The sequence below is a fragment of the Lissotriton helveticus genome, chromosome 9, assembly GCF_964261635.1.
Source record: "Lissotriton helveticus chromosome 9, aLisHel1.1, whole genome shotgun sequence".
Taxonomy (NCBI): domain Eukaryota; kingdom Metazoa; phylum Chordata; class Amphibia; order Caudata; family Salamandridae; genus Lissotriton; species Lissotriton helveticus.
The window spans coordinates 943,477,411-943,765,768 of record NC_136070.1 but is presented as its reverse complement, the minus strand read 5'-3'; the positions used below and the strand labels follow the sequence as shown (position 1 = coordinate 943,765,768).

At 46.0% G+C, this 288,358-nt stretch overlaps 1 protein-coding gene across 3 annotated transcripts; it reads right to left on the bottom strand.

The window, feature by feature from the left end:
• Positions 1-53,803: 53,803 nt before the first annotated feature.
• Positions 53,804-275,527, bottom strand: LOC144782052 (delta(3,5)-Delta(2,4)-dienoyl-CoA isomerase, mitochondrial-like). 3 transcript variants are annotated; one of them, XM_078661188.1, is made up of 10 exons: positions 275,510-275,527; positions 224,472-224,649; positions 194,869-194,957; positions 167,305-167,429; positions 166,508-166,556; positions 147,061-147,125; positions 131,917-131,987; positions 106,581-106,652; positions 97,639-97,789; positions 53,804-54,178 (listed from the first exon to the last, which is right to left on the bottom strand). In XM_078661188.1, exons 2-10 carry the CDS (start codon positions 224,609-224,611, stop codon positions 54,074-54,076), a joined length of 867 nt encoding a protein of 288 aa, XP_078517314.1. In that variant the 5' UTR covers positions 224,612-224,649; positions 275,510-275,527; the 3' UTR covers positions 53,804-54,073. The 3 variants fall into 3 exon arrangements, with proteins under 3 accessions (XP_078517314.1, XP_078517313.1, XP_078517315.1); XM_078661187.1 differs by lacking the exon at positions 275,510-275,527 and adding an exon at positions 271,282-271,435; XM_078661189.1 differs by lacking the exons at positions 166,508-166,556; positions 167,305-167,429; positions 275,510-275,527 and adding an exon at positions 271,282-271,435.
• Between the last annotated feature and the right edge of the window lie 12,831 nt (positions 275,528-288,358).

Below are 288,358 nucleotides of genomic sequence, written 5' to 3'. Positions count from 1 at the left end.
ACTGACTGTACTTTGGTTTTTCCCCTGTCCTTTCTGCCTGCCATTCGTTTCAGGGGCCCCCTTCAGTGTGAGTGGTCAGTCCTACGCACACAGCCCTGAGCGGGCCAGTATCCATGCAAAGAATAGCATCATCTGCTTCTACAACAAAGAAACAAACGGAAAGTCCACTTTCAAAAGCACCTCTTACGGAAACAGGATAATCGCTTCTGCAGACAGAAACATTTAACCGTCTCCTACTTGTTGTCCCTAGGAGAGGAGACAGGAGCAGCTCTTAATTGTTACCTTGTCTTCTCGGGGTGGTCGTCCTGGACCCCTGAGCGTGCCCACACTGCAGAGCCAAATAATAAAGAGCGAGGAAGCGAGACGTCCAGGGCGGTCCTATCTGTCCTGGGATGAAGACAAACTCCTACAGGTAGTGCCACGTTCAAGGGCAGCCTTCAGCCGAGGTCCGCGCATGGGACAGAGCGCGAGCGCAGAACCCTGGAGGGGAGGTGCAGGGAAGGCAGCAGGTCAAAAGCTGCGACAGACTGGAAGGCTCTGTGACAGGAGTAGGAGGGGGCAGAGAACACACAACGGCAGGGAGCGGGAGGCCGCCCCAACACCGACCCTTCATGGCAGCAGGCGGAGAGTCCATCTAATTAAAGCAGGCAGGCACGGCTGTTTACAAGTCATTAACCCACACATGAGGACACACCTCCTCCTTCAAAAAGCATCCACATTCCCAACAGAACCCCCACCCAGAACAGCCATAGGTAGCTGCTAATTGTTTAGGTAGTTGTAAGTCCTGGGGGGCGCCCCACACAGCACTTGCAGGGTTGGCCGGCAGCTATTGTTAAAGTGAAAGCGCGATGCCAAAAAAATAAAGGCGCGGGTGTCATTGCCAAAACCAAAAGAAAAACAAAAGAGTGCTTACGGACTAATAAAGGAGACAGTGTAACACCGCAAGTAAAAGATCCTGTCCTGATGGGCTGTCACAAAAGGAGACAGGGTGGTAACAAGGAGGGACTAAGAAGCCTCACACTGAATCAGAAACCAGCGTTTACCAAAGAAAATGCCACCAGCCAATGAAAAATATGGGCGGGGCTTCCACTCCACTTCTAAAACATACCCCACTACAGCATGCCTCGCAGTACGAGCAGCGCATTCCCTGCAACGATAGGGTCGACCTAAAAAGCGGTTTAGATGAAAAGTAAACAACATGACGGAACAAACAAAATAAAAGGCTTCAGCAACAACCCAGAGCCAAATTTCATCAGGTAGCACATTTAATACAATTATACAAAGGGATTGCAAAATTTAAGGAATACAACAAAGCTTGCTGTTAGCTACGCTAATTTAGGAAAAAAGCTCCCTTCGGCGAAATGTGTTTTGGATGAACGCATTTTGTTCAGAAAGTGCATTCAAAGCAATTTTATGAAGCTTTTAAAATGTAATTTTATTAGTACAATGGCAATCCTTGCTGTTGCGTCAAATCCAATCGGTGAACGCGTTTGGATCCAGAAGCAAACAACAAGACCACACAGAAAAGAAAGCAGACATTCCGAAAACAGGGGCAGAAACAAACGAAAAAATGAGTGCGCTTAAACAAACCTACATGGACAAAAGGGCAAGGCCGTGCTCCATGGGAGAGGTTGACACATAAAAAGGAGGGACAAATATAACAGATTACCCACATAGAAACGAGCCTTTTTGAAGGGCACGCAAAGTAACTAATGAAAAGAGATGGGCAGGCTGTAAGCCCACAGAGTAGATACCACGTCTCAAAGAGACAGCACATGCGCTGTCTAGGTGAAACCTAAAAAAATACATACACATAAGATGACGAAGATAATTACCTAAAACTAGTGCTCTGGAGTAGAATGGTTGCCGTAATGGATCAGACTCAAACGTGTATAGTGTCCGGACGATATGCTCTTTGAAATAGCATTGAAACAGACTTGAAACCATCGCATAGTAGATAGGTATACTATATGATTTCAGAGAGTTTGAAGTGAAAATCAAAAAACTTTGAAAACGTAATATAAATATTTCAACATTTCCTAGCTTTTTCCATCTGAAATGTTAGTTGTATTAAGGATCCGGTCATGATGGTTAGGTTATGTCCCAATGACATGTCGCAATCTAGGCCCACTAGCTTCATAGTAAAGTGAAGTAAAACTATACAAGCATTTGCAATGCAATAGGTCTCGCATTAGGAAATTTTGTGCTATTGGTATTGTAAATGACACATTTTTTATTTATGTGTTGGTTTTGAAAATAGCGAAATTATTAGCTTTGTCATTTACAATGCCAATAGTGATAACTTTCGCAAATGTGACACCTATAGCATTTGTAATGCAATATGTGTTGTATTTATGTGACTTAGATGTATTGATATTACAAATAACAATGGCTTTTAATTTTTTTAAATAATTAATACATAAATAAAAGTTATTGTAATTTATAATGGCAATAGCTTAAACTTTTGTAAATAATTTTGTGAAGATTATGTTCAGTGTATTTTATTGTGACCAAAATCCAGGTACAGAAGCGAAATATTAACATCTTTATGCGACATTTGTAATAAAGCTTGAAACATAGAGAGAACATATTTGAACCAGTTGTTGTTGAATGGTTGCACAGATTGATGCTGTAGTGGCGCTGAGTGATGCTGTGGTGGCGCTGAGTGATGTTGTGGTGGCGACGAGTGATGCTGTGGCGTTCAGTGATGCTGTGGTAGCGCATAGTGATGGTGTGATGCCCCTGAGTGATGCTGTGGTGGTGCTGAGTGATGCTGTGGTGATGCGATAGATAGATAGAGTGAGGGCGATAGATAGGTAGAGTGAGGGCGATAGATAGATAGATAGATAGATAGATAGATAGATAGATAGATAGATAGATAGATAGATAGTGACGGCGATAGATAGATAGAGAGATAGAGTGAGGGCGATAGATAGATAGAGTGAGGGAGATAGAGTGAGGGCGATAGATAGATAGAGTGAGGGCGAATGATGGAGTAAGGGCGATAGATAGATAGAGTGAGGGAAATAGATAGATAGATAGATAGAGTGAGGGCAATAGATGGATAGAGTGAGGGCGATAGATAGATAGATAGATAGATAGATAGATAGATAGATAGATAGATAGAGTGAGGGTGATAGATCGAGTGAGGGCGATCGATAGATAGAGTGAGGGCGATAAAGTGAGGGCAATAGATAGATAGATAGATAGATGGTTGTGTGTGGTTGTGGTTGTGTGTGGTTATATGTGTGTGGTTGTGTGTGTGGTTGTGTGTGTGTGGTTGTGTGTGTGTGTGGTTGTGTGTGTTATGCTTTGTTTTGCTATGCTATGTTTTGTTATGCTATGCTACGTTTTATTGTGTTTGGTATGCTAGGCTATGTTTTGCTATGGTATGATATGTTTTGTTTTGTTTTGCTATGCTATGATATGTTTTGTTTTGCTATGCTATGTTTTGTTGTGTTTTGTTAAGCTATGCTATGTTTTGTTGTGTTTTGCTATGTTTTGTTATGCTATGTGTTGTTGTGTTTTGTTATGCTATTTTTTTTATTTTATATATTTATTGAATTTTATATCAGCATACAGATAAGACACAATCTTACATAATAAGAAAACAACATATAACAGCAGCAGATATTAAAAAGCCATCTAAATGTAGTTTGGGTATTATGGTATTGTACATTCAAATCTTAAGTTCGTAGCCAATTAATAATTGGAGACCATAATTTTAACCCCTGAGTCTTCCTCCTCATACCCTTAGTTTTATAGGCCGCCATCTCCAGATGATATATAGACAATAATTTAGATTGTCAACTGATGAAGGTAGGTGGCTCAGGGTCAAGCCATTGGGATGTTATACACCAACGAAAAATAGACATGCATATAAATATAAATCCTTCCTCCCTTGCTGATCGGAGGTTGGCCACCCCTTCTAGCCGGCCCAGTATAACCAACTCCGCGGATAACGATTGCGGGATGCCTAGAACCTGGAGAAACAGCTCCACACCTTCAACAAACTGAGTCAAATTAGGACAATAAAAAAACATATGGAGTGCGTCTGCAGCGTGCAGTCCGCATCGGCTGCAGCTGTCCCCCCCGACTAGATTTCCAAGTCGCTATTTTCTTTGGTGTATAGTATAAATCATAAATTGACATATAGTGTTGGCTTTTCAGGGGACCATTAAATAGGACGTTCGTAGCTACATCAATTACCTTTTTGAGATTAATTCGATCCACCCCGAATCTATTTTGCCATTTTGTCTCCAAACCACAAAGTCATCCTCCGCCTTATCCATAAATATCTGATATAGAGGTCCCATTCTTGCTCATAATCTAATGGCTTCTACAATCTCTATCTTATTTAAAAGAATTTGTTTTTGTATTATTTTCTGATCAAAAAAGCTGCGCAATTGAAGATATTTGAAAAAATCGTTTCGACCCAAATTATATTTCCTCTGTAGTAACTCAAAAGAGACAAACTGATTCCCCTGAAAGAGATCGCCAAGCATACAGATCCCGGCGTTCCGCCATCTATTCATTACCTGGTCTCTAAATATTTCTGGAAGAATCAAACAATTATGTAATGGGGTTTCTAAGTTCAAGTTAGTCCTAATACCCAGCTTCTTCTTTACCTTCCTCCATATTTCAAAAGCAGAGATCACTGCCTTAAATTTAGTTTTTTTGTAATAGCTAGGTTCTATTACTCGATTAAAACATTGCCTTGCTTCAACCCCTAACAACATCTCATAAATAGAGGGAGCAGCAAAGTCTTCCGCTAGATCTTCCTGGGAGATTAAAAGCCCCATGTGTTGCAAAATAGCAACCCAATGGTAGATTCGGAAATTGGGCACTCCCCAGCCACCTTTAACCCTAGGCAGCATACACCACTTCAACGCTCTCCTGGAGCGATGATATGTCCATAGAAACCGCGCACACATTCTTTCAATACGGGCAAAAAATGTAGAAGAGATAAGTAAAGGAATAGTCCAGAATATATACAAACATTTTGGGAAGATTAGCATTTTCAGCACATTACTACGTCCGTAAAGAGATAAATGTAAATTATTGATTCGCTCCAGCATCCTATTGGAGGAGATGATAATTGGATCCAAATTCAGGGGGATAATATCCTCCACTATTGGAGATATCTTTATCCCTAAATATGTTACTACAGGTTCAAACTTTATGTCCACTGGGCGGCCGGCCGCAGAGTAAATCAACTGAGTTTTAGCAACGTTTAGTTTGTAGCCGGAAACCAGCCCAAAAGCCTCGGCTGCTTTGATTACCTCTGGAACAGCTTTACTAATGTCCGCAGTGACGACAACGATGTCATCTGCGTAAGCAAATATTTTATATGCCACGTCGTTTATCACAACCGGCTTTATCGCTTCTTTATTCTCCATAGCAGATATAAAAGGGTCAATATATAAGGCGAATAGGAGGAGGGAGCAAGGGCAACCTTGCCTTGTCCCCCTCCCTAGCGCTATCTCCCCAGACAGAGTACCAGAAATACTGATAGCCGCTGATGGATTAAGATATAACGTCTGTATAGCGACAATAATGCTGGCCGGGAACCCCTTCCATGCTAGGACTGACCACAAGAACCTCCACGAGACCCTTTTCGGCGTCCAGCTAGGTATGCTAGGCTATGTTTTGCTATGCTATGATATGATATGTTTTGTTTTGTTTTGCTATGCTATGATAAGTTGTGTTGTGTTTTGCTATGCTATGTTTTGTTGTGTTTTGTTAAGCTATGCTATGTTTTGTTATGTTTTGCTATGTTTTGTTATGCTATGTGTTGTTGTGTTTTGTTATGCTATGCTACGTTTTGTTATGCTATGTTTTGTTTTGCTATCCTATGCTTTGTTTTGTTATGCTATGTTTTGTTTTTCTATCCTATGCTTTGTTTTGTTATGCTATGCTATGTTTTGTTGCATTTTGTTATGCTATGCTATGCTTTGTTATGTATTGCTATGTTTTGTTGTATTTTGCTATGCCATGCTTTGTTATGCTATCCTTTGTTATGCTATGCTATGTTTTGTTGTGTTTTATTGTGCTATGCCTTGTTGTACTATGCTATGTTTTGTTATGCTATGTTTTGTTATGCTATGCCTTGTTATGCTATGTTTTGTTATGCTATACTATGCTTTGTTTTGTTATGCTATGTTTTGTTATGCTATGCTTTGTTTTGTTATGCTATGTTTTGTTATGTTATGCTGTTTTGTTCTACTATGTTTTGTTGTGTTTTGTTATGCTATGCTATGCTTTATTGTGTTTTGCTATGCTACGTTTTGTTTTGTTATGCTATGCTATGTTTTGTTTTGCTATCCTATTCTTTGTTTTGTTATGCTATGCTATGTTTTGCTATCCTATGCTTTGTTTTGTTATGCTATGCTATGTTGTGTTTTGTTATGCTATGCTATGTTTTGCTGTGTTTTGCTATGCTATGCTTTGTTATGCTATGTTTTGTTATGCTATGCTATGATTTGTTGTGTTTCAATATGCTATGCTTTGTTTTGCTATGCTATGTTTTGGTATGCTATGGTATGCTTTCTTATGCTATGTTTTGTTATGCTATGTTTTATTGTGGTTGGGATGCTATGTTTTGCTATGCTATATGTTTTGTTTTGTTGTGCTATGCTTTGCTATGCTTTGTTTTGTTATGCTGTGTTTTGTTGTGTTTTGTTATGCTACGTTTTGTTGTATTTGGTATGCTAGGCTATGTTTTGCTATGCTATGACATGTTGTTTTGTTATGCTATGCTTTGCTATGTTATGTTTTGTTATGCTATGTTTTGTTTTTTGTTATGCTATGCTATGTTTTGTTATACTTTGTGTTCTGGTTTGTTATGCTATGCTTTATTTTGCTATGCTATGTTTTGTTTTGCTATGCTATGCTTTGTTTTGGTATGCTATGCTATGTTTTGTTTTGCTATCCTTTGTTTTGTTATGCTATGCTATGTTTTGTTGTGTTTTGCTGTGCTATGTTTTGTTATGCAGTACTTCAAAGAACGAGGACATAAGATGGCGTTTTTAGAGTTATATAGGGCAATGTTCTATATGATTGGTACATGTGATTGTGAGTATTCATGGGAAATGTAGTGTTTCCAATTTTCAATGTTGATTGGCTGCTGAAAAAATAAAGAAAAAGAAGCCTAATCTTCACCTATGTACTTAATAGAGTTGAAAATTCTTATTGCGAATGCTAGAATTATTTTTATCCCCCATCCAAACATCAATCCCAGGAGGTTGTGGCTGTGGTGAGTGGAACTCAGAAGAAATGGACATTTTGAATAATCACAACTGATTCTCCATCTCCTTCTTCAACGGATGATGCGAGGCGCTTTTAAAATGGCGACTGCACACAGCAGTGCCCAAAATGACTCCATGGAGTAAATGAGTTGACCCACTTGCAAGCATAGGAGTGGCAGGCTTGTAGTCTCCCAAAGAGGATACAATGGGCGTCTTGACCCCCTTTCAAAGTGAGGGGTTGTCTGTATACATTTTCCTTTTCGATATATGGTCACAACTACAAAAAAGGCTTTTTTCCACACACACATCTTCCCTACAGGAGGAGGATTTGGGAGTAATGAAATTATAACTGGGCCGGGGTGGGTTCTCAAAGTAGCTCTTGATCTGTCTATAAACAGGTCATCTTCCTCATTGAAGAAAACAGCAGTCCCACCTTCTTCCTTAGATAGTTTGAATATCATAAACATTTAGCCTACAACCATTCCAGACAAACGGGACTTCATGTTTTACATATATTCCAACTCTCCCGATTCAGGTGGGAGACTGCCGATTTCAGGGCTAGTCTCCCGCCTCGAGATTCCTGCCGGCAGAAACCAGATTAGAAGTTTTGTAAAACTGCCAAAAATAAAATGTTGATGCCTGTCATGCACGCGCCAGTCTCCACCTTAAAAAATTACCTCTGACATTGAAGGATACATTCTTGGAGGGGGACATTAGGGCATGTGACAGGCCTCGAAATAAAATGTTAGTAGTTTTACATAGCACAAACAAAAACAGAGTTTAGAACTCTGTTTTTGGTTGTGCTATGTTATTAAACTGCCAAAAATGAAATGATGATTGTCTTTCTCCGTAAATACAAATAGACCCAATTCAGGAAGATAAATCAGTGGGGAAAATACATTCTGCCGACAATTTTTGGGATGCATGCCATTTATTCAAATGTCCACGGATCTCATGCTCATATTGACTATTCTGTAGTATCAAGAATTTAGCATTAATCCATCTTCAGTGTAGACATTGGAGTTCAAGTCTTCTCCAATCACGCCCCAGTCGTGGACTACAAACCTAGAGAGACTGGCCCCACAACCCCATGAAGCTAGAAACTGAAAGAAATTGCCATCCGCGATCCTTTTCTGAGAAGTAGGATATGTGATGCCCTCCAAATCTAAATGTTCAAAAGTATTTCAGAGGAAATCTCCTCGGTCACAGTATGGGATACAGCTAACGCAGTTCAGAGGGGTAGCGTATAGAACACATAACCACATTCATAAGGATATGAAGAATAAGATGGACTGAGCAAGATACACTAGATTAGAAAACTAGCAACTTGATCCCAGAAGATGTATTTTGAATTTAGAAGGCCCAGGAAAGAATTGGAAGCCCTTTTTGCAGAAGAAGAAGCACACACTACTAGACACTCCACATAAATACTGTGAAAGAGGGCATACATCAGTTAGACTGCTAGCATATAATATTACATTGGTCACAAGATGAAATTGTTTACAAATCAGTTCAAAATGCAGCAGGATGAATCCAAACTTCAGATAGAGTGCCATTGATACTTTTTTTTAACAATATATATATTTTAAAAAACATTATTTTTCGCTTTTTCAATTTCACAATGTTACACATGAATCAAACAGTGCAAGTTATCCTCTACATGTGCCCCACAGTGAATTTACATTTCCAGCTGCACTACGACAGCCAAGATAAGGGGATACATTTTAGACCAAGTCAACTAACCACCCTGGAGTGTACACACCATAACAACTCCACAGTGCTATACACAGCAGTGCACCCAGGGCGTCTACGTTACTCCTTCATCCAGCTCTGAGTCAGCATCATATCCTTAATGATTGTTAACCCTGTCTAGCAGTGATCCCCATGCTTCCATATCCTCTAACGCTTTCTCATCCAATCAGGACAGGCGTGTGTGAGGCTGCTTTGCACTACACCTCGAGCCTTCACAACAGGTTGTTGTTTACTTGCAACATATGATGATGATGCTAAGAAAAGAAGATTATATGACATCATTAGATCTATTAGATGCATACTTCCATATTCCAATACACGTACATCACGGGCGGTATCTCAGATTCGCGGTGGTGGGGCGCCCACCCCCCAACTCAAACATATCCTTAACCCAATGTGTTATTTGTGGTCTTGGGCGCCCAGCCAGCCAATAGCAACTTGTCTTTTGGCCAGTAGGAGTGGAAGTTGCAAAAAAGGACTAGGGTTTCATCCTCCCTTTTGGCCTCTTCACTAGCCCCAGTAAATATGCCACAGGAGTGAATGGGACCGTAACTCCTGTAGCCGTCTTTACCCTAGGCACTACTTCCCTCCAGTATCTATGAACCTTGTAACAGAGCCAAGGAAGATGCAGAAAAGAGGCACCCTCTCACCACAGCAGGCACACTTTGCCCCCCCCCCTAGTGCAGTCATTCGTGTTCAATACGTGGGGTGTCACAAAAGGCAGATGGAGGTAATTGAAGAGTAAAAGTTTGAATCTATTATTTTCAGGAGATTGTGTAGATCAACCTACATGCTTGATTCCAGCCTACATTGGTGAGGGACTCTCCTAACTCTGCCTTCCATACCCGTTGGCCTCGGAATAGGGAGATTTGTCATGTCTCCCTTTAGTGCCTTACAGAAGAGGGTGATCAGGTGCCTACCTTCCCCCCATCTAAGTAAGCTGTTCAAACACCCGAGATGGTGGTGGCACTGCCCGGAACTCACACCAAACCTCCCTGGCTACTTTTTCCAGTTTGGCACAATGCCAGTGCCCCCTCCCCCACCTGGAAGGCCTCTCATACGTTCCAAACGGTGATAAAGGCCTCCCCTGGGTAGAGGCAGTCTCAAACTCTCCAATGATTCATGGACCTATCAGAGTCTATGAGCTATAGCGGTGCAAGGTCCCGCAGACCCAACTCTGTCGAAAGGGGTCCTGCAGAGTATTTTCTTTACCACCATCTCCCATATTGAGCGGAGTGGAGTTTTTTCCCTCGCTCGCACTCGTCAACATCAAGTTGCCGAGCGCGAGCGAGGAAAATCCACCTCCTGGCAAGATTTTTCCTCATTCGCGCTCGTCAACGTCAAGTTGGCGAGCACGAGCAAGGAAAATCAACCTCCCGGCGGGATTTCTCAATGCGGGCAGTCGTGTTTCTCAATGCATTCAGAAACCGTCGGCTCGCTTTGAGAAAGCTGCCGCTAGAGTAGAAAATCTACTTGAGCAGTAAAAAGGAAGCAGCGCCTACTTGCACCCACTTGGACTGTGCATGGTGCAGTTCGCGATAATTTCACTGTGCAACAAACACCCGGCACTTAGAAAAATGCTGTTTGCAGTCATTTTAACACACTCCGCCACTTGCGGGTCTCTGCGTAGCGCGGCGGAGATTTTTTTGCACTTCGTGGAATTCCGCTAACTCCGCCCAGGCTTAAACAGTATGTCTCACCATCTATGGGACTGTGACCTCAGAGCGTTCCCCCCTCATCAACAAGCATGCCAGCGAGTCACCTCCCAATATTCCCTGCAGGAGTCTTTCCTCCCAATCATCAGATTCGGCCATCTACCGGGCCACAGTTTGTAGATGTACTGCATATCTGGGAGAGCTATGACTCCCTCTTCCATATCTCGTTTTAGTACTGGTAGGGAGACCCAGCTCCACTTTCCTGCCCATACCAGAGATGCCAACAAGCTATTCAATTTCTGAAATACTTCAGGACCCAGCAGGTATAACAAGTTTTGTACGGCACACAGCCTCTCTGGGGAATGGACATAAATCAACGCATCATCCGCGTACAAGCAGATTATGTGATTCGATACCCCCACCTGTATGCCCCACGGCTCTAATTCCAGATGAAGAAGGATCACCAAAGGTTCAAGGGTCAGGGCATACAAAAGCAGCGAAAAGGGACATCCCTGCCAGGTGCCTCTTACGACCGCCCAACTTCCATAACCTGGTTGTCTATAATTTACAAAGTATCTTGACATCAGAATTTATCATGGTAAGGGGTCTATAAAAGGGTGGATCCTCTGCAATCCTACCCAGTTTCAAATTAAGACAGATAATGCCCTCGTGCATAGTGAGTGGGATGACCCCTGAATCCAGAGCCTCCCAAAAGACGTTCAAGAACTCTACAGGGAACCCCCCCCCCCCGGCCCTCATTTCATTAAGAGCCTTAAGAGCCAATCTCAGGATCTCCAAATCATACCAGTGTGTCACCCATCTCTATACCCAATATTGGGGTGGGAGGCCCCACTGCTTCTCCCAGTCCGGAGCCCGTGGTGTCCAGCGCCATAGTGCCATCCTCCTTATTCACCACACTCGGGGTTCGAGAGTCTCCATCTCCACTGCCATCCCTGCGTCTCCTCTGACCCTCAAATCACGACTGTGTGATCCCCAACCATTGCAGGGGCCCTTCCTCCAGAACCCCATCTTTTCCCTAGGGCACTTTATCCCACATTCTTAACCATCTTCAAGTGAATCGACAAAATGGTATCTGGGTTGTGTTGTGTTCCATTGTGTTCCCTTTTATGGGAGCCAGCGGCTTCCCTTTTCCCATGATGAATGCAGTGCAAGGAGCATTCCATTCTCATGTGAAAGCACCCAAGGGGGCTGGGAGGAGCCCATATCTTTGAGCACAGCTGCTGTTGCGACCCCCTGTGCTACTCCAGTGTCACAGTAGGTCACTAATCAGGGCCCACTGCCACAGGAGTGATAGCCAGCAAAGCGCGGCTCTCCGAGCCCTCAGGCATCCATCCCGTTGCAAAGGGACCGCTTCACTTCCAGCCAGCTCTCTGAAAGAGGGGGTCCACACTGTGCCCCCAGCATGGGCTCCTTTTTAATGGCTAGTGTAAGAAATGGGAGTCTCTAGTTGGCAGAGGTAGGTACGTTTGTCCAAATAGGGGCCCTTCATTCTAGTCAGGGTAAGGGGGATAAAAACTTTGGATAACCCTTGCTCACCCCCTGGGTATCTTGGCACGAGCAGACAGACTTATCCCAAAGGCAAAGTGTAAAATATTTGTACTCAAAACACACAGTAATACAGTGATAACACCACAAATGGACCCCACACCAGTTTAGGAAAATAAAGTATCTTTATCTAAACCCCAGAAGACCAAACGACAAAAATCCAAAATACATGTAATAAGAATATGACTTTTCAAAGTTCTCAAGTAACTGGGTCCATAGAAAACTATGGGTGCGTGATTCTACACTAAGTACCTGTAGATGCGTCAAAATTCACAAGGCTAAACAGCCGCAGAGATGGGAAGCATTGAGAAACAAAGAGATGCGTCAGTTGTCCTTGGGGAGTCCTTGGGGAGGCAATGCGACAGTTCTGCTGCACGCAGGAGAAGTGATGCGTTGAATCCGGACTGTAGGGGGAAGTGATGCGTCGACTCCAAGACAGTTCTGCGGGTGATGCGTTGGGAAAACTTGTCACACAGGTGCAATGCGTGGAAATCCGGCATGCGTCAGCGATCAATACGGTAGCCACAAGCGGTGCTGCGTCAATTTCTTCAGCTGCGACCCCATGATGCGTCGGTTCTTGCAACCGCAACAGGTGTTACATCGGTTCGGCAGCGGTGCAGCGATATTCTACTCGCAGGGTGGTGCTGCGGCTAGAAAAATCGCAAGAAAAGCTCTTCTCCTTGGCAAAAGTTCTTCTTGAGCCCAGAGGTGATCAAAAATTCTGGGGTTTAAGGTCTTCTACTTATACCCCATTTTGTCTTTGTTCTCTTTGTGCAAGGGTCTTTGAGCCCAGTTCAAACCAGTTCTGTTCTCATTGGTGCAGTATGACCACGGGACGTGAAGATCGCATTGTGCAAGGGAGACAGGCCCTATTCAGGTGCAAGGAAATCTCCTCCCACTCCTCTAAATAAAGCTAAGTGCTATCAGCTCAGCTCTGAGTCATTCAGGAAGGTCCATGCACACCTCAATCTCCCCAGTGGCTGTCTACAGTGAATGCACATCCTCAGCCCCTGTCACCCCAAAACCAGTCAGTCAATCCACATACAGGCAGAGACACACAGAATGGTTAAACTAGAAAATGCCTACTTTCTAAAAGATGTGTTATTAAATTCTGAGTTCAGAGAGCCTAAACTTAATTTCTCTATCTTGTCCCAATGGGAAGTTATACCTGTAAAATGTTACAAAGTACCTCCCATTCTATTCTATGGGACAGATAGCCTTTCAATAGTGAAAAACGAAATTGGCAGTATTTTACTATGAGGACATGCCTCACACACACCAGTACATTTCCTACCTTTCACACATACTGCACCCTGCCCTGGGGGTACCTTGGGCTACCATTGAGGTGCCTTACATGTAAGAAAAGTGAAGGTCAGGGCCTGGCAAGTGGGTGCACTTGCCAGGTCGACATGGCAGTTTAAAACTGCGTGCAGACACTGCAGTGGCAGGGCTAGGGCTACTCATGTGGGAGGCACAATCAGTGCTGCAGGCCTAGTAGCAGCATATGATTCACATACCCTGGCACACTCAGTGCACTTTACTAGGGACTTACCAGTAAATCAAATATCACAATCATGGAAACACCAATCCATAAACCCAATTTATACAGACAGCATATGCACCTTTGCACTGATCAGCAGTGTTTAGTGCCCAGAGTCCTATAGCCACAACAACAGGTCAGGAAAAAATAGGAGGAAGAAGCAAAAAGTTTCAGGACAACCCTGCAAAAAGGGCCGAGTCCAACAGGTTGTTGCGCCCAAAAGCCCATGCTACCAGTCTCCATGTCCACCTTGAGGCCCCCCGATCACTAATTCTTCTCCCGGGGGGCAGAAAAGCCTCACCCACCTCCATACGCTGACTCCAGGAGGCACACAATTACTCAGCGCCTCCAAGGCTGTTCTGCACTTTGTGGTCAGCTCCAGAGGATCTCTGCATTCTCCTCCTGGTGAATGGGCAGGCCAGCAAAGCCCAGCCATTCGGCGAACTAGTTGGGCAGCTTCTTCTGGGCTAATGCACGCGTTGGCGATATTCTGCTCCATCAATTCAACTGCAGCATTGGGCTGCCCGCACCCTAGGCACCCAGGGAAGAAAGGGGGGGGAGGCAAGGCCCAGCTGCACTGTGGAACTGCGGCCACTGTTGCTCTAAGGCCGTGTGGTCATGGGCCTCCCCGTGGATGATATGCGGCCTCCTGACACATTAGCTGCCCCTCACAATAGACGAGTGGGGAGGCAGCATCAGAGAACCACGGCCTGGTTGCAAACTCATGGTTGCACACTCAGCCTGCAGGCCCGCCCCAAGCCAGGCAGGGGCCCTGCCGTGCGGGAACTCAGGAATCCCGGAAAATAGGTCTGGGAGGCAGCTAATAACCCCCGACTCTGGAGGCAGACATGCCCCAGTCGACATGCTGCATGCAGCAGTATTACTCAAGATATCTCAGGGGCAAGCAAGGAGACATTCATGGACGCGTCCTGTAGGCCATCTTGTGTGGCCATGCTCCTCCCCCTTTTTGCAATATTATGCACACTGCTATGAGCTAAAGCCTTAGATTATGATGTACAAGCTCCATCTCTAGCTGATTTTGAATTTCCTACTATCTCAGCTGAAATTTTGGAGGGCCTGGATGATCCCATTTCTGAAAAGAATGTCATTAAATCTCTTCTGAGCAAACAGAAGGAGATGATGGACAGAGTACTGAAACGTTTCAGACACTCACCCCTAGACACAGATCTGGGTTGAATCCATCATCGTTCTTTAGCTCACTTCGCCACCCCAGTTCAGACCCAGCCATATGCAAATCAGTCTTGACCATGTGCCTCATTGGAACAGCCCAGCCTGAACTGCCAAGCCAGGTCTTCACTGTACCGGAAACAAGCATCCTGGGACCGGTTTCAGGGTAACACCCCTTATCAGCCAGGCTTGCTTGAATCCAGTTGGCAAAGTGAGCAAGGGACCCACGTCTGGGCATACCCTGCCAACTTAGGGCAAACAAAGCGAACACAAGATGATGGACGGAGCACTGAAACTTATCAGACACTCACCCCCAGTCACAGATCTGGGTTGAATCTATCATCGTCCTTTAGCTCACTTCGCCACCCCAGTTCAGACCCAGCCATTAAATCTCTTCTGAACGATAAAGTCCCATGTCCTTATGGATAACCACCCTCGTTCTATAAAAACCTTTACCGATATTTTACCACCTTGCTTGGCAAAAGTATTTAACATATTCTATGAAGAATATTACCTTATTAACAAAACCTGTAGACCAATCACATTACTAAACTGTAGCGTGGGGATTTACACAAAACCCTCAGTATCAGGTTCTAAGATATTTTACTGATCTTTGTCTCCCACTACCAGACAGGCTTCATAAAAGGTCACCAAAGGGAGATAATAAAAAGGTGTCCCTCAAATGCGATTGATAGGGCTCCTCAGATAAAATTCAATGCTCCTTTTCTTGCTTGACCCTAGACAGCATTTGACAAGGCAGTTTGCTGCTTCTTATAGAAAATCCTAAATAAATTAAGCGTGGGTCCTGCTCACACACAAAGCTAATTTCAAGTGCTATTCCACACAACTTAAAATCCGATCATAGTTATCCAAGCAGATCATCTTGTCTAGGGGCACAAGATAGGGTAATCCCTTGTCCCAATTGGTGCCCTTCCTATAGAGCCATTAGTCCATACAGTTATGAACAATCACAATATCAGAGGCTTACCTACTGATACAGGCCAGATTAAACTAGCTCTATTTCCAGATAAACTATACTTGTTGTTTGACCCAGCTGGGTTGAGCACAGCATTGATTTTGAAATTGCAGTGATTTGCCATGTAGTCAGGTTTCATAATAAACCACAAGAAGTCTAAAGAATGGGGGTAGTAACACACCAAGATAATAGTATAAATGTACTGAAAAACCACGGCTTCATGTAGCCCAAACAGGTATCAAATACTTGGAAGTGATCCTCCCACAACACCCTCATCAGTTTACGATAGCTATTTGGCATCCAGTTTCAAGATCTATACAAAAATGGGACATACCATGGATAGGCAGGATCAATTTCATTAAAAAAAAATCTTCCCATTTGCTATACGCAGCCAGAACCTTCCGCTTTTGTTCCTGGCATCAGTACTAAAAACAATCCAGAAGAAACTTTGCATGTGTATTTGGAACAATAAAAAATCAAACTGCTCAAAGCAATACTCTACAAAGTACCTTATGAACGTGGCCTTGGGATCCCAAATATAGGCAGATATATTCAAGTGGCTCAATTGGCTCCTGAAGTACATGGGTCCATTTCAAATATGAAATAGAAGCATGTAGTATTTCCTTGTAAACATGATGTGCCATATTACTCTGTAATGTATTATCTACTAGGCACTGTTGGAACAGGTGTGCACAAATATTAAATAACATATTAAATTTTACTTTGCATCATACTTAACTTTCAATTCCACATAGTTCTTTTTCCTCAAAACATGTTAGCTCTTTTGCCTCTATTCTCTGCGGTAAAAAGTTCAAAGTCTCAATGTCATTCAATGTTCCTACTTTGAAGTAAAAGGTATTTGTGTGAAATGAGCATTACAGTACCATTCAGAACTGTTGGTACCCATAGCAATTTCTTATTGGGCCTTGTAGAAGTGTTGGCCGTTACTCTATTAGCAGGGTTTAGGTGGGATGTCAGATAGAAAGGGTATCCAAACACTGTTTAGTTTGTATAATAATTGTATTGAAAAACACAAAAATGTGTGAAACAATTTTACAACAAGTATTTACAATTGTGGATTGTGCCCCAAGTGAAACTATGAACCGAGGTATGTGAATAACATTTGTGAAACAATATGTGCAGGTGTCAAATAAAGTTTGTTGTCTACAAAAGCGACCTGTTTCTTTTTTTTGGAATACATAACATCTATATGATGATAGAATGTCAGTTAATATAGGTTCGCTTTTTCGCAATTGTCGACGGCGTTTCGACCCGAACATGGATATAGGGTCTCTTCATGACAGTGGTGGAGCACCTTCTTGGTGGGAAGGCTGTGCTTCCAGAAGATCAGCCCCTCACACTTTGCAGCTGTAGCAGTTATAGAGGGGACCTGTCAGAAAGGGAGTGACAACTGATGTGGGCACTGGCAGTCCCAGTCTCCTGGGTGTAGTTCATATCCAGCTGGTGTTCAGTCAGGAAGGGCCTGCAGCGCCTGATCATGAACTATCATATATTTACAGTGGAACAATGGACATGTGGCCTGAGATGTGCATAGGCTGGCCAAGCAGTATTTTATGTGGGCTGTTCGGTCACTCCTTCACTCTTCCAAACAAATGATAGTGCCTCATGCCAGGACAGCTCAGTGGATGCACAAATCTTTCTTTTTCCACACCATTCAGTTCTACTGTGCCCACTGTTGGAGGATGGTAGGAACAGTGCAGGTTTGCATGACCCCAAACCCTTCCCAAAGATCTTTGATCACTTGGGCAAAATGAACACCGGTCCATTGGCAGAATTCAAGAACCCAAATTATGGCCACATTCCTAGTTCACTATTCTTTTGCCTATTAAGTCTCTAGTTCATTGCAATTGTTGCAGAAAGTTGAAAACAAATACTTATAAAATGGAAATCCTAATCCAATGGTGTCATTAAGTTTCTTAGCTCGTGAGGATGTGCAAAAAAAGTCATACTTTGATGGAAACATCTCATTGTTGTATGAGTTAAACCCTCGGACAAGAGGAGGTTAGGGTGATTTACATGTTTTTATTAGTCGGCGATTATGTCTTCGCCACACTTTAGATATCACAAACATCTTAGCATTTTTGGTAATACACATAGTACATAGTGCTTATTTATTTTCCTGTGTTTGTATATTTTTCTGTGAGAATGCAGTGAATGGGTTAGTTTTTGATATTTTTGGTATTATTGTTATTTCCTCTTCCCCTCCCAGTTTGATAAAATTACTAGAGCTCTAGAGTTTAAAGTAGTGCCACAAGCTGTAGGAAAAGAAACAGGCGTGTAACTCGAGGACGCAGGACACTGTCTATGTTGAAGAAGTTTTGCAATTTAGCTCAGTTGGCATGTGGTGCCATAAGTGTGGCAGGGTATGCTCAGACGTGAGTCCCTTGCTCACTTTGCCACTGGATTCAAGCAAGCCGGGCTGAAGACGGCTGGAATGCCAGAAACCGGTCCTCGGAAGCTTGTTTCCGGTCCAGGGAAGGCATGGCTTGGCAGTTCGGGCTGGACTGTTCCCATGAGGCACAGGGTCAGACTGATTTGCATATAGCCATGTCTGAACTGGGGTGGCAGAGTGGGCTAAAGATCGGTGATGGATCAAACCCAGATCTTTTGACTGGGTGTGAGTGTTTGATTGGTTCAGATGCTCCGTCCATCCCCACCCCCTTTTGTACCGCTTTTGGCCGCCATAAGTGTGGCAGGGTATGCTCAGACGTGAGTCCCTTGCTCACTTTGCCACTGGATTCAAGCAAGCCGGGCTGAAGACGGCTGGAATGCCAGAAACCGGTCCTCGGAAGCTTGTTTCCGGTCCAGGGAAGGCATGGCTTGGCAGCTCGGGCTGGACTGTTCCCATGAGGCACAGGGTCAGACTGATTTGCATATAGCCATGTCTGAACTGGGGTGGCAGAGTGGGCTAAAGAACGGTGATGGATCAAACCCAGATCTTTTGACTGGGTGTGAGTGTTTGATTGGTTCAGATGCTCCGTCCATCACCACCCCCTTTTGTACCGCTTTTGGCCGCCATAAGTGTGGCAGGGTATGCTCAGACGTGAGTCCCTTGCTCTCTTTGCCACTGGATTCAAGCAAGCCGGGCTGAAGACGGCTGGAATGCCAGAAACCGGTCCTCGGAAGCTTGTTTCCGGTCCAGGGAAGGCATGGCTTGGCAGTTCGGGCTGGACTGTTCCCATGAGGCACAGGGTCAGACTGATTTGCATATAGCCATGTCTGAACTGGGGAGGCAGAGTGGGCTAAAGAACGGTGATGGATCAAACCCAGATCTTTTGACTGGGTGTGAGTGTTTGATTGGTTCAGATGCTCCGTCCATCACCACCCCCTTTTGTACGGCATGTGGTTTACTGACAGAGGGTCAGCCGGTACCAAAATGCATTCCGAACCCATGACTGTGCATTAACTATGGGAACATATCAATCTCAGGTTTCTACTGCTTTTCCACATGATGATAGTTTGCTCGAAAGACCAACCACTTCGTCACAACTGCAATTTTATCTTTAGTATTACCTGAACAACACAGCACAACATTTCACCATTTATTTGCAAAATGAGATAGTGACAATTCATACCATCTAAAATAAATTGTGATATTAATAAAAATTAAAAGATGCTAATGCTTCATTTAAGATTAAAGGAGATGCACCGGGGGGCGTGGCCAAGATGGCGGCGGAGTAGGACGTGCTTTCCTGTCCCTCCGGCGCCGCCTGAACAAAGCTTTGATTATCACCCCTACTGATGTCCATCTGAGCTAGCCACAGGGGTCTGCTGTCCCTGCTGACACTCGGACTCCGGCGGTGTCCCTATTTCTGCGCTGCTATGCGGCTATCCGCCCTCTCTGGACGGACCGGCCTTGAGCTGACTGCGGCCCGGCGGGCCTGACTGAGCGGGGTTGCGGAGGCTGTCTACTGCCCTGAGGTGCCCCGGCTGCCCGGCGCCAACGCGAACGGGGCTACGGAGTGGCGGACTGAGTGGGGGGCACAGGGACAAAGCAGCGGACCGGTGTGAGCGGTGTCGAGCCCCAGGGAGTGGCCGCCATTTTGCCATCCTGGGGGCCGGGCCTACGCGGGAGTGTGGCACCCAGGAAGAAGTGCGACCCGGTGCAGTGTGGTCCGGCGGTCCTGGATAGGAGGTGGCGGTGGTCGAGCTCCCAGTGACCGGGTCAGTGCTTCTGGAACGCTGCAGCAGGGGCCGAGGTACGAGGGCCCGTGAGCCACGAGGGGCGGAGAGAAGGGACGGCGTACTCGGTCCGCGGCTTGGCGGACGGTGGGAGGCCCTGTGAACTAAGGGAGCGAGGGGCCTCGCTCCCTGCTCTCACGCTCTGCAGCTGTGGAGGTGCCTGGGGCGATCTGTGCCCCCCCCTCGCCTGATTGAGAGATGTTGCATATGTCTGGGTGCGGCAGGATGCACCTGCTCTGAGAGCGTGTCCAGCAGCGGTGAGGTTTATAGATCTGTGGGGGGGCGGGTGCCCCCCTCCTGGTGTGTACTACGAGTGGGCCTTGCTGCGTCGCTGGGGCCTGAGGGTCCCGTGTGGAGTGGGAGGCCTACCTTCGGCCCGTGGGTCGGCCGGCGGTGCCTCTTCCTCAGGATTTGTGCCTTGCTCTTGCTCTAGCTGAGTGCTGCGGGAGAAGTGCGGAGGTGGCCCGCTGCCCCAAGAGGAGTTTGAGGGCCTGCTTCTGCTCGAGCGTGGTGGGGAGCAGCGTGTGGAGAGTCTTAGCCGCCTTCTCGGTCCGTGTTTCGGCGGAAGGCGGTGCAGTGCGGCCCAGCGGTGGGAAACGTCGCGGTCGAGTGAGGCCCCGCTGTATGTAGTGACGCCCCCCCACCCCTCGCATAAATCTGTTGCGGCCAGTGCCCGGGCCCCCACCTGAGTCCCCTTCTGCTGGCTGAGACAAAACCTCTGTCCCGGGGATCTGTGGTGCTTTCAAGGACTGGGTGGGGGCCCGACCAAGCTTTGGCCCTCCTTCTTCTGGACAGCCACGAGGGTCGCGTAGTGCGGCGGTGTGAGGAGCTGCTGTCTGGGCTTCTGTTCATGCCCCAACGTGAGTGGGCCACGGTTGCGTCCCCGGGGAGCTGATTATACCTTTGCCCCGTCCACGTGCTGCTGCGCGCGGGCCCTTGCCTGCAGCAAGATGTTGTCCTCCAGGAATAGGAGGGACAAACCCCTGAAGGACCTGTGACAGAAGGCGAAAGGGCAAGCTACCTCTCAGTCGGATGTCAAATCCTTGCAACCAGAGGACAATGATCTACCGGCAACCACAGCATTTCATGATAGAACTCTTCTCAGCCATAAAGGAGGACATTTTGGAACTCCGCTCTCTGCTCTCCTCGGACATGTGCGAAATGCGGCGAGATGTAGATGCCATTGGGGAGCGGGTGGCGACCTTGGAGGAACATGACTTGGGCAATGCAGATGAAATCGACCAACTCCAGCAGGATGTCATTCGCCTAACGGAACAAAACCTAGATCTCCAGGACCACGCCGAGGATTTGGGAAACCGGTCCCGGCAGAACAAGATTAGAATCCGGGCGGTCCCTTGGAAGGGGGAGGGAGATAACCTCCGTGAGTATGTTGGTGAGCTGTTCCGACAGATACTTGGCGAAGGGGAAGAACAAATAGTCCACCGTGTTGGCTTGTCGCGTGGTGACAGGGTTCGGCCACCGGACATACTGGTGTGTGTCCACAACTTCCAGATTAAGGAGAGGATCCTTCTGAAGGCCTGTGACCTGAACCCCGTGCAATTTCTGGGCCCTCAACCAGCGCTTTTCCAGGACTTGGCGGCCTTCGTCCTCGTCAAGCATAGAGACTTTAAGCCCATCACTAATCACCTATGTGAGCAGGGCATCCCCTATTCGTGGGGCCCCCCATTTCGGCTGATTTTCAAGCACAATGGCAAGCTCCTGCAAGTTCGTTCACTGGACGCTGCCATCGAGATCTTGGGACTGGAGCGGCCTGCTCCTCTGCCTGGGAACATCAGATCACCTGCTACACGGCGTAGACGCTCGACCGAATGGCAGCGCGTTGGGAAGTCCCCCCCGCCGGTGAAACCAGATGGGTCCGCGAGTCTACTGGAGAGGGAAGCTGCTGTTACCTCTGTGGTGTTGGTGACTGACAACTCTGGGGTCCCTTGAGATCCACATGATTGGCATTAGTTGCGTTCTTAGTCGGTGCCGGAGGCGGGAAGTTCTTGGATGAGGACTTGTTTCTTATCTCAGTCCTTGTAAATTTTTATTTTTATTTATTTATTTATTTAATGTATTTATAGAGCGCAGAACCTGTCACCCAAAGGGCATCCTGGCGCTTTGATCAAGGAGCCGTACACTTTAACCGCTCAAACCGTTTTTGGAAATAGGTGAGTTTTTAACGCTTTCCTAAACGGAAGATAGTCCTTGTGACTCCTCAAAGAGAGTGGCAGGGAGTTCCAAAATTTGGCCGCTGCCACGCTAAAAGAGCGGCCACCCATCCTCACTCTATGAAACCTCGGAACCACAAGAAGATGAGCCGATGAAGAGCGGAGGGGCCGTGGAGCAGAGTACCACATAAACATGTTTTGCAGAGGAATGGGGCCCTGACGGTGTACAGCTTTAAACACCAAACATGCAGCTTTGAACTGTATCCGCAAGCCTACCGGGAGCCAGTGTAGGTCTCGTAGAGCAAGAGTGGAAGAGCTGGACCTAGGGCGGTAGAGAGCCAGCTTGGCGGCCATGTTCTGCACCCGCTGTAGCTTCCCCGTCAGGTTTTTTGGAGCCTCCAGAAGAAGCCCGTTGCAATAGTCAAGACGACTTAGTATGGTCCCACGGACTACTTCCGGCCTGGCTTGAGCGGGGAGAAGGGGCAGAACTTTGCGTAGCATGAGTAGCAGCATCATACACGTAGCAGTGGTTTTGTTGACGTGTATGTCAAGTTGTAGGTTAGGGCCAAAAATCACCCCCAGGTTGCGGGCTGATTCCGCTGCCAACACTGGCTCAAGGAAGGTACTGGGCCAAAAGTTCTCTGGGAGTGCCCGCGGAATCCGGTCAATGGAACAATGGAGCACCTCCATCTTAGAGCTATTAAATTGAAGGGAGTTAGCTCATAACCAGTCCGCTGTAGCTGCCATGCAGCGATGGAAAGTATCCAGCGATACCGCATTGCTCCCTTCCAGAGAAAAGACCAGCTGGGTGTCGTCGGCATAATTAAATGCCGAGACACCGAAAGATTTTATTAGCTGGACTAAAGGGCGAAGGTACAAGTTGAACAATATAGGGCTGATGGCCGAGCCCTGTGGAACCCCCGGTCCTACCCTCCTTGGCTCAGAGCTAAATGGCGGAAGTGAGACCAACTGTTGCCTGCCACCAAGATAGGATATCAGCCAGTCTCTAGCCCCCTCAGTGACCCCACACTCCTCCAGTCTCCTGACCAGGGTCCGATGGCGGACCGTGTCGAACGCGGCCGACATGTCGAGCAGCACTAAAAAGGCTGCCCGACCACTGTCGACACGCGAGCGGAGATTGTCCAACATGGTCACCAGTGCGGACTCCGTCCCGTGTCCGGGGCGGAAGCCAAACTGGGCCTCATCGAACCACCCGATGTTCTCCAGGAAGCCTGAGAGTGAGCGGGTCACCCATTTTTCCAGGATCTTAATCGGGAAAGGGAGCAAGGAGATCGGCCTATAATTGGAGAGACAGGCCGGGTCCAAAGTTGGCTTTTTTCGCAGAGGTGACACTACTGCTAACTTCCAGCACTCTGGCACCGATTCCGACTCCAAGGATTGGAGACAGATCGAGAACAAAGGCAAGAAGAGTTCTGCATGGAAAGCCTTCCAGAATTTGGGGGGCAGCGGATCAAGCGACACAAATTTTACCTGAGCGGGGACAAGGGGGGGAGGATGCTGGCGCATAGGTTGACGGCCATACAATCCATTAGAGACCCTCAGAAATTGAGCATACCACTGACGCCCTTATTGTGGAATCCTTTCGGCAGTTCTACCAGGGCCTGTACAGGGGGGAGGCAGCGGACTCTAGAGGAATGGCGGACAACTTGGGGTCCTACAACATTACACCTCACTTCAGGATGTCGGCGGATGCTTTAGATACCGCGATTCGCATAAAGAGGTCATATCTGCGATTGCTCGCTTGAAGGTAGCCAAATCCCCGGGGCCAGATGGCTTCTCTGCCATATTTTATAAAACCTACTGTGTGGAGCTGGCTCCTCTTTTAACATGTCTTTTCAACTCCTTTCTCGATATGGGGGAGGTGACTCCCTCCATGTCAGAGGCAGCGATTACAGTCATTCTTAAACCTGGGAAGGACCCTAGAGACTGCGGCTCGTACAGGCCGATCTCTCTTCTCAACATCGATGCAAAACTCTTTGCGAGTATCTTGGCAGCGAGACTAAGCCCACTGATGGACGGAATCATAGATCCGGACCAGGCAGGCTTTATCCCAATGCGACGGGGGGGGGGGGGGGGCTAATACCAAACGGCTTCTTCACCTCATAGACCTGGTCCACCGATCTCGGACTAAGGCCTTTTTCCTTTCCATCGATGCAGAGAAAGCCTTCGATCGGGTGGGCTGGGAATACCTGTTTGCAGTTTTGAGGCCCTTCGGGATGGGTGACAACTTTGTGCGTTGGGTTCGGTCCCTTTATGCAGCCCCTAAGGCAGTGGTGCGAGTGAATGGGTGCAAATCAGCCCTTTTCCCCATCACTAGAGGGACACGACAGGGGTGTCCCTTCTCCCCGTTGCTTTTTGCGCTCTACATGGAGCTTTTTGCCCAACGCATACGGTTAAATATGGGTATTGCGGGAATTAAGTTTGGTGCTGATACACACAAAATCAGTTTGTATGCCGATGATGTTATTCTGTCGCTTACCCAGCCTCACTCCTCCCTGCGGTACCTATCGGCGGAGCTCCTCGAATTCAGGAAGGTTGCAGGATTTAAAGTAAATTTCTCAAAATTGCTAATTCTTAACATTTCTATTCCCAATGCAGAGGTGCAAGATTTACAGCAGGACTTTGTCTTTCAGTGGGTGCACTCTGATATTACATATCTGGGTATCCGACTGACCTCTTCTATCGCTAAAATGGTCTCCCTTAACTATAAGCTATTGGTGGATCAAACTACCAAAGCACTTTCGTACTGGTCCCACCTCAACTTGGCTTGGTACGGGAGGCTGGCGGCTGTGAAAAAGATGGTGCTTCCGCGTGTCCTCTACCTTTTCCAGATGCTACCTGTGAGTCCTCCGCCGGGCACTCTTCAGAAACTACAGGGGCTCCTTAATAAATTCTTGTGGAGCAAAAAATGGCCAAGGCTTGCATTATTCATCGTCACCATGCCAAATGCTGCAGGTGGGCTGGGCTTTCCCTTGCTGACGGCTTACTATCAAGTGTCTCCGATACGTCAAGGAGTGGAATAGGCCCTTGTCCAGCAAACACTGGAACTTGATGGGCCAGACGGTAGCGGGCTGTAACATCTGGCGTGAGCTATGGCTGCCGCTCAAACACAGAGTGTGGGGTCTTTATTCTTCCCCGGTGACTTCACCGACTTTGAAAGCTTGGGATCAATTAGTGCAGCATAGGGGTTGGACTACATTTCCCTCCACTATGACTCCCATTGTTGATAACCCCGATTTTCCGTTGGGGTGTGCGAAACCCAGTCTTCCACCGCTGGCATACGGCACGTTTTCAGGATTTGAGCTGGACGAGATTTAGTGAGACTTAAGTTATCAAGCTTTTGTGAACCACGCTGCACTATACTTGCCACAAATTAAATACATCGCTTTTTCTTTGATGACCACATTACTTTGCAAAAGATTTCACCCACTAATTGTGCTGTTCTCCATTTCTGCTTTACTGAACTGAATTGCCATTTCTTCCGCCCGCGAAGTGGCTCGGTCTGCATTACAGATATTTGTCGAATTGGAGCTGTACTACCTTGTTGCCATTCCTTTTGAAACACGTTCTATCATATTACCTTCACCATCCTGTGAGTGGCTGGGGTATGATCACAAATTTTTGTTGATTCCAATATTTTGGGTTCCAACGCCACTTGACTTTTCGGAAGCATCTCCCTACCTTGGAGAAGCCGGAGTGAAGATTAAAGCCACCTCTGGATCACCAAATAGGCCTTACAAATGCAACATATGTTAGTTGGATTCCTTTCTATCTCATTGCGTCAATGGCCAGATTTGGGATTCCTTTCTATCTGAAAAAGCCCTGATGAAGTTCCCTACAAGGGAATGAATATGAATATTTTCTAATAAAGAAGTGACTTTTCTACTTACTTTGGCCTACTGGACTCTTTAAGCTGCCACCCCTTCTTATTATAATTGTCATTTGATCTGGAGCACAGAAGCGCCATCCAACAGCTGGCGTAGGGGTCGATTGCACAGCACCTTCACACATTGGAACTGTCACGAGGTGCAGCATTGGTGGTCCGCTGTTGCTGTTGTTCTGGTTTTTGCTAAAGGCTTGGGGTTTATAATCATCGAAAAAAACGATTTCTTCAGACTCAAAAGTGAGCTCTACAAGTTCTTCAGAACTATGAGATTGAAACATTTTTTCAAGGACAAACCACAACTTCCCCTTACTGATGAGACAGGCTCACACTTACCATTGCAATTTGCCCCTCCTAGCCATCCCATGAGCCCTGAAATCCTGGCTTTTAAAAATACGGTTCTAAAACAGGTCAATGCTCTTGAGACACAGAGAAGGTTTATCACTAACAAAATCCCCATCAGTGAGAAACAAGCTCTTAATTCACTGACGAATAATAGAGCCTAACTATCAAACCTGCAGACAAAAGCGGCGCTATCGTCATTCAGAATACGAAGAAATCCAGAGAAAACTCATAAACTTGAGACACTAGAGACGATCACTACAGATGTCCTAAAAACTAATCAGGATGAGATACATCACATTACACAAAATGCACTTGATGAGGGGGTGATAAATGAGAAGGAACATGCGTACTCAAACAAGGGACATCATCGTACCCCGGTAATTTATACCTTACCCAAGATTCATAAGCACTTAAAAAAAACACCTGGATTCCCTACAGTCAGGGCTACTGAAATTATGCGGCAGGAGAGGGCCAAATTATGCTGCAGGTTTGAGTAAATTATGCTGCAAGAAAGGATTATGTTACTTGTAAGCATCTGATTTTGGCATGTAGAGCTGTAGATTCATATGCTTTGCATACTCCTGCCATCTAGTGTTGGGTCCAGATGTTTGCAAGTTGTTTTTCATTGAAGAAGTCTTTCCTAGTCACAAGGTAAGATGACTCCTCCTTTCGGTGATAATGCGCATGGGCATCGACTCCATGGTTAAATTGTTTTCCCGCAAGAGCGTGAGAATGGAGTAAATTAGTGTAAAGAAAGATGTCCATGCAGAAGAAATATGAATAATTGTATTACTAACTGCAACAACCATAGGTGTCCGGGGAGAAGGGAGGACGCATGTGAATCTACAGCTCTACATGCCAAGAACAGATACTTACAGGGTAAGTAACATAATCCGTTCAAGGCATGTATGCTGTAGCTATACATGCTTTGCATAGACTAAATAGCAATACTCCCCATATCGGTGGCTAACCTGTGAATGTTGCAGTTGCCTGAAAGTGTGTTTAGCACTGCTTGTTGATGTGTTAAGACATCCACACAATGTTTAGTAAATGTGTGTAGTGTGGAACCATGTAGCTGCTTTACATATGTCAGCTATGGGAATATTACCGAAAAATGCCACAGATGCTCCTATTTTGCAAGTAGAGTGTGCTCTAGGAGGAATAGTTAAAGTTCTTTTAGCTTTAACATAACACGTTTGAATACATTTGACTATCCACCTAGAAATGCCAGATTTCGAAATATGATTTCCTTTACAAGGTGGAGCAAACGCAACAAAAAGTTGTTTTGTTTTACGAAAACTTTGTCATGTCAATATAGTATAGTAGTGCTCTTCTAACATCAAGCGTGTGTAGAGCACTTTCTGCTACTGAATCAGGCTGAGGAAAGAACACAGGTAACAACTGACTGATTAATATGAAAAGCAGAAACTACTTTTGGGAGGAATTCAGGATTTGTACGAAGTACCACTCTACTATCTTTGTGTAGTTGAAAGAAGGGTTCTTCCAAGGTTAACGCCTGTAACTCACCAACGTGCCTGAATGAAGTGATGGCGATTAGGAAGGCAACTTTCCATGAAAGAAATTGTAACTGACAAATATGTAAAGGTTCAAAGGGTGGACCCAATAGCCTTGTAAGAACAATGTTAAGGTTCCAGGTAGGTACATGCGGCACTCTTGGTGGTATTACTCTCTGAAGTCCTTGCATAAAGGCTTTAATTACCGAGACCTTGAATAGAGACAAATGTTGTCTGTTTTTTAGATATACTGCTGCAAGATGTAACCTTATAGATGTGTAGGCTAATCCTACTTGTTGTAGATGCAATAGGTAACACATTATATTTTGTATGGATGCATCAAGCGGATCAATTTTGTTACTTTGACAGTATATGACAAACTGTTTGCACTTTGCTGCATAGTATGGTCTAGTGGTAGGTTTCCTTGCTTCTTTCAGTAATGTCATGCAATCCGGTGGTAAATTTAAATATCCAAACTCTATGACTTCAGGAGGCAGATCGCTAAGTTGAGCTCCTTGGGGTTTGGATGCCTAATTGCTCCATGGTTCTGTGTGAGAAGGTTTTAAGTGAGATGCAATTTCTGATGTGGTACCTGATTTTGGCATGTAGAGCTGTAGATTCATATGCTTTGCATACTCCTGCCATCTAGTGTTGGGTCCGGATGTTTGGAAGTTGTTTTTCATTGAAGAAATCTTTCCTAGTCACAAGGTAAGATGACTCCTCCTTTCGGTGATAATGCGCATGGGCATCGACTCCATGGTTAAATTGTTTTACCGCAAGAGCCTGAGAATGGAGTAAATTAGTGTAAAGAAAGATGTCCATGCAGAAGAAATATGAATAATTGTATTACTAACTGCAACAACGATAGGTGTCCGGGGAGGAGGCAGGACGCATGTGAATCTACAGCTCTACATGCCAAGAACAGATATTTACAGGGTAAGTAACATAATCCGTTCAAGGCATGTATGCTGCAGCTATACATGCTTTGCATAGACTAAATAGCAATACTCCCCAAATCGGTAGCTAACCTGTGAATGTTGCAGTTGCCTGAAAGTGTGTTTAGCACTGCTTGTTGATGTGTTAAGACATCCACACAATGTTTAGTAAATGTGTGTAGTGTGGAACCATGTAGCTGCTTTACATATGTCAGCTATGGGAATATTACCTAAAAATGCCACTGATGCTCCTATTTTGCAAGTAGAGTGTGCTCTAGGAGGAATAGTTAAAGTTCTTTTAGCTTTAACATAACAAGTTTGAATACATTTGGCTATCCACCTAGAAATGCCAGATTTCGAAATATGATTTCCTTTACAAGCAACAAAAAGTTGTTTTGTTTTACGAAAACTTTGTCATGTCAATATAGTATAGTAGTGCTCTTCTAACATCAAGCGTGTGTAGAGTACTTTCCGCTACTGAATCAGGCTGAGGAAAGAATACAGGTAACAACTGACTGATTAATATGAAAAGCAGAAACTACTTTTGGGAGGAATTCAGGATTTGTACGAAGAACCACTCTACTATCTTTGTGTAGTTGAAAGAAGGGTTCTTCCAAGGTTAATACCTGCAACTCACCAACGCGCCTGAATGAAGTGATGGCGATTAGGAAGGCAACTTTCCTTTTTTTTTTTTTATAATAATTTTTTATTTGACAAGCAAGTCAAGGAGATTAACATATCCAAATACAAAATCAAAAAGATAAAATAAATAGAGTTCCATTTGGTGCAAGTTCATATTATAACAAACAAAAAAAGGAAAACACAGACGAAAGTAAAAGAAATAATTCCTTTTCAGGACAAATCACTAATAATTAATAACATTGTAAACAGAAAAAATACATGATTCGAATCATTACTGGCATTACAAAAAATTACCCCATATTTTGGTAAACTTTGTTTTAGCTTTGATTCCTCTATTCCTGGCAATGGCATCTTCCATAGTGTACATTTCGTAAACCAATGTCCACCATTCGGTTGAATGAGGAGCGTTCTGAGCAATCCAGGCCCTAGCTACCACCAGTCTAGCACAAGCCAATGTAATATTTAGCAGATCTTTATAAATAGAACTAACCGGGTATATGGACAATAGTACCGCAGCGGCATTTAATGAAAAATTAATCAGTTGATTTTAGGGTAAAATATTTTCTATGTCCTACCAAAATTTCGCTAATGATGGGCACGAGTAAATCATATGTATAAGGTCTGCTGCCACCAGACCACATTTAGGACATTTAGTACGATCATTATTAAAATTATTTTATGCCCATTATGACATTTTTAATGGAGTATAGTACAGTTGACTGATCGTCCTGTAAGATTGGAGTTTCAAACTGGAGGACTGGATGGCTTTACTGATATTGACTAAGGCAGCGGAGATGTTCTGGGTTGTCACGTTAGATGCTACGCTAACAGTCCATTTTAGTGCCAATCTAGGGGCTTCGTCAAAGCTATTTTGACAGAGACACTTGTATCCCAAACTAATTAATGATTTTCTATGCACAGAATAAAAACAATTCCATATATCTGAGATGGTAATTTCTACCAGATTAATTTTACGTATTAAGTAATCCTTAACTTGAATGTATTTATATCTCATTTTTTCGGGCAATTTATACAAAAGTTGCAATGTTGGAAATTGTAGAAAACCGTCTCTACCGTAGAGATCCCCTAGTGTCTCAATACCATAGTTAGCCCATTCTCGGCCAGTTTTATCTCTAAAAATATCTGGAAGCCCGGGATTGTCCCATATTGGCAGCTCTTTGTGGAAAAACGAAGTATTGCACTTAGTCAGCATCTGTTTCCATATAAATACAGCATCTCTCGCGGTCTTAAATTTTACAAGTTTGAAGTAATTTGGGTCTTGTACATTTGCCAGGAATTGTTTAGAGTGACCACCGAGCATGAATTGGTGGAAAAAATATTGATTATTAGCGACGAATAGGCTACGAAGCCGACCTAAGAAAGAGGCAAAAAAAATAGGCTTTGAAATCAGGGAAGTTTAAACCTCCCTTTTCAAGTGGGAGTTCTAAGATAGTCATAGACCTACGAGCCTTCTTATAGCCCCAAATGAAACTGCTTAGACTGCCGTCCAATTTTTTAAAGAATAAGTTATTAACGCGGCAAGGTATAGAACGGAACAGATATAAAAACTTGGGCAGTATGTTCATCTTGATCAAATTCATACGACCTATGAGGTTTAAAGGGATCTTGTGCCATTTTTTCAGAAGATTGGACACTTCTCTTAATAATGGATCATAATTTAAAGAATTTCTATCAGCAATATTTGATGATATCTTTACCCCTAGATATACTGCAGATTGACAGAGTCCTTGCACTGGTAGGTTGGCCTGATAATTCATAATGACTTGTGTTTTGTTTATATTTAATTTATAACCGGAAATAGTCCCAAAATATTTAGCTTCTGCCGTTATCCCTATTAATGCATCCACAACATTGGTGGTATAGATAGCTAAATCATCTGCATATGCGGTGATTTTTAGAGTTTTACCTTCATGCCGGATAGGGGCAATCTTAGTTTGAGCTTCCAAGGCATTAATAAATGGCTCCATGGAGAGAGCGAAAAACAGGGGTGATAACGGGCATCCCTGCCGCGTCCCCCGCAGAATTGAGAAATTTGATGAGCGTGCCCCAGCATAGCTAATTTTAGCATTAGGGTCCTTATATAATGCCTGTATGCTTCTCAAAAAACGCCCTCTGAGCCCGAATTGTCTTAGGACTCCCCACAGATAGTCCCACCCCACTCGGTCAAACGCCTTCTCCGCGTCTAAAAGTATCATACCGAATGGGGTGAGATTAGTTGTAGCGACATCGAAAGCAGTAATAGCCATGTTGACATGTGTGGTGGTATCCCTCCCAACAACAAAACCGTGTTGTTGATCGTTTACTAACCGGGGCATAAGAGGAGCTAATCGTGTTGCTAAAAGTTTAGAATAAACTTTAGCATCAGTATTTATCAGAGAGATAGGTCTGTAAGACCCACACTCCACAGAAGATTTGTTTTTTTTTAAAAAGAACATAATTTTGGCTGTCTTCCATGAATCCGGGGCCTTCCCAGTAGCAGCAATTGAATTAATGACCAAGCAACCCAGTGGTAGAATTTCATCTGCACAAGTTTTGTATAGCTCTATGGGAAGTGTATCCTCGCCAGCCGCTTTATTAGATGGAAGAGAGGTAACAGCGAGACGAAGCTCTGTTAATGTAACCTCTTCCTATTGGTCAATTGATGTTTGCTCCAAGTATGTTCCTACAGGCAAGTTCTGATTAATATAGGATTGTATCTGGACTTCAGTGCATCTACTCTCGGGGGTATATACATTTTCATAATAAGAGACAAACTGTCCCAAAATTTGTGCTGGTTGAGTGTATAGAATGTTATGTGGACCCTTAATAGCTTTAACTAGGGTTGTTGCACGATCATCTGCAACTTTATATGCCAAAAGCTTCCCAACTCTATCCCCACATTCATATTGAGATAATTTATATTTGATAATTTTCTGAGAGTTTTTCTCCCTAAGAGAGCTTTTAAGAGTTAAGCGCTGACTTACGAGTTTAGTTTCTAATTGAGCTATGCTTTGCGCGTTCATCTCATCATCTCAATAGCTCTAAGTCTATCAACTAGTTGATTCTCAAGTAATAAAATATTAGCTAAGATAGCCTTAGTCTCTTTCTTACGGATAAAATACGTATTGCTGCGCAACTCCCCTGATAGAAGCTTTACAAGCGTCCCAGACTGATAGGAGGTTAGCAGTATTGATATTAATTTCGATAAATTCTTTAATATGTTCCTTAAGCTTAGCTACAAATACTGAGTCTGTTAACAAATATCTAGGGAACGTGAAGGGTCTAAGTTCAGGTACCCTTTGGACAATATTAAATATGAAAAGTATAGGGCTATGATCGGATGAGATCATTGGAAAGATCTCTATATGTCCTGTATTAATAATTTCGTCCGAAGCCCAAGCCAAATCTATTCGTGAGCACCGTTTATGAGGTGGGGAGTAATAAGTATATCGTGGTATATCTGGAAACAGATTTCTCCATACGTCTTTAACATTATGTATCCTTGCCAATTCTAAGATTGCCGCCCTAGTTTTACGCATGCGTCGAGATATACATCTCTTTGTAACATCCTGATTATAGTCTAACACACAATTAAAATCTCCCATCAGAATAAGTTCCCCCTCCCATGCAAGTAGTTCCATATTTAACCAGTCAAAAATATGTGGGTCATCAGTATTGGGTCCACAAATAGCACAAAAAACAAATTTGCGATTTTCCAGCTGCAATTGGGTAATTGCCCAGCGACCCCCATTGTCCGCCGCAGAATTTATCACTTCTACACTTAATTGTCGCTTTTTCAAGATGGACACACCTCGAATAGGAGCATTTAAAGTAGTGCATATCACCAGCTCAAATCCCAATTGACCCAATAGCTTCTTATCCTTAAAACAAATATGCGTTTCGGTTAACAAAACCATATGTGGATCATATATTTTCAATTCTTCATATAATAAATTTCTTTTATTTTTATTATTCAGGCCTGACCCGTTCCAGGCTAAACATCTAAAACGCAACATACTGGCTAATTACAAAGTCAAAATAAATTGCACCTTTCCTTAAATTCAAACTCATTCTTAGTCTATAAGGTACTAAGTCAATCACCCTTAAACTTGTCTTGTCCTTTTCCGTTTTTACCCCCCACCCTTTCCCCCATTGTCTTTTCCTTACCCCACTATCGCCCCCTAACCCTGACCCCCAACCCTTGAAGCACCCCTTCCCCGTATCTCCCTGGAAGCTTACCCCTATCTTCTGCTGCCGCTCAAAGGGCAGCCAGTCAGAGAGGTCTCCCCGAGAACCGCATTCTCCGTATTACCTCATACAAAAAGAAAATCAAAAATCACAAGCAAAAAGAAAATGCCCCAGTGAATTTCCAGTGAGCTGTACAATCTTAAATTGCTTTCCCTTCCATTTTTTTTTAGCTATTTCTCCTCTTTACCCCTCTTTCTAAATCCTTCTTTTCCTTCAACGATCTGATATTAAGCATTTGAATTCATTTTTGCAAGTAGTTGCTCAGCCTCCTTTACATCATTAAAAAAATAAGTATGACCAGATTTCGTGACTTTGAGACGAGCAGGTTCTTGAAGGAAAACGGTGGCACCCTTAGATTTAAAAGGATCGATCAGTTTACGCAGCCCCCACCTTTTATCCATAGTTATCTTACTAAGATCAGATTTAACAAAAAAAGTTATATTGTCCAATGTCACAGGAGTATTAGGTCTGGCTTTAATTGAGACTGCTTGTCTTAGCAGATAATTGCCAAAGTAAATCATAATTGGACGTGGATATTTGCTTTCCTTGTTTCTTAAAGTTATAGGTAATCTGTGCACCCATTGTAGTTGGAAGTCCCAATCCCAATCGGACAGGTCAGGAAATGCCCGTTCGAATAATTTGACAAAATAGGCCCTGGCATCTGAGCCCTCCGATCCCTCGGGTATTCCAAAAAGTCTCAAATTCTGTCGCCTCTGCCTGTTTTCTAATTCTTCCACTTTATTCAATAGGGACCCGATTACTTCATTATGTTGATCTGTTTGGGCCGTAGTAGTAGCTAAGGTTTCCTCCACTTCGACAACCCGTTGTTGTAATCCATCGATCTCTTTGGTTACCCCGTTCAGTTTATTAGTAACTTCCTGTAAGCAAAGTTGCATCTTGCTATTGTCTTCCCTTAATTGGAGAAAGTGTTGTTGAGACTCTTGACGATGTATCAATAAAGTTTTTTAAATTAGGTCCAAGGAAGAAGTATCAGAAGATGCATTGGAAGAGTAAGAGGATGTTACAAATTGCAAAGGAAGGGCCTTACCGCCTAAAGCAGTGCTAACCGGTGATTTGTCCTTAGAATTAGATTGAGTATGACCAGGAGATGGCATAATGTTATCAGAGGTTGCCTTTGAAATTAACTCCAATGATTCTAGGTTTAAATCTTGATCCTGATCTTGGTCTTGACCTATCAAAGCCCCATTTTTTGCGGGAGAATTTTGCAGATTTTTTAAGGTGCCCCCTTCTGTTAGAATAGTGGGAGTAGTTCCTGGAGAACACAAAACAGTATTCTTAATGGCCCCTTGAGGTTGCATCCACTTGAGCAAAGGTGTTAGGTCTCTAATGGATTTCCCTGCTGTGTTTATTGGTACTAATGTAGAAGCTACCATTATAGGTTTCAGTTTTCTCCCCCCTTTCTTTGCTTTGTTTTTTTTCCTCCCCCATTTCCTAAAGCCCGAGAGGTTATTGTCTTTAGCTTCAAGTATAGCATGTTCTTGCTTTTCGAACTCTCCTTCTTCCTCGGGAAGCTCCTCATACTCATCGTTAGAGTCATTATCCATCATCTCTTCTGACGCCATAGCACACTCTCCATCTACTCTCTGCCCGCCTAGGCTCTGATCTAATGGCGGGGGATGTACTATTGAAGATACTAGTGCTGGCAAGGAGATGCTGATATTTTCAGTTGTTATTTCCGTTGGAGCAACTGCCACTACCGCTGCCCCCATCCCTACCCTCACCAGAGTAAGTTCCTTAATTGACCCTGCGTTATTGTCTTTATCAGATTCAATAGAGTAGATGGGTGCATAAGGTTGTGGAGATAGAGATGGAGATGGAGATGGGGATAGAAGGGCAGGATTTACAAGGGATATTTCAGGCTTTTCATCTGGCTTTTCTTCCTGTATCACCAATATTCCGTTTGCGCCCCCTAGCTCCACTATTCCCTCCGCTGTTCCCATATGCTCCGAGACCACCTCGGCACCAGTCCCCATAAGCTTACCAGATTCTGTCTCTGCAGCGGAGGCAGGACAACCCTTGACTTCTAAGCCCATAGCTTTCTTTGTAGCTATCCCGGCTGCTAAGTTTTTATTTTTGTCCTTGTCTTTTAGAGCTGGTGAGGGAATACTATCCTTGGAGGGCGTAGAAAGAGAAAGAGGGTGCGGGAGCGTAGGTAGCGGCTTACCAACTTTAGTCTCTATACTGCCGGGAATTTCGGAAGCATTGACAACGCGCCGCGGCGTCCTCACGACTACTGCAGGTGAAATTGGCTTAATCATTTTAAACGCCAAAGCGGATCCTTCTTCTACACTTTCTCCCGAAGGAGCACCTTTCCCAGCTCGGTTCTGTCGCACTGGGTTTTTCCACATCATCGGCGCTGCTCTTTTCGTTTTTCTGTGAGCAAGTGAACACATCTTTAAGTCTTTAAGCCTTTCTTTAAACCTCTCTCCCCTCTTTCCCCTCTCCTCTCCTCTCCCCTGTAGCAAGTCCTTAATTAGTAAAGCACACAAACTCACCGCAGCTTCTCAGTTGCGTACGCTCGTTTTTTTCACTCCACAGCAACTCGGAAACTTCTCTCCCAAAAAAAAAGGCCCTCGGCAAACAGGAGGTATAAACGAGGTATACAAAAGAAATGGGCGAGCAGCTTCACCAGAACTGTGACCGTAGCCGTGGCCGTGGACGAGCCCTCCCACAGCTCCTCGGCTCCTCGCCTAAATCCTCTGCTGAGCCCACACACTTCAGCCGCTTCCGTGCCTGCGTGCCGAAAGGGATGTCGAAAGGGCGCAGGAAAGAGATGCAGAACACCTGTGCAGCCTCTGCCTGAAACAATGGAGCAATGGAGCAGCGGAGCGGAGCACGAAGCACGGAGCACCCGGTCGGCAACAGCTGCAGCAGCTCAGCTCAGCCCGGCCTCCCTCCACGGCTCCGGGGGTTGCAGCGAGCAAAACCGTTAATCCTGTGATCCCGGTAAGCTTAATGTGTCAAGCACCTTCTCTATGCTTGCTTGCGTAGTGCTTAACTCATATTTGACATCGGCGAAAAGACGCCAGTTTCTCTCGGAGTATCGGGGCTCGATCGGGAGCGACCTCTCAGTGGCGTCTACGATCCGCCATCTTAGGAAGGCAACTTTCCATGAAAAGAATTGTAACTGACAAATATGTAAAGGTTCAAAGGGTGGACCATAAGCCTTGTAAGAACAATGTTAAGGTTCCAGGTAGGTACAGGCGGCACTCTTGGTGGTATTACTCTCTGAAGTCCTTGCATAAAGGCTTTAATTACTGAGATCTTGAATAGAGACAAATGTTGTCTGTTGTCTAGATATACTGCTGCAAGATGTAACCTTATAGATGTGTAGGCTAATCCTACTTGTTGTAGATGCAATAGGTAACAAATTATATTTTGTATGGATGCATCAAGCGGATCAATTTTGTTACTTTGACAGTATATGACAAACTGTTTGCACTTTGCTGCATAGTATGGTCTAGTGGTAGGTTTCCTTGCTTCTTTCAGTAATGTCATGCAATCCGGTGGTAAATTTAAATTTCCAAACTCTATGACTTCAGGAGGCAGATCGCTAAGTTGAGCTCCTTGGGGTTTGGATGTCTAATTGCTCCATGGTTCTGTGTGAAAAGGTTTTAAGTGAGATGCAATTTCTGATGTGGTACCACTGACAGTTCCAGTAATGTGGTGAACCATGGTTGACAAGCCCATGTGGGAGCTACTAGAATCTGTCTGAGCGACTTCTGCGTGAGTTTCCGAACCAGCAGTGGAAGTAGAGGGAGAGTTGGAAAAGCATAAGCAAATATCCCTGACCAGATCATTCATAGGGCATTGTTTTTGGATAGATGGCGTGGGAATCTGGAGGCGACCTATGGGAATTTTGAGTTCTTTGCTCTGGCAAAGAGATATATGTCTGGAAATCCCCATTTCTGGAAATAGGGAAGGAGAACTTGGGGATGTAGTTCCCATTCGTGCACTTGTTGCTGCATCCTGAGTAGATAGGCAAACTGGTTGTGTATTCCTGGAAGGTGTTCTGCTAGGAGATTAATTCTCTGATGTATTGCCGAACGCCAAATAGTCTGAGAGTTGTGACAACTGTAAAGAGTGTGTACCCCCCTTGCTTTTGTACATGGTGCATCACTGTGATACTGTTTGTTCGAACTAAGACAACTTACCCTACTAGATGAGGTTGAAATGTTTTTAATACTAGTTGAACTGCTAGTAGCTCTAAGTAATTTATGTGGAGACTTTTTTGTTTGGTGTCCCATAAACCCTGAATTGTCAGGTGTTGGAGATGCGCACCCCAACCTGTTAAAGATGCATTTGCTGTTAGCACGACTTGTGGAATAAGATCGATAAAAGGCCGCCGTTTTTATAAATGTTTTGTGTTCCACCACTGCAGAGAGCGATGAGTGCAGCTGTCTACCAACACTAGATCTATTAATTAACCCTGTGCCTGATACCACTGTTGTGCTAGGCATTCCTGAAGGGGCGCATTTGTAACCTCACATGAGGCACTATGTGAATGCATGATGCCATCATTCCTAACAAATGTATGAAAGTTTTTACTGACGGGTGCTGTTTTAACTGAAACTGCAGTAAGATCCTCTGGAAATTTTGAATTCTGGCTACGAGAGATTTATGACTGTTGAGTGTTGCTCCTAAATATTTTTGCAGTTTTGAGGGTTGACAATGGGATTTTTGCGCATTTACTAACAATCCCAATTGATGAAAAAGGCTTATTGTAGACTGAGTGTGTTGCATATACTTTTCCTGTGTTTTGGCTTTGATGAGCCAATCGTCTAGGTATGGGAAGACATGGATTTGCTGTCTTCGCAGATGACCTTCTACTACTGCCAGATATTTTGTGAATACTCTGGGTGCAGTAGTCACTCTGAATGGAAGTACCTTGAATTGGTAGTGCTTTCCTGCTATCACAAATCTGAGGTATTTGCGATGCGCTGGATGGACTGGGATATGAAAGTATGCGTTTTTTACGTCTAGTGTAGACAAAGTCTCCTCACTGTGTTAGTGAGAGCACTTGTTGGAGAGTGACCATGTGAAAGTGCTCTGATAGTATGTACAGATTTAGGGGTGTTAGACCTAATAATGGTCATAGAGACCTGTCCTTTTTGGTAATTACGAAATACATTGAATATATTCTCTTAAACCTTGATATTGTATTGGAACCAGTTCTATAGCTCCTTTTGTTAATAGAGCTTGTACCTCCTGTTTGAGTAGCCGTAAGTGTTGTAATGACAGCTGATTGCGAGGTGGAATATTGGGAGGATCGCTGGTGAGTTCCAGGCAATAACCATGTTGGATAATTTGTCCATGGTTATTGATTGCCAAATTGGAAAAAAGTACTGTAGTCTTCCCCCAACAGGTGTATGATGATCGGGGGGAATGGTAGGCAAGGCACTGCTTATTGGGAGATGGAGTGGTACGTGATGGTGTACCTCTTCCTCTGAAGTTGTTCCCTCTGTACCAAACATATAGAAACCCGTGGGTGAAGTGGGTTGCGTGTTTGTGTTATAAGGGGGTATTATTGGGATCTGAATTATTACTTTTGGATCCTCCTCTATAAAATGACAGACAAAAGGAACCTCTGCTGGATGGGGACTGGAAGGCTCTCAGATTTTACCATTTCTGTGTCTTTTTTCATTTTCTCAAGTGATAAATCTACTTGAGGTCCAAAAAGGCGTTCCTTATCAATAGGATTAGTAAGTGCCATATTTCAATGAGTGGAGTACTTGAACACATTGTAGAGATATGGGCAGTGTCCTTGATTAAGTCAAACAATCTTATGCAGCAGAATGGGCTCTTGCACAAGCTCGGCCTTATACCGGAATTATGTTGGCTGAGATAAGGACTCTCCTTATCATGTTATACCCATATGCTCCAGCTCACAAGTGCATCCACAATACTCTATTGAACGATAGGCTAAATCACATGTTAGAGAAATACTCTCCCAATTGGATTACCTGGGAATATTTGAACCCTGTGTCTCTCAGCTGAATAATCCTCATTTTCCTGTTTTGAAACCGGATCATTCTTATTGCATAGTCTTAGACTGCAGACAGATAATAGTCATACACAATCGTTTGCTATACAAAATACACAGAGTACGGCACTGATTAATAATCTAGTCCATAAAAATACAAAACAACCTTGGATATTTTGAGCATTTCTTTCAGCCAAAATCTAGCTCCTGAAAGCAGAGATTGGACAGCCTTCTCGAACCTTGGCTTTCAGCACCGCTTTACCAGTCTACCAGTGGGATATAGGAACAGTCCAAGACTGTTTGCTGCCCGCATTTTGTCAATTCTACATGATATTGACCCAGACTCATTAGCCTTTGTAGATATCTACCTCACAGACAATGAGTTAAATACACACTTGGCCAGAGTGGATCCCATTATTTTAGGATTCACTGCATGTGGCAATATGTTCAACTTCAAGAAATTTCATATCACATTTCTAAGTGTCCTTTTCTTAGGATACGGACTTACACATGAGAGTAAGAGTCTTGCCCATCACTTTGTTGAGAAGTGTGCACAACTGCAATCTCCAAACACTTTAAAGAAACTACAATCCTCATTAGGATTTCTTCATTTTGGCAGAACATACATTCCTGATTATGCACAAACCATTAAACCACTTTATGAATTTATTCACCCTGAATTACCCGGGTTCTTATTGGACATCAGAACACACAGATACACTCAGATCTTTACAATCTGACTTACTTGCAGCACATCACTTACATAGACGTGTAAATACTACAAACCTAGACATCTGTGTCTTACCAGGTGCAATTGGATTTACCTATTCCTCAGAGATATGCAATCGCAAGGTGTGCTCGTGGAGAAAAGAGAGGCGGGGGAAGTCATAATAATATTTAAAGATGAGTTGAAAGGAAAATTCGTACCCATTTGTACTCCAGGGAGAAAAAACTTGCTTTTCTCCATGGAGCTTTCGGCTACCTTCATCGTCTCAAGCATATTGATCGATCGTCCTCCTGGCCCAGTAACTCAATTAATTTGAGTGCTAACTGATCTAGCAGCAGAACTTAGCTTTTTAGAAGGCGAACTTCATGTTATTGCGGGATTTAAATCTACATTTTGATAATGATAGTTGTGAAAGCACTGAAAATGTACTAACCGATCGGCACGCTATCCAAATGACTCAACTTGTCATAGACTAAGCCATTTATTGGCGCCTATCTTTACAAATATTATTAATATGATCACAGAAGGCCCGTTCCAAGATACTAGTTAGATTATCGCATAGTACTGGGAACAAAGTCAATCAACCTCATCCAGCTAGATAAAGTCGCTGTTGGTCAAAGCTTCATGCAGGGATATGGGAAAGCTCCCTAGCAAATTCTATCCCCATAATGGAATGGTACATTGCAGAAAGGTATAAAAACATTGAGGTTTGGCTAGACAACTCCTTGGACATCCTTGTCCATTTGAGGCTTCAAAGCGCAGGTCGCCCTGGTGGACAAACCCCGATGACCTCATCTGAGCTTGTTGAACTAAAAAAGAAAGCAAAAAAGTTGGAAAGGGATTAGAGAAAAACTTATGATGAGACCAGTAAGGTAATCTACAAGAAAGGCATGATAAAATATCAGTATGCAATAAGAGAAGATACCCCCAGATGCATCAACAAACCAATTTGCGATTCCTTAATAACGAAAAATACTGATTCGCTATTAAGGAATTGCAAAATGGAATGCATCAAGAAATCACATAAATAATTGCGATTTCTTAGAATTCCTTAATTGCGACTCGCAAATTGCGAGTCGCAATTAAGGAATACCTCCCCATTCATTCCTATGGGCCTAGAGGCCCATAGGATTGAATGGGAAGACAATCTCAATTTGCGAAACGCAATTAGCGATTCGCAAATTGAGATTGCGATTTCAAGGGTGCAGGGTGTCCAAAGGACACCCTGTTGCACCCCTAAAATTGATATCTGCACATATGTTGCGCACACACATGCCCTTGGGATGATGCATCCCAAATGCAAAATTACCGCTCGCAAAGGGCCAGATTCTCAGAATCTGGCCCTTTGCGAGCGGATTTTGGTTTGATGAATCTGGCCCATAGTCTTTTATTTTAGCAGAAAAATTGAAAATGTGCCTAACTCGTCTAAAAAATCATTTAAGCTGGTGAAAAGCCTCATGCAGCCGGCTAGGAGTCAACTCGACCCCCTACCTTCAGAGGTACATTGTAATATGTTTGCCAACTTTTTCTTGGAAAAGTAATTAATATCCTTCTTTTCCTGCAAAAGGACTCTGGGCCAGATGTATCAAGCTTTTTTCGCAGAATCGGGCCGTTTACGAACGGGAAAAAGCCTTTTCGGATGTATCATCCCTAAAGGCATTAGCAAAATAGGGACTCGCAAAAATTGCGATTCCCAATTTAGCGAATGCATTTAAGGAAACGCAATTTGCGATTCCTTAAATGAAATGCAGGAAGCCAAAAAAATGTGCGACCTGCCTTTAAGGAATCGCGAATTATAATATGCGAATTCCATGATAAATGCACTTTTTTGCATTTTTCAAGGTGCCATGTGGCGTACATACATGCCCTTGGGGCATATATGTGTGCCACATGTGGGGCATATATGTGCGCCACATGTGCACACATGCATATTTCAGTGGTGCAACAGGGCGTGCATTTGGCACTCTTGCACCCTTGAAATTGCATGCGCAATTTGCGAGTACCTATTGGGTACTCGCAAATTGCGCATGCAATTCCTATTCATTCCTATGGGCAATTTGCGATTCGCAAATAAGGAATGGGTAGGAATCACAATTTATTTTGCAAAACCTACATACATTGCATTTTGCGAGTCCATAATAGGAAATCGGTTAAATTCGCTATTATGGACTCGCAAAATGCAATGTTGATACATCTGGCCCTCTGTTCCTAGTAAGACACCTTGTGTGGGAAGTTCGGGTAAGGGTAAATTGGTGGCATTTCATGCAATCAGAAAGAGTCACTGAAGAGATTTTAAAGTCAATTAAATCAGGGTCACCATTGGACCCAGCCCCCCAGACATACTTGGGAAAGGGGAACATTTAATTTTGTCCAGGAGCATCCCTTCTGCATGGGAACATGCAGTTCTGAGACCCTTGCTGAAAAAATCCTCTGCTAATCCTTTACATGTTAAAAATTTAGACCAATTTCCCTCCTTCCAATGGTTACCAAAGTCAAGGAGAAGTATGTGAACAAGCACTTGTGCTCATTTCTAGAGACGCATGCTATTCTACATCCACCTCAAACAGATTTTAGACCTGGAAGCAGTACTGAAACTGCCCAACACGCAACCACAGAAGAATTGAGAGCAATTTTGCATCAAGGCTGCTCAGTGACTATGATTTTGCTGGATCTGAGCGCAGCATTCACCACCGTATCCCATTCCTTCTAATACAAAGGATGGAGAAGGCAGGAATCTCTGGAGCCACACTAAAATGGCTCACTCCCTTTCATGAAACCAGGAGTCTACAGGTATGTGAAGAGTCCCTGTTTTCTGTAACTCATCCCTTAAAATTTGGGGTTCCACATGGCTCTTCCCTAAGCCCCACGCTATTTAATCTGTATGTGCTCCAGACTTGCGGAGATAGTGCAGGCTGATGGACTAGCGCTTGTCTCCTATGAAGACGATACACAAATTATCTCTCTCACCTTGGATACAGATATAGTCTTTAACCAACTAAATGACTATTTGAAACAGTAGCAGACTCGAGGTCTGCCAGCAGCCAAAAACCTAACAGTGAAAAAAAGAGGTGTTGGTTGTCGGAAAGAACTCTTCCTGTACATCCTCGCGCTACTCAAGGAGTCAAAAGCCTCAGGTTCTGGATTGACAACTCTCCATGAGGTACAAGCCAGGAAACTGGCATCAAGCTGCTTTGGACTTCTAAGGACTCTCAGAAAACTGCTAAGTTGGGTTCCATTCCCTACGCGGAGATTGGTTGGGCAGGGGCTGATGAATTTACGTTTGGACTATGGAAAATCTCTTTACCTCCGAAATCCTCCATTCGTGATAGAGATTTCCAAGTGATTCAAAACACCTCTGCCAGGATCGTCTTCAAAATTCCAAAGTACTAGTCAGTGACACCAGCCCTAGCAGCTCTTCACTAGCTAGCTGTGTATAAGAGAATCCAATTCAAGACATTTAGTCAAATAGATACTCCAACAAGGTGCCAAACACAAGAGACCACATTAGCAGAAAAACAAGAGACCAAGCACATGGACAAATACCTTGCTACAGTACAAAGGCACATAGATGTAAATCGATCTTCTTTGAGGGGCGCTATCAACTCAAGATGACAACTCAGACACAAGACAACAATCTGAGATGCAATAATACTGCCACATAATGAAAGAGAAACACCGCCAAAACAAAAATATGAATGCAAGATACTGACAAAGAAGCAATCAATGAATCCTGGAAAAGCCCTCAGCATCACTAAAACTAGAAGCTTGTGCTTTACTGATCTGACATAACATAAGACAGAGGAGAATTCTTCCACGATTGTATAAACATCTTCTTATATTTGTTCTAAAGACTAAGCCAACAAATTGTTAGTAGACAAAGTACACTGAGAAACCTTGAGTGGACTGTCAGGTGGCTCAGACTAGATGTCTTTCAAGCAACTTTGCACACCCTGAGCATGCAGGGATTGCCAGAGAATAAACAACTGTTAAAGCGTAACTGGAATGGATTGGATGCTACACAGTTTTAGGTTCACCTTCAGTAAAGCTTAAAATAGAAAGTCAGCAAAATGGGGAAAGGCAGGCCGTTTGTAGATTTCAGTTTGAATGGGACTAAGAAAAGCTCAAGAGTTTATCAATCGATGAATAAAGAGCATGACTAGCAGATCATTTGATGTCCATAAGCTCGAGCTAAGAGGGTAGGCCCAGCCTCCTTTGGGCTCCGACGGATGTGGACGGTCAGGCTGGGCTGATCAGGAGCCGTGGCCAGAAGGAGTGTGGGATTTGCAATCCCCAGTGGCACGTGAGCCCACAGCTTCCCAAAGGCGTGAAGTCTGGCAAGTGGCTTGGGTGTTCAAACGTAACAGCCAATGAAGGCACAGGAGCATAGCTACAAACACACCTTAGAAACAGAGGCTGCACCCAGTGAGTTGTGTAAGGCCATCCACATTCACTTAGTTCCACTTCATTTTTTATTCTAGAAGCTCTTGATTTTTGATTGATCTGGTATTGTTGGGAACAGGGGTGTTTAAATACCCAACCAATCATGTCTGCATAAGATAGGTGTTTGGAGTTTTTTGCCCCCAAAAGAGAGAGATGGTGTAACTGTGTAAGACTTGCAGAAGTGAGGTGAAGTGAGACTTGGTATAGCAATTAAGCCCCTTAACCCTGGTGCAAGGGGCGTTGCCTGGAGCTTTGTTACATGAACTACACAGCACTCAAGAATGAATCAACAGATGTAATGATGATTAATATTTAATAATGAGTTTTGACAATACATTCATGTCAGAAGATAATGTAAAATTCACATGTATCAAATTCCTAAACTATTCTACTAACTGTGCCCAATAAAAGTTGAGAAGCCTCAAAGAGAGAAAAGGCTTTCTTCACAATTGAAATGAAATGAAAATTATATTTATATAGCGCATAGTCTACCCTGAGGCCTCGCAGCGCTTTAGCTGGAATCAGAAAGGCGGCAGGGTAGGGTGCTAACAGGCTCTTCCGAACAAATAAGTTTTAAAAAACTTTCTAAAAACCAGCAGATTGTTTGTTTTTTTTGAAACTTTTTATTAATTTTATAACATAAACACAAACAACTTGCAAGGAACAAAGAAAAAGAGAGACAGCAATATAAACAACGTTGCAGTACATGGTGTGTGAGCGGGAAGGTCAACCAATGAGCGTTTGTTCCATCGAAAAAGAGTCTCGCGGGGGGGGGGGGGCAGAAGGAACAAAATGTAATCAATACACAGTGGTAAGTGGAGGAACCCTGGGGTTACGGGGACGGAGGTGCAACATCTGGGTCAGGGAGAGGGGGGGTACATATATCGCCACGGTAAGTGTTCCACTGAGTCCATATCTTCCCCCATTTGCGGGGGGTACCCCGAGAAATATATACAGTCTTTTCCCTGAACATGCACCAGTCCATGTTTTGTTTCCATTTCCGAAGCCCGGGTGGTCCCTGAGCGCCCCACAGTTGCGCAATGTCTCTTTTGGCGATCATATTGCCCAAGGTCACCCATCGAAGCTGCGGTACGGAGTAATCGTTCGGTTCCCATACATTCAGCAAGCATCTCCTAGCCTCCGGCATCGATCGCACCCCCGTAACCTCACTCATCACCTCGTGCACACGGGTCCAGAATCGCACTATCTCGGGGCACTCCCAGATGATATGTAAAAAGGTGCCCAGGAGACCGCATCCACGCCGACACAAACCATCCACAGAGAAACCCATGTGTACCAAACGGGGACCAGTCACATACACTCTATGCAGGATTTTGAGTTGCACAAATCTAAGACGCGCCTGGATGGCCACCTCTTTAGGGGAGGAGATCGCCGCCTGCCAGTCCTCATCGTCCAGCTCCAGCCCATCACCAATCCAGATCTCTCTAAGACGAAACAGGAGATCAGACCTGGAGTTGATCAATTTTTTATAAATAAGCGAAATCGTGCTATCAGGAACATGACCGTCCAGTACCCTGTCCTCAAGCGGGGACGACTCCGGAATCTCCACACCCGAAGGGAAAACCGAGAGCACCGCGTGGCAGACCCGCGCATAGCGAAAAAATTCGCAATTGCTCAGAGCATACTCGGTTTTCAATTCCTCAAACGTCTTCATTCTCCCTTTAGTCCAAACATCATCAATCCTGCTAATACCGATCAAGTCCCACCTATCAAACCCCTTCAACTGCCAGAGTGAGCCAAGTCTATCAGACGCGTACAGTGGGGTGGCACGAGTCAATTTATCAGACCACCCAAGCGCCATGGAGGCATGTCTCCATACCTGGATAGCCGTCCTAGTGGGGCCCGTCACGTTTCGAGGGGTAAGTTTCGAGTAGAGGGCTCTATTATAGTCACCCCCCGATAACAACCATTTGTCCATCGCGAAGGCCGGATTCGGCAAAGGGCCATACATGCAATGATTTATTGCCCCCAATTGAGACGCCCAATAGTAGCGACGGATATCAGGCAAAGCAATTCCACCGTCGTACCACGGGAGCGACAGTTTAGCGATGGCGATCCGGGGCCTACCCCCCCACACCAGTTGTCTCTGTAAACTCTCAACCTCACGAAATATCTAGCCGGGACAACGTCAAGTGTGTTTTGCAATGCGTAGAGGAAGCGGGGCAGTGACATCATCTTAAACAATGCCGCTCTACCTAGGGGAGAGAGAGGAAGTTTCCCCCAAGCGACAACATCTGCCCGAAGGCGCTGAAGAGGGGGCAACAAGTTACGATCAAACCGCAGTTCAGGTTTCAGAGTGATAAAAAATGCCTAGGTATTTAAATCCATCTCTCACAATCGCGAAAAGACAACCACTTGGCAGAGGGGGGGCGTCTCCCGACAGGACATATACACAGGACTTCGACCAATTGATGACAAAACCCGAGTTTTTGCGAAAGGACGTTAAAACATCGAACAATACAATGAGGGATTTACGGGGAGATGTAAGATACAGCAGAATATCATCAGCGTAGAGAGATACACGGTCCTCAAACTCCGAATTCCATCTAATGCCCTTCAGGGACGGCTCCCACCTCAACCAGGCCACCAGCAGTTCCAAGGCGAGAGCAAACAACAAGGGGGACAGGGGACAGCCCTGTCTCGTCCCCCTGCCCAGTGCAAAGGGTGCAGAGACCCGACCATTGACCACCACCTGAGCCATGGGACCGGTGTAAAGCAATTTGACCCACCGAACGAACTCCGGACCGAAGCCAAACTTGGCAAGAACCGCCCACAAATACGGCCATTCTATTGTATCAAACGCCATCGTCGCGTCCACTGACGCCAAGATGGCGGGCTCACGTAACGTCTCGGCCCGTGCCAAGACGCCATGCAGCCTTCGGAGGTTAAGCGCCGTGTTGCGATGTGGTATAAAGCCGGATTGATCAGGGTGAACCAGGTCTCCAATGACAGTCGCCAAACGTGTCGCCAGCAGCCTGGCCAAGATTTTAGGCTCCGCATTAATCAACGAAATGGGTCTAAAAGAGGCACAGTGATCCCGAGGTTTACCATCTTTATGGATGACGACAATAGTGGCCAGTCTCTGGTCTGGTGGGAGAATACCCACCTCCAAAGACTCAAGAAACATAGAGCGCAGATGTGGAGCCAGCGAGTCCGGGCGTAGTTTATATAGCTCAATGGGGAGTCCATTAGGGCCCGAAGCCTTGCCGGATCGGACCGAACGGACAGCAGCGGCAATCTCGTCCACAGTAGGCGGCGCATCCAGAGCATCTCTATCAATGTCAGGCAATCGGGGAAGTGCAATATCACGCAATAGCAGGTGGGAGTCTTGCTCAGATCTATCAGACACCTGGGAATACACCTCGCGGAAATAATCGGCAAAACATGTAACAATATCAGCAGGGTCTGTACAACACTCTCCATTCTCCGCAACAATCACAGGGACGACACGACTTGCATTCTCCCTCTTATCCAGCCAAGCAAGCAATTTACCAGCCTTATCGCCCACATCATACAGGCGGCCCTGCTGTTCCCTTCCCATTTCCTTAGCAGCTTCAGTGACCAGAGCCCTGTATTCATGTTGTTTCAACTCCAGTAGATGTAGCCCCTCAGCGGTGACCCCAGATTCCAAGCACCCCTCCAGGGCCGTGACCTCCCCCTCAAGGCGAACCATCTCAGCACGGTTGGCCAACTTCACGCTACCAATCAACGAGAGGGCCTGGCCACGAATGACAGTCTTGTAAGCCTCCCAAAGTACACTAGGGGAGGAGACAGAGCCCACATTTTCCGCAAAATAACAATCGTGTGCTTTAACCAGCTCAGCCCTGACCTTGGGGTCCTTCAAATACCAGGGGTTAATCGGAGCCACTCGGCCCGCTGAGCCCTGCCGTGCATCAACCACCAGCCAAAGCGGAGAGTGGTCCGAGATACCACTTGCCAGATGTTTAACTTCCCGTATGAGGGATGCATGGGCCGAGGGCAGTAATATATGATCTAACCTTGAGAGACTACCATGAGCACCAGAATGATAGGTATATTGCAACTGCCCCGGGTGAAGCAATCGCCAGCAATCGGTGAGCCCCAGCGTCTCCAGGAAGTCACTCAACCAAGTCTGGGCCTTCGGCAGTTCCCTGGGAGGGTAACGGTCACACATCCCCGAGATCACCGCATTAAAATCACCCCCAACCAAAAGCAGACCCTCAGGGAGACCCAGGATAAGCCCACTCAGATCAGCGAACGTGGTGGCTTGGAGGCCCGGGGGCACGTACACGGAAATCAGGATAAGAACCTTCCCCTCCCAGCGCCCCACAATGGCAGCGTATCTTCCCTTATCATCCAGTATGACATCATCAATAGCCAAGGGGAGGGAGGTCCGAACCAGAATGCCCGCCCCCCCTAGAGCCCGAAGTGAAACCCGAGTGCGCCACAAGGCGATAACCACGCCTATTCAGAGCGTAGAACTTGTTGCCGAGCAAATGAGTCTCCTGCAGTAAGACAACATCTGGAGTCAAACGTTTCAGCAATTGCAGTACCAACCTCCTCTTGATCCCATCCCCCAACCCGTTCACGTTCCAACACAATATCCGAAGTCCCCTACCCCCCATCCCCAAATTCAGCCCCTCCCCCGCCCCACACCCGAAGCAACTGCAAAAAACAGGAGTGTGCCTTTCCTTCGCCTTGCAAGTAACAATAAAATTCAAACCAACAACCCAGTCCCAACCAGCAGATTGTTATTCTCTCTAAGAGCAAGAGGCAGGGAATTCCATATTCTCGCAGCATTGTGTGAGAATGAGCGGCCACCCCAGCTAGCTTTGTTTATCTTAGTGGTGGTGGCCAGATGTAACGAGCTGGAGCGGAGAGCTCTGAGGGGAAGGTAGGGAGTGGCTAGAGGGTACATTATGGCTGGGCCTGTTCTGCGTATAGCTTTCTGGACCAGACACATGGCTTTAAATTGTACCCTGGCAGCCACAGGGAGCCAATGTAGCTTCCTCAGGGCAGGTTTGGCCGACTGCCAGCGTGGAATTTGAAAAAGCAGTCGGGCCGCACAGTTTTGGGTGACCTGAAGTTTGTTGATCGCGGCCACCGGAGCTCCCAGGTAAAGAGCATTACCGTAATCCAGGCGAGAGAGTATCAGGGCCTGAACCATGATTCTCCTCGCCTGGAACGGAAGCAGAGGGAGAACTTTCCGGAGCATTCTCATCAGCCCAAAACAGATAGATGAGGTTTTAGTGGCCTGGAAAGTAAAGTCAAGTGATTTATCTAACCAAACTCCCAGGCTTTTTATCTGTGGTTTGGGAGGAGGGGGGGGGGGGGAGGGGCTAGACACGTAGGCCAGATGGAGGCCAGGATAGTAGGTGAGGGGTTGCCCAGTAGCATGATTTCCGTCTTTTCCCCATTTAATCTGAGGCAGGAGACTTCCATCCATCTGGCCAAAGCCTCTAAACAAGGGCTCAGAGTGCTAGACGACCCCTCAGCGTGGTTCAATGAGACCACAAGCTGAGTGTCCTCTGCATAGGTGACAATTCGGATGCCAAATGGATGGACTATCTCCGCTAAGGGCCTCATGTAAACATTAAAAAGTGTGGGGCTCAGGGCAGAGCCCTGGGGAATCCCACAACTGAGTGGCTGCTTGGTGGATACAGTCTCTCCTTCGAAGACCTGGAAGAAGCGCTCGTCCAGGAAGGATGTGAGCCATGTCAGGGCCGCGCCCGACACTCCCATGCCACTAAGTCGATGTAATAAAGTGGCATGGTTAACCGTGTCGAACGTGGCGCTGAGATCTAATAGTATGATGGCTGCTTTTCCTCCCTGGTCCAGCACAGTTCTTGTCTCTTCGGTCACTGCCAGCAAAGCTGTCTCAGTCCCGTGTTGGGGACGAAATCCCGTCTGGGAAGCACATAGCAGATCGTTGGATTCTAAGTAATCCACTAAAATGTTGTTAATGTGCTTCTCGAGCAGTTTGCTCATCCAGGGTAACAGGGAAATAGGGCGAAAATTTGCTAAGTTGCTTTGGTCCAGATTGGGCTTTTTTAAGAGGGCCCTGACCATTGCACATTTCCAAGATGTCGGAACTGTGCTCGAGATGATTGAGGTGTTAAGAACATCAAGAATGACTGGACGGATTGACTCGATGACCGAAGTGAGGAACTGTGGCGGTGCTGGGTCTCTAGGGGATCCTGAGGTAACCTTAGGAATTATTTTATCTAAAGAGACAGAGTCTAGGAGGGTACATTTTTCCAGCGTCCAGGGGACCGGTATGCTGGGGTTCACTATTATAGCAGCATCAGGTTCAATTCTGTCGGAGGCAAAAGATGAATAGATGGTCTGAATCTTCTGATAGAAAAAAGTTGCTAGATTATTGCAACGGGCAAGTGCCCCATCTAATGGTGCTCACTCTGGGGGGGGAAATCAATGATTTGGCTATCAAAAAAATTTCCTTAGGAGCATTTGCAGCTGAACTAATTTTTGTTTCGTAGAACTGGGCTTGAGCCGCCTTAATTTCGGTTTTATAAAGCCTAATTGCGGCCCTATAGTCTGCCTTCTTGTGCTGTGCGCGGTCTTGTCTCCAGGTCCTTTCTAATTTACGGCATGATTGTTTCATGTCCCTTAATCTAGGAGTATACCAGGGGGCTACTTTTTGCCTTTTTATACAGTGCAGGGGTTCCTTCGGGAGAACTGAGTCAAGGGAATTATGGATCCAGTTGTCAAAATTAGTACTGGCTGTGTCAGGATTAGAGACCTTCAGAGGTTTAAGTTCAACAAGAGCAGATTCCTACTTGGTGGAGGAAAGTTTAGACCATTTTCTTCCCCAATGTTTTTTAGGTTCTTGGACGGGAAGGGAATTTCCCGTTACCCAAGTAAGGGGTATTAAATAGTGATCGGTCCAGGGCAATGGCAGAGGCGATTCGGTGTTTAGATTATCAAGATTGCTATACACATGATCTAAAAGTGTCCTTTATTATGTGTCGGAAGGAATCCCTTTTGAGCCAGATCCATCGCTTGAAAGCTCAGCCGAAGACTGTTGGCTGCGGAATCAAGTGGATCATCTAAATGCAAATTTAGATCGCCCAGCACTGTGAAATTCGCCGAGGTAAGCACTAGGTTAGCGACTAGGTCAGCCGTGTTCGAAATAAACTGACCTAGTGTTCCGGGTGGTCGGTAGACCAGAAGGCCTGTAAAGGTGTTAGTAGAGGATAATTCTAACGAAAACAACAAGCTTTCACAGAGTGATGTTGTGGTAGGGGTAATACGACATTTGTACCGCTCTCTATAGATGATGGCTAAACCACCTCCACTGCCCATGTTTCGGTCAGATCTCTTTATAGTATAGCCTTGTGGGGTTGCCCATACTGTGGTTGGGTCGGCTTCCAATTGGAGCCAAGTCTCCGTTAGGAAGAGTACATCGGGCTTGTGTTCTTCTATTAAGAGGGCCAACTCTGTATGGTGTTTGGGCAATGATCTACAGTTGAGGAGGAACATCCTCCACGTCCTATAGGTGGAATGTTTCCCTATGATGTTAGATGGTAGTTCCCAGTTGCAGTAAGCACAGTTGGTCATAGTGCCCGAAAGGCGCATGGAGTGCAGACATTTAGAGTTAACGACTGTTCTTAACTCGTGCAAGGATGGGGAATCATAGGTGATTACGTTACCAGCCATATTGCCAGGGAACCTGGGATCTGGACACAGCTAGGTGCGGACTGGCTTCTTAGGCGCCTCTTCGGCGCTTCTAAGGCGCTCCCGCTGCGCGGTGATGACATGAGGTCTAAATAGATTGGGCTCATAAAAAGACTGGAGAGTCACCCTGCAAATATGGCCGCCCGCTAATGGCACCACCAGGAAGTGCGAAGCGCTCTATTCTCCCTCCACAACAATCAGCATAAATCGCTGCGGTGGAGTCAGCGCACAATTTATCAAGTGTCAAATAACAATTTTAAAAAGGTACGCGGCTTAAAAACAATTGCAGCAGTAAGCACGATGTTTGCACCCAAGCGCTAGCGCAGCAATGATCAAAGTTCCAATTCTAGATCCTGCGCTATGAGTCTTTAAGTAGTCAGGGCTCGTGGAAAGACTGGAGCGTCACCCTGCCAATATGGCCGCCCGCTAATGGCACCACCAGGAAGTGCGAAGCGCTCTATTCTCCCTCCACAACAATCAGCATAAATCGCTGCGGTGGAACAGGGAGTCAGCGCACAATTTATCGAGTGTCAAATAACAATTTTAAAAAGGTACGTGGCTTAAAAACAATTGCAGCAGTAAGCACGATGTTTGCACCCAAGCGCTAGCGCAGCAATGATCAAAGTTCCAATTGTAGATCCTGCGCGTCGGCGCTATGAGTCTTTCAGTAGTCAGGGCTCGTGGAAAGGCTGGAGCGTCACCCTGCCAATATGGCCGCCCGCTAATGGCACCACCAGGAAGTGCGAAGCGCTCTATTCTCCCTCCACAACAATCAGCATAAATTGCTGCGGTGGAACGGGGAGTCAGCGCACAATTTATCGAGTGTCAAATAACAATTTAAAAAAGGTACGTGGCTTAAAAACAATTGCAGCAGTAAGCACGATGTTTGCACCCAAGTGCTAGCGCAGCAATGATCAAAGTTCAGTCACTTTGCATGCTGTCCCACCACCTTGGGTCCATCAGATAGCAATGTTCGGTCTCAAGTGCAGTGCCTTTAATTTGGAACTCTCCCCTTAGAATGTCAGGAACATATTCATCATCAAAAGTTCGAGATGTTTAGAATACTCCCTTTATTCTTATATCATATGCTAAACCGTGTTTCTGATTCTACAAAGTTGTAAATTATTAATTGCATTTATTTTAGCAAGCTGCCATAAGGGGCGGGGCAGTATTTTACTTGTGATTCACTTTACCAGATCTGCCCATGGCAATCAAAGCACAAGCTTTAGAATCAATATTACAGTTCGGTTGAGTCCAACACCTGCCCGGTGTCCCAAAGATAGCTCTTTTAGTGCACAATGTTCCTTTTGTAGGGGCGAGCTCAGAGTTTGGAGTATACAACATCCCGAGGGGTCTTCTTCTCCATTGCAGCCATGGCAGATTTCATGAGATCTTCTGTCTGCAGCATACTCATGTTCCAAGTAGCCTAAGGAGAACAAAGATAAGATGTCATGGGGATGCACTGAAAAGATCATTCTAAAGACTTTCGGCAGCATTAACACACCAAACTATCCATACACGATGAGACGTGCACTACTTGTTCTTCTCTTATGACTACAGAACGATAAGGAGACAAGGCCACCTCATTAAAATCATAAGACTCAGAGCATCCCATCCTCCAAACTCTAAAGAAGGCCCTGTCAAAAAGTGCCGGATATCCCATCTGCCATGACGTTTCAGTTATCCCATCTGCCGTATGTGCCATAGGCTCTAATGCACTAATACTAAAAAGTGGACTTCCGCCACGTTTGCGATGAAGTATCTTGTCCGCCAAACTCTAAATAGGTCCCTTGTGATTTACAAAAACTATTTGCGATCAAGACCTTAATATACATTCTGGTGGGTCTAGGAGTCATTTTCCAATATTCCCACAGTTGGAGAGGGGAATTAAGATGCCTTTCTAACAAATGGGTTAACTATGTATCCCACTGAAACTTGAAAAAGGATGGAAATGAAGGCCATACCTCCATTTAGGTTCTATCTGTCTTATCCCTCTGAGTGAGCTTCACTGTGGCTCTAATCTCCTACTGTCTTTACCAAATTAAACAGCCACCTGCAACTCTTATTTCATTGTTACTGATGATTGAGAACATCACCTTATCCTGTCTCCTAAGATGGGAGTTCGCCAATTCTCTCAATCCCCAAATAAAGAACACTCACTGTGTGCCTTTCTCATTGGTGTTGCAATTCGTTCTCTGCACTCCCCAAGCTAAATGCACCTCTGTACTGCCTCCACTGTCACGGATCCCTCTGCTCGCCTCCCGCTTGTTTCACCATTTGTAGATTCTCTTTGATGCTGCACTTCATCCCACCATTGTTCTCAACTGACAGCTGCCAATCTTGTCTCCACTACCTGTGCTTGTTACACTTTACTGTCTATGACCCTGCTGTGGTGGCATGTCACACTGCTGCAGCTCCCGACATTCAGGAACCTATATAGTTTCTACAGCTTCTCCCCTCCCCTCCTTATGGCATCCTGCCTGCTCATAGATACAGCGGATCTGGCGCACAACACCCATTAGGCTAAAGGACTAGTTACTTACCTTCGGTAACGTGTTATCTGGTAGAAACTTAGGGGCCGAATATGATGGTGGACGGACCTGAGTCTGTCCGCCACCATAGAGTAGGAGGGAACCTCCGCATTGCCTGCGGAGTTCCCTCCTGTGCAATTAGGATGTGACCGCCACCCTGGCGGTCACATCCTCAATCTTTAACATTGCGGCGGGTGCAGCTTCAAGCTGCACCCGCCGCAATGTTAAAAATGCATGCACGGCAATTGCGTGCACAAAGCAGCAGGCACCGCGCGGTGCCTGCCGCTTTGTCCACGCAAATGCAGGGGGGTACCATAGGCACCCCCCATGTGCACCCCCCACCCCCTCTTCACCCAGGGGGCCCGCAACGGGCCCCCGAAGTGAAGCTCCGTATGCTTTTCCACGGCGGAAAAGCTGCCGTGGGAAAGCATACTTTGTACTCCATCCTAATATGGATGGCGGTGTCTGATAGACACCGCCAGCCATGTTAATGCTTTTCCGCTGCGGTCGGAAGGAGACTGCGGCGGAAAAGCGGAGGACAGATTGTAAGACCTACCAGCCATCCTAATTTGGCGGTGGGTCTTTCAAGCCTCCGCGGCGGATTTCCCGCATCCTCCGGGCCGGCGGTGGCTTCCGCCGGCCCGGTGGATGCGGGAAATCCGCCATCGTTATAGGCCCCATAGTCTCCTCTAGCTGCAGATTCCTTACCTCTGAACTTCCAGTCATCAGGCTGGATCCAGAAGATTTTTGATAGAAGCACCCCTGCGCACCGGTAGATTGCGTCGGTCGACTCCACATGACGTTGTCGGCATCGTGTTATTCGTGGTTATGACGTCCGCTTCGTCAATATAACCGCCACTCCGGCGTGCTAACATCAGTACTTTTTACGTCTTTCCACGTAAGTGGTGCGGAGCCATAAAGTGACTGACCATGGTGTGTTAAAGACAACTAGGGCCCTGAAGGGGAACAGCCTTGACACTAAAAACAATTCCGCAGTGTGGGGAGGATGGGTGCGTCCGTAAGGAATCTGCGGCTAGAGTATGTCAATACCAGATAAGGCGTTACCGAAGGTAAGTAACTTGTCCATCTGATAGAGACATCTAGCCTCAGATTCCTTAACTTTGAACAGATACCCAAGCAATACTTCCCCCGGAGGTGGGACTGCAGAAAAGGTTTAGATCAGAAAATCCTGCAAAACAGAGCGGCGACACAGGCCCTCCCTGTGAACCTGAGAATCCAGGCAACAATGTCTGGCGGATGTGTGCAGAGACGCCCATGTGGCCGCTTGGCAGATATCAGTAATTGGAATACCATTCTGGAGGGCTGTGGTGGCGGCCTTCACCCTGGTGAAATGGGCCCTAAGGCCTTCAGGAGGCTGTTTCTTTGCTAAGAAGTAACATATTCTAATAAAGAGGATAACCCAGCCTGATATGGTCGTTTCTGAACAGCACGCCCCTTCTTTGCTCCCACATACCCTATAAAGAGTTTATCATCCATCCTGAACTCTTTGGTGCGATCAAGATAGAATCATAACGCTCTCTTTGGGTCCAAACGGTGGAGACGCTCCTCTTCCTTAGAAGGATGTGGAGGTGCATAAAAAGTAGGCAAAGTACCATACTGTCCCAGATAGAAGGGTGTTACCACTGTAGGCAGAAAAGATGCCCTAGCCCAGAGTACTACTTTGTCTGGAAAGACTGCTAGGTACGGGGAGGCTGTGATGACCGTGCCTGCAGTTCGCTCACCCTCCTGGCAGAGGTAACTACCACCAAAAAGGTTGTTTTAATAGTGAGCAGCCATAGAGGACATTTGTGCAACGGCTCAAACAGTGCGCACATTAAAAAAGTAAGGACCAAATTAAGGTCCCACTGTGGCATAATAAAAAGGGAAGGGAGAAACAAGTGGGTGAACCCCTTCAAAAACCTTTGCACAAGAGGGGTTTTGAAAAGCGAAGGCTGATCTGGCAGCTGCAAAAAGCAGTTAGGGCCAAAAGGTAGCTCTTTAAAGTGCCCATAGCAGAGCTCTGCTGGGCCAAGGAAGAGTATAAACAGGTGAACATCTGGCAAGGAGGTAGATGGGGGTCAATAGACCTGTCTGTACAATACTTACAAAAGTTTTTCCATCAGCAGGCGTCTTTGTGGAGGGACGCCTGGCTGCCAGGATAACTTGGCAGACTTCGGCAGGAAGGTCAAAAGCTGTGAACTCTCGCCACTCAATCTCAACGCAAGGAGGAAGAAATTGGAAAGGTTCGGGTGGAGCACCTTCCCCTCCTGCTGTGACAGAGGATCCTCCCGAAGCGGCAGCCTGATCGTAGGAACGATACGCATTACCAGAATCGAAGGACACCCGACTTTCCGTGCCTCGTCCAGAGCCACAAGAACGACTTGTGCCCGGTGGCTGCTGATCTTCTTGAGCACTATGGGCAGGAGTGGTGTGGGTGGAAAGGCGTACAGGAGGCCTGAGCTCCAAGCTCCACTTGAGTCCCAGGGAGATAGCTGCCTGGGAAACTCCAACGCGCAAACCAGCTGAAATTGTGAGTGCTCTTCGGAGCTGCACTATCTAACCTAGGCTTTCCACCCCACTGAAAGAGTCATTGCGGCACCTCCGGATGAAGACGCCACTCGTGATCCGCAAGGCACCGTCAGTTGAGTTTGTCTGCTCTGGCATTCAGAGAACCGGCCAGATGTTCAACCACCAGGGAAATGCCCTGTTTTTCCAGCCAAGTCCAGAGACGCAGGGCCTCTTCACAGAGGGTCCCGGACCCCACACCGCCCTGTTTGTTGCAGTACCACATGGCAGGAGTGTTGTCCGTGAACTCCTGAACTAGCCTTCCCTTGATGGACGGGAAAATGGCTTTCAGTGCCAATTCGATTTCCTGAAGCTCCAACAGGTTGATATGGAGCCTGGCTTCGCCAGAGACCTCTGATCTCCACCTCTCCCAGATGGCCGCCCTATCCCACAAGAGATGCATCCATCACTATTGTGAGATCTGGAAGGGAGAGGGGCCTGCTTCTGTACCAATCGCAGTTTGTTAGCCACCACTGCAGGTCTTTCACAGTGCCCTCCGATATCTGAAACAGGTCGGTGAGATTTTTCCGAGGCTGTGCCCATTGGAATATTAGGTCCCACTGCAGAGCCCGCATGTGCCACCTGGCAGGGTACATAAGCGGGATGCCAGGAGGCCCAACAGCCTCAGTCATTCTCACCGAAATCCAGGCTAGAGGCTGAAACATCTGTATCATACCCTGAATATCCTGGACTCGCTGCTCGGGAGGATAAGCCTGAAACTGCACCATGTCCAGAATTGCTCCGTTGGTAAAAAGCATATGAGAGGGAGTCAGGTGTGACTTTGCCGCCATGTTGATAGTGAACCCAAGCGAGTGCAGTAGGTTCGCCGTAGTCTGGAGGTGGGAGATGACTGCCTGGGACGAGCCTGCCTTCAGCAACCAGTCGTCAAGATAATGGAAGACTGAAACCCCTGATCTTCGCAGATGGGCTGCGACCACTGCCATCACCTTTGTGAACACCTGGAGTGCACTGGCGAGGCCAAAGGGGAACACAGCAAACTGAATGTGCTCGTGGCCCACCGTAAACCGCAGGTAGTGACGATGGGCAGGCAGAACGGGATTATGGAAATAGGCGTCCTGCAAGTTCAAGGCTACCATCCAATCTCCCGGGTCCAAGGAAGACAGGACCTGAACAAGGGTGAGCATCGTTTTTTTCCCCAGAGTTTTACATAGTGCATCGGGTATCAGAGGGCTGTACATAGCAGCAGTTACGTTACATTTACGTTACATGAGGACACACATCCATTTTTGTTAGTGTTAGGCACAGGGAGATTAAGTGATTTGCCCAGAATCACAGGATATTTTTCTACTCTTCCGCCAGTCTATCATAGCCCTCACCTACTTCTTGAGGAAGTAGGCGAGGGCTCTGAAGTTGAGGATAGGACAAAGGCCTTCATCCTTCTTAGGAACCAGAAAATAGCGGGAATAACGTTTAAAGCCTAATTCTTGCCCAGGAACCCTCTCTATAGCTTCCTTGGCAAAGAGAGTCTTGACTTTCTCATGGAATAGGATAAGATGATCCTTCGTCAGCTGATTTTACTCTGGAGGCATAGATGGAGGGATAGTCTCGAAGAGGAGGGAGTAACCTAGTCGGACTATTTGCAACACCCACCTGATGAAGTGACATCCCACCAGTGATGGAGGTGATGGCGTATCGTACCACCAACTGGACTTTTATGATCCAGGGGGAATCGGACTAGGAAGATCGTGCGGTGGAGATGGGGAGTTTGGCTTGGCTCCACTTCAGACTGCCCGAACCTAGAGGTTGTGGTGAAACGCGTCCACAGCCCCACAGAGGTTGCTGAACTTGTGGGGCTCTCTGGCTGGAGTAAGGCTGGCACAGTTAGATGCCCTTCCCGTAGCCACAAAAGGAGTGAAAAGCAGACAAGGGCCGGTATGTTGTGGTGAGGCCTAAGAACTTCGCTGTAGCCCGCGGGTCCTTAAAACTCTTAAGCACTGCATGTGCATTGTCTTCGAAGAGACGGGAGTCATCAAACGGCATGTCCATAAGATTAGCCTGGACATTCCTGAGAATCCAGACGTTCTCAGCCAGGTATGGCGTCGTATTGCCATTGTCGAGGAAATTCCTCTCCCTAGCGAGTCTTTCATGTCCAAGCCACAGCGGATGGCGAACTTTGCTGCATCTCGCCCATCTGAAATTGCTTGGGAGAGAGAACCGGGTCCTCCTCCGAGACTCTGGGCAGCACCTGCGCAACCGTATCCCATGTCCAATGGGAATAACGGCCTAAAACAAATGCAGTGTTTACCGACCACAATGATAGACTGGCGGAAGAGAACATTTTCCTCCAAAAGCTTTTCAGTCTTTGGATTCCCTGTTCGTATGTGTAGAAGGGAATGCGCCACGGGAAGTGGAAGCTTGGACCACCAAGCTTTGTAGGCTGGGGTGGGCGATGAGGAAAGCGGAGTCACCCGGTGCAGGGCGATGGCAGCCGTCAATCGTTCTGTTCACAGGAGCCCGTGCTGAGCTTAAACCAGGTGCCCAGAAGAACGTCCATTAAGGCCTCATTGAAAGTCAGCAAGGGTTCTGAGGTGGAGTGACCAGGCTGCAGGACCTCTGTCAAGACATTAGTCTTGACTGCTACCGTAGGAAGCTGATGGTTCAAGACCTCCGCACTTCGCAACCCTATGCCCCCTCCTCCATAGCCAATTTAGGGGGAGACAGCATGGCAGAATCTGGGGAGGTGTTCAGGCCACTGGCATCACCCAGTTACTCATATCAGTCCATATCCTCAGGTTGTGGGATTTCTGAGGGATCCTGCTCCCCCTCCCAATCCTCCGCATCCATTCCTGATCCTTCAGAATAGGGAAGGCTGCACGGCATGGAGACGTATAGCTTCTTCAGTGCCGGTCTCTCTGACAGTGGATGTCCGACCAGCTCCGTATCGTCCGGAATGACGATTGCAGAGGTGCTGCCAGTGGTAACAGCAATGCCGAGAACCTTGGCGCCAGACGCGGGCCGGGGAAGGTTGCTAAGGGATGACGGGTGCTGGTCCAGACCCGGGAACGGGTCCAGTAGGAGGCTGTGGCGCTGGAGCCGAAGACACGGACCCCACGGGGACTCCTTTATGTGAGCCTCCGGGGCCAGAGGGCGCACCGGAAGGGTCAGGCCGCTAAAATATGGTGCACATGGCATCATAAAATTCCTTGAGTTGGGCAGGGGATGTTCCCGGCTCCTGAAAGGAAGGGAAATGCGGAGCCGACCCAGAAACACACACTCAGCCAAGTAGGGCCTTGAACGCACAGGTTCCTCAGTCTCTTAACAGACAGCGCTTTGACTTCTTGTGCTTTTTGTGGTGCCTCTTACCAGACCACGACAAGTCCACCTTTAGGGATCGCTACCTCAAACCCTTCGGCGCCATGGCCCGGCAACTGGAGCACGACGTTGTGTCGTGATCGCGCTCCAGGCACCAGAGACACACTAAGTGGGGGTCCATGACCGACATGGCGCGGTGACAGGCGCCGCATGGCTTGAACCCTGAGGTCTTCTTGCTAGACATCCCTAGAACACCAAAAGGAGTCGACAAAAAGTTGAAAAAAATCTGTCAAAAAATGACAGGAGGTAAGCTATCTTCGACGGATTTGTGCTGGCTGGCGTGGAAAGAAGAGGCGGTTAGATTGACGACGCAGACGTCACGACAAACACAATGCCGGCGATGTCACTCAGAGTGAAGCAGACGCCATGCAGTTACACTGAAGGACAAAATATACACCAAATTTTCACATCTGATAAACAACTACTTCCATTTATACTTTTAGAATTCGCTGGATTCAGATGGACAAATTATGCTAATGTATGAACTGAGCCATGAAGAAGTCCCTGGTGGAGGAAACCCGTTGCCTACTGTTCGTTGATGTGATGTTAAAGAAAAAAAGACAAAGATTAACTCAAAGAAGAAACTATCTTCATATGCGTTTGTTGTGACTTTACGATAATAGTTATATTGTTTGAAATTGAAAATTATGCACAATAGACTGTGTCTTAATACGCTTCATTATCAATCTTTGAAATTGGGTGCTGAACCACTATCATGTCAAAGTCGAAAAAAGTCTGTAAAAAATGGCAGGAGGTAAGCTCTTTTCAACGGATTTGTGCTTGCTGCCACGGAAAGAAAGAACCAGCGCACTGGAGTGGCGGTTATATTGACGATGCAGATGTCACGACAAACACAACGCCAGCGATGTCACTCGGCGTCGCCCAACGCCAAGTACCAGCACGTGCAGGGGTACTGCTATCAAAAATCTTTCGGATCCAGCCGACTCCTGGAAGTTCAGAGGTAAGGAATCAGTGGCTAGATGTCTCTATCAGATAGGGCTTTACCCCCCAAACCTCATTTTGTATGCCTTAGCATGGGCTGAATCTTCGTGAATGCCTGTAACTGGAAAAGCCTGGGCAGGGTAGTGTTCAGACAGCAAATGTCAAAATAAACCTTTTCTTCAGCAGGAGGTAAGGGTCCCTGGTGAATCACAATATCCTAATCAAAAGACCCCATGGTGGGGGCTCTCCTTGTGCAGGGCAGTGTGTTTTATCTTTCCCTGCTGTTTTAAAGGAGAAACAACGTTGGCCCATTAGCAGTGACATGAGAGAGAATTTGCACTTGAAAGGAGAGGTCTGCCTTGTTGCAGACTTGGCTGATGCCCTGAGCACGTCCAAGCGAAGAATTAAAAAAAAGTGTTTTAAATTATAATTGCATTCATATAGTGCTTACTGGCGAGGGGTAGTATGCGCTATTTAAATGAAAAAGGGAAGAATGTTTTTTTCAGTTTTAAAAAAAAGTATATTTTTGCACCTATTCATTGATCATTTGTCAGTTTGGACATTTCTATCAACAGCATCCTGAAATTAGAGAGGTTGTGATTTTGCTTCTAAAAATTCAAAGCATTACCTAAAAAATACGAAACACAAAGTGATGCTGGCAGAATAGGAGTAGAGCAGTACCTAATTTGTTTTGGTGGTTGCTGGTGAATGGCACCATCACTTACAAGTGGGGACAACAACTCTTAAAATATAGTCTGAAGGGCGGTAGACTGAGTCCTCAGTGTAAAATGTTCCTGGCTGCTTGCCCTATCCCCCCAGGAAAGCCAGCTAAGGACCCCAGCATTGATGTTGCCTGTGAGTCTGTCAGGAGGTGCTGGCGCCAGGGTAGTGGCTTGACTATGACATCATGTAACACAGTTATTTTAACAGTCCATGCAATCACAGTGCCACAGCAAACATTCCACAAACACAGAATAAGGGCTACAGTTTTGAGTCAACAGAGGGACGTAGAATGAATTAACTGACAGGGCTCACCAAGACAATGTTGAACTAAGGGGAATTAAATGCAACTTTAAAAATAATCATCTGTGTTAACCAAATTGCTTTCTGCTGCCGGCTGCTGACTAGGCCTGAACTGCTACACATACAAGCCTGCCTCCTATGTTCGGTCGACAATCTCTGAAAACCAAGAAATATGCTATGTTTAATTCAATTTGTTGGGGCAAGTGGTGAAAAACCTGGATGTTGTGTCACCCTCGTAGAATGGAATGTGCACCAGCTGGTGCAATTTTCCCCTGTGCTTTGCTAAAGGCTGCTGGGTGTTCACTTCCTCCGACAGTCCACCTTAAAGAATGTCTATGTGTGCCTCCTGCCCTGCAAGGTTGGTGGCCAAACATGTGATAGTTTGAAGAGGCAGATCAACATGGCGCTGTGATAGACATTTCCTAGAACTGCACTTCCTTTTCTACCAGGTCCATTCTTTCCTTTCCATGTGCTACTGTGTATTTTAACTTATACTGCATTGACCATAGTCCATCACTTTGGCCTCAGCACTGTTCGTTCTTCCTGCCCTCTGCCCATGTAGTCCCTCTCTCCACATGCCTCTGCATCAAACTCTACTGCCTCCCGTTATCCTCTCTTTACATTTCTCTGCACCTGATTAACGCCCCTTATATTTCACCTGTCTCTTTTTTTCATCATTAGTCTCCTTGCCTCTACCTATTTTTCTCTGATCTTTCTAAATTTCCATGCTACAAATGAAGACCAAATGGAAGCAATGACTGACAATAATTTGTTCACAGCAAATTGGAATCGTGGGTCATAAGAGTTGCAAAGCAATACAAGTCACCAAACTATTGCACTGCTAAGCATCTATTGAAGGGTCAGGACTGCTCAGGATCGAGAAGCTCATTTTAGTGCTTGTTTTCTTAAGGGGAGGAAACCGAAACTGAAATAGGTTGCTCCTCTGGAGATAGGGTTTAACACCAAGAAGACATAACTGAGATCCTCCACAGACAGAAATGATTTCCCACACACAGAGTAAGACTGCCACAGACCCCATCATATTGTAGAGATAGGCTATTTCACAAATACAGCAAAGTCCCTGCATACATAGTGCTGCACCTCTGCGCAGATAGGACAGAGTCCACGTGCCAACAGAGTTGAATTCCTTCATAGACAGATTGAGGGGATACAGTCCACAAGCCAAGATGAGCATTACTACAATTTAGAAGCTGAGCTTCTTGGGCGCTAAGATATAGGGCACCAGCTCACATTCTGTGAATGTACAACAGGCCTCTCACCCAAGTCAGTCTCAGACATGGCCTGTCTCTGATAGGGAGTGAGGAGAAGTTAAGGGGGAGGGGGATAAAGTGAGAGAAGGGATTGAGAAAACAATTCAAGAGAGAGACCGAGTAGAGTAGTGATGGAGAAGAGAGAAGGAGTAGTTTCTGTCCTGTAACTCCAGTTCTGTAGTAGGGGTATCTCTGTTATAGTCATAATCTAGTGAATAGTCCCGCCCATGTGCGTGGACCCCGGAGCAATCAAAAATAATCTCTTACAGTGTCAAAAAATGCAGAAATGCATAGACACTTAAGAGAGAATTTAAAGACAGATAATGCAGCCTAAAAAGGCTACACTGGCCAGTACTTCAACTAGAAATTCCACCATAAAAACCACAAAACAGCACAGCCTGTACAGATTTCCCTTGCTTTAACAGCAAAATCCCTCAGGAATGATAGAGAGAAGAACCTGGACAGACAAGCCCCATAGGCTGCCATTATGTGGCTTAAATAGGATACTGTGCCTTTAAGGAACCTTCCAGAACCTTCTCCCAGTATCCCAGAATGCATAGCAGGTCCAACTTAGTTTCAGTTCTTTTTTCCGGCTCCTGCAAGCAGGACCCTGGAGCATTGAGCTCTCCCTTTTCAAGGGTTTTGTTGGTGTTTTTCACTAAATTCGATTTTTTGTACTTTTAAAGTACTTTGGTGACTTTCTTCTTGGTTTTCTGCACTCTTTTGTTGTCCATAATGCCAGCATTATTTGACAAGTGCCCGGAGTGCTCCAGGAAGAAGGCCAAGTCAGACCCCCATGAGGTCTGTATCCTCTGCCTTTCCTCTTCCCACATCATTGAGGATTGTGTGATATGTAGAGGCTTCTCTGGCAGGACCCTGAAGGACAGGAGGAAGATCAGACTTCAGGGACTTGAAGAAAGAAGATTGAAGTCTCAAGGTGGGTCTGGAGGGGCTTCTGCTGCCCATGCTGAGGCCTCTGGGGGGCTCCCCAGGGGCAGGAAGTCCAGCTCACGTCCGAGATCTCCGTCTGGGTCAATTGCTATGACCACGACGTCGAGAGGAAGGTCCACGGCCAGTTCCCGGTCTCCCCAGGGCTCTGGGTTGAGAAAACGTCGCCCGTCGGCGTCGAGGGACGTTTTGAGGCCGCCGTCGAAGCCGGTGTCGGATTCCTCGTCGTCGGCGTCGAGTGGACGACATCGGAGGTCCCGGCGTCGGCGCTCGCCGTCGAGGCGACACCGCCGTTCGCCTTCGAAGACATCGTCGTCGAGGGGATCCTCGGCGTCACGGTCGCCGTCGAGACGGGAGAGGTCTCCGGCGCCGAAGAAGTCGACGTCGAGGCGATCAAAGAGATCGACGTCGAGACGATCTAAGAGGTCGGCGTCGAGACGATCTAAGAGGTCGGCGTCGAGACGATCTAAGCGGTCGACGTCGAGATGAACGAAGAGGTCGAGGTCGCCGTCGAGGCGCCATCGCCCGTCGTCGAGATTTCGAGGTTCATCCATCTGGTCGGGGTCGACGTCGAGGCATAGACACCGATCGACGTCGAGGAGTGTGAAACGGTCGACGCCACAGGGCCGATCGACGTCGAAGGACCCACGGTCGACGTCTGGACACCGTTCTTCGGCGTCAGGAGGTCGTAGGGACAGGCCCAGGACTGTGGGGGGCTCCCCACAGTCAGGACGGGATGATGGCTCGCCGGGAACGGCGTATTCCGAGGTGTATACCCCGAAGAAGCCTACTGTTCCTCCTCCTCTGCCTCCTTTACCTAGGGGTCCACCTCCGAGGGCTCCGACCCCTCCTCCATTGCCGGCTCCGCAGGCCCCGGTTCCGGTTACTCCTCCTCCCCCGGTTCCACCGAGGTCGGTGTCGATGCCCAAGTACCCGACGCCTCCGAAGAAGACTCCTAAGTCGAAGGTTCTTCCGAAGCCTAGGGCGTCCGAACCACGGAGGCCGACGGAGCGTCCCAGACCCAAGAGATCGAGGTCTCGCTCGGGGAGAAGAGACAGATCTAGGAGCGGACGCGGATCTTCCTCGAGATCCAGGCATCGCCATAGGAGACATAGGTCCAGGTCCGGTTCTGCCTACGGGACCCGTTCCTACTCACCTACGTTGTCAGATTCACCGGAGACTAGGGTGTCCCCGATAGATGACATTGGCACGTTCCAGGAGGTTCTCCTGCGTGGGGCGGCGAAGTTGGGGATCAAGGTTACAGCTCCTACGCCTTCGACTTCTGTGATCTTTGAGACATTGCATAAGAAACACCTGCCTCGCCCCCTACTGCCTTTGGTGCCAGGACTCCTTGAGCCGGCTGAACAGCTCTTCCTTACGCCGGCGGTGGTGAAGTCTGCACCTTCCAGGCTCGTCAAGAAATACAGAGCTCCTGAGTCGGACCCGGCTTTCTTGAGAAAGGACCCGGCACCGGATTCGGTGATTGTGACGGCGGCTCGGAAGCTCCATGCCACCTCCCCTGCATCCACCGTGCCCCCGGATAAGGAGAGCCGCTGGATTGACTCTTCTGGGCGGAAGGCGTGTGGGACGTCCTCCACAACGATGAATGCCTCCAGTGACTCGGCTTTGTTGGGTCGATACGACCGGGCACTGTGGGACTCCATGGAACAGTTTGCGGACCTCGTTCCGCGCGACCGCAGAGAGGACTTCATGGAGATCGTCCAGGAAGGGATGCTGGTCTCTAACCAGGCCATCAGCGCCGCGGCAGATATCTCCCTGCTGGCCGCGCATGGATACTGCCACGGTATTAACCAGAGACGCCATGCTTGGCTACGGTTGACGTCGCTTAAGCCTGAAGCGCAACAACGTGTGGCGAATCTGCCATTTTCCGGAGACACTCTCTTCGGGAAACACGCGGATGATGAAATGGCCAGGATGAAGGCCGAGGCTGAGACCCTGACGGCGGTGGGCTTGGAGAAGCCCAAGGAGAAGAAACCCTACCGCCAGTTCCAACGGCGGTTCGGGTCGCAGGGTCGAGGAAGGGGACAGTCTTCTGGGCAACATCAGCAGCAGCCACAACAGCAGCAATACAGAAGACCCTTCCAGAAACGCCAGGGGGGTAGAGGTAGACAGCAGTCCTCTACCGCGACCAAGGGCCCGGCCGGGTCTCGACCCTGAGCGGTTACTTCCCCTTCGTCCGTTACCCGCTCCGGTGGGGGGAAGCGTTCAATTTTTTCTGGCAGAGTGGAGAAAAATTACTCAGGACAAGTGGGTGCTGAATATTGTTTGCAATGGATACAGTCTTCGGTTCATCAGCCCGCCTCCATCGATCCCTCCGGTCAGCTCGCGGTACCAACTGCGCGAGCTCCAGGCGGAGGCAGACATCCTGCTAAGGAAAAGGGCGATAGAAGACGTACCTCTGTCTCAAAGAGGAAGAGGTCTTTACTCTCGGTTCTTTCTGGTCCGCAAGAAGGACAAGAACGAGTTCAGGCCCATTCTGGACTTGCGACAGGCAAACAAGTGGATTCGCAGAGAAAAGTTTTGCATGCTGTCGTTGCATCCGATCTATCCTCAGCTGCAACGAGGAGATTGGATGTGTGCCATAGATCTACAGGACGCATACTTCCATGTGCCAATTGCATGCAAACACAGGAAGTTTCTGCGCTTTCAAGTCGGCACCAATCACTATCAGTACACGGTGCTTCCCTTCGGGCTGAAGTCTGCTCCCAGGACATTCTCGAAATGCATGGCAGTGGTAGCGGCATACCTGAGGAAGAACAAGGTGTTTGTCTATCCGTACCTGGACGATTGGTTGATCAAGGCCTCCTCCTTCTCGGAAGCTCAAGCACACTTCCAGAAGACGTGCGTTCTCTTGAACAAGCTGGGGTTGCACATCAACATGTCCAAGTCTGTCCCGACTCCGGTCCAGTGCATCCAGTACTTGGGAGCCTCCATCGATACGCTGTCAGCAAGCGTGTCTCCTTCGGAAGAGCGACGTTTATCACTCCTTCGGAAGGCTCAGGCTCTCATGTCCACTCCATCCACGACAGTGAGGACGGTGTCTTCTCTGCTGGGATCGATGGCCTCTTGTATCTTCCTGACGCCACATGCGCGGCTGCACATGAGACAGCTGCAGGAGTGCTTGGAGGATCAGTGGGACCAGAGGAGAGGATCTTGGGACGACAAGATACGGCTGTCTCTACATGCTCTTCAGTCTCTGAAGTGGTGGTGCTCGAAGGAGAATCTCCTCAGAGGGGTTCCCTTCCACAAGGACATTCCCACACAGACTATCGGGACGGATGCGTCTCTCCAAGGCTGGGGAGCGCACTCCGGAGACCTGCAGATTCAAGGGACGTGGTCCCCGACGGAGTCCACGTACCACATCAATTTCCTGGAACTCAGAGCTGTCCACTTGGCGCTGAAGGCTTTTCACCCATCCTTTCAGACCAACTCCCTGCTTGTTCAGACGGACAACACGACGACGATGTATTACCTCAACAAGCAAGGGGGCTCGAGGTCGCGCACTCTGTCGCAGGAGGCGCAGGCGATCTGGCACTGGCTTCTGGCTCGAGGACTGTCGATAACAGCCACCCATCTGCCAGGTGTGCAGAATGTTCAGGCAGACGAACTGAGCAGACTGATTCAGGAAAACCACGAATGGGTCATAAACGACGAAGTACTAGGAGAAGTCTTCGCAAGGTGGGGAACTCCAGACGTAGATCTGTTCGCCACCGCCGAAAACAGCAAATGCCGATACTTCGCCTCCAGGTACTACCAACCAGGGACGCTGGGGAACGCGTTATGGATCAACTGGTCGAACAGCTTTCTGTACGCTTTTCCACCCATTCCCCTGATTCCGACGGTTCTCATCAAGCTGTCCCAGTCCAGGGCGCGGATGATACTGATTGCCCCGGAATGGCCCAGACAGTGGTGGTTCACGGACCTGCTTCACCGGTCTCTCCTTCCTCACATGAAGCTGCCGTGCAGGCCGGACCTTCTCACGAAGTTCGGGGGGCGGATGGTGCACCCCAACCTCTCGTCTTTCAGTTTGGCGGCATGGCTCCTGAAATAGTGCAATATGGCCATCTGAATCTCCCTGAGGATTGTATGGACATACTGAAGGAGGCTAAGCGACCTTCCACTAGGACTTCTTATGCTTACAAGTGGAAGAGGTTTTGCATCTGGTGCAAGTCTAAGAACTATGACCCTACTACATGCAAGGAGGATGTCATCCTTCCATATCTGCTGTATCTGGCGCAGTCGGGCCTTAATGTCCATTCCATTAAGGTTCATCTGGCTGCTTTGACTGCCTACAAGAAATGCCCTTCACAGACTTCCTTCTTCCAGATCCCTGTGATCAAAGATTTTCTGGAAGGCTTGAAGAAAGTATTCCCTCCTGTCAGGCTTCCTTCGCCTTCGTGGGACTTGAATGTGGTGCTGTCCAGATTGATGAAGGAGCCTTTTGAACCCATTCATAAGGCTTCGTTGCAGCACCTGTCCTGGAAGGCGGCGTTCCTCGTGGCCATTACGTCGGCCCGCAGGGTGAGTGAAATTCAGGCGTTGTGTTGCCAAGAACCTTATACTGTATTTCATGCTGCTAAGGTTGTTATGCGTACTCACCCTAAGTTTCTTCCCAAGGTTGTTTCTGATTTTCATATCAATCAGACTATCACTTTACCTACGTTCTTTCAGAACCCTTCATCTCCAGCGGAAAGATCTTTGCATTCCCTGGATGTTAGGAGGGTGCTGAAATTTTATCTGGATAAAACCAAAGATATTCGTAGGTCAGACCAATTGTTTATCAACTATGGATCGGTCAGGACAGGTCTTGCTACCTCTAAACAGTCCATCTCTAGGTGGATTGTGTCCTGCATACAATTGTGTTACTGGAAAGCTAATAAGACCTTAGGGGGCAAACCTAAGGCTCATTCCACCAGGGGCAAGGCTGCCACGACAGCGTTGCTCCGTAATGTTCCCATTGCAGAAATCTGCAAGGCGGCCACTTGGAAGTCGGTCCATACCTTTGCTAAGCATTACTGCCTGGACACTGATGCCAGGGCAGACGCTCAGGTTGGGCAGGCTTCGCTGCGGAATCTGTTCGCACAATAGTGGCGTAATTTTGTATTCTCCACCGCCGCTTGGTGTGGGGATGGGCTTGCCATTCTATTCACTAGATTATGACTATACACAGAGATCCCCTACTACAGAAGGAGTAGTTTCTGTCCTGTAACTCCAGTTCTGTAGTAGGGGTATCTCTGTTATAGTCATAAGCGCCCTCCCGCCTCCCCGGTGGAGACTCATTTATGTACGTAATGCTACAGGTCTGGCGTTAACTGGACTATAACAGAGATACCCCTACTACAGAACTGGAGTTACAGGACAGAAACTACTCCTTCTCTCTTCTCCATCACTACTCTACTCGGTCTCTCTCTTGAATTGTTTTCTCAATCCCTTCTCTCACTTTATCCCGGGACTATTCACTAGATTATGACTATACACAGAGATCCCCTACTACAGAACGTGTATGTGAGAATATGGGGATTAAAAGGGAAAGAGAATGAGAGGAGAGTGTGACTGAGATGGGAAGAACGGGGAATGAGAGTGAAATGGGAGAGACGTTTGAACAAGCGGCTCAACAATTATGCTAAGGCAAACTTTATAGCACATTTCACCCATTCCTTGTGCTCCCTTCATCACCAGAAGTTTGGCTTCCACCGTAACAGTGGGTGATGTCGGTGCTAGCAGTGGATGGTGCATGAACCAATCTCCAAAGAAACATTTTGGTCACCAGGACTAGTTAAAATGTGCACAGTCAGCAGCATTTCTAAATTGTTTTGTTACTTAAAAAAGTGTAAAAGTCATGGTTTTTAACAACAGCGTGCAGTAAAGACAATACCAACATGGTGGTCCAGGAAAGTTGTGTAGTGCATCGTGATTAGTATTTGCAATCTGTACAATGTAAAACAACGATTACATTTTCTTTTTTCGTGTGACGATTCTAATGATTATTCTGGTCTCTACCCCCACAGAGTCAGTTGAGTATGACTAACATATGTTCACTATGCATGCACACCAGGCCAGAATCTCGGTTCCCCTCGGTGCATCCCTACTTGTTGTCATTTAGATCATAGGTGGGGTAGATGTACTTTATTAGCAATGCTTACGTGTGTTTGGAACTTTGTGCTTTGCATGTAGTCTCATACGAATTGGGCAATAAGGGCCTGCCAGTTAGTATTCCACAGATTTACGGCATCATTTCCTTTCCAACATGGTGCCTTTGGTGTGCCTTTTTCCTGCACGCTTCTAGCATTCTAACAATATGGCAGTCGCTGGTCTCTTTAAACAAGCACTGTCTTGGATTCGGGCATGTGACAGTAGTGTTGGTGCTGAGGAAGCTTCCCCTCATCTCTCCAAGGTGAGATTTGGATCCCGTGTAATATTTTCAGACAATATTTTCAGTAAGTATCTGGAAACAATAGCGTTTAGAATACCTGTTGTCTAACACAAGATGATAGTATGCTAATGAGGTTTCGTGTTAATTGTCCACAGTTTTCATAAACGTACTTTTCCACCAGACGGATAAGATATATTCAATATTGGCAGCAGGACCTTAGACACGAGTTCTGTTAATCTGAGCAATTTTCATGAAACCTCTTGCTTTATTTTAGAACATGATATCACAGGATAACGTGAATTACCCTCGCTCCTCCTATTTGTCCTGGATACCACTAACGGGTCGCCCACAATGAAACTTGGAACACTTGGCCTTCGCACCCTGAGGCTTACCTGCATCCAGCCTAGTCGTCGCTGCCCATCACAGGGGGACTGTTTGATCGAGTGAGGGGGTGCCTGCCTGCTAGTCGCGCTCTGCTAGATCCGCGGACCGCGCACTGCCCTGCCTACAACATCCAGGGGGCAGCGCGGTCTCGGAGAGGCGCATAGCAGTTGCCCCGCCCCTTCAAATACCAACCGGGGCTCCCGCATCGCGGGACGCGCGCAGGCTCGCCCGGGCCAAGGGCGTGCCCGTCCATGGCAGTCATCTGCCAGAGGAGGCTGGGCTGGGCCCAGTCCATTGGTTTACATTCTTGGCTCACACTGTGTCTTTTCCATTTCCTTTTTTTGTTTCTCTTTGTCCGATTCATCCCTTAAAAACTGTCATTGTGGGTAATTTACATTGAACAATGGGTAAAAGGAAACTACTGAGCCCCAGGGGAATTAGGCCTAAAATCGACACACAGCAGACTCTACTGAGTTATTTAACTGGAGCGGTTGATGTGTTGGACAAACAGATTCTCTCAGTAGAAGAGTCTATTGTGGGGTCATCTTTCGGGCTAAGTCAGGAGCCACCCCCTAGTGAAGAATCAACCCACTTACATTTAGGGAGGAAAGTATCCAGCGCAGAAAACGGCTGTATCCAACCATCTACTGATGATATTCAGTCTATTGGTAGTGAGTCCCCCACCCAACCCCCCCAAAAAAAGCCCAAACAAAAATCAAGACAAGTAGCTACCCGCAGCAACAACATCCATAAAGAAGTGGACCCAGTTGTTGTCCACCCTCCCCCCAGTACGCCCAAACAACAAAAAACTGTTCCATCTAAAAGGAGACAAGTAGGTCAGCCTAAAATGCAATCACAACAAAGAGCCAACCGCCCTGGTACTGCCACTACCCAGTCTCATTCTGAGATACAGAAATTAACAGCTCTAGTGGAAAGACTGGATTCATACATAAGAGTCAGGTTAGACCAGATATCCACTAGAATGACCAATGTGGAAAATATCTTACTGATTAAATCTAGCTCAGTGAACCAACCTTTAAGCACTGATTCAGGTCCAAACACGACTTTAAACATTCAGGCAGGGAATCAAAATACTCGGGAAAATGAGGGGTTATTAACAAAGAGGGCAGCTCCTCTGGTCACTTCTCTGACAAAGAAGATGCACATTACCCAAGTTGGAAGAGGGGCTTTGCATACGCCACCAAGGCACATTAATACACTCACTAATCCGGCTCCACAGGCAATAACATATTGTGCACAAATCCCTCTTTCCCCTCAGTACCCAAGCCAAAATTACCCTACTACTTCCTTCCCGGCTGAACATAGGGCCGTAGACCCCCATTTGGATCTTCCACCAGATGTTATTATCTTAGGTAATGTACCCCCTAACCAATCCTCTAGTGAGGAAACATGGACAGCTCTTAAGAACAAGTCGCTTCACTGGCTGAGAAACAGGGTTGGGTTGCACAGCCACCTCTTTCAAGATTTCAAGATGGTTAGATGAGTCCAATGGGTGGGGGCAAGGGAAGAGGTTCTGACGGGGGATTGCATAGTTATGACATTGGCTCCTCCCGGCTGGTAAAGGAAGTCCTAAATATAGGGCGGAATCATATTGCTAACACCTCAGGGATCAATATTCTGCCACTGGGTTTTTTCTACCCTCCAAAAAACATACATTTTACCCCCTTACATATGCAAAATTCCTACAAAGCTCAGTGGTCCCCACAGCCGATTTCAACCTACAATAGATTCAGTGCCCTATCAGGTCTGGATGACAATGAGTGACTGGACTTGGCGGTGGTAGGGACATCACCAGTGAGTGTTATGGAGGTATCAACTAAAAGGGATTTAACAATTCCCGGGGTCACACAAGCTGGCTTACCACCAGATACTACCTGCATTCAATGCATAAATGGCGGGGTTTTGAAAACGGCATTTCATGATTCAGGTGATCTGACTTGTAAAGGTAATGCAGACATGCCAATTCCAGCTTTAATCCCACACAGAGAACCCTCCATGCAGAAAAGGAGCTTACTCCTTAAGACAAAGGGCTTAAAATTGGATATTGTTTTTAGGAACGTAGCTGGTCTGCTCCCTAAAATCACAAATGAAAATTGGTTGTCATTAGCGATGAAATATAATATTATAGGATTGCAGGAAACATGGCTTCGTACCCCCGTCTATCTGGCGGGATATAAAACTTACTTTTCAGCGGCCATTCAATCTACTGCTGGAAGGCCAAAAGGGGGTCTAATAATGTACACAGCAAATGTTTGTCTGTCGATAAAATTGAAGTTGTGATGTTAGAAAGTAATTACCAGGTACTTCTGATGTTTGTCAAAAAGACGTCCATTTACTTCATAGTACATTTTTATAATAATGTAAATTTAATTGATTTAATTGACATCTTAAATAAGGTTTCCTTTTTAATACAAGGGTTAAGTTCGAAGCACAGTGATAAATCGCTAGCGTTGATTTGGGGTGGTGATTTTAATTTGTCATTATGCAAAAGAAGCAATACTAATATCTGTGGAATTCAGGACGAGGGTGGAACAACCCAACGCACTTTGTACATATGAGTGTAGGAGACCACATGAATGAAATAATGGTTTCCTTGACTTAGGGTTCGCAAACGAATTAGTCAACCCCCCTGTTCCCTTCTCCCCTACTTTTAGTGGGAGAGGACTTACAAGCACAATTGATTTTATATTCGTCTTCCATTGTATTTCACCAATATTGTCTCATTTCGAGACAATTATTAGCGCCGTAAGTGACCACTTTCCTAATAGCGTGACTATAAGCAGTCCCTCTTCTTTGGTCGATACTGATTACTGGAGTCTTTTGGATCAACAATCCTTGAACATGGATAGACTTTATGGCTTTTCCCTAAAATGGGGTAAAGTAGACCGAGAGTCAGTTACGGCTAACGTAGTAAAGAGAAGCCTGTCTTCTTTTGATGTCTGTCTAGATCCTAATTCCACTCCTGAACAAACACTCCTTAGTTATACGAGCATCACTAAAATCATTAAAGAAGAACTAACTTACAAAAGGAAATTAAAAGGGACTGCTAGGAAAGGATGGTTCAATTCCGAGTGCACAAAATCCTACACGGAATTAAAACTCTGTAAGGAAACAAGGGACAGGAACGAAATTGTCACACTGAGGAAAGCCTATAATGCTGCACTAAAAAATCGAAAATCTCAGATTAAAAATAGTTTATGGAACCAACTGCATGAAAGCTGCCATATGAAGGATATGACCACTTTTTGGAGAATAGTTAAATCTCCGTTTCTACTTGAGGTAAACGATTCTCCAAAATTGGATGTAGCAGTAGATGCCTACACTTGGGTACATCATTTTACAGAAATGAAATTTTTAGACAAGTAGAGGACGCCATTCAGGGCCTAGCGGAGGCTGTAACTCAAATAAGCTACCCCATACAGCTAACCTTTGACCACAAGGAGGTAATAAATGCCCTAAAAACATCAAAATCAGGAAAAGCCTAAGGCCCCGATGGGGTTCCCGTGGACCTCTTTAAATATAAACCAGATCTATGGTCCCCAATTTTACTTAGAGTTTTGGAAGCAGCTAGTAAGGTTGGTCTGGTCGACTCCTGGTCCACATCAATCTTGCCGATTTTAAAAAAAGGCGATCGCCATAGTCCCACCTGCTATCGACCCATATCGTTACTAGATTCTCTCTGTAAAATCGCCGGACGAATTCTTTTAGACCGTCTCCCGGATTGGGCAAGCGATAATAGTATAATATCTGACCTCCAATATGGGTTCCGAGAGGGTCTGGGTACAGTGGACCAGGCTCTAAACCTCTCACTTCTTATGGGGAAGTATGTTCTAGCAAAAAGAGGGTTCCTGTATATGGTTTATGTCGACCTGACAGCAGCCTTCGACTGAGTCAGTCATTCCAAATTGTGGGCAATTATACTGGCTATGGTAGTGGATCCTCCGTTGGTGAACTTCTTGAGGGAGCTCTACTCGGAGGCAACTGCAAGAGTGAGGCATGGGGCAGGGGGGAACTCACTGAGCCCTTCAGGATAGAGAGGGGGGTCAGACAAGGTTGTGTTCTGGCCCCCTTCCTATTCACATTATACACTAATGGGCTGGAATTAGAGATGGTGAAGGGAAGTCAGGACCCGCCAACAATACGTCGTCGGCCAATTCCGGCGTTACTGTACGCAGACGACACAGTAATTTTGGCAAGAACCCCTGTCCAGCTCCAGCGGTCATTAAATACATATTGCAATTTTATTAATTCATTGAATCTTAAAGTAAACATAAAAAAGACCTATGCCATGCACGCTGGCCCTAGACCGAAAAAAACTAGAGATATTTTTGTTAATAACAGCAGTCTAGAGTGCACGACATCTTACCCCTACTTAGGGGTTTTAATAGATTATAAGCTTAAATGGACAGCGGCCGTACAGGCTGGGAAATTACTGTTCCTGAGGGCCACGTCTGCGTTGGCGGCATTTGCGCAGAAGCTAGGAAAGAGATCACTACAGGAAATGTTACAAATCTACCAGGCAAAGTGTACTAGTGTTGCTAGTTATGGTTCAGGGTTATGGGGGCACATAAACATGGACGACATACAGAGAGTAGAAAACTCTTTTCTGCGTTATCTACTCGCAGTCCCCCAAAGTACCACGACATATGGTTGCCACCTACAATTAGGGTTGGACTACATCTCAGATATTTTAAAGATTCAACCGATCATGCTATGGAGGCGCATCTGGACCACACAGCAGTGCGAATTAACACGTAGTCTCGTTCAGGAATGCGTGGTACTTGATAATATGGATAAGATAAGATGGCTAGCATATGTAAAGTCCTTTTTTGAGGACTTCGGTCTCCAGAGATATTTTACCAATCCATCTACTATCTCTGAAATGCCAAGGAAGAAGTTGAAAAAACTGTGTCTCTCCCATCTAGGTGAGCTACGACTTACTCAAGAAATAGGGAAGCCCTCAGTCCAGCACTTGCTAGCGGTACAAACTACCTTTTCTATGCAGCCTTATCTAATGTTTAACCTGAACCAGTATGAAAAGTTTCTATTAACAAGATTTAGATTAGATAGCTTCCATCGCTTGATTTCTTTTCCCCAACAAAATGACTGGTCCAGGAACTTAGCACTTTGCCCGTGTGATTCTACCTCCCTACAATCCTCAATTCATACATTGCTGTTTCGTAGATTCTATGAAACCCCACGTAGACGTTGGATTGTTCCAATACTAAGAACTATGAGATTTCGAGCTTGCCGTCCCGCTTTCCTAGCACTTCAATTTTTGGATAGTGAATTACATGCTAAATTTGTAGCCCGATTTTTTAAATTTTGTTTTAACCACAGTCTCAACCTTAATCTTAATTAACTGCTAGCGCTATGTATGCATTGAAATATGAAATTTTAACAATTGTTCCTTTGTAAATATGTTTTTACCTGTGCTTTTATGATTTTCTACGAATTATGGAAGCTGAATAAAGATGATTTTGATTTCATTGACTAACGGGTTGGGCGGGACTAATAGCCCGGTTCAATCTTGATTCAAGAACGTCGAGGTACGCTCACAAGTGTCTCTCATTCATGTTCGGAGTTTGGTTACGGCATTGGCCTCATGCATGCGCACACAACACAGAATGAGTCTCTATTCGCTGATAGTTGCAAAGAGATCGAACGAGACACAGCAGGCACACTGGATGCTTAGTATGGGCATCTGCATGGCTGAGAATGTCTTATTGGCAAACATTCATGGGGTTTATGGGTTTGGTTTATTTATTTATAAAGTTTTATATAGCGCAAACTTGATCCGGAAGGATATCAGTGTGCTTTACAATTTGAGGCAAAGGTAACAAATCAGAACATTAGTCTAACACGGGGGGGATCTAATGGGCATTGAATCAACTAGTACAAACTTAACAGCTCAATATAACCTGAGTGCACGAGTAGGAATGGGCTATAACGTTAATAATTATAAGCATTGGAATCATAACAGTGATCATTTTTATGCAAATTTCGGTTTTAAGGTCATTCTTCAACACAATTTCTCTGCATTTCATGGCTGACATTCGTCCATGTCTTCAGCACAGTTTTCCCCCTGGGCACAATGGACTGTGGATTCACAAGTTCCTGCATTTATTAGATATCATTTGTGATAGATATTCATTTATGTGTCTTGTCTATAGAATTTATTTGTCATCTCTTTATCTTTGGTCCTGGTGAGTCCTGAACTATACCGAAGGCTGACATGAGTCAACCATTTCCCTTCTTGGAGAAGCAAATACATAGATGGAAATTAAGAATTAACCATTCTTTGAGAGGGAATTGCATTAGACGATATAAAGAAAATATTGTGTATCCACAGTTATTATTGTTTGGTTGGTTCTCAGACCTTTATAAAGGACACATAGCACCACCCATTCCTGTGCCCCCTTCATCACCAGAAGTACGGCTTTCACCGTGGCAGTGGGTGGTGCTGGCAGCGGATGGTGATGGCACCAATCTCCAAAGAAACATTTTGGTCATCAGGACGTTTTTATGAATTGAGCACTGGGTGGGAGTGGAGGTGCTGCACACATTGCCATACAGTCACTTGGAATCTGTTTTAGAATTGCACAAAGTGGTCTAGTTACTTTTGAAATGGAATTTCGTATGGCACATCAAACTTATACACTTCACATAATTTGGGTAGTATGCTCTTTGACTAGAATCATATACAAAACAAGTATAGACAATTCATTTGTTTTGACTTTGTAACATAACATTGGCAGCTGCCCCAGTACGGGAAACAGCCTTTACAATGAGTCTCTTACCTTGTTGTCCCTGTATCACACATTTTTTAGCACGCATATTTTTACCTTGAATATGCATTTACAATGCATGCCAATACCATGCATTTATGATAAGTTGCGGGGGGCTCCCACCACAAATACATTGGTTTTAAATCTAAACACAATGCGTGCTTTTGGCATGCGTTGTAAATGCATATTTGCGGTAAAAACATGCGTGCTAAAAAATGCATAGCAAAGGCATGCAATGTATTTACCTGCGTTGTACGGTCGTACAACCCCCCCAGTACATATAATAGGTTCTAGGCATGAACGTATGCAGTATTGAAGACTGCATTAAACTTTAAAAATACGTGGCACATTCTCTTGAAGTACTATTTCCATCCATTTTAGGTAGAAACAATATTTTTAGGGAAATATGCAAAGCATGTGGTGAATTCAGAATTATGTGGTTAACTCGGCAGTCACAGAATTACATACATTTGCCGACCTCACCATTTCCCATTGTTTTATTTAGAATTTATTTGTGACATGTGAACAAAAGTATCTCCCATTATTTTATTAAGAATGTATTTGTGCCAGGAGAACAAACATTTGCATTCTGTTCATTGCCCATTGTTAGCTGCACTTTAACGAGAACAGTTTTTTCAAACTAACTTACTGAAAGAAACGGGATATAAATAAATGCATAATGTGTAAAACGGTCATATATTGCCGTCGTGAGGCTCTGGTTACATTTACAAACCATTTGGCTTCGTGGTCTATGATGTCCTCAGACATCCCTCGTTGGTAAAATTAGACATTATTACAGAGTTACCTGTATTGTATCCCCCCCTGCTCTCTAAATGTAAAAATACCTTTAACCCATTGTGAGGCAAAAAAACGAAAACCTAAAACTTAAGCAAGAGACAGCGTAATCATTGTGCTGTCAATGTGTAATACCTACATACCAAAACAGTCTGCATTCAATCTTCAGACTAGCTAGGTATGAGGAACACAGCCTAAGGCCTATGGTAAAATATTAGTAGAGTATTAATGTTGACAAAGATTGATGAAGGCTAAGATAACATTTTAAACCACATTCTGAACTCAAACTTAAAAAATATATATTTTATTACATCAACTAAGGAAGGAGCAAGCGGTCTAGTGATTAAATTGTTAATCTGGGGAAATTGGTTTGAATCCGCATGGCAGTTAACTAAAAATGTCGTTATGCGCAAATCTCTTAATTTCACTGTGTCTAAAATGTAAATGTGTAAACTACTAGTCTGAAAAACAGATTTAAACCTTCACTTGATGCACACAATCGTCCACTGTCTTACACTGCCTCCTATAATGTGCAACGCTCTGCTGCTCCCCAGATAGGTCTGTGCTATACAAGTACCAATACATGCATGTTTTTACACTATGACCTTCTATCGTACTTATTATGCTCTGTGGATAGCCCTACCTTTTGAGCCCCTGGTGATCCCCCCCTCATTTTGTGATTGCCAGGTAGAACGCTCTCACGATTTTCTTAATCACAGTACATGTGCCACACTGTTAATGGGTTTCATACAAGTCTACTCCTCAACATCTGTGGCAGCACTTTCTTGTGCTATTTGAGAGACCCCAACACCCATCTTCTTGAACCTGCAAGCATTTGTTTATTTTGCACCTTGTGTCGCTTTTAGTGAGAAGACACCTTCCCAGAAAGCCTTCAGTGCTTTCTATTCTGTGCGTCAGACATGCACATCAGACACAGGACCTGCTTGGTACCAACAACCTTGCAGACAACTGATGCTAGCAAGTCTGATGTATGCTGTGAAAAAAAATTCACTGTGAATTTTTTTTTTATTGTTTCAGTTAATTAAAACCACAACAATACAGTTAAAAGAATCAACTAATGTGTTTAAAGTTTCTTAATATATACGTGCAATCTCTGATAATAATTTCTAAAACATTCCCAGTCTAATACAGTGTTTGTTATTTAAAATTGAATGGAGTGAAATTAAAATACAGTCTGTCTAACTTAGTTCAAGAGTTCTTGGTTTTTTCCTCTGTTAGGTTCCGGAGAGCCCTCTCCCCGAGCTACCACTGTTGTGTTATCCTTTTGCGGACAAGGTGGCAAGTTGTGTTTTAGCGCTTGGGAGTGGGCTGCAAGGCACTTTAGTAGTAGACAGTTCAATCGCGTGTCTATTGGGTTCAAGGTTGCCATGATTGCAGATCTGCACGTTCTTATGCTCCGCTCGTTCATTGACTTTTTTAAAAGAGAGATTCGAGCTTGAGCTAGGTTCGGGCAGATACAGACAAGATGAATAAAGTCCTCATTGGGGGGGCGTGGCCGACTGCCGAACATGGTGGCAGCTTGAAGCGGGAGCTCCTCCAGGCAAACCGGCCCGCATTTAATATCCGTTATTGATCCGTTTTTTCAACCCGCTCGAAGGAGCGACATCGGCTCAGGGACCCGAGCGACACGCACTGCTCCGACCCCGGTGGTGACTGAACACCGGGATCGGCTACAGTTGGAGGCGACGGACTGGGGCCTGTGCCAGCCTTGCAACACCGACCCACAGTGCCTGGCGGACCCGACCGGAAATACATCCTCATCGGCTGGGCGCGGTGGCATAGACCGGCCGCCACTACTTGCTGTCCTGTGAAGTGGGCGGCCGCACCGCTTGAAGTGAGTGTGCCCCCGGTGTGGCTGCGTAGAGTGTCTGGCCTGGGGCGCCGTTTGTAGACGCGGAGGCTGCCGGCGGGAGTGAAAATCCACCGGGATCCCGGACAACGGAGGGTGAGACTGACCGGGAGGCCAGAAGCGCTAGTGCTGAGACGTGGTGAGGCGGACTGCTCTGGGGGCGCTGTCATCCTCTTGCGCAACCATTCCCAGACTCTCAACCCGCTTTGGAGGGGGGGCGCATCTGAGCCCCGTTCACTGGCGAAGAGGGGTCATTGTGCGGTGCCCTGTGCGGGCGAGAGGTCCCGCATTGGCACAGAAGTAGTGGGAAACGAAAGGAGTCAGGCGCACTCTGTTGGAGGCCCCCCTGCGAGAAACCTTTGGAGGCGCAATTATTTACACTACAGTGCATGTGAAGTGCAGAATCGGTCACGCGGAAGGCCGCACCGCAGCTCCGCGAAGCCCGGGGGGCTGCTCTCTACGCCACGTCTGGGCCCTGTGGAGGGTGCGCGGCGCCATCTTGGACCCGACGGTACCCGCAATTGCTTGCCTGACGCCCGAGGAGGGTGACCGACGCGTGGGCCACAAACCACCCTACCGACCCTCTACGACTGCCTACATCCTTGCCAAATCAGCATGGCCGGTAAGGGCACAAGAAGTACGTCGACGCAGGCTAAGCTCGACAAATTTGCTTACGGACAACATGGGCAAGCACAGAATGGCGGCCGCCACTCGACTGGACCGTCCCCGGACGCGGGGGCCCCTCCCAAGGTGACATTGGACGACGTTATGAAGACCCTCACAGAGGTCAAGACGACAGTGGGTTCCATTTCTTCGGAGGTCACTCTGCTCCGAGCGGACTTTAAAAAAATGGCAGAGAGAGTGTCGCAAGTGGAGGTGGTTACAAAATCGCTCATCGAGGACACCTCGGACCTGCAGGTTGCCATGGAGCGCATGGAGAAAGTCACTAAACAGTTGCAGGAGAAACTCGATGATCAGGAAGGGCGCTCCCGGAGGAACAACGTCCGCATCCTGGGCCTGCCGGAGTCCGAGGGCAAAGCTGCTATGGACCTTTACGTTGAGGACCTGATCAAATCCCAGCTGAAACCTAAAGGTCTGTCCCACTTCTTTTCTGTTGAAAGGGCGCACCGAGTTCCCGGCGGAACACCGAAACAGGGGGCCACTCCGAGACCTGTGCTGGCCAGATTATTCAATTTTAGGGACAGGGACGCCATCCTTCAGGCGGCGAGGGTCTCCCCGCCCATAAAAATTCAGAACTCCACTTTGGCCTTTTTTCCGGACTACACGGCGGAGGTAGCTAGACGCCGGAAGTCATTCACGGAGGTGAAGAAAGCGCTACGCGACAAAGGCCTGCAGTATTCAATGCTTTTCCCTGCCAAGCTGCGGATTGTGGCCGAAGGAAAAACGTGGTTTTTTGACACGCCGGAGGTGGCTAGAGATTGGCTTGATGGATGGAGGCAGGTGGGCCGGCCTCGCCGCCCGCACAGGGACCAAAGTCGTCAGCACAGCGAAGACCCAGCGGATCGACCGTCGAGGAGCCCCGCGGACGCGGAGGGCGCAACAGCACTGGATTCGGATCTTGAAAGGGACCCCTTTGACTCTGGACAACCTGTACAGGGCTAAATTGACTGGGCTGCCGGAGGGACATTATGTTATGGCCTTGGGAACTTGATGCTGATGGAGCTGAGTAGGGCGGGCATCGGCCGGTGCCTGTAGGGGTCTCACCAACCCCACGAGCAAGTAAGGTGTACGGGGATGGGATTATGCACTCTGCCAAGTTGGGGATGCGGGCGGGTTCGAGTCCGTGGTGCAGGGAAGCAGGGAGGGGGTGGGGGGGGTTGGTTGTATTGTTATGGTTACTGTTCTTAGTCATCGTCTTTTCATTATGGCACAAGGTCCGACTGCGGGCTATGCACTCGTGGTATCCTAGCACACGTCATTGTATATGTGTTCCACTCCGACTCCACATGTCAATCGCACTGATCATACTCCCATATGGCCCAGCAGGCTAGTGACACACCCGCGGACGGTGGCCCGCCGATGACAATGGTGTCTCCCTTAAAACTACTCACATGGAATGTTAGGGGTCTGGGGGACAAGATTAAGCGAGGATTGGTTCTCCAAACCATCAAACGCCACGGCCCTGACTTGGTGATGCTGCAGGAGACGCACCTTGCTGGGTCTACATGCAAAGCACTCAACAGACGGGGCTATGCCATGGAGGTACATGCTGAGTTCACCACGGGATCCAGGGGCACCGGGATACTCCTTAGGAAGAACTCCTCCTTTATGGTGGAAAGCCGCAAAAGGGACGATCAGGGTAGATTTGCGGCGCTCTATGGCCAGTGGGAAGGGAGGCCCCTCAACATAGTGTCAGTGTACATCCCACCGGCGCTTCACTCTGCGGCCTTGCCGGCGCTGGGTCAATTTCTACTTGACCTCCCAGAGGGTGACATGATTATTGGGGGGGACTTCAATGCCATATCCGACCCGAGGTTGGACACCTTTCCCGTGCGAGAACGCCTGAGAGGGACGGCCACGCTTCCTGGTTTTCTGACGGCGCTGGGCCTCACTGATGCCTGGCGTCAATTGAACCCCACAGCAACTCAGTACACGCACTACTCGGCTACACACAACAGCCTCTCACGCATTGATTACCTTTTCTTCTTGGGGTTGGGTCTGGGCTCGGTGGACAAATTGGAGATCCTGCCTAGAGGTGTATCTGATCACTCCCCAATGTCCCTCCACATTACAACTAAAGAAAAGAGACGCGCGAGGATCTATCCAATCTACCCCAATTACTTACAAATCCCTGGTGTTAGGAAAAAGCTTAAATTGGCCACATCACACTATTTTACGGAAAATGTAGGCACAGTTTCCTCGCCCTCGGTGCTTTGGGAGGCGTACAAGACAGTCTTGCGCGGCGCAGCAATAGCAGCCATTACGGGGCATAGGCGAGACTCTAGACGTGACCTCGCGCAGTTAGAATTGGCATTGCATGCCGCGAACGCAGCGCACATGGCCGATCCTACCCCTGTCACTGCTCATGCGCTACACCTCAGTCAACAACAACATTTGTCGCATCTAACAACGGTTACCAAGGGGCACTTGGCGAACACAGCACACAGGATTTATGACCTGGGCGATAAAGCCGGGAAGATGCTGGCGTGGTTAGATAAAAAGAGTGGATGTAACAAAGGTATTCAGAGGCTTTACACACAGGACGGCCAGCTACAGACACACCCTGAGCAGATAGTTCACACCCTGGCACGTCACTTTCAAGACATATACACACCGGTTCGTGGGGTCACAGAGCGGGAGGCGTTAGCGTCACTGAATAACATAGCGGTCCCCGAGCTCTCACAGGACGCACAACGGGAACTGGAAACTGACTTAAATGAAGAGGAAATCCAATTGGCTATACAGTCGTTGCGATCCGGAAAGGCGCTGGGTCCCAACGGGATACCCGTGGAATGGTATAAAGCGTCGGCTCCCCTGTTGAGCAAGCCCCTGCTGGATATGTATGTGGAGAGTTTCGATAGGGCTGAACTCCCTCTAGACCAACGCATAGCCACGATAGTGGCCATTCCTAAGCCTGACAAACCGCAGACGGCGTGCTCGTCATACCGACCTATCTCCCTGCTAAACGTGGAAGCGAAGATCCTGGCGAAACTCCTGGCTAGTCGCCTGATTACGCATCTACAGACCCTGATACACCCCGATCAATCAGGTTTCATGCCACACAGAAGTACGGCACTGAATTTGCGGAGAGTCCATGGAGTCCTGGCGCGAGCACATCTCATCCCGGGCCAGGCAGTCATATTGTCTCTGGACGCCAAAATGGCCTTTGACCTGGTGGAATGGGAGTATCTCTTTGCGGTCCTTGCTCGTATGGGCTTCGGCCCAAAATTTATAGCATGGATACGGCTACTATATAGGTCATCAACAAAAAGAAATACAGAGTTCCCCGGTTGCAGTCAGCTAAAGGACTGTCATTGGTCTCTCTCTTGTCGGGTCAAACAGTAAAAAGGTGAGTGTAGTGAACCCTCTCTTGGAATTTTTGGGGTACCTCACACAAGTCGCCGGTTGGACTACACTTGTAATCCCACCCGGTGATCGTTCAGCGTCATCATCGGTACCCTGCCCCTGCGCCAGGCTGGCAGTGCAATGCCTGTCGGGCAACAATACTTGTTGCTCTTTGGCGGGGATCTTCTATTCCTTCGCCAAAGGGTGTGTGGATGTAAGGGGACCATGCAAGGAGGTAATATGTGAGTGTGCAAAAGTGAGCGTGGGTGAAATAAAAGGAGTCAGTGGAGTCCAAAAATTGGGATTTTAATGATATGGCTCACTGCTCTATTAAAAATACAAGGGGTATAGAGGCAGAACTATCAAGGTAGTAAGCCTCATTCAACCCTTGGTGAGTGGATGGTCAACATGTTTCTTGCTTATAGAGCAATTCGTCAGGACCAAGGGGTGCTCATATGATTTGCAAGGGCTCCCCCGTGATCAGGGGGCCCAGTATACGACCTGGTAGGTGTCGTATGGCAGTCCTTTCCTCAGGACCCTTCCCAGGACTAAATGGGAGAGAGAAGAGAGAAGTGTACTGTTAAGGAGAGACCAGAGAGACATCATGGACAAACGTGGAAACATTCGCGTTTTGTGACTGTCATAATATACAGTGGGTGAGCATGCCTTTGGTTTGCTCAAGGAAGATCGCATGCTTAGTGGTATCCAACAAAGTTGGTTGGAAGTTTGTCATGCAGTAAAAAACCTGTGAAAATCAAGGGCTATTACTGTGCTATCAGCATGCGCGATAGCTAGTGGAAATTGAGACAACATTTGTGGGGAGAAAAACAGACTTCAAACATGTCTTTGTGAAGTTTCAGAAAAGAACACTAGATGGAGTCAGTGTATGGGTAACTAACCCTTGGATTAAACCGTAACACCAGCCGCATTAATACAGTGATGGTAAAATGTAGAACAACCTTACCCGTTTGTTACACTACGGAGGCTTCCTCGAGCTGACCGGGTGGGGCCAGGACTTGGTGGAGACCACCTGTTAGGAGGAAGTATCCCCGCCATGTTATCGATTGGCGGTCAATGCGTCTCCCCATTCAACTGCTTAAAGCTTGGTCCCGCCGTGGCGCTCAGAAAGAGGCGCACGCGGGGGCGCAGAATGGAGCATATGTGCCTTACCTCGGAGTTCCTGGCGTAGGGCGTCTAGTCACCTACCCTTCCCACTGCGGACGGTGCCGCAGATCAGCCGGTAAAGTTTGGCGTCCCGGGCGCACTACTTATGACCCGTGTGTGTGGCCAGTTTAGTGGGCGTGGCCCCGGCGTGTTACCAGGCAACGAGTGGTAAATAATGGACACAGAAGATTCACTCGCTCCGTGTGTTGCCGGTGGTTAACAACGAAGACGGCTTCGCGTGCTAACGAGGAGGGAGGGAAACGTGAGTGCCATCTTGAGAGGGAGGTGGAAATAGGCAGCTTCATGGTTATGGGCTGGGTTCGGCATAGTAAGGACAAAACAGTCCATTGGTCAGCTATCTAGTGAGCATTGTCCAGGGCACCGCATCGTTGAGCCCGTTTTCATCTGTGTGTAGACGGTGTACCCATCTCTGCTCCAGTCTGAAGAGGGATTGCTGATTCATACCAGGTTGGCATTCTAGAACTGTCCACTTTATGTCCTCAGTGGTATGTTTGTGTTCCTTGCAATGTTCATACAGCCCGGTGTGTGTTTTGGAGCATCGAATATTACTGTTGTGCTCCATTATCCGTTGTTTCACCGGGCGCATTGTCATCCCGATATAGAGCAATCTGCAGGGGCACACCAAGATGTATATACATCTCGAGCTGTTACAATTGGTGTGTTTGTGAAAGGTCCAGGTGAAATCTCCTGGGAGTTCGATTGTTCTGCCTTGGATGGTTTGGGGGCATACCACACAGGAACCACATTTGTAGTGTCCAGTGACAGGGGGAAGATCCCAAAGGGTCCTGACTGGTCGAGTTTGTAATTTCTTAGGGCGAGTGTGGATCAATGTGTCCTTGAGGTTGGCAGTCCTTTTGAAAGCGAACCGTGGTCGTGCCAATTCCATCCCAGTGGAGTTCAAGATACCCCAATGTGTCATCACGGCTTTCTTGATAAATGATGAATGCCTGGTGTAGGAGGTGACACAGGTGATGATGTCATCTGGTTCTTTAGGGTGGACCTCTAGAAGGGCATCTCTATTGTTGTTCAATGCTCGTTTGTACGAATTCTTTAACAACCGGGTGGGATACCCTCTGTCCTGGAGTTTATGCTGTAGGGTCCGGGCCTCTTGTCTGAAGTCTTGGACAGAGCTACAATTCCTCCGAATTCTAAGGAATTGCCCAAAGGGTAAATTATCTCGCAGGGCTTTAGTATGGTGGCTTTGGTAGAGAAGCAAGCTATTTCTGTCAGTATCTTTCTTGTATAGCGTGGTGGTTATTGCTTCGGGTCCCAGATTGATGGTAAGATCGAGGAATGGTATGGACGTCTCCGAGATGGTTCCAGTAAATTTAAGGAAGGGGTCTTGTAAGTTAATCCAGTCACAAAAGGCTTCACAGCTGGGACGGTCCCCTTTCCAAAGAATCAAGATGTCGTCGATAAAGCGACGCCAGAGAGTTAAGTTCTCTCGGTAGGGGTTTTGCTCCGGAGGGTAGATGTACCTCTTCTCGAACGAAGCCATATAAATGCAGGCCAAGCTCGGCGCGAAGGTAGAACCCATCGAAGTCCCCCGCACTTGATGGTATAACTGGGATTCATACCTGAAGAAGTTCTCGGTCAGGGCGATGTGGGCCAGTTCCATAATGAATGTTATTGGTGTTGGGGATAACCATTCCTCTTCTCGCATCAGCGAATCCACTGCTTCCAGGGTTGCTTGTTGCGGGATATTAGTATAAAGTGCCTCCACATCGAGGGTAAGAAGCAAGTCAGTGTCCTCTCTGCCATCTATGTCTGCAATTAGACGGAGTACATCCCTGGTGTCTTGCAGGTAGGATGGTATCTGTTTGACGTAAGGTTGGAAGAACGCATCACAAAATTGTGACAGTGGTTCTAGTAGAGATCCAATTCCAGAGACAATGGGTCTCCCAGGGACAGGAGACGTGCCCTTGTGTATTTTCGGGAGAGTATAAAAGTAGGGGATAACAGGATCCGGAGTGATCAAGAAATCTGCTTCCTTCCTACTAATCCACTCGTTAGTCTCCCCCTCAATCACAAGGCCCATGATGGTAGTTGTCAATCTTTTAGTTGGGTCCTCAAGGAGAGGTCTGTAATGGTTGGTATTTGTCAATTGTCTTCTGCACTCACGATCATAGTCTTCGTAGTTCTGAATGACCGTGGCGCCCCCCTTGTCTGCTTGTTTAATGACGATCGACTCGTCTTGGCCTAGTGTTTTGACTGCTAGTCGTTCTATATTGGACAGATTGTGGAAGGTTTTCTTCGAAGGTATCTCACGCATGCTCCTCAGGACCGCCCGCTCAAAAGTCAGGACTTCGGGTGGTACCATCCCGTCAGTGGGAGTAAAGGTGGAGGGTTTTCTTAGACCTGTATCAAGATCCGGGAGCTCAGGTTGGTTTTCAAAGAATGCCCGAAGACGGATTTTCCTAAAAAATTGTTTCAGTTCGATCATCTCTTGGAATGGGTCTGGGGTCGGTGTGGGAACAAAGCCAAGACCTTTCTCTAGTACTCGTGTTTCGGTTGGTGTCAGGGTTCTCTTTGATAGATTGACAACTAAGCTCGTCTCCCCCTGGCTTTACACACAGGACGGCCAGCTACAGACACACCCTGAGCAGATAGTTCACACCCTGGCACGTCACTTTCAAGACATATACACACCGGTTCGTGGGGTCACAGAGCGGGAGGCGTTAGCGTCACTGAATAACATAGCGGTCCCCGAGCTCTCACAGGACGCACAACGGGAACTGGAAACTGACTTAAATGAAGAGGAAATCCAATTGGCTATACAGTCGTTGCGATCCGGAAAGGCGCTGGGTCCCAACGGGATACCCGTGGAATGGTATAAAGCGTCGGCTCCCCTGTTGAGCAAGCCCCTGCTGGATATGTATGTGGAGAGTTTCGATAGGGCTGAACTCCCTCTAGACCAACGCATAGCCACGATAGTGGCCATTCCTAAGCCTGACAAACCGCAGACGGCGTGCTCGTCATACCGACCTATCTCCCTGCTAAACGTGGAAGCGAAGATCCTGGCGAAACTCCTGGCTAGTCGCCTGATTACGCATCTACAGACCCTGATACACCCCGATCAATCAGGTTTCATGCCACACAGAAGTACGGCACTGAATTTGCGGAGAGTCCATGGAGTCCTGGCGCGAGCACATCTCATCCCGGGCCAGGCAGTCATATTGTCTCTGGACGCCAAAATGGCCTTTGACCTGGTGGAATGGGAGTATCTCTTTGCGGTCCTTGCTCGTATGGGCTTCGGCCCAAAATTTATAGCATGGATACGGCTACTATATAGGTCACCCATGGCGCAGGTGGTGGCGAACGGCCACATTTCGCGGACCTTCCCCTTGGGGCGAGGAACCCGGCAGGGATGCCCACTGTCCCCCTTGCTCTTTGCACTGGTGCTAGAACCGCTAGCTATCCTGCTCAGAGCAACGCCATTATTTCGGGGCATCACCTGGGAGGACGGGTGGGAGGATAAGGTATCCTTATATGCTGATGACATGCTGATCTACATGACCGATCCCAATGAGGGTATTCCTGCCCTGTTGGCTCTGTGCGATGAACACGGGAAGGCGTCCGGGTACACCCTAAACTGGTCTAAATCCATAATATTCGTCCTTCATGGCCGGGAGCCCGTATTACGGACTGACTGCCCCCTACAATTAGCGACCGGCTCCTTTAAATACCTAGGTATTTTCATCACTGCTACAGCAGCGGACTTCTACACTGCGAACCTGGTGCCGCCACTGACACGTTTACGTGCGGACGTTAAATATTGGGCGACCCTTCCGCTGACCCTCCTTGGGCGGGCAGCGTTATTTAAAATGATGGCTCTCCCTAGGTTTCTCTACGTGCTGGAGAACGCCCCATTATTAGTGGCTCCACGTTACTTCCAACAGGTGGCTGCACAGGTGTCTGCCCTGTTGTGGGGCAGCGGCCCCGCCCGTATAGCACACGCCAAACTAGTTCAGAGCTGGTACGACGGAGGGATTGCACTTCCCAACCTTCAACTGTATTATTGGGCATCCCAACTTAAGGTGATTAATTGTTGGATCCATGTCCCGCGGGATGACCCCGCTTATAAGGCGGACTGGTCGCAGTTGGGGACGGACGGCATGCTATCGGTGCTGTACAACCACTCACAAGTCCGCACGTTGCTTGGCCCAACGCAGCATACGGCTGCCCTATGGCACACAGCGCAATCTCGAATGGGATGGAAGGGGAAGATCACTAGAATGACGCCGTTGTGGGACGCAAAATCATTGGGGAACTTGAGGTCCAGTAAGGGCTTCACACGCTGGGATCAAATTGGGATTTCGGTGGTGGGTGACCTCTGGGATCAGGGCACAGTCATTACATTCTCACAGCTACAACAGCGGTATGCTATGGGCCCCACTGAAACATTTAGGTATGTGCAAATTCGTCACGCCCTCCTACAAGCCATTCCACCTGACACCACACTCCCGGAATCGTCGCCACTAGAAGACAGGTTGTTGACTGAGTTTATGGAACAAAAAGCGACCTCTCTTACATACAAGAAATTGGTTAACAACCTGACAATCCCCACGCAGAAACTTAGAGAGAGGTGGGAGGGGGATGTAGGAGACATGGATGACACTGAGTGGAATGAGGCGCTGGCGTCCCCGAGGGAGGTGGGCATATCGGCCAGGTTCAGGTTAGTACAACTCAAGATCCTACACCGCACCTATTACACCAGGACGCTTCTACACAGGATAAAGAGAGCACCACACCCCTTCTGTCTGAGAGGCTGTGGGGAGGAGGGTACATTGCTACACACACTCTGGGACTGCCCATTGATCCAGGAAGTCTGGAGACAAATTATGCGCACAATATCCCAAGTCCTTGGGGTGTCACTTCTCCCTGAACCCCGTAAATGCCTATTGAACATTTGGGACCCTACTGACCTGAACAGGTATGGACAGTTGTGGGTCACATTGGCTGTGACAGTGGCCAAAAGAGACATTGCTCAGAAATGGGGTGCCCCGGAAGTTCCTACGGTGCACGGCTGGATTAAAAATATGGACATTCTATTGGTGAAAGAGAGGGCGGTGTATGTGCTGCGGGCATGTCCCCGTAAATGGAATAAAGTATGGCTGCCTTGGAACAAATACAGGGGGGAACCGTGTGCACCCTTACCGGAGGACGATGATGTGGAGTCGGAAGAAGAAGAAGATTAGGAAAAGGGGCATGGTGAGTGGTAGTCTGAGTTGTGGTGGGATGGAGCGGGACCACGAGAAAGCTTTGTACGGATTTACGGAATATGTGCAGTCGATGAGGACTTGTCTATGTAAGACTACAATGTACTATTGTGATGATGACACCCGTTAGGTTTTAATGGTTATGATTTTAGTTTTATTGATTGAACCTGCTAGGAATTACTTGTTCTGTTCTAAGGGGGCACTTTGCGAATTGCAACAGGGAGTGAAGTATTATCGAATAAGACTGTATGCAGCTCGATAGCATGTATTTCCTTCTCATCCGTACTAATATAATTGCCGCAGGCACTGCCTCATGCTGAGACTTATCCCGATTTTGGAATACACTAAGTACTGTTATGAAAATACAATAAGTGATGTTACTGTGAATGCCTTATATGCCTTCTTGACAATAAAGTTTTATAAAAAAAAAAAAAAAAGTCCTCATTGCTCCTCCCACATAGTCTACATAATTTGGGTCCATCGTGCACCCAGATTGGTTGGTCCATAATCGATGGAAGTTTCCCCAAACGGAGTCCCATTAATTTTTGTTTTCTATGAGCTGGGAATGTGATTGTTAGATATGGGGCTGCCACGAGTGTTTTGTAATTTGATATGACCATCCATGCGTGTTTTCTGGTGCTAAACGTAGCTTTATCAAGTAAGAGGGAGTGGAATTTTGCCGACTTGTTTATAGCATGTTTGAACGCCGGGTAAGGCAGGTTGAGTTCCCAAAGTTTTCTTGTTCCAGTCTCAGTTATGGCCTTTTCAAGATACTGATTATATGGGGAGTTAACATCAGATCTTATTTCTTCCCATAGTGCTTGGTGCAGTTCCGAGGCTGACGTATTCTGTTTCAGTGTATACCAGTACTTGATATTTGCATATTTTCTTCCCAGTGTTTCATTTATTATTCCAAATTCTAACCTCGTCTGAGCTGGTGAGGCTCCCTGTTGTATTTGGAAGGTGGAGTTGAAGATGGCTGTCTGCATTTTGTTAAGCAGGTCCGCATCCTTCCCATGCAATCCTACACTGCCATATGACAGGGTTGGAAGAACTTTTGCTTTTATTGTTGCCAGTAGAGGTTTATATGATGGCCCCGTAAGCTTTTTGGCCAAAGATCTAAAAGCGAATGAGAGGGAGTTTGATCTCTGAGCGATGTACGACATTTGCTGCTGATGGCTTTGTCGATTATCAAAGTAGAAGCCCAAGTACTTGAAGTTTGACACGGCCTCTAGCTTTGTTCCCTCCAGGTAGATGTGTGGGCTGGCTGTCCGCCGCCTGGTGATAAGCATTGTTTTTGTTTTTGTTGTGTTTATCTCCAGGTTGTTGTTTGTTATGAATTCTGCCAGCCCTACTAATAACCTTTGGATGCCAATCTTCGTTAGGTTCAACAGTACCACGTCATCCGCATAGGATAGATGGGTTAGCGGAAAGGAGCCAAGTTTAGGTGGATGGGATGGAATCTTATCTAGACTTGATGTTAGGTCTGCCATAAAAAGGTTAAAAAGATGGGGGGCTAGGACACAGCCCTGCTTGAGACCTTTGCTGGTATTGATTTTTCTTGAGAGCCGTGTTCCGTTCCCCAATTTAACTTCCATCCAAGTCTTGGAATAAAGGAGTAAGATCCCTCTCAGGATTTTGTCCGGGATGTTCCAACTGCGCAATTTCCTCCATAAGATGTTACGATCTACACTATCGAATGCTGCCTTTAAATCAATGAAACATAGGTGAAGGGGCTGTTTTCTTCGGAGATATTTATCGTCTAGCACTGAGAGAGACATAATATTTGTCAGTGTCCCAGTCCCTTTCCTGAAGCCTGTTTGGTTCAATGGTATTCTCTTTGTGTCGTCGGACCAGTTTATTAGATCTTCCAGGACAAGGGATGCAAAGTACTTCGCCTCCACATCTAGGAGGGCGATCAGTCTGTAGTTAGCTGGGGATGTTCTATCTCCTCCTTTGAAGATGGGTGAGATTATGGAGCCCTGCCAACTTGATGGTATTTGATTTTCGCTTGTTACCTCTTCAAATAATTTTTTTAATTTTCTGCACCAGAAGTCCGGATCAATTTTGTAGACTATTGGAGGGATCTCATTCGGCCCTGGAGCTCCGTTGCCACGTGACTTCCTTATGATTCTTCTTATGTCCTCTTCGCTATACCGTGTTTGTTCTACCTTGTTTGTTGGGTCCTTCTTCTCCCGTGGGCTAACCACGTCACGGTGAAGCCTGGTTACCAAAAGATCCCCGTCTGGAGATGGATTAGCTCTGCGATCATCCTTTGGGTTTGGTGTTTGCATGCAAGAGGTTCTCATTCCACCGCTGGGAGTAATGCTCCCTTTTCTTTTTTTGGCCACTTCGTTGGTAATTTGTTGGGTTGCTCCTGGGTTGGGCTGGTCTAATGTTACCTCCGCGAACCTCTCTGTTAATAAAGCGACCCAGTCCGCTTCTTGGACATTGGATGATGTTGGGTTTGAAGGGTGATTTAAGCTGTTAATGATCCTCCAAAATGTGCTTGAGTTGGTGTTCTTGGCGGTGCAGAGTAGTTTTACCCAGAAGTCATCCTTCAAAGATCTTTTGTATTCCCACATTTTCTTTTTATATTCTTTTTTGAGGGTTTGTCTTTGGACCCAGTCTTTGGATGACGTAGTTGTCTTTTTTAATGCTCTGGCGTTTCTCCTTATCTCTATTTTGAGTTTTGCCAAGTTCTTTGGCAGAGAAATTTTGGTAGTTGGAGGCTGTGATTTATTTGGAACGGACATACTTTCTGTTAATTTTCCCGTAAAGTTCTCCCATTTTTGTATTTGGGTAGCTGTTGTTACCTCACTCTCTATTTTTAGTCTCTGCACGTTTGCCTGCAACTCATCGATGTTGTCCAGTTAAGTCATTTCAGGTTAGTGGTGCCGAGGTTATCTCCCACTGTATTGCAGCTATGGTATTTGGTCAGTTTTAAATTGAAATAAATATGCTGATATGAATGATCACTTTTTGAGGTATGTTCTATTGAAAATTGCTGGACGAATGGAAATAGTGGAAGAGAGACTGCTGTATAATCGAGCCTTGAGGCCGTCAAGGTTCCTAGATGAGTGTATTGCGGCGGGTTGTCTCCTTTGGTTCTTCCGTTAAGGAACCGCAGCCCAAGGAATTCCAGGCTTGTTACCAGTTTTCGACCAATTGGATTGAAGCGCTCTGTTTGCAGTTGAGTTTGAGGTTTGACATTCCAAAATTCATTGTCAGCTGCTATAATCTCATCATCCTCAGGTGTGTAGATTAGGTTTGAATTAAAATCACCTGTTACGATGATTTCCCAGGGTGGATTATTGTTTCGAATATCCCTGATTGTGGATACTAGCTGATCCAATGCGACTTGTTTCTCTTTCACCTTTGTAGGTGCGTAAAAGTTAACCAGTAGTGTCGGAGTTGGTCTGCCCGGCATTGATAGTTTTGTTAATTGCATGTTTGGCCCATATGGGGCTATTTGTTCTGAGTTAATCTTGATGTCCGACGCGATATAAACTGATAAACCCCCTTTTGGTCGACCATAGTGGAAGTTTTTCCTTGCTGGTATATTGAAGTGAGTGTACCCAACAAGAGGTAGCTCCTCCAATGCCCATGTTTCTTGGAGGGCATTGATGTCGCATGCTGTCCAGTTATGGGGTGGCGAACCTTCTTCCATCCATTTCCTGGATCCGGCTATGTTCCAGGACAATAGGTGGAGGATTTCCTGGGTAATATCCTTTTGGGGCTTTTGGCGAGGTCAATTATTTTTCTGTCTGTTTAATGTGTCGGTTAGCCAGCGCCAGTAGGCGGCGTCTTCCTTGGAGTTTATTTGGTTACCTGTTGTGGTTGGGGGATGAATTGTCGATAAAGGGCTGTTCCCTCTAGCGTTCCGTAATACTGAAATTACCTGATCCTTTTTTTCTGTCAGATATTCTTTTTTTCCCTTTGTCGCCGGACGATCTTCAAGAGGACCTGGGTAGCATGGTTTTACCGGCCTGGAAAGTCTTATGCCCCATGAATCGAACCTCTCTCTAAAGGATAGTATTAACTGGGCGATTTCTGCTGTTCGCCATGTTGTTAATGTTTGTTCCAATGAACTAGTTGTGTCTGCTTGCAAAATTTGACTGAAAGTAGGTCAATGTTAGTTAGGTGTTAAAGCCCTTCAATGTTGGCGTAAAGTTTAAACAAATTTCCCCTATTGAGGAGGTCATGCCGCCCCTGAGTTTCGTATTCTGGGGTAAAAAAGAGTTGTTTGAGGTGTAAGTTGTCATTGCTAGACCGGTTCTCAGGGCCTTTCCCTAGTTCTGGTATGTTATCTGGGCTGATTTTGCAGTGGGGCCCGGTCCCAGCGGATGTTTGTGTTCCGTGCATATTGATTGCCTGTGCGCGCTGGGGTATCGTGGTTATTGTGGTCTGGTTACTCTCTTTCGTTAAGCCTCCGGTCGTGGCTGTGCTAGTCTGGGGGGCTCTGATGTACTCAGACTCTGTACCCCTCTCTGGGGTGGCGTCATCGTTACAGTTCAAGTTTATGTGACGGACTCCGTGCCTTAGTAGTATTTTTATGCCCATAGTGGGGGTAGACTTTTTCCACCCCAGACCCGGCTTTTCCAGTCTACGGTCCTTTCAGTTGTTTTTGATGGTACCTCCTGGTTGTTATTTGCGTTAGTAGGTATGCCCTCTGTTGTGGAGTCTTGTAACGTACCTTGAGACCTGCTTTGTCTTGGGAGTGTTTCTTCTATGCCTTGTGGGCAGTGTTTGGTTCCTTCGTATCGTTTTTCTTGGGTGACGTCACATCTTTGTCTGGCTGGTGTTAGTTTTTTATTCTCGGCCGCCTCTTGGTATTTTCCGTGGATCTCCGAGGTTGTAGGTAAGCCTGGAGGGCCGGTTGGTTGTGATATACTGCCGGTTTCTGTGCGGCTTCCTTTTTTCACTGCATCAATTATCTGTGTTTTGTTGCCCAAGACCAACATCCGGTGTGTGTCTCTGTTGTTTGTTTCGCCTATGGCCATTAATTCTGTGCATGATGTATGCTGTCTGAGGTCGTGCACTGGCAAATATAACAGATCTGGCTTTAAAGTGCTAAAGTATGAAAATGCAGGAATGTACAAAGGCTGTTTGCGTGTGTTAGAACATTAAAGTAAGACTTATTGGCTTTGCCAATGTGTGGTTTAATACTGCTTTACTCACGTCTCGACTCCGCCAGCTTTAAGTACTAGCCGCAGTGCTTTAAATGGGCCGGTACTGTCCGGTACTGAGTACCGGCACTTTATAAGTTTGAGAGGGGGAGTACCGGCACCTCTCAAGAGAAATGCTATACTTTTATTTGGAGAAGAAACAAGGAGGTTCTCTGGTACAGAGTACCTGCACTTCGATGTTTCAATTTAAAGCACTGACTAGCCGCCACTGAAGTTTTGGGTCTATTTGCTCCCCTGCAGCAACGCTGTTTTAGAGCCGGTAACTACTTTTGGTTACATGTCAGGAGAGGACAGAAAGTAAGGACAAAGTACAGTAACCAGTGTCTGAATATCATACCTAGAAGAAAACATCGCATAAATGCATAAAACATGAACCACTGGGATACATTGATATTTCCTCACCATGTAGTTCAAGCCCTCTGGCACAGAGTGATTCCGGGAGTACACCAAGTTCACTTTTGACCCTTGAACAGCTAGCGGGCTTTTGCTGGCGATCTCGGAAGCCACCTCGAAAGCGCCTTTCAGCATTGCTTCTTTATCCTCAAACACACGGCTGCAAAGGAGGGATAAAGGAGAGAAGGGTGAGGATGAGAGAAGGGTGAGGATGAGAGAAGGGTGAGGATGAGAGAAGGGTGAGGATGAAACACGTGGAGACGACGGAGGGGAAAGCACGGGGTGCAAGAAAGGTGAGGACTGGAGATGTAAGTGGAAAGGGGAGCGTGGGAAGGACTGGCATGGAGGGAAGAAGTACAGCAGGAAGGCGGGGTGTGTGAGTGATATAAAGCATTGGGAACAAAATAACAGATGAGGTACCAGTTGAAACCTAGAAATTCAGAGTTGGAGAACTGAGTTAAGAAGGCAGGAAAAAGAGCTAAGCGGAGAGTGCTCAAGGGAATTAGAGAACAAGAATGAGAGAGATTGAAACAGGATTTGGTGACCAGTAGCACAACAGCGGTAGGAGGGATTGAAGGCGTAAAGCCACAAAGGGAAGCGTGCAGGAAACGAGAGACATTGAGTTATGATGGAAAAAGCAGGGGAATGGAGAGTGACAAAGAAATCAGCGAGTTTCTGTAAGGGAGTCAAAGAGGGAAACAGCAGGAAGTGAATGATAAAGAACGAGGCAGAGAAAACGAAGAACATTAGGATTAGGAGTGTAAACAAAGTAAAACTACCAAATGGTCTAATCATACTTTCAGCTTGAGCACCATGGACAGAGAGAGAACGAACCTCATGGAACAAACAAGGGGAGGCAGGAAAGGAGGGTTTGCTGTGCTTTACAAATCTGGATGAGGAAAGTTCAGAAACTGAAATCTTGCTGGGACTCCAACAGTGCCTGACTCACTTCACTTGGCAGAGAGGCTGGACATTCTTGTGATTATCTTTCTTTTTTTATTAACCACGCAAAGGCAATGAGCATAACATTAAATGTAATTTTATAAAAATAGCAGGCAGAAGGGTAGGGCACAAGACCAGAATCCCTATAACCAGTATGGAGTCCATAAAAGAGGATTTGGAGAGACCGTTGGCTGGAAAAGAGAGAATATTCCATGGAAGTACGTCCTCCGTTTGGAGATTTAACCAAAACGCCCTGGTTTGAATGGTGGCATAGGACACTCCTGGTTTCATTTTAGACGTGTCTGTCAACAATCACAGCTTTAATCGAGGGTGAACACAAAACACCCTGGTGGTTCTTACCCTCAAAATCTTATGGTGCTTCGAAAAAATAAGAGCTTAAAAATAGAATCCGTTTTTAACAACAGATTCTAATAATCACTATACACAAAGTACAAACAAGTATTGGCAAAACCAACAGGTGTAACCTTATTAACCTATAGGTGTTCCCAGTGTTTTTTTTGCCGGTGCGCCAGGAAAAAAAAGTGACATAACTGCATCATTCACTAGGTGCGAGCATGAGTGATGATATATGCGCACACACGTGTGAGGACGTGTATTTTTACAGTAGGACCCATGCACAATAGAAGGCAAGATGACATCTGAGTGAGACAACGGCTCTACCCTCCCGCCGTCGGACCACCAGTCAGTCAGCCTGCCGCCCAATGGCGAGAGAAGTATGTGGGGCAGATTCAGCACTGGAGCTAGAACCTTGGAGGCAGAGCCCCGCAATCGGATCCAAAATTGGAAGACCGGAGCTGGCTGTGCTCAGTGTAGTGTTTTGGGCCGCCTGTTGCTTTCAGCGGCGTCTGTTGATTTCTGACAGTTGCTGGTTTAGCCGAGCTCGATTTTGGTTTCATCTACACCCCTGAGATTTAAAGGAAGCCCAGCAGGAGAAATGACCGTGTGAGGCGGCAAAAGCAAACAACGGGCTGTGCCCCCGACTGCCTCTGCTTCGGCATGGACGGCCATCCAGCCCCTCCCTCGGCGCGAGACTATTGTGGAAAGCAAAGCTGGAGAGAGGAAAGGTGACTACCGACCCAGTAAGGATAAAACAGTGAAACTCCTGGGATGCAGGGGGATCTCAGCCCCACATTGTTAACTTATTTTCATCTTCTGGGGCCGGTGGCATGAGTGCTGCTGGTCATAAGGTGGAAACCGAAAAGCAGCTGTACTGAATATTGGCTGTGCTGTTGAGTGGCAAAATATCTTGTGCCCAGAAGGGAATAGAGTAACAGGGAATGTACAAGAAGGCAACTCCGGATCTTGGTCACATCAAAATGAAGTGTTCTAGAGGTGCCATCAAAAGGAGACGGGACGGGTCCTATGCCAGTACGCATATTTGCTGATAAGGCAGCTAGAACAGGCCGAAAGGCAACACTCAAGGACGTCAATTCTCAGGTATATAAAGCCTCCAAGGATAAAATAGGAAATGGTCCTAAAGAGCCGGCTATGTCCCCTGATGCTCAGGAGAAGTTATTTTCCCTTACAGATGAATCTGACATCTCGGATGCTAGCATCTCTGTCAAGTGGAGAAGGGGCTACAAAGTGGAGCAGTAGGACTGGGCAACAAGATTCGACTTATCCATCTCAGCAAAGCAAATCACTTTCCAAAAGGGGAAGAAGAAAAAGAAGGAAAATACCCCACAGGAAGCGTATGACAGAGGCAGTACGGGTACTTTTTTGCCACACAGTTAATGTTTCCCATTGAGGAAAAAAGTGAGAAAGAGTTGGCTGAGCCGGGTTCAATGGCTAGCCAGGGCACACCAGACACAGCTAGAGTTGGGAATCCTTCACTTGTAACGATCTTTCAATCTATAAAACACTTCCAGGAGAAAGTCAAGAGCGATAATCAACAAGCCCGTCTTGCTGCCCAAAAGCTGCAGGGTGAAGTTAGAAAAATTAGTAAAACGTGCACAGATATTGTTGAGAGAATAGTCATGGTAGAAAAGTGAACAGCAATCCTAGAAACAGAAGTGGTGGCCCTTAAGTCTCAGGGTGCAACACAGGAGGGGTTGCTGAATGACGTGATGTGAAAGCTGGAAGACCAAGAAAATCGGCAACACCGTAATAACTTACAATTTTTGGGGGTACCTGAAGGGGTAGAGGGAAACGATGTTAGAAAATATATGGTATCTTTCTTGAACAGTGCATTTCCTGGGATGTCCTCATGGGATTGGGACAAGGAAATCCAGCGGGCCCACCGACTTCCAATGATGGTATCAAAGATTGCTTCTAAAGAACCGGAACAACAGGGGCCGTGGTGGCGTACTTCAGCAATTTTTTATTACAGCAAACTGTCTACGATCTGGCTCGCCCTAATGCAAAAAGAGAATATGATGCAATAACTTTTTTTGCCAGACCTGACTTTGCTCATGCCACAGTCGAACGAAGATGGCGATTAAGGCACCTTTTCGCAGAACTTCAAAAACTGGGAGCCGAGGTCTACCTACAGAATCCAGCCCGGTTAAAGATTGTTTTTAGGGGGAAATCCGTTCCTTCACCCCAGAAGTCCAAGTTCAGGCATACGTAAAAGATATTTTGGCTGGGTCAGGGAGTGGTGCTTAGTGAAGGGGCTTACTATCTAGGGCTAAGGGTGTAGTCCACGGGGAAAGAGAAAGGATAGGCTGTTACTAACTTTGTCAGAACAGTCAGACCCTCAGATAGATTATGTCAGATGGCAAAGTAGTTGCATGATTGTTCTTTTGGCTGCACAACTGGTGGGATGTGGGGAACAGTAGGGGTGGGATTGTGTCAGATATCACCATACTGGTTCAGGCTGGGACCTGGTTGCTCCTTTTTTGGTGGTGGCAGGGGAAGGTCGGGGGAGTGTGTGTAGGGCCTAGAAGGGTGGGGGGAACTCACATGCTGGTGGGAAGGCTGCATGCTTTAGGGGGATTATCTCGAAGCGAATATGGTCTCAAAGATGAAGAGGTCAAGCATCTGGATTCTCTTGCAGGTTAGGAATGGGTAAATTGCAAATAGCTACCATTAATGTTTGTGGGCTTAACGATTATAAGAAGTGACAAAATGTAGCTGTGGGGGTTACAGCTGTTAGCAGCAGACAATATTTGTATGCAAGAGACCCATATTGAAGGAGCACAACTTAATTGGCTAAATTCTCTAGGATATAAATTGGTTGGAGGGACAACTTAGAATGCTCAGAAGTGTGGTGTGGCTATCCTGGTGTGTAGTAGTAGCCTGCAATTCACCCGGACGCGGGCTGATAAATGTGGCCGATGGGTTATATCTGAATGTCAGATATACTCTGGGGAAAAATGTTCTATATGCTCAATTTATGGAAGCAATGTGGATGGCCTGGAGTATTTGAATGGGTGACCAGGGAATTAGCACGGTGGCCCCTTCCTGTAGCTCTCTGCGGGGATTTTAACTTTAATATTCTGGCCGGCTGGTCCCCGAATGCAGATGCGGATTGGGTTTATACAGGGAGGAAACCCAAGGTATTTTATGCCCTGAGGGGCCTGTGTAGGGATCATGATCTGGTCAATTTATGGAATTGGCAAAAGCCTTTAGATCCAGGGTATACCTTTTTTTCTATACTACATCTTGCTCACTCGACTGGATTATGTGTTTCTCATTCTTTAATCCATGACTGTGCCATAGAAAAAGCCTCTTGTATATCTTCAGATCATAACCCATTAGTTGTAGAAATCAAGGGGGAAGGTTTTAAGCCTAAGGTGATGCCATTAAGCTTGGAATGGGCTATTCTGGTCAATGAAGACTACCGTAATCATATGATAAATTGGATTTCTATCTCCTGCAGGATAATTTGGGAAATGCATCATCAATAGATATAGTGTGGGACACCTTGAAGGCAGGTATCCTTGGGGAAACTTTAAGGTTGTCTTTGAATCTTAATTGGCAAGGGCGGCAGTTATTACAGGATCTTCAAGTTGCTTTGGCTCAGGCGGAAGAGGAGTTGGTCACAGCCTCACAACAAGGAGGTGATTTGGGGGAAGTACAAGCAACAGTGGTGGTGCCCAAATCTTCTATTTTGGAAATCTTGGCTAAGAAATTCACTGATAAGCTTAAGGTCTGGAAAGAAAAATCTTATGAATGCAGTGAACAGATTAGGCATTACTTGGCAATTCAAACTAGACAACGGAGTATGCAACATTTACCAAGTGAAATTCAGGATCTTGCCATGGGATTGATAACTGACCCGGTTAAAATGAGGGCGTCATTCCAATAATACTATCAATTCTCTTTACCTGTATAGTACCGAGGGGGGTCCTGGTGCATTTAATGAATATTTAGATGCAATTCCTTGTGACAACTTTTAAGTTGAAGAGCAGGAACAGCTATAGGGTTCCTCACAGTGGGTAGAGATTCTTCTGGGGACGAACAGCCTTCCAAGTAGTAAATCTACTGGTATGGACGGTATCCCCATGGAGTTTTATAGGACATTTGCTCAACAACTTAAGGATTGTATGACCAGGTTGTTTGATCATATCTTTATGGGAGGCAGACCTCCAAGCTCCTGGTCCTCTGCCAAAATTGTGGTATTTCCCCTAAAAAAATAAGCCGACAGTGGAACTGGGGTCTTATTGCCCGATCACTCTGATCAATGGTGACTCCAAAATATATGCTAAGATCTTGGCCTCTCGTTTAGCGCTAATACTACACAAGATAATATCAGTCCGACAACATGGGTTTATCCCAGGAAGAGGAACAACTGACCATGTACGGAAAGTTATCTCACGTTTTGATGCTATTTACTTGACAGAGTCTCATGGCAATTACTGTGGGTGACCCTGTTAAGGGTGGGTGTCAGTAAGGTATTTATTCAAGCAATCAAAATGCTATATTGCCATCCGGTGGCCAGGGTATCTGTGAATGGGGTACTGGTAAATCCATTCTCAATCTCATGGGAGACACATCCAGGCTGTCCGTGTTCAAAGCTCCTAATTGCAATTTACATTGACCACTTTGTACGTAGGCCTGAAAATAATGTTGCAATATTACTGATTCAAATACAAGGGTGGGAAACAAAGGTGTTGGCATATGCTGAAGATATTGCCCTGGTGACTGCTGATCCCTTAAATGCACTCAAGGAAGTGGAAGACGAGGCAATACAATTTGGGAGGCTCTTTGGCTACCTCGGTCTTATTTTTGTTAATCAGTGAGAAAATAAAACTATATGACGAGGGGGTCATGGATAAGGCAGTATATCTGGGAGTTAGCATTTCAGCAGAAGTAGATAAAATAGTTAAAGACAATTCAGAACACTTCTTAAATAAATTCAAACAAGATCTATGTAGATCAAACACCCTTTATCTATCTATAGTGGGTAGAGGTAATGTTGTAAAGATGCTTTTCTTCCCCAAGATTCTCTATTTTTTTCAGCCCATTCCGCTGGAATTTTCTGCCCAGTGGCTTAAGAAAATGAAAGACCTTTTCTCACGGTTTATATGGGCCTAACACTAGACCTAGAAGGGCAAGTAAATTCCTTATGTTAGCAAAAGAGAGAGTAGGCTGGGCTTTGTCCAATGTGAAACTATACTGCTGGGCTATCTCTCTGCTATACAGTGTAGTCTTGTTAAAAAAAATACCCTAAGGAAGGGACAGTAGACCATGTACCCTCGCCGTGTGAATTAGTAATGGGGAAAGATGCATGGGATTGCTTATGGCGACAGCTAAATGACAGCTATTGCATAAAAGTAAGTTTTAAGACCCTTTATGAGGCTTTTAATGTCTGGAGTGCTGCTTGGCACACCGTTGGCAAGTAAATCAAATCTACCAGGGATTGAAAGGGATCAACTTATAAGTAGTTAGGTCAATATAGGGATGTGTAGGGTGGGATTTCTTCTCTCCCCCATGAGTACAACATCATTTGACAACCTTAAAAATAAATTTTGTATTGGCTGGAGGTTTTTTTTTTTAAATACCTCCAAGTGAGAGACTTTTTATTAAGAAAAACAGGCGGTCCAACTGGGTTTTCTAAATGTACGGTAGTCGATAAGATTATTGATTATTGGTGAATGTCCGATTAGTGTAATCTATAATCTTCTCACCTCCGCAATGAAAGATTATCTGGATAAATATTCCCAGAAGTTGCAAGAGAAAGTTGGGATAACGGATACAATGTTCTTTCAATCTTTTGACTCCACTCAAGCCATTTTTAAACCTGCACAGTTGCAAGCGCAGTACTAGAAGATGTGTTTTTTACTATACTCCATATAGGATCGCTAAGTGGGGGGAGGGGAAAGGAACATGTTGGCCCGATGCGCATTATATAGAGCAGGCATTGTCCATATCTTTGCATCGTGTAGTGAGCTTGCAAATCTGAAACACAAAATGTCTACATTTTTTTGTGAGGAGTTGAACGTGGAAATGTCTGTCTCCTGCCTTGATTTTATTAGGAGTATTAAGGGAAGATGCAGGTGAAGAAGGGCAAGATCTGATTTACATAGCTATGGCTGTCCTGAGGTTGTGTATCGCTTCAGCATTGTTAGACCCTAACGCTCTGGGGTTTCAGCAATGGTCGGCCTGGTTTCTGGCGGTTTACAATCTGGAGAAAGCGGAGTACGCAAGAAAGGGTGACCATACATGGCAGAAAGGCCTGAGAATGTAAGCTCCCTTGACGGAGTGGGTCGAACACTGGCAGAATGAGGGGGAGGTTAGGCCTGACCACTAGAAGATTGCTAAAATGGCATGGGACACTTTAGGGTAGGGGGGTAGCTAGGCGTGCTTCGATATTTGCTGCATTTTCTAGTACTGTATTTGAGAAGGTTTTATGAACTGTAAGCAATGTAATGTGTTTACAGAGGATGCTTCTTAAGAATGAATTATATACATTTATTTATGACATGCCACCAGCTATCGTGGGGCGGGGGATCGAATTGTGGTTTAGGCTTTGGTTAAAACTGAATTTTTTTTAATAAAAAGTATCGAAATAAATTTTTTTTTAAAAAGAAGACATGCACAATACCAAATCATATGGGATATAGACTTTGCAAATATCTATATCTATATATATACGTATCCATAAGTTAGCTTTATAGTAGATGTCAAACAGACTATGTTCATTGTGAACATGTCTGATCCACACCTACTTAAATATCTAACCACAATTTACTGACATCAGTGGATGGTACCCACTTCTCACTATAAGAGATTTTTTTTAAAACACATTTTATTGTTATTTCGTTGTCAGGAATTCACATACATCAATAAACATCAATCGTCTCCATTTGTAATTAATCAGTACATTACACGTTTCACTGCGTACATGACCAGTTACCTTAGTATATTTCAAGTTGCCTAGTAGATGACATCAATCACACCGCTCCTCCCCTCACCAGCACAGTAGAGTTTTGTTATAAACTAATCTTGAGACCCCCTCTATACTCATGGGCTGTCTTCAGCGGTTGATGACGCTCGCGGAGGTTCACAAACATTGCCCCGGGATTCATTCCATTTCCCCCATATTCTGGACCATTTTTTGGGACATCCCCTGTGTGTATAAACCGCTCTTTCGGCCACCATAGCGGTATCCATGTCATTTTCCCATTGCAGCCGTGTGGGCACCACCCCGGATCCCCAGTTCCTGGCTATATTCTGCTTAGCCGTCGCCATCCCAAGCGTTGCCCAAGTCTGTAGTCCCAGGCTAAGGTCCGTAGGCCTCCAGATATTTAGCAGGCAACACCCAGGGTATCGCTGGACCTCTACCTCACCCACCTCCGAGATCTCATTTAACACTTGTTCCCAGTAGGCTTTATAAGAGATTTTTAAAACATAGCAGGGAATAATTCATCCATCATGCACATTAATCAATCCCTGATCTGCATATTACTGTAGCAGGTAGGAACAGAAACACAATGTAATGAAATAATACCTGAACCACAATTTAAGATTACTAGTACAGCTTGGGAAGTAACAGAATTATTTAGCTACGGAGAATATGTCAAAATATAAACAGTTTTACATACCTCACTAGGCCACTGCTTTGAGCCTCCTCTGACATCATCTTTCTGGCAGTGAAAGTCAGCTCGTTCACCAAACTGCAAGAAGTGGTGGAAAAACAACACTTCAGGCATAAGTGTCCGAAACAGTGCAGGGGCGAAACAAATTCCTTTCAAAATTATATTCAGTTAACTTAAATCAACCAGTTCCCACTACTTAGTGGCCGATTCCGATGTCGGACAGACTTTGGTCTGTCCGACATCGGTCAGGAGCCGTAACCGGCTGACCTGCTGTCGTCAGTTACGGCCCTGCAAGTACGATGTGACAGAACCCTGTTCGGTCGCACCCGTATACTTCACAATGGGGGCATGCATTCTGAGCGGAATGCATGCCTGCATTGTGAAAAGCAGGAGTGCAGTTCATCCCTGCACCCGGCACCCCAAGGTGCCTGCCACCGGGTGCAGGGATCAACAGAGGGGCCCCATTCGGCAGCCTCACACCCATGGGGGCCTACTGGCGGCCCCCAAAGACAGTTCTGACTGCCTTTTCGTGCCGGAAACACCGGCACGAAAAAGGCAGGGAAAAAGTGCCATCGTACTCCCTCCGTTGTGTAGAGGCGGCCTGGGAAGTACTGAAGGATTTCCGGACAGCAGACGGGCTCTCCGAGCCCGTCGGACACCATCCGGAAATCCGAGACGGATTCCTTTCTGACAGAGCCCATCCGAATGGACCGGTCGGAAAGGAATCTGGCCGGCACATTTTGATGCGGGCGGAAGGGCTCCGACCGTCGTTCAGAGCCCTTCCGGCCAAAATCGAAATCGGCCCCTTAGTTGGTGTCACAGATACAGAGTAAAACAGCATTCTCAGGTACTTTAAATACATTTATTCCACAAAACATCACCTCATCATGCTTCAATGAGGCTAGAATTTCACCAGGCTGCAATGAGAAAGGTATACTCATCCTTTCAGAATTTTACTTTTGGCTTTCCCTCCATCACAACTTCCTGGGAATCCATGTACAGCAGGAAGGTCAGGAAAATACTTATAAAAAGGCTTCCAAACAAGTGTGTTAAAATGCATACTTACTGCCTCATTTTGTAATTGCAATTATATAGTGCTTACTGCCCCCGAGGCATTGAAGCGCTTTTCGGCGAGAAGCACGCTCCAAAAAGGATTGGTTGTGAGCTAGTATAGGGAAATATGTGTTAATTTGAGCATCTGTTGGTTTGATTTAATAGGATAATGGAGGGATAGAAGAGGGAAGAGTCTAGAAGGTGTTATTTGGGAGATCATAGTAGTAAGACCACTGACGAGGCGTCAAAGCACTTTTTGGCGAGTGACACGCTACTTCGGAACTCAAAGAGGATTAGTGGTGGGTTGGTGTAGGGAAATATGTATTCATTTTAGCGGTGGACCTGAGTCTGTTAGTTGGATTGAATAGGATAATGGATGGATGGATGGATGGAATAGGGAAGAATCTAGAAAGCGTTATTTAGGAGATCATAGTAGTAAGATGAGGCTTAAGATTAGTAAAAGCAGAGATGGAGGAGGAAAGAGTCTCTAGAAGGAGATTAAGGAAATCTTAGTAGTAAAATGAAGTTTAGGTTACATGAGGGAAGGATTTAGAAAGAGTTGCTTAGGAGATCATAGTAGTAAAATGAGGTTTCGGGTCAGCCAAAGAGGATAGAGAGGGGAAAAGTGAGGTTTGGAAATCACAGTAGAAGAATGAGGTTTGGGATGAGTCAGAGAGAGGAGGATGAGGATATATTGAGAGAGGTATACGATGCTACAGAGTAGCATATTGAAGAGAGCCCAAGGGTATATATTTGTTTTTTTTTATTCTTCTACATTAGGAGAAAGAAACAAGTTACTTATTTGTTCACTGTGGTTCTCCAGTACGGATATCTTTTATAGATTCACATGCTTGAATCGTCTGTCGCTATGATGGGCGTCCCACGGTAACAGTAATAAAAGCAGTGCTAAAGCATTAAACTCCATTGAAAAAAAGATAGCAGTTAGTAGCCAATTCACATTGATTTAATACACCCAAACTTCAGCAAATTAGAGCAAAGACACTAAATCAGTCATCCCCTACATAACCACCATACCTCAGATTTCGAGTACGAGTGTAAATAAAGTAACTGAGGTATACAATTGGTGAGCCTTAACGGGGAGGAGGGAGGGTCGCATGTGAATCCATAAAATATATCAATACAGGGGAACCACATTGTACTGGTAAGTAGCTTTTATAGATTCAAATGCTTAAATCAGACTAGTTGGAAGTACCCAATGAATAATGGCGGTGGGCAAGGCGAACCAGCCCACCATGAAACAACAACTTGAGTGAGCCTTCACCTTTGCAGCCAGCGGACGCCCAGCTTCTCATGACAGTAGAGTATAGTTGAGGGGACCCAGCAACCAATACTAGCCTGTGATGAGGTTTGACCCTTTCTTGGAGCAGAGAAAGAATAAGCAATTGATTTGATTTTCAGAAAGTTTTTGTTCTTTGCAAGTAGAACTTTAAACAACGCTTAATGTCCAGCAAATGAAAGCTTTCTCTGCAAGTAAAGATGGACTGGAGAAAAAATAAGGCAGAATGACTGGTCGTTGAAGTGAAATGTTGAAGGTACCTTAGGGGTGAATGAAGTATTAGTGTGTAAAAGTACTCTGTCATCCAAAAACTGTATGTGAAGTTGTTTTATCGTGAAAGCTTGAATCTCACTAATACACCTAGCAGATGTAATGGCCAACAGAAATGCCATCTTCCATGAAAGAAATGTTAAGTCTCACTTATGAATAGGCTCATGAGTTGCGACAAGACAGGGTTCAGCTGCCAGAGAACTGGAGGAGGCTTGATAGGAGGGTAAGCTCTGAATAGACCTTTCATAAACTCTTTCACGAGCCTGTTGGACCGCAATGACCATTGCCCCCAATGTAGTCTTTATCTAGAAATTGACCCTAGGTGTACCATGATGGATGCATGCTAAAGGCCTGTTTTTTGGCCGGATGTAAAGGCAGAATCTGTTTTGGTGTCGACGAGAAAGGATAGCAAGCCTGAGAAGCGCACCATGAGCAGAATCTTTTCCAGTTTTCTGAATAGCATTTGAGCGTCGAAGAAGCTCGGGCTTTTTGAAGGATAGATGTGCATTCATCAGAAATTGTTCTCACTCCAAACTCAGCATGGTGAGGAGACAGGTCGACAAGTTGAGAGCGCAAATTTGTGGGTGAACTACTTGGCCCTTGTTCATTGGGATGAGATCCTCTGTCAGCTGGAACTGAATGGGTGAGTACACTGATAGGCGATGAAGCTCGGTGTACATGTATTGCCTTGCCCATGACGGGGCAATTAGAATAGGTCTGCAGGGCTCTCTTTTTATTTTCTGTAGGATCTTTGGAATGAGCAGAAATGGGGGGCTGGCTCTGGGGAGTGCAAGCAAACATTCTGGCCCAAGAAAAGTGGAAGGTGTTTCCCCAAGACCCTGGTTGGTGAAACCTTCTGGCGAAATACTTGCATTTGTTTGTTAGGGTATGTAGCAAAGAGATCTAGGGTAGGATGCCCCCTCGACTGAAAACCCTTCTTTAGTTGCCTTTGATTGAGTTCCCCCCACTCATGACATTGCTTGTTTTCTCTGCTGAAGGAATCGTCCCATTCTTTTTGCACACCTGGGACGTGCTCCATCTTCAATAAGATTTTGTTGGCTATCAGCCACTCCCATATTTGTTGAGCTTGGGCTGAGAGAATCTGAGTTCTAGTCGTTCCAGAACTTAGTGGTGGTTTTGTCTGTCCTGATTAGAATCGACAATCCTAGCAACCTTGGAAGGAAGGCTTGAAGGCAAAGAAAAACAGTCTTCAATTCTAGGGGATTTATGTGACATAATGCTTATTGACTGGACCGCTTCCCGTGGACCTTTAGCTCCTGGAGATGTGTTTCCCATCATTCCATGAAGGCATCCATTGCAATCACAACCTGGGGCACAGCAGGCAGGAAGAATAGGCTCTGAGAGATATTTTCTTTGACCATCCACCAGGACATTGCCATCTTCATCTTTGAGGTTATAGAAATGATGTTCACGAATTGCAATTGGGAATTAACGGGATGCAGGATTACATCATTCCTAGCATGGATTTGTATATCCTTACAGAAACGCACCTTTTTGCGAAGAGTGATAGCGTGATTGCCTGCAAGTGGGAAACCCTTTCTTCTGTGGGAAAGGCCTTTGAGATCTCCGTATCCAGGATTGCTCCTAGGAACACCAGTGATCTAGAAGGGACGGGAGATGATTTTTCCCTGTTGACTTTGAGGCCTAGAGATTGGAACAGTTGTAGACAGGCCTCTGTGGACTTCTTTGCCTACTGGAAGGAGGGACCTTTGATTAAACAATCGCCCAGGTAGGGTAATACCTGGTGACTGGACCGTCGGAGAAAAGCTGCCACTGGCACCATGCACTTGGTAAATACTCTGGGGGCTGACTTTAGCCCGAAGGGTAGCACCGTGAACTGATAATGGCAAGCACACAAGGAGGGGTGGAGAGAACGAAAAACACATATAACAAAAACAGCGGTGTTCCAGAAGCAGGCATTGAAGAGAGGCCGGTCCTACGGAACAGTTCCAGGGAGGCTTTCCTGCCGGACATCATTTCGAGTTTGTATACTATATAAACTTGTTTATGTTTCCTATTGCATTGGGAACATTCTCCACATGTGACGAAGGAGCCAGGATCTATTAAGACCGGCCTTATCGTGGGATTTTGACCGAAGTATGGTTGAGCCCTAAGTGCTACTGGGAACGACATTCGTCCTGAAGAAGACCGGGGTGACCTCTCGAGGCACAGTAAGTCGGTCGAAACATGTTGGCACAAGCAGTACCAGGAGGGGTGTTTTGAGAATCCTAAATTTCTTTTCAAAAACACGACCCATCCTACTTTCTCTTAATCCTAGTTGTGGAACCTAGTATTAAAGGTTTGTTTGGTATCCTCAAACCAGTTTTAAATCACTTTTTCCTTAACTGCACTTTTGTCGTTTAACCAGTTTAAATCACAGGGTGATATGCACCGATATATCACTTTACATGTTACGTGTGTTTTGTGTTGTGTCCTGTGGCCTTTTTATTTATTATTTTTAACCACTCCCCTATGCTCCGCCCTGTGTGTGGCTACACCAGGGCGTTTTGTAAGCAGACCCGATGATGAAGCATGTCACACACTTCGGTGTGTGAGTGATGGCAGTTTTCAAAAACAGATGAGTTTCTCCATCTGTTTTTGTTATATGTGTTTTTCGTTCTCTCCACCCCTCCTTGTGTGCTTACGTATCTTCTTTGGGGGTTCGGGGTGGTTGAGTTGTATATAGTAGACCCTCGCCCCTTTTTGTGGAAAGTGAACTGATAATGGCACCCTGCCACCTCAAAAACTGAGAAACCTTTGGTGCTTCGGATGTACTGGAACATGAAAATGTGTGCCCAGTAGATCCAGGGAAGAGAGATTGTCCCCGTGTCCATTAGTTGCAGAGTAACATCCTGAAAGGGTGTTTTTTGATTAATTAACTTGTTCATTAATTTTAGATCAATCACTTGCTTCCACTTTCCTTACTTCTTTTTGATCAAAAGAAGTGGGAATAGAAACCTCGGCTGTGTTGAGAGTGCGGCACCACCTCTATTGCTTTTAGGAGAGAAGCAATCGGATTTCCTTTTTGAGAATTTGAAGAGGACGATGGGAAGTCTTCCATCGCAGAATTTTTTTTAGGTTTTAGGTTTTCGAACAAATTCCAGGGTGTGAGATTGCTGGAATACATCTAACATCCATTTGTCAGAAGATATGAGCTTCCATTGATTGAAGAATTTGGACAACTTGTGGCCTAATTGAAGTAGGACTGCGGTGAAGGAGCCTGTGTTGCATCATTGTCTCCTGTTGGTATCCTGAGACCTTCCTCCTGCTGAAGAGAGTTATCAGACCACATCTGCCAGTCATTTCTTCCCAGAATATCCAAGGCATTGGAGGCTCTGATTGAAGTAGCAAGCCTTGCGAAGAACCTTTTGTTGATATTATCAAGCCGGCGGCCTTCCGCATCGAGAGGGGCTGTGCATGGCGTAGAAGGATTATTTGCTTTTCTCTGAGCAGCTTTCATGATGACCAAATCTGGCCAAGGATGGCCAAAGAGACATGTAGGGGAACCCTCTGGAGCCTTGTACTTTTTATCTAGTTTCGGACGCTACAGGCGCTGGAGTCTTCATTAATTTTAGTCCTTTTTGCCATATAAAATCCATGATCAGGATAGCATGAGTGGTGCATGGTGTTCCGGCTTAAAATCGTAGAGGAAACACTTTGCTTAGCTGGCATAGGAAGGTCGAATCGCTTAGACACTCTGTCCAACAGGTAATGGAAACTGCTGATATCCACAGGCAGCGAATTTGCCAGTGGTGGGGTAGAAGATGCTGGCATCGGTGAAACATAATCATCCCAGTCATCATGGGCATTAGGCTGTCTGAAGCTCCTATCCTGAAAAGTATCTGGAATTACTAAAGCTGGTAGTATAGGCCTGTCTTCCTGAGGTCAAGGCGTGGCCTGCGGAGGTACTTCCTACCTTGGCGGAGGCTGCTGGGCAGAGTTGTCCTCAGGGAACAGTTTGTAATAGTCATTGAGCATCATGTGCAAGTCTGACTAGTGAAATTGGAACAAGGATGAAAGGTTCCTGAACATGCTGTTGCTCATCCTCTTGCTCCTCATAAGGATAAAGCTCTTGAAATGTATCAAATTGTTGAACAGAGGTATGCTCCCTATCGGAGAAAGAATAATCGCCTTCAAGGTAGACGGACTGATCAGCTTCTGGTTCCTCGTCGTCAAACTCCTAACATTTCACCCTTAATTGTGAAGGGCTGTTTGCACGGCCAAAAATACCTTCATCCTCAGATTCCTGGAAACCTAGGAGGTGAGCTGGGGGCAGTGGAGACACTTTTGAAAAGTCCTGAGTCAGGGGCATAGTTTTTCCCTTACTGGGAACATGCAGGATGTCCTCAGACCTTTGATAAGAGGAAGAAGGACCAGCTGGCTCCTTTCTTGATCTTTTCTCCTCACTAGTCTCTATGCTGTGAGACCTTGATTTTTCAGAGTCTCTGAGATGACGACTTTCCCTCTTTCTAGAGGAGGTATGAGACTTCTCCTCACACTCTGAATCAGAGTCAGAGATGGCCTACTTCTGTAGCCACAGAAGTAATGTACCCTATCGATCGTGGAGTTTTTGGCAGAAAAAGTATGGCAGTACATGTATTCTTTGGGCTTATTATCAGGATAAAGACATTACAGGCATTCTTAATGTGGGTCCTCAGAATATAGCCTGGATTTTCTTAAGTCTTGCAAGGCATAAAAGCCCTTTTTTAGACTCTGGTATGATAGAAAGTGGAGAGATGAACTTGAAACTGCAGGTCAAAGGGTTAACAGAGATACACTGTGACTGAACAGAGCTCAGGGAGACTCCCTAACACGACGTGCTGTAAGAAATCTGAGGTATGGTAGTTCTGCAGGATCGAGTGCTTCAGGGTCTCTGATCTGATTGGCTGAAGTTTGGGTTTATTAAATCAAAGTAAATTGACAACTAACTGCTACTGTTTTTCAATGGAGCTTAATGCAAATAATTTAGCACTGCTTTTATTACTGCTACCGTGGGACTCCAACCATGATAGGGAAGATTCAAGCATGTGAATCTACAAAAAATACAATATTGGAGAAAGTAATTATATCCATAACCATTATATGGTTGCTTTCCCTAACTCTGGCTCTTAGTTTGAATCTCTTCCGGGCTGCCCATGCACACACTTCTTACCACAAACGACAGAGCATTTTCTACTTTTTTTGCACCTTATATAGAAGTTTGACAAGACTCTTATGACCACTTTTAAAGCACACACACTTTTCATCGCACCAGGAGGGAATGATCTTTTTAAAATGTTTAAATACTCCTACAATTTGTTTTTCTGTCCTCAACTATATTTTGTCTGCAATAAACTGAGGAGCTGGTATCCTTCATAAGGATACTTATTTTAGCCCTGATGAGATTGCCAGTAGTTGTAAATGAGTCCTAGTCACCAGGGGTGCTAACATACTAATTTTCCACAATTGGCTAAATGTATACATACATTATATTTAATGATGTTTTAAATCTATTTAATTTGATGTGTGAAGCCTTTTTAATAACCTCTGAATTTATAAAATTATATGATGTACAAAATATTTCTAATTCTGTGCTTTTATGGTCACTGTTATGACCGAATAAAGACTATTGAACAAACTCCTTAAACTGGAAAGCCCCAAAGACTTTGATAACTCACAAATCTTCTGTTGCCTCAGAGCCGTTGATCAGTGGATGACATGAAGCCATCTCAAATCAAATGCTTCCAAAAACGGAAATACTCACCTGTGTCGATTGGACAAATTATGACCCACTCTGAGCCTGGTCTGACTATTTGGAACCACCTCCTAAATAATCTAAGGAAGTAAGAAACCTTGAAATTACCATGGACTCCAAGTTATCAATGAGTGCCCTAGTGGACAAATTAGCAAACTTCATCACCATGAAAACTCTGGGACAAATCTTCCCCCACCTGGGATTTCCACACAAAGGTGAAGGATACTGTTTCTCTTGTACTGTCTAAACTTGACTACACCAATGACCTCTACCACGTTTCATCTTTATCAACTATGAAAAGACTACAACACATTCAGAACTCTGCTGCCAGACTACTCCTGCATGTAAAGCCACAAGCCCACATCGCCCCTGCCTTGAGGGCCCTACATTGGTTACCGGTTGCCAGAAGATCCACCTTCAAGATGCTTTGTATCACCCACAAAGCAATACATGGAACAGGACCGCTTTTCATCAGGAATAAAATCACCAAATTCTTTCAACAAAGCAACCTCCGCTTAAGATTGGCATATCGCCACACAAGAAGAAAACCATCAGTGGTACATCTATCTCTGTCCAAGCAGCCAAACTATGGAATTCATTACCCCCAAACATAAGATCCACAGATAACTATCTTATCTTCAGAAGACTACTTAAGAGTTGCTGCTTTCCTACATAGCCACCATACTCAAACAAATTGCACAGGATATCCCTGTGTTTGTAAGCATTTGTACTTTGATTATATGTATGTATCTAGATATGTGTATTTCTTTGTAACAATATTTACAATACCAATGGTTTTAAAATATATAGATATTCTTTAGGACTGCGTAAGATATGTATAATTTACTTATAATTAAAAAAGGAAAAAATATCTATCTATCTATGCTTAAAATATTAATAGGTCACTGCATTGTTTTCATATAAGCTATTTGATTTGATGCTTATTTGTCCCAGTTTTATTAATCTATCACAATATGTATTTATTATCCTAACTATTTATCTACATGCCCTTCACTATTTAAATATTGAGGAATAGATTACATTTAAAAAATATATATGTTTCACATGTTATAATGAATTGAATGTAACCTGAACCCCGTGAGATAAAAACTATGTTCTGGTTTTTCCACCCAGGTTAAATACGACTCTAACCCAGGAGTTGTAGAAATAGGCAAATTTTTAAGAATTGAGGTTAAATGACTTGACCTTGTGATTCTAATCTCTTCATTTATCATAATACATGTTTCCTTAACTGTGGCCTTAGTTTGGGGCCCAATGCTATCTGGAAAATCAAAGAAGTTAATCAGGCCCATATCATTAGAGCTTTTCTTGACATATGCCAGCCAAGGAATAGAGCATTTATTGTCCAAAATTCAGACAGTCGCTCAAAATATCTCTCGACAAGCCTGTTTGTGGTGTACACCGGATTTTAACCCAGATTAAAAAGGAGGGCTATTTTAACTTTGTCTTCCAAATAGCCCACACCCAATTCATTGAAGGACATGAAACTTGGGCTCGATTTCATGATGGCCAGTAACCGACAGAGGAACTGGTTTTCAAAGGCCTGCATTCTTGCTAGTATTTCATGACCCCATACGTCCACTCCATATGTTTCCATTCCCAGACATTTGGATTTATATAGCTGGACCATCTCTAATTGGCTTGGGCCCCAGTTTTTTTGAGAATCTAAAAATAGATTTACACACTACTCTCATTTACTGTATTCTCTGGCTAGTCATGCTGCTCCATGACAAATTTGCTTCAAACATGATACCGAAATAATTAAAATGTAAAACCTTAGTAATTAGTGTCTCACCAATAAAGAAAGGTTTAGTTTTGGTATTTTTAGGACCACATGTTAAAATGAATGATTTCTGATTATTTACTTTTAAACTAAGGGTTGCCATAAAACTAGTAAAACAATTAAAAAGTTTCTGGAGGCTAATTGCTGTTTGTGAGATCTAAACTGTGTCTCCGCATAATATAGAACTGGGACTGGCCGAGAACTGGGACTGGCCGAGAGACGATTCTAGACATATCTCATATCTTCACTACGTAAACTCAGGACTTTGTCTAGGTATTAATATAAAATAAAAACAGAAAAGGTGCCGTAATACATCCCTGTCTGACCCCTCTGGTTACCTTTATAGGATGAGTACAAATAACCTTGTTGAGTGAAGCGGACCGTGGTAAAGTTATGCTAGTGTAACCGTCTTAAAAGACTCATTAATGGTGGGTCCACCCCAGCTGCCTCCATCAGAGACCACAACTTTCGCATGTCTACCAAGTCAAAAGCACAGGAGAGGTCCATAAACGCCAGGTGTAATGAACCTCTCCTGGCCTTGACATACTTTCCCAAGATAAGGTTTAAGTTCAGTGCCTGCTCGATTGTACCCAAGCCTGGCCAGTTTAAGGAGTATTTGTGTGTCATCTGCATAGTTATAGCATGTGCACTGAAAAGCATGAGTGATATGATAGAGCCTTGCGGGACCCCTGATATTGTGAAGTATGATTTGGATGAGAAAGGGGGACATTTGTTCTGTTTTGAGGGTAGGATGTGATCCAGTTGAGAGCAGTCCCCTCAATGCCGGCTTTGAATCTTTGTATTAGAGTGTCATGGTCAACTGAGTCCAAGGCAGCTGAGAGGTCCAAAAGAAGTAGTGCAGCAACCCCGTTCCGATCTTGAAGCATAACAACATCTCCTGGTATATCAAGATGAGCAACAATAGTGGTGCTCTTTATGAGACTTAACAATGAGCTATAAAGTGACTAGAAGAATCATAAAAGTAAAAATATCATTTAAATGGCTTGTATAGCATGAAGGCGACCTTCAAGGGCAGTGGCAGAAATTGACACACTTGCTCTTATTAACATGCATAGTGGAATATTTCTAGAGGCATACACAACACTTCTAGTAATGCTGGATTCTGAAATGGAAGGGAGGGATGGAGAAGCAGTTTCTTGTTGTATTACAAAAGCTGGTATCGTGTAGTGGTTTGGTCATATGTCAACCCATCAATTTAAAAAAATGATGATAATTTGATCAGACAGTTTTATGGCCCAACACTTCTTTGCCTGCTTAGTAATACCCTTTTCTGTGTGTCCCGCAGGAAGTTATACACACTTGAGGTTTGGGCCAACTGTGCTTCCTTGATTTGCCATGTTAATTGAAAAACGTTGACTATTTTTTCTATGAATTCATAAGCAAATGATGAAAAACGGATATGATTTATTCAATCTTGGCTCGAGCTTGCCCGACACCGAAACGCCATGGCTAGACCTTAGCCCTACACCGAAACGCCCGTCAGCACCCAGCCTGACTGGAACCACATAGTGGTACATGCTAAAGAATAACAAATCTGGGATTCCATTGCAAATGTTATGTCCTTAACCAGATTATAAGTTGTACAATATTTCTTATGACTTATAGAGGTTGGTCTAGTTTATTCCAACTACCTCCCAGATCCCCAATGCCGCATTGATGTGCCCCTCTTGGACCCTTTTCCAACAACAGTGCCTGATACCACATTGTTTCTCATTCAAGGTCCCATCTCTTTTCTTATGCAATCCGTTTAAATGTACAACTGTGTTAGTGAGTTAGTAGTATGAATGTGTCCCTGGTGTGTCTGACCGTATAGGTTATGTTATGATGCTACTATTTTGAAGAAGTTTTAATTGTCTAGTCACTATTCATTCTGTTGGGGGAAGCCATATTTCCTTGTATTCTTAGTTGAATTGACTCGTATTGACTACATTTTTGTTATTATAAATTGTTTTGCTTACAGTTTCATGTATATATTTCAACAAATAAAAAATGCATATAATGTTTTGAAATGGTTATATTTTAATTAATTAAATCTTGTGTATTTATTATTTTTCAACATGCTTTTTTGAATGTCAATAGTCGCTTCTGTACTCTGCTCCCCATATGAGAGATCCATCTATAGCTACTTAGAGACGCTGTGCGCTCTTGCTATCCGTAGGCAGGTGACACCTTTTCCCTTCTTGTGGAGGGTTTTGCTTTCAGTGTCTTATTTAATCTTGTACATTTGCACAATATTTCTTAGGACTTATAGAGGTTGGTCTAGTTTGTTGTAGAAACGTGCACCGCATGAAGCCGATACGTTTTACTAATTTTTTTCTTTTTCTTATTCCTGTTAATATTCCCAAACTTACTACAAAATGTACTCAATTTTGTCAAAATTTTAATGGTATGTGAAAAATCTTTGTAAACTTAAAAAATCAAAGCATTCAGGAGTAGTTAACTTTGCGGATTACGGTAAATATAATCTAGCATTTTGTCTTATACATTCTGCCTTTTTATTACAGGATAATTATGTTGTATCTATACCTTTATGGGCAGATCTGGAGAAATCTTGTTTCAGTCCCTTTCCCCTGCTGGAATGTTTGTCTCTCACATCAATACCTACATTCTTACCTCCTCCAATTTTCAAAAATTTGTGCAAGATACTTTCCCCCTTTCCCCCATTCTTATTTCCTTCAAATCACATAACGATAAATGTTTGACCTCTTCTATTTGGTATAAGGTTTCGATTAAAATTAACAGCAGAGTTATTTTGTGGAAAGATTGGTATTCTAACGGTTTGAAATGAGTTTCTCAAATATATCATGATGGTTCATGTCTTCCTTTTTCTGAAGCGCAATCTTTCTTCGCCTCCAGCTTTGTATGAAAATAAATATAGATTACTTGTCTCTGCACTACAGGTGGCTTATCTCTTTTCTGAACATTTATCTTCATTTTCTCCCTCTCCTATTTGCAAGCTACTAGATACGTTGCCATCTGCATCTCAAATATATAAACATATAACTCCAATTCCGGTAGATAGAGATAAATCAGAAGTGGAACATCTTTGGGAAATAGATCTACAATCCACTTTTCCCACATCTCTTTGGAATACAATTTGGACCAAAATAAGAAAATCTTCTAGAGCGGCTAACACAACCCAAACATTTTTTATTTATAATAGACTATTAATTACTCCTGTTATGCTCCATAAATTAGACTCTACAATATCTTCCAATTATTGGTCCTGTTCTCAACCGTTGGCAGATCTTAAACATATGTTATTTGAATGCCCTCTTACATACGACTTTTGGCTAAAAGTTTGGAAACAGATAAATTCTATATTTAACTCACATTCTCCTTTTAATTTTATTAACCTTTTTCTGGGTAGCACTTCTGATTATTGGTCATCTCGATCCAGGGATTTCGGTATATATGATTTTTTTCAGTAGCTTTTCAACAAATTACCAAATCTTGGAAGGATACCTCTCAAGTGTCCTTTCAAGCATGGTGGTACAGTGTATGTTATCACCATAGACTGGATAGGGCATGCATATACCCTGTTTCATTAGCTATTAAAAGAGACCTTCTATGGCTTCCAGTTACTTCCTTTTTGGATAAGTCTGCTCATAAAACACAAACTCATAATCCTCGAACTGAATAAGTGCCTAAACCTTCATGATCTATTTAGACAAATGAAATTGTTCTATTTTAATATTTATTTTCTGAATTTATATTGTTTAATTCATTGTAACTATGTAGTTGTTATCATTTATTTTTCCTGATGGTGTTATTTTGTGTTCTTTTTTCATGATTATCTGCTCAATGATTGCGTTGTACATTTAAGTGTTATTATTGCAAATTCTTTCATTAAACTTTCACTTTAAACTTTTCTATTTTTCTTAGAATCTTTTTATTATACTTGATTTATTTGCCAAGAGCAATCATGCATCACATCGTGCTGTATTTTGCAATTTTGTTATTAAAATTCGTCATGAAATCTATCTGAGCTGCCGTTATTGCCAATGATTCATCTGTATTCTAGGCCTAGACGCCAGATATAAACACGCTAAATATGCATAAAAGGTGTTAATTTGGGTCTTACGGTAACAAAGAAATGCATAGCAGTACAATGGATGACTAACCGACGACCCACTAGGAAACAATGGCTCTGGTAATTAGCGAGATGGGTACGAGCAGAATGCAGGGTGAGACATAGGTTTGTGTATGGTGGGACTGACCAAGGGAGTAGAATGGAGTGAGACCTGGTGGAGGTTCGCCTGAAGCAAGAACTGGAGGAAACTACTGTGGAGCAGGAAATGGATCCTGAAGAGGACTGATATGTGAATATGCCTCTGGATGTACGAGGGTGTGTGACGGCTTAGTATTGATGCTTTTATGTGCACAGCCTATTTACATTGCCTGCGAGGCATGTACTAGTCCTTATTTTCCTTCATTTTTCAAAGTACTATGTCTGCAGGAACTTGCCTCATTCCTCATGAAATGTATCCAGGGTGATGTCAAATATATAAGTAGTTGACAAACAGATGCTGTTCTCTGGTGAAGGGGAATTTGGAGGGCAATATTATATGAAAGTGCGAGCTTTGAAAAAGACCCAGGCTTTAAAGCTGTATAGGGCGCGAACCTGGTGTTGGCTGGTCCAAAATAAATGGAAGATTGAAAACTTACTACCATAACGACATTGTGCATCCGTACAAGATTGTATTAAACCAAATCAGTTTTTCATAATTTGCTTATTAATTCTTCGGAAAATATACGCAACGTTGTTCAATAAAATAAATTGCTTGCATGCCCACAGTATACTCTTTCAGCAAAGCAGTGGCTGTTGGGCAGCTATAACTCACTTTAGCATTTGCTCTGAATTTAATATATTTGTTAGTGGGTGGTCCCTACCTTTGTGTCCCTATGTCACCAGATGTGTTTAGTATTCATATTAATGTATCTATTTAACTTTTCTGTATTTATTTCCGACTGTTCAATTCTTGACCGACCCACTCCGACTTGAAGCACCATCTTGAGTTTCTATCATTGCAGCTCAGTGTGCAAAATGATGCTCTATTGGCAGGTCATGTCTCAACTAACCACTGCTATCAAATTATTTCCATGGAACAGCTGCTTAGTGGTTGAATGTAGCTGATGCACAGCGATGCACCAAAAACAAGCTAGTCTTTATCCCTCCGTAAAAATACACTGTTTGCCAAGCACCCCAGCTGCCACAACAGCATCAACCAGACCTCTTAAATACTGGATATTCGGGTGATATCCTATGTGTTTCTTATTTCCATTCAAATGTTTGCTTTATTTACTACTGGGGACTTAAGAATGGATCGACGAATGCAAGATTTTCTTTACCTAGAACAACTGTTATGTTTACTTGCACCTCTATTTATGAAGGAGGTACTCACAAACCCTTAGATGCCACAACCACATGTATAATAATTCACACCATTAGAGGAAATGAAATCAAAAAACAATTAAAATAGTATATAGAAAATTTTACAATTTATTCAAAAGATTATACATTCATAAAAAATTCTTTCTGTGCCAGTTAAAACAATTAAAAATGTGTCAATTCACATGAAGAACAGTTAAAAGAATTTTACTGACAAAGTTGTCGACGCAGCGTTTCGGTGTTATGATACGACCTTCATCAGGATAAGATTCTAATTTAGAAAGAAACATACAATTAGATACAGTCACTATTTTTTCTTTTTTACAAAGTACATCAGTAACATTAATAGGAAAAACAATTGAAACAGTCATTGAACTTTCATGGCACAGTTACTTCCTCTTTTTATTTATTAGACATGTGGTATGCCGAGTTTGGGAACGGGAGGCATCGATTTCAACCCTCTCCCCATATAAGGTACTATTAATTGAATAAAGATATGTTTTTTTTGCAAGAACTACTTATTATAACGCTAAATCCTTAGCGAGAGAATTTCACCCCCCCTTTTTTTGCCTCCCATTCCCAAACTCGGCATACCACATGTCTAATAAATAAAAAGAGGAAGTAACTGTGCCATGAAAGTTCAATGACTGTTTCAATTGTTTTTCCTATTAAGGTTACTGATGTACTTTGTAAAAAAGAAAAAATAGTGACTGTATCTAATTGTATGTTTCTTTCTAAATTAGAATCTTGTCCTGATGAAGGTCGTATCATAACACCGAAACGCTGCGTCGACAACTTTGTCAATAAAATTCTTTTAACTGTTCTTCATGTGAATTGACACATTTTTAATTGTTTTAACTGGCACAGAAAGAGTTTTTTATGAATGTATAATCTTTTGAATAAATTGTACAATTTTCTATATACTATTTTAATGTTTTTTTTACTTCATTTCCTCTAATGGTGTGAATTATTATACATGCGGTTGTGGCATCAAAGGGTTTGTGAGTTCCTCCTTCTACATTATCTTGTGGATATGTTTTTCCCAATTGTTTGGTAAGTCAGGGACTCCTGTGTATTTCTATTCCATTACTCCTTGTCCCCTATTGGATTCAAAAGGAGACCTCCCTATTTTTTACAAACCTCTACTTATGAACCAACACATCAAGAAGGCCACCACTCAGGGAAGGTTTAAAAATACTTCAAAACAACTTTAGCTGTCTCATTATAGTGAGTAAAAACGATTTTCAAAAAAGAAGAACGTTCAAGACACTTCCCAATATAATCCAGGAGGGGGTGTCCCAGCAATTTGACCCTAGGATCACATCATATGATGCTCCTAGAAATTGCGAAGAAAGAGGTCATGATCGAACCATTAGGAAAATACTCGGCGAGTACATCTTCTGCAGAAAGGTCACAAGAAGCAAACCCCTACGCTCCAAAAAGAAAATTTCTGTAAGGCTTAGGCTTTCAAAACAGCACCAGAACGAGACACAAGGCATCTGCCACCATGTACTCTGTACACATGTGACCAAATTGGGCTTGTCTGGCTGTGATGCACAACGTTTGGCAAAAACAAACATGGCGTATCAGCACAAGAACCTTAAACCAAATGTCAACCATGGTGTGGAGGAGGTGAGGACTTCAGCCCGTATCACAGTCGCAGGAGTTTGACTCCTACACAGTCAAGTCCAGCATGAATAACTCTACTCACCAGTGCATCTAAAGGCTCAAGGAAAATAGGATAACAGCTAGCCAACATCTAAAGCTGAGCAGAAATGGAATCATACAATAGGTTACTGATTCAAGTCAAACATTTAAATTTACGACTGTATGGCTGAAAAAGAAAAGAATCAAGATTTTAGAATGACCAAACCAAAGTCCTGACTTCAACCCTTTGAGATGCTGTTGCTGGACCCAAAAGAGCTTTAGAGAATTGCATAAATACATTCTCTCACCAAGCTTAAACAGTTTTGTAAGGAGAAGTGGGACAGAATGTGTCCCAGATGATGGGAGACAAATTCTTACAGGAATATTTACGTCAAATTATTGCTGCTAAGGGGGGGGGGGATAAGTATGGTTCCGAATCAGAGTACACTATTTCACATAATGCTACTGAATGTTGGCTAATTCCTTTGTCTAAGAAATTATGACTATGTGAAATTAGTGGATTTTGTCACTAAGTTAGATTTATTCATAGTTAGGAATTGGTGAGCACTACATCAAGGTCAGATATTAATACCTAAAACCACAGAATCGTACGAGTGTACTGCAGCATAAAAAATATTCCCATGACTAACAGTGACAGAATTTGCCACACCTACAATGCAGCATTTTAATGGCATCACAGAGGTTGAGCTGTTAGGTGACTGCTTGCGATCACCACCATCAGTGATGGGATTCAGATGCAATCTCCAAGGACTGCTCCGAAACTGATTTCCTTGGCCAAATTTTGTTTGGATGTGTCTGAAAAGCAAGTTTTTAAATGTTGCGGAATTAGCAGGCATAGGAGGGGGACTGCAAATCCAACACTTGCATAAACTTTTGCATAACAGAATGGAATTTTTCCACACAATGACACTGATCATTGTTTGTGTCAGATGTAGTTTTGGAATGTGTGCTCTTCAACCTGTAGGGTGCAGTTGCAAAAGGGATGATAAGTTAGTCCACTGGTTAACTACTGAAAGGAGGGGGGCATATCTTGTTTGAACATGCCATATGGTACCGAATGCACCAAAGTCGTGTGACTGGGTACTTTCCTTCTTGTATTTACTCACAAACACATGTATGCAGATGGTTTACTTCCTGAATACATGGTTGATGGCCCTGAAACTCTGTGACAACTCTCACACGGGTACATTTGTAAGTACTAGTTTCATCACTGGTACCTGTAAGAAATGTTGAAACAGACAAAATACTATGAAATAGATGCTCAACAGATGCTCCACACAATATCAGTTTACAGGTAAAACCTTTGTTTTGACAGACCTCATCCACTGCTTCCCTTCAGCAACTGTCATTCATTGGAATCTCCCTCTAAGTTCCAGTTACCCTCAACCTTCCATTGCTAGGCTACGACATTACACTTTCCAACTTCTATCTTTGTCACACTTTTTTTTTTACAGTAAAACTTATAACAAATTGATTCATACAATTACATAACAATTATACAGAAGCAATTAACTTAATCTCATAATACCATAACAAAACAAGTAATATTTAATTAGCTCCACATGATCCATAACAAACATTGACCAGAAAATAATTAACCCTAAATAAAATCTTTCAGATAAGCAGAACTTCTGTTTTTTTCTCTTGCTCCTTCTATCAGAACCATCAAAACGGTGACCATAGCTTGACTCATTATCACCCAACAAAGTAGTGACACCTGCACCGCCATTCAGACAACTCACACATTGTTCAGGACACTTATATATCCTATTAAAATTTCCATATTCTGTTATCATTTGTCTTTATCGCATTCCTAAAACAACTTCATTCGCATTGGTTTAGAGAATTTGGACCATGACGCCTGACCTACTGGTGTCTTTATTTTTACCCAATCTCCACTCTTCACACCAGTTGCATTCTTCATGTCGTACCCGTTTCCCTTTTTCTTGAATTGTTTTCTTTTTTTTCTTCCAAAGCCCCTCATTCAGATTTTCCACATCTCCTTTGCCCCATACCATCCATCCTGGTGAAACACGTGTACAGTTTCCTTCCCCAAAGCAATTCAAAAGGAGAACGCCCAGTTGAAGCAGGAGGACACATGCGATACGCAAAAAGTTTTTTTAATCTCTTTTTTCCATGACTTATTATTGATACCTGCAATTTGAATACCTTCCTTTGGAGTCTTGTTAAAACGCTCAACTACACCATTTGTCTCTGGGTGATATAGTGCAAATTTCTTATGGACAATCCCATATTTAGTTCAGAATTCTTCTATTTCCTTTGAACAATATTGCACCCCATTGTCTGCCAGTAATGATTTGGGATAGCCTTCCTTCAAACAGAATTCCTCCAAGAATTGTGTTGTACCCTTTGAAGAACTGTCCATCACACATTTAACCTCAGGCCATTTTGAAAATAAATCAATTAGTATGATAACATATGTCGTAGCATGTTCCCCTTGTATCTGGCCGATGATATCAACTGCAATTTCCCCCAAAGGAGCCTCCGGGAACTGTCTGCTCTGCATCACGGGTCTTTTAAGTTCAATACCTTGTCACTATTGTAACATTCCACATTGTCTGCACCATTTGTCCTCCAAAACATCCAAACCAGCCCATCAAAAATCCTGCCTGTTCCCTTCTTTTGTTTTCACAATTCCCAGATGTACTGTGTGGACATCTGGGAATTGTGCCAATTCGCTGTCTAAGGTTTGCAGGGGGAAAAAGTTGTGAACCCCTGAACAATTAACAATTCTTCTAACGTAGTTCTTCTCAGACATCCCAGTATGGTTTCAAATTCACAACTTTCTCCTTATAAACTTTACACCACTCATATTTCTATTCACCATTACACTTGTCAGATCACTATCCTTACATATTTCTTCCTTCCATTCGCCTTCTGAAATCAATCCTCCAGTAACACACACTCTCACATCCATATTACCATCTGCATCACCCTGATCTTCCTCTCTATTGTTAACTAGTCTTGACCAACAATTCACTGCACAGTTGCGAATTCCAGGACTATTTGACACACATCTATCACAATAGAGGAGAAGAATCAATCACAATACAGGAGAAGAATTGACATTTATACAAATCAGTGGCTCACAAGTCATATATCATATTTGAAGATAGCCCATTGTAGTTTACTTCCCACCAACAAATTCAAACGGATTGAAATAACCATTTACCCCACACACGTCTGTGTTTCTAGGGGCAGCCCCTTGCCTCATAGAGCACAAGCTCCTGTTGCGCACACCTGTACACTCCAGATCGCCAGCACGCCAAGGTGGGAGGAATGGGTGACATCCATCTGGCGGCGATATCATGTTTGGCAACCAGGAGAGCCGTATCCAGAAATGAGCGCTCAGCTCTCATGCCTCCAGAGCCCTCAAACAAATTCAACAATAACACCAACGGGGTAAGGGGGGGCTTTCTATCCCGGGACATCTGCTAAATCCAGGGTTACTCTCGTCCAGTAGTTGGCAATAATCACTGTGCAGGACCATACCACCAGTAATAGAAATCTGCAGGATCCATTGCCACAGTGGGGGCAGGGGGGGGCTAGAGCAAAGGCCCACTCAGTACATTTGGTTGTATTCCATTGAATATATTGCACTTCAAATGAAAACTCCTGCAGATACTGCATCAAGCCCTTTTTTCATAAAAATCCTAAGTAATTGCTTGTGATCAGCCTTTAGTTAAAAACAATCACCCCACACAATTGCTAAATTTCTTTAAGACCCAAAGCATGGCTAGTGCCTCTTTTTCTATGATTGATTAAATTGCAAATGTATTTGTTACATCCTCATCTTTTGTTTTAAGCTTGAGAACTGACCAATTCCTTCCATACATCAGTAACAACATACGTATATTTCCCCATGACAACAAGACAATACTTGCCTCAACCTCCTGTTATGTTCTTCCAACACGACTACACACTAGCACATCATCTTGATAGCATGTTACTCCACAATACTGTTCAGTAAACTTTCCGTTATCCTTTGGAATACCAATGACACTGAAAGTTAACCAAAGGGCATGCGTATAAATGTATACATGCCAAAGGAGTTGAAAAACGCTGTTAATCTTGGCAATCTTCATGCAATCGCACCTGATGGTAAGTGGATGCCAGGTCTAAAGTCGATAGGATGGCGATACACAATCACTACCCTGTTTAAGACCCTCATCTTTACGCACAGGCGGATCGCACCACTGGGTTTCTTTGTTACCACGCTACGGGTGGCTCATTCTTTCCCTCAACCTGTCATCCTTGCAATTCAAAAGGAAATGGTCCCGAGAACACCCTTCACACAAAGGTCCAAATTTACAAGTAGCTGCAAGTTTCCATAGGATAGCCACATATTTTTCTACCCTCTCACTTTCCCCTTGGACTCTTTTACCAAAATAGAAATTCCCCAATATAGTACTTATTTTCAGTAAACAGTGTAAATCAAGCTTCCTAACACATTTCTAATTCGTTTAGGCCTCTCGCATCTTAAGTACTTAATTCAGGCAACCCTTTGAATACTTCTTGTCCTTCTACCCCTAAAGATTTTAGCAACAGCAATACTTTTTTGTCCTTAGTTAACGTATTTGGACACACCCAAATGTATTTCAGGAATACTTTTATCCATTTAGACAATTTCACCGGCGCCTCCCCCCCATATTTTATCGGTGATATTTAGCATTTTTCTAAATAGCAATGTTAAACAAAAACCCTAAAATTGTCCCCCCATTAGCAGCAAGTACATTCACAAAAAAATATTCCTTTCTGTTCAATTAAGTTATACTTTTCCTTCTATCAGATGTATAAAAAATTAAACAAAGCCACCTCTTCTCACCAAAACAAGCATGTTCTTATGAGCAGTTTTTCTTCAAAGATGAGCCCATCACAGATGAAAACCAAAAACACCAAGACTGCACACCATCATCACGTTTCCAAATGGAATGTAATATTAAAATGGCACAGAATATCACAACCAACACATCCTGTAAAATGGCTAATGAACAATAAAAATATATGGAGAGAATTCCGAACCGTCTCCTAACTGGAGTGCCTTTTTAGGTCGAGCCTAGCGTAGCAAGGAAAACAACCTCTTGCCATCAGCACAGCTTTCCTAAAAGCTTGTGCATGTGGGTCTCACACGCCATTGGCCTTTGCGTCTAGCTTTAGAACGCAATTGGCCAAAGGCGTGTGGAAGTCCCAGCTTCTTTTAAAAGGTTTACTCCCAGAGCGATTTGCTCTTAGGAGCCAGCAGAGGCGTGCAGGGCCATCGGGATTTAATTAGCCGTGGCGCGCTTGCTCAGTTTGCTAGAGGGAACTGTAAAAAGAGTGAGGTTTCAAACAGTTTTATGGGTCTCATCCAAGCGTCCTCGAGTAAAGGGAGCCATTTGCTGTGCACAAGTCTGGAACACTTCGGTACATTTTGCGAACGCTCGTGCTGCTCCCACAAACAGGCTTGCGAACTTTTCCTTCAGTCATGCACTCGTACACTTTAAAGGTAAACACTGGCATGGGATATTTTTCTACAGCTCGGGGAATTAAATCAATCCGATTTCGCTGGAAAAATTCTCATCAGTGTGGTTGCTTTTCCTCTGCATCGTTCCCCTGAGAACTGCAATGGCTGTGTGGATACGCAGTTCCCGAAAAAGATCTGTTTTAACAGTGGTAAGCCCGCGGGTAGAAGCGCGTGCCAATCAGAGAACAGGCTTGTGACATTCTAACATTTAGAAAAAAAAGTTTTACGCCCCGGAATCTAGATAAAATCATAACTAAGAGGCCCCAGACTGATTAAATCCTTCCCTGTAGCTAATGGGACACTGGGAAAATGTAAAATAATGTATTCGTGTTTTATTGTAAATCGTTTTACTCACAATTTTTAGAATTTGAACTATTTAATTTTATTTCACTGGATTTGATTACATGATTCTTTTGTTTTCTTCCCAAGTTGCAGTAAATTGTTCACACATTTGTTGCTTGACAAGGAGGGTACTATTCGCTTTCTTACATATTTTTGATTTAGCAAGGTCAGAGAAGGAAAGTTGCAAGGCCAAGGAGGCCATATTGGCATAAGAGTACATGAAACAAGCTTTCAGCAGGGCTTCATTTGAGCCGGTGATTTCCGGTGGCGGCCACCAGTACCTATTTATAACGCATCTGATTTTAACCGAGCTGAAGAGAGGAAAACACACAGATCAGAAAGACGAAAGAACTATAACAGAAGGAGAAAGCAGGAACCTTCTAGAGTTAGAGAAAGGGGCGAGGAGGAGGGAGGGGGGTGAGGGTGTCTGGTAGGGTATTTAAGATTCCCAGCCTTGGCACTTGGCACGTCCACGTTTTATTAAACCGGCCGCTGAGCTTCGGGCACCGGCACTCTTTCTTTTACAAATTAAGCACTAGCTTTCAGGTTGTTGCGTTTAACCCAGGCAGTAATTCTCTTCCTTGTTTGCTGGTGGATGATCAGTTGCTTTTTGACAAATACTCGCTGAACGGGTGTACAATATCACATGAATTCACTGAAGGCATCTGTGTATGTTTAAAGTGTTACTGTTGCAAAGAACCAGGGATAAACTGAGACCAAAAGTAGGCCCGGAACCCCCAAGAAAGTGTCCCACATTCTTCCCTTAGCTCTGCTCGGCCCAACTAATTTCTTCACCTACCCTCATGCAGCTAATTTCTTCACCTACCCTCATGCAACTCATTTCTTCACCTACCCTCATGCAACTCATTTCTTCACCTACCCTCATGCAACTCTCATTCTTCTACCTTCTGTCCTGCACCTCTAGGTCTTCATCCCTCTATTTAATCATTCACCCCACCAGTATGCCCCATAAAGTGGGGGTGTTTAACAGTGATAAAGATCCCACAAACTGCAAACTGGCCTTTATTGTACTGCAGTAGAAAGTGTACTAGAGAGACTGAGTCAGAGTGGCTAAGCAAGTAATGCAGAGTGAGTGGATAAAACATGATATAATCCCACAAAACAAAAATATACACAGACATGAAGCTGGTAGCTATAGGCCACTAAGTGGGAGTGAGAGCAGGGACATTATTAAAAACATCTGCTAAAGTAAAGACCAGGGCAATATCTTAAAGCTACTTCATTACAGCATACACAGTAAGTAGCATGGTTTCATAAGGTCAGTCATGCTAGAATATTTTGACGAGTTTTTGACTATGTGAAAATATGAATAAATGAAAGGATATACCGTGGTATGCAATTAGTTAATGTCAAATCCATGGACACTCTCTACAGACAAGATTCCAATGCCAAGTCAGAAGCCATAATATGGCGGAGAGGTTGAAGAGGTATCATCTGCAGGAATAAGGAAGTTGTGCTACCACTAATCACAAAATTGGCTTGGTTTCAGTTTGTGAACTGGGCTCACTTGTAGAAGCTAGCATGCTCATAAGCAAAAAGACAGATTCAAGACTGTTCAGATAAAAATTATCAAAAAGCAGGTCTCCACGAGAAATCATACACACAAAAATGCAGGAAGTCTGGGTGTAAAAACAGAAAAGGAGGCATGCATATTTCAGATAAGCGTTTGTTATATAAGAAGGGTTCTTAAATGAAACCTTGTTTAGAGAAGCGGACGTGCAACATAGAAAAGTAATTACCAAAAAGGGTGGGTGGTTAAAGCACAAAACTGTCTCCTAGCAAGAATTGTGGGATAAAACCTTATTTAAAAGCAATCTTCGTAAAAAGACATAGCCACGGCTGAAGAGTAACAAAAGACTACATGAGACTTGTGTCTTATCGCCTATTTCTTTCTAAGTATTCATACCCTGCAAAATAATCAAACACAAAAGTTACTAAAGAGTTACACAGAGTACCCACTCCTCACATAAGAAATCGACATAATGGCTAAACATCCTACAAAACACATAGCATTGCATTAACTGCCTGAGAAGAAAGCCATGCCACCTACAAAAGTTATCAGACAATGGTCAGTATAGATCATAAATGGAAAATAAACATCCACATCACAATTACTTAAGAAAACCTAACCAAAGACAATAACTGACCCACATGCCCATGGTTCCTTCCGTAAACATTCAGTGCAGGTACGTTACCTTTGGTTCCCAATGATTCGTGGTAACCTCTGAAGAGTGCCAACATCAGCTGCCATTCCAATATCCACCTCCTGTAAAAAGGAGGGAGGCTGAGTTATGAATCAAAATTTGCCTAGCATTGTAAAGGTAAGTTTCAATTCTATTAAGGACACGGAGGCGAGGATTATGCTTTTTACCTTCTTCCCTGTTTATTACATAAAAATCACAGCAGCCAAAAAAGTATCCACATAAGCACTAAAACCCAGAACAAGGATAAGGCTTGCCAATACATTCAAGAAAAAAAACACAGATTTGCATATATAAACTACAAATCCCATCAACATGTCCAACAAGTTATCACAGAATAGTCCTTCTCTAGTATCCGTGATGGGTAGGTAGGACGTCCCTCCTGTGACCACTTTCTCTTTATTCGCGCGAGTCACGCCTCGGTTTCACTGGTCCTGCTTTGAACCATCATTTCCTAGCAAAAAAAACACACAAAAACGTCAGCGGTGTAGTACGGGCGGGATCGCATCCGCAGGTGGCCTGGGAGGAATAATTCTCGCCTCCGTGTCCTTAATAGAATTGAAACTTACCTTTACAATGCTAGGCAAATTTTCCAGTATTACACACTTCATAGGGCGTACTGGACGCCTGCCAGGATTCATCGGATATTTGGAGGCGCGCAAACACTATGCCCTCGATGTGCTGCTGAGGACGCTGACTTTGAACATATGTTCTGGTCGTGCACGGGGCTAGGCACGTACTGGAGTGAGGTTTTCGCATGCCTGAACGCGGTCACGGGTCGGCGTATAGATGCGGACGCGGGTGCATGTCTGCTACTCTGGTTTCCCCATACTCCTGCCACTAAGATCACTAGTAAGTTTTGTGACTTGGGGTTCATAATGGCTAAAAGGGAACTTACATTACACTGGAAATCTAGAGGGGGACCTAACTTCCTGAGGTGGCGGAGGTGCTTTTTGCAATGGGCCTCGTGTGAAGGTTCTCTTCGCTTACGATTAGCTATGCGAGCAGCAAACGATAGAGCGCTGGAAAAAGCTAGGGCATGGAGCGCGCTAGTAACAGATCTGCAATCGCTTCTGGAGGCGGATGAAGGTGGGGAGGCTGATGAACCGGCAGCTCTGGAGGGGGACACGGGGCAAGGCGCGGAGGAGATTGCAGGGGCCGGGGGAGGGGACTTGGACTAGAAATCCGGAAGCGGGGAGGAGGCGAGTTGCATGGGACATCGGACCTGGGGGATTGAATGGAGGGCTTGAGCAGTGCTAACCCGTGCCTGGGCTCTGGTGTGAGTAAAGGACGAAGGGGATTGATGCTTACTGCAGAATGGTTGGATATGATAAGCCATAACAAGGGCGTAGAGGCACACTGACAAGGGGGGGTGGGGGTAGAGGGGGAGGGGGGACGTTATGATTAGGAGCTGTTGATGGGGTATGTGCGGGAGGGGCAGCCGGATGTGGATCGTAAGAGGGTTGATATGAGATATGTGACTGTATGCTGTGTGCACAAAATTAATAAAACAGTTTGAAGAAAAAAAAAAAAAAACAATGCTAGGCAAATTTCGATTCTATGTCAGGACCGGAGGCTTCAGATTATGCTAGTTTAAAGCTTACTCACCACCAAATGTGCAATATCCACCACCGGTTTAAAGTAAAACCTTTTAAAAGTGGAATCTGAGGACCAGTCCGCAGCGGGCATCAGATCCTCCAAGTGGGCTCCCAACGAGAAAGCCTTAGAAGCCATGGCCCCTCTAGCCGAGTGGGCACCGAACAATTTTGTATCAATACCTGCTTCTTGCATGATCCACCTTACCCATCTGGCGATGGTGGGTGAAGAGACGGCCTTTTGTGGCTTTCGCAAAGCAATCAGTAGCTGTCGTTCGCCCGGAGGACGAAGTTCTAGGGTCAACTCCTCATATGCCTTCAAGCATTGGACTACACACAGTTTGGGAGCGTCCACCAAGGATGGGTAAGAAATCGTCCTTGACGCACATTTTGTGTGACGCCCCAATGTGAAAGTCACCCCTTCCGGTGAGAAAACCCTCGCCGAGATGTCCAAGGCTCGTACGTCCAAAACTCGTTGACATGACACCAAGCACAAAAGCATAGCCAACTTTGCCGACAGCTCTTTCAAAGACAGATACTTATTCGGCTGCCAAGACAACAAGAGGTTCAAGACCACATTGACGTCCCAGAGAACCGAGTAACGCGGTTCCGAGGGCAAGGAGAGACAAATACCTCTCAGGAGCCTACAAACAAAAGGATGCTCTCCGACCGGCGCCCCATCCACCGGATCGTGGGCTGCCGAAATCGCCGACTGCATCGTGTTGATAGTGCGATAAACCAGGCCGGCTGAAGCCTATTCCGCCAAAAAATTCATCACTGAACGACGCCTCCGACCAGGGGATCCAAGTCCCGTCGAAGACACCAACGGGTCCATTTATTCCAGACGGAGCGGTAGCGTTTTTCCGTGCTCCCTGCCCAGGCTTTTGACAAGAAATCCTCAGCTGGTCTCGAAAGGCCAGGGAGCGACCAACGCCGCCTGAAAGCCGCCATGCCATGAGGTGGAGAGAGCTCTGCGTTACCAGATGATGGAGATCCCCGTCCACGTTGAGAAGACGCGGAAACCGGGGGAGTAGGATTGGAGAATCCCAAGAAAGTTCCAGAAGAACCGGAAACCAAACTTGAGACTTCCAAAAGGGTGTCACCATGACCACCTCTGCTTCCTGACGGCGAAGCTGGGCCGCCGCCCGCACCACCATCGCAAAAGGCGGGAAGGCATAAGCTCTTTCCCGACTCCAATCTTGGAGGAAGGCATCCGTGGCCTCCGCGAGAGGGTCCGGCCTCCTGCTGAAAAACCGCGGGAGCTGGTGGTCCAGATGCGACGCAAAGAGGTTCACTGAGAATGGGACCCAAAGACCGTTCAGCCATCTGAAAACCTCCACGTCCAGCTTCCACTGGCTGGAGTCCCGCAAGTGTCGGGAGTGCCAATCCGCGACTTGGTTGGCATGGCCTGGCAAGTATTCCGCTGTCACGGACACATGGTGCGCTAGGCAATAATCCCAAAAATCCTTCGCCAAATCCGCTAGGGTTTTGAAACGAGGGCCTCCCAGATGGTTGACGTATCGGACCGCCTAGACGTTGTCCATCCGAAGCAGAAAACAGGAGCGAACCGAATCCTTGGTCCAACAGCGCACCGCGAAGGACCCCGCCAGCAGCTCCAAGCAATTTATGTGCAGCTTCTGCTCCTCGGAGGACCAGGCGCCGCCTGTGGAAAACTCTCCACAACGGGCGCCCCAACCGGCCCTGCTGGCGTCGGACTCTATCACCAGGACCGGGACTGGCCCGAAGCTCGCTCGGCCATTCCAGGCCTCCATATGGGCGAGCCACCAGGCCATTTCCTCCTTCACCTCGACCGAAAGGAGAACCGACTGATCGTATGTTAGGCCTCGCTGGAGATGATGCGCCTTAAGGCGTTGAAGGGCCTGGTAATGTAGGGGCCCCGGGAAGACTGCCCGGATGGAGGAGGAAAGCAGCACTACCACCCGGGTAATCTGGCGGAGAAATGTGTGAGATCTCGAGATCGTTTGACGCAAGATGTGGCGAATTGTTCCCACTTTCCTGGACGGTAGACTCAAAGTGGACCGGACTGAGTCCACAGTAAATCCCAGGAACACCGCTGTCTGTGAAGGAGAGAGGACAGACTTGTCCCTGTTGATGACAAACCCCAAGCCCTGGAGCAGGGATACCGTTTGTTGGAGCTGAAGGTTCAACTTCCTGGGGCATTGGGCCATCAATAGGATATCGTCTAAATAGACAATCATCCGAATACCTTGGCTTCCTAAGAGCTCCACCGCAGGATGGAGAAGCTTGGTGAAGCACCAAGGTGCTGAGGAAAGTCCGAATGGAAGGGCGGTGAACTCGAACACCTGCCCCCCCCCCAAAGAAACTGGAGGAAACGACGATGCGGAGGATGGATAGGTACCACCAAATACGCATCCTTGAGGTCCAAGCGGACCATCCAGTCGTTCGGGAGCAGCACGTCCCGCAGAAGATGGATACCCTCCATCTTGAAATGCCGGTAAACCAACCAACCGTTGAACTCCTTGAGGCTGATTACCGGCCGTTGTCCCCCATCCGCCTTCTCCACCAGAAACAGGTTGCTCAGGCGGACCGAACGGCAAATGGCTCCATTGCGAAGCAAGTCCGAGACCTCTTCATTGACCAATTGCGGGTCGGCCTGAGAGAAAACGATAGGGTGTGGGGGCCTCTCTTGAAAGGGCCGATCGTAAAACTCTATCCGAAACCCGCAGACCATCTGTAAGACCCATGCGTCTGACGTGATCGCGGCCCAAGCCTCCGGAAACAAGGCTATTCGCCCCCCAATGCGGACCTGATCCGCCGATATGACACTCACCGTTTGTATTGTTTCCAGCGGTGTTCTTAAATCCACCTCGACCTCGGAAGCGCTGGCCTCTAGTAGGGTAGAAGTTGTTGAACTTCAATGAGGTGTTGTATTGACCTCGCCCGGAGCCTTGATTTCTGTTAACAAACTGCTGACCGCCACGGCCGGTCGCGCGGCCCCCACCGCGACCGGCTCCCCGGAAGAAACGTTGTGGAAAAACTTTTTTGATACTCGATTGAGGTCTGTCTAGGGACGTAAACGTAGAGACGAACTTCCCCAACTCCTCAATAAAAGGGTCCCCAAAGAGGCCTCCCTGGGCCACAGCTCCCACCTCCGAGGAGGCTAGGTCTCCCAGCTTCGGGTCCAACTTGATTAACAGTGAACGACGGCGTTCGGTCGAAAGGGCGCAGTTGGCGTTCCCTAAGAAGACCACCACTCGTTGCGCCCAGTTCGACAGGACGTCGGGGGAAATGGCGGCGCCTGTCACTTTTGCCTCCTCCGCCATATCCAGGATCTTGGTTATAGGCCCTGTAGCATCTAAAAGCTTATCCTGGCAGGAGTGCCAGGAACGGTCAATCCCCTTGCGAGGGACTTTAACGAACTTCGCAAGGAAGGCGGCCATCTTCGGTTCTAGCTCGGGCGTAAGGGCCACCTTCCCCTCCAAGGTGGGTCTAGGGCACTCCCTGCGCAGACAGCTTCTCGCTTCTTTCTCCAGGGGCTTGCGGAGGCGCCCCGCGACGAACTTCGCCACCTTTTCTCCCGGGGTCCAGGCAGCTGACCGTGGATGCATTATTTCATCCGGGTCCAGCATACCCGAACTGTCCTGGGGCAATTCAGCGGCGAAGCCTGATGGGCGGCAAGAACACACAGGCCCATCCTCATCGTCCGTGTCTGCTGGGGACATCCTGCCAGGGGATGAGGGTGCTGTACCCATCGATCCTGAAGGACCCGGGGTTGGAGGAGGCGCAGGGGTAGGCACGGTCGCCTTGGCCAGAAAAGCGTCACACAACCGCTCAAAGGCGTCCCTGTCCACACCCTGCGCCGCCCCAGATACCCCCTCCTTACAAACCTTTTTGGGGGCTGGGGGATTGTCCCCCGATGGGGTTGACGAGTTGCCAGAAGTCCCCAAATGGGCTTGCGCCACCCGTTCACACTCCTGAATGATACGGGCAGACAGGCACTCTTCCATGGGCCCTACAACCTCCGTCACGCAGCGGTAAATAGAACTATCGACTGCGTTATAGAATTCCTCATCATTCAGGTACTGATGGGATTCCTCCTCCTCGTAATACTCCTCCTGATCCATCCCTGGAGGCTACACTCAACCCCACTAGTCACTCAAGGGCTGTGGCACAGGATCAGGACTGCGGGTAAAACCAGCGCGATTTGGGACAGACCCTGTCTGGCAAGTTTGGCCCTGGTGGCACCAGGGATTAGGGTAGCACTAACCCTGCAGCGCACCGACCCTCTACTAGACCGGGTCACTGTCACCTCCCTGCGCGCTGCCAATGGTGGGAAATATGGGCTGCAGGTATGGAAAAACGAGCACACAGCTCGATGTGCCCAAAAAAACGCCCTCAGGCGGCAAACACGGTAAAACCGCTGTACAGACCCCGCAGGGCGTTCATCAAGTAACGGGGGCGAAATACGGACCCAGGCATGAAGGTGAGGTGACGGGGCAAGGCTCCGGCGGGTCGATCTCCTCAGCGCGGCTACCTGTGACAAAAAAAACACGCTGAGGCGAACGAGACGCGTTGGCTCCCCCTGGCGGGCGGAGAGTATGCCGCAATGTTTTGGAAGATCGCGTGAGGAACAACGAATGTTCCCGCGATCAGTATGGGGCTCTGAAAAGGAAAAAAGGAGTAACAACCCACAATACTAAAGCCCCAACACGCAGTAACCATAGCGTTTGAACACAGAAACCCCCATAACAAAAGAGAAATAAACTAGGGGAGAGAAAGAAAAAAACACTTAACTGGCTGCGAAGCAGCGAAGAAAGAGGAAGTGGTCACAGGAGGGACGTCATACCTACCCGTCACGGACACTAGAGAAGGACTATTCTGTGATAACTTGTTGGACATGTTGATGAGATTTGTAGTTTTTATATGCAAATCTGTGTTTTTTCTTGGATGTATTGGCAAGCCTTATCCTTGTTCTGGGATTTAGAGCTTATGTGGGTACTTTTTTGGCTGCTGTGATTTTTATATAATAAACAGGGAAGAAGGTAAAAAGCATAATCTGAAGCCTCCGGTCCTGACATAGAATTGATAAGTGTAAAAATAAGATGCCAGTTGAAGGTGATTTGTGTTTGATGGTAAGCCAAAAACTTGATACAAAGATATGAAAAGGTTACACCCTCTGGAAACGGGGAGCTATTGACATATTTGGAACAGGCATATCAACAATAAGGTGATGGTGGAAGCTGTCCAAGCAGCTGTAGAAACATCTAAGAAATGTCATCTTGTGAACAGTCTTCGATCCGATTTTCACTCAAGTCGCTGGACAGAGTCTGCACTGGCAGAAGTTCAGGCAGAGTCTTGAGATGAGTAATAATGAGTATCAGGCACAAGTCAAATAATTGTCTCTGTTGCCTGCTTTCAACACATTCTAACACCCTCTTCTATTAATCTTTATGATGGAGTGGCCGGAATTGCCATCTTTGCAAATAAATAGATGTTAAATTTTCCAGCTTTGAAACAGAAATATTGCTAAGTTCCGCCTCTCCTCCAATATGGAAATTAATGATGCTGTTCTTCAGAGATCAACAATCTCTCCATCCTTGTTCATTTTGCACACACAGCCATTGGAGGGTTTTTTTTAGAAATACACGCAGGATTTCCCATGTTCGAAAAACACGAAGGCAAAAGGTTTAGCCAGAGATAGGGAAGTGTACAGAATACTCTATTTAAATGCTGGAATGGATGCTACAGAGCAAGTTGGTCCTTGATGGGACAAACATGTAAATCCTAGTGATGGAGGCTTCAGCACCCCTTATTTCCTGACCTTTGTTGCAAGTCCCGGAACAAATAAATCTAGTAAGAAGCGATAGCTTGAAATTCTCATTTCCATTTGGCAAGGAATAACCTACTCCTGAAATATTGGTCTAGACCAGTTTCAATCAGAGACCCAATATTCTGGGAATCCCTTGTATCTAAATGAAGAGTTTTCCATTATCTGCTTTCATGAATTGATAAACAAAGCAAGAAAAATAATTTGCAAACCCAGGCCAGATTTCTCCAATATGGCATGTGTCCAATGGATGGTGATCAGGGCTATGATAAAAGGTAAGAATTTCCCCGTCGTCTGTAAAGCCTTGATAGATAAATAAGCAATACATTTCAGGTAAATATTTAAACATGAAGCTGCTGGGTATCAAAGAGGACTACAACACTACTCTTCTACCCACCCATATTAAGGCAATGCGGCTCTGGCAATGATGCAGGTGGGTCTGTGGAGCTAGAATACTCTGCTCATGGGCAACAAAGCGGCAATGGGAGCCACAACTGACAGTTACTAAAAGCATGAAAATCGTGTTTATTCATGGTACATGACACACTGATTTTACTTGATAGATAACGAATGAGAGGTTCTTTCACTACCCCTACTGTGGGTTAGCTGATAATTGCATTAGCTCCCGATGACTGCACTCTGTGACTGTGCACTGAAGGATTTATGTGGTGGTGTGTCCAAATTTTCAGAAGAAAGTAGCATTAAGTAAAGAGTATGCATTGATGTGGCAGATGTAAGGCCTTGTGTCCTATGATTGAGTTTATTCTCCACCAATCAACAAGCACAGGAAAAGCCAATTGTTCTTGTTTTGGGTCCTAACTGTTTTAGCTATACAGCACAGCATCGGCTAAAGAATAAAAGAAAGAAAAAAACTTCTGATTTGGCTTACCATGTCGTTTTGTAGGTGTGGGCACCACGCATGGGCGCACTAACAAAAGTACATGGTTGCTTTTATTTCTTTTTAGCTACCAATCCATGTTGAATCGTATTTAAAAAGAAAGAAAAACACAAAGCACGGGGTGGGGCCCAACAAGTGGGGCTTGGATGGGAAGCAACAGCAAAATGGTGGACATGGCAGAAGCAACACCAGGCATGGTTTAAGGTGTTTTTCTTTTTTTTAAAGAAGGTGGAGGAACCTACACAGGCTTTTTGTTCAGGGGTAGCAGAAGCAAAACAGGGGTACGGGTGGAAGCAACAAGCGGATGAAAAGCAGAGGCCACACAAGGTCGTGGGTGAGGTGAAGCAACACAAATGCCAGGTGGTGGGGTTAAACAGGCAAAAAAGAATAATGTGGAGCTGGTGAGGAGAAAGCACACGAGAAGGCAAATCAGGGGAGTGGGGGAGAACCACACTGCAAGAGAGCGGAACACAGAACAAGCTGCTGGGTGGAGAGAAACACACAAGGGAAATGGTGGGAAAACTCATGCATTCAGAGTTTCTAAGCAAAAAGAAAAAGTTGCTTGTGAAAAAGCAAGCAGTGAAAGGACAAAGTAATGTGTCAATGCTCCAGGCGCAGAAAAACACAAAACTAGGAAGGAAAGCCCATATAGCTAACAAATATAAAGGCAGCACATTAGAGTTGCAATGAAACCAATCAAAGGTAAGCAATTAATTAGCTCTAAGCTCAAACAGTATGTCTAGCAACAGACGAACACGTTACTTACCTTAACGCTCTTTCTGGTGGATACAGTAGCTGCCTGTGGATTCCTCACCTTATGAGTATCCCCTGTGCCAGCATTCCGCGGAAATGTTTCCTAGCTCTCCGAGCCGGCGAGTGCGTCACTGCATATTGGCTCCACACACGGCTTTGTATGACGTCACCAGAGCCATAAGAAGACAGCGTGATGGCGTCAGTTCCACCCATTTTTTCCGTGCCACCGAGGCAAAACGGGCGGACCGACCATAGAGACAATGCATATATAGTATACAGAATTCACACAAATACACTCAGTGTATAATAAATTGAGAAAGCTTACATTTCAAAGAAGCCAATAATAACACATAGAGGTAATAAAGACTTGAGTACACAAAAATACATCAAATAACCAATACCTCAACTTTTAAGGTATAAAAGAGTGGACAACGGGTAGGAGTGTGGGTCAGTGAGGGAATCCACAGGCAGATAATGTATCCACCAGAAAAAGCGTTACCGAAGGTAAGTAACTTGTTCTTCTGATGGTTCTTCTGATGGCTGCCTGTGGATTCCTCACCTTATGAATAGAATCCCACAGCAGTTCAAAATACTGGAGGAGGGTGTCCACTATTCTATACCAAAAAGTCTTGTAAAACAGAGCGCGCAAAATGGCCATCCCTCCTCACCTCGGAATCTAAGCAGTAATGCTTTGCGAAAGTGTGGAGGGAGGCCCAAGTTGCAGCTTTACAGATGTCCAAAACAGAATCACCCCTGGACAAGGCAGAAGTAGACTATTTAGCCCTGGTGGAATGAGCTCTAATGCCTACAGGAGGCTCCTTACCAGCCAGGGAGTAGCATACCTTAATGCACAAGATGATCCATCTCGATAAAGTGCGCTTGTGCACTGCCTTGCCCTTCATTCGACCAGCATATCCAACAAAGAGCTGGTCATCTTGACGAACATCCTTTGTTCTATCCAAATAGAAGCTAATCGCCCTCTTTTGATCCAAACGATGAAGCCTCTCCTCCTCCTTATAAGGGTGAGGGGGAGGATAGAAAGTAGGAAAGGTAATGGACTGTCCTAGATAGAAGGGCGTTAACCAACTTAGGGAGAAAAGCAGCCTTGGTCCTGAGTACCAACCTTTCAGCATGTATGGTCAGAAAAGGAGGCTTTGAACTCAAAGCCTGGAGCTCACTTACCCTCCTAGCCGAAGTGATAGCCACTAGAAAGACCGTTTTGAATGCCAGAAGTCTCAAAGGACAACTATGCCTAGGTTCGAACGTGGAACCCATTAAAAAGTTAACACCAGATTTAAATCCCACTGGGGCATAATAAAAGGAATGGGCGGAAACATGTTAGTAAGCCCCTTAATGAATCTTAAAACTAATGGAGACGTAAAAAGAGAAGGTTGATCAGGCAAACAAAGAAATGCCGAACAAGCAGACAAACATCCTTTAACAGTGGCTACAGCGGAACCCTACTGAGCCAAATGAAGTGAAAAACAAAGAGCATCAGATAGATGAGCTTTCAAGGGATCAATAGATCTCTCTCTACATCATTTAACAAATTTTGACCACCTGTAGGAATAGATGGACTTGGTGGAGTGTCGCTTGGCCGATAATATAACATACATCACGTCAGGCGAGAAAGAAAAAGAATTCTGGTTGCCTTGTTCAATCTCCAGGCATGAAGGTGCAGGCTCTGGAAGTGCGGGTGTAGAACCTGCCCCTCCATCTGAGAGAGGAGATCTGCCCTGAGAGGGAGACAGAGCGGAGGGTGTGACGAGAGGTGAAGTAGGTCCGTGTACCATACCCTTCTTGGCCAATACGGGGTGATCAATATAACTTTGGCCCGGTCTTGGCGAATCTTCCTCAGAACCCGAGGAATCAAGGGTATGGGAGGAAACGCATAAAGAAGTTGTGAGCCCCAACTCAACTGAAACTCATCCCCCAACGCTCCTTCTCTCGGAAACTGGAGCCTGCAGAATGACAGGAAGTGTGCGTTCTCGAGAGTGGCAAACAGGTCCACCTGAGGAGTTCCCCACATCTGAAAGATGAGTTAAACTACCTCCAGATGAAGCCTCCAATCGTGGTCGGCAGAAAACTGCAGACTGAGACTGTCCGCACGAACGTTCAGTACCCTGGTCAGATAATTTGCCAACAGGCAAATCCGATGGTCCTGAGTCCCAGGACCAGAGCCGCAACGCCTCTCTGCAGAGACGTACGACCCTACTCCTCCCTGCTTGTTGACGTACCACATCGCGGCAGTGTTGTCCGTCAGGACTTGAACCGACTGACCACGAAGGGAAGGGAGAAAGGCCTTGAGCGCCAAACGAATCGCCCGCAATCCCAGAAGGTTGATGTGACACAACCTTTCCTCTGGAGACCGAAGACCCTTGATCTCCAGATCCCCCAGATGTGCACCCCACCCTAGGGTGGAGGCATCCGTTATCACTGTGGCCAGCGATGGAGGAAGATGAAAGGGCTTTCCTGGAGACAGATTGCCCTCCACGCTCTACCAAGAAAGATCCGCTGCAGCTTCTGTGAAGATCTTTACAGGCTCCTGAGATCTCCATTGTGCTGATACCACTGCCTGCGGAGACACCAGTGAAGTCCCCTCATGTGCCAGCATGCATGGTTGACCAGCAGGATGTGAACAGACCGAGCATACGAAGGACCTTCAGAACTGGAACAACCATTTCATTGTAAAACAAGGGAATAATTTCCTGAATGTCGAGAATCCTTTGTGGAGGAAGGAAAGACCGAAACACAGTGGTATTCAGTACTGCCCCTATGAACAGGTTGCGCTGAGAGGGCACCAGGTGAGACTTGGGTACATTTATCGAAAAAAACAATTTGTACAACAGCTGGGTTGTAACCTGTAGATGATGACGCACCATCTCTGGCGATTCTGCTTTCAACAGCCAATCGTCTAGGTAAGGGAAAACAGGAATCCCCGACCTCCTGAGATGGGCAGCCACCACGGCCATCACCATGGTGAAGACTCAAGGTGCGGTAGTAAGACCAAATGGAAGGACCGCAAATTGGTGATGTAGCGACCCAACCATAAAACAGAAATACTTCATGTGCGACTTCAGAATTGGGATATGAAAATACGCATCCTGTAAGTCGATGGACACCATCCAGTCCTCTTGTTGCAGCGCATGAAGAACCTACGCTAGAGTGAGCATCTTGAATCTCTCCTGCTTGAGAAACAGATTCAAGATTCTGAGGTCCAGGATGGGACGTAACCTGCCATCCTTATTGGGAATCAGGAAATACCGGGAGTAGCACCCCTGACCCCTTTCCTGCTGCGGAACTACCTCTATTGCACCTTTCTGTAATAGGGTAAAAGCCTCCTTCTGAAGGAGAAGCAAATGATCCTCTGTGCAAAGCCCTTGACACGGAGGGTAAGGAGGAGGGAATTTCCTGAAGGGAAGGGCGTACCTGTTTTCTAGAAGATCTAAAACCCAAAGGTCCGAAGTTATTAATTTCCAATCTTGTAGAAAAAGGGTAAGCTGGCCTCCCACGGGACCCACATGATCCAGGATAGTGGATCTAGGGCTGCTTTCCTGCATTACCAGTAGGGGTTGGGGAGGACAAGGAGGAGGAGGAGGAAGGCTGACGTCCGGCTCCGCGAACTCGACCTCTGCCTTTACCCCTGTAGCTCGTATACAAGGAATTTTCCTGCTGCTTTTGTTGCTGAGGCTGCCTGGATCCACGAAAGGAAGACCTCCCAAAGCCACTGTATCTTTTAAATCCAAAGCCTCTCGATTGAGTCTGCAGACCTAAAGATCTTGCGGTAGCCTTACTGTCTTTAAATCTCAGCAAAGCAGAGTCCGCCTTTTCTCCAAAAAGCTTGGCACCATCAAATGGCAAGTCAACAAGAGCAGCCTGCACATCAGGAGAAAACCCCGAAGATTTCAACCAAGCGATCCTCCTTGAAGCAATAGACGAGCCCATGACTATGGGAACAGAATCCGCTGTATCCAGACGAGACTGGATAACCTGGCGAGCAGCTGCTTGAGCATACACCAGCACCTCATTCAGATTCCCTTTGTCCTCCTCAGATAACTTAGCTGTTTCGCAGAGTCCATTAAAATGTGAATGTACCTGCCCAAGAGACAAGTGGCATTGGTAGACTTTAATGCCATCCTGGCTGATGAAAAGACCTTTTTTGAAGACTGCTCCAACCTTTTGGAATCCCTGTCCGCTGGAGCCTGCGAAAACAGATCTGCTGACTGCTTCGAGCAAGAAGCCTGTGCCACCAGACTATCAGGAGATGGATGAGAGGAAAGGAAAACCGGATCACCCGGAGCAAGTCTATACCTTCTCGAGACTGACCTCGAAACTGCAGGAGCCGAAAGAAGATTGTGCCACACCTCAAGTATTGGCTCAATTAGAGCATCATTAAATGGCAAGAGTGGTTCAACCACTGAAGAAGAAGAATGAAGCACTTCAGTGAGAAGATTAGGCTTATACTCCGCCACAGGAAGCTGCAAGTCCAAATGTTCTGCAGCCTTCCTGATAACTGTATGATATGGAGCAACATCTTTCGAGGGAGAAGCCTTTTGCGAAACAAAATCACACTCTGGAGAAGTGTCAAGCACGCTCGCTTCACACAAGTCTTCAAACACATCCTCTGTGTCATAAACCACTCCTTCCTCCAACTCTTGATCCCGATACCGCTCTTCTTCCAACAACCTCTGCGCCTCTCTCCTCGAACACAACTTCGGTTGCGGCGGCGGCAGAGCCACTCGCTGAGTCGACGGTTCCGGAATCGGCGTCAATGGTGGATCCCTAAACGGAGCCAATCTAATTCGGGAAGCTTCACGGGATGGAGCCAGAGACTGTCCATACAGCGTCAACATCCTCGGAGCCGGAAAAGACCAGGACGACGACGCTGGCATGAACGGCATAAAGGGGGCCTGAGGATACTGATGAGGCACACCCAAATTATAAGCCAAGGGACCCATGGGACCTGAAGGTGCACCAGAGGTGTACGAGGCCCTGGTGAAAACACCATACATCGCACTTAGAAAATGCGAGGGATCAGAGCCCAGCATCGGAAACTGAGGATAAGAGGCCGGTCAAGGATCCGATCAAGGTACCTCAGGCGCTGGAGCCACAGGTGGATCAACCGGAGCCGAGGGAACCACATCATCATCAGCCGGATTCGAGGGTGAGAATCTCGGCGTCGTAGCCTGCTCCGGAGTCCCCTTAAAGGAAGGAGAATGAGCCGGAGTCACCTGAGGAGGTACTGAAGGTGAGCGAGAAACAAAGTACTTTTCTCGACATAGAGGAGCAGGAGAAGGTGATGCTGACACCACCGACTTCGAAGACCGGCTTCGAGAAGCATGTCTCCTCTTCTTCTTGGAGTTGTTCAACGTCAAAGAACCAGATTTCAACCTTTGTTCGACTCTTTTTCTCTTTTCTAGCTTTGGCCATGTAGAGTTTGGCCGCACGCTCCTTTAACGCCTTCGGATTCATCTTCCTGTACGAAGAGCATCCCTCCACGTCATGGTCCGAAGACAAACACCAAAGGTAATCCTCATGCGGGTCCATAATCGTCATTTGTTTACCGCATTCTCTGCAAGGTTTAAAACCCGACTTCCTCAGAGCAGACATCGCTACAAAGAAAGGAAGAGATACAATAAAAAACACAAAGTATCCAACGAAGTATGGAGAGTCCCAGAAAAAAATGCTAGCATCAACAGCGTGGAAAAAAGGGAACTGACGTCATCACGCTGACGTGGTCTTCTTATGGCTCCGGTGATGTCATGCGGAGCCGCGTGCGGAGCCATGATGCTGTGACGACCTCGTCGGTGCGGAGAGCTAGGAAAACTTTCCGCGGAATGCTGGTGCAGGGGATATTCATAAGGTGAGGAATCCACAAGCAGATGTATCCATCAGAAAGCCCACGTGCTGTCTGTTGCAAGCCCTAAAAAGCACACCAATTCAGTGAGAAAGCAAATACGTTTTTTTTTTATCTGTCACAGCACCGAGAGTTACTTCGAGAAAGTGGGTATGGGCAATTTTTGGAGTGAGTTAAAGTGAAATGGAGCGAGTTAAAATGAAGTGGGATGCAACAGTACGTTTACCTTCACTGAAATAAACGCATCCTGGGTGCAGTATCGAATATCACAAGCCGTAATCAGATCCACCCCTGCAATTAAGAAGGTTTTTGTTAGATATTATATCTTCAAAAAATCATAAACTTACAACATCTTCATTCCCTCTATAGATACTGGTGCTGTGGGAACAAGGTACAAAACTTGATTTTCCCACCACTCATTGAGGACTCATGAAATGGTCACCAAAGATAAATATGGTGCAAAATTGCGCCAAGTCTCTTATCAACTAAATCAGAGTATCTCACTGTGCTAAACAAAGAAACAGCAATATACTCCAAATTGAAACATTATTTTTATCAGCAAAGAAACAATTCTAAAACATGCCATCACAAAATGGCAAACAATTAACCTTTCAAAGTTTGCCACAAGGAACAATAATTTTTCACCTTAAAAATGCATTGATAATAGTTGTGGGGCTTATAAATAACATTTACAGTAAGTCGCTGACATCAAGTGGAGTGTTTTTCATCATTAGATTCCTTGCCAGTCAGAATTCCTCGATTAAAAAGACTCCCACCCTTGTTGACAGCTATCCATTTATAATTATATATACCAGTCACAGAAATGTTTAAACCTAATCCAACTCTTAGCCCATCATTTCCCACTCACAATAAAATAATTATTTGATGGCACCAAAAATGCACAACTACTTGCAAACTCCACAACATTCCGAAAACCATCACTATGATTTCCTACACACAGCCCATTACTATGCCAGATACCCAAAACACACCTTGTACTAATCTTTAACAGTCATCCCCTGATCCTTCAGCTATAAATGTCACAATACACTTTCCACAGTCTTGATTCCCCATAAATTGCATACTTCCCATGCTCCTACATTAATCCTAAACGGAAAAGGTTGCACACCCTGTAGACATCTATTCGTGGCATTTAGTGCTGTAGATTCACATGCTGTGCATACTCCTGCCATCTAGTGTTGGGCTCAGACATGTACAACTTATTTTGGTCGAAGAAATTCTTTCAAGTAACAAGATATTTTGACTTCTCCCTTATACAGCATTATGCATGAACATCGGCTCCATAGTTAGATGGTTTTCCCACCCAGCGGTTTTAGGAAAGAGAGTAAAGTGAAGCATAAGGATGTTCATGTAATAAGCAAGACAAAATAAATGGAACTATGGAATCTGCAACAACCCAGGGCTTCTGGGAAGAAGGGTGGCACATGTGAATCTACAGCACTACATACCACAAACCGATATTTACAGGGTAAGTAATCTATTCCATTCGTGGAATGTGTAGCTGTAGATAAACATGCTGTGCATAGACTAGTAAACAGTTTCCCCTGTAAGGTTGTGGTTAGCCGGAGGATGCTACAGAACACTGGAAACATGTACGTAGAATAGCTTGTCCCACTTGGAACTGTGGTTTGCTAGTATGTTCACACTGCAGTGTTTAGTAAATGTTTGTGGTGTGTACCAAGTAGAAGCCTTACAAATGTCTGCAACTGGAATGTTGCCTAAAAAAACAATTGAAGCAGTAGGGAAAGTACTTTATTTGCCATCTCAGATATGCTGGCAGCACAATTCATATGATCAAGAAAAGAGCTCAAACATCTCAGAGCCATCAACAAAGGGGACCCCCAACTACCCAGTGGTGAGACACTTCCAAGAGAAACACTCTTCTGACAGTTCTCTCCTCGCTTTCTTTGCCATTGAATACATTCCCCATAATCTGAGGGGTGGGACAGGTCATGAAGATTGAGAAAGAAAGAATCCAGATACATTCTTGACCTGGAGACCAAAAGTCCTGGGGGCACAATTCAGATGAAGAATTTGGGGTACATCTACAGGAAGATTAGCCCACTTATGCGCTCCCTTCACCTCCACAACCCCCCCTCCCACTCCTTCCAGCTTCTTGCCATAGCTAGCGGGTGGGCTCAGTTTCTGTGATTGTTATCCATGATGTTGCCATTTTTTTTTCTTGCACTTCTGTGAATATATTTTTATTATATTTCTGTTGCAGAATGAAAGGAAGGGGTCCTCAAATGTGATAGGAGGAGATACCTTGATGGGTTCCCCAACCTTTTTATTTGTCTGCACAGGTCGGGTGGTTCACCGCATAGATACGAGTATTCTTTGCCCTCCTTTTTGCGACAACTGATTTTGTCCTAATTTCTTTATGACTGCATCTTCTCATGATGTTCTCTCCTCTACCCCCTTCTCCCACACACACCACCAATGTTTTTGCCCACTCAGGCTTGATTGGGCTGCATAGGCCACTGGGGTTTCTTCCATCTACAATGTATGCCATTTGGGCTGTATCCGTGATGTACCCTTTTTTCCTGCCTTGGACGCACCCCTCTCTCACACACCCTTGTCCTCAATTGTAGGACTGTACAGGATGATGACATTCTCTCCCCCCATTACACGGATTTGTTTGCCCACACAGGCTTGATTTTGCTGCCTTGGCCACAGGGGAATTATTCAGTCTACCTACATAAGCCATCTGGGCTATACTTGCCTTTTTCTATCTTTCCCAGCCTTGGATGGACCCCTCTCTCACTCTAGTCATTGCTATCTGGGCTGTCCAGGACACTCACTTTCACTCCACATTTGGGCGCTATTGTCAAACACTGGACCGCTTACATCAGCCTTACATACACACACAGATCTTCCCGCAGAAACGGTTGATTGGGGTACGCATCCCAGCTAACTGAACAAGCCTGCATGGACCCTTTCCATTATGACCGCACACCCGGTTGCGTGCTCCCACCAGCATTTGGCCACCTTTCACCGTGGGCACTCCATATCCAATTTCACCTGTGTGACCCAGGTCTATTTTTACCACTGAGGCAGTTTTTTTTTCTCTCCTTACGCTTGCACATTGTTTGTAACTTGGGCAGTTTGACCAAATTTTTCTGGTTATGCATTACAGTGATCTGATTAAGCACAATCATGTTTATGAAATGTTTGAACATGTTTATCAAGGCATTATATTTTGTGTGCAATATGAATTCAATCCTACACTTTTATTGTTTGGTAGGTTCCATCATAGTCCGATCAATAAGTATTGTTATGTTTTTTGTTTATTTCCTTTACACTTTGGATATCCACCAGCACTTCCTGCTGTACCTCATGTAATCAAGACCGTGAGACGTTTGAAACGCATCATAGTGGGAGTATGCAGTAAAGAACCTTCAGCACGACGGACGTGTCCTGAGTGTGCGTTTACTTTTGGGGGACTCTTGTGAAAATATATATCAGGGATTACGAGAAGGGGAGTGCCTCATCTCGACTTTTTTGGACTGCGAGTGTTCCTAAAACATTATATTGTACCAGTTCTATGCAAATCATGAGACTATAGAGTTTTAAACCAGACTGCTTTTTTGATGTGAAGCAAGTGTTTTACAAGTGCACTGAACAAATGAATTTATTACACAATGCAGTGTTTTGGAACAGTTATTTTTTATTTGAAGATTCACACTGCATTTTGAATATATATGCGACAATGTTTCCAGTGCACTAAGGGAACTGTATGCTCTTAAACTAAAAAGTCACGTTGCAGTTTAGTTTATAAGCATGTAATCACTTTAAGATATGAATGGGCTCACCTGTGATCAAGGCTTTGTGTCGAGCCAAAGCATGTCAGGAGAAGGAAATCAACTGTGCTGCTTTTATTATTGTGGATTAAAACATTGTGCTGTCCCAAAATAGGCTTTGGTGCCTTTTTTTTCTCTCCGACTGATGGGTTTGACCGTACCCACATTGCTGAAGCCGCCCTGCAGGGTCGGGGGGCTCCCTTATCACGGAGGATGTTATATATATGGATATTATATACATCTCCAAAGCCCAGTTCCTAGAACAGCAGTGCTTACGCGTTTCGGCTCCACAGTGAGCCTTGATCACGAGTGAGGTAGCTTGTCTGCAATACTCAAGACATTTTGGCAGCACTCTTAGAAGCTGAGGTTGAAGAATTACGACATGCAGTATCAGGCTGAATTATAATTGCACATGCTGTCCCAAACTTGACGGAAAATCCAGTATAAATGCACTAAAAAGCAAATAACTTTGGAGCACACAACTTCAGTTTTTGGACACAATGTTTTTATTTGGAAATTGCACTGCAGTTGAAGATGAATATTTTACATCTGAATTAAATTTGTAGTGCATTCTGATTTATATGTGTTTGTTTCGATACTATGGGAGTCACGTGGTAGCCAGGTTTTGAATTAGCACACAGTCACTTTTACAGACAAGCTACCTCACCTTTGATCACGGCTCATTACGCAGCTGAAATGCGGAAGAGCCACGAACCGAGAGTATGCTGAATTTTAAATTTGTAAATAAATGCACTGCTGTTCCAGAAAGTGAGCTTCGGCACCTTTTTTGTGCTGTGAATTGAGAGGCTGCTCTGTGCCTGTTTATGTCCAAAGCTTCCCGCTAAAAATATAACATTATATATATATTTTTTTGTCATGCACAAATGAACTTCTGATACTTGATCAGTGGGCTTGCGAGGTGTTTTGCGTTCACTTCGTTTTGGGGAAAAAAAATAGATATATATAATTAAACAAACAAATAATATTAGTTATATTTAAACAATACTAAAACAAAGTATTGAAGTTGAAGTCGGGAATAATAGACATACTATTTCCACTCTGACCTGTAAAACAATAGGGAAAGGATTGGACTTCGGAGGGGTAACATTTACTATTCCCACTCCAGTCTGTGCAACTGTAGCGAAAGTGTTGGACTTCGGCGGGAGTTAAATTTACTATTCCCACTTCAGTCTGTGCAACAGTAGAAAAAGTGTTTGATTTTGGAAGGGTAAAATGTACTATACCCACTCCAGTCTGTGCAACAGTAGGGAAAGTACTTCAATTCAAATGCAATGAAAATAGATTTATAATGAAATGAAAATAGATTTATAAAGCGCATGGCTGCCCGGAGACGTCCCAGCGCTAAAAGAACCAAGAGCAAACTGAGGGGGGCCCAGATTAATTAGGAGTCCTTGGGGAAAAGAAATGTTTTAAGAAGCTTCCGGAATTTCATGTAGTTGGGTTCAATACGAATCCTGACAGGGAGAGCATTCCATTGCATGGCCGCATTTACAGAGAATCGATGACCCCCAGAGCGCGCCCTCTTCACTCTGGGCACCTTGGCAAGATTTCCGAAGTCGGAGCGTAAGGTCCGCAAGGGCTTATAAGGGTGGATCAAACTCCCAAGAATAGGGGGTCCCTTATCCTGTAGTGCCTTATGGGTAATACAGAGAGATTTAAACGTTATCCTCTCACGGATAGGCAGCCAGTGAAGGGATCTAAGTGCGGGTCTGGCTGAAGATCTTGCTGAACAGCCAGTAAGCAACCTTGCTGCTGAGTTTTGGACACCTTGGAGAGTATTAAGAGTTGTTTCGGGTGCTGCCAAGAATAAAGCATTGCTATAGGCCAGCCTAGATAATATTAGCCCCTGAATTAGCAACTTCCTAGACTGGAATGGCAGGAGGGGGAGAATTTTACGGGCAGAGCGAAGAAGGCCATAAAATATGCCTGCTGTTTTTTTCGCTTGGGTCTTAAAGGACAGGTCTCGCTCAAACCAGACCCCCAAGCTTTTAACTTCGTCTTTAGGAGTAGGAGGATCACCCAGACAAGCAGGCCAGATGGAACTAGGAAGAGATGTTAACTGATGACCCAGAAGCATAATCTCCTACTTGGCTCCATTCAGTTTGAGCAGAGATCTGGTCATCCAGGAGTGTATTCCCGAAAGACAGGCAAACAGATTTTCTGAGGACTTTTCCTCTTGGGATAGCGAGACGACTAGCTGGATGTCGTCTGCGTAGGTGACTACTTTAATCCCAAAGGGAGTAATCACATCCTCCAGAGGGGCCATATATACGTTGAACAAAGTAGGGCTCAATGAAGAGCCCTGAGGGACACCACACTGGAGGGGGATTTGTTTGGACAGTATAGTGCCTTCCCGAACCTGAAAGGTTCGGTTGCTCAAAAAAGATGAGAGCGATTGCAAAGCTGTGCCTGATATTCCCAGCCTGGTAAGGCGCTGAATCAAAATTCCATGGTCTACCGTGTCAAAAGCTGCACTTAGATCCAGGAGGATCACGAGCGTGGATCCCCCTGAATCCAAGATGCACCTTGCCTCTTCCGCCACCGCTATCAAGGCAGAATCAGTGCCCTGACCAGGGCGAAAGCCCGTTTGGGAATTACGCAACAGTTTATTACTTTCCAGAAAGGAGGAAAGCTGCTGGTTTACCATCTTTTCCGCTATCTTGCTGAGACCAGGTAACAGTGATATAGGGCGGAAATTGGCCAACTCAGCTGGGTCCAGCGCAGGTTTTTTTAGTAGGGCCTTCACTATAGCCCACTTCCAGCTAGGGGGAACAATACCCTGGGTGAGAGAGGCATTTATTAAATCGGATGCTAGGAAGGCAATGGTGGCTGAGACTAGCTTCAAAATATGCATAGGCACGGGGTCAGATGGGGAGCCACTCTTCATGGCAGTCAGACCTTTGCAAAAATCTTCCCTTGATATTAAAGTGAATGAATCCAGATGGGGGCCAGAAATAGGGGGAGTATACTCATCAAAAGAGGGAGGTAGCTCACTATGAGGAAGACTTTTGAGTATATTTAGGATTTTAGTATCGAAAAAATCTGCTACATGGTTGCATCTTGCTTCTGAGACCCCCTGCATACTTGAAGGAGAGGGTACCTTAAGGAGCTCCTTCACTATCTGAAAAGTTTCCCTTGAGGAATTGGAGGATGATTTAATTTTTTCTTCAAAAAAGGCCGCCTGGGCCTTTTTTAGGGATGTTTTGTAGAGCCTGATAGCAGATCAATAGGCAGATTTTTTTATTAGGGGCCCAGTCTTTGCACCAGATGCGTTCAAATTTTTTGCAGGTTTTTCTGAGATCTTTAAGTTCTATCGTGTACCATGGGGACTTAAAAAGGCTACTCTTCTTTTTTTATTAGTTCTGGGTAGTACCACATCTAGGGAACTATTCAACCAGCTTTGAAAATTTTGGTCCGCCACCAATGGATCTAGATCCGGCGGAGGGGCAGTTTGTTCCAGTATCAGGGTCCAGTTCTCCAAGGATAGCTTGGACCAAGCTCTCTCTAGAGTACGTGGTACTGTCACTCATGGTAGGTCCATACAGGTATTCCATATAAACGGGACTAAAAAGTGGTCAGACCATGGGAGGGGAAGTGGGGGGCTTGCATCCAGATGAGCGATGTTAGAAAATATTGGATCCAAAAGATGTCCCTTGGAATGAGTGGCATCAATATTTTCCAGGTTCAACTCAAGAGATTTGAGATCAAGCCTGAGATCCGCCGCCACCTTATCCCCGGGGTCGTCAAAGTGTAGGTTTAAGTCCCCTAAAATGATAAAGTTAGATGTAGTGGCGGATGCGGCTATGGTGATGTCTAGAAGAGATCCTGTAAATTGTCTTAAACAGCCCGGAGGGCGGTAAATAAGGAGGCCTGATAGGGATTTATTCGGGGTAATTTGAATGGTAAAATGAATACTTTCTGCATCAGATATGCTGCTATCTTTAATCCTACAAATGAATCGATCTCTGTAGACTATAGCAAGACCCCCTCCCTTCCCATGGGGCCTATGTTGACACTGGATGAGGAAACCCTGAGGAAGGGCGCTAACGATGTCAAACTCTGAGTTGGGAGACAACCAAGTCTCTGTTAAAAACAATATATCAAGGTTATTATCCTGGATCATAAAGTTAATCTCTACCGAGTGCTTAGGTAGCGACCTACAATTAAGAAGTGCCATGCTAAGTTGGCTCAGTGTCTGTTCCCCAGCTTTCTTTGTCTGGGTGTATTTAGGACACCACTTGCATTGCCTAAATTGACTATCTGCCCTATTGAGCTGCCTACAGGACAGGTCCATTATGTAGCTCACCTGCATTAGTTCTTCCTTAGAATATACCTTGCGGCGTTTTGGGGCAACGGATAGAGTGTCTGGCCCTAGGCCCGGACTGGCCCGGACGGGTACAGACGGGCTTGCCTCTGGCGCGCCGCCCGCTGTGCGGACGTGGAGTGACATTCATTTTATAGCATCTGGGCCGATACTCGTCCGCAACACAAGTCCGCTAACCTGTGAGTGAGAGTTCTAAGATGGCTCCCGAAGTCTGCGCCCGTGGAATAGCTGCCTGCGAGCCAGCAGAGCACCAAATCGGCCCCTGGTTATCGCAGGAAGTACAGAGGGGTACTCTCAAAGGTAGGCAATGAACACAGTACGTGAGGTTAAAATTAAAATAAAAGCACAACATGCGTGATTAAAACTGAGGAGCAGCCTAAGAGCTGAGAAGAGCTGCAAATGTGTATGTGTGCCCTGACTCCCGGCTTTTCGCCTCAGGAGCCCTAGGATCTAATAAACATAACATATTTGCAAAAACACCCTATTCATTTACAACAAATATAAAACTATCATTACAAACTTTATTAATTAACCAACACACATACATACATATATATTACCTACTGGCGGTCGCCAGTAGGTATATATAGTTAGGATTTTTTTTCTATGGGATTTTTGAAAATTCTATGTCTAATAACTTTGGCGTTTGTGGATGGAATTGGCTGAAATTTTCAGGAAAATGGCACATTTTGTTTCTGAGCAGCCCTTGAAAATTTTGGGGGGGTTTGTCAAGGGGGGGCCGAGAAAAAAGGGGGGTCCCAAAACGTGTTTTTAACATTGAGTTTTCCATAGGGCGGTTGGCCTCACTTTTAGCCCGAAGGGCTGAATGGATTTGCACGAAACTTGGCAAAATTGTAGGGACTGGTAGCCCGATGTGCCTTTTGTAGGTCTCAATATATGTGCTTCAGTGGATTTTGAGAAATTAACGTTCAAAAAAAGATATATATCTGTAACAGCGGACCGGGCAGCGCTGCAGTTCGCGTACTTTTCGCGCAACGGAGCTTTGTGAAGCGAAGCTGATTGGTTCTCCGGCGTCTGTAAACATTCCAAACAGTCCGTAGCGGCCGCCATCTTGTCTCTCGGTAGGATCGAGAGACAAGAGGAGGCCAAAGCGAAGGGGCAAATGACCATAAGGGGGCATAGTAGATTCTCGCTGACCCCCTAGGTTTGATGTGGAGGTTTTAAAAGGGCCCCGCGGGGCAAAAAAAAATAAATAAATAATAATCGAACGGCTGAATGGATTTGCACGAAACTTGGCAAAATTGTAGGGACTGGTAGCCCGATGTGCCTTTGCTAGGTCTCAATATATGTGCTCCAGTGGATTTTGAGAAATTAACGTTCAAAAAAAGATATATATCTGTAACAGCGCTCCGCTTCGGAGCTTTGCGAAGCTGATTGGTTCTTCGGCGTCTGTAAACATTCCAAACAGTCCGTAGCGGCCGCCATCTTGTCTCTCGGTAGGATCGAGAGACAAGAGGAGGCCAAAGCGAAGGGGCAAATGACCATAAGGGGGCATAGTAGGTCGTCCCTGACCCCCTAGGTTTGATGTGGAGGCTTTAAAAGGGTCTCGCAGGGCAAAAAAAAAATATATCGTTTTTTTAGTTTTTTTGCGTGGAGTGCGCCCGGTTCGCGAACCGGGAAGCGTTCTGGGGAGCGTACTTTCTTGAAAATTAGTGAAAAAAGTTAGAGTAAAATAATAATTGTGAGTGATCAGATGTAGGGTAGCTCTGAGAAGAGCTTTTGGGTTTATGGTACATTTAGGTACTTATAAGTAGGTACCAATGCACAGTCTTAAATTCAAAATGAAAACTCTGTTGCCCTCATCTGAGAAGTGAACTCCATCTCCTCTGTAGATATCTTGCATGTAGTAACGCAAGTTATTGTTGTACAGGGAGCCCATTCCATGGTCTCTCATGTAAGCTGAAACAGATTTGTTTACATGCTTCCTCGACTTCTCAATTTGTGGACAAAATTGGTTTGACCACCTCCATTTCTGTCTTTGGCATATATTTGAATATACCAAGGCAGTCTGAGGAAAAAGTGCCATCAATTGCTCAAAGGTGTCCTTTAAAAGCATTTCCAGACCTACCCCAGTCAAAGTGCCCAAATCATTACCTCCACAGTGCACAATTAACAGGTCAGGTTTTGGCAAATGCATAAAGGTTTTCACCAATGGTATCAATTGGTGACATTTTAATACTCTGTGGCCAAACCACTTAATTTCCACATCTTGTAAATTGAGGTTAGGTAAATTCCTGTTCTCAGCATACCTCTGAGCCCAATAGATGTAACTATGTCCAACAATCCAGACAGAAAACATGGTGAGAGAAGGTTCTCCTGCAGTCAGATGAAGTGTGGCAATGAAATGGCAGTTGAAAAAATAAGAGTTTAAAATGAAAAAAACTGTGGAGTTTGTGTGTTAATGAAGCAGTAACAGTGATTGGTGGATTTTGATTGCTGAAAACAGAAAGTTAGGGTGCATGGATGAGTTGTTTGAAAGATGTATTTTGAGTGGTGAAGAAAAAATCATTAAATGAAAGAATGCACTGGATATGAGGTGCACTGAGAGTTCAGAGTTCAATTGCAACATTGTTGTGTGAACTTGCAAACACCAGAGGTCTTCCAAGACGTGGTTGCCATGCAGAAAAGGCATGAAATGGCAGAGGGGGGAAGGGTGTTCATTTGAAAAAAAGTGAGGGAAGAGTTTTGATTGGGTGACATGAGAGATATGTGTGAAGAATTACAGCATTTCTGTGCTTTTGATAGCTGCAGACTCTGGAGTGCATACCTTTTGCTCTGCTGAAGACAAATTGGTGTGTTTCTGAGACTGTTTTGAAACTCAAAGTATTTGCTAAGGTGAGAAAAGATTTCTTTAATTTAGATAGAAAATAGTGTGCTTTAAGGAGAAAATTATGAAGAAAGTTGTGTTTTTCAAATGTTGCTTTGTCTCAAGTGTTTTACAAATAGATTTTGTTTCTTTGAGAAATTGTAATTGGAGAAAATGTGAAGTATTAGTACTGACAGGGTTTTTATGTGCATAGGAGCTGTGGAGTGTTTTCAAATTATGACTTGTAAATCGTTTTTGAGAAAAAGCAATGGTTTTAATATTGATGACAAGGACATAATGGTGTCTGCTTCTTTATAAGGTAATTGAGAGTCTCTGATGTTATTTTTCCCATTTCAATGTAAGAAGTTTGTCTGTGGAGCAAATTGCTTGTAAATATGCTCCCACCTGTGCATGGCAAATTTAGATTTTGAATGTTTGCGTTACATAGGCATGTTAAAGGTGACTGAAACATGCTGCAAAGGCAATCAAAAAACGCTTTTATGTGTCTTAAGGACATTGTAAGTAATTTCCCCATGTGCAGTGTTTTCAAATTATGAGTTGAAAATCGTTTTTGAGGTAAAGGAATGTTTTCAAAATTTATGTGCGCCATATGCCCCCAAATTTCTTTTTCAGGGGTGCAGCAGGGTGTTCTTGAGACACCCCTGCACCCTCGGAAAAATTCGTAATTTGCGATGAGGTAATTGCTAATCGCAAATTGCACCTTCATTCCTATGGGCCTCCTGCTGCATGGAAATGAATGGGTAATTTGTAATTAGCAAATAGCTCATCGCAAACTAGGAATGGTAAAGAATCGCTATTTATTCCTTAAAGTTCGCTATTTAGGAAATGCAAAAAACTTTGATGATACATATGGCGGTTCATCTCTAACAAGATAAGAAGCATAGGGATAGATTTATGATGACTGGCGCATCACCAGGGATGTGTTAGTCATTCTGTGCCGCTGTTCCGTCACCTATGGTGTGCTGCATTTACAATGCGGCGCATCATGGGGCAAAAACAGCAGAGATGCGTGACGTATCTGTGCCGTAAAGGTGGCGCATTGCTGGAGTTGTATCGCAAGTGTGATGAAGCTCCAGCAAGGCTCAGGGGTGTCCCTGTCGCAGGGTTTCTGTTCTCACACAGAACTGTGGACAGAGGATTGGAACCTCGGCGAATTAGGGTGCCCCAAAACTCACCTTAGTAATCAAAAACCCCTTAGCAAGCTAGGTACAGTGTCACATTGGATATAACAAACTCTCAATGTTTAGACAATCCAGAATATGAACTTATAGTACCTCAGGATACGTGGAACTCATGAACAGTCGGTCGTTATATATTTCTTAGAAACCAGAACATGGAGTTAAGAAGAACACATGTGTATTTGAAATGTTTATTTACTAATGCCGTCTTCTCAGGCGTAGTATCTTAGATAATAGAAGTACACATATTATCAGTAGCAAAATTACCAGCATAGTTACTAGTACATAAAAAGCGAATGGTGACAGTATGTTAACATGCTGTAAATGAATAAGAGTTAGCAACACTTATAAGCAGCCGCGGGCCGTGGAGGGAGTTACGGTGGGGCAGGGAGGCGGGGAGGGGGAGGGGCAGGGTGGAGAGGGCTCCACCCTGCCCCTCCCCCTCCCCGCCTCCCTGCCTCACCGTAACTCCCTCCACGGCCCGCGGCTGCTTATATCTGACCCTCCCTAATACACATATTATATTATTTGCTAAGAAGGTCTCTTTGTGTTGGTTTAGGGCGTGCCCATACTTTAGTGTCTTAGATTTGAAGGAATCACATCAGCATACACCAGCTCTCTCTTCATGTGAACCGCATCAAGTGTTGTGTATGTGTGTTCGGCAAAGCAATATAAAACCCGCCTCATGCCCAGAATTGGCAGAAGCTGCACTTATGTTATGAGTATGAAGTCGTGGAGATCAGACCTCATAACAATTCTGTATCGTGTTGTTCTTGAAACTTCAGCAGTCGCTGTACAGATATAGTTTAACAAGCAAAGCAGATAGTAGAGCAATAACATATTATTCTCATGTAAACCACGATGAACTACTAGGTTGAAAGCTAAAGCAACAACTAAGTGTCGTGTGCAGAAGTTGCAAAAAAGGAAAAATGGCGTTTAAACCGGTAATGAGCCCATGCTAACTTAACACGGTGTAAAGATATCCAGGATCTAGATGACACTTCCCCATGATCCGGAAACGAACTGAATAAGATAATAGAAGTGGCATCTCATGAGAGCAGATTGCAACTTTATATGTGGACGGTCCGCAAGGTAAAACATTAAAAACTAGGAAAATTTAATGCTAAAGAAAAATAAAACAGCCAACTACTTTATCGAGGCTTAAGCCAATAGGCAAGCTAAATAATAAAAACTTGACAAATAAGTCAATGAATTGTCAATGAAATGCTAGTACTCAGCATATCAAACATGAAAAAGGTCTATGACATAACTGTGTATGCAAAATAAGCTGCAACAGCCTCCAATAGGAAGTCACCGTCTTCATCCGAAAAGAGTTCAGCCATCCAATTTAAAAGCGGAAAAGAACATACGTGCTCTCCCAGCACCGGATCCTCTATCACCATCAGAGGACAGCTCGGTGGGTTTTCAAGAAAGCTCTGTTCCAAGAAAGACTGTGTTGCCGCCAGTAAATTCCAGGGACCAATTAGTCCATGCATCAATGCCACAGCCATAATCCTTTCGCCAGGACAAACCAACTCGTGAGTAATGATAGGAGTCATCAGCTGATTAAAGTCGACGTCAGGAGAAACCGGTCCGCAGAGACACAAATCAATGGCCCAATCGAAATCACAGGTCAGGCAGTGAAATACAGGCTGGACACAGGTGAAGTAGGAGAATCGAAAAGATAATCCATATGCCGTGCTTAATATCGCCAACGGCATTGTGCCATAATATTCAAGCATGCGATTGCGGAACAGCGTCAGCAGCTGCAGGGCGGGAGCTTGCACAGGAGGGACATCCATATTTAAAAATGTAAAACAGCACAAGAGCGTCCGCTGGTAATGCAAGTAAAAATGGGAATCCACCAAGCACAGTGGAAAAAATAGAATGAAAGAAAGCAGGGATGACTCCAAAGATTTTCTCAAATGAAGTCACGAGACCACTGGTAACAACTTTAAAAAAGTGCGCCAGGCCCTTTGTGGAGGACGCGTTAAAGATAGTCCGAACCATCTTGCTGAAATGGAAAGGCAAATCTGTATTTAAAAGGGTCTGCACCTCTGTACGGGTGTTCGCTATGTGAAGCACGAAAGTTTCACGGGCCGAACTCAAGGCCACCTCTCTCTGAGACAAAAGAGTTCTTATTCTTGCCATGCCGTTGAAATCTGTTCCCAAGGTTGGTATTTGTGGCCAGATTGAAAACTCCCTATGTTCATGTGTGGGAGGAAATAGAACATTTCTGCAGCAAATAACCCGTTCACTTACTGTTACGATAAAAGGAATACTTTTAATTAACCCAGAACAATCTTCATTATTGAGCATCAAATAACTACCATTTTCCAACAACTTGAACGTGGGGATGATAGCAGGAACTGGCGTGCCTTGCAACACGCAAGCCATATTTGGTCGGTGTTTGTTGCATGAACCGTGTAACTGTATGTGCCTACACATTAGTGAATGATCTGGCGTCTCAGTGCATTCCTCTCCATTCAGATAAACTTCTTGATCATCTTTGAAACATCTGTATGTGTATGGAAGCGACCAGACCTCATGAAGAAAACCACTACCTAAAGGTGCATAACGACCTATTGGTATATATTTCATACAATTTGAAAACTTATATAAAGCAAAAGGCAGCGTTATTAAACCGTGGATAAGGCACGTTGCCAAAGCAGCCAACCTTTTGGATTTATACTGGAAATGTTAAAGGAAGAATTATGGAGTAGGGCCTGTAAATCTTTAATGGACAACCGAGTAAAATTACTCCAACCGTCATATTCCTCTAACTCCGGGATAGTAGGGGTGTTTAATTTTTTAGAAGTAGCCAATCCAAAGCATTTGGTCTGGGAAATTGTTTCATTCACAAACAACATATGATTTGGGATGAGATATGCACAGTGCAAAGCCTCAGTGCCTTTTACCTGCCAGGTTCGTGAACCCCAAACTGATGTAGATCCTGGATATCTTTACACTGTGTTAAGTTAGCATGGGCTCATTATTGGTTTAAACGCCATTTTTCCTTTTTTGCAACTTCTGCACACGACACTTAGTTGTTGCTTTGGCTTTCACCCTACCTGCGTCAAGATCTATGCCTGCTTCAAGCAGGCGCAGGGTTTTGATGCAGCTTTGTCCTATCTGATTGTAAATGCGGCAGACTGTGGGTGGTAGAGCAGCGGTGCACGTTAACTGGTGCATCTCTGGGGATGTGCTAGTTAATATAAATCTGCCCCTTTCCATACATACTGAGCATGTCATGAATGATGTAATATGTGACATCATCAGCAGTGGATTACGGGTAATAGTATCTCTAGTTTACTCCCCTATAGCTGTCTTTCTTTTAACATAACTGTCTGTTTCCTTCCCTTATACTTACTGTTTTTTTGGTTCGCTTCCGGTTCGCGTACCGGCGAGCGAACTGGGAAGCGAACTAAGAGAAATAGAGGTTGGCACAGTTCCAAATATTGTACCAATTTTTTAATACCGGGGAGGTAGTTCTGAAAAGAACTTTTTTTTAATTGTTTTTGTTGTTTTATATTTTTTTAATTATTTTTCTGAACATTTTTTTACTTTTTTTGAATTTTTCTGAACAGTTTTATATATTTTTTGGTTTTTTTTGGAGGGGGCAACGAAAACGATTCATTGTAAAGGGCTCAACAGGAGCAACAAAAAAAAAAAGAATTTATTGTTTGGGGCGTTTCGGACAAACATGAGCATGATTGTCAATAGCTCTGTTGATCAGAGTGATGCTACTTTCTCCGTAGCAAATGAATCCACTGCAATGTACGCAGACTTGTTTTACTTCACGAAATCTCGTTTGTATATTTGGCACCATCTCCCTGCCCTTTGGTCCCGTTACTTCCGGTACAACAGATCTTCTGGCCATAATAGGGAGATTATCTAGGTCGTTACGAAACTGTGCAGCACTGTAGTTGTTAGGATGCCACCTAGTCATATGGCGATGCATTGTGTAGTTTCCGAAACTGTATTTTTTGTCGGTCCCTCTGGACAGTCTATCTTGACATATAAGGCAAGTTACGTATCTTGCATTTACTTTTTTCTGACCTTTGGGAATTTTAAAAAATTGCCAAATGAAGTTTTCTTTCCGGTGAGACGTCCTGGGCTCCTCAGGCAAAAAGTGCCTCTCTTCGTGCTCTTCGTCCTGTTCCTCTTCTTCCTCTTCTTGCTGAATTATAACTTGAGCAGGTGGTCCACTCTTCCTTGGATGTGGTGGAGGTGGTGGGGAAGCACCAGCTGAAGCTACTAAAGAAGGCATTGCTCACTGGTAACAAAGGGTCTTTCTCTCACAATGATGAAAGTCAGAGTGAGGGAAGAAGGAGGGATTTTCATCATTTGGGAAAAACAATAGTTCTCAACCAATGAAAAGTGTTCATTTTAGATTATATGACCTAGTCTTACATCATTAGGAAACCAAAAGTGAAATGAACCAATGAAAAGTGTTATTACCAAGTCACATGACCTGCTGTGTTTACGTTACGCGCTTTGCAGGGCCTCCCGGTTTGCTTCCAGAAACCTGCGCTTTGCGCCTCGCTTCGCGTACCAGTTCGCTAACGTAGCACGTCATATGACTTATCACGCGACAACGCGAAACGTCATGTGGACGGGAGGCGTCACGATGTTGTTTTCTAACGCGGCAGTTGCGGTAAAGAAACGTTTACCGGCTCGCGGTCTATTTCGCGGCATCAAGGTCAGCTAACGGGAAGTTTCCCGATTCGCGAAGCGGGAACGAAGAAAAAAAAATATTAAATTTTTTTTTTATTAATAAACATATAAAATATATTTTTGGATTTAAAGAAGAATACATTTTACAGCTACAGATATTAGCTGTTAAAAAACCAATGAAATTCACTGAAAAAACCATAGGTTAGACCATATATAGTTAGGAATTAGCATTTAGAAAACCTTATTTTACTCACACAAAACCATTGAAATTCCATATATAGTTAGTTGCACTAACTATATATCGCGCACCCGCAATCCACTGCTGATGATGTCACATATTACATCATTCATGACATGGTCAGTGACATCACTGATGACATCACTGATGACATCACTGATGACATCTCAAATGACATCACTGATGATATCTCATTTGACATCAATGGTCACATCAATGATGATATCATTAATGTGACAATACAATGCATCTCCTCACACTTTAATATAACCTCTGTTACACCCAGTGTTAAATACAGAGTATAATTTTTGAAACCATTGACACACCAATACTAGTTACTACATACGCACTCACTGATTCCTACGTCTACACACACATTCACTCATTCACCCATACAATCATTCATACATACAATCACTCATCTTTACAACACTATCATATGCACTCATACACCTATACAGACACTCACACTCTGCCACTCATCCATGGAGTTACTCACACACCTAGTCAGTCCTGAAAAGAATCAATCACACTTCCATTTTCTCATCTATACAGTTAAACACAGAACACCTTACATTTTTGAAACATATACTAACACATACTTACTCTCTTATAGAATCACTGATACAAGTACACATTGATCTGCACAGAGTCACACACCTCCCAGCCAGCCATACACACACTCAGTCTCCCATACAAATACTTGTGCAACCAATCAATAACCCATATAGCTACTTATATAGCTACTGATCAACACATGCAGCAGCTTGCACAACAACAGACATACTGATGCACACTTTCAGACAGTTTAGTCACTAACCCGTGCATTCAGTAAGACGCATTTAATCACTCACTCATACAGTCAATCACGCACCTACTAAAACCTTCATTCAGACACTTATACATCCACTCATTCTTCAATATGTAAAACATATTTAAACTTTACAGAAACACATAATCACTGGATGTTGTCATCAGTGATGTCATCAGTGATGTCACTGACCATGTCATGAATGATGTAATATGTGACATCATCAGCAGTGGATTGCGGGTGCGCGATATATAGTTAGTGCAACTAACTATATATGGAATTTCAATGGTTTTGTGTGAGTAAAATAAGGTTTTCTAAATGCTAATTCCTAACTATATATGGTCTATAACCTATGGTTTTTTCAGTGAATATATATATATATATATACACACACACACACACACACAATTAACATGATGCAATTATCAATTTTAAATGTTTTTAATGTATTACTTAATTACCTTACCACACTATACCCCCACACAACTAGCAGCCTACAATTAAAATAAAATTAAAATAAATATAACACAATTAACATAATTAATAAAATAAAATACATTAATAATTATGTATTACTCATCTTCCTGACCTACACCACTACAAATCCAGCAGCGAACACCTATTATGTAACTTAAAAAATATAATTACACAATTGGCATTTAATAATCAATTAAATACGTTAATACTTATTTAGTTTCTTACCCTATACCTCTACAAACCTAATAGCCTGCACCGTACATACAACATAAACATAATTAATAAACAATTACATTATTAATCAATTATCAATCAATTATACTTAATTAATTTCCCACCCTACACGGCTAAACCTAGCAACCCACTATGTCAGTATAAATTACTTTTAGAAATTATAATAACAATTATAAATCACTTAAAATTACAAACTAAATTAAAAAAATATAATAAACAATTATTCAAATAATATTAACACATACAATGTATATAGAAACTAAAACAAAGAATTAAACAATCGTTTTTACAACTATATTATGAAAAATTATATTAACAACGATATTCTTGACAACTATATTACTTACCTGAAAGAAAGGGAAAAAAACGATATTCTTGACAATGATATTTTTGCATCACGATTGTTGTGTTCTGGGGAAAGGCACAGGTTGCAGACTGTGTGCTGGTCTGTCCACAAGAACTTGGGAGTGGCACTGTGGAAAGTATCTGAAAGGTGTCTTTTCCATTATGCTGCAACCATTCTCGAAGGCGAGCAGCAGTAAAGGCGGCCGCACCGCGCCCCTGGCCGACGAGATCTCACTTGACGCAGAAATCAACTACGCCATAGTTGACGGAAGAAGTGTGTGCGCAGATCGTCCTTTAACTATCGGAAAAAGTGAAAACTCAAGAGGCACTGACAAAGTCTGCCAGGCGGCGTTAACTCAGAGCCTCGATAAAGTACATGCAAACGCGATGGCAGAATAAAACAATCTAACTATGACGCCGATGATCATGCGCAATACTGCATAAGGGAGGAGTCACTATACCTTGTGACTCAAAAGACTTTCTTTGAACAAAAACAAGATGTAGACATCCAAGCCCAACACTAGATGCTGTGAGTATGCACAGCATGTGTATCTACAGCTACACATGCCACAAACCAGAGTATCCCTCCTCTTCTCCCGCCTTTTGAGTGCCCTGGGGTCCGTCCGCGTGTGTCAAATCTCCTTCTTCAACAGTCTCCTGTCACTAAGCAATCAATCCCAACCCCATCAATACCCTCACCTCCTCCAATGCAGGCTCCATGGAAGGCAACAATTACTGGCTTCGGACACTAAAGCACAAGGGAGAAAAGGGGAGTTATAGGTATAGCATAACCAATATAAAACACAGTCTAGCTAGGGATGTAATCACACACATCACTTTTCAATGATGCGAGTGTTAGGGATTGGAAGGGGACTGCTCAGAGTTTCTGGGGAAGCGCTATTCCCCTAGGGAGGACTTCAGAACTGGAGGGCATATTAGGCCTTGCAGTGTCAAACAGAGGTTATTAGCTCCATAAAAACTAACAAACAGGATGAAGACGGAAGTCAGAGTGCTATGAACTTTAAATAAACAACCAATCATTGTTGGGGAATAACCGCTCTTAGAAATCCCCCCCCCCCCCCAATCAGTAAGGACTGCATGAGAGGAGGTTAAAGCTGAAGTAAGCAAGCAGTAGAAGGGGGTTAGTGATTTTAAGGCCTGGGCGAGGTATTAACTGGAAAACAATCTTAGGGAAAATTTCGAGCTTCTAGCGGAGATGCTACACCACTGTGTTTGAAAGAGAGCCCACAATCAGACCAAGGCAGATTACAGTTGTGGGAGGGATTTTACAGTAGATGCAAAATAATTCCAATAAAATGACACTATGAATTCTGATGGGAAGAAGGAACACGCTCACTCTTTAAATTCAGATCTGTGTAAGTAAGGGTGCCTTTCTTAAAGGAATGTTTAAATGCCACGCAGTACTAGCTAGCACTAAAACAGCGTCAGGAGCAATCATGGGTACACTGGACACAGCCGGTATGTAGACCGCTTACCTTTTCTAGCACACTAAAAGTTTCCTGATACTCCTGGATTTTCTTGCGTACGTTCCAGGCAATTCTGGCGGGATCTTCTCCCTTTTGCTGCAAAATTACACCTCCAAAGTCCATCAAATCGATTCCTGTCATAAATAAGATAAAGTGAATCGTTTAATGATGTGAGTTTTGTGTAAGAGGGCTGCCGATCATAATAATCAGTCCTCCTTTGACTAGAGTACATTATCAATCAAAGGAACACATTTGAGACCATGACAAATAAATACACCATACCAACCATAATGGACAAAAGAGCACACCATTCTTGAAACCCAAAAGGGGCCAACACACATCATATACCAATTTACACACACAGACCAGCACACATCGTCTTCATAACGACCAAAACCCAGTTCAGTAACCATAATCCACACACTGAGCATAAAGGAGGCCAGCACACAGCACCTACCAAACAACATACACAAAAACAGTTTACAAAATGATTCATTCCCAATAAAGGCCTGTACGCAGAAGCTTTCAACGTAACCAAAGTGAAGACCAGCAAACCTCACCCACTAATCCAACTCGCATGAAAAGCAGTAGAAACACACCACAACAGCAACAACCACAGTGTTGGAAACCTACAATCTACACACTAAACCAACTCCTATGGTTGAAGCCATTTTGCATCGATTCTCTTTCTGACGGATACTATAACCACAGATTCCTCACCTTGTTAATATGTGCGGGAGCCAGAATGATCTGGAGATTGTTCACTGTAATTCACCTTGTGCGCAGTTAGGTGACGGTGTGTTGCTCGGCATGGGGTCTGCCCAATCCAGAAGTCACATCAGGGCCACAATACAATTGACACCTCCCCGTCAGCTTCTTCTGTTACCTGTTCGGGCCGTTGGTTGTGGAGTCCTTAGAATACAGTTTGCGCCAGTGTGCAAAACTCCAATTGGAATCTTTTTAGTATGAACCAAAGGAGTCCATTCTACAGAACATGGAGGAGGAAGGTTTGGTTAGGAATCTGCAGTTAAATAGAGTACCCATTAGAAAGAGCATTACAGAAGGTAAGTAACTTGTTCTTTGGATGGATACCGCAGATTCCTCACCTGCTCAATAGACACCAAAGCAGTACCTCCCGCCAGTGGTGGGTCTGTAGAATGGCTCAGACCAGGAAATCCTGCATTACCAAAGGGGCAAAGTGCCCCTCCTACCGGACCTGGCTATGCAGGCAGCATTATTTTGTGAATGTGTGAACTGACACCTACATTACAGCCCAGATGATGCCCAAAACAGGTACTCTGCATGCTTGGGCAATGTTAGCAGTTTTGGGTCTAGTGGAATGAACCACAGGCCTGCCAGAGGCTATTTCTTAACCAGTCTATAGTAGGTCTTTATAATAAAATTAAGATCCATCTGGAGATGGTCTCTTTCAGCACTGTTCTTCCCCTATGTGTCTCAGAGAATCCCACACAGAGTGATCATTCCCACAATGGTATTTGGTGTGATCAATGTAAAAGCTCAGAGCTCTCTTCGGATATAGGCAATATAGTTACTCTTCCTCCTTGTTAGGATGAAGTGGATCGAAGAACACTGTCAGGGTGACATACTGCTCAGTATAGAATGGCGTTGTAACCTTCGCAAGAAAGGCTGCCTTAGTCCTTAGCTTACCTGAGATGAAGGAGCTGTACTGCTGGACCGAGAGTGCTTGCAGCTTACTCACTCGACAAACTGATGTGATCCCTATGAAGAACACTGTGAGCAGCCTCAGATGGCAACTATGTATTGGGGTTCAACTGGGGCACCACAAAGGGTAGGAAAGTGCCAATCAGATTGAGGTCCCACTGGGGCACCACAAAGGGTTTTGGCGAGAATATACAGGTTATCCTTTATAGAAAAGGAATCACAATTGGTAATTTAAACATAAATGGTGGATCAGATAATCAGGCCGATAAAACAACAAAAACCTTAAACTGTTCCAACAGCAAGTCCCGCGGCTAAGGAGTAAAGGAAAACATCAGACAACTAGACCAAACAACACTGTCCCGCATACATGGTTTTAGTCGATTAAAGTCTGGCTGCCAAAATGACATTTACTACTTTGGGAAGCATATTGAAGGCTGTCAGCTTTTGCTGGTCAATCTCCACGTGTGGAGGTGTAAGCTGTGCAGGCTCAGGTGCAGAACTTGCCCTGCTGCTGTGACAGGAGGCCTTCCCAAAGAGACAGTTGGAATGAGGACAGATGCTCATGGCCAGAGGTTTTGAGTTCCATAGTCTCCTCACAAATCCGGAGACAAATTGAGCCTGTTCATTCGAGATTTTTTCCCCAGAACTTTGAGAAGGATAGTCAGAGGCAGGAAGTTGAAGAGGAGTCATTCATTCCAATTAAGGCAAAAAACATCTCTGAGCAAGAACTGGCTTGGAAACTCCAATGCACAAAAAGTTGGTGGACGCGTCACGTTGTCTGTGAAAATATCGAACTAGGGTTCGCCCCATTTTGGGAAAGTGCCCTGTGCCACTTATATGTGCAGCCACCATTTGTGATCTGCTGGGCAACGGTGGCTAAGATTCTCCACCCTGGTGTTTGAAGATTTTACCAGGTTTTTGACGATCAGGGAGATGTCCCTACCCAGCCAGTTCCAGAGGCGCAGAGCCTCCTGGCACAGGACCCATGGGCCCACTCTGCCCTGCTTGCTGCAATACCACATGGCATTGGTTTTGTTCGTTAGACCCTGCATCCATTCTCCATTGATGGACAGGAGGAAAACATTCAATGCCAAGACAATAGACAACAACTCTGAGTTGATCTGGAGGCAGATTTCCGCCAGAGGCCAAAGTCCTTTGATCTTCACCTCTCCTGGATTACATTCCCAGCTCAGCAATGATGCATCTGTTACAACAGTCAGCTCTGGGTAGGGTAGGGAGAGAGGTCTGCCACCAGTCCATTTGCAGTCGCAGTCCAGCAGCTACCGCTGTAGATCTGTTGCAGTCTCCTATGACACCTTAACAGAATTTGAGAGGCTCCCTTGGTGCTGAGCACATTGAGACTGAAGATCCCACTGTAAAACCTGTATGTGCCACCTGGTATGGTCCACTAGCTCTGTGCAGGAGGCCAAGAAGTCAAGAAGCCTCAAAGATACTCTTACTGAGGCCCAGGCCAAAGATTGAAACATCTGGATCAAAGCCTGAATGTCCTGTACTTCTTGAGGCACAGGGAACTCTTGCAACAGCACAGTATCCCAGATGGCTGAAATTAAAGGAAGCTTCTGTGATGGAATCAGGTGAGACTTTGACACACTGATGTAGAAGCCCAGAGATGTAAACAGGCAAGCCATTGTCTAGAGGCGGTTTGTGACTGGTTGAGGACCGGTCATCAAGGTATGGGAAGACTGGTATTCTCAACTGCAAAAGATGAGCAGGAACCACACCACCATAATTTTCGTGAACATCCAAAGGGCACTGGTAAGGAAGAAGGGGCACAGAGAATGCTCTTGGCCAACCGAAAACTACTGGAAATGTCTGTGGGACTGTAGGATGGGAATGTGTAACTAGGCATCCTACAAATCCAATACCATCATCCAGTTACCTGGATCTAGGGCAGAACGAACGTGGACAAGGGCGACCACATTGAAAATGTAATTCTTGAGTAAGAAGTTTAGAAGTCAGAGGTGTAGGATAGGAAAAAGCACTCTGTCCTTCGGCACCAAAATGTAGCCGGAGTAGCAAGTACGCCTAACCTCTGATGCCGGTACTCTCTCATGGCTCCCTTCACCAAGAGAGCTTGAACTTCCCTTTCCAGAATGGATAAGTGGTCCTCCGGAAGTTGTTGTGGAGTAGGTAGCATATTCAGAGGAGTGGAAAAGAAGGGTAGGGAGTAACCATGTGGGAAAATTAGAAGCACTCACCTGTCTGATGTGAGGCATTGCCACCCCTGGAGATTAGAACTTATCCTGCCTTCGACCGTGTGACAGTGCGCCATTGAGGGCAAATATAAGGGGGTGTTACAGTGGAGAGGTGGCGGGGGGGAATCAGTGTAGCTTGTTACCCCCAGGGGCATGGCCGCTGTTGGTCAGATCATTGACAGACATGGGAGGACCGTTGTTAAAGCAGGGTCTATCATGTTCTCTGCTGTAAGCCTCTTCTGAAGCCTCGTAAGGGCAGATACTGCTAGTGAAAATGCTGTACGGGCACTGCTAGTCCAAAGAGTGCACTGTTGCTTTGCTTTCTTTGAAGCGCTCTAAAGCAGAGCATGCTTTTTCTTTAAAGAGATGGGTACCATCAAGTGGCATGCCCATGAGAGATACCTGGGACATCACTCAATACGCCTGTAGAACGTATCTGTGCAGGACGCCTGGGCACCACACTGGTACCAACTTCCCTATAAAGACAGTTGGTGTAATCCAGGCCCAATCTTATAACATTCTTTGCCAGGTCTTGACCACCTTGGATGATCTCTTTGAGATTGGTGAAAATGTTGGGTCTCTGGGCAAGATATCGCTCATAATGACCGACAACATGTGAGAGTAGAGCCCCAGGAGGCAACTCGAGTTTGCACACATGGCTGCAAGGCTGGCAGAGAAGAACTTCCGTTTAGTTTCTTTGTCTGGCAGGGAGCTGGGAAACACTTTTAGATTCAGTCTACCTGTAGAAGCCAGAACCATGAGGCTCTGAGCTTTAGGGTGCTTTAGGACAAAAGATAGGTCTCTTGGAGTTGGTCTGTGTCTTCTGGCTATTTGACCATAAACAGGAGGGCAAGATCCAATCTTCGTCCAGCTTCCCAAAAGGGTGTCTGTGAGAACCTCACTGAAAATGAGTGGTTCTGAAGAGGTCCGCCCTGGCTTCAGCACCTCAGCGTGTACATTTGCTTTAACTTCCAATGAGCAGAGCTGGTCAAGAACTTCTTTCTCCCTTCTGATTGCCATTGCAAATTAGTCAAATTCTTCCACAGAGGGGCCAGGTGGAGACTTGAGGCCAGTGTCATGTGAGGTATCAAGGCCACTGGTCTCCTGAATGTTCAGGAAAAGGTTCTTGTTGTCATATATTCACAATATGTCACCACCTTATTTTTTTTGCTAATTCTCCCAAGATCTTTTTAAGGACTTATCAAGGTCTTTAACCATCTCGGAGACCAGCTTACTCTTGATATCAATTATCATATGGGTAGGAACTAGATTTCCCTTTTTGTAAACCTTGGAGTTGTGTAAAATTAGTAGGAGCTCTGTATACATTTCTGTGGCTTTGATGTACGAGTTACTTACCTTTGGTAAGTATGTAACTGGTAAAGACGTTGTCTAGCCGCAGATTCCTTAACTTAGAATATCCCCAGGCGTGAGACTGGATCCAGAATTGTTTTGCAGCAGCACCTCTACTCGCCGGGGGACGGTGCGAGACGACCCCGCCCTGACGTCGTCCTCGTACGTGACATCAGCGAGGTCATATAAGTCCCTCCCGGGGAGCTGACGTCAGTTTTCTTCGGAGAAACTTTTCCGCGGCCCAACACGGAGCCACCAACTAAAAACTGTGAAAGTATGGGAACAGTGTGCGAGGAATGAAAATTCCGTGAATAAAGAAGGGGGGATGGTGGAAGACACCATGCTACATACAGAATAGACACCGCCTACACACAGAAGTGGAGGCTATGAAAAAGAGCCTCGCAGGCCAAGCGGAGGCCCCTTCTCGAGTGCGACAAGGGAAGAACATTACAACAGACAGAAATAGACTGATAGTGCCATGTGGAACTGTGCCCTCCAGTAGGAATGGAACACAGAAAGAACAACAGTCCACTTATAGGAAAGAAAGAGAAGACTGGCCTTTCCCCTCTAAAAACAGAGTTAGGAAACAGAGAACAACCGACCCTCAAAGAGGATGACCACGAGGAGACCATGACCCGAGGCAGTAGAGCAGACTGAAGGGAAGGGAACTGGAGAGGAAAACAAATCTTCCAGTGAATCAAAGGCACCATGTAACAGAAAGAAGCAGAGGTTAACTGTATATTTATTCAAGAGTTTTATATAGCGCTGGCTAGACCCAGAGGTATCAGAGCGCTTTACATGAGGTTCCACAAAAATTACATTACAAGATTACATCAGTTCCAATTTACATCAGTTGCTAGACAAACAATTGCAAGAGTATAGAAGGAGAGATAATTGAAGTGTAGAGGGGAAGGGGGTAAGGGTAAAGGGATAGGAGGGAGATACGGCAGAGAGACGAAAGGAAAGTCTGTCCGAAGTCCGGCTGGGTAGGTGACGGTCGAGGGGAAGTCCCAAAACCCATATTCCTCTATAGCTATCAGGTAGCTCCACCGAGCATTGGCCAATTAGCTCTGTCTCAATGGGAAAAACAATTAAAGAAACATGGAGGGCAAAATAAATGGAGCGTGGAGGGGGCATGGAAGGGGAGAAAGGGGGGATACGGGAAGAGACAACAGGGAGAGACGAAATGAAGTCTGTCTAAAGGCCGACTGGGTAGGTGACGACCTAGGAGGGAGTCCACTGCCCATCTCCCCTATAGCTAAACCAGGTAGCTCCATCGGGCATTTGACAAAATAGTTCAGTCTCAATACATTGAGAGAGGAGAGAAGGAGAGACAAAAATAGAGGGAGGATGCGGGAAGAGACGACAGGAGAGACGAAGGAAGTCTGGCTGAAGACCGACTGGGTAGGTGACGTCCAAGGAGGGAATCCCTGACCTGTCTCCCCTATAGCTAAACCAGGTAGCTCCATCGGGCATCAGACAACATAGCTAGATCTCAAATGACGAGGGAAAATTGCAGACAGACAGGGTGGGGACAAAGGCAAGGACAGGTGAAGGCAGAGGTTAGCAGCAGGAAAGTGGAGAGGAGTAGAGCGAAGAGATAAACAGGGTGGGGACTAGGGCCAGGACAGGTGTTAAGAGGAAGGTACGGCAGAGAGACAAAGGAAAGTCCGCCCAAAGTCCGGCTGGGTAGGTGACGGTCGAGGGGGAAGTCCCAAAACCCATCTCCTCTATAGCGGTCAACTAGCTCCACCGGGTATTGGCCAAATAGCTAGGTCTCAAATTGGAAAACATTTAAAGAACATAGAGGGCAAAATAAATGGAGCGTAGAGGGGTAATGGTGTAGGGTAAAGGAGTAGGAGGGAGCATATGACAGACGCAGGAAAAAATCTTCCCAACGTCCAGATGGGTAGGTGACGGCCGAGGGGGAAAATCCATAGCCCATCTCCTCTTTAGCTACCAGGTAGCTCCACCGAGCGTCAGCCAGAAAACTAGGTCTCCACGGTCAGGGGTAAGTTCACAGATTCAATGTCCTGATGGGGGAAGGGTCAATGTCAAATTAAATATCTCAAAGTAGGAACACAACATGGAAGGGACTATAATGGCATCCATCTTGGGGTCAGGCAAGGGGTTCTGGTCTTGGTGTTAACATTCAGCCGGTCCCCATTTTTATCTTTTGCTCAACAGGAAAGGGGGATGGAGATTGTTGTGCAGAGGAGGAGCTTGAGGGCAGAGCCAGTGAATGCTTGTCTCCCGAGGTGGGTATTTCCGAGTTGTTGTTGCTAGGGGGGGTGGGGGGGGGGGGGAGCGACAGCTGCCATTTAGGGATCAGGCGGGGAGCCTCTGGAGTATTACTTGGTTGGTCTTAAAGCCGATCGTAGTCTTCTCTAGAGGCGGTGCTGTTGCTGTCATTACCATCTAACCTGAGGCCACTATGCTGTTGATGTCTGTGGGGGCCTCCCTTGGGGTGTTGCCCCCATGACCCCTGGTGACGATCTTCTGTAGGTGCCATTTTGGGGTCAGGCTCGTTAAATATAGGCTCTCCAATACAGACTTATGCCCTAAAAATGACCAAGGGGGACAGTGAGGGGGGCCTCCGCCTCGCAGGCTCACCATCAGGCCCCCTGGTGCTCCCAACAATGTTAGGAATGTCCCCGCTCACCGTCTCTCATCTCGCGGTGGATGTCGGCAATGGCGGGTGGGATCCCCATAGGATCGGTAACTCCTGCCCGAGCTGTGTGCGCCTTCTCTGCACCGGCAGGCCTCTCGCTGAGTCTCCGCCATGTCCAGTATGGTATGGGGAGATGGCAGAACCTCATCCGCTGGTGGAATGGAGACAGGCAACGTCACGGATAGTTCCTCTCAGCCTCCGGACGCAGTCCAGCAGCTCCCCAGTACACACCACCTGCCCCACCAACTAGCTGGATCTCCCATACAGTGCTGCTGTGGCTCTTATATTTACTGTGAAATCATAAGCATTTTGCCCCACTAAGGCTTGGCAGAGGCTCGTAAAATGCATAATTGTCATATTAAATAAACACATTTTGATGAAATTCGGCTAATTGAGCAACTGCCATGCAATATTAAATCTAACCCTAATCCCAACAGTTGTTAAGTATTAAACTACATTTAAATTCAAAAACCTTTACTTACGCAATCTGGTCTACACAGAATAACTTTAACGTTAAAACCTGATGCTAGCTGCTACCACTGTGTACTCTCTCATTTAATTATTTGAATGCAACTTAATGTAATTAAATAAACACTGTGTGAGAGATTTGCAAAAATTGCATTTATGTAATTATGTAAAATTAAAAAACAAATAAGCAAAATTACATCTCTGGGTCTGCATATTGAAAAATTATACTAGGGATTTATTTCAAATTCAAAGAAAATACTACAGAAGTACAAGACCTATTATATAATCATGTAGCCATTTTATTCAATTAAGCCTGCTCTGGCCACACTTTGGAACGTATCACTGCTCTTAAGTCCAACTACCTTCACCAAACCCATTTTTATCAAAGTTTCACTTTTTCAATTTATTTTCACTTTTTATTACATTATGCCTGTCCTGTGTGCTAACTTTTCATTTTCTGTTCCTCGCTTGTCTATTTTTGCAATATCTTCCCTTTTCCCTTAGTTATCCATATCAAAGGACAAAGGCAGACAGCACTGAATGCACTCTCGGACACCCTGTTGTCCACTGCAGTGCAAGGGTTTAACACCCCACCATATTTTTTATGAGGTGGAGGTGACAGTGCTGATTTGTTTTGGACAGCGCCAACATCCACTCATGTAGCAGAAGGCAACAGGCCCAGAAAAGAGTACACATTGGCAGCGCACAAGCAGCGTAGAAGAAACGTGTGGTGCAGCATGTACCACCACACCTTGGTTTCCCAGACCCAGGGGCAGTTGATGCACGCCAGGCCTGACCCAATTGGCTTGGGGGAGGACCTCCTCAACATGCTTGGTGCTGAGATGGCAAGGCTGGGTACATGTTGTTTAAAATGATGACATTTGATATAGATATTAGTTTTCTGAAGGCATAATTTACATCATAGGTAAGTTTACATGGAAAGTTTTGGAGTGATCCATCAAGTGGGGGGCTGAGAAAAAGTGGGGGAGGTCCCAAAATGTGTTTTCCCCATGCACTTTCCAAAGGAAAACTGGCATAAAGTGATTCATAAATCATGACTGATTGGTATTCCCCCAAACTTGTCAGAAAGCTAGAATGAAAGGTGTGTTGGGTTGTGGTGGAGTAAGCAATCTCCACAAAAGTACTCGATCAATCCTCACTTCTCACATCATCCACAAAGGATTGCCAACACTCCGGAGTTATTTTGCAGTTATTTTATAAGAGGGCTACCATGACTCGTTTCAACTGCCTGCAGTTTAATGTTGTGGGCTGCTGCAGGAATTGCAGCAGCCTCCCAAAAATTCCAAAGTAATATGGTATGTCTCCAGGGTCATTAAATCCATGACTCCAGGGGAATTTACAATTTCTTTAAACACTCTGAATTGGATCTCTATGTTCTTCAGCTGGACTGTGACTCTCTTGTCGTTGTTTTTATGATTGCATATTGTGGGCTGAATATTTTATAAGAAAGACTCAGAGACATGTTGGGTTTATTTGAAAATAAAAAAAGTCTGAGATTTTCTTCTAACATTTTTCAACCCACCAAATGCGATCATAAATGTTAAAAGAAAGAGTCATAGATATGTTGATTTCTTTTTTTTATTAACAGTTTATTAAATATTTTTATCAAAATCATTATTATTGAACATTGCGTGTGTGAATTATCAGAATAAATATTTGATTTAAAATGTTGGTGATTTTTGGAGAAAGATGATAGATGTGCTTTACATAATTTGATATGCTCACTCATTGATAAAGCAAATAGGCCCACTTTTTAAGTTTTAGTGTGAAAGGCCATGCGCAGCATGGAGTTGGCTGCCACAGGGACTGTCACACTCCAGGCTCTGTGGCCAACGCCACATTGCACACAGCCTTGGGTTGCTGGCCTTAGTGGGGTTGGAAACAGGGCCTGGCCACATCTGATGACATCATCCAGTGACTGTGAGTCTTTTTTTTAGATGTTTTTGTGTGTTAATTGAACATACTAAGGTACCACAAATGTTAAATTAGTACACTTTGTGTTCTACTGAGTGATTCCTTTTTTAACATAGTTAGTGTAAGTTGCTGTGTAACTGTGGGTATCTGAGTGATGGTACAGGTATGTGAGTGGATGTGTGAATGGCTGTATGAGTATATAAGTGGGTGTCTGAGTAGCTGAGTGGGTGACACAGTGGCTGGGTTAGTGGCTGTATTGGTGAGTGAGTGGGTGTTTCCATGGCTGTATGCGTGGGTGAATGAGTGGCAGTGTGAGTTGCTGTAAGGGTGGATGAGTGGCTGTGTCAGTGCCTATATGGGTGAGTGTGTATCTGAATGGCTGTATGAGTGAGTGACTGGGTGTGTAAGTGGGTGTAGGGGTGAGTGAATGGCTGTTTGAATGAATGTTTAATTAAATGAGTTGATATGTGAGTGGCTGTATGGAGGAGTGAATGTCTGTGGGATTGGCTGTATGGGAGAGTGACTGGCTGTGTGAGTGGTTGTTTGGATGTGTGAATGGGCATGCAATTGGTTGTGTGGTTGAGGGAGTGGTTTTATGGGAAAGTGAGTGACTCTGCTGAGAGGCTGTATGGGTGAGTGAGTGGGTATGTGAGTGGCTGTATTGGTGAATAACTGGGTGTGCCAGTACCGGTGTGGGTGAGTGTGTAGTTGTGTGAGTGGCTGTATCAGTAAGTGACTGGTTATAAGATCAGGCTTTATGGGTGGGTGGGTGGGTATGTGAGTGACTATGAATAAGTGAGTGGTTGTGTGCTTACTTGTATGGGTTTGTAAATAGGTATGCGAGTAGTTGTTTGGGTGTGTGAGTTGGAGTATAAGACGTTGCATGGGGGTGTGAGTTGGTGTGTGAGTGGTTCTGTGGATGATGTCATCAGTGATGTAATTTGAGATGTCATGAGTGATGTCACTGACCATGTCATAAAGTGATGTAATATATTCGGTCATAAGAGGTGCATTGCAGAGCATACGTTATAGTTAGCTCAGGTAACTATAACTGCTGAATATCACTGGTTTTGAACAAGTGAAATCTGAGCCTAACTATAAAACATTGTTGTAACCTTTAGTTTTTTCAGTGAATTTTGTTGTTTTAAAAAAAAAAAAGCTTCCCTGACCTTTGGTCTTCTAAGTGAATTTGTACATTTTAATTTTTTTTATTTCCTAACGTTAACCACTAACCTTTGACACTGAGTGCTTGAGTATCTCAGTGGGTATATGAGTGAGGTGTAGGCTTGTAAATGGGTGTGAGAGAGTATGAGTGGGGCTGCAAGTAGGTATATGAGTGTCTGAGTGGGTCTGTGAGTGGGTGTGTGAATCTCTGAGCGGTATGTGAGTTTGTACGTGAGTCTCTGAGAAGGTGGGATAGAGAATATGAGTGATTCTGTAAGTGGTTGTATAAGTGTCTGGCCATGTCTGTGAATGGGTGTTCATGCCCGAGTTTGTCTGTAAGTGAATGCATGAGTCTGTGAATGGATGTGAGAGTGTCTGAGTTGTTCCGTGAGAGGGTGCATGAGTACCTGCTCATTTTCTGCTCACTTCTGACCTTTATATTTCGTCTTTCTGCTTGTTTCTGAAATGCATTGTGCTTGTTTCTGACATTTCATTTGCCTCTTTGTGCTTGTTTGTGATGATTATCTTTTTTCTTTATGCTCATTTCTGCCTTTTATTTTGCCTCTTTGTGCTCATGTCTGGCCTTTATTTTGCTTCATTCTGCTCATTTCTGAGCTCTATTTTGCCTCTTTCTGCTAGTTTCTGAGCTTTATTTTGTCAGTCTTGCTGGTTTTAGAGCTCTATTTTGCCTCTTTCTCCTTATGCTAGATTCTGACCTTTTCTTGCCTCTTTCTGCTCATTTCTTATTACTCTTTTGTTTCTGCTCATTTATGACCTTTACCTCTTTCGTCTCGTTTTTGATCTCTATTTGCGTCTTTCTACATGTTTCTGACTTGCCTTTTTCTGCAGTTTCTAATCTCTATTTTGCCTCTTGCTGCTCGTTTCTGTCCTTCATTTTGCCTCTTGCTGCTCATTTTTGATCTTTTTTTCTGCCTCTTTCTGCTTGTTTATGACCTCTATTCCGACACTTCCTGCTTGTTTCTCACCTTTGTCATGTCTCTTTTTGCTCATTGATGACCTTTATTCTGCCTCTTTTGCTCATTTAGGACTATTATTTAGCCTCTTTCTGCTCATGTCTCACTTTTGTTTTGCCTCTTTCTGCTTGTTTATTACTTTTATTCTGACTCTTTCTGCTTGTTTATCAGCTTTATTTTGCCTCTTTCTGCTCATTGCGGACCTTTATTTGGCCTCTTTATATGTATTGCTTACCTATATTCTGCTTATTTCTGCTTCTATCTGACTTTCATTCTGCCTTTTTCTGCTCATTCCGACCTCAATTCTGCCTCTTTCTGCTAGTTTCTCACCTTTATATTGCTTCTTTATAATCTTTGCAGACCTACAGTCTGCCTCTTTCTGCTCATTTCTGACCATTATTCTCTCTCTTTCCTGACCTAGATCTTGCCCCTTTTTGCTCTTAGCTAACCTATATTCTACCTCTTTCTGCTCATTGCTGAGACTACGAAAGCACCCAGGGGAGTGCAACAATCTAAAGCCCTTGAAGATAAAACCAAATGGCAACAGAAGAGGCCAGTGGAGAATACCACCAAAAAGGTCCTCGCAGAACGGGGAGGCTGGGTGGGCGTTAAGGAATCTGCGGCTAGACAACGTCTCTACCAGATACCTCGTTACCGAAGGTAAGTAACTCGTATATCTGATGGAGTCATCTAGCCGCAGATTCCTTAACTTAGAATAGATACCACAGTCATACTCCAAAAGGGGGGCGGGACTGCGACAGGACAACAGAAAGTGCCAGGCATGTGATTCTGCAACAGGGTGATAGATAAAAAGAAAGAGACTGTGGCAGAAGAGTCCGACAGCAACCCCAGCAGCTCGAAGAGCAGAAGTCACAGGATAGAAGATATCCGACAACATGCCAGAAAGGCGCCACACCATACCAGTATAAAAAAGAAGGTAGAATGGTATGATCCTCAGGAGAGAGAGAGAGAAGAAGAATCACTCTCCACTAAATGGCGCGCGAAAAGTGCATTAACCCAAGCTTGGAATGAACCTGAAGAAATGCACCAGCGCGTAACAGATTAGGTTATAAAAGGAAGCCGAAAGTGCCGGTAGCAAGGCCCAAAGGCAAGGCAGGCCCTGAGCAATGCATTGGAAATAGCCAGCAGGACAAGAAGCACGCCAACGCACACCTAACCCTAAAAGGGTAAAGAGGGGCAATAGCATCAATCCCTAACCTGCTGAAGCAGGTAGAATATGCCACCGGCAACGGCAACAGAGACCTTAAAGTGGCTTACACAAGAAGAGAAGAGCGCCTGACCGGGCAGCATGAAGCCAAAGGGAGGACCAACCACAATATAGACTCGCAGACAGTAATTATGAACACTGCCATCAGAAGAACTGTCACACAGGTAAAGCTTTAACAAGGAGTAGGCCTATCCGAAGGAAGAGGCCAAAAACACCAAGTCAACGAATGGCAGAAAGAGTCTCAGAACCCAAGACCAACACTTCCAAAAGACACGGACAGTGTCGAACACCAAAAAGGGAGCATATGACAATTGGAAAAATCACTCTAGAAAGTGGAAGCAAGGAGGACCTATGGCAACCTGCAACCAGCTAGAAAGGTTCCCCCACACATGGAGATATTGGTCCAAACTTTGCAACCAGGACAAGAGGTGGCGACGTAAGAAGAAGAAACCAAGGCAACCAGTATGTAGACATAATCTATACGCAGGACCATACCTAGCACATTAAGAGCAGATAGGGGGCATTTACGAAGAGGAGACCATGAAACCTCCAAAAGAGGTGGATAACCATCGCGAAAGCAGATAGTACCAAGGAAAAATATGGAACACCGTACAACGGACCTACAATTGGCACATGGAGCCCACATTATCTCCAGGCCAGGTGAAATAGCAAGCCTATATAATAGCGTACAACTACCCCACATGGAGTATGTATACCCCGGAGTACGGGGGACACCTCTTAGGGCAATAAGCCAGGTCATAGAATGCAGCAACGAACGGCACCCATGAACTGAGTTCGGGCCGTAATGACATTACCGAGCTGAGCCACCGGCTGAAAACCACAAGCAGAGGACACAACAATCTGTGGACAGAAGGCCAACAGGCAACTGAAAGCAAAACGCATCCAGAGATGCTAATAAAAGGGTAATCACCTATGGCCACATAAAAAAGAAGACGTAAAGCTCACTGCTTATGTTAAACACAGAGCGCATCTAAAAGCTTACTGCCCATGTTAAACACAGAGCGCATCTAAAGGATGCAAAAAGAAAAAGTACCACAGAAGACAAGCCTAAAAGGACCTAAGTGGGAGGACGAAAGCCCGCCAGCAGCCGGTGAACCACCGACTCGGCGTGAGCATCAAAGAGCAAAACCCATCAAAGGGTAAATCAACCAGACCTTCCCAGATATTTTCAGGGAAGACGCTATCTCGCAAACAAGCGTGACGCCTCAAGGCAACAGAATTCGCCATAGCTCAGCCCAAAGAATCCACAGTATCTAAGGCTGAACGGATTGTGAAGTCGGCCAGGTCGCGGCCATCTCGAATGGAGTGAAGGAGGTCAGCTCGAGCACCTTCGGAAGTGGCAGTAAGCAAAGACTCTGCAGAGTCCCACAGGGCAGAGGTAGCCCGAGCCACAACACACACAGTGTTTAAGGACCGAAGGGCTGCACTAGTGAATGCAAAGGCGTTCCTGCCCCAGCATTGAAGCACCACTTGTCGGCGCCGATTGTGCCTCGTCAGACGCCGACTCGGCAGCCTCCGGCGTCGAGTTGGCGCCGAAACAATGACAAGCTCCCCCTCTGAAGAAGTAGAGGTCGCCGGCCGGGGTGGCAATCTTTCGGCGGCGGCTCCGCCTCATCTAGAGCAGGCCCTAATTCCAGGGAAAGGAGCGGAGGCAGAGCCGAGGAGGCAAGCCTCTGGTGCCGGGACGGCGCCGACCCCGGCTCCGGACAGGCGGCTGCCTGCCCGGAAGACTGGGGTGTGTTCAAGTCAGGGCTATGAGCACGGGCAACCACCTGCGGCGCCACAGAGACCCACCCGGGGCTATGCAGTGCGGCAGAAGCGCCATGGGTTAAAAAGGGGGACCCAGGTGGGCCGTGCTCTAACGACTCCACGTGGAGAGTAGAGGGGGACCCAGCAGGCCCGCGCCCTAACAACACCACATCTCCAACGTTCCTGTGAGGCAAGGGCTCAATTGGTGCCAGGGGCGAACCCTCTGGCAAGTCCGTCGGGGACCCCACAAGAAGCAGAAGCCCCGCGGATGCCTCAGGAACGGGAGAGGACCCAAGGAAGGCCTGCAAGGCCGTAGCATAGGCCTCCATTTGGGCCCGAGTAGCCCCCACACCCGGAAAGGGTGGATAGAGGGGGGGGGGCGCACGTCTGGAAAGTTACAGGAACCAGAGCCCCTGACCACAGAAGAAGGTGAGGTCGATGACCTAGGCCACAAGCGCCTCGACTTACCAAGTGGAGAACACCGGAGCGGAGATGATGCAAACATTATCGGCATGTGGCCTGGTTGCGATGCGCAAGATGGCGCCGCGATGCGACAATCCGAAACCACTGCAGGCCAACCCAGCAAACAGCACACTGGCAGAGGGGCAGTCTAAACTCCTGCAGCTTCCTTGGTTCTTCCCCCTTGGAAAAAGGGTTGTCTTGTTCCCAGAAGTGGTCTAAAGTCTGACTCATCCTCTCTCCTGGAATCCCCCAGCCCCTGTCACTCAAACTCCAGAAAAAGAATACACAACCTAGCAGAGGCAGGCTTGGATAGTTAGGCAAGAAAATACCTACTTTCTAAAAGTGGTATTTTCAAACACAGAATGTTAAAACCAACTTTACTAAAACATATATTTGATCATTTGGAGTTCAGGAATACTAAATTCGAATTTCTACCATGTTACCTGAGTCAGTTAGGATTAACAGATTTAATAATCAAACTTCCCATTCTGGCCTATGGGGAGCAGGTAGCCTTGCAATAGTGAAATACAAAAATGACTGTAATTCACTATTAGGACATGCCACACACACCAGGGCTTGTCCTACCATATACTTACAATGCACCCTGCCCTTGGGCCTACTTTAGGGGTGTCTGATATGAAGAGAAGGGAAGGTTTAGGGACTGGCAAGTGGGTGCACTTGTCAAGTCAGCATGGCAGTACTAGACTGTACATAGGCTTTGCAATGGCAGGCCTGAGACACACTTTAAAAGTTGCTTCTGTGGGTGGCACAACCAGTGCTGCAAGCACACCAGCAGCATTTGATTTACAAGTCCTGGTCACACAAGGTGCACTGTACAAGGGTCTGATAAGTAAATCAAATGACCCAATCATGGAGTCACTAATTAATAAATCAATTTAACATAGGAAGCACTTGCACTATGGCACTGAATAGCAGTGGCACAGTGCCCAAAGCATATAACCAGCAAAACATATCAAAAACAGAGGAGGCAATCAGTAAAAAATGGAAGGGAGACTCACGCCAATGGCACCGGGTCTAACACCAACTATTTACCATTTTCGAAATTGTGCTTGGCACGTGCATATTTGATTAAACAGTGAGTTTACAGGGCTCAGATTTTGGAATGCACCTAACTCTAAGCCTGTGGGTAAATCTTGGCTTCATGAATTTCAGAAAAAAGATCTGTTCAAGGTGGCTTCGAAAAGAACATCAGAAGCTCAGGCATGTCGACTGAGGAATAGAGCACTGGTGGATAGTAACTTTTTGTTTTTTTTAACTGTACTCTGAATTGGCCAAAGAGGTTTAGTAAAACTTTCAAATGAATATATCCTAAACCTTCGTTCAGCTATGAAGATTGGTCTGAAGCAGCCTTGAAGATGGCCACTTCTAGTGGTAAACAACCAGCAGTAGAGCACTAAAATGACAACCCTATGTGGGTGATTTTACTACTTGCTTTCAGGTGAAGAACAATAAGGGCTACGCTCTGGTCCTGTATTCAACAAAGTTTTCTCAACACATTTGATTGGCTCTTTTCATTAGAGGCAGCACCATGTTAGTCAGAAAATGCAAACATACTGCCGCAGTGGAGAGTAAGACCTAGGGGATACTGATAATTCTCAGAGGAACCCAGTTCACTGTGGTGCTGCAACCTTCTGCATAGGTTTCCTATTGTGATCCATCGTGTGGCCAATGTCTCTGCACTGCTATCTGGAAATGGAAGAACCAAGGCATATCCACACCTGTGAGTTTCCTCAGTCCTTCCTATGTGTATTCCTCAAGAACATGAGTCCTTGAAGCGAGAGGAAAGGAGGCAAAGGGGTAACATTTCCTCAGTTACATCATAGCATCTTTACTTGCACTTGACCAGGCTTGGAGGATGCAGAAACTGGAAAGTACCTTGCAAATGCATTATGGTCTTTTGCCTCCCACCAACATGTCACATTTAGCAAGCACCAAGGCCCAAGACCTAGAAAGTGTTTTGGCAGTATGCATAATATTAAACATATATGGTGAGTCGTTTTGTTTACACTCCTTTATTCTATTACAGCACAAGCGCTTCAATAGTTTATTCTTTTCTCCATGTTCCCCGAGTGTGGTTAACAAAAGTTTCAGTGCAAATTTAGGTAGTAGCACTTTTTGTTTTCCCATTACAATCTTTGTTTTAATCCCTGGATTGATGAAAATGTTAGTTTTATTAGTCCTTCCATTCTCCAAGTAGAAACTGATTTAAAAGAAGATGAAGCAAGAAGAGCTTAATTCACCTTTTTTGCACAGATGTTGCTATTCCTCCCCTTTGAGAGACACGCAGTATTAAACCTTCTGTTGGTGCTAGTCATACTAAGGATATGCAACCTTTCATCGTGGCACCACTTATTTTATGGATCACATTTCACTCCCAGAGATGGGGTGCTGAAGATTTTAAAGATTGAACAGTGCTGCAGTACCCAGTTCATGTGGCAGCTTGCTGACTTTGCAGTGCTTTCCTTAATTTCAGATTGACTGGTGCTCTACATGACCTTTTTGGGGGCATGCTCTTCCACTACCTTACTCTGTTACTGTAGCCTATGTATCTATTCAAAACGTTTTTCCCCCAAACGCTGAGACCTGAGCAACATGGCTGATGCTCGGTGGAGTTGCAAAACAGCGAATGAGGAGATTGGCCCTGGTTTACCCCACGACCGTCACCTACCCAGCCGGACATTAGTCACAGTTCTTACTTGTCTCCCTGCCAGGACACCTTCCTCCGGGTCTAGACAGCACTATATAAACTTCTCAAATCAAATAAACTCAAAACTAGTTTTCCTGAACGCTGAGACCTGAGCTATAAGGCTGATGCCCGGTGGAGCTTCTAGACAGCTAATAAGGAGATTGGCCCTGGTTTCCCCCTTGACCGTTACCTACCCAGCCGGACATTGGGCACAGTTCCTCCTCGTCTCCCCGCTATTATTCCTTCCTCCCCTCCCTCCTACGAATTGTTGCAACAATGTTTATGTGTACTGTACCTTACTTTGCTCTTGTAACTGATGTAACTTTAAACGCAATGACCCTAAATGTAAAGCGCTCGAATACCCTCTTGGGTCAAGTTTGCGCTATATAAAACATTATAAATAAAAACAACCCCGGACCCCAGAGGGCGATCAACGGTGGAACTGGACAGTAGAGGGACCCGCAGTCGACGACAAGGCCGGGGGGAGAGACGACTCAGACCGGGACAGCCGTGCCGAGAGAAGCTTCATACGGCGCTACCGCCGAGACTTCGGTTTCAGATGTTGGCAGGCTTCACATTCCGTGGAGTCATGGTGCTCGCCCAGACCCCACATACAAATACGATGCGGGTCTGTCGCGGACATTTGCCGCGAACAAGAATTACAAGATTTGAAGCCCGAAGGCATGGCACACTGCTCCCGATGCGAAGCGTTGAAAAAGTGGCCTGAATACAGGCCAGAGGAGCTCACTCCGGATCCGCGTTGCATGCGGAAAAGAAGGAAACTGACGTAAGCGTGCCTGGAGGGACTTATATGACCTCGCTGATGTCAAGTACAAGGACAACGTCAGGGAGGGGTCGTGTGGCGCCGTCCCGCGGCGCGAGAGGTGCTGCTGCAAAAAAAATCCGGATCCAGTCTCACGTCTGGGGATATTCTAAGTTAGGGAATCTGCGGCTAGATGTCTCTATCAGGTATCAGCTTTTATATATCATTTAGTTTATATAGAGTGGTTTGATCTCAAGCGCGGTTACTGAGATTTTAGACATTGAATCTTGCAATATGTCATAGGAACCCTTAAGGACGGACTCATTATTAATCTAGTCTCTGTTAAGTACACTGGATGAATAAGATTAACTTTTATTGTACATGTTTGTTTGGTTTCAGAATTGGCAACCTTTACCTTTGAATGGAGTTCAGTTGCGTCACGTAGCGAAAGTAATAGAACATACATATTTACGCCGAACTGGGAAGCAACGATACATGCGTATCACTTGGGTTAGATGTTCCATTTCATCTTAATATGTAAGCTTGAGGTCAATTGCCCTTTTTTTCTATCACATCTGGGTTCAGAACGCCCATTACCTTTATGGTTATGTTAGAGGTCGCTTTGATTACTCTTAATGTCATCCATCTGTTTCTTTTAGAGATCTTCGTGATTCTTTAAGCATATAAGAAGCTATATCTCTGTACATTTATCTACCATTCAAATATAAACGTGTGGATATAGGTAATTAAGTTAACTATCTTTGATGGTGCAAGTATTTAAAATGGATGATGTGGAGGTTGCAATTTGCCGTAAGACGCCCAGTTTAGACGCAGCAAAACTTCCAGCCCTCCAACGTCAGCGTAGAGCCAAAAATAGTATTCCACTCACTGTAAGAGGGAGATGCACTTATGTCTTGCTCCGGAAGCCATGCATTGCACAATTTGGTGATCAGACCGCTTCGGTCCTCACCCCCCAGCACCACCTGTAAGGCCAGTAGTGTTCGCGGTTCTTCCGGAAATGCAGGGTAAATGTCCCGAATTGCCTGCCGCACATGCACATAGGTAAACCCAAGCATCAGTCCAGCTTCTTGACCCGCCTGGAGGTATAACAGAGTACGGAATCAACCCTGTTTATTGAAGTCGCCAATACGAGTAATCCCATCTGTGCTCAATGTCTTCAAGGCTGCCGGTTCTCGAGCTGCAGAGATCCCAGGGTGCGCAGCAAGTAGCAGTTTTGGCGCATGCAAATAATTCAACTGAGCACTGCTAGCAATAGTTTTCCACACCCAGGCCGTGCAGTGAACAGGACTAATTTCACTGCGCGGGCCTCCTCCACCGCCCTTCAGCGCCACCGAGATCAGCGGCATCGGTAGTACGGAGTCTGTCTCTATCGCAATATGGGGCTGAAACCTCTGTGGGAAATACCAAATGTGCGCAAATTGCGCCTGGGCGCATAAGTAAAACAAGCGCATGTCAGGGGCCTCAAAGCCACCACATTCAAATGGCAAAGTCAGTACATTCCAGCTGCAACTGGGCTTCCCACCTTCCCAAACAAATGTTAAGAGTCTAATGCAATGCAGTGAACAGCGCTTTGTTCAGATGGATTGGAATATTAACAAATGAATAAAGGAGTTTAGGCAAAAAATAAGTTTTTATGACCGCAATGCGATCCGCAAGTGAAAGGGGAAGCTTAGCCCAGCGTGCAACTTAGTCTGTGATCGTGTCAACGACCCTGACGTAATTAGCCGTAATCACCACCTCAGGGTCCCTATGGAGCCATATGCCAAGATATTTCACTGGGTCAACCGACCACTGCAAAGGATAGTCTAAGTCAATCTCTTTAGTACCTGCAGTTAGCGGAAACACGGGGGACTTAGCCCAGTTGATGCCCAAACCTGAATGTCTCTCAAATTTGACATACTCTCATAATAGCTCCAATAAAGATGTGGCGGGTTCGCGGACATAGAGCAGCATGTCGTCAGCACCAATATCAACGCAAATAACATGGCTGTCCTACTGCATGCCCCTTTTAATAGAAAAGGGAGCAGAGACCCATCCATTCACTCGAATACATGCAACTGGTGTAGTGTACAAGAGGTGAATCATTTAAAAAAAAAAAAACGGTGGTAGGCCCATTGACAGCAGGACAGTGAACATTAATACCCACTGAATGGAATCAAAGGCCTTGGCCGCATCCAGGAGTACAGCCACAGCCAGGAAATCCTGCTCAAAATAATGTAGAGTAGAAAACACTGTACGGGGGTTATGCATTGTGGATCTTGAGGGCACAAATCCAGACTGGTCTGGAAGGACAGTTTGGGAATTAAGGGCTGGAGCCTGGTTGCAATCATTTTAGCCAATATTTTGGCATTGATGTTTATGAGAGGGGCCCGTAGGAGTCACAGACATTCGCCTTCTTATCAGGTTTCAAAAGCATTACTAATAGGGCCTCTTTAAGTGAGGAAGGCAAAGTTCCGGAATCATACGCCTCAGCAAATACTTCTAGTAGGCGTGGCGCGAGGACCATCTAGCCCTGCTGCTTTGCAAGTCAGGAGAGACATAATGGCCTGCTTAACGTCCTCAACGTCAAACGGCTGCATGAGGTATTCCTTATAATGTGGAGGCAGCCAACCCAGCGCCACATCTTCTAAGTAGGCATGTATATCCTCCGCAACTGGTCGCTTTTGTTCCCCATATAGATCCGAATAAAAGTCCAGCACCACTTTGCTAACCTCAGTATTGCCAAAATGAGCCCCTCCCTCCCCGTCCAGCAGTACGGTAATATAGGCATGGCTGCGCGGGGTAGCTAACTTCTGCGCCAGCGAGCGACTAGAGCTTCCCCCTCCCCATAATAATGGCAGTGCACCATCAGGATCTGTGCACCATTTCTTGATCCACTCTCTCTTTATGTTCAGTTACAAGATCACGTATTGCAGACAGCGTCTCAGGGGCCGGAAAGGAGCATAGGCCTGTTCCAGAGCAGCTATTTCCCCAGCCAGCTTGTGTATCCTCGGGGCAGATCCCGAAGGACCCCTGCCGGTGTGCCAATACAGACCCCTCCCCCCCGAATTGTAACTTTGTAACTTTGAATGCTTCCCAAAGAACCCCTTGATTGTCAACCGTCCCCTCATTTATCCTTAAGAAATTATGAATAGCCTCCCCAACTGTATGCTCGAAAACTGGATCAGTCAGGGATGATGGCTGCAGACGCCACGAAAACGAGGGGCGTCCACAACCAGGAACCCGGAGCTCAAGAAGAACTGGAGAATGATCTGAAAGAGTTTAGGCCAGGTGTTGAACATTCACTACCCAGGTAAAAGCAGCCTCCGACAGAAACCAATAGTCCACCCTGGACCACGTACCATGTACCGTAGAGATAAAAGTGCTCTCTCTGACCCAAGGGTGCCTCATACGCCAAATGTCATGCAAATTCCCGGCATCTAGTATCCCCAGGACTGCATCAGTGGTTAGCCTATGTCGCACTACCCCCGCTCCCACCCTGTCCACGTTAACATCCAAGCATGTATTAAAATCTACCCCCCAAAGAATCTCAGCAGCTGCAAAAGCAGAGATACAACGCCACACATCCGCGAAGGGATGATCGTCCACATTCGGACCATAAACATTCACTAACAGCACATTCGTACCCCCAAGCGTTCCAAACACAATAGCCAGCTGGTCTTGATCATCCGTCTCTGTGCTGTGAACCTGAAATGGGACCCCCTCCTTGACCAGGATCATCACTCCCCGGGAATACGAGGAATAAGACTAAACAATCTGCACCCCAGCCCACCGCATCCTACAGTCCGTTCAGAGAGATTGGTGAGATGGGTCTCCTGAAGCATGGCCACTTGAATATTTAGCCTGTCAAGGCTCGCTATCACAGTGCGTATTTTCTTGGGAATGTTAAGGGCACGTACATTCCGAGATAGGAATCTAAAAGTACCACTGATGAGTCTTGATAGACCTCAGATGCGTATATGTGCTAAGAACAGTAATCAGAACATTGCGCCAGAAGTCAAACATATACCACTCAGATAGTGCCAGCTGATCCCCGTCCACCCAATCCCCCCGTCCCCCCACCCACCTCGGCCTCCCCAACTTGCCAAAGACATCCCACATTTGGTAAATCAGACCCCAACAAGAGTAACAGTCCCAATCCAGTCCTACCCAACCCACCCACCAAGATAATGTAAACAAGCACGGATGGGAAACTCCCATGAGGGGGCGTCGGAGCGCTTCTAGCCTCCTAAATAGTAAGAAGTTGCTGAGCATTGCAGGTATCTACGCGTATCACACAATAGCAGCGTTTCCCCCAGCTCCTGGTCAGAGAGAGTCATATATAGGCAGTAAGTCCCAAATGTAGCAACCTGCGTAGAGAAGGAATGGTTAGAAACAACATTTCTGCAATATACAAAGACAGACAACAAAGCAATAACATGAAGGACAGGTTGCTAGGCCCCTATTGTTCCTTAATGTCCGAAGGCACCAGAGACTCTTGTTGTGTCCGTTTCAAATGTTTAGCGTGTTCAAGGGCAGCCTTGGGATTGGTGAAGATTTTGGAGTCGCCCTCAGGACCAATGCGCAAGTGAGCGGGGTATAACATAGCGTAGGGGACCCCTACGGAATGTGGGAACTTTTTTACGGCACCAAACTCCCTCCTTGCGGCCTGCACCGCGACTGTAAAATCGGGAAAGATTGAAAGGGAGCTGCCCTGGTGCACAATGTTCCCCTTGTCAAGTGCCATACGTAGAATCACATCTCGATCCCTGTAATTTAACAGTCGCACTATAATTGGGCAAGGTGGAGCGCCTGGAACAGGCCGCGCCGCTAGGGTTCTATGATCCCGTTCGACAATGAACATGGGGGACAGCTGTTCGGCACCACAGATTTCCCTGATCAAGTTCTAAACGAACAGCTCTATCTTGCCAACATTCGTGGATTCAGGGAGACCTGTTATGCAAATATTATTACGCCGGTAACAGGCTTCCAAATCCTCATTCTTGGCCTGAATTAAAGATAGAACCTTCTCCATGTTCAGCGTCTTCCCGGCAACCTCACTAAGTCCATCCTCTGTTGCAGACACACGCTGTTCTACTTCTCCCATACAAACATTGTGTTTCTCAAGTTTGCGTTGACATATGATCCAAGCGATGGTTCACAGCAGCCATGGTTTCCCCTATGGACTGCAAGCTGCGCTGCATGGCCTGCAGCGTTGTCTCGAGAGTGGGCGTCCCAGCAGCCGGGGCATCAGCCTCTGAATCCGAGGCCGCCCTCTGCGAAGTCTTGGAGTATTTGCGCGCTTCAAAGGTGAGTCAAGGTTGAGTTTTATCAGTCGTCCTCACGGCAAAGTGCGACACGACACCACAGGCCCAATTTGCACAGCTGTGATGGTTCTCACCAACAAAGGGCCCAGGGAGTCTCTGGTCATAGCAAGCAAGCCTTTTGAGTCACAGCTATACGAGGTGCGACCCACCACAGTCACGCCAGGGCACGATGGCGCGAGACGCAGAGGTCCCCCCCAACAAGAAGCAGTTCACCGCCCAAAAAATGCCAATACTGCACAGGTACAACAGGGGTTGAGAAGCATAAAGGGGCACAGCCTTCCAAAAGTAAGTCCAAGCCAATTCTATTAAGCAGAGGGAGGCCTCCACCCACTACAAGGGCACAAAGTTACTGCAGCATCTACCCATTACTCGTTGCGCCTCAGCATAACAGCAGCCGCACTATACCCCGGACTTCAGCAGCTATCCCCATACAATATACCACGAGTGCCTCAAACGATCACTGCCAGCCAGGTATCACCTCATACCGCCCCGTCGTTAGGCCACCATCCAGCGCAGTCTGCCACACTCCCACTCGATCCCACGCCCAACCACAGCTCGCAGGCCGTGGCCCAATGGCGCCGCCTCCACAGACACCAGCCAGAGGTTAGGCCGCTCCCCACTCACAGCAGCCGGCGCCGAGCACCCAGGGTGCTGCGCAGCTCCTCCAAGCAGATCCGGGCTGACCAGGCAGGCTTCACGGGCCCGAGGCAGCAGGGGTACCGCACCACTAGGTCCTCCGGCGGCAAGGTTACAATCCACTGCTCAGAACGGTAGCCCGAGGGGCAGGCCACCGGTGAGCGCCAAGTGTGCGCGGCGATCAGGGCCAGCTCCACAGGTAGCAACGATGTCCTCTGCAGACACAGAGAGCCCCATCACAGCAGCGGCCTGCAGACCTCAGGGTCGCACAGGAGCCGCCATTTTGTGTAAAGGCCACAGGATCAGGCTCCCCTCGCCAGCAGGCGCATCAACGTTTCCAACCTGCAAAAGCCGCTCCAAACCGGGCAGGACACTCAAGAGGTAAGGCGCGTTCATTTTTTAGCATACCAATGTTGTGTGAAAGGAGAATATTTGGTGGATTTAAGGCTCAGCCGAGCAGAGCCTCTCTAGTGAGCGGCCATCTTGCCGCGCGCTCAAGCCACGCCCCCAAACCTTTAACCTATTTTAATCAATTGAATTAAATAATTGTTTTTATTAATGTTTTACCTTTTTCATGCATCATTTGATCTGCCTTGAAAAAATTCCAAGCTGGGACGAAACATTGTCAGCTGAAACCATCTAGGAAGCATCATCAACCTATCTGAAGACACTGTAGAATAATTTGAATTGTACAACAAGCTACAATATTGTTAGTTTTTTTGTGATACTAAGAATAAGTAAACATACTATCCATCTGAATATAGAGTTCAGTTTGTGGTAATCTTTGCAGGGTATAAAAACTGTTGTTTTGCGGAGAAACATGTCCATAAAAAATGTTTTAAAGTCTTCTGTCAGGTGGCTGAAATAAAGGTAGCAAGGTTTAGATCCGCATCAGATGGCAGAGAAAGAAAGGCCATTGACGTGCAGATTGTGACCATGGAAGATTGGATCTAACGCAGTCGCACAATGCCACTACCAACACATAAGGACATTGCTGAGAAAAATGCTCAGATCCAGTCTGGCACCAGGAGGCATTTACAAGGTGAGAATTCTGCCGTTAGAAGTATCCATCAGAAAAGATCCCACTGTCCATCTCAGTGGATATTAGCATTCCTGTTCATTAAGAATATGCCAATTGATATTAGATCATAACATCTTTTCCACCGGAGCCCATGTCCAGGTCAGTTTGTCCGTATTAGTGTTACTGGCCATGAAACTTACCTGACTGGAGATCCAGAATCATGAGTGATATTGACATAATTAGATTAGTCAACTGATTTGTAAAATAATGTGTGATATTGACATAATTAGATTGGTCAACTGATTTGTAAAACCATTGGGAGCATTCTCACAAATGTTCTGTTTCTACTGTAGGGACCATATAATTAATTCTACTTACCTCAATTCAGTTTCAGATTGCTCACCTCCTTGTCCTGAAGATGATCTTTACTCAGTAAAAGATCGGAACGCCGTCGAGCCCCCCACAACATGAACCACTACTTATTCTACATACTTACTTGGGATTCCTTTTTCTGTTGTAATTAATGTCACAACACACACCTTGTTACTTATGTGAGCACCTGATAATATTTGGAAAATTCTGTTTATCGTTTGCAAATAAACTGCATTTGTCTCCCTACACACTCTCGCTCCCCCCCCTTTTTCTGATTAAATTGTCCAGCCTAAACTGTTCTCACACCACCCGCCCCCGGGGCTACTATCCAGGACCTAGTAAGGCCCACCCTGAACCATTGTTTACCTAAAACATATCATAACCCCAGGTTCACTTATTGGGGTACCCTTGTTTTCCTACACTAAAATGTGGCTGTAGTGTCACAATGCATGGAGGTAGCAGTTCTGGAGAGTAAATGTGCTGGGAAAGTACCGAGTGCAAGTGTACCTACAATTGTACATTCTATTTTGAGAAGACCAGGCCAGCCTGGCGAAGACATGACGAGGACCGTGACACGCAAGGTTGAAACAAAATATTAAAATTCTCAAATCACAGACAGACGCGAATAAGATAGCTGCGGTACGAACTCAAAGAGTATGTAACATAAGGGGCATAGGTCTGAACTGAACATTATTGGCTAGTCAATTAATCCTTCGGCACATCTAATACTAATTAAACCAGTAACTGTAGGACTGGCTATGTATAGAATTCTGAAATAGCTAATATGCAATAAGCGGCACTACGTATAAATTGCCATTCTGGTTACCTGCAGTGAAGACTTTGCCAGCTCCGGACAGCACGACTGCGTGGCAGTCAGAATCTTGGGCAATCTTGTTGAAGCATTCCACCATCTCCCTAGGGTTCGGAAGGACAAAGGAAGAGGAAAGGAATAAGAGTCAAAGAGACTGACCGTTCCTAACAACAACAGAAAGGAGCACTAGCAAAGTGAACAGGTCTGGTTGTATGTGCAAATGCATGCATCATAAACACATTCAAGTCAACAAGAGAGGGCTATAGTTGTAAAGTAGCCCCTTATGCAGGTCAAAGCAATCACTCGATTGAAGTATCAAGAGTACACCCAAACAGCCATTGCTGTTAGGTAACAGATAAACAGTTAACTGGGCTGAGCAAAGAGTTGTTTGAAGAAAGCCAATTAATAAAAGAGGCAGACCTAAAGTCCATTCTATGTATATTGTTAACTATAGGTCATTTTGACACCTGCACTGTCCAATCCCAGATCTAAATAGAACAAGCATTTTCAATGGACTAGGTCTAGCTTCGGCGAGCGTTTAAGCCATTGGCATTGTAAATAACAATGCCTTTTATTTATTGGTTTTAAACCCAACACATACATAAACAGCATTGTTCTATTTTAAGGCCAATAGCTCAAACTCTCGCAAATGCAAGAGCACTTTAATGTTGGCCGCGCACCTTTCTTTAGCCACTGCTTGCCATATTCAGGTTACAGTGGGGCAGAGTCTAAACAAAGGGACACGGACAATATTAAAGTGAAATCGCATATGGTGCACTTTCACACAAAGCAAAAACAAAAAAACTCAATATAGAAATGTTCTGCAGCGCGGCCACGGAAGTGAAATCAACCTGCGCTATTAATTAATAAAATAAATAATTAAATAAGCATTTCCGCTAAACTGAAAGCGGACCACTCCGTCAATTAAATCATTGAATAAGCGCGGACGCTATAGATAAAGCGGACTGCGTAGTAATTTAAATAAATACAGTAGTCAAAGCGTGCGGTGTGCTGCGATGTCGTGGGTGGAATAGGGAAAAGAGCATTAAAGAAAATAGTGCTCACCAACTTATAGAGCAGACCATGTAACGCCACCAGTAATAGGTCCAGTTGTTAAGGGTGGTAACAAAAGCAGACATGGGGGTGCCAAGGAGGAACTAACAAGCCTACTAATGACCCAGAAGCCAGCGTTTACGAAGGACAATGATACAAGCCAATTTAAAATATGGGAAGAGAGTGGGCGGGACTTCACAGCCATACTCCACTACTGCAAGTAGCAACCTATACACCAGATCACAAAGAGCCCCAAACCCTTGATTCACCCTTGGCAGCCAAAAATACAAACAAGCTTGCTAACATATCCAAAGAGGAATGAGAGGGGGAAAGAACAAAATACCGCAACGTGGAATTCACTGCTAAACACAATTCAACTAGCAGTAGATGCACTACAATACCAATCCGATAAAATGGAGCTCCAACTCACTCTTCTTAACACACTGGCAGTTTTTACAGCTGGCATCGACGACAAGTTAGGCAACTTAAACAACTTAATAGTGATAGCACAAACAAACACCTACCCAAGTTGCAATTGCAGCCAGGCACTAGATAAAGTAGCCACATTGCCGTCCATGCTAAATGACCTAATAGGAGACTTAAGGAATCTACACAGAGGAAATGCAACTGCAGAAAATGGCTTTACAAAACCGGAAGAAGAAGCACTCAGAAACGAGGAGACACCCGGAATCAAAACAGAGTTAACTGTCAATCACACCCCGCACACGAAGAAACAATTCAGACGGGACAGGAACGCCCAAAGAAACTCAACGCCAAACAACGGCGGCAAGAAAAAAGGAAAGGGCGGAACCAAAAAATGGAAATTGAAACATCTACTACTAAATACTTTCTGATCTTCTTTGCATCAAAGGACAAACCTCCTCTCAACAATGTTCACTCCACAGAGGACGAAGACCGCACGCCCTTCAGTTTAAGTCAGCAGCTGCTGCATAAAACAATCTATAACCCGTTGAATCAAGGACTTCCGCCAAAAGATCAACTGGAACAAACAGACGTACATAGAGTTGTGGTAACAAAGATGAAACAACTCACCCAGCCAAACTGTGACAAGAACAAGACAGCGAGGGACCTCGACGGCCAAACAGGAGCTCTAACACCGCATAATAAGGATCCTCCGCCTCAAATGGAGAGGCAAACACTTGAAGCAACTTCCAACCAAGACATACTACCAATAACAGCAAGTAACTATTCACTTAGGCCAACTTCCGAGATGGGGAACAGGAACGGAATGACTGGCTCAACGCTAAGCCAAACCCATGAAGTTCAACCAAGAGATACACTAGTTAAGACCACTCGCCCAGATCCAAGTCAAACTGAGCATCCCGAAGCAAACGGAACTTCTGAAATACAAACAATCTCAAAGCAAACACTCCTTTTTAAAGCAATAACCCACAATGCCAATCTGCCAGGCGAAGACACTACCCAGGCATCTCATGAAGTCCCCTTAGCTCAGGGCTCATCAGTTCAAGCACACCAAACAACTAGAAAATACCAGGCGGAAGGAAGCATTAAACAATCAACAGAGATGCTCGTCTTTCTTCCGGAATACACGTCGCAAGGGCAGCACGACACGCTAAATCGCGGCAATCTTCTTAAACTAATGGAATACATTCCCAGTCTGGAGGGAATAAGTTCGAATGACTTCATTTCTGTTGAATTTCTGCCTGCGACAAATCCAAACACCCCGGAGGCAACCAAGACTACCTGGTCCTCTAGTACTGTTGCAGACTTAATTGCAAGAGAGGTGGAGCAATTTAAGTCCTGGGGCATCAAGCTAGTTCCTCTATTAAAACCAGCTTATCCATCAACACTTCAGAGGAGGAAAAGCCTTGAATCAGCGACAAAACAGACAAAAACCCTCAGCGTTCTTAGAGGAGCCTTGGGTAGCTCGCCCAAAAAAAGAGAGAATACGCCCTGGCAGCATTCGGAAGCTAGGTCGAGGGTGGCAGCAGCACACCCAACAAGTGGGCGTCGGGCAATGCCAAAAGCCCACCAGACCAGCACTCTCACCAGACCAACTTCATGAGAGGAAGCCAGCCAAACAAAAACGCAGATAGCCCTCTGGGACGGACAGAAGTTAGCCCTAGGGGGGCCTTCCACCAAAACCAAGCACTAACAAGGGAAACACTGTCTCGTACACTTATTTATTTATTTATTTACTAACATTTATAAAGCGCGAACGAATACCCGTAGGCGTCTCGGCGCTAGACTACAGAGATGTCCCTTCCCAGAGGTAGGAAGTTCATGCAGAGTGATGAGCAGTATCACTGGTTAAACAGCCAGGTTTTCAGTCTTTTTCGAAACTGCAGGAGTGAGAGACTGGTTTTAATATGTTGAGGCAGAGTATTCCAAATCTTAGGAGCTGCTACTAAAAAGCGGCGGTCGCCCCAGGAAGCTGTTCTGGAGCGAGGAATCACTAATTGATTAAAGGATGTGGATCTGAACTCTTCATACATCCCGCGGAGGCCTGATGCCATCAACAAATAAGAGATGACACACAGGCAGGGTGCCATCTATAGGCATCTGCTCATGGAATATAAATGGCCTATCATCAAAAATGGATGACCCGGATTTTCAAAAGTACATCTCTCTATTTGACATAGTAATGCTGCAAGAAACCTGGCTAACATCCACACATCATATTACGGGTTTCACTTGCTTCTCAACAGCAGCAACCAGAACCAACAGATTTGATCACCAGTCAGGAGGTTTGGCCACATACATATCTACTACAACAATCTCATCGGCAGCCCTTATGGACTCTTCCACATCCACAACCTTATCAGTAAAGATAAAACTACAGCTCAACAACAAAGAAGAAGAGATATGCCTGGTTAACGCATACGTCCACCCTAAACACATAGTCAAAGACTCCGACTCAATTTCCACCCAACTAGCGGAGTACGTCTCTCAAATGGAAAAACCACTCCTCCTTTTGACTGGGGACTTCAATCAAAACATGCTTGGCAAATCAACAGAAGAAGAGGCTCTGGCTTTAAACATAATCTATACCATACCACCACAAAGCTCCCCGCCAAGCAGGAAAAAGCATCCAAATAACGCTTTACTTAAAGAACTAGAACACCAAAACCTTCGGGCACTAAATGGAAGATTTCTTACTGACTCTCCGCCAGTAGAAACATTCTACTAACAAACAGCCAGCTCAATCCTGGATTATACATTTGCCAGTCTGGACCTATTTCCCCACATCCTGGGATTCAGAATGGAGGACAAGGGCGAAAGCGATCATCGTCCCCAGGAATGCCATCTATCAGCAAAGACGCCCACTGCATTCAAACCAGATAGAACGATAGGGTCGATCCATTCTATTAACCAAAAAAGGATCAAATGCACGGCAACCAATTTAACAACTCTGGCCGAAACTGCCCTCCAATTATATAACACACAAAAACCAAATGCGGCCAGGTACATCCAACACTGGGAGCAATACACTGGATCTTTGCCACAAGAACTAGCAATCAAGTCCGTCCCAAAAAGCAATCTTCACAAAGAGGGCATGAAGATAAACTTTAAAAAAGGACCTAGAGCAGAACTAAGGCTACACAAAAGATTAATCAACGTGGCCTTACGGAAATTAAGATCAATGCCTGAAAATTCTTATCTTCGGATGGAGCTGAGGAAACTAAGAGCGGAGTTCAAACGCATAAAATGGAACATAAAAAAAGATGCTGAAAACGAAACATGATTTCAAAAAGGGGGTGGTGATGGACAGAGTATCTGAGTTAATCAGAACACTCCTACCCAGTCAACAGATCAGGGCTTGATCCATCACCGTTTTTTAGCTCACTGCACCATCCCAGTTCAGAACCTGGCTATATGCAAATTAGTCTGTCCCTGGCCCAGTGCATCATGGGAAGAGGGCAGACCAAACTACCAAGCCAATTCTTCACTGGAAAGGAAACAAGCTTCCGGGGACCGGTTTCTGGCATTACAGCCGTCTTCGGCCCGGCTTGCTTGAATCCTGATGGTGCAGTGAGCAAGGGACTCATGTCTGAGCATACCCTTCCACACTCATGGTGGCCAAAATAATTTCAAAAAGGGGGTGGTGATGGACAGAGTATCTGAGTTAATCAGAACACTCCTACCCAGTCAACAGATCAGGGCTTGATCCATCATCGTTTTTTAGCTCATTGCACCATCCAATTCAGAACCTGGCTATATGCAAATTAGTCTGTCCCTGGCCCAGTGCATCATGGGAACAGGGCAGACCAAACTACCAAGCCAATTCTTCACTGGAAAGGAAACAAGCTTCCGGGGACCGGTTTCTGGCATTACAGCCGTCTTTGGCCCGGCTTGCTTGAATCCTGATGGTGCAGTGAGCAAGGGGCTCATGTCTGAGCATACCCTTCCACACTCATGGTGGCCAAAATAATTTCAAAAAGGGGGTGGTGATGGACAGAGTATCTGAGTTAATCAGAACACTCCTACCCAGTCAACAGATCAGGGCTTGATCCATCACCGTTTTTTAGCTCACTGCACCATCCCAGTTCAGAACCTGGCTATATGCAAATTAGTCTGTCCCTGGCCCAGTGCATCATGGGAACAGGGCAGACCAAACTACCAAGCAGTGAGCAAGGGACTCATGTCTGAGCATACCCTTCCACACTCACTGCACCATCAGGATTCAAGCAAGCCGGGCCGAAGACGGCTGTAATGCCAGAAACCGGTCCCCGGAAGCTTATTTCCTTTCCAGTAAAGAATTGGCTTGGTAGTTTGGTCTGCCTTGTTCCCATGATGCACTGGGCCAGGGTCAGACTAATTTGCAGGTAGCCGGGTTCTGGGCTGGGATGGTGCAGTGAGCTAAAAAACGGTGATGGATCAAGCCCGGATCCTTTGACTGGGTAGGAGTGTTCTGCTTAATTCAGATACTCTGTCCATCACCACCCCCCTTCATGAATCGAAAACGAAACATGGGCAAAATTACTACATGATACCAAGAGCAGTAACAGCGCACGTTTTTGGCAAACAGTAAATAGGATTCTGCGCCCACAAAACAACGAACCAGGCTCTCACATCATAGAACAATCATGGATCAACTATCTCTCCAGCCACTTCAATAACTACCCAGAACAGGCAGGAGTTCAGGTATCCAACAATACAGAGCCCGATTCTATAATGCCTTTGTTGGAGCCCTCGATCATGAGGGAGCAAGGTCTACCGAAAACATCATGGATGCACCAGCCACTCAGCAAATAATACTAATAAAAAAACAGATTCGCAAGGGTAGGAAAGAAGGCGCTCCAGGACCTAACGGCATACCACCAGCTCTTTTTAAGGAAAAGATCATAGAATGGGCCACTATTATGCAACTCTTATTCTCGGAAGTCAGACTGCTAAATAAAATCCCAGAATCCTGGAGAGGGTCGACGATTGTCCCCATATATAAAAAAGGCGACAAAATGGACCCAAACAATTACCGTCTTGTAGCCCTCATTGACAATGAGGCAAAATACTTTGCGGGAACTATCTTGGAGGAGATTGTCTCATGGGCGGATCTAAATCAGATTATACCATTGAACCAGACTGGCTTCCGGAAAAACACTGGAACAGCTACAAATATTCTGGCTATCTCTCTAATGATTGATGCAGCCAAAACAAAAAAACTGCTGCTGCACATGTGTTTGATTTTAGTGCGGCGTTTGATAACATCGAGAGAGACAGACTCTGGGGGAAACTGGAAAAATGGGGAATACCGCAGCAAACACTAAGCATGTTAAAGCTTCTTCACTCGGATACCTGGGTGCAGGTGAAGTTAGGAGGCGGCACACATCTGTCATCAAAAGTCTGTACCACCAAAGGCCTCAAGCAAGGGTGCGTGCTTGCCCCAATATTGTTCAACCTGTATATGGCGGATCTGCCAGGCATACTAAACACATGCAACTCCCACTCCCCGAGGTTAGGAGGGAAAACTCTGAGCAACCTTCTGTACGCAGATGATGTTGTGCTACTGAGCCACACCTACATCGGCCTCCAACAGCTACTGACTCAAATGCATACGTATGCCATGGAAAACAAACTAAAGATAAATTTGAGCAAAACACGCACCATGTCGATAAATATATACAAAAAGCCTCAGAAGTCTTGGACATTGGGTGGTCAAAAAATAGAGCCTGCTTCCGTCTACAAATATCTGGGACTCATTTTTGACCGAGACGGTTCATTTTCACAGCAAAAGCAGGAAGTAAAAAGGAGGGGGTCTTGCATTGCCGCCACATTAAAAAGTATAGCCAACCAACTGACAGGACCAATTCTGACTCCCTATCTGAAAGTCATCCAGGCTAAATTACTACCTTCCATCTGCTACGGCAGCGAGGCATTACGCGGGAGAGACTCCAAGAACCTGGACATAATCCAGACAAAAGCCTATAGAACAATATTTTCGCTCCCGTCCTACACATCGCCCGCCCAAGTCAAGTTGGAATTTGGATTACAAAAACAAACTCTTGCAAGACAGGGTGCTTATATTCATTGCTGCCACAAACTCCGTTCTGCTACCACCAACACTCTAAACTTGCTGTTATGGCAAGATGTACAAAGCAGGGACGGATCTCAGGCAAGATCTTATCTGAAGGCAGCCTTGGGGGCCACTAACCTAACAGCGATTTGGGACATGCAACTTGGGCATAATGCTTTAAAAAATTGGTTTGGAAAACCGTCAAATCCCTTTCACTATTAGAGGACAAAGAGACTTTTGCCAAAAGAAACCATGCATGGATGATTTTAAACTCTTATAAATCCCTGACACCACAACCATACTTCAGCCAGGGTTACCCCAAGGCAACAAAATTGAAGTTCTTAAAATACAGACTAGGGGTCTTGCCCACTAGAGAGCATCTTCCACCATGGCTCAGGAGCAATGGCCATGACGCCTGCATTTTTTGCAACAAAGAGAAGGGCGACATACTTCACATGACCTGTCTCTGCCAATAGCTGCGGCCAGCCCGCCAACAGCTCTTTAAGGACCAGCTCAAGCAGATAGGATCTCGCACTAGAAGGCAAGCGGTGCTGGCTTGCCTGAACCCTGCAAACACGAAATTGAACTGCAGATATGTAAAGTTCCTTGCGATATTTGAGCAAAAACTGTCAAAAAACATTCTGTACATTGACACAGAAAATATATAGACGCTTATTAGAACTCAAGGAACATGCTCTCCTGCCTTAAAAGAAATGTTCCTGGTCATTAGATCGTTTTTTTTTTATTGTATGCTCTTTTAATGATGACTTATTGAATCGATTTTCTTATGAGATTTGAAAGATTTTGTAAAATGTTTGCACTGGTTTTAATTAACTATGCATAATAAAGTTACCTTACCTTACTGCAAGTGTCGCAGCAGCACATGCGCTGCCCAGGCTCGACGTCAAAAATCAGTGTGTAAGTAAGGTAGCATATCTAAAGTTTGAAAAGCTGTGTGTATCGTGAAAAAACTTCCCGCGTTTTACCATTTCTAAGGAAGAGAAATCCAAATTGGAAGGACATGATAAAATAATATCTGAAAAAAAAATAATCTGTAGAATATTACGGGCACTAACTAAACTAAGTGAAAATATAATTTGTAGGGGAGGGGCAACAAATATACATACAATCAACAAAACTGGATTAATTATGGATATGGCAAAAAGTGTGATTTTCTTGCAGCAGTAATGTTTACAAAAGCAGTTTTAAGGTGGCATATTCGATGAACAAGTTGGGCTGAGAATGTCATTTGGTTCCCTTTAATGCACTACCAACACTGGGGGCTGTGAAGCAGGGGTTGGGAGGGGGCGGGGGATGACACCTCGCAGCCTGGCCCCACATTACGTAGTACAACAACATATATAGAAGCACACAAGACCTATACATTCCCAATTGAGGTTGAAGCCTACAGGACAGCACAGCTGTCTGGTTTGCTAACGACTTCTAGTGGGCTTTCTGAAAGCTTCCCTGGGAATGCACTCTGCCCATTGCTGACCATTGGCTTTGTGGACTTGCTTGCTTTCTATTTGCTGGATTTATTTGTTTTAGGCTGTCCAGCTTGAGGTAGTCTGTCCAGTGAATAATTGCTTGTTTACTGTATTTCTTCCTAATGTTAATTTTCTGTATAAAGGTCTATATATCTTGTTCTTATCTTGTCACATTTGTTGTACATTCAAAGAACGGGGTCAAACGTCAGGCTCTGTCTTCCAAGGGAGCTTGGTGTTTACTTTTCTTTCTCGATTCCAAAGTAAGAGAATTTGTGTAACAATCTTGCAGTGAAACGAAAGGCTTTTATCTGGCATAATACAGAAATTAACTATACTGATATCTCTGAATTAAAAAAATACAATTTAGGTATTTTTTGTAATTCTGATGTGTGGTGAAAACAAATATTTGAACATGATCAAAACACATCAATACACTGGGTGATGACATTTCCACACATTGTGCACAGTAAAACTGTATGTCTGTCCAAATGTAATAGTCATTTCAACTGAAAATGTGCTGCCTGCAATGGCAGTGTGCTAGCACACTATGCCACTATACAACACTCAAATTAACTCTATGCCCCGCCATTCTATGACATTCCACTCTACGGCATGCCACTTCACTCTACAGCACTCCATGTCAGTCCACTCGATGACACGCCACTCCGCTCTACGCACCTCCACTCCACCCCAATATACACCCCACTTCTCTCCACTCCATTCTACCCCACTCCACTTAATCCTGCCCGCTGGTCCAGTGAACCACGGCATTGGTTCCCACGTCCTTAGCCGTGTGAAGGTTGGGAAACTTGCTGCGGCCTGTGGTTCTGGGCGGGACTTAGTGGGGCCCCGTTCCGTAGCCACGAAAGGGGCTAAAAGCAGACTGTGCTGGGCGGCTGGAGAGGCCCAAGGACTTGGATGTAGCTCGTGGGTCCTTGAACAAACGCTTTGTCACCAAAAAGGCGACGGGCATCAAAGGGCATGTCCATCAAGGTGTTCTGGACATCCCCCGAAAAGCCAGTCGATGTCATCCAGGCATAGCGACGAAGGGCTACAGACGTAGAAATCGTCATGCCTAGAGAGTAAGTGGTATCCAGCCCACAACGGATGGTAATCTTAGCAGCATCCCTCCTGGCGGCGACAGCCTGGGAGAGCACTATCCAGGCCTCCTCCAGACACTGAGGCAGCACCTGATCAACCGTATCTCACACAGAGTGGGAATAACGGCCCAATAGACGAGCGTGTTTACCGACCGCAGTCCCAAGCTGGTGGAAGAGAAAAATTTCTTCCCAAGATGGTCCAGCTTCTTGGATTCCCTTTTTGATGGAGCGGTAGGGAATGTGCTCTTGGAAGTGGAGGCTTGGACCACCAAGTTCTCTGGAGTGGGGTGTTAGGAGAGGAAAGTGGGGTCACCCGGAGCCAGCAGTGGTGTCAGGCAATCATCCTATCCAAGGGTGCCCCCTGTTGGGCCTGAACCATGTGCCCAAAAGGACGTCGGTAAGGGCCTCATTAAAACAGCAGCAGGGGCTCTGAAGAGCTCGCTGCTGGCTGAAGCACCTCCGCCACCGTAGGAAGCTCGCTGTTGAGGGCGTTGGCCGCACTACGCAGCACCACTGCCTATAACGCTCCCTCCTCTGTAGCTACGGTAGGAGGAGACAACATGCCAAGGTCCGGGGATGTGTCAAGACCACTGGCCTCCCCCAATTCCTCTCTCCAGTCCTGTTCAGATTCCAGCTGATCAGTTAAAGGTCACCTGACCCCTCCCAGTCTTCCTCCTCATCCTCAGGTTGCCAATCTGGCCGAAAAGGGACCCCAGGAGTGAACAGGGGCAAAAATAACCACTAGGCGCCGGATCCGACATCGGGAGACGGCGGTCTGGCTCCGGTTCACATCGGGATGGAGGCCAGGGTTGACGCCGGCCGGGGACACGACCGGCGTTGGTTGCGGTGCCGGAGGAAGCGGCGCCGGTGGAGGTGTATAAGGTCAACCGGTGCCAATCTGGATCCAAGCCTGGCCAAGGGGGCCTGCGGCGCCGTGGCCGTAACCGACATCATACGGTTACAGGAACCGCAAGCCTTGAAGCCGGCATCCCTCGTGCACCAAGAGTCATAGACTCAAAAAGACAACGACAAAAGTCGCTCAAAAAATAAATCAGTCAAAAAGTGACTGGAGGTACCACTCTCTCCGGATCTGCACTGGCTGGCGTGGAAAAAGAAAAAACTGACATCAGCGCGCATGGGAGGCGTCTAAATAGCTACCGCGACATCATCCCGGCGACCACAATGCCAGCGACGGAAGCGGAGCCGACCGACGCCACCTTCCGACGCACAGAGGTACTGCTGACGAAAAACGTTCTGGATCCAGTCTGACGCCTGGGGTAATTCTAAGGTAAGGAATCTATAACTAACGTGTTTCTTTCAGATAAATATCTCAATCCCCACAGAAGTTCAGCTTTTACATTGCAGGAATGACTAATGAAAGAGCTGAACTCTGCCTGTAACTGGCTGTACACAATCTATAAATCAACACAATTCTTGCTGTGCAGGGGCTCAGCTCTATGTATACATGGAATCTGCTCTAGTTAAGTACAAAAAATACACTCTACAAGGAAACACAACATTATATCTGGAGTAGTTCAGTTCCAATTTTGCATACAAGCTTTGGTAGGGGCAATGCCAGATGCTGTCCATGCACAGTGCCTTGCAGATCCACTTGTTAGTCTATTACGTGTTCAGCTAACCAATACCCAGGGCAAGAGGAATACACACAGTTCTGTGATGTGGACTATGAGAGGTCAGTACCAGCAGCCCTCGATAAGTCGCAGTGGAATACTGCAAACCACGCTTGCCCCGACTGTGATGCACATGTCCCGCCAAACCCAAAGTTAGCTAGATAGCAATCATAAGGTAGAGGAGCACAGTGACAAGCTTCTCTCCTCTGATGCACTTGTACGGAGTGTTAGAGTAACTGCATGACTGTTAAAGTAACTGTGTGACATGACGTTATTGTTAAACCATCACCCTGATGCCAATACTACCTGACAGACTCACAGTGCTTGGGTCAAATCTGGCCTTCCTTCTGGGATAGAACAGTAAGCCGGGAGCATTTAACGTAGATGCTGCCCACAGGACTATCTTTTAAAAGCCCCTGGCCCCTCTCAAGTGCTGGTGCCAGCTACCATGAACCACCGCAACAAAGTAACTGATGCACAGGCCCTTATTTTTCAATAGCACCTTGCATGTTCTGACTTTTTAGCCAGTACTTTGAATTTTAAAAAATAAAAACACAAGAGCTGCAGAATGCTAGATGCTGTTGGTAATAAATGTTTGGCTGCCTAATGGATGCTGAATCGCTGCAATACAATGTAAAAGCAGAAAAAAACGTTATTTTCTTTTTTGCAAGTATATAGCACTTGCTACCCCTTTTCACGGGTAGTAAGCGCTATATAAATTCAATTTTATACAATCAGGGTCACTAGAATTACGTGACGGGGATGGCCAAATTATGCGACACGGTTGAGTAAATTATGCAGCAAGAAAGGGCAAATTATATGACGTAATGTGGAACATTTTGCGACACTATACTTCATTATTTTGACATTTTTACACTTATGAACACTGTCTGGCCATTAGCTGCACCTCATTAGTACCAGTAGAACACCACAATAAAGTAATAAGCAACAGGTAGGTGACCAATCGAGCTTTGCAAAGGGTATTTAAAAGCCCAGTAACATGTATTGCTGTACCTTTAATAACCTTTGAACTGTTTGAGCTAGAAACATAGTTTTTGTTAAAATTGGCAGATTATGAAGCAGTCTATGGATTAAGTGGTATATGTGGTACGACTACAGTTATTCGAAAAATGCTGTGGCCGCACAATCACATATTCCAGTAGCCCTGCATACAGTATAATTGGTCATTTGTACCATTTTTGCTTGGAAGGACTCGGGTCAGGTTGGGAACAGGGCAGAGATCGCCTTTCAAGTGCCAATGCAGTCTCTGTCATCACAGTTTAACGGGCAATCATGGTCTCAAAGAGGAATACTTAAGAGCATGGCCCTGCAGGGTGAAAGACCCCACTTTTGGGTCTATGAACTAGCCTTTTATCAGTTACTGGTGACCTTCACCCCTCCTTTGAAGTCACTTTCCAGCAGGAGGAAAAGCTGATCGCGTGGTGGGGTGGGTGTGTGTGTGTGTGTTTGTGTGTGTTTTGTGTGTGTGTGTGAGGGGGGAAATAAGCACTTTTAGCTCAATGGGTGTTGCACGTCTATTACACACATCTATTGAGTTGTGCAGGGTGCATGCACATGCATTGGGAGGCGTATCCGCCGCCAGCGCCCATGTTTCATTAAAAGTAAACACATTCTAAGCCTGCCAGTCATGCGTGTGCCTCTGTCACATGCCATGCCTGTCAACAAGCTTTTGAGAAGCCTAAGTAGGTTTGCCAATGCTTGTTCAGAATACTGCATGGGTGAAACCTAAAAAAAAAATGTGCACTACTACAATCGGATTGAAACAGTTGCTTTAGCTTAGACACTGAATCTGCACATTTAGAAGAAGCCTATTATACATTTGACAAATAGTCACATATGTTCTTTATGTCACAGGCAGGGACATCAGAGCTGAATAACTAGACATCACTAATCCCCAGTGCAGCACCCAGGATTCATCCACTAATTCCCTCACTACCACGCTCCAACAGTGCCCCTCGTCGCTCCATAGCCCCTCTCTGACATAGGTATAATTTTTTGTAAAGTGCTACTCATAATTCACTAACATTCAGTTCGGTTATCTGCATGGTACACGTTCGTTGCAGCAGGCCCATTAACCATCTGCGCTAATTTACGCTGAATCAAAACCCCCACTAAACAAAACTCCGATCTCTCTTTGCTGGAACATTATTAATTACCGGTTACCTTGATATTTTTATTGTTACCTAAAAGCTGCTAGACACACAAGGAACTCTTAAGCATCAGTCTTTAAACCCATGCGGTATATTAAGTGCATTCCTCCTCTCGCCCTCCTTTGACACTGTTTGCTCTCTTCTTTCATCTGCCTATCATGCTCACCTTGGGTCAGGGCTTTAAGTGGGCCGGCTCTTACCAGTACTCAGCACCTGCAGTTCTAAAATGCAGGTGCCAAGACGGGTCCCTATCGGGCTCTCCATTTTTGCCCTCACCCTCAGGGCAGGGGCGGCTGGTGACATTTGAAAGTGGTGAGGCGTAAACTAATTTGCATATTGCACCGCAGCGAGCGAGCGCAGCGAGCGAGCGCAGCGAGCGAGCCCGAACCACCTTGCATCCATCCATACATCATTCATGCATCCACCCACCCACCCATCCTGCATCCATACATCATTCATTCATGCATGCATCCACCCATCCATCCATCATGCATCCACCCATCATGCATGCATCCACCCATCCATCCATCCATACATCATTCATGCATCCACCCACCCATCCTGCATCCATACATCATTCGTTCATGCATCCACCCATGCATCCACCCATCATGCATGCATCCAGGCATCCATCCATACATCATTCATGCATCCACCAACCCACCCATCCTGCATCAATACATCATTCATTCATGCATCCACCCATCCATCCATTATGCATCCACCCATCATGCATGCATCCATGCATCCATCCATACATCATTCATGCATCCACCCATCCTGCATCCATACATCATTCATTCATGCATCCACCCATCCATCCATCATGCATCCACCCATCATGCATGCATCCATGCATCCATCCATACATCATTCATGCATCCACCCATCCATCCACCCACCCATCCTGCATCCATACATCTTTCATTCATGCATCCACCCATCCATCCATCCACCCACCCAACCTGCATCCATCATTCATGCATCCATCCACCCATCATGCATGCATCCATCCATGCACCCACTCTCCCTGTTCAATTTCCTTTGCTGCGGCGCTTAGAAACTGGCCAATCACGTTTAAGCTGGGTCCCCCAACTCCACCATCTAATATATTCACATTAATTTTACCCTTACTGTAAACATCCGTGGTCTCTTTGGAGGAAAACTGACCTGACAGGAGTCTGCGAGAAACTGGCTATAAGTTTGTGATTTACATCCCCACTGAACTTTTTTCACACTGTCTACGGTTGATTAATAGCCACATTGCACACATCCGTACAGAGTGCACTCTTTACTTAAGACTGCACGCCTTTCTTCTTTCAGCACTGCAGTGCTGTCGGGCATCTTAAACAAATAAAACACGTCAAAACACTTTTTTCCTCCTTACTTGCGTGTGGTCACTCTTTTGCACAGCTCTTGTCAACAGGCTGCCATGTCCGCACTAATTGTTTCCATATTTCAGACAATCCTGGCGCTGCAGGGGCACAGGTTACTCTACGCCCAGAGCACGCCCATTAGGAGTCCGAAGGGCTCCTAATGGGCATGCGCAAAAAAGCACGAACACAAGTGCGCATGCGTGGCCACGGGTAAAAAATTCACCCTCCGTCCCCACGCATGCGCACTCGTGTTGCTGCCTGCCTGGTGACAATCATGTCAATCAACATGACGCCTCCCGACGTCATGCTGACTGGCATGCATTGTCAGTTCTCCCTCGGTGTCTCCTGCGGGCGGCTGCGGGCGGGGGGGCTACGCCCCCACGCCCCTATGGACGCACCGCGCCTGCCTCAGGGTGAAAAAAAATCTTAACTCTGCAGCAGTACCACTGCTCACTACTTTTGTGGTAACTTCAAAGACACTCTTTATTGTTCTTTCACAGTCCCATAATTTCAGAACGGAAGCATTTTCAAAATTATATATACAACGAAGCCATGGTTGTTGCTTATTTATCTTATGCACCTAACAATCATTGGCAAAACCAACAGTTCTGACTTGTTGTAGGTGTAATGTTACTTGCTGATTTATATATATGGATGCAACGATAGAAACAGCAAAATACCAGATGGTCGGCACACTATGACAAGCACTTTTTAGCTTGGGTGTTTTTAAGCCACACCTGTAATTTCTTCGACCACGCCCCTTTAAGAGACGAGATCCCCCCTCCCTTTTTTAGGTCTCGCTGAGCCAACACGCATACGTTGCTCTGCGAGAGTTTAGTAGGGGCTTTCAAAAGTGCTCCCAAAGGTTGCAGCTAATTTGTCATGTATTCCTATAGGTTCTGAATCGATCCCCCTATTCCTGACCCTATTCTGGTTAAACTAACTATCAAGTTAACTAACAGTCAGCCCATGAGGCAAGAAAAGCCCCCATGATGCAGATACCGTTATCTGACGCAGTCACACTACGGCACAGGAACGTGTTATCTGATTAGGTCATAACGCTTGAGATCTAATTAGACAAGCGACATTCCTCCAGCCCCTGATAAGGCATACGACGTTCTCATAACAAATCAAACCTATGACAACCTGGAAAATCCGTGCGGCCATTGTTTTGATTTCACAGAGAACTTCAGTAAAAGAATGTGCTAACGAGCAAGTCGTATGACATCTTTATTGACGCATCTATGTCCATCCTTACGTCAATCTCGGCACCTTTAAGGTATAAATATTGCCGATCTTGCCCTATGCAAACACACGCGTGGTGACAAGACGGAGCAGCCATACTTGCCGAAGCCCAGAAGCAGAGCAGACCCCGCTGGCAGCAGCCCCGCCTTCCTGACGCGCTGAGAGACTTGCTGCTATCTCTTGCCGAGAGACCCAGCACCGGCGCTTTCGGGCAGCCCTCGCAGGCAGCCTGGAATATCGAGAGCAGAGAAAGAGATACCATTCCTCATTCATCCTAACTTCCAGGTACAGAACTGAATAACCCCTCACAGAGAATTCTTTAGTTATTCACTTGGCAAAAACAAACTTAACTTAAACTGTAACTTTCTATTCCCGCCCACGCATTAGACTTAGGTCAGGTACACGGGGTAGGCGTATTTAGAAACACCAGTTGAGTACGTTTAGTCAAATGTATATGTGTATGTAAATATATTTTAATCATTTTAAACATCATATGGCTCAGAAACCATATCAATGTTTTTACAGTATTATTTTATACTATTGCTTTTAATGTATGCACTTTACTTAACTATAAGTATTGCAATAATATCGATCCATTTCTCTTGTACGAGAAAAGAGACTGATCAATAAATAACACCTTTTTATTGAACACGCCCGTCTCTTCCTTTTCTCTACAATCTGATGAGACTAAGAATGCACGTACTGACTGAGTAAAATAATTGCCTTGTGCTCACACGACTCTGGAGATACACTCTTGATTAGGGGAGAGCAAAGTTGTCATATTCTATGGTTGTCAGAAACTAAATCCCTTCTTGTCTAATCAGGGGAGTTAATTCTTTCCTGAACATTCGAGAAAGTTTCTAGCGAACTCTGAGCTACGCTGGCAAACCCAAAACTTAAGTCTAGTATCGACAGTAGTAGACCTAGTTAACGTCTGGCCTAGGCCTTTACTGCTGTAGGTATTATTCCAATGCGCAGAGCCTATTGGGAAGATAGGAACTACACTACAAATTTTTATTTTTTTAAAGCCCTGCCTTGGGTTCAAAATATGACAAATTCCTCTCCAAAAATGAGTGCTGCGCCCGCCAAGTTAAAAGGGGAGGAGAGAAGAGAGAGAGAAAGAGGGAAAGAGAGAGCGAGAGTAACATATTGCAGTAATGGCTTACAGAACCAACAAAAGGTGAAGGAAGTCATGTATGTGCTCGATCCTGCCGCTGGTCACACCCAAAGACCGCCGAAGACATTCCTTTCAGTGTATGCATTTTCCACCCATCGCAGATAGCATGTGAAATGGCTCCACCTGACAGCATATGGGTATCATCTCATCACCATTGCGTGTTGTGCAGTAATAGAGCGTACAGAAGCCTTAATGGTAGGCAACAAGTTAGGACTCACATGACGCCGGTGCATTTTTCTGTCCTATTCAGCTCCTTGAAGAATTACAGTTGCTTCTGGCTGAAACGTGTGCATTGTGCAGCATAGCGAAGTTACAAAGGAAAATAATAGAGAACGGCTAGCAAAAGAAAGTACTTAAAACTAGCGGTCTCAGTGGATTAAAAAAAAGTATGGCGGAGGAGGAGCTTTGCGCGCACCCAAGATGGTCGCGTGAGCACAGGGCTCCCGGACCCTCGCCACCTCCATCGACTATCCTGTACTTTATCCTGGTTCGGACGACGGGTGTTTATTGGCATAGTTCTACTGATCATTTATCTGTTTCAAAAAACTTTTTTGGACTTCGGGGTCCAGAGCTACAGACTGTCGCAGTTTTCTGGCCTGCTCCATGGTGACGCCCCGAGCTATCTTGTCTGGCCTGCCGTCCAGTAAGTGAACAACAACGGACTGCCAGACTTGCATAGGCTGGCGACCGCTTTTGGTTTCGATTCCTGTCCGGAGATCAACCTGACTTTGTCAGCTGCGTAGACGGCCGGACGTGCCTACACTTTTGGTCTATCCGCTCCTGCTGCCGATCTGTCGTGGCTCAGTTCTGAGACTGGCACCACCTTCGCCCTTTTGGTCCTGCATTTGCCACCGCAGTCACCATTTTTACCCGACAACAAGCGACCCGTACGGGTCCAGGATCCAAGATGGCCACCAAGCCAGAGAGTGGGAAGCGCGGGCCTAAACCGGGCGTTCGAGGGAGTGCTTTGCAAACGAACATTATGGACCGGTACACCCTTACTAAAGGATCGCCGGGAGCAGCATCTAAACCCTCGACGACAATGCCGGAGGACTCATCGATTGAGGAAGAGCCCTCGTTGCGGGATCTCATGGGCGCCATCACCGGTATGAAGGCTTCATTGGGGCAACAATATGAGGCCTTGACTCTCAAACTGGATACTGTGTCGATTGATGTCAATCTGATCATGGCGAAGACAAACGAAAAGGTCAAATCCCTGGATCTTAAGACCACTAGCCTGGTCACCGACGTCTCTGACTTACAGGCTGAAGTCGGGAATCTGAGGAAAGCTAATGACTATTTCTCTGGGCGCCTGGAGGACTATGAAAGCCGTGCCAGGCGCAATAACATCCGCCTGATTGGGGTCCCGGAATCATCGACTGCTGCCTCGACGGACTTATTGGTGGAAGACCTGGTGCTGAATCACTTGGCGCCCAAGGGTCTCAGCAAGTTTTTCGCTGTCGAGCGTGCACATAGGATCCCCGGCGGCACACCTAAATCGGGTGCTAACCCTCGACCCATCATCGCAAGGATCTTTCATTTCCGGGACAGAGACGCTATCCTGCAGGCTTCAAGGCAGTCTGGTCCCATTGCCTTTGAGAACTCTACTGTCAGCTTCTATCCGGACTTTACACAACAGGTCCAGAAACAGAGGCTGGGGTTTCAAGGGGTCAAGAAGAGACTCCGGGAAAGGTCTATGAAGTATGCCATGCTCTTCCCGGCCCGTTTGCGGGTGGTTCATAGGGATCGTACTTTTTTCTTCGACCATCCTGGGGTCGTGAGTGACTGGCTTGACTCGCTGCCTACGGATCAAGAACCTTTTGAGGACTCTGGCGGGTCGGACCGGGCGGACGGTGGCTTGACGGAGCAGGAGTAGATGTTGACTTTGACCCCGTGCCTTTCACGTTGGCTTTGAACTGTGCTATGCTGTGTCATTAATGTTTGCAAGTAATAGTCTTTTTGGGGGGGGGGTGGGGGGTGAACGGGTCCTTTCTCCTCCTGGGTTTTCTTTTCGTAGATTAGTTGGGTGGTTGGGCGACAGGCACACTGCAAGTTTATGGGGCTCTTTGGTCTTCAGCAGGGGTGCGGGGTGGGGGGTATAGTTGTTTTGACATTGTTGGGGGGACTGGGTTGTTGGTTTGAATTTTATTGTTACTTGCAAGGCAAAGGAAAGGCACACTCCTGTTTTTTGCAGTTGCTTTGGGTGTGGGGCGGGGGAGGGGCTGAATTCGGGGATGGGGGGTAGGGGACTTCGGATATTGTGTTGGAACGTGAACGGGTTGGGGGATAGGATCAAGAGGAGGGTGGTGCTGCAATTGCTGAAACGTTTGACTCCAGATGTTGTCTTACTGCAGGAGACTCATTTGCTCGGCAACAAGTGCTACGCTCTGAATAGGCGTGGTTATCGCCTTGTGGCGCACTCGGGTTTCACTTCGGGCTCCAGGGGGGCGGGCATTCTGGTTCGGACCTCCCTCCCCTTGGCCATTGATGATGTCATACTGGATGATAAGGGACGATACGCCGCCATTGTGGGGCGCTGGGAAGGGAAGGTTCTTATTCTGGTTTCCGTGTATGTGCCCCCGGGCCTCCAAGCCACCACATTCGCTGATCTGAGTGGACTTATCCTGGGTCTCCCCGAGGGTCTGCTTTTGGTTGGGGGTGATTTTAATGCGGTGGTCTCGGGGATGTGTGACCGTCACCCTCCCAGGGAACTGCCGAAGGCCCAGACTTGGTTGAGTGACTTCCTGGAGACGCTGGGGCTCACTGATTGCTGGCGATTGCTTCACCCGGGGCAGTTGCAATATACCTATCATTCTGGTGCTCATGGTAGTCTCTCGAGGCTAGATCATATATTACTGCCCTCGGCCCATGCATCCCTCATACGGGAAGTTAAACATCTGGCAAGGGGTATCTCGGACCATTCTCCGCTTTGGCTGGTGGTTGATGCACGGCAGGGTTCGGCAGGCCGAGTGGCTCCGATTAACCCCTGGTATTTGAAGGACCCCAGGGTCAGGGCTGAGCTGGTTAAAACACACGATTGTTATTTTGCGGAAAATGTGGGCTCTGTTTCCTCCCCTAGTTTACTTTGGGAAGCTTACAAGACTGTCATTCGTGGCCAGGCCCTCTCGTTGATTGGTAGCGTGAAGTTGGCCAACCGTGCTGAGATGGTTCGCCTTTAGGGGGAGGTCACGGCCCTGGAGGGGTGCTTGGAATCTGGGGTCACCGCTGAGGGGTTATATCTACTGGAGTTGAAACAACATGAATACAGGGCTCTGGTCACTGAAGCTGCTAAGGAAATGGGAAGGGAACAGCAGGGCCGCCTGTATGATGTGGGTGATAAGGCTGGGAAATTACTTGCTTGGCTGGATAAGAGGGAGAATGCAAGTCGTGTCGTCCCTGTGATTGTTGCGGAGAATGGAGAGTGTTGTACAGACCCTGCTGATATTGTTACATGTTTTGCCGATTATTTCCGCGAGGTGTATTCCCAGGTGTCTGATCGATCTGAGCAGGACTCCCACCTGCTATTGCGTGATATTGCACTTCCCCGATTGCCTGACATTGATAGAGATGCTCTGGATGCACCGCCTACTGTGGACGAGATTGCCGCTGCTGTCCGTTCGGTCCGATCCGGCAAGGCTTCGGGCCCTAATGGGCTCCCCATTGAGCTATATAAACTACGCCCGGACTCGCTGGCTCCACATCTGCGCTCTATGTTTCTTGAGTCTTTGGAGGTGGGTTCTCTCCCACCAGACCAGAGACTGGCCACTATTGTCGTCATCCACAAAGATGGTAAACCTCGGGATCGCTGTGCCTCTTTTAGACCCATTTCGTTGATTAATGCGGAGCCTAAAATCTTGGCCAGGCTGCTGGCGACACGTTTGGCGACTGTCATTGGGGACCTGGTTCACCCTGATCAATCCGGCTTTATACCGCATCGCAACACGGCGCTTAACCTCCGAAGGTTGCATGGCGTCTTGGCACGGGCCGAGACGCTACGTGAGCCCGCCATCTTGGCGTCCTTGGACGCTACGATGGCGTTTGATACAATAGAATGGCCGTATTTGTGGACGGTTCTTGCCAAGTTTGGTTTCGGTCCGGAGTTCGTTCGGTGGGTCAAATTGCTTTACGCCGGTCCCATGGCTCAGGTGGTGGTCAATGGTCGGGTCTCTGCACCCTTTGCACTGGGCAGGGGGACGCGACAGGGCTGTCCCCTGTCCCCCTTGTTGTTTGCACTCGCCTTGGAACCGCTGGCGGCCTGGTTGAGGTGGGAGCCGTCCCTGAAGGGCATTAGATGGAATTCGGAGTTTGAGGACCGTGTATCTCTCTACGCTGATGATATTTTGCTGTATCTCACATCTCCCCGTAAATCCCTCATTGTACTGTTCGATGTCTTAACGTCCTTTCGCAAAAACTCGGGTCTTGTCATCAATTGGTCGAAGTCCTGTGTACACGTCCTGTCGGGAGACGCCCCCCTTCTGCCAAGTGGTTGTCCTATCACGATTGTAAGAGATGGATTTAAATACCTAGGCATTTTTAACACTCTGAAACCTGAACTGCGGTTTGACCGTAACTTGCTGCCCCCTCTTCAGCGCCTTCGGGCAGATGTTGTCGCTTGGGGGAAACTTCCTCTCTCTCCCCTAGGTAGAGCGGCATTGTTTAAGATGATGTCACTGCCCCGCTTCCTCTACGCATTGCAAAACACACTTGACGTTGTCCCGGCTAAATATTTCCGTGAGGTTGAGAGTTTACAGAGACAACTGGTGTGGGGGGGTAGGCCCCGGATCGCCATTGCTAAACTGTCGCTCCCGTGGTACGACGGTGGAATTGCTTTGCCTGATATCCATCGCTATTATTGGGCGTCTCAATTGGGGGCAATAAATCATTGCATGTATGGCCCTTTGCCGAATCCGGCCTTCGCGATGGACAAATGGTTGTTACCGGGGGGGTGACTATAATAGAGCCCTCTACTCGAAACTTACCCCTCGAAACGTGACGGGCCCCACTAGGACGGCTGTACAGGTGTGGAGACATGCTTCCATGGCGCTTGGGTGGTCTGATAAATTGACTCGTGCCACCCCACTGTACGCGTCCGATAGACTTGGCTCACTCTGGCAGTCGAAGGGGTTTGATAGGTGGGACTTGATCGGTATCAGCAGGATTGATGATGTTTGGACTAAGGGGAGAATGAAGACGTTTGAGGAATTGAAAACCGAGTACGCTCTGAGCGATCGCGAATTTTTTCGCTATGCGCAGGTACGCCACGCGGTGCTCTCGGTCTTCCCTTCGGGTGTGGAGATTCCGGAGTCGTCCCCGCTTGAGGACAGGGTACTGGACGGACATGTTCCTGATAGTACGATTTCGCTTATTTATAAAAAATGGATCAACTCCAGGTCTGATCTCCTGTTTCGCCTTAGAGAGGTATGGATTGGTGATGGGCTGGAGCTGGACGATGAGGACTGGCGGGCGGCGATCTCCTCCCCTAAAGAGGTGGCCATCCAGGCGCGTCTTAGATTTGTGCAACTCAAAATCCTGCATAGAGTGTATGTGACTGGTCCCCGTTTGGTACACATGGGTTTTTCTGTGGATGGTTGGTGTCGGCGTGGATGCGGTCTCCTGGGCACCTTTTTACATATCATCTGGGAGTGCCCTGAGATAGTGCGATTCTGGACCCGTGTGCACGAGGTGATGAGTGAGGTTACGGGGGTGCAATCGATGCCAGAGGCTAGGAGATGCTTGCTGAATGTATGGGAACCAAACGATTACTCCGTATCGCAGCTTCGATGGGTGAGAAGACAAATACAAAAAAAAAAAAAAAAAGTTTGGCAACTGTGATACTGCATGCAATGGGGGCAGGGTCAAAGGTGTGGCTAACAAAACAACATATTCTCTATTTTTTTGGGTCTTTCACCGTCAGGTAACTATATATAAAATAACACGCAGCTTAAATGAAAAATACATTTAAAACGATGTTACTCAGTGGAAAATGCACTATAGAACATTATGAAACCTCTTAATAGTTAATGCACGAAATATAAAAGTAAACTTCATACAAAATACAAATATTAAAATAGAAAAATATTCTAAACAATGATTCAGGGACGAAGAATACACAAGCTGAATAGATTTAATAAATAAAAAAAAACACACCATGGCCATAAAACAGTCACCTTGTTTGTAACAAGCTATCTACATATACGGCGGGCATTAAATAATGTAGTACAATATCTGACGTACGACATAGTGCTGTTATAGCTCTGTTCTTTTTAAGGCAGAAATCCTAAATGAAGTCTGCAAAATTCTGCTTCATTGTGGTCCTGTTTTTGAGCACAAGAGCAAAAATGGTAACTATTTTCTGTCTCACCATGATCGCAATTTACACTGCCACTCAACCAGGATTCCCATTTTGCAATAAAGGTATGCAAATCCTAAAGATGACATACCACCAGGCCTGCAATTCAAACTAGTATAGTTGGTGGATGTGGATGTGTATCCCAATAACAAAACTTCCTTTGACTTTTTCCGGTACTAAAAGTTCTAACTTACAACACCAATAGCCGTCTGTAATCATCTTGGATGTATTTAGAAGCCTTTGATTTTCAACTAATTTCCCACATCTGATATCCTTAAATGTTTTCTGAGTGTTGGCTTATACTTTATGCTTCCCTAAATTTTCGCTACAGGGGACGGCACAGAGAGTTTGTCATTTTGTTTCTGCATGAAGCCAGACACATAATCTGGTTCAAAGACAAAGAGGTAACCAAGTGGTTATATCTGTTAAACAGTTCAGACCAAGCTCAGGCCTTGAAGGCATTTATGGGGTTGCTGGGACCAGTCTTAGAAGAGCTAGCAAATAAAGGGTTTCTAATCTTTAGAGGACTATGATTTTGATGTACATATTTGTCAACCCCATAGGCAGAAGAGGCCAATGCCTTCAGACTATAGACCTGGATAACTGAACTTAAAGAGTCACTGCCTGGTTTACACCTGCAGTTTAGGAACACACAGGGCATTCTGGCTGAGAATGCATAGTGCAATCTTCCCTTTGTGGGGTCCAGGCTAGACCAGGGTTTCTCTTGATGCTAGTAAGGGAACCTTGTTAACAAAGAAAGAGCATTTCAGTGGCAGGGCCGGCTTTAGGGAAGTGCGACAGGTGCGGCCGCACAGGGCGCTGACCTGTGGAGTGGGCTCTAACCTCAGGAGGGGCGCGCTGTGTTTAGCAATAACTTATGATTGGAGAGATAGAAGAGGGGCTCTTTTGCCCAGTGGTAGTGAGAGAATCCGAGGAGGCGGTCTGTGGTGTAAGAGCGCCAAAAATGATTGTCGCACCGTCCGCCACCAGGGCTAAAGCCGGCCCCGAGTGAGCGTTTTGCATTTGAGACCATATATATGGTTTTGCTGATGTTTTTCTGAGTAGTACATTTCAAAGTCTTTCAAGAGGTGGCACGCGGACAACTACTTTAGGGACAGCAATTCTGCAGCATTTTCATACAAGAGCATGGCAATTTTTTCCTCTCCCATTTTGGTTAGGTCAAGATTGAAACAACCAGGGTATTTGTCGAAACTACTCAACTGAAGTGCCAGTACACAGCCTTGGCAAACTTCAGATGTTGCCCTAAATTAGGAGTGCACTCACCCATCTGTCTGTACCTGACCTTTGCAGTGGTCTGTCCATAAAATCACTGCAGGACTACTCTTAACCACTGAGGCACACCCTGTGAGCTTAACCGTACTCCGCTCTTGCTTTGGGTTAACAGAGTCAAAGGCAGACTTTAGCTCGACAAACATCACATACAAAAGGATATTTTTAACCTAAAATACTTTTAGAAAATCACATAGTCTGCTCACCTTCACGGAAGTCCCTACAACTTATCTAAACTGAATCTGAAGATTCAAATTGCTGGTTTTACTGAAATGCAGTGGGGCATAAAGACGTTTCTGTACCAACTAGGTACAAAGTTCTTCCACTTCGACATTTATTGCACTTCAAAATGCAATATGTCAAATTTATTGCTGATCTTTTGCACCCATCTTTAAATCATATGTTGTTGGTTTTAATATTTTTACCTGCACTGCCACCACCATCGTACCACCCTGCATGCGGAAAGACGCCTCCCTGTCGCCACGGACTTGCTGCCTGTCCAGCAGTCAGCTGTTCGTTGCTGGCCCAGCCCTTCTTAATTCCCCATATCCGGATCTCCGTTTCTCGAGTAAACTCTCCGTCAGACCCTCAGCCAGTTCATTGTCAAAGGGAGGTTGTTGTATATTACTTGTTTCTTCAACTCTATGGTTCTTGTTCTCTATGCTTTTCTTTCATGTTCCAGAACGCTGATGGCTCTGACTCTTGTAGAACTCTGATAGAGTCAGTTTGTACTTGGCCAGCAAGCGTTGGGTAGACTGCTGTTCTTTCTCCCAATAAACTATATCTGCTGAATCAAACAACTATTAATCTACTTACTACAATTCTGGTGACGTTACGAGCTGGCCAAGGGAAGTGAGTCCACCTCTGGGAGTAGAACTGATTCCTGTCGAAGAAGACTTCGAAGTTAGTGTGAGCAGAGGTGCTGTACCGCGGAGACACATTGATTCATGAAATTGAGGTTTAACACCATCTCCGATCCAGTAAACTGTGGGAGAACCGAATGAGAGTCAATGAAGAATAAATTACAATGCGGCGTAAGGAGCGAGCTGGTTAACACTTTATCTTATTTGTAGCAGCACCAAAAGAGGAAGACGATGGAGGATGCAAAGCTTATATGGGAATGCAGTGTTCTAATTAATGTGCTCACTCAAGGTTCTAGTTCTATTGTTCTTTAAAGTGTTGCTCAGAGTGGTTAATAAAAGTGAAATTCATAATGCTAGCCTCACGATTTTCCATACCCCTTTTGATCTGAGAATCCACAATCTATGCTAAGCAGAACATTAATTTAGTAGCCCTTTTACATTTCAGAAGGTGTGCTTGTGCACCCATTGTTCCAGTATTAGGGTAAGTGGGACTTGTTTGGAACACTATACCCATGTCAAAACTCATCATCAGAGCCTATTTTTGTTTACTGTGGTCTTAATATTTTAAATTGCATCTTCAATATATTCAAATCTTTCTAGATTTTAACACTTCCTTTACTTCACATTTTTCCATTCTACATTCCTTGTGAACTCAGTCTGCAGTTCATATGTGCGAGGTGCATAAAAACAAACAGTGGGCTGGTTGAGTCGATTAAGATTTTTCTCCGTTCCATCCATCTTCAGTGCCATCAGCCGAAGAGATGGTCCTACCGGGGTTGGACCTATTTAGAGACGAGGCCAGTTCTTTTTTTCATGCAATTTATATTCAGATTCATGGAGAGGAATATATGGTGGTGGACGAACTGATGGCACATTGGCACTTCAACTTTCCCACCTTGCTCTGCTTTTACCCAGACTCTTGGGATGAACTGAAAGAAGGAGCAACAATGTGGGAATATACTTGGGTGTGAAAGGGTCCTTTCCCTTTGCTGCACTGTGTGGCATGGATCAGGAGTGGATATTGCCACTGGTTCTTTGGAAGACTATGTTGTTCTTGACCCTCTTGTGTAAGCAGCGGAGGCGGTCAGCGGGGGAAAAGGAAAAATAAATAAAGGCTCTAGATATAGGGTCGCTAACGAAGGATAGTGACAGCCATTTAGGGCTCTAGCAAAGCATGCGCAATTCGTTTTTATGACCTTAGAATTGGTAGGGCACCGTTGTCAAGCAGTTTCTTTAGAACGGATTTGATTTGGATTTTTCTGTCCCAACTTTAAGGGTTCCATTGGTAGCGCTCTTTGCCTTTCCAGAACAATGATGTAGGAAGTCATGCTTTCAAGATCGATGGGCTGAGAGGAGTGGGGTCATCCTTTGAAGATCTGTTGGAACATCTGCTGGAGAGGGCAACAGGACTGACAATGCAAGAAATTGCTTACAAACAGACTGAGGTTTCAGTCATGGCCAGTCGTTATATCTGAGGTGAATTCTACTTTCATTGCGAGCAAGAAACTAGATTTCCTACTTTCCTTGCAGATCCAAATTCATAGACAAACTCAAGTCTAAATCTCATACATGTTGCTATGAAAGAGGGCATATATGGCGAGCGTTAAGCAGCCATCTTGTGCTAGGACGAAGTGTGTGTGGTTTTGTTGGGCTAGAATTAGGTCTCCCGGTTTTATGGTATTTATTTTTTCAACATTTCCGTCTGTATTTATCCATATTTATTTTGTGTTTTTAGGATAAATGGAGTTGTAAAATGGTATATTTCCACATTTATTTAACTCTTAGATGTGCACTCATACATGGAAGCCTGTCGAGTTTTAGCAAATTAAACAACCACATATAACATAAAAGTACACCAATAGGTGCAGAGTAGGTTTATAATACAAATATATGTTAAGTTATGCCTGTATTTAAGGAAATCGGATCCTGTTTTGTAACTCTATCTGATCAGTTTTTGCCTGAAATTAATGAAAGACAGCAAGGAGAGTCTTTCACAAAAAGCACATTTTTCAGTATTTTTACACTTTTAAGAAATAAATACAGACAGAAAACACTTTGTTTTCTGTCTGCATTTATCTGTAAAAATCAGTAAATACGGAAAACTGGGAGCCTTAGCTATAACTAACCTTCACTATGAGCAGATGGTGGAGGACGGCTGTCAAGCATGAAAAAGGCATAACAAATTTGATAGGCCCAGTGGCCCATCCTTCACTGACGTGCTTTGAGATGACAAAGGATTAGTTAAAGAACTTATAAAGATAGATGTGAAGGTGGTATTTTCCGTTATTGGCCATTCACAGTTAAGGGGCAGGAGCCACAAGGAGAATATGTTATTTTTATGAAATAGTCAACTTTGCTAAAGGAAATAAATGAAAACATGATTTACAATGCGCTCATCTACCCTAAGATGTCGACGCACTAAACTACACGACAAAAGGTATCAAGCAGAAACGCAGAGGGTAAATATAGAGATATTATTGTTTAAAAAGCAAGGTTTTGAGAGCTTTTCGAAAGACTAATAGTGGAGTCTCTTTCTTGAGATCGAGGGGGAGGGAGTTCAATGTCTGGTGGTGCAGGCCAGGAAGCTCCTCCCATCCCAAGAAGAGACTTTAAATTTAGGGGCTACTAGGTTGAAGGCTACCGCAGAGCAAATCGATTTGGGCTGGAGATACCAGTGAAAGCTTTGTCTGAGATATTTGGGGCCTATGCCATGAAGTGCCTTAAAGGCGATACAGAGTGCCTTGAAGTCAAAGCGCTTATTGACGGGAAGACAATGGATGGGAGTCAATGCAGAGGACAGCAACTTATGTTTGGAAATGCCAAGAAAAAGGCGAGCAGCAGCATGTTGTAGAATCTGTATTCCGTTAAGGCATCTTTTCTGAATGTTTGTAAAAAGGGTGTTACAGTAATCGATTTTGGAAGGAATGAGGGCCGAGATGACAGTTTTCTGTAGGTCCCGCAGAATAAATGGGAAGATTTTTCTGAGAAGCTTCATTATATAAAAGGAAGCTAAAGTGATGGAATTAATATGGCCCTCAAAACATAATTTGTCAAAAACAATCCCTTAATTCTTGACCTTGGCATCTGGGGTGGGAAGCGAACCAAGTTCTTGTGGCCACCAACTTGAGGACCAGAAAAATGCTTGCTGCTAAACAGCACAAACTCCACTTTGCTAGAGTTAAGGATTAGACAGCTGTTGGATAGTCATCTGCTGACCTGGAGCATGCATTTATGGAGGAGGGCTGACCTCAAAGTTAGAGACAAGGAGAAATAAGGTAGAATCTGAATATGGTCATTGGTAGGTAATCTGGACATTAAACACTATGGTGCTTGTTTTACATAATCGGAACTGTCGTTCAAATCAGGACCATCCTCATTACCTCCAGAAGGCCTGGTTCATGGCATTCCTCTTCTCTGGCCGGTTCAGCTCTACGTGTAGCACTTTGTCGCGTGCCTGGGTCACCTTCAGAGTCTCATATGTGTACGACACATCTGCTTTTTCTTGCTGAGAGGACATCATACGGAAGCTTAGTGAGAAGGCTTTGGAGAAGCGAAGATCTGTAGAATAATAAAATGTCAAATTAAAGATTTGCTAACTGAATTACATTTTGAATGTCAAAAGCCATACTTTTGCTCTTAGAACTTCCTGCAAAGTATCCCTTTTCTATGCAACAGACCACATGTGTGAAGCCACAAAGCTCATTGTTTGTTATCTTGGCAACAGAACAGGGTAGTAATACTGTCATGACTTAGGGGAAGATGGGTGTCAACTAGAAAAGACAAAATCTTGATTTCAACCTTCAGCACATGAATATGGTTCACAGATCAACAGGGAGGATGCAGACAGCACGTTTATTAGTAGAACCATATTCAGCATCAATATGGTACATAAAAGCAAGCGAAGTCATCAAGAAATGAAGCACTGAAACTGTGATGTTTCGAGGGAAAAGATAACAAAGAAAAAGATGAAGAAGAATTGCAGGGATTAGGATAGTCAAATATAGTTAGAGATGCTGTTTACAAAGAGGGTTTGCAGGCGATAGCCTAAACAAGCATTGGCAATGCCAATAGATCTTGCATTTGCGAGAAGTAGAGCTATTGTGGTTTGTAAATGACAATGTCTTTTACCCACGTGTTATGGAGTGTAGTAGATGTATGGGGTGTGGAGTGGAACTATGTGGGTTGGGTTGGAACTTAGTGGTGGATTGTGTGGCGCAGATTTGTATGGTGTGGAGTGGATGTGTGGAGTGGAATTATGAGGCATGGTATGCAGTAGAATTTTGTGGATAGTAACTATGTTGTTTTGAGTGTACTTGAATTAAGTGGTGTGGGAGTGTGTGTAATAAGAGTGTAATCATTGGGAATGGTATTTTATGTTGATGAGTTTAATTATGTGGTGTGTTTTTTAAATCTGCGGCATAATGTGGTATTCAGTGGTCAATATTACGAGAGTGACAATGGAACCAGCTTGTTTTAAGAAACATTGACCCTCTCTGAGAAAATCCCTCAAAGATATGTGTTGGAACTGGTATAGGGTGCCAACCTAGCTAAGGAGGAATTAAGCATTTTATATAGCAATATAGTTAGGCTATGTTGATTACATTTCTGTTACCTGCAGACATCTGGTAGTTGCTTTACAAATCCCTGAACCTGACACTGCTGGGCATTTATGACAGCAGTCACTGACAAGGTGTGCGGGGGGGGGGGGGGACGTCTGATGTTGAGAGGGAGTTTGTTCCAGGTCTTTGCCGCGATGTGGTATTAGTCTCTTCCATTCGTTCTGGCCCTGCGGATGCACAGGGTTTCAGTGAGGTCAACGGAGCGGAGGTTTCTCTTTGGTGCGTGGAAGGAGACTCTTTCGTTGTGGTATTGGGGTCCGGTGTTGTGGAGGGATTTATAGGTGTGAGTATCGGGGAGCCAGTGGAGGTCTAGTAGGTGGTGGGTGATGTGTTTGTATCGTGGAATGCAGAGGACGAGCCTGGCAGCGGTGTTCTGGATGGTCTGGAGTTTCCGGAGCAGGGATTTGGCGTAGAGGGTGTTTCCATAGTCCAGTCTGCTGGTTATGAGTGCATGGGTGACGGTCTTACGGGATTGGGGAGGATCCACTAGAAAGTCTTGTGAAGGATGCAGAAGGTGTCGAAGCACAAAGAGACTGGGCTGATCTGTCGGGTCATGGTGAGGGAGGAGTAGAGTATGATGCGGAGGTTCCGGGCGTGGTCCGTTGGAGTAGGGGGGCAGGCGAGGGCAGAAGGCCACCAGGTGTTGTCCATGCTGAGGGGGTGGGTCCCAGGACTTGTGTCTTCTCAGAGTTGAGCTTCAGATAGCTGCGGCTCATCCAGGATGCAACGTCTCTAATTCCTTCCTGGAAGCTGAGTTTGGTGGTGTCAGGTTGCCTCGTGAGGGAGAGGATGAGCTGGTGGCGGCATAGGATAGTATGCTGAGTCCATGCTGTCGGACGATGGCGGCAAGCATTGCCTGGGATAGAATTGTATTTTGCCCATTTTTGCTTTTCATGCTTTGACAGTCTGGACAATGAACAGATGAGCTTGCAACAAATATTTTGAGACAAGAACCTGAAAACTTCAGTTTTACATACAATGCACTGTTTTTGTCTGCCATGATGCCTCTTGAGGGGCTGTCAACGTTTGTGAAAATCAACTAAAACAGCATGTGAACCAGCAAAAGGTGCTTCAGTTTGTGACAATGATAACAATGGTAGGCATGTGATCATGGCCAAAACATCATGAAATTGTAATGTTTTCTTGTTTAAAACTTATGAATTCTGTTTCCTTGTCTGCACTGCAGTGAAGATACACGTGTTGCAGCAAATGTAACAGTTCTAAGCTGTGAAATGCAGAGCCATCTGCAACAGAGGATGACACCTGGGGGGGGGGGGGGGGGGGGGGGTTCGAGAGGGAGGACCAGTGGAGGGGTGAAAAAGAAAAACATGTCAAAAGAGGTAGAAGGGGGACGGTGTAGGAGAGGAGGATATGCTTCTTATAGTTAACCCCCCACACTTTTTGCTGATGTTTCAGTGTTTTCGACTTAGACTGGCTGGGATCCTGCTATCCAGGACACCAGCCTAGCTGCTTGCTCCTCTAAATTGATTGCAAGTACTTTAGGTACACTCTAGATTGGATTCTGGGGTACCCTTATAAGTCCCTATTATATGGTATACTATGTACCCTGGGCATAGGTACCCAAGAGGCCTCCCAGGGGCTGCACCATGTATTGTGCCACCCCTGAGAGACCACTCAAAGTGACACCACAAGTCTGCTACATCAGCATGTGTAAGGTGGTGCATGCACCCCTTACTTAGATATAGGTGACCCCTGACCCTGCTCGCAGGTCGGGTCGCTCCCCACGCCGCATGGCTCCCCCTGTGCACCGTGACTCCTGCCCCTGCTGCTGCTGCTGCCGCAGAGAGTTCGCCACTGGTGTGCTCCTGTGGCCGCGATCTGGTGACTGCCTGTGCCTTACTGCATTTTTCTCTGTTTGAATTGTCTTTTCTGATTTGTGTTGCTGTATTGTATTTTCTCTGTTTGAATTGTCTTTTCTCGTCTTTTCTTATTTGTGTTGCTGTATTTTAGGCGCCCTTAGCGCCCCTTGCCCGCTGTACCCCCCCGCTCCCCGATTCCCGCCGCTGCACCCCTGCGGCCCTGCCCCCTTTGCCTTCTGTTTCCCGTCCGTCCCCGTCCCCCATGCCCTTTGGCCACCCCGCTCCCGCCTCCCAGCTGCTCCTCCCTCCCACTTTGCCTCTTATGGAGGATGCCGCGCGGCAGCGCAGCGGACGCGCGCAGCGGGCAAGCCGCTGGCGCACCGAAGGCGCGCCAAAGGCAAGCCCGTCTGCACCCGTCCGCGCCTGGACCGGGCCCAGCGCCAGAACCCCTGGACCCCGAGGCCGCCACAACACCAGACTGCACTCCGACTCCAGCACCCTCCACGCACTCAATCCCGGACGAGATCACCCCTGCTACAGGGCAACCCCGAAGCGCACCCAAGGGCCCTTCACCTGCCGGAACTGCAGCTTCACCAGCATCCGGCCCGCCAAACCATCAAACAGAGAACCCAACCACCTCCGATGCATCCTCAACACCCGCTCCGCTCGCAAGCACGCCATCGCACTCTGGGACCTCCTAGACTCGACCAACCCTGACGTCGCCTTCCTGACAGAGACCTGGCTGAACACCACCTCGGCACCAGACATCGCCATAGCCATCCCAGAAGGCTACAAGATCTCCCGCAGAGACCGCACCAACGGAGTGGGAATCGCCATCATCCACAAGGACACCCTCAGATCTCGACCAGCACCGACGACAGCCTCACCACCGCCGAGCACATGCACTTCCAGATCCACACCGACCCCAACACCACCCTCAGAGGAACACTCGTCTACAGACCACCCGGACCCCAGCCACAGTTCAGCGACTCCATCGCCGACCTCATCAGCACCCACGCCCTCGCATCCACGGACTACATCCTCCTCGGGGACCTCTCCACCTCGAGAACAACGACGCCAATTCCACCGCCCTGATCGACAACCTCGCCAACCTCAGACTCAAACAGCTCATGACGACACCCACCCATGCCGCTGGTCACACACTGGACCCCATCTTCTCCGCAAGTCCCCACGTCTCCTTCAACCACACCACCGAACCCCACTGGACAGACTACAGATGCGTCCACTTCACCTTCAAGAAACCCACTACACACCACTGCACCCAACAGTTACCATGCCGATGCTGGGGCAAGGTCACCGAGGACCAACTGACCACCGTCCTCGCCCTGGAACCACCCACCGACCCCGACACCGCCGCCATCAACCTCAAACAGTGAAACAATGACTGCGCCAACACCCTCGCCCCACTCAAGAAAGCCACCTGGTTCACCGAAGACCTCCAGACCTCCAAGCGCACCTGTCGGAAGCTGGAGAAGAGCTGGCTCCACGACCAAACACCAGCCAGCCACACAGCCCACAAGAACGCCACCCGCAGACACCACCAACTCATCAGGACCGCCAAGAGGACCGCCTTCAAGGACCCCCTAGACAACAACGCACACAACAGCAAAGAGCTCTTCAACATCGTGAAAGAACTCTCCAACCCCAGCTCCAACACCAACGACATTCCACCATCACAAGACCTGTGCGACTCACTGGCCACCTTCTTTCACAGCAAGATCACCGACATCCACGACAGCTTCAACGACATCCACGAGAGCTTCAACGACATCCACGACAGCCTTAACACCACCACCCCCGCCTCCACTGCCGAGACCACCACCCCTGTGCCCATCACGTGCACCAGCCGCCTGTTCCAACGTCAGCGACGAAGACACCATCAAGACCATGAACTCCATCCACTTCGGGTCCCCATCTGACCATACCCTCACCACGTTTTCAACAAAGTCAGCACCACCATCGCACCCCATCTCCGGAAAACTATCAACATCTCCTACGAGACAGCAACCTTCCCAGAGAGCTGGAAGCATGCAGAAATCAATGCCCTACTGAAGAAACCCAAGGCGGACCCCAAGGACCTCAAGAACTTCGTGGCCCATCTCCCTGCTCCCTTTCCCGGCGAAAAGTCACGGAGAAGATTGTTAACAGGCAGCTGACCCGCCACCTTGAAGACAACAACATTCTGGACCCATCCCAGTCTGAAGTGCTTCCGAGCGCGCCTCCTTCCCTCCATCACCTATGGAACCGAAGCAATGAGAGGTAGAGATGAAGTCACCCTGGACATTGTGGTTGCTAAGGCCCTAAGAATAATATTCAATCTTCCGCAATTTACCTCACCAGCACAAATATGATTAGAATTTGGACTGCTAAAGCAGGAAATCTCGGGGAAAGGGGCCTACGCCAATTGCTGGTTCAAAATAAAGGGGCTGAGCCGGGCACATTGAACTCACCTGTGGTTGGAAATCTCAAAGAGAAATGAAAGCCCAGCGAAGACCTACCTCCATTCAGCAATCAAGCTGTTAGCTTTACAGAACCTATGGGACTCATGCCCATCCCAGAAAAGTTTTAAGGTCCTGGTAAATAAATCAGTACAGATCGCATCTCTCGCAGAAGACAAAGCTGCCCTTAGTAGGAGATCCCATGGCTGGTTCGTAATTCAGAGCTATGTGTCAACAAAGCCCCAACCATATCTAGGAACAGGTTTCGCAAGAACAACATAAGAACGGTTCCTTCATCTGAGGTTGGGAATCCTACCAGCAAAGCCCCACCTTCCTCCATGGAACGCATAACCTCCACCAACTGCTGCAGACTGTGTGGAAATTTAAACGAAGACATAATACATCTACTATGCATCTGCAACGGTTTGAGAGCGGAAAGGAGACAGTTTCTCAAACAGCTCCTGATTGCAAGTCAGGTTCGATCTTGTAGGGAAGCGGTAAAGGCCTGTTTTGAGGGCAGCAACATCCGTCTTTCTTGCAGCCTTGTTCGGTTTATGAGGGAAGCGAACGCTAAGCTAAGTCGGGAAGACCCCCAAGTCATCGGTCTTTATCCTATGCTATCGTACTTATGAGTCAAGGTCAACAACCGTCTCTCCTAGCGCTTTGATTAAGTCTTATGAATACCTCCCTGGTTGCTAAGCTCCCAGCAGTCAGTATGGCCTGGCTGTGAGCTCATTGACTCGTTCTCTCCACAAATATCATTTCTTGGTGTGGATCCGCCAATGAGAACAAGCCCTATGCTGATTTATCTTTTTCACTAAGAAGAACTATTTTACCTACAAATTTTTACTCCTTTGCAATTTTAATGACCTACAACATATTTGTAATCTTTTAACATCTTTTAAAGAAGAAGCTGTATCTTGTGAACTAATGTTTTATTTGTTTGCAAAGGTTTTAATTAATCATGTAATAAAGTTATACCTACATACCTACCTACCATCCCAGTCCGGCTTCCGCGGCAACCACAGTAACCACAGCACCGAGACCGCCCTCATCGCCGCCACCGACATCAGGATCCTTATGGACAAAGGAGAAACAGCCGCCCTCATCCTTCTGGACCTATCAGCAGCCTTCGACACGGTCTGCCACCGTACCCTAACAGCACGCCTCCATGACGCCGGAATCCGAGAGAAGGCCCTGGCCTGGACCACATCCTTCCTCTCTGGCAGAACCCAGAGCGTCCGCCTCCCACCCTTCCGCTCCAAGGCCACTGAGATCATCTGCGGCATTCCCCAGGGATCATCCCTCAGCCTGACGCTGTTCAATATCTACATGGCACCGCCTACCCACGTTGCACGACAACATAGCCTCAACATCATCTCCTACGCCGACGACACCCAGCTGATCATCTCCCTCACCGAAGAACCCCATACCGCCAAAGCCAACCTCCACAGAGAAATGAAGGCCGTCGCCGAATGGATGAAGGACAGCAGACTGAAGCTGAATTCAGACAAGACGGAGGTCCTCGTCCTCTGCTCAACCCCCTCAGCCTGGGACAACTCCTGGTGGCCAACATCGCTAGGAACAGCCCCAGAACCAACCGACCACGCACGCAACCTGGGGGTCATCCTCGACTCCGCCCTCTCCATGACCAGGCAGGTCAACGCCGTCTCCGCTTCCTGCTTCAACACTCTCCGAATGCCCCGCAGGATCTTCAAGTGGATCCCCTCCGACACAAGAAGAACCGTCACCCAGGATCTCGTCACCAGCAGACTGGACTACGGGAACGCCCTCTACGCAGGAACAACAACCAAGCTCCTGAAACGGCTGCAACGCATCCAGAACACCTCGGCACGGTTGATCCTTGACATCCCCCGACGCAGCCACATCACACCCCTCCTGAGAGGCCTGCACTGGCTCCCCGTCAACAAGAGGATCACCTTCAAACTCCTCATCCACGCACACAAAGCCCTACACAATGCCGGACCAGCATACCTCAACGACCGACTCAGCTTCTACACCCGCAGCCTCCGCTCTGCAACCTCGCGCTCGCCACAGTTCCACGCTCCCGGAAAACCACCACCGGCGGCAGATCCTTCTCCTACCTTGTCGCCAAGACTTGGAACACTCTCCCTACCGGCCTACTTCTCAAGACATGGCTTTTCGATCAGTCGCAGCTCCCCCCCCCCCCCCCCCCACCGCGCCTTGAGACCCCCACGGGTGTGTAGCGCGCTTTACAAATGTAATGATTGATTGATAGATTGATAGGTTCACTTTATCTACCTTATATCACTGCACATATAAACCTATCAGTCACCCCTATGGCAGGCCTTATCAATCCTGAAGGCAGGGTGCTGGATTTTATGTGAGAGGGTGCTGGATTTTATGCGAGAGGGTGCTCCTGCATGAACAGAGCCTCTCTGCAGCCTTCCAAACCTATATTCCGGGGTTGTTTGTGATGCAGCCAACCATATACTCTTAAGTGTATTATAACCTTGCGGTAAATGCTAACTTTAAAACGTCTGCATGGAAACATGTTGTGTTGGGTGTCAGACACCTTGGAATCATACCTCCCCGCCAGTAACTGTTGGCGAGGTATGATTCACCCTCCTTGAGGGAGAAATAAGACAATACCGGTACACCCGGTACCAGCTTTCTCGACCCTGGCATCACAAGATGGATGCTGTCAGCCACAGACATGAGTCTGCCCTCCTGCTTCCGGATGAAACTCCAGCAAGGGAAGGCTTGACAATAGGTTTCCTGTCACAGGTAGGTGTGACCACCTCCCAGACAGGGTCTAGTGTATTGGGGCGGAGTGGGTGCACTCAGAGTGCTTTGATGTCAACTGGGGGCAAGTTTGGTGTCCCTGTGCATAGTCCAGCTCAAACCGGTTGCAGGAGCCATTTGCTCCTGCTCTGGTGCAAAACTGGACAAAGGACATGGGTGTAGCCACCCCTCGGTCCTGACCCTCCCATAGGTGGGTCCCCAGAGTGTGTCCCACCCTTTCCTTGGGTATAAAGTAGGAACCCCCGACTACAGTATTTTAGATTTTACCTAAAGTAAACTCTGCTACAGAAACCAAGTACTTCGACAATTTGCACGTTGCTGGATGACGGAAGAATTTCCCTTGGAGTAAAGGAGTTACTCCCCTGCAAGGCAGGCACCTTAAACGCATCTGAGCGGTTTGCATCTCCAGAGCTCCTGAGGACTACGAAGATTTCTGCAACACAGAATGTGGGTATCCAAGTGTCCCTGAGGTCGACTAGTGCCCTCAGCAATCCTGAGACCCGCATCTCTCGTGGGGACCGTGCACCCTGTACCCCTGGGCACCATGTCCATTTGCAGCAGCATATGCTTTTCGGCGATCCCGGAGGCTGTGCTTTGGGCTAAGTGTAGTCCTGACCTGAGCAGTAATTCCATCAAAGATTTCCAGCCTGCACTTGGCGAGTGTTCTGTGGGCAGGTATTTTGTGATGAAGCTTGAGGTCCCTTCACGATCCCTGATCCGTTGGCCTGTGGGTCCCTGTGAAGGCAACTTTAACTTTCAGTGAGCTTTCCTGGTTGCTCCAGATGTGCCCTGACTCTCCATCGCTTGGAGAGTCCCTGGTACCTTGCTGGTCCTCACCAAAACATCTTTTCCTCTGACGCGTGGGTTGCAGTTGCCAAGGCTTGATGGCGTTCAATCCGGATACTGACCCTCCCAGCACTCGACATCCTTCGTGGGACAGCTCACCTCCGGACTTTCTCCTGGTCCCGAGGCTGCAGATTCAAGCTTCACCTCCTCTCACCTGAATCACCCGACATCGGTGGGCATTCGTCTATCGTGCCCCTGGTTACTGTGAAGTGACCCAGACTCTGTCCCCTCTGCTTTCAGGTTCTTCTCAGCTCCGATCCAGGCTTGGATCACACCGGCACTTCACATCTTCCCGGCAGCAGCACTTCTTCACCTCACGCCATTGAAATCAACGAGCATTTCCGACACTACTTGACCCCTATGCACCCATCTCTCCTGGGATGGGTAACACGGGTACCTCGGTACTCTCAAGAGTGCTGGCCTTAGAACCTTCTATGTTCCAAAGGGTTTGCTTGAAGTCCTCTCCAGAGTGTCCTTAATCTTTAAAATTCCAACCGCGACTTTCCCATAGAGTTGTACGGAGCTCGCGGCTGTGTTCTCAAACTGCACACTTCCTCCGTGGATCCCCTGTGTCATTACTTTGGGTGGTTCATTAGGGTCCCAGCGATTCTAGGTGCTCTAGGCACTGTGTCTTGTCAAGTCGTGGTGGTTATACCACTTTCTTAGTATATGGTTTGGTCTTGCCCTGGAGCCCACTGTGTATTGTACTATTTAATGTCGTTCTAGTGATTTAATATTGTGTGCTTTGTTCTCTAATCTCATAAAGAGGTTAGTAGAGAATGTTTAGTAATAAATACATATATTTTATATATTCCTTGTGTGGTTCTCCTTTCATTTGGTCATGTAGGAGGTTATAATCTGGTAAACCAAGCTGCTTTACATTCCTTCGAGACTTAGCCTGAAGGCTGCTCTCCATAGCTACCACTAGGATAGCTTTCAATAAAGGTTGTCTTTTACCTAATCATCAATAAGGGTTTTTTGGACTGGTACAAGGTGCCCACTTTCATTAGTGGTCAGCATATACCAGGCCAACTTCTCACAGACGGAAAGAGGCAGTCATCGAAACACAAAAAATATGGTTGATTTGGAGGTGAGCAAGTGTGACAGCGAGAAAGGGACTGGCGTAGAAAGGTGGGAAGACATAAGCGTTATCGGTTGTGAAAAAAGAGGAAAATGTGTGAAGTACATAAGGGGAAAAACAAATGCTGAGAAATAAATAAACAGGTTACAGAGATGAGGGACTGGAGAAAAAATATGGAAAGGGGTAGAAAAATAAGATTAAGAAAGGATAGGACAGGCGAGGAGGACAAAAGAAAAAAAAAAGATTAACAAGGCCTCACACAGGAAGGTTTACGAGGCATGCCCGAAGTGTTTGGTGGCGGGTTTTGGCCAGTGTTATAGCCATGCTGAGCAGCAGATTTGCTGCTAGACAACTTGACTAAAAGACATTCATATTGACAAGGCCAATAGCTCTGGCATTGCCAAGCTCTATTGGCTTTGCCAATGCTGTCGTGTGTGGAGTTTTATATAGGGTAAACTTGACCTAAAAGAATCAGAGCACTTTATATGAGCACCAGTTGCTTTACAGACAGGCACATTTTTATGTTGTTGGGCACAGGGAGATTAAGTGATTTGCCCACAATCACAGGATGTTGAGCGTCCCTGCCAAGACCGCTCTAGTAGTTAGGCCGCATCCTCTCCCTTGTTCGGTGTTGATGGGGTCCTGCTGAACAAATGTGGAAGTGACAGCGAGATACAGTTGAGAAGCTGCTGCCAAGGATGTAGCGTAACGGCCAGAGCTGCCGACAGGGAACCAGGAAAGCCAGTTTCGAATCTCGGGGGCCGGCTGAACAGTTTCTTATTGTGGGCTAATCACTATGCTTCCCCCTGCATACGACAATGAATGTATAATTGTGTAATGTAACTGTTGAGCACTTAAAGCGCTCCAATACCATTGGCTGGTGTTAGCACTATAGAAAGATGAAGGACGGAGCAAGCGGTCCAATACCATGGGATTGTGCAAAACAAATAAAAATAAAGGAAGCAGCGACGAGGGAGGTAGTGGGGGGACGGGTCGTGCAAGGAAGAAGGAGGGGATGGGGAGATGGGCAAGCGATGGCATGCAAGGGCAAGAGAAAGCAACAACAAAGGGACAAAAAAATAACTTCATTGAAGCAAGATGAGTGACCAAAAGCGTCCATCAATTGTTCTTTTTAGGTCGAGCCTGTAACAGCGCTTGCGCTGTTCTGGTGAAGACTTATGTAAGGGCTTTGAGAAATCCCTCCAGAGGCTCGCACACGCTCCTGCATGTGCTTTTTGTTTTGTCCCTGGCTTTGGCCAATGCGTGCGACTTTTTTACAAAGACAGCACACAATTGGACCAAGGCGGGTGCGTTGCTCCGCCCATGGCCTATTGGTTGTGGTTACCCGCACGGCCGCCATGTGTTTTGAATTATCGTGCACAAATGCGTGCGCGATCATTCAAAACACATGTCTCGGTGTGGCGCGCTCTCGCGCCTAGCATTGCAGTGCGCAGATTCCGAAAACGTCCTCGCCAAGCTGGTATTGATCCAGCCTAGCTGGATTACCCAGACGTCACTGCCCAGCCGCGCTGGGATTGGTCCCAGCCACGAGGGCTTCCTCACGCTCGCCACCAGGAACAGAACTGCGCCCAACACTAGCACAATCGCCTTCATCTGCCCTGGGCAAACCGACCCCACAGTAGTACACCGTCCATCGGCCCAAAATACCCCCGCCCCCACCTCTCCCAGAGCTCTCATACAGCGAGTCTCCGTCTGCGGGTCTGTAACAGGCCACGCGTCTTCTCTGTATACCAGCAGCCCCGCTCCAGATCTTCCCCTTGCTTCCTCCTTTCCTCCATCTCCACTTCTCCTCCTTTCCCTCTCTCCTTTCCACCACAACCTTCCTTCTGACGTGTTGCTTCATTCGTTTCCCTGCTTCCTTTCATTTTTCCTTTACTTATTGCCTGCCACCTCTTCATTCCTACTTCAACTATGCTCTTCCACGTATTATACGTAGCATTGCAGCATCAAACTAGAATTCAAGGGCATTGCTTTAATTATCTGCAATGCACCTATTTGCTTCTTTAAATAGCAAGAGATTATATCAAAAGTGGGTATGCGCATGTTCCTTTAAAAGCTTTTCTGGGGGGCCATGGACAATTTAGGCAGTCCATGCAGCACCCACACCCTGGTAGCCATGGGTTACTAGGCTGCGAAGAGACTTAGTGAGCCACTGGTGAGACGAACAAGCCCCTTTCGTTGCAGAATGGACTAGAGTTATGGATCATTGTGAAAAACATAAAGAACTGGTGTACAAGGCCCGTGGGGTGCACAGAAAACATGCGAAGATATGGAATCCTTAGCTCAATTCCAACATTTCTTTGATGGCATGATGAAATATCTAACTTATGATGCAAAGCAGAGTTATAGTGCAGTATAGTTTCTGTGGATAGGACCTGATGTCCATATATATATATATATATATATATATATATATATATATATATATATATATATATATATATATATATATGCATGCCTATTTGTTTTTAGGGTGGATAATACAAAAATCAATAAAAGGCTGTACAAAAAAAAACTGTAGATTATGAAGCAGATTAGGGATTATGTGGCAAATCCATAATTATGTGGAAAACGCAACAGTTGTAAAATCAGATAATTCCAGTGGTCCTGCCTATGAGCATAGCAAATCATGCAGAGCAGCAGCAAGTGGCACACAAATACATTTCTAACAACGCAAATCTGACAGAAAGGTAGGAGGAAGTGCAGTTTTGAGTTTGCCAATTAGAGAAAAAAATGAAAATTAAATTCAACGATCACAATTTAATCATCTCTAGAGTAGGCAATTCGGCTTTGTGAGTAAAGTGAAGGGTCTACAGCATAACACGCAGGATGAAGCGGCCTGGCAGAACATACACAAACTAACTTATTACATTTTGTCCGGACTCACGTACATAGTAATGTTGTAAACTCAATGTACTCGAGATGATTTTTCACATGTGGCAGGTTGTCTGTGTTTATGACATTTCTGAAAGCAGGACATGTCGGACTGCAGTGCACTGGTTGTACATGAGAGATCTCAGAGTGCAGTGCATTTTTTGTGAGAATGGGGTTGCGGTAAAAAGCCTTTTGAATGTGTAGAATTTTATCCTGAGGCAAGCATGTATTATTGAATCGAACTCCTCATCCAGTATGTAGTAATTGTATAACTCTCCAATCCCAGGTGGCACAGCACCCAGGATAATGTGCTGCATGGCTAAACACTTATAAGGTCCCAAAAGCGAGACATTTTGGCTATGCCAATGCTGGTTTGCTTTGTCACCCAGAGTGGGAGGGATATGCCCCGACGTGGATCCCGTGCTCTCCATGCCACTGGAGTCAAGCTATCCTAGCTCATGAGGGGTGAAACCCCGAAACTGGTCCTAGGATGCTTGTTTCCAGTCCAGGGAGGACCTGGCCTGGCAGTTCAGGCAGGACTGTTCCCATTGGATGCAGGATCGAGACTGCTTTGCATATGGCTGAGTTCAAACTTGAATGGCATGGTGATCAAGAATGCTATGGATTTAGGCCCAGATCTCTATACTGGGGTGAATGTATGACATTGTTCTGCATTCTGTCCATCAACTGTTGTTTTTGCATTTGTCACCCCGAGTGAATGGGTATGCCCAGACGTGGGTCCCGTGCTCTTCATGCCACTCGTGTCGAGCTATCCTGGCTGAAGAGGGGTGAAACTCCCAAATCGGTCCTAGGATGCTTGTTTCCAGTCCAGGGAGGATCTGGCTTGGCAATTCCGGCTAGACTGTTCCCACGAGGCACTGGGTCAAGACTGATTTGCATATGGCTGGGTTCAAACTGAAACGGCATGGTGAGCAAAAAGCGATGGATTTAGGGCCAGATCTCTGTACTGGGGTGAATGTATGACATTGTTCTGCATTCTTTCCTTCAACTGTTGTTTTTGCATTTGTCACCCCGAGTGAACAGGTAAGCCCAGGCATGGGTCCCAAGCTCTTCATGCCACTGGAATCAAACTATCCTGGCTGAACAGGGATGAAACCCAGAAACCGGTCCTAGGATGCTTGCTTCCAGTCCACGGAGGACCTGGCTTGGCAGTTTGGACTGGACTGTTCCCATGAGGCACAGGGTCAAGACTGATTTGCATATGGCTGGGTTCAAACTGGAATGGCATGGTGAGCAAAAAAGCGATGGATTTAGGCCCAGATCTCTGTACTGGGGTGAATGTATGACATTGTTCTGCATTCTGTCCATCAACTGTTGTTTTTGCCTTTGTTATAAGTATCACTAGAACTGGAGATTTCTCTTATGGGTCTTTGGCACTCTTATTTTTAAGTGGCACACTGGCAAAATGGGTGCTGCCCACTCTGGGATAAATAAGCCAATGTTTTGGTTTGTGGCAGCTATGAGGAGTCCAATTTTATTGAAATTCCTGCACCTCTTTACACTCCAGTGGTTCGCATCGTGTCTCCCTGGATATCCGTAGAGCCCGTGGCCCGCCGACTCGGTTGGAACAACCAGATCATGCGAGAAAAGCTTATTAATTTAAAATATCTCCAGAGGCACCCATGTCGGACATCTGGTCCTTCCATTGGCTAAACCAAACAGACTAGATTTTAGCTTACTGATCCCCTTTTCAACCTCCGCTGCATTATAAAGAAGGTGAGCGGTCGTGAGGAAGATGGATTCAAGTTTATTTATCCACTGAAACATGCGTCGGGCTGTTTACTTTCCAGCTGGCGGCATAACCATGGAAAACAAAGAAGGATTCTCGACAAGAGTTATTTGTTGCAAGCCATATTTAAGCTGGAAAACTATGAATGTGATGTGTGTATGTGTACGTTTGGGATGTGATGACTGTGTGTGAGGTTAGCTCATTTGTGATAATGGTAAGGGGCAATGCTTTAATATGTCAAAGAAAGGACGATCATGCTTGACTTCACTTCAGCATTAAAACAGAAAAGGGCTACACCTACCTCTTCCTTCAGGATAAAAGAAAGTTCCTTTCTGCTCTACGCTCTCCGATACTAAAAATGCTCCATTAAGAACCAATTACATTTTTAACCAATTGTTCTAAGTTTCTATGGGTGTGTTCATGAGGAGAGGGACGGTGCGCCAGAATGAAGTCAAGACGTTTCAAGTATATCGAAATATATCTTATTTTCATATCAGTTTAAAATTCAGACCTCAGCCAACGCAATGGAACTTCTTGACTTCATTCTGGTGCACCGTCCCTCTCCTCATGAACTTGTTTATCTGGTCCTCAGTGGAGTGAAAGTGCGGCGAGCGCCGGACGTGTTTGCACGAACAATTAACTTATCTACTTACTTTGAAACTGAGGTGCTGAACCATGGTCAGCCGCATTGTATCTCTTTAACTGTTCTATGGGTGTGTATGTATGTGCATGCACGTGTGTGTGTGTATATATATACACACATATATATACTGTTATAATTTGCCAATAAAGAGTCTGACACGGAGGAAGTGATAACTCTCCTTTATTCCAACCATCCAGTCTCCACAGCAATGACAGTTCCCTGATGTGAACATTCTAAGGTAAGCTTCAGGGGGAATGTACCAAGAGGGAAGGATGGGAAGGGGAGGACGGAAGGTACCAAAGGTCATTAATAACAGGAATAGATTACAACACATCTCCCTTCCATAGGGAGGAGAAAACGAAAACTACATGCGACAATAAAGTGCATTCAAGTAACATTGACCAATCTGTCTCCGCTCCACGTCTGACCATTGTCAAGATGAACAACATTTTCATTGGACCTAAACACTCTTTGTGAGGGTAAGTATTTTCTCGACCCAGGTTGCACATGAGTGGGTTTCTTTATTACAACTAATGTGTTAGGGAGTAAAACCTGCTCTTTAACTCCATATTTTGTGTCATACCAATTTTTGTAGTTCGATTGATGTTGTAGAATTTTCTTGAGAGTTGTTTCCGGATTGAAGGTGGCCCTTTTTCTTCCCTCCAACCATCTGGGATTCATTTTGGTGCTAGGCTCTCTTCCCCTCAGCATTACAAAAGGAGAAATCCCTGTAATGAGATTAGGAGTTGTGTGGTATGCCCAAATGCATTCCTTCAACGATTCTTCGACCGTGAGGTTATTTGAAACGGCCAATTGTTTGTGGTCCTTAATCATGCGATTAGCTCTTTCCACTAATCCATTGGCCTTGGGGCAGTATAAAGCAGTTTTCTCATGTTTTATATTGAGATTTACCAGAAAGTTTTTCATCATCTCAGAGGTGAATTGTACCCCATTATCTGTGATGAGTGTAGCTGGACACCTTCAAAGAAAAAGATGTTCTCCAGAAAACTGATGAGATTGGCCGTGTTCGTGGTGGGAGTAAATTTTATGTTGACCCAATGTGATGTGTAGTCAGGTCATTACGTCTTTATTTCGAAATAAAATTCATAACAGACAGCGTACAGTACATGAGATATTTTAAAAAACAGCATTCACAACTCATTTAAAAAGTTATTAAACAATTGAAAAGACTTTACAATAAAAGACCTTCATACATTATCATTTATAAAATTATTAAACAATTGAAAAGACTTTACAGTAAAAGACCTTCATACATTATCATTTATAAGGGGTTCAGATTCCTAATACGGATCAACCAAGCCCGGCCTAGGAACTTGGCCACACCAACCACAACGAGCTCAGATCTGATAGTACGAAACTTCCACAGGGCTTCGAGGTGTCTCCCACTATTCGGTTTACTACACAGGGGTTTGAGCCATTTTAAGCGCGGGGCTCGATAGGCTGGGCAGGCAAAGAACAAATGGCCAATGCTTTCCACATGATCCGGGCACCAGGGACATTTGTTATTTGCATTCGCTGTCCACTTGACAGTAAATGCATTGATGGGAAGTGTCCCGACACGGAATTGATGGTACAATTTCCTATCGAGGGTTTTACAAATCACGCCCCAGTAAGGCTCAAGAAAAGGTGTCAATTTATGAGTTAAGAAGAGCCCTGTTAAGTTGGTATCTGATGATTGGGTGACTGCGGTTGGATTAACAGATGCCCAAAACAGATCTTTAAAATCATGTTTGGATGGAAAAGTAGAACCCCCCGGATTAGTCCATAGCTGACAAAGGCCCATTTCTAGCAGAATGTGTTTAACTTCCCTAAGCCAGGGAAATCTAGAGGCACCCAGCAATGATTTTACCTCTGCCAATTCATTGGCAAAAAGGCTAAGCTCCGGAGTTGTCCAGAGTCGACGCCATAATGCCACCAGGCGAAACCGGGCCATCTCATTTAAAGGTCTACAACCTAGGTCCAGCAGCAGTGGTTTTGTAGGTGTGGACTGGGGAAGCCCTACCAGGTTTCGCAAGAACTTATTCTGGGCTATGACCAAAGCGGACAAATCCTTATAGCCCCAAATATCAGCACCATACAGGGTAGCTGCCTTGGTTTTAGCTTCATAAATCTTTAGAGCTGGGGCGATGCGTTTGGTCAAAGATTTCTTCTGTTCCTGTAGTAAGCAACCCGTGAGACGAACAAATTTGAGATATAATGCCTCGATCTGGGGTTTCCAACTTAGTTGGTAATCCAGGGTCACACCCAGATAAGTCATTACCTTCACCTGTTCAAACAAAACACCATTCAGACTAACAGAGCTTACGATCGGGTTTTTATTGCTGAACACCATAAATTTTGTTTTGTCTACGTTGATCTGTAGATCATTTACCCTGCAAAACTCTGCAAACCTATTCAGGGCTGTCTGCAACCCACTACGGGTTTTAGAGAGAAGCAGGGTATCGTCAGCAAAGATTAACATCGGGTACTTGGACCCGCCCAGAGAAGGTGCATCTGTCTGAGAATTGGTGAAAAATTTAACAACCTGATTAATGTAGAGGAGAAACAGGGTGGGAGCCAGCACACAACCCTGACGCACCCCACGTTTTATGGGGAAGCTGTCGGTCACCTGACCCTGTTTACCCCACCTCACTCGGGCGAAGTTATCCTCGTGTAATCTCATAACTATTTCCAAAAGTTCAGCTGGTAAGCCCATGAGTCTCAATGAATCCCAGAGTTTTGCTCTTGGGACCAAATCAAAAGCCGACTTGAGATCAACAAATGCGGCATAAATAACCCCTCCACCCAAAGAAACCACCTTCCAATAAAGCATAGTGAGTCTGAACACCTGATCTGTGGTACTAGTGCCCGATCTGAACCCAGCTTGCATGGGAGATAGTATGTTTTCCTGCTCTATCCATCCCTGAATTCTTGCGAGGACCATCCTAGCAACTACTTTTTGAAGTGAGTCTATCAGGCTTATGGGGCGATAATTATTTGGCAGGGTGCGGTCGCCTTTTTTAAATATTGGTAAAATCTCAGCCCCTTTCCAAGATTCGGGGATCCTGGCCCCTGCTGCGATGGCATTGGCCAACATTGTTATGTACGGGACCCATACGTCAAGATTCGATTTGAAAAGATCTGCAGGGATTGCGTCCAATCCCGGTGCTTTCCCTGACTGAACAGTGCCCAGGGCACGTTCAGTGTCCGAGAGTGAAAAGGAAAGTGCGGCCCCAACACTAAAAGGCAAACCCGTTGCGGGCTCTTTCTGTGTAACAAGCACTTCACTTGTGTCTTCAAATTGAACGGAGTAGAAACCCACCCAATCCAATGCAGAGACATAATTAACAGGTGTTTGGGAGTCCGGGTCCCTACCCCATTTAACAGTCTCCCAAAACTTCATTTGATTAGACGAATTACACGCCAAGAGGAGTTCTGACCAGTAGTGGTCATCCCATTCCCTCTTGGCTGTCCATAAGGCCTGTTTATAAATTAGCCTGGCATTCTTAATATCATTAGTGACCCTAGATTTGACTGCTGCAGTTAATTTGCTATGTGCTTCCCTACACCTCTTATTGTACCACCTTTTTGAAGCATTAACTTTCTTAAACTTCGATGGCTTTGTAAGCAAGATTTTTAATTCCATGAAGCACTTCTCATGAAGGTTGGTAATGGGAGAATCAACCCCAAAAGTGGGTGGTAGATCCACCATGTTACCCATAGTTCTAATTACCACCTCCTCTAATTCTTCAATAAGCAGAGGCTCTGCTATGACCCTAGGCCATTTTACCCGCTTTCTATCGTTGCACAAAATGATCTCGGACGTCGGGCATACTGTTACAGAGGGTCCCCCCCCCCCAAGCCGGGTACCCTTAGGCCCAATGAGAGAGGATTATGATCGCTCTCTGGCCGTACCTCTACCACCATGTCTACCACGAGCGACCAAAAATCGATTTTAACCAGTATGTAGTCGATTCGACTCATAGTGGTCCCGTTATTGAAGGTTGGTTGGCCTTACTTGTCAGAGGTTGTGCGCCCGTTCACTGCCCGCAACCCCCACTCCATACAAAATCCCAGCCAATGCAGGGCCGCCTCAGTTCCCCTAACACCCTTACCTATAGTTAATGGCGGGATATTCCAAACGGAGTTCTCATCGGCTCCCACATCCTCATCTAAACTAAGGATGGGTTCGAATGAGCAGTTCAAATCCCCCGCCACTACCATAAAACAATCACAGCCTAAATTCCTCAGAAGCAAATCAAGGGCATTCAAAACCGGTTGCTTACGGCCACCTTGACAGCCACGGGCATAAATATTAATTACAACAATGCTCTCGTTATTACCCTTGGTGAGATTAATACATAGGAGGTCTGGATTATCTACTAAGATTTCCGTAGATTGATACCCCAAAGAGTCTCTAATCCACACCACCAATCCTCCAGAGGCTCTTCCCTTTGGACCCTGTATAGCAGGCTTAATTCCTGCTATACAGTTCAAATACCCCACTCTAAATAATGGGACTGTTGCCCAGGTTTCCTGGAATACAACAATGTCATAGGTGTCGATGAATACTTCCCAATCATCATTGTCCAAGCGACTCCTTAACCCAGCTATGTTCCAGGAGACCATTTTGAGCAACCCCGCTTGACTACAAATAAAATTAACCTCTGGTAAACTTACATCCTCTGCCCTGCTCTCAATAAACCTAGTTACAAGGCTTGGGTCCATTTCTGGTCCTTCAGTTGGGGTTGCATTATCTACACATGGTTTAGGTGGGATTGGAACGGAAGTCACAGAGATGGCAATGAGTTCAGGGTCATATATGGAATCATTTACCTTCCTGAGTCAATCAATATCTTCCAAACAGCCGAACTGATTGGAAGTTGGTACCCCTTCCCACCAACCGTTGTGACCTTGCCATCCATCCCTTCGCCCGCCCCGCCCAGTATTTTGGACTAATGACCAGTTCCCCTCTAGGATTGGGTTTTGTCGTGGGGGATAAAAGAAGGTAAGTGACCTAACAACAATTGTTGAATTTTCGCCTTGAGCATCCCATGAACATAGTTGTTGCGCTGTACATGGATCGGCAAAAGAAACAATACAGTCACTCGGGATGGACTTAGGAGTTGGGCCTACCCAAGGTACCCTACGTACCATTAGAATATTACTTCTTAGGTGATTTGGTAGCTGTCTGTTTGTATTGAGCCAGTAGATTACCTTATTTTTTAGTGACCAAAAGTTCTCTTGAGAATGTGACTCCAAAGCGGGCACACCGGCTAGCACTACAACATACGGCCTGGCATCTGGGGGTAGATCTATATAACCCCCACGGAAGTTATGTGTGTTTCTGGGACCTTGTGGATATATACGTTGGGTCGCGGTCCTTTTAGATTTTTGGACAACGACCCGAGACCCAGATTTTGTAGGAGGTATGCCTTGGGCAGGGCGAAGAATTGGGGCATTAGTTTGTGGGGTGGTGACTATCGGGTTACAAACCTTTGTACGGGGTTTAGGTATAGGTTTAGATTTTGGCTGGGGCTGAACAGGTGGTGGTGCAGCTAGAGCCTGTAGGTTGCTCTCATCTCCCTGTGAGTTATTAATTTCCATTTGTTTAAGAATAAGACTAGCTAAAGTAACAATTGTCTTGTCCATCTCTAACAGGTTATTCTCAATACGTGAGAGTCTGAGTTCAAGGGGGGATAAAAGCTTTTTCAGTGTCTCCCATACGATTTTAAGGAAATCTTCATCACCCCCCTGTGGCTCACCTGACGGTCCCTCAATAACCCCCTCGACAAGATGCGGACGGGTTACACTCACTGGTGAATCTAATTCCACACTATCTATACTGGTGCAAGTCTCCTCACCCCTTAGACAACCATTTGCTTGGGGAACATCTGCACCCACCCTATTTAAGACTGGGGGTCTTCGATTATTGAAGAATTGAGCCCTAGCAATTTTGGCCTTTTTCCGGGCGTATGCTGATCTCGCAAGGCGTTTCCTTTTTTGAACAACATCCCTTTTATTAACACTTATAATCGGCTTATTCATCTCAGGTTTTTTAGAGGTACCTAAATCCAAAACAGGGGTATTTGGCAACAGGATCTGTTTAGGCCCAGGAGAAGCCGACAATGAAATAAAAGATTGCTCCAAAAGTGGGGTTGTTGGGGAATGATAGATAACCGCCTCAGTTATTAGTGGCCGGGGACCAGACAGGCGCTCGGGGGTTTTAGCGGAGGCGATATTACCTAGAGATGATTTTTTAGACAGGGCTAAGTCCTGAGATAGTCTTCGTGCTGCGTCTAACTCTAAGGACACTCTATTCTGCATTTTAGTGATTTCAATATCAATAGCCATATTGGTCTTAGTAATGAAATCATCTAGGGTCCCATTGAGCATTTTCCCTCCCTTAGCAGTTTTACTGCGAGTGCCCCGTGAACACATTGTTAATCTACAAAACGAATAAACTTGATCATTAGAAGGGAGACAGGGTTTACACAAGGTGGGTGGCCCAGTCCAGTCCTTTCCGTCCTCGAACGGCCTCAAACGGCCCGCTCTTTGCCCGGTCTTCGCCCCGAGCTGCGTCCCGCGCTGCGGGAGAAAGGACCTTAGATATAGGGTAGTTTACGGGCGGTGGGCAGGACAACAGGGAGAGCGGACCGGAAGCTGACTATCGGTCAGGCAGGGACTCCTGGGAAATGGAGTCCCTGCAACGCTCGCAGCCCCGCTGTCTGCCTCAGCCCGGTTCCAGCACTCCACAGCTCCCTCGGTATGAGACAAGCAGCCCCTCTCACTATCAGGCGATGCGGCACCCGCGGAGCGGGTGCGGCGAGGTCCGTGACACAAACGGGCAGATTCTCCTCCTGGCGATGACTCCTCTCAAGTAAGGTCTTTTTAAAAATGTGGTCCCGCAGGGAAAAGGGCGCTAGGGGTTTAAAAGGCTTCAAGTGGGCGGTGGTCAGGACAACAGGGAGCGATGTGTAGTCAATAAGGACAAACATAAATCTCTTTTGGGGTCCCACATATCCATGGGACCAATAATGTCGAAGGCTAACTTCGTCCAGGGTACTTCTGGGACTTCTACCGGGGATAGAGGCACTTTCCTAAGAATTTTACTCATCACTTTTGCACAACTGGCACACTCCTTCACTTTCGCTTCTACTAAGGAGGCCATTTTTGGGAACCAATAACAGCTCCTGAGTTTATTTTTGGTAAGGCTTCTGCCTAGGTGTCCTTCATGGGCAAGGTCGATTATTTTATTCCTCATGCCCTTGGGAGGAACAATCTTCTCCTTACGGCAAATTTTGTCATCCATTAAGGTTAGCTCATATACGAATTCCCAACAATCTTTAATAGAGTCTGGAATTTGGGATTTGTTTTCCGGCCAGCCATCAATTATTAAGTCTTTAAGAATCTGTACATCCTTGTCATTTTTTACACTTTCATCCCATTCTTCTTTGGTAAAGGAAACGAGATGTGTGGACAGAATGGGAATGTCCAATTTTTCATCTTCGTGGAAGACATCCAGTGGTGATCTGGACAAGTAGTCAGCAATCACATTTTCAGGGCCAGGTACATATTCTACTTTGAAACAAATATTTTCCAACCCCAGTATCTAATTCATGATGCGAGGGGATTTACTATCATTTTTTGAAGAAAACATAAAGGTGAGAGGCTTATGATCTGTTTGTATCGTGAATTTGATGCTCCACAAGAAAAATTTTAAATGATTTACTGCCCAGAAGCACGCCAATGCCTCTCTTTCAATGACGGCATAATTCTTTTCTGAGGAGCTCAGGGATCTGGAGGCAAAAGCTAGGATGGTCTCCCCATTTTCATCTTTTTGTGACAGTGTCACCCCCAATCCCTTGTTAGACGCGTCTGTAGATAGGAAGGTTTTCTTTTTATGATCAAAGGCTCCTAGAGCTGGTGACCGCAAAATGTGTGTTTTTATCATGTCATTGTGACTTTCTTCCCATGTGAACTCTTTGTTCTTCTTTAGGAGCTCACGAAGTCCATCACACATCTCTGCAAAGTTTTCACAAATTTCGACATGTACTCAGCCAGCCCTAAGAAGGATTTTAATCCCTCCTTATTGGATGGATAAGGGGCATCCTTGATGGCGTGAATCAAATTGTATTTTGGTTTGACACCTTCCTGGGAGATGGTGTGTCCCAAATAATCGACTGAATGAACTCTCAACTTGCACTTATCAAATTTAACATTCAATCCTGCATCTGAGAGTTTTTGACAAACTGCAAACAGAATTTTGTCATGTTCTTCCATAGATGACCCATACATTAGAATATCGTCTTGGAAGCATAACGTGTTCTTAACTCCGCCGAGAATTTGTTGCATCATTTTCTGGAAGATTGCTGCCGCGGAGGCTAGACCGAATGGCATTCTGATAAACATATAAGCTCCAAAGGGAGAGGTGAATGCTGTTAAGGGTCTAAACTCTGGGTGCAATTCCACTTGATGGTATGCCATCGAAAGATCAATCACAGAGAAGAACTTGGCTTTGCCCATGGTGCTCAGCATTTCATTTATATTAGGCAAGGGGAACCTTTCCACCCAAATATTTGCATTTAGGCTGCGCAGATCCACACAAAGACGAATACCTTGATCATTATCTCTAGAAACTAAAACTAAGGGCGCTAGCCATTCTGACGAATCAATTGGTTGTATAACACCTAACTCATATAATTTGTCTAATTTAGTTTTGAGGGTATCTCTCAGCAACAAAGGCACTTGACCAGTCTTGTGAACAACAGGTTTGGCACCTTGTCTTATTTTTATCTTATGTTGATAATCTTTTAACTTCCCTAATTTGTCTGTGAACAGATCAGGAAAATCTTTGCACAAAGAGTTATTAGAATTGTCCACCAGGAATAACCTGTTCTTTATTTTTTGGGATCTAAAATGATCCCTTGTTCTCTCTGATGATGCCAGCCAAGAAGATTTGCACCTTTTTCTACAATATAAAATGTACCAACAGTTGATCTTCCTTTAAAAACAATGAGGGCAGTTATCATTCCCATAAGGGGAATGGGGTATTTGGTGTAACCTTCAGGAGAAATGTCAGGTGGGCTCATTTCATCCATAGAATTCTTGAACTCCAGGATGTTGAGCAAGGTAAAGGGGGAACAGGAGTCCGCGAACATTTCATAGGCACATTGGCATAAGAACAGTACATTTAGGATAATTAGGCTTGGTAGTTTCAACAATGTCTTTCAATTGGAAAACAAATTTAGCTGGAGCTCCATTTTCACTCGTGACCAATTTTACAGTGGTGTTAATTTCTCCCTCTCTACACACTCTGGCTAGGTGTCGTCTCTTATTAAATTTTTTGCACCTAACACTACGAGCAGAACAATGTTAGCTATTAGCTAAATGGTTGTTGCTACCACATTTAAGATTAAGACTCTCTCTGTTAAGCTTGGTAGTGGGCGTAACTTTGGTGACTTCTCTGTTCTTAACTTTAAGTACCTCATTGTTAAGGGTTTCATCTTGTATGGCTGCCACAACTTCATCTTTCATTTCATTTCTTTTATACATTTGGCCATATGTTCAACAGATTGAGCTATTGCTACAGCTGTAAAAAAACCTGATTCGGGTCGGGGACAATCGATATTTGCCCGGCGGTATTGCCTCTGTGACCCTCTAGTTATTTAATCAATGAAGAGGCAGGCGCTGGAGACTGGAAAGCAGGAAACAAGGTTTTTATTCTCTCCGAGGAGAACACGGCAAAACGGACAGCAGGTATCGTTCTGAGGTGCTCTAACTTATGTCTGAGTCTGGCCCCTTATATACAGGGTTTTGCGGTTTTTATTACAGTTTACATACTCATGACAAAGCTTTGATGTACGGAAAGACATTCCCGGAACCCCCCCCTCCGGGCCCGTTCCCCACACACATTTACAGTAGAGGTCCCCACCCTAGTCACAACAGGTGATGAGTATCGCGCAGCTGGATATTCCGTCAATTCATGGAATGCGGGGTTCGATCGGATCTCGTGGGGTGGGGGCTTTGATCAACCCGGGGATCCTTTGATGGGGGAAGCTTTCTATTGTACGGGGAGGGGCAAGGAATAGTATCGGCAGAGCTGGGTGCCGGCCTGGGAACGAGGAGGACAAACGGGCACACGGGGAAAAGGGGGTTTGCATCAAAGGGCCGGGGATCATGAAAGGGAAGAAGGGAGGTGTTGCGCTGGGGACAGGATGAGGGCCTGAGGCAGAGCAGCGCCGGAGAGGGGTTTATGATTCAAGGCAGGTGCAAGCAGGGGGTTGGTCAGCGTGCAGGCTTAGTGAGGGCGAAGGGCTATGTCAGGGGCCAGCGGCATGCAAAAGGGTTTGTTCTGTTCAGGGCATCTTAAAATGGCGGGTGCGCACGACAAAAGTGTGGCATCAGGGGAAGAGGCAAGATGGCGCAGATAATGTTCACCAAACCGTACTAATTTTCAACAGTCCTCCCTTTAACATATTCAAGGCATCTTGCTGGTTCATTTTCTACTCGGTTCTATTGTGGTGGGCATGAGAAAGAAAGCAGTAGGAACCCTAGATGAAAGAGTTGTAAACAATACATTTTAAGATTTCTAGTTTTAGGAGGCGGACCTATTGATAAACTTTGATAAACTTGTCTAGCAGGAAAGTCATAGAAATGCAATACAAAAACGATTCTGTTGCGAGAGCAGCAAGTACGTTTCATAATGTGAACTGATAGGTTATTACATATATCAGATTCGAATTGGTGCATAATCAATACAATGGCGGCTGGGAGAGAAATGAGGCGCAGCAGAAACGGTGATTGGGGATGTCAAAATGTTCGCAGTTAATGAGTTCTCAGTATTCTTTGTTGTCTTTCGTTGGCGCTGTGGAGCACCGGCGGTGGAGCTACGGGTCCAGCTCTATTCTAGGTCTCGCGTTGCAGGGCACGACCTTTCCCTCGCATTCCTGGTCGAAAAGGTCCTTTTCGCCCTGTGTCCTTTGAGGTGATTGTCAAAAAGTTCAGATGGAAGAAGGGTGCATGTGAGCAGTTCTTTCGGGTAGGTCGGAGGAAAAAGGGGGATGGAGCAGGGCCAGATCGGGTACAGACTAGGGGGACGGAGAATTTCAGATAGGCAGGCTTATGACCGAATTCAGAGAGCGGGGACTTGTCGGCAAACACTGGACATCGAGCAGGGGCATCAGGTCGCCCCTTTCTTCTCATTTTGTCGAAAACAGTGCCTCATCCTGCAGCTCTTTTCTGTCGTGGTCTCGCCTTGGCCAATGTCGCAGGTGTTCCATAGTCTGCAGTCAGGCCTCGTGCTCCCACATCCGGTCCTTCTCTCTCCCGACAGCCGTACCCTTAAACGAGTTTGAAAAGACAGTCTTTAGAGAATTTGCAGAGGAAGGTAATCACAAAAGTCTATTTCTCTCTCAGCTCCGGGCAGAAACGAAAACGTCCGTTATATTAGGGTTCACAACTAACATATAAATGACCGATGGCGGGGCCTGTTGGATTTGCCATGACTTTCCTTCACAATTATTTATTACAGTTACGACAGTTTATCTGATGGAGACCCACCTTCGTAAGACGAGCCTGACAAAGATATGCCGTTCTCTAGGGTTTTATATTTACCAAGGGTTCTGTGTGCTATCAACATGGTACTAAACAGGTATTTTGCTGGGGGACGAACATAGGCTAAACATTTCTTTTATCGATGCGTCCTGCTTTTCAACTAAACATTTTTCACTTTCGGCAGGGCTCATTTCAACGATTTCTTCACTTCGGCCTAGTCTTTTAACCTTGTAAAACATCATTCTGGTTCCTACGTACCTTCCTACGGCCTGATTACTTAATCAGAAAAGACAGGGGTTTTTATGGGAAACAACTAGGGACATAGAAAACTTATGGTAAGGGCGTAAATAGACCCATCTCTCACAACGGGAATGAGGGGTAGTTTCATAACTCCAGTTTGGAGCGGCTGATACAGGGACAGGGGTGATCATTTTTTACTGTTTGGGTATTGCGACAATTTCGGGGCGGGGAGGGTCGCGTATTCTGAGGTTCCTTTTTTATAACATAGGAGCCGTTGACATGTAGTTCCCTTATTACGGGCCAGATTAGGGAACCTCTGTCGTCTTACCTGTCCTTTCCCTTACGGCCCAACCTCGGTTTATTGACTTTTAGCGAAAAGGAGAGGTAATGACACGGTCTCAGGGTGATTGTATTAAAGACAAGTTTTTGGTGCAAATACTGACGGTATTTGAAGCCAATTGGGTGGTGTGCCTAGGGGTGGCGGTTTGCCAATTTCGGGGTTAATCGCTCGGAAGAGTGGGAGTGCAAAAAAAAAAAAGAGAGAGAGAGAGAGAGAGAGAGAGAGAGAGAGAGAGAGAGAGAGAGAGAGAGAGAGAGAGAGAGAGAGAGAGAGAGAGAGAGAGAGAGAGAGAGAGAGAGAGAGAGAGAGAGAGAGAGAGAGAGAGAGAGAGAGAGAGAGAGAGAGAGAGAGAGAGAGAGAGAGAGAGAGAGAGAGAGAGAGAGAGAGAGAGCGCAACGGCAGGCTAAATAGTACACGTGCAACAGAGAGGGTGGCAGTGTATTCAAGAAAGGCTATTTAGTGCATTACACAGTAAAGGACATTCACGGGTCTGCGTTAGAATCTTGTAATCATGCAGTTTGAGCATTAGACGGGGTAGAGGGGGACGTGCCTTGAGAAAAAGGAAAAAAAGAAAGGAGGTACCATTTTGTCGCACTTTCTCGCATTCTTGGTCCTTCGATCAGTTGGGTCAACGCCTCAGTCACACACACACATTCTCTCATAGTTTCGCATCATACGTGACATGGGTTCATTCGTGTGGTCTGGTTTAAGGGTGATCACTTTTTATCAGGTCATACTAATTTTACGGGTTTGTTCGATACGTGAGTAGTTAGTAGGCGCGCTTAGGCACCACCTTGCAGCGCTAGTCTGCTTCGTGTATTAGACACGGCAAGGCTTCAGATCTTTGCCACACCTCGGCTGTAATCTCTGATGTAACCTGCAGAGGGGGGAAAAAAAGGGGGGGGGGACAGCATTCGCGCATATTCAAATACATGGATTCAAGAGTCCTTTACTTACCTCTTACTCGTCTTTCCTCCTCGGGGCAGAGTCCCCGGGATATGGTTTCTGGAGTCGGGGGGGGGGGGGGTATGGGGGGGGGCAGTGTGTCCATATAGGTCGTGTGCGGGGAAACGTAAAAAGGAAACCAGAGGTGCCTAGTGCGAGGTATCTAGTCGAAAGATGTGTCTCACTATCGGGATCCTTAAACCTCCTTCAACGCTGTGACGTTCTAAGGTTCTTCGGTTCTTGGGTCAGCTCTGTTCCCTAGTACCTTTGAACGTCGTACTTTATAATATTTACATCATTTCATTTCACCCTTCTTTTACATTCCCTCATTTACACCGTTCGTTTTACCCATCCTTGGAAGTCGAGGTCTTCCTCCATGCGAGAGTTCATGAGTCAGTCGCGTACTTTGAAGGCAGAGTGTCGTGTTGTCGATCCGATCCGACCTCCAGGGCTGGGCAACCATCTTCTTTCAACCTTAAAGAGAGAGCAGAGTAGGGTGCACAGAAAAGAACTCTCCCACCGATCCCACATTTTTTTTTTTTTTTTTTAAATAAAGCATGCAATACCCGTCCATAGTTTCGAAAACCTTTATTTTGCAAAATCATTTCAGCACGTGGATTATGGGGGTGCGGTCGTATTTGGCCGGACGTGGCAATGGCTAAAGTGCGTACAGTGAGGGGTGTCGTTTTGCAGCAATAAAAATATTGGAAAGCTTTATTCATTCATTTGTAAGAAACTAAAACGTTTATTAATTGGCTGGGGGTTCGGGGGCATTTATTTCATAATTTAGAAGCATAGTCAGAATAGTTGCAATCAGATTTCCTATATGCATACCGTATGTGTGCGTCATAAATGGGGTTATACATCAGCTATAAAAATATAATACACCGTTCATTTGTAATCAACATTTTTTTTAACGGGATCCTTTCACAATGTTCGTCGAGTGAGCTCTCCTTGTCTTTTCTAGCCAAGTGTACAAAGGATCATATAAGTCTCAGAACATCAAGTTTGTATAGTGAAAAGGGACACCACGAGGTGTTCGTAAGTTCCTATTGATACCGGCGCCATTTTGGGCGGGGCCGGGTTAGTCCGGAAGTAGCATCAGGGAAAAATGTTTCCTACAACCGGCAGTTGGACCAGAGTCCTTTTCGGCAGTTCTAGAATTCATGCTAACAGAAGGAGTGGCAATGTCATGCCTGTTTCGTTAGTGATCAAGGCAGCCGTCCCTTACCGGAAGCCTGCAGGGGCCGAAGGCTCCGCCGGGGACCTTTGTAGAATCTTCAAGGCTGCGGAGATGCTGTCGGAGATGGGGGCTTGTGCCCCAGTGGGCAAGTGTCCGAGTTATATTGCTGGTCAAAGTTGCTCTAGCGGCCGGGGCCCGCCTTCCAGCGGACCCAGACGCCATTTTGAGGCCCTACAGGGGCCACTCTCGTCGAGTTTGCAAGAGTGGAAGAGATCCTTCGGTGTGAAAGGAAGAGGGCTCTGTTTTGTGAAAGCGGGACGTTCGGCTGGGGTGCAGCTGTGATGCCCCCACCTGGGGGGGGCGAGGGAGACTCGTTCGCGCCGTCTCCTTCTTCCGGTGCACCCCATGCCGCTCTTTTTCATCGGCCCGCACGAAGGTCTCTCCCCATCCGGTGCTCCCCAAGTCGTGTGCTCAGTGCTGTGGGAGTATGGCCACCTGTGGCGCGCATTCGGCGCGGCACGAGTATCGGTGCAGTCATTGCAGGTTCGGTGTTCCGAAAATATGGGCACCATTGCACGTTCGGTGCTGCGCAAGTATTGGGGCACCATCGCCTGACTGGGGGTGTTCGGCGTTGGGCCGGGGGCTGGGAGACCTCCTATCCATGGAGGTGGGGGAGGCTCGTCCGCGTCGCCTCTCCCTCCCAGCCCGACCTGGACGCATTCCTGCAGAGGTGTGGACAGGGCATCCCGCCGCCCAGAGCTGCTGCGACTGTTACGGAAGGGAAAAGGAAGAGGTGTCTCGTTCTTCTCTGGACATGTGGCGGGACTACTTAAGACTACCCAGGCCCGTTGCGGCTGGGCCGAGGAGGCATGTGGCGGGACTACCGGCAACTACCTAGGGCCGTTGCGGCTGGACTCCGCTGGCCCCTGCCTCTCCTCCGGCTCCCCCATACGTTAAGATTTCCTGACCAAGTGTTGGCAGCAGGGGCCGCCTTATATGGGTTGCCGCCGGTTGGGCGTAGCCGTAACCCAGCCCTACTTTGGAAGGTTCCAGAATGTGGGGGGGGCGAATGTTCTGTTGACTTTCCTGTTCTATAGTTTACCGTTCTTGTTTTTCTAGCGTTATTGTGTTTTTCTTTGCTTGTTATGTTAAAATAAAAGTTTGTGTTTATCAGTGGCTTACTGATTTCGTTTCCCATTTCTTTCTTTCCAGGTTGTTTCATGCTAAAATTTCTATTAACATAGTTTATGTAACATGGAAGCACGTGCAGGGGGATGACGCAGATTCATATATTACGTACACACAAACTCGGACGGGGGGCAGTAAAAGCATGACACACAAGATCCAAAGACAAACATAAAACAGTGATTATTTGGCCAAAATTATCTTTCTCCGTCTGTTAATTTAGAACTAGGCTGGGTTCCCGTTTTTATATTGTCCGACCTAGGAAAACTCGAACATGTCGCTGAAATCGTTCTGGCGGAACCTGTGCCATCGGGCATAATCAAACGTGGTGGTTCTATCTGGTCTGTCCGTGCGAGTCGGATTTTTCTTTGTCTCGCGCTTTTTCTCATTCTGCTGGCCTGTCATTCCTGTCGGCCCTTTGCCCTTACTCACGCTCAGTAGAGTCGGGCATTGGGCTTTCCAGTGTCCGACATATCTACAAAAAGCGCATTGGTCTGGCCCTAAGTCTGGCCGTCTTTTGCGTAGTGTCGGGGGATAACTTTTGGGTCGTGGTGTCCCGGGGTTGTCCTGTCGGTATATTTCTCTACCTGGTTTGTCCTCGTCTTTTCTCTGTCGTTGCATAGCCTCTCTGCGCCACATACCGAGACTGTCGAGCATAATAGGCGTTGTCTTATTATTGCGAAGGGCTATTTCCAGCGTTTCTATTTTATCAAGGTCAAAGGATCCTGCCAGTGGCCACTGTTTGTCTTGACTTTCTTTGGTATACCTGTGCCACAATTTATTATAGGCTATGGTAACTAATCCATAGTTTATGAACATGTCCTTATTAGGGGTGCCTTCTAGTGGAGCTATATGGTCCACCTCTAATACACGGTCCGGGCTGAACCAATTATCAATCAGTGGGGAGAAGACAGACATGACGGCTCGTAACGAGGGACTTAAAAAGTCAGCACTGCCTATCTTATCACTAGGTGCAAAGACTAGACAGAATATTCCTATTCTACGTTGTTTGCAGGCAGTGAATACCTCATGAACAAAAAGTAACAAATAACGAGGAACAATCAAACAATCAATAAATAAATAAGATAGAGTAAGATCAATGGGGAGAGTAAGTAGGGCGCAAAAGTCTGCGTCCTCTACCCTTTCACTATCCGCAAAGAGGAATCTGTTGTTTCCGGTTTGCAGACAGAGAATCTCCAGAAGACAATCTGCGAACAGTAGTTCGGGGTTAAAGAACCCAGTTAATCAGTGAGGGAGAGGGAGTCTCCCAAAAACCGTTTAAGAAATAATAGAGTCAGTGGGGGAGAAAGATAGGCGCGACGGTTACGTTACCTATCCTTCACTGTTTGCAAAAGAGAAGGAGCCTACTGTTTCTCCGTGTGCAGACAGTGAATCTCCAAATAGGTCAAACAAAGAGTAATACTAGTATATTTTTTTTGTAAACAATCAAGCAATCAATTATTTTCGCAATCCGTCGTGTTTACACGACCTTACCCGGACCGTGTGGACAGTTTCTTGTCTTCCGAATCCAGCGCCCGTTCGTCCTCTTTTTCTCGTATTTCTCACGGCACTCCTAATGGTCCCCAGTCAGGACCGTAGATCACTCGAGAGAGGTCTGTTCGGAACTAGTGAAGTTCGGATGATCGGCTGCCAGACGAGGGTCTATTGGGCAAGAGCTCTCCCGATCGTTGCAGTCATTCACTCTGTCGTCGGGACCTCTCCCACTGGATCCACGAGTCGCTGATGGGCCCCACGCTTGGGACGCCAATTGTAAAAAAACCTGATTCGGGTCGGGGACAATCGATATTTGCCCGGCGGTATTGCCTCTGTGACCCTCTAGTTATTTAATCAATGAAGAGGCAGGCGCTGGAGACTGGAAAGCAGGAAACAAGGTTTTTATTCTCTCCGGAGGAGTACACGGCAAAACGGACAGCAGGTATCGTTCTGAGGTGCTCTAACTTATGTCTGAGGTCTGGCCCCTTATATACAGGGTTTTGCGGTTTTTATTACAGTTTACATACTCATGACAAAGCTTTGATGTACGGAAAGACATTCCCGGAACCCCCCCCTCCGGGCCCGTTCCCACACACATTTACAGTAGAGGTCCCCACCCTAGTCACAACAGGTGATGAGTATCGCGCAGCTGGATATTCCGTCAATTCATGGAATGCGGGGTTCGATCGGATCTCGTGGGGTGGGGGCTTTGATCAACCCGGGGATCCTTTGATGGGGGAAGCTTTCTATTGTACGGGGAGGGGCAAGGAATAGTATCGGCAGAGCTGGGTGCCGGCCTGGGAACGAGGAGGACAAACGGGCACACGGGGAAAAGGGGGTTTGCATCAAAGGGCCGGGGATCATGAAAGGGAAGAAGGGAGGTGTTGCGCTGGGGACAGGATGAGGGCCTGAGGCAGAGCAGCGCCGGAGAGGGGTTTATGATTCAAGGCAGGTGCAAGCAGGGGGTTGGTCAGCGTGCAGGCTTAGTGAGGGCGAAGGGCTATGTCAGGGGCCAGCGGCATGCAAAAAGGGTTTGTTCTGTTCAGGGCATCTTAAAATGGCGGGTGCGCACGACAAAAGTGTGGCATCAGGGGAAGAGGCAAGATGGCGCAGATAATGTTCACCAAACCGTACTAATTTTCAACACAGCTTCCCTAAGGGATGGATTTTTGCAAGTAATTTCTCTAGAATTCTTGAATTATTTTTACATCTAACTAATTGATCCCTTATAAGAGAATCATTTAATTCACCAAATTCACACAGTTGGGTTAAGCCTCTGAGTGCTGCAATGTAGTTATTTATAGACTAATTTTTACCTTGTACTCTACTTATAAATGTATGTCGTTCTAATACTATTACTAACAAAAGAGGGAGGGAGAGAAAATGTGGATTCAGTCTCCCCGGGTATAGCACAAAAACAAAGTGGAATCCACTTGGGCAGTTTGAGTAGATCCCTACAGTGGTGGGAAACACTCTGTGTTGTTTAAATACCCCTCACACACCAACAGGCCCCTTGGTGTCATGCTTCATCATCGGGGTCTTCGCACCCCTCTACGGGATGCGGCGTGCTACGACCGACGACTACGTGGGAGCACTTTCAAATGGACTATGTGTGAATGTGTGTGGGATAAGAGGATATATGTGAGTGGTGAGTTTAAAGTGAGTGAGAATTTAAAAATACCTGGCTCGTGGGGTGGCGAAACAAAAACTTTTTATTAAGCCCCCGGCTGGTATTGTTAAAAGGGTGCAAAGTGAGGTTGTAAGTGTATAGTTAAGTACAGCAACCTCGTTGGTGCGTCTACATGAACATGTTTCGGAGTTCAAAGCCTCCTTCTTCAGGACGGGAATTGCACAAAGACCCACCTTACTCACATGTATAAATGTTTCAAAGTGTATTATACAAAAATTAAGAAAAGATGACATCGGAGCCGCGTGAGGGGAGGAGGTTGAATTTCGTCCCAGTAACCATCATCCTATTAGGCCTGATGGAACCCTCCAAAACGTAAAAAGGCTCATGAGGCAATTTATCCTTGTACATTGAGTCTTCACTACACGCCGATTTGGCGAAGAAAGACTACGAGAATGATGGAATGACTAGGTACATTACACCTATAGTTCACTTTTCTTAATTTTTGTATGTGTGTATGTATATGGGTATGTACATAAGTATACATCACACTGATTTCAATATATATATGCTAGTCTGCGTTGTGGTTTGGCGCAGGGAGGAGGGCCATGCTGGGTTTGCACTCACCTGATAAGTTATTAGAACGGAAAGGACCACATTCTCTGGACCATATAGGAAACCAGAGAAAGGAACTCTATCTCATGCCCTCTCTCTCTCTGGTAAAGCGGATGACCTGATTAACTCCTAAAGGATCGGAACACTTTGCACACTGTCGAACTGGTGCACTACTAAGCAGGGTCAGATTGGGATCGCAATTCGGCCCGGGCACTCCCAAAAAAAGTGGCCCACTTTCCCGAATCGTCCCTTTCATGGATCACTATCTGGTTAGTCTCCTTAGACTCATTTTTTTTAGAAATGTTTTGTAAATTAAATATTTTAATGCTTCTAGAACCATTGAGATTGGCATAACTAGAAGCTCTGCATGCGGGCGAGGATAAATAAAATAGCCTAGGGCCACAACACTTGATCTGGCTAGGGTTACCACTTGGACGGTACCAAATGGAAGAAAATTACCCAAAGCCGGTATGTACTTTAAGTAGTAAATGTAAGGCGAAATCACTTTAAAATGTGTTCTAAAGATGGCTTAATACTCTGTGACTGATAGTTAAACTAAAAAAGAAGAGCTGAAAAAATATGTTACAATGGAAAAGGGACTTTTTTTTTTATATAAAGAGTTCTCTTTAATTATCATTGTCCAGCCTTTGTAGAATCTGTCTATTTGTTTCTTGTTATTATTTTTTTGTAGTTTTTTATAGTGTGAACTTGACTTGAAGTCAATAAAGCAATTTACATGATCACCAGTTACATTAAACACGATTATGCGAATACATTATACAATATTAAATTCATTTTTAGGATCAGGCCTGTGAGAGCATGCCCTAACTATTGTTCACAAAAAGGACTTTTAGCCCGGGCATTGCTTACTATTTGTACGTTTGATGCCACTCTTCTTTACAGGATCCCTAATTGGCCAGCCCAGGCCAAACATAATTTTCGGTAATTTCAGTGGAGTAGGGGCAAAGGTATAGATTGAATCAAGTTAATCTATGCCCATCTGTTGCTCACGACTGATTGAGGTACTATTTCTCTCTCCCTCCAACTTCCCCTGCCTGCTGCACCCTCCAAATCGTTTGCACTTTTTTCTTGCTTTTTATATTTTTAACATGGGACAAGGCGGAGAGAGTTTTTTTTTTAAGTTTATGTTGCTGTTCTGGGCTTGAAAATATATGAAAACTCTATAATAGTGTTATTCTCAAACAGTGGAAAGAAGTCCACTGACAACTTTCTCTCATTTTTCCACAGCGGTATAAGCGATATAAGTGAGTACTGCTGGGGCACACATATTACTGGTGTAGCAATATCCCTGAACTGCTCAAGGCTGCAGAGAACAAAATCTGAAAATGTGCTGGGAGAAGCCCCCTTCTGCGCCCCAATATCTTCTTTATAAATACAAAGGGCTGATTGATGTGTTATGTATATGTTTTATACAGCGCCACCCCTTGACCGTCTCAGTGCCTCGGTGTAGCCACAAATGTGCGTTGTGACTAAACAATGAGAAATCTGGATACACGTCAACACTCCCAGTTACCATTTTCTGATGTTATTCATGCCTGAACGTTCTTGAAACAAGCAATCCTAAAAAAAGAGTACATTTTTTAAAATCCTGTACCCCACTTTGCAAGAAGTGCAAATTGCACAGACCTTTCGCGAGCAACTCTCACAAAGTCAGGAATACCTCTCCTTTGTTTGCATCAAATATCTTCTAAAAACACAGGGAAGCCCTTTCTGTGGCTGCATAACACCCTTTCTGTCTGACAGCAGAGAACTCTGATAATTAAATTTAGGAAGCTTGTCTTTCAGGAGCTCATGGTTTACAGGTGACGCTCTGTTTATGATATAATACGCTATTCAGCTTTACTCAGTTACCTATAATCAGGGGCCCATCTGGTTTTGCCACATGTGTGCACTTGCTTTGTTTCGCTGACATCTTCCTGTACGGCATTGTGCATTTAACCCTTGTAAATGTGCATTTGAAGCACTTGGGCCCACAATAGCCTGAGAATGGCACAAAGGCCACAAATCAGCCCCCCCCCCGGCAAATATTCACACCCTCCATTGTTGCCCCCATACCCTGAAGACCAAGGCCCAGCAGGGGATGACACTGCTACTTGCCAGACAGGCCCTACGAGGCAGGGGGCCGAGGCAAGAATTACCAAAGGCCAGAGCAACAGTGGGACCCCAGCCTGAAATTACAACAGGTCAGGAGGGAACCGTGATGCTGGCGCCTCATTAGAGTGCCGTGGCATGGCGGGGATTAGGGAAGACTAAGTCTCTTGGACCAGTTTGCAGAGGCCCAAAAAAAGCGGCGCACAAGTGCCCCTGGAGCCCCGGCCCATCGGCCAATGCCAGGGTGCCCGCCTTCCCAATCCGACGCTGCTACTAAGAAGGTGCACCTTCATTACCACTGCCCCACAGCATCACTTAGACAAATCGTTTTCCGTCCGGTGTAAAATATAGTGAAACTCCATGGCACCACAAGGTCTACCAAGAAAAAAAACGCTAGAATCAACTCTTTCAATCTCATATACCCTCCTAATCTCTCCAAAACCTCAGCAAAAAAAATTAAACACAACACCCTGGTTGATTTTCCAAACACACTATTTGCTGGTCAATAGCACGGCAGCCGATATGGGAAGCTTAAAACAGACCTTCTCTTCTTCAAACTTCATCCTGGTTAAACATCTTCCATGACAAACTCAACACATCATCCACTACCACCTCATAGCTGCAAGCTCCAAATTTCCCCCTCACCACTGTTCAATGGAACCTTCACTATCTCCATCTACAATAATGGTAAGATCCTGATTCAGTCCACAGATTTGCACCTTTTACTATTTGACCGCATCTTCCTAGTCCTCCTCAATGCTCTACTGCAAGCCTCCTCCAAAACGTTGTTCAACATGTCATCTTACCCAACACAATCAACTCAACTCCTGCCCAAACTTCCCACCAATGCACAGCCAGTGGTCTTGAACCCTACCTCTAACTGGGTACCCTTACTCGCCCAACTATACTTCCCAACGTTCAGTATAACCCCCGAAATTTCCCCACCTACTACCTTCTCTTACCCTAATTATTTACTTATCCTCAACTGGTCACAACTAGCAGCCTCCCAACCAGAGCCCACTGGCATAACCCTATCTCCCCGGATCACACACAGACTAGCCCATACTACCATACCTCACTCTCTCATGCCGATCCACACTCCTACTGTGGAGAAGTGTGGCTCAATGGTTAGCGCGGCAGACCCTGATGCAGAGGTCTGGCCCGGGACCAGGGTTCAGTTCCCGCCTCGGCAGGTCTTGGGCTCAATTTCCTCGGACCTGATAATTCTCGTCTCGGTGCCTATTCTAATCATGGGTCCCACTCTGCAACTCTGGGCAATAGCTTGCTTAATCTCCACAACGGCCCCAACAGCGCTGGGATGCCTGGCTTCACCTTGGGGTGCCCAGGAGTGGGCATTTCACAGGGAAAAGCCAGGAAGGGTTCCACAGCGGTATGGGTACAGCGCCAAGAAACCCCGTGGGGTATAAGTGCGCTTTACAAGTACAAATTCATTTCATTTCAAATTCATTTCATTACTCACCTTGCATTTACACACACAGACCACCCCTCCTCCACAATGACAACCCTACAAATACACCCCACTTACCTCCCATACTCATCATTGAGCCACCGTGGTCTAGTCCTCCCTCCACCTTCAACATCACACCCCTAACTCATACTAGCTATATTCCCTCAATTGAGTCACCTCATCTGATGACTCCTGATTTCAACACCTTACCGCCCCACACACCCTTCGCTTCACAAGTACTCTCCATGCTTACTGAACACACACACTCACAACTACACCCTCGGATCTCCTCACTGTTGCCTGCTTATCAGAACTATAACCTCACCTAACTCTAACTTTTCACAAAAATCCACACATTCCCTTTACTCACTCTGGCTACATCTCTCTCAGCGCAGTCTTCTACAGATATTCACTACAATGCAAGGAGATACCAAATGGACCTTTCGCCACGTTTCAATGCCTTACTCTAGACCTACGCATTCAACACAACTCTCCCCTCAGAATTAATGTAATCTACCACCCACCAGGTAATAACATGGCCTTTGTCGAAGAGTGCACTGACCTCGTAACTTACCAAACCCCCCAGAGAGACAAAGTGATCTTTCTGGGAGACATGTATTCCTTGGACAGTATTTTTAACAACTGCTGATGCATTTGATCTCAATGATAGTCTTAACATGCACTTATGTGTAGTATATACAATGAGTTTTGTCAAGTAGTTATATCTTTGAATGTACACCAATGATAAGGATATAGATATGCGATAATGGATTGCTGTGTTTAAGCCATATCCCTAGAGATGAATGGTCAAATGAAACCCTGTATCTTTTGAACCATGCTGTTAGTGTTTTACATTGTACAACTGTAGGAAGGTAGGATCCTTCTGCATGGTTACCTCCACTTTTTGCCTGGTGCAAAGCTGTTTTTGACTAGTCTGACTGGGATCCTGCTAATCAGGACCCCAGTCTCTCTGCTTTCTCCCCTAAATTGTTATGTTCAGTACTTATGTACATCCCAGATTGGGCACCAAGGTACTCTTATCAGTCCCTAGTATATGGTACTAAGGTACCCATGGCATAGGTACCCCAGAGGTCCCCCATGAGCTGAAGCATGTATTATACCACCCAAGGGAGACAATTCAAACTGTAAATCCAGGCCTGCCATTGCAGTCTGTCTAAGCTGGTGCTAGCAGCACTTATGAAAGATATAGGTTTCCTATATTTGGGGTCCCTGCACTTAAAACTTATAAGTCACCCCTATTGCAGGCCTTTGCAATCCTGAAGCCAGGGTGCTTGGTTCGAAGCGTGAGGGTGCCCCTGCATGAGCAGGACAATACGGAGTCCATTCTCCTGGGTTGTAAGTGAAGCAGACATATACTATATAGAGGGGCACCGCATAATTACGCGATGACCAACTCAAAATTGGCTGCAACGAATCCCATCATGTTTGGTATCAAACATGTTGGAATCATACCACCTCGTAGGACTCCAAGCACTGTAAAGGCCCTCGGTTAGGCTCTCACGGCTCCCGGTGCCAGTCCTCTGGATCCGGACAGCACAACATGGCTGCTGCCAAGCAGAGACACGATTCTGCTCTCCTGCTGCTGAGAAGTCAAGCTTGAGCAGAGGAAGGCAGAACAAAATGTATCTTGTAACAGGGAGGTGTGACCACCTCCCAGACAGGATTTAGTAGTGTATTGGTGCCGGGTGGGTGCGCTTGCCAGCGCCACTTAGTCTGCATGAGGGAAACATTTGGTACCCTCCTTGCATAGTACAGTTCAAACCAGCTCTGGGGCGAAACTGGACAAAGGACATGGGAGTATCTTCCCCACTGACCAATCCCTCTCCTGAGAGGGAACCATGAATCGCCCCAACACTTTCTTTAGGGTACTTAAGGACTTACCTGAGTGTAGGTCCCTCGATTCGTTGTGGAACAAAATTCGATTCAGACACCACTTCGACTTCTACCGTCTTGGCACTTTGGACTTCCTTTGGGCTCGACTTAGTCTCCATGCTCGTCTGCTGCATCGTCTGTGCCTGTGCACCATACAGGAACCTTCCAAAGCATGTGGGCATCAAAGACACCAAGTTTGAGGCCAGTACCCCTCGTCGAAGCCGCTGGAACCGAACCCTTGTGCACCACGTTGACCTACAGTTGCAAAGGCTTGTTGGCTTCCTTCCACCAAGATCTTCGGGCTCCAAGTAGCCCCAACCTCAAGCATCTCCAGTGACCAAATTCATCGTCCACACCGCATTGTTTGCAGCGTGGCCTGCATCTTTTGGTGAGCTGCTCGAGGACCTCTTGTGACTCCAGTGCCTCCAGCCTGTGGGTCCTGTTTTCCTCTTGCGACTCCAGTGCCTCCAGCCTGTGGGTCCTGTTGAGGGTCATCTTTGTTTCTTTCAGGCTCCCCTGATTGCTCAGGCTTATCCTGACTCCCCTGCTTGTGGCGAGTCCCCTTGGCCTTGCTGGTCCCGACATTGCACCTTCTTTGGCTTCCACATTGTTTGCAGTTGCCAAGGCTTGTTGGTGCTCCCGACGGACACCGACCCCTCAACTCTCGATATCTGACGTAGGGGAGCTTGTGCATGGCTCCTGGTCTTCCATAGCATCGCCTGGTCCTCACAGCTGCAGAGTCAAGGTCACCGTCAACTCCCGACATCGGTGGGCATTCGCCTTCCAGGTCTACGGGTCACTGCTGAGTGACAGACTCTGTCCCCTCTGCTTGCAGGTACTCCTCAAGTTGAATCCACCCTCGAATTCCACCGCACACTTTCTCCTTCTTCAGCAGCGGCATTTTCCGGAAGTCCTCCACTGGGTTTTACTGCGGTTTCCGACACTACTTCACACCTATGCACCCAGCTTCCTTGGTGTAGGCAACGTGGGTACTAGGGTATCCACAGGGGGGGTGGCTCGCCAACCTTCTGTCTTCCATGGGGTTTCTTCAGGGTCCACTGGGAAGGCCCCTTTTCCTTTAAAATTGCAACTGCAACTTACACATTGATTTGTACGGAGAACGCAGCTGTGCTCTCACACTGCACACGCTCTCCATGGGGGTTTCTAGTCACTCACCTTGGACGGTTCCTCGGGTCGCCAGCACTTCAACGCCCTCTAGGCATTTTCTTGACATGAGTCGTGGTTCTCATTCCACTTTCTTAATATTTGGTTTGGTTCCCCCTCCCTCCCCACGGAGTCCGCTTTGTAGATTGTGCTATTTACTTGATTTCTATAGAAAGTATTGTGTGGATTTCTCCAGGTAGGAGTTATCTAAACATGTTAGTGAGTATTATATAATAAATACATATTTTTCTAAATACCTTGTGTGGTTGTTTTTCATTTAATATATACCTATAAGATTGCATTCTGGTAAAACACGCTGCTTTACACTCCTTCTGGACTAAACCTGAAGGCTGCTCTCCACAGCTACCACTTAGAGAGCTTTCTAAATTTGTCTAAGACCGCCTAAATCACAATAAGTGTTGTCTGGACTGGTGCACGGTATCCACTTACATTAGTGTACATCATATACCAGGCCAGCCTCTCACAACAATCTAAAGGATTATATTTAAAAGCTCACGCTTCGCTTGATCTTGGTGAGAAGTGGAACTATCCTCACACGCAGGGGTGGTGGCGTTCTTACATAACACACTATAATGACAGCTATTGTGGTGGCCTGGTTATCAACTAAGTGGCGACTTGTTTGTACTGTGGGTAATTAGCCCTTTTTAGATTGGCTATACATGAAGGTTAACCTGTGTGATGTGTTTTGAGTAACTTCATTTGATAATGGACTTCACATTGTCACACTTACGAGAGTCTACTGTTAATATATGTAGCGGGATTAATGACTTGTGCCGTCTTATATTATTTGTTACCTGATTGTATATCGATATGTTTTCTGTACATTACTGTTATCCTATTATGTTAGTGACTATTATACTGCTCCCATTATTTCTGTTCAGTCCTGCTGCCCCTACCCCTGTCTCTGTGAAGCGCTCTGATATCTGTAAAGATCTTGTTCGCGCTATATAAAACTTTGAATAAATAAATAAATAAATATCTGTAAATACAGCGTATGGGTTGATAATGTACTTTATTTGAGGTTTAGATCATCTGGATTACGCTTAAGTTCCTATGAATAATACCTATTCCAACATAAATGGGGGTGGGGTCGCACACTACTCACACACCGGCGGTGTCGCCCCTAAGGACTCTGGTCAATGTAGTAAAGTGTTCGCGATACATCATCTTTCGATCTTCTGCTATCTTAGCTGTCTTCGCTATCCCTGGACACGTGTTTCGGGGTATCACCCCTCGTCAGCAGGGATAGGCCGTGTACTGGGGTTGCCGATGGCTGCCAATATCTGCCAGGTATAGTACCACTCAGGCGCGTAGGTGCGGGATCCCAGGCTCGTCAGCCCACTGCTCACGGGAGCTTTAAAGTTACAAATGGGGGTGGGGTCGCACACTACTCACACACCGGCGGTGTCGCCCCTAAGGACTCTGGTCAATGTAGTAAAGTGTTCGCGATGCATCATCTTTCGATCTTCTGCTATGTTCGCTGTCTTCGCCATCCCTGGACACGTGTTTCGGGGTATCACCCCTCGTCAGCAGGGATAGGCCGTGTACTGGGGTTGCCGATGGCTTCCAATATCTGCCAGGTATAGTACCACTCAGGCGCGTAGGTGCGGGATCCCAGGCTCGTCAGCCCACTGCTCACGGGAGCTTTAAAGTTACAAATGGGGGTGGGGTCGCACACTACTCACACACCGGCGGTGTCGCCCCTAAGGACTCTGGTCAATGTAGTAAAGTGTTCGCGATGCATCATCTTTCGATCTTCTGCTATCTTCGCTGTCTTCGCCATCCCTGGACACATGTTTCGGGGTATCACCCCTTGTCAGCAGGGATAGGCCGTGTACTGGGGTTGCCGATGGCTGCCAATATCCGCCAGGTATAGTACCACTCAGGCGCGTAGGTGCGGGATCCCAGGCTCGTCAGCCCACTGCTCACGGGAGCTTTAAAGTTACAAATGGGGGTGGGGTCGCACACTACTCACACACCGGCGGTGTCGCCCCTAAGGACTCTGGTCAATGTAGTAAAGTGTTCGCGATGCATCATCTTTCGATCTTCTGCTATCTTCGCCATCCCTGGACACGTGTTTCGGGGTATCACCCCTCGTCAGCAGGGATAGGCCGTGTACTGGGGTTGCGGATGGCTGCCAATATCTGCCAGGTATAGTACCACTCAGGCGCATAGGTGCGGGATCCCAGGCTCGTCAGCCCACTGCTCACGGGAGCTTTAAAGTTACAATCACCCGCACCTAGGCGCCTGAGTGGTACTATACCTGGCAGATATTGGCAGCCATCAGCAACCCCAGTACACGGCCTATCCCTGCTGACGAGGGGTGATACCCCGAAACACGTGTCCAGGGATGGCGAAGACAGCGAAGATAGCATAAGATCGAAAGATGATGCATCGCGAACACTTTACTACATTGACCAGAGTCCTTAGGGGCGACACCGCCAGTGTGTGAGTAGTGTGCGACCCCATCCCCATTTGTAACTTTAAAGCTCCCGTGAGCAGTGGGCTGACGAGCCTGGGATCCCGCACCTACGCGCCTGAGTGGTACTATACCTGGCAGATATTGGCAGCCATCGGCAACCCCAGTACACGGCCTATCCCTGCTGACGAGGGGTGATTCTCCGAAACACGTGTCCAGGGATGGCGAAGACAGCGAAGATAGCAGAAGATCGAAAGATGATGCATCGTGAACACTTTACTACATTGACCAGAGTCCTATGGGGCGACACCGCCGGTGTGTGAGTAGTGTGCGACCCCACCCCCATTTGTAACTTTAAAGCTCCCGTGAGCAGTGGGCTGACGAGCCTGGGATCCCGCACCTACGCGCCTGAGTGGTACTATACCTGGCAGATATTGGCAGCCATCGGCAACCCCAGTACACGGCCTATCCCTGCTGACGAGGGGTGATTCTCCGAAACACGTGTCCAGGGATGGCGAAGACAGCGAAGATAGCAGAAGATCGAAAGATGATGCATCGCGAACACTTTACTACATTGACCAGAGTCCTTAGGGGCGACACCGCCGGTGTGTGAGTAGTGTGCGACCCCACCCCCATTCTTAACTTTAAAGTTCCCGTGAGCAGTGGGCTGACGAGCCTGGGATCCCGCACCTACGCGCCTGAGTGGTACTATACCTGGCAGGTATTGGCAGCCATCGGCAACCCCAGTACACGGCCTATCCCTGCTGACGAGGGGTGACACCCCGAAACACGTGTCCAGGGATGGCGAAGACAGCGAAGATAGCAGAAGATCGAAAGATGATGCATCGCGAACACTTTACTACATTGACCAGAGTCCTTAGGGGCGACACCGCCGGTGTGCGAGTAGTGTGCGACCCCACCCCCATTTGTAACCTATTCCAACATGGCGCTGTTGCCAAAGGATAGGTGGTCCTTTGTTGATGTTCAGTTATGGCTGCATTAACTTCCACTTGCTTGTCTTCGCGACATCGGTCTTCTCTTGGCTTACAACGTAGACAGGTGAGCAATGGATACATCTTGGAGTTTGTTTTTAACAGACAGGACTTACTTGGTAAATTGCTTAATTACAGCTTATGCCTAGATCATGAATGAGAAATTTTTACTTTTCCAATATGGCTTTGTTATATGAATGACGGAGTTATCCTACTTCGATACTTAGTATTAGTAGTGCTTATACTCACATTCCCGCCCTCATCACAACCGCACTTCGAGCTTGGCGTTTTTGGGCCATTGGCGGTTGTCTGGTCAGTGAGTGGTAAACTCTGTAACATGTGTTTGTTTTGGATTAATGTTTATACTAAATGATTATTTCCCTGATTGATTTTGTATTATTGGTTTACACCAGGCTCATAATGGTCCTGGAAAAATAACAACAAAGAAAGGTGCTTGATTCGGCTTTTTACACATTGGATTAGGGAGTCACAGTTATTTGGATGGCTACGATTTCTACTAATTCTTGGGGGTGAGTGGACTCTTATTAATTAGGTTTGAAATGTAGTCGTGACCACGGTGTATACATTACAGAATAGTGGTGTTCTGGTTAAAGTATATTTATTTACTGTTTATGTCAGCAGGCTTTGTTTGGGAATTGTACTATACACAGTGCCTAGACATATGGATAGTGTTGGACCTGGGATTACCAGTCTACAAAGGGTAGCTTGGCACAGAGTAGGAAGGCCTATCCCAAAGGCACATGTGTTAAGTTTGCGTCACACCCTTCAGTAATCCAGCGCCCATCCATAAAATGAGACACTACACCAGTTTAGAAAAATACGAATGGTTTTATAAAAGTAGATCTTTAGATTTTCTCAGACTGTCAGCAGTATAAAACCTTAACACAGGAAATATTTCTATATTTGATCATTCAAGGCATTCATAAATCTGTACATTACTTCAATTGATTTCCTTTTCCCCACATTGGAAATGTAAGTGCTAGAAGAAAATTGGTTGCAATACAAATTAAATTGAGAATAAGCATTATGCCTGGCGTTGTCTGGAGTCTGCTGAGGACCTCACAAGTCCAATGCAGATCTTTCAACTCACTTATGTGGAGGACGTCTCGTTCCTTGAAGTCAATCAAATGTATCATGGTTAATTAAAACCATAACTTTCAACAAACGAAGCAAATATGAAGATCTCTAATATACACGTATATTAACTCATGAACGTCATCCAGAATGCTAAAATAAAAATAGCATACAAATTTTAAAACAGCAGACTTAGGAAATCAGTACTAAAAATATGTTAAAAACTGCACGCGATTGGGATCTAGTTAAGCATGAATTTATAATTAACCAGAGAATGTTTTACTGTAATAACTCGTCGTAATAAAGTGTCCTTGTACATAAACAGACTATGTATGTCATAAAATGAAACAAGCACCTACAAAGTTGGCTAAAGGAAACTATTCAGGTTGCCATAAAGGCTGCTGAAATGAGCAACACATTAGTAAATAATGCATTGCAAAATAATCGATGCTCAGTCTGCATAAGTTTTCTGAGCAGATTTGCAAGTAAAATGACAAAATGCCACGGTGCCCGATGTCGACCAGTCACCATAGGCTCATGAAATGTTGTAGCAGTTAGTAACTGCAAAACAACATTGAAAAAAATTAACTTATAACCAGCATACCATCAGAAAAAAAAATCCACTCAATGATTTTATGGACTTAAAACTACTCTCCTTCAGCCTGCTTGGAGACTCGTTGAGAGGTACAGAGGAGAAAACATAATTAAAGAAAGGTAGAACGGCATGCGTAATATCGAAAGATATTTGAGGGGGGGGGGGTGACTGTGTTTTGGCTGTTAAAGATGGTCTGCTGTTCATGGGCTTACACAGTCGATAATGCTCTTTAGTTTGGGGGCGTATGCGGGACCGCCGTTGGAGACTTGAGCTGATGGGTTGTAAGGAAAACAGCCTGCTGTATTTCTCACGGACACTTTACCCTTCTTCTTACCCCTCTACTTACTTCTCCGGATGAGCTGCGCCATGGGCCCTGACATTTTCTGCGGCTGTCACTGGCTCGAATTTTACCCCAATGTTCCGTCCACTTACAAGTCAATCCCACGCTGTCAGTGTCCCGAACTTTGCCCCACTGTTGCCGCCTACTTACAAGTCACCTCACTTGAACTTTAGAAAAATAAAAGGCCCGCCATCTTGGGATGGGCGTATTTCCACATACATACCCTGGAACCGTCACTTTATAAAGAACAACAGTCTTTATACACGGACATATTCACTCTATGTATTTCAAGCAGAACCAGTGACTTTTTGCGATATTAAACGCAGACATGCCAACCCTCCCGATTCAAGAGGGAGACTACCGATTTCAAGGCTAGTCTCCCGCCTCCCGATTTAAGCATCCAGAAACCCGATTCCACAGGAATTACACAATGAACTGCTTCTGGTGCTTAATATAACTCAAAGTTGAGCTAAACGGAGAGCTCAAAGTTACGTTGGCTCTCCACATTTGTTTTCCTCCCCACATCCCGTAGTTGTGAATATATTCTTGCCTGAGCCAGCCCAAAAGCTATTGGTATAGAAGTGAGCTTGGGCGGGCCCAGGGTTCAGGACTCCAGAAACAAATGTATTTTCCTGCAGCCTCCGAGTCCTAAAAGGCTCGGCGGCGTCCCCTGCTCCATGTTGTTAATTGAGAAGTGTGTGAAGGCTACGGCGGAGGTTTCTGTGTTTTCCGATGTTGCACGGGAGGCGAGGGCAGGCCGCTGTGTACCGGCTCTGGTTAACCCCTTGCAGGCTGCGGCCTCCTTCACAAATGAGGGTGTGCATCGTTAACAAACCCGTCTCCTGGGCTGCATCGCGGGCGCAAGGTCCCAGGGACTGCTGGACTTTGACAATTGTAACTCTTTTTTACATCTTTCAAAGTTAAACTAATAATGACAACCAATCAAAAACCTTTATATTAACATAAAGTGCCAATGATACATTATAAGATGTGAGCTAAATAATAACGGAGAAATAAAAAAAACTTAAAAACAATATTACAAATACCATGTTTCCAAGAAAAAAATATTACAAGTAGCACGTTCACAGCCCTAGTATTGTTTCTGTTTTTGTAGGATTTTACCAGTGGTTGTCACTCTGACGTCAATGAACGATCGTGTGAACATTGTGTTGACTCATTGGTAGCTCTTCCAGTCTACCACCTTCGAATATTACACCGGAGAGATGAGTCACAGCACTTCAGGTGGGTGCTTTTTGCCCCAGCCTGGGTAACGCACAAAAAGAACACACCTGCGCACAAACAAACAAAGTAGTAGCGAGGAGTAGATTCTTCTTAAATATGCAGATTGTGCGATAAACTGGGAATGGCGCATTTGTACCTTACAAAAATAGGGCTCCTTATGCACAAAGGATGCAGCTACATTTGTTTCCTTCCCATGCCCCAAAGCAGTCTGTCGCAACATTCCCTCTCAAACAATCATTGGAGCATGCAGGTGAAACTTTCAATCACGGAAAACACGGTAAAAGAAAAGCTACTACAGACATTGGCCCTGATTACAGGAAATAACAGTTCTTCGGGACTTTACTGCTTTTCCTTCTGCTAGCGTACTCTACCTGCTCGGAAGGGCATCAACTACAGAAATGCTACTGTGCTGGGGTAGGTGGTTTTATTGGGGGTGTTTCAGCGCAACATTGGTACTGCTCCGCCCATCTTGTAGAAGAGCCCGTGGGTTGATCCCTTCCCACAAGATCAGTCTGGGGGCCCTCAGATAATGCCGAGTATCCAGGAGACGTAGAGGTTCTCTTCAGCAACCCAATGCAAAGAACTGATGCTACCCTCATTACTGACTGCTGCATAATGTGTGGTAGTAGTGCACTTTTGGCAATGTCTGTCTGCTGCATAATGTGTGGTAGTAGTGCACTTTTGGCAATGTCTGTCTGCTGCATAATGTGTGGTAGTGCACCTTTGGCAATGTCTGCCTGCTGCATAATGTGTTGTAATGCACTTCTGGCAGTGAATGTCTTCTGTATAACGTGTGATCACACACATTCTGCAGTGCCTGTCTCCTGTGTAATGGATGGTAGTGTACTTTCAGCAGACTTTTCATGCATTGATGAAATTAATACATATGACTCTCTTCCTGGAAGAGAGCATGCTACATTCTACTTACAGGTGTATGTATGACCTATTTCTATAAAACAGAAGTTATTTCCTGAAGATGGTAAAAAAACATCTCTCCCAGTTACTCCTGCGATCCATTTTGTGTTACGCCTGACCCGCTTCGTGTTACGCGCTATTCAGGTCTTTGCACCCACGCATATTTCTCCCTCTTATCGAAGTTGAAATGTTGGCATGTATGTAAACGGCCAATGTTTAACTATGTTATTATACATAATGTGTAACCTAACGGGTGCTCACGTAAAGCGCTCCAATACCTTGTGTCGAGTTCGCTATACACAGCTGCATAAATTGCACATAAGATGACGAAGATAATTACCATGGACACGTGCTCTGCAGTAGGATGGTGGCCGTGATAGATCAGACTCAAAGGTGTATGGTGTCAACGATATGCTAACGAAATAGCATAGAAATAGAAATGAGACCTTAGCATAAAAGCAAAGCATAAAAGCAAGGTATACTATACAATTTCAGAGAGTTTGAAGGGGAAATCAAAACACATTGAAAACGTAATATAAATAGTTCAGCGTTTCCATCTGAAATCTTAGTTGTTTTAAGGATTGGGAGGTGATGATTAGATTATGCAGAACTTCCCTTTTGCTTTAAATTGAGAAGCAGGTCCATTTATGGTGACCAAGTGAAGGCATGTCCCTAGGACACTAGTTTCAGTTCTGGATTTTGAGTTTAATATTTCACTGCATTCTGAGAGTCGTAGTTGAGGCATCTGTAGTGTCCTAGCAGACACTGTCTAGTTGTTATAGATGTAATGGTACACCTAACACCCACCCACCACTGATGTCACGAGACCACGTGACACAGCTAATAAAAGAGCCGAGCGCACGTGCTCGTGGGTCACTAACCCACTATGCCTATGGTGTCTGTGTCGCAATTACTATGAGCATGTGGGCCTAGGCCCCACAGTATTACAATGGCGACGAGGGAGTGGTTCTAACTCCACGCGACGCAGCCACTGCTAAAATGGGGGAGAGAATCCTGCCCGAGCGAAGGGCACCCCCAGAGGAAGCAGCGCTGGCCGCCGAGTGCCCACGAGGCGTGCATCGTGCCCCGGGCCTAGCCTTTGATAAGGAGGTGATCGGGAGCCGACCCCGCACCTCTCTGGCCCCACCGGGAGCTGTCCTGCTGAGCGAGGCACTCGAGGATAGAGCGGACCGTGCGGTGCCCACCCACCACGGCCGCAGCGGAATAAAAGGCCCGGAGGCCAGAGGTGAGCCCGAGCCATGAATGCCCCCAGGAGGTCGCACATGCCAGGAGCGACCCCCCTTATTACGGCACATGAAGCGGAGCCCACCCGCATGACCAGCGCGCCTCGCCGGGCGTGAGTGTGCCCACAAAGACATTTAATTAAAGCAGTGCCAGCGGAGCCCACCCGCGGCCTGCCTGCTGCGTCTGCTGTCCCCCGCCGCGCCGCGTGTGATGAGAGGCGGCCGCGGCGAGGGTGAAAAACAATAAAAACATAGCAGCGCGGGTGGAGCCCACCCGCGGCCTGCCTGAGGCGACCCCCGATGGACAACAACTTTAGCAAGGCCAGCGGAGCTCACCCGCGGCCTGCTAGCATCGACCCAGAGCCCCGCCGCGCAGCGTGTGACCGGAGCTGCTGCGGCGGTGGACTGAATGCAGGCGCGGCGCTGTGTGGAGGAGAAGACGTGCAAGCGGGAAAATGAAAGTAAACATGCGGAGCCCACCCGCGATCAGCATAAGTGCCCCCAAAGGTTACACAAAACAGCACACTGTCAGTGGAGCCCACCCGCAGCTACAGGGAGTGATGCCCAACCCCACGAGACTGCACAGATCCTGCAAGTTCCCCCCCGCCCCCCCCGCCCGAGAACTGTCACAAGCTGCCAGGGCAGAGAGGAAGAAGCGTAAAGAAGAGCATGGCCAGCGCTGGGGGAGAAATGTGCCCCCACCTTCTGTGCATCCAAAATAAAAAAAAACAGTGAAAAGGCATCCGGCTGACAGCGAAAGCAAGCACCACAGCTGCAAGCTGCATACTGCCCCCAACTGCCCCAAGTTACAAAAAGGAAAAGAAAGGACTTACCTGCAGTGACTCCAGCCCCCTCCTGCACACTCCTGGCATCAACAGGTCCTGCAAGCAAGCTCAGGACTCCAAGCCCAAACAACATGGGAAGGAAAAATCACCAAGAGGAGGCGAGCTCCTGCTGAAGGGAATCCAGCCCACACTGCCATCTAGTGGTCACTAGGTGATATTGCGTCAGAAGAAGCACAAAGAAGCCAACAAGCACAAGACACAACAAGGGAAAGCCAACAGAGGTAAAGCAAGCCTGCAGCGACGCGGCCGAAGACGGAGACCCATCATCACTGCAGAAGTGATGCCTGTGGCCACAGGTGCTCACCGCAATCACAGAAGAAGAGAACCTCACGCTGGACGAAGAGGGAGAGTCAAGACGTCTACCGCAAGCAGCAAGTTTCACAGGCAACCGACTGGAAGAGCGCAAGTGTACCCCGGACGCGGACAGTACAGGACAGCGCCTGAAAGTAAGGAAGCCACACCCAAAGCACCAGAAGACGTGCGAGGCAAGTACCCAAGTGTGAAGAAGATAAGTGCGACACGCAAGTGGAAAAGCGACAACGCCAAAGAATCAAATGAACCGCAAGGAACAAAGCTACACTGAAGATGTATCACGACGGTACCAAGTGAAGCAAGAACTTGCCACTACACTGCACACTGACGTGCACCGGAAGAGTAACGCAAAGTTATCCCGCAGCCAAAAGGAGGCAAAACAACCAAGCAAGGTGAACGCCCCAAGAAGCTAAAGAGCCTCACCGGAAGCGAGCACGAGAAGTGCACCCACCGGAGAAGGTCCATGGAGAGGTGAAGTTAACCCTCCGGAAAAGCAGAGCGCAGGAGAAACTGCGCCAACGCAAAAGCACTGCAGCAGAACCAATAGCGATCCCAACGGTCGCGGATAGGAAGAAGACTCACGAAGAGCAAGCTGTCCACCCCATCTGGTAGCAAAGAAGATCGCCCAGGAAAAAGGATGATCCGACAAGCCAGAGGGGCGCCCAAACAAAAGCCGATCACCCAAAATGATCGCCAGAAATGAAAGAAGAAATTCTGCCAAGTCAGGATGAATATGTCCTGCCAGAAGACGTCCGTAAACCGAGAGATCAGAAGACCCGGAGAGACGGACGCAACACCAAGAGTAACTAGAATTAATCGGAGACAAGAGAGAAGATCGTAATGACCGGTCCAGTCACCGAAGAGTGGAGAGAAGACAGTGTCCTAAAGACAGGACAAGACCAGAAGGAAACAGGCGGAGTGCACGCTGCTTAAAGAAGCCTGGTCAGCAAGACAAAGGAAGAAAGGTGACCGCACTGTGTCGTGAAAAGGAGAAGAGTGGCACGATGCCATGAAGAAGAGAAATAAAGTAAGAAGTCATGTGGCACGACGCCATCATCAACAACTTCTGGAAAAGGTGAAGAGAGGTGTAACAAGTCCACACACCTACAAGAAGAAGAAGAGGTGACACACTACAACATCGTGTACAGTGACCCGCACGTCCTGGAGAACACTGATAGCACCAAGAACAGAACAGGCACCTATTCACAAGACCCCGGCGACCCGTGGACGGTAGGAGAGCACAGGCCGGACCATTGGCAACACCCACCTTTGGGATTGAGCGGCAGTCTGGAAGCTGAGGGAGCTCAGATGTCCTGAACAAGGAGAACTGACCAATCCACACCAGCCCGTGGAGATCCAAGGGGCAAAGGCCTCAGGGACACCGGTGGCAGAGGGTCCCAACACGAGAGATGAGTCCATCGCCATCTAACCTGCATGTCCCGGGAAGATGAGGAACTTGTGCGCAAAGGCAAGAGTCAACAACTACCCTTCAGGTGGAGCTACGGACTTTGTGAGGTAGTATCCCATCGACTCCTCCATTCACACGCAGACTGTGGAGTTGGAGCAACGCTGTGGAATAATACCCGGCCCAGTGGAAACCTGGTAAAAGGGCCTCCGGTGATATCTCGTGGCAGGAGAACACCCGCGAGAGGGGCGTCCTAGTGAGAAGAATGTCCTTCGAACACTCCACCCTTTGAAAAGTAAAGCCAAGCTGCCTACAGTGAAGAAACTGACGGACCAGCTGAAGACAACCCCATCCAAGTCTAACTTCTGGTCATCCTGTTTGACGTCATCCTCAAAAGCAAGATCTCCGTAGACTGACCACCACACGTCCACGGCGCAAGCAAAGAAGAGCACGCCCACCGAGAACCAGGACGTCGAGCCAAGAAGAAATAAAGTCTCAGCAGCAATTTCCATCACCGTCATCAAGCAAGCAGCTGAAGAGACTCACTGTAAATCTGTAATTACTGTATATTTATGTACTTCCTCCCACAGGCTCGGACTTTGTGCCTTTCCTTAATTTTTTATTAAAGTTTGGGAGGAATGTATTGTCCTAGCAGACACTGTCTAGTTGTTATAGATGTAATGGTACACCTAACACCCACCCACCACTGATGTCACGAGACCACGTGACACAGCTAATAAAAGAGCCGAGCGCACGTGCTCGTGGGTCACTAACCCACTATGCCTATGGTGTCTGTGTCGCAATTACTATGAGCATGTGGGCCTAGGCCCCACAGTATTATCCAACTTGGAGCTCTTTAGCACACGTCTTTATTCTACAGCATGCAACCGTTAACTGTACGCATTGCATTGTAAATATATTAACCACACCCAGACACACCCCAACTGATTACATAACTACTAAGTAGTCCATCGGGGGCCACAAGGATCCTACTACACATGATCACACAACACTACATCTCTCCCTTTGTTAAATAAAAAGTACAGATAACATATATACATTAAAGTTCCTCAATGAGTTGTTGAGGTGCTCCCACAAGTCTTCCAAATAGAGTTGTACAAGGTGAAGTAGTTGCACTGTCATCTGGCGTCTTAGATGTAGACTCAGATGCTTGACCCGGGCGCCCTCGTGGACTTGTCTCACTCGTAAGGTCTGGGGCCGACGAACTTCGAGGCAGATGCTTGAAATGTGATGAGACTCTTGTAATCTACATTCCAGAACGTTGAGCGGTCACCATAGGCCTTTTACTTGTCATAACTTTCAATGAATCAACATCAAACAGAGTGCCAGTCTTGCTTTTCTGTTTTTTGCTTGGCTAGAACCTAGTCTCCTTCTTCGAAAACCATGCCCGAACGCATCTGTGCTTATCTACATTGGCCTTTATCTTGATTTTGCAAGACATGTCTGTGTCTCATCAGTGTCTATTACTCGGTTGGTGGTCCATTGCGGTAACTTCATCCCAATAGCTCTCCCAAACAGTAAGGTGGCAGGGCTTTCACCTGTTCTAGAATGGGGAGTTGACTGATCAGCACGAAGGGCTAAATGCAGGGCTGACTTAAGATCAATTCCTTCTAGCGCAGCCTACTGATCCACTTTCTTAAGGGTGCCAATAAATGGTTTAGCAAGGCCATTTGCCTGTGGCCAGACAGGTGTGCTTTTCTGATATTTCCTGAAGAAATTAAGAAAGTCTTTAAACTCCATGTTATTGAAGGGTGGACCATTGCCAGACTTAAGAATGGAGGGAACACTCCATGTTGCAAAAATTTCGTCCAGCCTCTTAATGACTTGTCATGGGTGGTCGATGACAAATTTGACACTAATCATCAACTCATCAATAACTACCACAAGATGATAGTTTAAGGGTCCAAAGAAATCAACTGCAATTTTTTGCCACGCTTGTTTAGGAAGATTAGACATGTTTAGCGGATGCTGTGTTGTCTTGAGAGATTAGCAGTTATACTGGTGACATGTTTTCAGTTCCTTTTAAACCCTTTGAAGTATTCTCCATAAATAAATCCAGGATTCAATTAGATGAATTAGATGAAGTTTAATCCAGGAATAAAGATCTCATCCACCAACAAACCCAGCAGACATCAACTGGCTGTTTTAGAACATTCCTATGTACATGAAGTCACATTACTGATGACCTAACAAAATTCTATTAAAGCCACAGTGTTTAATAAGCTGCTTAGTTACTTATCACACCCTTTCATCAAGACGAGGAAACCACACTTGGTCTCTAAGGGCTCTCCTGGTTGGTACAATGTCACAATGTCCTTCGTGTGCAAGTTCAATGACTTGTTGCCTCAAGCTCTCAGGTATTACAATCCGCAAAAACCTCTTAGTACTATGCCTTCTTGAATGGCAGAAAGTTCGTCCTGCACATTTTTGTTATTCAATATAATCCTTCTCCAGGATTGCGTTGTAATCATATCCTTGAGTATGAGCATGTCTCTCTCTGTCTGTGTTGCTAGCAGCAAGGATTTGCTTAATTGATAGAGTTGCAGGTATACTAGACTTTACTATGAAATTGATATACTCTTCAGCCACTTTGGACATTGTACTGTGACATTGTAATGGCACATGTGAAAAGTACTGTGTGGAACTTTGATCCTTCCCCGGCTTATGCAAAATAGTGTAATCAAACTCTTGCAATCACAACCTCCACCTCTCATTGCAAGGAGACATCTTGGCTTTTGGATTTCGGAAAATGGTGCGCAACACCTGGGTGGTTAGTGACATGGGTGATGTGCTTTACGTACAGAAACACATGAAAATGTTCACAATCACTCACTACAGCCAGGCTCTTTTTTCTGACTGCAAATAGGCATGTTCAGTCTGAGACAGACATCTGCCAGCACAGGCCACAATGTGTCTCTGAGCATTTGGATGTCCATTGTGTTGAGCAAGAATTGAGCTCAATCCCACTGGGCTTGCATCTACTACAATCTCAGTGTGTAACCGTGGATCAAAATAGGCTTTTTCAGTTGCATTTTCAATTTGATTTGCTTGAAACTTTGATCACATTCAGAGAACCATTGGAAAGGAACAGGGGGGCGCTAGGTGGCGCACGACCAAGATGGCCACACACCTGTGAGGCTCTAGCCCGGCTGGGCAGATAATCATTCATAAATACCATCCGCGCATATGTAGTGAGCAAAATTCCTTACCAGTGCATGCCCTGGCGCTGCTGATTCTTCCGGTACCTTTCTCAAGTATCTCGGAGACTAGAGTGCAGAGTAATCAAGAAAGCCGCTGGGAGCGGCGCAGGAGGAGCTCCGGCGGAAACACATTTTATTTATTTATTTATGCCATTTCTAAAGCGCGCTGCAACCCTACGGGCATCCTGGCGCTGTGAAAGTGCAACTAAGAAATGAGCATCATGGGGCAGGATGGGGGAAGTGAGCAAATTACTCTTGGGGCAGTTAGACTTTGGGGAAAAGCCATGTCTTTACCTTTTTTCGGAAAGGCATCAGTTCGCTTGTTTTCCTGATTGCAATAGGGAGGCTATTCCAGAGATGGGCTGCTGCTATGCTAAAGGCCCTGCCACCGTGAGTAGCTTTCCTTATCCTAGGTATACTAATGAGATTAGTGGATGAGGAGCGGAGGGTTCGTGTGGGCTCATACCATTTGAATTTGTTTTGTAGAGGTTTGGGACGTTGGGACTCATACGACTGCATCTGGGACAGCCCGAGGCCGGAGTTAAGGAGAACGTGGTGGGCTGCACTGAGAGCGGCGGCGGCCACACTTGCTGATCCTGCGGTCCCGGTGAAGTGGAGATTGTGGCCGCAATACCGACGGCTGTGCCCCACCCCCCCCCCCGAGACTGGCTGCGGGGGTTGGCAGAGGCCTTGAGAACGGCTCGACCGGAGTCCGGGGGTGTGTGCTCCTTGGAGCTGCCGGCCGCGATACGTCTTCACAGAAGGAGATTGGCGGTGTGGGCGTGCTGCCGGCTGAGCCTCGAGGGACGTGACCGGGCTGCCAGACGCCCGCGGTGTTAGAAGGTACAGAGCGCCCCCCTGGCAGGTGACTGTGGCAGGTCTTGAGACAGCCTGGGGGAGGTGCGGACGCCATTTGGAATACAGAGGACAGTCCTTCACCGGGGCCCCGCCATTTAAACTGCCCCCTTTCCATGTAGACCAGGCTGTAACACCCCCTGCTGCTGACCTCCGCCGCATACAGCAGGTGTTAAAGGGCACCAGCCTGCTCTCTTATAGTTCCAGACAACGAGCGCCAGCGATGACTGGGGACAGTGGGAGATCCTGCCCCTAGCCTCCATCATCTGCAGCGAATGCTAGAGAATACTGATCTGCCCCCATATGGTCCTGGGGAACAAGCAACTTCGACGACCAAAGGGACAGTGAGGGATCCTGCCCAAGCACCAGGCCACTTGCTGGCCTTAACCAAGTGGCAACCGCACTGATTAACCGGATATACCTTTTCGCACTCTGGAGGTCCCGGCACTTCTACACTAGTGAGAGTTTGCTACCTATGGTGGTCAGCTGTGTCTTTACCTGTGGATAGTACCTAGAAGCAAGCATACAGGGGTACGGGGCACCCTATCCCTACGTGGTGATTTGACGCTGTCGCGGAAGTTAAGTGCGCACTCACTGGGTACTGTTTTGCCCACCCTAGCAGATTTGCGGCTGGACCCCTTCAGTACCGTTAAATCCAGCACTCCCTCCTTTTCTGCCTGACTCTACCTTGTGCATAGCTGGGAATCTTCTGTCATGCGGCGCACCGAGACAAAACAACCTAAGTTTCCATTTGAAACCCGCAAGGCGCCCAGATCGCAATCCGTCGATAGCGGCAACACGGGTGCCGCGGGCGAGGTGGAGGAAGACTGGAAATCACTGCTACTGAGCATGAGACAAAGCCTTACTTCCATAGACACTAAAATGGATACCATGAATTCAAGGATGGAAGCAATGGTCAACAAGCTAGACCAACATGATAATCGCATTAAGGAGGTCGAAACCAGAGTGTTCGACCTGGAGGATGGAGCCACTACTAGTAACAGTCGACTCACGCACATGGACAAACTGCTACGCGTCATTGCAGAAAAGAATGAGGACTTGGAGGCACGCTCCAGGAGGAATAACGTGCAAATTTTAGGCCTGGCAGAATCCACCAGCGTGGGCCGGATGGAAGATTTCGGGGAGAAACTAGTTATCGATTTATTCGGCAGGGAATCCTTCTTGGCCAATCTGGTGGTAGAACACGCACATAGATCTCTGACGATGCGGCCGGTCATAGCTCGCTTCCTAAACTACCGCGACAGCGACACAGTCCTGCGTCTCGCTCGTGAGCGCAAGCAGGTGCACTATGAGAACACAACCTTGGCGTTCTATCCTGATTTCACCCAACTAGTACAGGAGGCCCGACGCAAATTTTCCGCAGTCAAAAAGAAGCTGCAAGCACAGGAGATCCCCTACGCAATGTTGTACCCAGAAAAACTGAAGATTACTCACCTTGGTAAGCAACAGTTTTTCCAGAACCCGCAGCAGGTGGAAGACTACCTTAAACGTCACTGGAGGGATGCATCGGCAGGTTCGAGTGCACGGGATCGCTCCAGACCTCCCTCCCCCTGTCAGAACAGGATTGAACACACTACTACCTCTAAACAATTTGTAGGCCCCCTGGGCTGGTCCACAGCCGACATCCTGAACTGCGGGGGTGATGTATGAAACTGATTACTACATATGTTACCTATGCTTCTGCCCGGCGATCTGCCCCCGTCCCGATGATCTGGCTGTTGGTTGCAGCTTAAGACGCGGGTGAGAGTAAGGGAGGCAGAGGACGGGTTGTGTCATTTGTATTGGGCGGGACAGCCGCTGATACGGGTGGGCGCTACTGCCTCCTGTGGGGAAGACTGAAGGCGTATGACATGACCTTTGCAAACTACTACGGCCCCAACTTTGACGAACCCCACACACTCCTCCAATTGTGGAACAAGATTCAAGAAATAGGCATGACATACGTGGTATGGGGTGGAGACTTTAACACGGCGATCCAGCCTCAATTAGACAGGTCTCATGCTACCCATGCCCACTACACTATTACAAGTCAGACGCTGCAGGAACTAATTAATGATAACTACCTTATAGATTGCTGGAGGCATATGCACCCTGATGGGAAAGAAGGTACCCATTACTCAGCGTTTCATTCCTCTTGGGCCAGACTCGATTATATATTTCTATCGGCGGGAATGGCGCACTGGGTGCGTCACGTGACACATTTAGCCCGCACATATTCGGACCACTCACCTGTCAAGGTAGACTTACAGACCCCGACACAGCACTCCCGATACAGGAGCTGGCGCCTAAATCCCCTACACTTGCAGGATCCAGCCTTCAAGACAGAACTAGGACAAGATATCCAAGCTTTTTCTTAATGCAACCTTAATTCGGTCTCTAGTATCACTATAGTGTGGGAGGCCTTCAAGGTCACAGTCCGAGGGTGGTGCATTTCCAAAGGTGGGGGGGTCCTAAAGGCACTACGTAAGGACCTTAACAAACTGGAGGTGACACTTAAACGGCTCGAAACTGACTTCGCTGCGAACCCTGACGGTCACGTGCTCAGAGCCAAAATGCGCAACACGCTTTCAGAGTACGAAGAACTGGCTGACAGGGAGAACAAGTTCAGGGGTAAACCGTACATGGAGAGGGTGTATGGGGAAGGTGACCGACCCGGGAAAGCCCTGGCGACCGAATCAGGCCCCCGAAATTTTCCAAATATGTAACGGCCATACAAGATGCACGCGGCAACCTCCACAGGAATCTCCCGGACATGCTTAATATATTCAAAGATTTTTACAGTACACTCTACTCCTCCCAGAGAGGAGACCCATTGAACCTGGCAGCCTACTTAGATGATATGGCCCTAGCATGGCTGGGCGATACCCAACGTAAATTTCTTGACCTTAATTTTGAACTGGATGAAATAATGGAAGCTATAATGCAAATGAAATCAGGGCGGGCCCCGGGATCGGATGGGTTACCGATCGAATTTTATAAGGAGTATGCCCCCATACTAGCCCCAATCCTCAGGGACGTTTTCTATGCTGCATGGGAGGAAGGGAGCCTGCCAGAATCCATGCGTGAAGCAATACTTACTTCTTTACTTAAACCGCGAAAGCCCCAACAAGCTGTGACTCCTATCGGCCCCTATCTTTATTAAATTGCGATGTGAAAATACTTGCAAAAGTAATTGCGAATAGGCTCAACTTGCTAATGCAAAGGCTAGTGCTACCCGACCAGGCGGGATTCATACCGAATCGTGCCACAGCACATAATCGTAGAACTTTGTCCTCAGTACTGCAAGATATAGACCCCAAGAGCGATGCAGTGGCGTTTTTTCTCGATGCTACTAAAGCGTTCGATTCCCTGGAATGGGATTATTTGATGGGCATTCTGAGTCGTATGGGTATGCCCGCCTCTTTTCTCCAGTGGATACAGCTAATATATCACTACCCAATGGCATCGGTACTGTTGAATGGCGCTAGATCCTCCACCTTCACCATTTCCAGGGGAACGCGCCAGGGCTGCCCCCAGTCCCCCATCCTATTTGCTCTGGCCATAGAACCTCTTGCTGCAACACTACGGCAGCACCACAATGACATGGTGCTGATCTACCTGGCCAGACAGCTGCTCATCTCCCTATACGCGGACGATATAACCTTATATGACCACAAACCCCAGGAAAATTTGAACCCCATCCTTAGGGAGATTACCAAATTCGGAGTCATATCCGGAATTCAGATCAACTGGTCCAAATCTGCAATTTTTCCCCTAACAGAGGCTACTCTACCGCACCAGCTAGACTACCCATTGGTCTGGAAATCGGAAGAACTCAAGTACTTAGGCATCCACATCACTAGAGATAGGGACGCGTTGATGAGGGCTAACTACAGTACCACGATGGTTAAAATTACCGATACCATCACTAAATGGCTGCGTCTGCCCCTCTCCATAGCAGGGAGAATCTCATTGATCAAAATGGTGCTGCTGCCTAAACTGCTATACCTTTTTATTAATATACCATATCACCGGGCATCTTATTTTTAGAACGCTCAGGACGCAGCTCACGAGGCTTATATGGGGTGGGAAACAGCCGCGTCTCAGCCTGAACACTATGATGTTACCATATCATCAAGGTGGCTTTGATGTTCCCAACTTAGAATACTATTACTATTGTGGGCAGGCCTATTTTGCGATGTACTGGTTCCACACGTCACCCTATATGCCCCATCTTGCCGTAGAGGACGGCTACATGGCGCCAACGCCTCCATCGGCCTACCTCTTTACATCGGTGAGCGACCATAAACGGGACCCTTCCACTGTGGACTGCACAGTGGTGGCGTGGCAGAAAATAGCCCACAAATTAGAATCCCCAATGCTATACTCTCCCAACTTGCCACTGAACTGCAATCCCCTGTTAGCCATTACGGGAGAAGGGATCTGCCGTAGAATGCTGGAGACCCTCCAGTACTTCACATGGGGGGATCTATATCTTGGGGGGCGATTTCGCACCATAGTTCAATTCTTTGCCCCGCGCACATCAACAGTAATGAACACGTTCCAATATGCTCGGCTTCGCCAGAGTGTGAAAGCGGCAACCCCTGCATTCCCTGAAGAGCCGGCTACATTTGAACCCCTGCATGCGTTCCTACAGAAAGATCCACCCAGACACGCAGTATCAATCCTTTATAAACACACTCAGTCGGCAAACCCAACCACCTCATGAGATAAAGGCCAGACATGAATGGGACAGGGACCTAGAGAACCCCCTGACCGACGCGCAATGGTAGCGAAGCTGTACACACACTGAATCGGTCACCGGGAATAGCAGATTGCGCCTTATCCATTTCAAGTTTTTACATAGGTTGTATCACACCCCTGCCAGGCTTTATAGATTTCAATTACGGGAAAATAACAGATGCACTAGGTGTGGCGAGGAAGGAGCGGACTTTCTCACTCTGGCATGGAGTTGTCCCCAGGTGGCAACCTTTTAGACACAAACATTTGAGAGTTTATCAACCATGCTAGGATTAGATTAGACCCTTGCCCACTGCTGGGCCTTCTAGGCCTTTCCCAAGAGGATCAAAATCCGCACAAAAAATTCCTTGCTATGAGTTTGCTCCTGGCGAAACGTCATGTAGCTTGCCGTTGGGGGAAAGAGAGGGTGCCCAAATTTAAATGTTGGATCCACACCATGACTACATCGCAGGAAAACCTGGGTTTTTATGCAGAAATGCTACCTGTGAAGTCTCGCCCAAAAGATTTTTGGGGCCCACTATCTACATATTTATTAGCGCAGGCCGACACTAATGATGCAGGGCAGGAAGAAATAGTCTTTGGAACTGAAAATACTGTTGGGTCTCTGGGTGCCCCCCCCCCGCCCCCCGCACCCCCAGACGCTACTGTGGAACTTGACAAATTGTACTGAAAGGTGTAGTGTTCCTAGATGGGGTGTAAAGACCGTTAGGGGTATCCTGAAATCATGCATATGTGAACAGTGGGAGAGATCACGAGAGGGATTCCAGGGGGGGGAGGTGTGCTATGAAGAGGTGTGCCATTGAATGTCAAGATATGAACAATTGAACTTATCCATGTTCTGCAATATTACCCACTTTGTAATACATCTATGTTCGTGCTGGAAGGAAATAGGTCGACATCGAAAGTATTAAGGGGGGGAGTTACTAATTAATGATTGTCGTTACGGGAAGGTGGTTAATACTGATGTACATCGCAAATTTGGATTTGCTGGAATGTGTATTGCACTGATGTACCGTACAATAATTCAATAAAGGTTTTTTGAAATAAAAAAAAAAGCCATTGGAAAGGAACATTCTTGTTTGTCAACTCTCTTAATGGGGTACTCAACATGGCAAAGTCACAAATGTATCTGGAGCAATAGCTGGCCATTCCTAAAAAGGATCATAGCATGGTAACATCCTGTGGGGAACAAGTGGATGACAATGCTTATACTTTTTCAGGGTAGGACTCATCCTCCTTTCAAAGAAGATATGACCAAGAACATGAGTTTGGTTTTGTGAAACTCACACATTTCAGCATATAAAGTGAGGCCTGTATCAGCGAGCCGACACCATACTTGTGTAAGAGCTCCTTTCATGTGGCCCCAAACACCAGTATAATCATCACCGTAGTTAAAAGCACATGTGATAGGTTGAAATACTCAGCAAATGTTATGTCATGTTAGAATATTTGAAAGGCGCATGCCTGCCCCAGCAACGGCGCATCCCATTCAGCTGTGTAATCATGTCTGCTATGTGTGGATCTGGTGTCTTTCTCTCTCAATTCCTTTGTTGGTCTGACGCATATCAAGACAAAGGTGCACTGCACCCCCACTGTCCTTTTTTGGTACTACCACAATGGGTGATGCTCATGGCTTCAGACCAGTGGAGCGTTCACTGATGGCATGCTCTAATAATGTCTCTAGTTCTTTGTCAACGGCCTCTTGTAAATGGCGAATGTCCTCATTAATGTGAAATTGCACCTTCATAATCTTGGGTTTTCCCAATTCGTGAAACAACGACGAGAATTGACTTGTTATTTCAGAATGTGCATTGAGGGTTTAGTTGAGGAATATCAGTCCCATGTCAGCAGCAGTGCTGAAACAGAGTAGACATGTACTTGCTGAAGTATCTGGGGGATATGAATTGGTGCTTGTACAGTCATTTCATATGCTTCTTGGTCATGACAAATGACCCTAGGCTTTGCAATGGCGTAGAAGCAGCCCAGGTGTATACCTTTGTTTACAATGGCATCAGACGGGGTACCAGTGACAGTTCGTTATATTTTTCTACCGGCATGATATTGATCGATGCACCACTGTCTAAAATAAAAGTTATAAGGCAGCCATTCACCTTTTGCTTAATCTTTAGGCACTGTCCAAATACATTTGGTTGCCTCATTTGGTAATCCCTCTTTAATTGGTGTTCTTCTTTGCAAGCCACCAATCCTACATGTGCATGTCCTTCTGCAGTAAAGATCGCCATCGCACAGCCATCTTCTTCACTGTTACTCGACGATGACATT

Coding starts and splice junctions, on each gene's coding strand:
- LOC144782052 (XM_078661187.1), bottom strand. CDS start 271,315: ATGTCAGGGCCCATGGCGCAGCTCATCCGGAGAA. Junction 167,430..194,868: donor TGGCAAAGTCTTCACTGCAG/GTAACCAGAATG, acceptor TATTTATGACAG/GAATCGATTTGATGGACTTT. Junction 147,126..166,507: donor TGGAGCCTGCATTGGAGGAG/GTGAGGGTATTG, acceptor TCTTAATTGCAG/GGGTGGATCTGATTACGGCT.